At 45.4% G+C, this 276,960-nt stretch overlaps 5 protein-coding genes and 1 long non-coding RNA gene across 15 annotated transcripts; 3 read left to right on the forward strand and 3 right to left on the reverse strand.

Moving 5' to 3' along the window:
* Nucleotides 1-16,678: 16,678 nt before the first annotated feature.
* On the reverse strand, nt 16,679-57,495 carry LOC109282472 (uncharacterized). 3 transcript variants are annotated; one of them, XR_009464326.1, is made up of 6 exons: nt 57,344-57,495; nt 27,171-27,427; nt 22,915-23,018; nt 19,091-21,598; nt 17,758-17,981; nt 16,679-17,650 (listed from the first exon to the last, which is right to left on the reverse strand). It is a non-coding gene; the product is annotated as an uncharacterized LOC109282472 (long non-coding RNA). The 3 variants fall into 3 exon arrangements; XR_009464325.1 differs by lacking the exon at nt 19,091-21,598 and having other exon boundaries at nt 57,344-57,485; XR_002089467.2 differs by lacking the exons at nt 19,091-21,598; nt 27,171-27,427 and having other exon boundaries at nt 57,344-57,481.
* Nucleotides 57,496-57,730: 235 nt separating this feature from the next.
* YWHAB (tyrosine 3-monooxygenase/tryptophan 5-monooxygenase activation protein beta) lies at nt 57,731-75,170 on the forward strand. Of its 2 annotated transcripts, none has more exons than XM_059733185.1 (6): nt 57,731-57,861; nt 65,323-65,624; nt 69,128-69,251; nt 70,438-70,601; nt 72,634-72,729; nt 73,238-75,170. In XM_059733185.1, exons 2-6 carry the CDS (start codon nt 65,331-65,333, stop codon nt 73,292-73,294), a joined length of 735 nt encoding a protein of 244 aa, XP_059589168.1. In that variant the 5' UTR covers nt 57,731-57,861; nt 65,323-65,330; the 3' UTR covers nt 73,295-75,170. The 2 variants fall into 2 exon arrangements, with proteins under 2 accessions (XP_059589168.1, XP_006263471.2); XM_006263409.3 differs by lacking the exon at nt 57,731-57,861 and adding an exon at nt 60,744-60,918.
* Nucleotides 75,171-80,592: 5,422 nt separating this feature from the next.
* Nucleotides 80,593-108,127, forward strand: PABPC1L (poly(A) binding protein cytoplasmic 1 like). 6 transcript variants are annotated; one of them, XM_014609610.3, is made up of 16 exons: nt 80,593-80,666; nt 84,261-84,472; nt 85,470-85,663; nt 86,075-86,190; nt 87,173-87,312; nt 89,965-90,059; nt 90,433-90,570; nt 91,886-91,981; nt 93,701-93,967; nt 95,401-95,491; nt 95,832-95,957; nt 98,204-98,343; nt 99,858-99,951; nt 101,498-101,628; nt 104,511-104,601; nt 105,329-108,127. In XM_014609610.3, the coding sequence occupies exons 2-15, from the start codon at nt 84,280-84,282 to the stop codon at nt 104,592-104,594; spliced, it is 1,905 nt and encodes a 634-aa protein (XP_014465096.1). In that variant the 5' UTR covers nt 80,593-80,666; nt 84,261-84,279; the 3' UTR covers nt 104,595-104,601; nt 105,329-108,127. The 6 variants fall into 6 exon arrangements, with proteins under 6 accessions (XP_014465096.1, XP_059589170.1, XP_059589169.1 ...); XM_059733187.1 differs by lacking the exon at nt 80,593-80,666 and adding an exon at nt 80,710-80,883; XM_059733186.1 differs by lacking the exon at nt 80,593-80,666 and having other exon boundaries at nt 81,110-84,472.
* Nucleotides 108,128-108,240: 113 nt separating this feature from the next.
* Nucleotides 108,241-119,171, reverse strand: TOMM34 (translocase of outer mitochondrial membrane 34). The gene is made up of 7 exons (XM_006275792.4): nt 118,946-119,171; nt 116,404-116,503; nt 115,442-115,594; nt 113,925-114,094; nt 113,527-113,671; nt 112,488-112,614; nt 108,241-109,408 (listed from the first exon to the last, which is right to left on the reverse strand). The coding sequence occupies exons 1-7, from the start codon at nt 119,064-119,066 to the stop codon at nt 109,310-109,312; spliced, it is 915 nt and encodes a 304-aa protein (XP_006275854.1). The 5' UTR covers nt 119,067-119,171; the 3' UTR covers nt 108,241-109,309.
* Nucleotides 119,172-119,448: 277 nt separating this feature from the next.
* Nucleotides 119,449-193,515, forward strand: STK4 (serine/threonine kinase 4). 2 transcript variants are annotated; one of them, XM_006275791.4, is made up of 11 exons: nt 119,449-119,692; nt 124,093-124,173; nt 127,696-127,824; nt 129,595-129,709; nt 130,254-130,418; nt 130,872-131,039; nt 131,565-131,702; nt 132,764-132,892; nt 137,131-137,317; nt 156,272-156,429; nt 189,941-193,515. In XM_006275791.4, exons 1-11 carry the CDS (start codon nt 119,661-119,663, stop codon nt 190,097-190,099), a joined length of 1,461 nt encoding a protein of 486 aa, XP_006275853.1. In that variant the 5' UTR covers nt 119,449-119,660; the 3' UTR covers nt 190,100-193,515. The 2 variants fall into 2 exon arrangements, with proteins under 2 accessions (XP_006275853.1, XP_019340124.1); XM_019484579.2 differs by lacking the exon at nt 189,941-193,515 and adding an exon at nt 177,445-177,531.
* Nucleotides 193,516-201,576: 8,061 nt separating this feature from the next.
* On the reverse strand, nt 201,577-236,778 carry KCNS1 (potassium voltage-gated channel modifier subfamily S member 1). The gene is made up of 3 exons (XM_019484580.2): nt 236,065-236,778; nt 230,693-231,685; nt 201,577-210,735 (listed from the first exon to the last, which is right to left on the reverse strand). Exons 2-3 carry the CDS (start codon nt 231,656-231,658, stop codon nt 210,280-210,282), a joined length of 1,422 nt encoding a protein of 473 aa, XP_019340125.1. The 5' UTR covers nt 231,659-231,685; nt 236,065-236,778; the 3' UTR covers nt 201,577-210,279.
* Between the last annotated feature and the right edge of the window lie 40,182 nt (nt 236,779-276,960).

Here is a 276,960-nt window from a genome sequence, read left to right on the forward strand (position 1 = left end):
TGATCCAGATCTGCTGGTGTTAACTGCTTCAGCTCCACTCAAGTCAGTGGTACTGGGCTGGGAACAGCCTGAGGGCAATGCTAATAATTTCCTCTACATCCTCCTGGAAAAAGTCTTTCCACAACAACAGTGACACAGCTCCCACCTTCTCTTCTGCTCTAGGTCTCAGTGCTGACAACCCCTACTTCCCATAAAGCCCTACCAAATGAAAATAAGGAATGCAATGAAACCTAAAAGGCCAAGCAAATTCAAACCCTAACACTGCCACCCTGAGCAGAATGTGGAATCCTGAAAGGGGAGAGGTATCAGCCACTTGCTACAGGGGTGTAGGTTGTAGCTGTGTTGGTCTAAGGACATAAGCAGACAAGGTTCTTTGGGAGAATCTGATATCTTTTATTAGACCAACGTATAACCTGCCTGACATCTGACTCCCCAAGTACCTCTCCACTATTCACTCCCCCACACCCAGCCTGTGTCTCACCCATTGACTCCTCAATCTACATCTTCACTGACTGCCTATCTTGTATGCAGACCAGTCCAGCCTCTGGCTTCTTTCCTTTTCATTCCATCCGGGAAAAGTGCACACCAACTGCTGAAACTGCCTCGGCCTGACAAAGGGTTTTTGAACCTGAAAGCTTGCTTAAAATTTTTTTTCCAGCTATTTAAGTTGGTCTAATAAAAGATATCAGATTCACCCAAAGAACCTTGTCAGCCACTTCTATTGATTTGACAGAGAAGGGGCTCAGGTTCCACGGGGATATGTGGCTTTATAAAGGCCCTTGAGTGGACAGATTTAAGGTAGCCTGTCCCTCATGCCTATGCAGAGGAAAAGGCACTGGGAGGCACATCAGCATCCCATGCTAGAGGCCACAGTGCAGGGAGGAAAGAGCCTCCTCAGAGTTGTTCCTCCCCTCTTTTAGGCAGGGGGACCATGGTAGGGATTTGGCAAGGCATAGCAAGTTGGGCATCAAACTACACAAGTGTGTCATGGGCTGTCTGTTCTGCTGCCTACTGGGATGGTGCAGGAGATGCCCATGCACAGAAGAAACAAAGCAAATGGTGACTGCATCTGCATGGTGACTGCATGACAATCTGCTGCCCAAGCTGCTTTGGGGCCAAGGTAATAATGTGGTGCCCCATCATGCAAGGCCGTGAGGATGTTCTTATTAGCCTAAATGATTAAATTGCCCTCTGTTGAGAGGAACAAATCTGCCAGCCAGTTCCCTTCTGTTGTGCCTTTAGCAATGAGTGCCTGGAAGGCTGGCATCCAACTTTCCAAGGAAAGCATTCAAGGAAGCACCACACTCAGAGCCATTCAGTCAGTCTGCAGGATGATTTCCCTTCCTGGTGGTTTGGTTGCTACCCAAAGATTTTCCCATGTTGCTGTCTGCTGTTGTTTGTTCCTCTGTAGCCCTTCACCCACCACTGCCCCCTGAATCCATGCCAATAGTCCATCCTCCATTTCTTCTCCATCAAAGAAATATCAAGAGCCACATGAATAAAATAATCTGCTGGAAATTACTCATCCTGAATTACTCACTCACTGCAGTGATGGGGGAGAAACTGGTGCCCGCAGAAGAGAGAGATCCTGGCACTTGGGACAGTCAACATGGCTGCCCAGAAGGAGTGCCCAAGCTGGGGTAGATGTGTGTGCTGATTGCTAGGGAAGTGCTTTCTTCTCATTTGTTCAATGCTGCTGAGGTCCTCAGCATGCTAAAAGGGCACCAAGTAAAGGCCTTTGGCATGCGCATTCTCCCAGTTTGCTCATCAAAACTGCAGTAGTTTTTTATGAAATCCTGGGTGTGCTACTGTTGTCTTCCACCATTTGCAAATATGGCTCATTGGAGACAGCCGTAAAACAGGAGGCAGGAGGAAGGAGTTTGAAGATAGTTCAGAGAAAGCGGTGAAGCCTGGAGCAGAGGGCTAGCAGCTGGGTTCCAACCACAGGTTCCATCTGTGACCTGGACTCACATCCCTGAGAAATGAAGAGAATATAAGCCACCTTCTGAGAAGGCTCAGAAAGCAAATCATTGTTTAAATGATGGTTGTATTAGGCCAGAGATACAACCTGCTCATGTCTTGCAGAGAAAGTGTAAGAGCTCTTACCAGCCCAGACCATCCCATCCCAGCCACAGGACGTCAAGACACATGTAGTTAACACTGCAAAGTGTGCAAGTAACTCCCAGCTGAGACCAGTTCACTACAGTTCTCCACAAAAGGAGGCAGGAGGATGAGGGCCCCATGCAAGCCTGCAGGGAAGTTTTTATTTCTGTTCTCTCTCACTGTATGTGCCAAATTTCTTCCTCCCCCTCCACCCTTTTATCAGGGGTTGTTCTCTCTGCCTTTAGAGTCCATAGCAGCACAGCACTCTTTCAGGAACCTTTCTGAGGGTGCTGCAGCCATACTTAAGAGGCAGCAGTGGGTAAGGTGATCCCCAGAAGACCCTCTCTTTGAGCAGATCTTGATGTGAAGTGCAGTATTTATACTTCAGTACCCATAGGGGTTAAGCATGTAGTTATAATGGTCTCCTTGGCATCTCCCTATAGACCACATCTCTCCATGGGAAGGATCCTCAAGGAGCTCCCCCCTTCATCTATTAAAACACATGAAGTTTCAGCTTGCAGCTCCTTCCACGCAGAGCCAATTCACCATGCAGCTTGTGATTAAGTTATGGGTAACAGAAGAGCGTGGCTGCCAGAAAACATCAAATTACTTCCCTTCGTCACCACAAATTAGAAACGCTCCTCCTGCTGAGAGAGCCAGGCTTCACTTCAATTAAAAGTCAGCATGAGAGTAGTTTGTCTCAGCCTCCAGAGAGCTGTGACTCCCATCACAGCACCCGCCCGTAGCAGCGGGCTCTGCTTCTGGCCCAAACAAGGAGGAGACATTGAATCAGAGATAGAGAAGCCAATGGTCCCTCTGGTACATGTTATGGTCAGGGCAGGATGGCTCCCTGCTTTCTACTTCCCTGTGCCTTCTCTAAACTAATTTAACTGCTTGAGACTTGTCCAAGTGCAAAGGAAGTACTGCCTGCAAAGGGTAGCCACTCCTTCCAGCATGGTACCCTCACAGCCTGGAAGGAGCATGGGATAAACACCAGGCTGGGGCTCAGCAGGTGGGAGATCTGACATTCCAGCCACATGTTCAGCAGAAGAGGGAGAGGCAGTCTCTGCAGTAAGGGCCACACAATCCAAATCAACCCTACAGCAAAACCCTTGGGGCTGGAACAAGAGGAAGGGGTGTTTTAGAGCTCAGCTTGCTAAAAATGCAGGACACTGGCTTCAGACAGTAATGCAGTAGTGGAGAAGGTGGGAGAGAAACTGCAAGCTGGGCCAGTGCCTCTAAAATACCAGGGATGTCCTTTTCCCACATCAGTCCCACATTTCTCCCTGAAATTTGTGTCAGAGCAGGAAGGCAGGAGGTGTCCTGCAGCCTTTCACAGGAGGAAGATGAGCTGTTCCTCTCAGAAAGAGGGCCTGTCGAATTTCCATGCTGCTGCATCTCCATGATGGCCTGTGCTTTGGTGCGAGAACCCCATCTCACCACAGACTGTCCTTAGTTTCCCTTCTTAGCCCTGCACTTAGCATGCATGAGAATTCAGCCAGGACCTTTCCTTACCTCTGATCAGCTTCTCATTCTGCTGTTTTGTTTCTTAAAAAACAAACCTACAAAACCCAGAAGCAACCAGGGATGTTCCCGAGGCAATACTTAGTTTATATTCACAGTCCATTCCTCTCCCATAAGAATAAATCAGGTTAGACCTGAAGGAGAAACCTTGCATTGATCTTTAAATCAATGCAAGCAGAGACCCCACATTTATACTGCACACATAATTTTCCTTTACAGGTTTGCAAGCAATGAGAGGAGAGATGAATGTCATCAATGAACCACTTTGTACGTCTGTATTTATGTTGGCCAGTGAATAGAAGGGACTGGTTTAACTACAGTGCACACTGCTTTAATGTAGAAGCGATGTGTCTGTAATGTAAAGGCCTCTGTGGTGCTGCTTACCTCCCCTGAGCAGGACACCGTGACACACTGCTGTGAGAACAGGGTATAGTACTGTGGAAGAGAAGCAAAACTTGCAGGTATAAACACAGCAGCCCTGTGTTGTGCTGCTACTGCAACTCTGAGGGCTGGTTCAGCAAAACTAACTGATGAAGCCTGGAGTTCACGTACATTGAAGCAGACACAGTTCAGACACATTTGTGGGATGACATTAAAATGGAGACTGGGGTGATAGCAGAAGATCACTCTTCTGGAATGAAAACTATCCCAAAAAAGAAAGGGCATCTAGAGAATTAACTTCCCATTGAAGAAGTCAAGTTGGTGAATCCTCCCAGCTAAGGGAGAGAAAAAAAAGCAGATAGAGAAGCAGAAAAGTGGTTAAAGGTACTACTGCTGCCTAAGTGTCTGAGTTGCTGGCTCAAATTGAATGGCTTCTCAAGCCAGATTTTGGAGCCGGTTAAGTGTTTGCTTGCTCCTCTAACTTGTGTGTATGACAATCACAAACATACCTGTAACCTAGGTAACTATGAATGTGAATTGCTCGTGATATTTCTTCTGAATTGCTGCATGTACAGTTATCTGGTAGTCAACTGCAAGTGAAAGGCACAATGACACACTGACTTAGGGTGGTCACCTATCCCTAACTGGGTGGGACAGTCCCAAAATGTAAAAATTAAGTCCCAGTCCTGGGCTGAATGATTCTGGGACAGCTTTTGTCCTGGTTTCCCCTTGATACAGTCAAACCATAGCAATATAATGTACAGGGATCCAGGTTTTCTGTTTGCTACTTGGGGCTCGGGGTAGTGGGACACAGGTGGCACCACAGGCATGTCTGCGCACTCAGACATGCACACGGCCAGCAAAACAGCCAGGTAGCAGTGGAGAGCAACTTCCCCAGCTGCCAGCACGTAAGTCAATGGATGGGTTGTATTCAAACTGGTGAGATGTGAGCAGTGGGGTACCCCAGGGCTCAGTCCTTGGACCTGCACTGTTTAACATTTTCATCAGCGACTTGGATAAGGGGGTGGAAAGCACGCTGTCCAAGTTTGCTGATGTCGCTAAGATGTGGGGCGAGGTGGACACACTTGAAGGGAAAGAGAAGCTGCAACTATATTTGGACAGACTACAACAGGGGGCAGATGAGAATAGGATGGGGTTCAACGTAGACAAATGCAGGGTACTGCATCTTGGGAGAAGGAATCCACAGCATACGTACAGGCTGGGGAGTTCCCCTCTTGAAAGCACAGAGGTGGAAAGGGATCTCGGAGTCATTATTGACTCCAAGATGAACATGAGCTACCAATGCCAGACCGCAGCCAGCAAGGCCAGCCATACCTTGTCATGCATCCAAAGGTGCATCTCAAGCCGGTCCAGAGAGGTGATACTCCCCCTCTATGCGACTTTGGTCAGGACACAGTTGGAGTACTGCGTCCAGTACTGGGCGCCGCACTTCAAAAGGGATGTGGCCAGCCTGGAGAGGGTTCAGAGGAGGGCCACTCGCTTAGTGAGAGGGCGGCAGGACAGGCCCTATGAGGACTTGAACCTGTTCAGCCTCAGCAAGAGGAGGCTGAGGGGGGACCTGGTGGCTGCCTACAAACTCATCAGGGGAGATCAACAGCAAATAGGCAGAGCCCTTTTCTCCCCAGCACCACCTGGGGTGACAAGGAACAATGGTAATAAGCTGATGGAAAATAGGTGTAGGTTAGAGATCAGAAGGCACTATTTTACCGTTAGGGTGGCCAAAATCTGGAACCAACTTCCCAGGGAAGTGCTCTTTGCCCCTACCTTGGGCAAATTCAAGAGGAGGTTGGATGAGCACCTGTCTGGGGTCTTGTGAACCCAGCATTCATTCCTGCCTGTGGCAAGGGGTCAGGCTAGATGATCTGTTCAGGTCTCTCCTGACCCTAGCTACTATGAAACTATGATGGGGACAAGGAAAAGGCATAGGCAATGCAGGAGGAGGGCAGGGGGGCAGATTGAGGCCCCCATTGTGAGGGAGGGAGTGCGGCAGGGTTGGCGGCTCAGGCTGGGGCCACTGCCTAGCTGGGGCAATGCATGGAGTCTGGATCCCAGCACCAGAGCAGGAATACACAGCCACGTGGCCTGGCCAGGGAGCAAGACAGAGCTACGGGTGGCTCATCTGGGGGGTGGCAGGGGCCTGGTCCCTGCTGATGGGTTCAGTCCTGGGGAGAGGGGCATGGGGGAGGCACAGCCCCCCCCCCACCCGGATCTGTGCCTGGGGCAGGGGCAGGCTGCCTGCTGCAGGATCCGGGCTCCCTGACCTACTGCCCTCCCCCTGGGGCCTTTGAGGCCCATTGGGCAGGACCCAGTGTGGGAGAGCAGAGTGGGGTGAGGAGGCTCAGAGTTCAATTTTAAATTTTGAAAAGGTATTCACCCTACACTGACCACTTCTCAATCCCCACCCGCTCCATCTTTCTACAGAGCCCTGAAGTCCCTGTAAGAAGTGAAAGGTGGGGGTGGAAAGGAGATGGGTGCTCCCTGGCACCTTGCACAAGCTGAAATCAGCCATTTCCAAGGACAGTTTGAGAAATGGAAATGAATTCCATCTGAATACAACCTACTGTCCCAGCCTTCAAGCATCGTATTAGTGCAAATAATCCTGTGGTTCATACCACAATTCATATGGGCAGTGACTCATGAAAAAGCCAATAAGACCCAGCGGGTGAGGTCGCACTGGTAGGAGAGGTGAAAGGAAACAAATCATTTACTGACTCATCATCCAGAACCAAGTCAGCCCCAGCAGGGCACCTGCAAACCCAGCTAATGCCTCACAGCAGCAGGAAGCTTGCAGAACCCAGCAGCTCAAAACAGATCATTCTTCTATCAGCTCCTTGGGGCACAGAATCTCTAATCTTTGCTCTCGGAGTGAAAGCCATGTGCCCATGTAATATGAGTCTCTGTATCTGGGGCTTGATCCTGTCCGGTGGTGAGGACAAAGAACCCAAGCCAGAGAAACTGGTAAGCACATTACTTAACTTTAAGTATCCAAGTAATACTAACAGCACCCGGTTCTTTTCCTTAATGGAGCTCACAGCAGTTTACAAAGGAAGTCTAGTATCATGATCCCCATTTCACATATGGGAAAACTGTGGCACAGAGCAGTAAAGCAACTTGCCTGAGATCACCCAACGGACCAGAGTGTGAGCCAGGAAATAGAAGCCTAGTCTCCTAAATCCCAGGCCAGTGTCCACAAGACCACACTGCCTGGACATTGACCTAATTGGGATCCTTGCTCTGCTAAAAGTTAAACATATGCTCGAGTGTTTTGGTGGATAGTGGCCCCAGGACTGAACAGCTTGCTGGGCTGAGCCCTTACTGACTCTGGCTGACCTTTGCAAGGGCAAAGGTCAAGTGACTCTCACATCTTTCTGCCTCAGAATTGTGCCTGATGCCGTAGACAGTGGCTATCAATACCAGGAGAAGGGGATGATCTGCTTCTTCAGTAGCTTTTACTGACAAAGGGCAGTTAGCTCTGTTTGCCCCTAAAGCTGGCTCTCGCTACCCAGCACCAGAAAAGCCAGGTAAACTGTTAATAGCATAATTACTTTCTCTGAAAGACCTGCTCTTCTTCAGTAGTCTCTGATCTTGTACCCAGAGATACTTTCAGAATCTGATCCAGCTCACTGGGCATTTTACATTGTAGCTCTTTCCTGATCTGTCCCCAAGCCCTGCAGTCACCCTCTGGCAGAAGCTAGAACCCAGGAGTGTCTTAAAACTACAGGATGCTCTTCTCTTCTGTTGCTTTCTCCAGGACCTTAATCTAGATTATTATGATCCCTTGATGGGCATTTGTTAGATTTGCAGCCTCTATTTACACCCACTATCTCAATTTGAATCCACCGATGGTCTATTAGTGAGTCAGGCTAGTGCACTTAAATGAATACCTTGCTACCAAACTGGCCTCAGGAGAAGAAAGAAGCAGTTTTCTCCTTTCCAAACACTGCAGGCTCCTGCCCTGCAGGCATGATATAATTGAAGCCAAACTCTGTTTCACAGTTCCCTGTCACCAGCTGCAGGTTCACAACTCCCAGCTCTTGTGGCCTCAGCGATATATTTAATGACGCTAAATATAAATCAAATATTCAAGTTGCACAAATATATGCCTCTCGCAGATTAAGAAATGACAGCCATGTGTTTGGATTTATTAGTCAGGCAAAAGATAAATGTTGTGGCTAATTGTGCCTGGTCCTCTCCTCTCTGGAGAAATAAAACAGAGACCATGCATGTGCGGCTCTGGCCCAGCTTCCCATCTGCCTCATATAAGGAGGAGAAGGCTAGCGGTGCCAATGCATGCCAGGCAGGCTGACTGGGCACAACGTGTGTCTGGCCAGGCCTACTTCACATGAGTCTAATGCCACCCCTCATTACTTATTATGGACATAGAATGACAGATGTGCTCTGGGCTCACAGCATCAACTGATAGACTCCCTGCCCATAAGAGTTTATCCTCCAAGGCCAGAACAACAGGAGGAGATAACAGAATGATAATGACAAAGGATAGCCCAAAAATAATGGTGCACTCCTCTGTAAAGATTATATAGGTGTCTTGGCTATTTCAGTTCATGCTAATATTAATTGTTTAATATCTTTAGTAGATTGCTTATCACGAAACAGCAGTCTACCTGACACTTAAGGGAATATACACACACATGCATGCAGAGACATGCACATGCATGCACCAACATACAAGGAGACACACCTATGTAAGCACACACACAGACACTGTACTCATTTGTGTATGCACACATAGGCACATACATGCTTAATACACTTGGTGATGTGTGTCATGACTCACGTCCTTCACATGGCAAAGCCATCGTGAACATGAATGATTACAGCTGACAGCTGCAAAACCTGGCTTGTTAGCTAAGACTGCAGATACCCATGCTGTCAGCCTTGAAGGCACTGTTTGGTTATGTGTACACAGGGAGACATGCACACAAATATCTAAGAAGCTGGAGTCTGGTGTAAATGAACTGATGGTTTTGCCTGCCCTTGACAGCTGAGGGGTTTGAGCAATAAAGATGTGCTTTTGGGTATGTTATTGCTTAAAGATGGCAAATCAGAAATCTTGGCTGGAGACAGCTGTTTCAGCTCCACATTGAAGGCTACTGTTACCCATTAACTGGAGTTCAGAGCCCGTTGGGTACAATACAGCAAACCATGAAAAGGAGCACTGGATTGTGAGGCGGGCAGGAAGCACCCAAGCAGGGCTAGAATGCATTGTTCTTTTGGGACTGACCACTTTATGAAGGACCCTACTCCATCCCCCAGTACCTCAGATGGGTGACTCAGACTTCATCCCTGATTAGAGGATAAAACAGTTTCTGTTAACTGGGCATTAAACACCGAAAACATTTTAAAAGCCCTTGTCACCATCTCTATTTCAGGGGTTATTCTTAGGCAGAACTTCTTGGAGGACAGGGCTGAACAGTAGCACGAAGATGCCCTTATAGTCATCTGATGTCAGGGTTCTCCACAATTGCTAGAACACCCTCTGAGAACCAAGAAGCCTGTGCTCTCTGGCCAAGAGCTCTATTCTCCCAATTAAAGGCTGCATCTCTTCTTTCTGCTGAGACGCTAATCTCTTTGTATCTCTTCATAGATAAAGAAGATTAACAGGTAACTTCTGCTCTGCAGTTGGCAATGAATGCCCGCAGATTAGCTGCAGCTCTGTGCAGCAATCTGTGATCCCTTGGTATCAGATAACAAGCAGAGATACTTGCACGGTAATGATTGCCCTATCAACAAGCTCATGAATGAGTAAAACCCAGGGCTTAGTGGCAGAGTGATAGTTGGCTGTACACTAGGCCCTGGGACAGGAGCCAAATGTTAAGGCATTATAGGGCACTGGCATAGGAAGTCAAAATGACTGATCAAGTCAAATCTCTTCCTCCCTTGCATGAGAGACTGGGTGTGTAGCCATACATTGTTTATCCTGACAGGATTTTCATTTCATCTGTAATTTGCTTTTTATAGCTTTCTCTCATTAAAACCAATTGGCAAGTCAATTTAATAAGATCTTTAGGTTCTGGACCCATTCACACTTTAATTTCCCTGCTTTTATTTGTTCTCAAATAGGTTTAAGGAGGGGAAGAACTGGGTGTGAATTTCACTGCATTTATCAATGCAGTAAGATAAAGAATAACACAGAAGGAGACCAGATATCCATAGAGAGGGAATAAGAGAAAGATACTTTTCCTTTACGTAGCTCCTTTTATGAGGAAGCATTTCATAAAATTTCACAAAACAGCCTGAGAAAGCAGCTTGTGATGTACTGTTTCTGTTGCAGAGGTGACCAAATTTAGGCAACAGTTGAGCATAATGGCCTGATTTTCAGTGTGGAGTGAATGCCAGCATTCATTCTCAGAAAGGCCCATTTAAGTTACCTGTCCCTGTTCCAGGAAAAAGTCAATCTGCCAACTATTTGTCTCTGACTACTTCACACAGATTGTTACAGCCAGGTAATTCAGACAGGGTGGGACAGTGTGCGTGGCTAAGGACAACTATGGACGAACCTTTACCTCACCCCAAATGGTGTAAATATGCCTATTGACTTCATTGGAAATGCACCTCTGATAAAAAGTCAACAAAAACTTGTCCACAATGGAAGATCACTCAGTATTAGAATGTGTGTCAGCTAACACGAGGAAAAATACCCAAATCAAGGTCATCAAAAGTATTTAGGTTCCTAGCACTCACTGATTACCTAAGTATTTCTAAGGGCATAGGTGTGACCACTTTACATCATGCTAGTAAGCTGTGTGCTAACACAGTGTGATTTCTGAGTATAGATTGACTCTATGGCAGTCCTTGTACCATCAACAGACAAGGTGTCTGCATCCTCCACACCAAAGATAGGACAGAAACAGCTGCTCCCACCAAGGAAGCAAGGAAGAGTAATTGTGATAGGAGACTCCTTGCTGCGGGGAACAGAAGGTGCCATTTGTTGTCCTGACCCCTTAACTCGAGAGGTCTGTTGCCTTCCAGGAGCCAGGATCTGAGATGTAATGATGAGGATCCCAAAGCTGGTCTGTCCTACAGACTACTACCCCATGCTCCTTTTCCACACAGGCACCAATGACATAACAAAAAACAACCCCAGGAGAATCATGAGTCCATGGGGGTAAAAGCTCAAGGGACAAGGAGCACAAGTGGTATCATAGTATCATAGGGTTGGAAGGGACCTAAACAGATCATCAGGTCCAACCCCCTGCCCCGGTCAGGAATGGGTACTGGGGTCATATTACCTCAGTCAAATATCTGTCCAGCTTCCTCTTGAAGACCCCCAAGGTAGGAGAGAGCACCACCTCACTTGGGAGCCCATTCCAGAGCCTGGCAGCCCTAACTGTAAAGTAATGTCTCTCCTCAATTTAATGGCCTTCTCTTCAGTCTAATGGTCAAAGTAATGGTCTTCTCCTCAGTCCTCCCAGTTAGAGACCATGGTCATCAGAGGGAGGAGTGCATTGAGGAAGTCAACCAAAGGCTTCAGAGATGGTGCCGCCATGTTGATTTTGGATTCCTCGACCTTGATATGCAGTTCAATGGCCTACATGAGAGAGACATTATTCACCCCACAGGCAGAGGGAAGAAGCTCTTCTCTATGAGAATCACCAACTTGCTGAGGAGGGCTTTAAACTAGGCATGTCCACAGAAGAGAGGGTAGATTTCACTGCTGTACACAAATCCTCTGGCCAAGATGACCCAAGGAAGGATTTTCAAGAAAAGGACCAATAAGTACCAATCCACCGAGGCATTTGAAGTGGGACGGAAAACCTGAGGCAACTAGGGGTGAAATCAGGTGTCTTTGGGAATGCCAGAAGCATGAGCAACAAACAGAATGAACTAGCACTCCTTCTGGCAGATGAGGAATTTGACCTCACTGGGCTGATGGAGACCTGGTGGGTTGATACGTATGATTAGGCAGTGGACATTGAGGGCTGTAGGCTCTATAGGAAGGATTGGGTTGGAAAGAAGGGAGGAGGAGTGGCCCTCTATGTCAAAGAGCAGTACCCCACCCTGCAGGTCATGTTTGATTGCAGGGAGAGGTTCCTTGAGACCCTCTGGGTCATGATACTATGGGGCTCAGAAGAGAGGGACCTGATGGTAGGAGTACACTACAGGCCTCCATCCCAAGAAGAGGAGAGTGATCAGGCATTCTTCAGGGAACTGATGGAGACAGCCAGCACCAAACACCTGATTGTCATGGGTGACTTCAACTACCCTGACATCTGTTAGGAAGAGCATTCAGCTAGCTCCAGCAGGTCAACCAACTTCCTGGCAGCTATCAACAACCTGTTCTTGCCACAGGCTGTAGAAGGACTGACTAGGGGTAAAGCCACTCTGGACTTAGTGCTGACCAAAAGGGAAGACATGATAGATGACCTGAAGATTGGAGGTAATCTGGGCAAAAATGACCACAACTTGATTAGGCTCATCATCCACCAAAAGGCTGGGAATTCAGCCAGTAGAACAGAAGTCCTAGACTCCAGAAGGACAGACTTTGGTAAACTCAGGAGTCAGTTAGAAGGGCCCTCCAGAACCAGCAACTGGTCAACTTTGGATTTCAGGATCGGTAGAGCTTCCTTAAGGGGGCAATTCTCACTGCTCAAAAAGAGGCCATCCCCACATGGTCAAAAAGCAGGAGGGGGCCAAAAAGAACTGCTTGGCTCAACAGGGACATCAGGGAGCTTTTGAAAAAGAAAAAAGAAGCATACAAGCAATGGAAAAATGGTTCAGCATCCAGAAAGGAGTACAATCACATGGTCAGAGTCTGCATGTATGAGACATGGAAAACCAAGGCAGGCATGGAGATCAAGCTGGCATCTGAAATAAAGACAACAAAAAGTTCTTCTATAATTACATAGGGAGCAAGAAAAAAATCAAGTTCCACTTTGGGACCCCTACTAAATTTTGGGGGGCAGCCCATAGTTGATCCCCATGAAAAGGCAGAGCTCCTAAATGCTTACTTCACATTGGTGTTCCTGAAATCAGATGGGAGCTGCTCACCTGTCCAGAGGCCCAGGGAGTATGGGGAAGACAACAGCCTACATGAAATCAGTCCCAAAGAGGTGAGGGTACTCGTAGAACACTTGAACTTGTTCAAGTCTGCTGGGCCAGATGACCTGCATCCAAAAGTCCTGAAAGAACTGGCTGAGCTCATAGCAGGGCCTCTGGCAAAGCTGTTTGAAGAGTTGTGGAACTTGGGAGTGATACCAAATGACTGGAAGAGGGCTAATGTTACCCATCTTTAAGAAAGGGAAGAGGGATGACCCTGCAAACTTCAGACTGGTCAGTCTAACCTTGGTTCTGGGAAAAAGCTTTGAAAGAATTGTTAAGGAGGCCATCAACCACAAGCTTGTAACTGGTGGGATATTAAGAAGCAACCAGAGCAACTTTGTCATGGTTAGGGCATGCCTAACAAATCTGGTATCCTTTTATGACTACGTAACTAACCAGCTGGACAAGGGGCATGAGACTGACATCATTTACCTGGACTTCAGCAAGGCCTTTGATACTGTTTCACATGAGATCCTTTTAATTAACTGGAGGGTACTGGCCTAGACCAGTCTATAGTGAGGTGGGTTGGCAATTGGCTCAGAGGCCGATCCCAGAGAGTTGTAATCGATGGGATGGCCTCACCCTGGAGGGCCATCTCCAGTGGTGTCCCCCCAGAGATCAGTGCTTGGGCCCATGCCCTTTAACATCTTTATCAATGACTGGATGAAGGTGTGGAAACCGCAGTGATTAAGTTTGTAAATGACATCAAGATGTGGGGAAACGCAGACATGTCTGAGGATAGGGTAAGGATCCAGGATGACCTTGACAGACTGGTCCTATAGGCTGAACACAATCAGATGTGGTTCAACAGGGACAAGTGCCAGGTCCTTCATCAGGGTAGGAAGAACCTTCAGCACAACTATACGATGGGTGGCGATCCACTGGCTGACACTGCATCTGAAAGGGACCTGGGGATGGCAATCAACCAGAAGATAAATATGAGCCAACAGTACGACGAAGCCACCAGCAAGACAAACAGAACTCTGTCATGTATCAACCAGTGTGCTGTGAACAGATCCAGAGAGGTGCTCCTCCTGCTCTATTCAGCATTGGAGAGGCTGCAGCTGGAGTACTGTGTCCAGTTCTGGGCACCGCACTTCAGGAAGGATGTGGATAAGCTCAAAAGGGAACAGAGAAGGGCCACCCATATGATCAGGGGCCTGGAGGACAGGCCCTATGAGGAGAGACTCCAGGAACTGGGTTTGTTCAGTCTGAGCAAGAGAAGACTAAGAGATGACTTGACAGCTGCCTACAAGTATGTCAAGGGTGAACACCAAGTTCTAGAGGAGCAATTCTTCAGCAAGGCACACCCAGGGAGGACGAGGACCAACAGGCACAAGCTAACTGAGGAAAGATTTAAGTTGGACATTAGGAAAAACTTTTCCATCAGGATATCTAGAATCTGGAACACACTCCCAGCAGGGGTGGTGCAGTCACCATCCTTGGAGGTGTTCAAGAGGAGGCTGGACAAGCACCTCGTCGAGCTTGTTTGAGCTCAATAACCTCCTGCCCATGGCAGGGGACCAGATTTCATGATCTTACAGATTCCTTCCAGTCCTTTGATTCTATGGGTGCTTGTACATGACAGGGGTTTAGTCCTCAGGGTTTTATTATGCCCCCTAAATTGAAACAGTGGGTTTTTAATTGAAACCAACTGTTTCAATTTTTCTGTCATGTTACAATGAGGGGGCCAATCGTTTTTTTGTGGGGAGGGAAGGGCAGGGGGCTGGAGCCTGCTCACAGCCAGGGAGTGAACTGCCAGCGGGCTGAGCAGCCCCTGAGCTGTGTGGGGGCCCTGGCCCTTCCCTTCACAGCAATGGTACCCCCAGGCAGGTTGCTAGTGGTCTGGGTGCTGCCCCAGCTTAGAGGCAACACCCAGCCCAATCCAAGTCTTCCCTGACCCCAAGCTGGGGCAGCACCTGGCCTGCTAGCAGCCCGGCTGGGCAGCCTCTAGGGATACTGCTGCCACAGAAGGAAGGACTGGGGCCGCCTGCAGCTCAGTGGCTGCTTGGCCTGCCAGCAGCTGTCTAGGTGCAGCCCCAGCTCGGAGCTGCCCAATCCAATGTTTCCCCAAGCCCTCCTGGACTTCCAGTGCCCCATGCACTGTCCTCACCACCTTCTCTGGCTACCAGCAAACCCAGCTGCCCTCCTGCTGCCTTCCCACGCTGCCCCAAGAGTAAGCCAGCCCATTCCCAGGTTGTCCCAGGCATTCTGCCAGCCACAGGAGCCTGCTGAAAGCAGAAGCAGCGAGGGGCCCAATCCTTTTTGTCTGCAGACTCTGCCTGCCTCTCCTGGGGCCAGGGTGGGGGGGCAAGCTGACAGCTGTATCATTGCAATTTGCAACATTGGGATGTAGTTTAGTTTGTAATGATACAAACTCATTTAAAACCCCCAAAACTCTTACACGTGTACAGTGTGATGCCATTAAGCCACACAAAGTGACATTTTCATTACATGTACATGGCAATGGCCTCACGTGTACAAGCACTCTAATTGACTTCACCAAGGTCACACAACCCTGGCTCACAGATCTCTTCTCTGACCTTGAGGCACCACTATCTCCTAAATAGGAAGAAGATGATGAAAAGAGAAGAGAAAACAAAATGAGAACGAGGCCTTGAAAACAATTTGTAGCAGGAGTACCACAGATAAATGCCCTGGGTTTTTCACTTCGTTATTCTTTCCTTATGAACATGTTCATGAGCAGTGTTCATGAACAGGAGTCCTATATGCTCCAGGAGGACAATCACCTTAATGGGAATTACCAACCTCTTCTTTGCATGGGTAAAATGAAGTATCTGTCTTCCAAATTTAATTGCACTGAAATAATCAGGACCTAAAAATGACTGTTGAAGATTGATGCTTAGAGTGACAGAAAATAAATCCATTGAGTATATACCCGTGTCTGTGTGCACAGGAATCCCTGCACACATGAATGGAGACAAGCGTTCATGAAACTATGTAGATGCCTTTGTGCATGCAGGAGAGTGCATATGCAGATGTTCCTCTGGTTTAAATTAGAACAAAAATAGAAGCAACTGCTTTAATCTTCTCTTAGGAATACTATGAACATGCCATTTTTTTCCTTGGCATTTTCTGAAAAATGATGTGCTTTTAATTAAAGGCCAGTGCCGTGAGCTTTAAATCGTTAGCATCCCAGATCAGATCCAAAACCATTTTCTTCAGGTTTGCCCATTTGAGAGAATCAGAGCTATTTTTTCTGAATTAATGCTGATCATTAAAAACAGGATTTCATCCCAGAACAGCCATAAGGTAATACTGGAAATAGAAAGAATTAATGGAAACTTTATACAGCCGTTTGGCTCTTCATCAAAAGTGCAATCTTTCCCGACAAAGAACTGCATTCACTACTAGATTAAATTCTCCCTATGCATTGTTCCCAAGTCTGATACCTTTTATCAAGCTTAGCTGGGTGTTTTCAGATCTCAAATTGTGGCTTCTGTAATTGTAAGGCTTATTTGGCTGATGTCAGGAGCTTCTATGAAAGTTCTTGGGTCAAGAGCTTTCTGCTGTCTGGCAATGCATGTGTGACACTGAAAATACATGTCAGGTCAACCAAGCCCTGCAGTAAATGTAAAGAATATATTTATTATTGAGGAAAGCAACACCTTACTCCAATTTATGTTCTCATTTTATTACTGTGGCAGGTGCCAAATGATCAGTGTAACTGAAAGTCATTCTTCAAATGACTGTGTTGTAATGGATGGGAACTCTTTTCCCTAGATTCATGAAGTTGGGGAAGGGCATTTGTAAGTACATAGCATCTGGTCTCTACTGGTACCTCTTTCTGGAACAATGCAGCTCCCAGGGGATAGAGTATATCTCTTAGTAGTGAATTTTTTCCAAGCCTTATACAAGAGAAAGGTTGGTCTATGTGGTTATAGCACCTGACTAGTACTCAGGAGATGCGAGTTCAGTCCTGGGCTCTGCCTGGCTCCCTTGGGCAAGTCTCAAGATTCTTGTGCCTTGTTTTCCTCATTCATGAAAGGATGCATGCCTATCCTCTTTCTCCTGCTCAACGTTCATCTTGTCCATGGAGATTGTCAGCTCTTTGGGCAAGGGTTTACTTTTATTGCGGTCAGTCTAGTGAATTGGTGATGAACATGGTGCTCCGATTTCAACTGTAGCCTCACGGTAATTTAGATCACTCACAGGTAGGTTGTTCTTTAATGGCTTCATACAGAATCCATTGGACTTTTATAAACCAGAATTTCCAGAGCAAATCAAAAGCTCCTGGTTTGCTTAAGTTGTTTTAAAAGAACACAGTAAAATGAGGGTGGCAGTAGGGAAGAAATGTCCTTCTGGAGCTCCAAACATCAGGAGGTCTTCTCTTCTGTGAAGCCATCACACAATTGTGAGGTGCAAAGACAGCTGAAAGAAGGTCCAGGGGTGTGAAGGTATCAAGCAACTCCAGTTACAGGCAGCCTTAAGTCACTGAAACAGGAGCATTCATTTCCTCCTCCTTCCCTTTCACATCCTTCCCCCATTACTTGCCTTCCTGCTTCCCTGTCTGTCTTCCTGGAACTCCCTCTTATTTCAGCTAGAAAAAACAAACACCCTTTTTTCATACAACCACAGCTTTCAAACACGCCACTCCCAACCCCATCAACCCTCTATGAAAGGGTTTCCTCCCTTCCTCAAACCAACCTGATTCTGGTCAGCCAGGGCAGCCTGCCCCTGATCTGGTGCATCTCCTAATGTCAGCTAGGAGTTTCAGGGCCCAAGAATGTGCCTTACTCCATTTCAGTAAAGGTTGTTGAGTAATAATAGCATTCGGCTGCTTCAGTGAATATATACCTGTAGCACGTGAATGGTACAGGTTCAGCCCTTTGGCTTTGCATGATTCTTTGTATGGAGATGTCACAATCCTTCTGCAACATAAAAAGCAATCGTTATTGCAACACGCCTGAGGAGCTGTCCTATTCTGTAGTGTCCTGCAGCTCCTTCCTTCCCGTGTCTTTGAAACTGCTACAGACAGATTCTCTCCGAGTTTGGCACGTGTATAGTATATCAGGATAGGCCCTGGGGCAGCTGTGGCACCCATTATGGCCATTTTAATCCTACACATACTCCTGGTCCTCTCTATAAACCCGTTTCTCTCATCTGCTACGTCTTGACGTTTCTTTGTGATTAGTTGGGAGGCTGCCCCCCCCCCCCCCCCCCCCGAGTCCCAGGGTACCCTCACTGGTACTTTGCCCAACCTGACTCATCTCTCATGATCAATAGACCCTCTGCCCACTGGCCAAAGCCATGCAGTTCCCATGGGTGCCTCTCACACTCTGGCAGACCTACTGGTGCCTAGCTGGTACTGAGCCAGTGGTTACCATCCATGGCCTGAATGGCTCTTAATTGTGGCCTCCTCCCACCCCATTGTCATGTCCATGCCCATGCCTATGCCTCATAGGCAATACTCCATCTACAACTTAGTTCTTTTGTAGAGGCCTCAGCCCTTGTGGCTTTACCTCCCCTCCCGTTTCTTCCCACCCCCCAGCTGTAAGGGTTTCAGCCCTGGCCCAGCAATTCAGGCCTAGCTGTCCCAGCCTCAGCCCTCTCTGGGTATCTGGTCTGTGGGCCCCTCAGCCCCATCTTACTGCTTGTCTCAGTCCCTCTGGAGTCCCTAAACCACGGCAAGGCTGATCATGGTTCAGCCCAGCCTAAGCCACCCCCACAGTGTCCCTCATCTAGGGCAAGGCTGCTCTTGATGCAGGTCAACCCCCATGGTATCCCTGACCCAGAGCAAAGCTGATCTTGATTCAACTCAGTCCCCATGTTGTTTCTGACCCAGGGCAAGGCTGGTCTCAGTTCTGCCTCTTTCTAAAGTGTTTGGGCTTCTGCCCCACTCAGCCCACCAGGTCTCAAACCCTGTGGCATCCAATCCACCCCTATCAGCCACACCCTATCCTCTGGTCTAAATTAGAACAAAAAAACAAGCAACCACTTTAAACTCCAGGTGCCCTCTCTGGGTCGTCATCATACCTACCAACCTGACCTGGCAGGAGCTCCTTTCTCTGCAGACTTCAGGGCTAAACTACCACTCTATCTCAGGAGCCCAGGTTTATAACCCCTGTGCTCCTCCCCTTCTGGTCAGATGTTGACTGACCAGCTGCAGGTGCATCCCCTCATCTTGATGGGAAACTTACTGCCTACAGGGCTGTTGTTGCCTTGTTGTCTTCCCTCCTGCAGCTAACCTCTGTTCAGCTGGCTGGGGCTCTTTCTGCTGCAGTCTCTCCTTTAAAGTAACAGAAGCCCCTGGCTCCCTCTTACAAACAGAAAGAGGATGATGGTATCGAAATACCCCAGGAAGTTTGTCATTGTCATTGATGAAAAGCTGTATTTCCAGCTTGCTTTGTGATCTGTAGAGGATAAACAGTGCAAAGCCTCTTCTGTGGGTTTTCTCCAGGTAAGAAAGATAAATTGCTCTCTCTGGAAAGCTTTCTCAGTGTTTCTCAGCTGGTGTACTTGGAAAGAAGAGTGCAGCCAGCATATTACATATGACGAGGTTAATAGCGAATACCTGGATACATAGAGAACTACATACATAAACACACACACACATATTACACATACACACACACATATATATATTACACATATATGTATGTATTTATGTATGTGTGTGTGTACGTATGCAGCTGTTTGCTTTGGGTCTGCATTTGCTTTTGTCTCTTTGTATTCTACACTTGTTTGAATTGAGAAGAAGCCTCGTTAGGGAAGGACTCCCCTCTGCTTATTCCTCTCTGGCTTAAACGTCTCATGATAAGGACCTTCCCCCTGTCTGAGGACTGTTTCTATTCTGAAGCCCAAAAGTGAAAACAGGCAGAAAGTCAGGGATCATTCCAGAGTGATGCAGGACACTTTTGAGTGATCCTTAATGGAAATAAACATCTTTCATGTTTGTGTCCCCCACTGAAGGCTTCATTTCACACCCAAGGGACATATATACATGTGTTGTTCTCAAAGGACAAGACAATAAGTGGTAAGAAAATACAACTATGGAGGCAAATCCCTCCATTATTGCTGTTACTTGTTTTTTAAAGCGGAGGACCAGCTCCTCCATGGTTGCAAATCAGCACAGTGCTCTTGCCTTCTGAACAGCTACTCTGATTTTTGTTCCAGTGGTAGATGTGACCCAGAGACTTAGGCCCATACTAAAACATCCAGTGCAGAAAAGTTAAGCTATGCTGTGGACTTAAAACAGCAGGTGGGTCTGCACAGTCTAGCTCATTTAGCAAAAATGTTGCAACCTGGCTATACTTAGGCCTTCTTCTTGGATATCATTGTTGTAACCTAACTGCCTGGACAGAGAAATAATTAATGGTGCCCTTGTTCAGAGTACAAATGGAACATGTGATGGCTCAGCGAGCTATAAATTACAACTGAGTTTCCATCTGGTCCAAAGTCTATTTATACCTCACACGCCCCAATTAACTTTAAAAGTTGGGGTTGATGGTGAAACGGAGATTGTTCTCAAAGAATGTGATTGAATAAGGTCTGAAATTAACAGATAGAGACAGAAGATGCCATTTATTCCTCCAAGGCAAGGAAGGTCTAGAGCTGCACACAGATTTCACTCAGTTATTCCTGCACTGAGCCAATGAATTTGTGCTGGACATTGGAGATTACACTGAGAAGGAACAGCCAGACCTTCCAACGTGCCTTGCTCCTTAGGGATGAACAAAGTAAAAGACCCCCAATCAAAAATTCCAAAATGCTCTCCTCTGCAGGACTAAGCAGGCCTCCTAGGACCAGAAAGTTAAGGAATCTCCCTCCTATTTTGAAGACCTTTTCACTCCCACTTTCCTCACAAAGCTCTCAATCTCTCTTTAATAGGTACCAAATCCAAACAGAAAAGACAAGCCTGGCAACAAGGTGCCTTGTTTGTTAAGGTAATTCTGAAGTATTTAATAATTGGAAGAGGAAAAATTAAATCAATAAGCGATATGAACTCTAAAGCTGGAGTCAAATGCATCAGAGAAAGCTAAATCTGACTCTTGAGGTGACTCAGCCCCAGAAGGGTTACGTGGCTTAGCATTATTTTTTTGAATACTGTGCTTAATGATATAGAGAATTGTTCATTTTAACAATAAAACCATTTGAGGACTTTAGATTACCATACTATATGGGAATTTCTGCAATTCCAATTCCAATTTAAGTTGTGTGCTCAGCAACACATCTGGGCTGACTCTGTGCTCAGCCAAAGAAGCATGTGTGTACAACAAAAAAACTATGTAGGACCAAAGGAGAATTCCCTCAGCACAGAAGCAGCATACTGCCAATGTAAGCACACCAACACTTCTTCATACTACATACTCTGACATCGAGGATAGCCAGGGACATGACTCTGAAGGGACATACCTACCGCATTGAGCACCATGAGGATTCGGGACTGCAGTATAGCCAGTAAGCAGTCATGCTGAGCCTCCAGCTGTTCTATGTACAGTTTGTTCTGAGCCTCCTGCATCCAGCCTCAAGCAGAAGTTCCCAGATGCTGTCATAAAAGGTTACTCTAGTAAGATGCATGTCTTGGCAAAGCCAGGAAGAGCTGGAAACCTTGCAAAAGAAAGTCTGATCTCAAGAAATCTCTGACCCCCTCCTCATTCAGATAATTCTTCCAAGTCATTAGATATACCTGCATCCCTACTACCACCTTATGTATGAGCCTGTCAGCATTATAACCTATAGAGTTTGCTTAGGAAAGGTGCATAAGACAATGGCAGATTTCCAAGTGCAGTAGGAAATGGTGCTGATCATATCCAAGGGAGTGCTCTCCTCTTCAGGATCCATATCGAAGCAAAGCTTCATCATGGTGCTATTATAAACAGAGATGCTGCACTGTTGCCTTTTCAGAGAGGTGTAAAACCCTGGCATAGCTGCTGATCACTAAAGACCTCAACAACCCTTTTGCTAGAGCAGGAATTAATCTAGGAATCCTGACTGAATCCCAACTCAGGTAATTACATGCTGCTTCTCAGGAATTTTAATTGGGCATTTATTCTCCTTGACTTCCTGTCTTAAAGAGCAGCCTTTCAGGGAGAAGCTGTATTTTGAAGGCAGAGCTGACAATCCCTGTATGCTCAGTTTCAGGACTAATAGTGCTTTATTAATGCATGATGTTGTTAGCTGCTTCTGGAGAAGGAAACTCTGAACAACCAACTGAAATTCCTCCTTAAAAGGCTCTCCGTGCCTCACAGTGCATCACCTAATCCCTTTCAGGCTACACGTTAACTTCTTTGCATTAGATTTTTCCTCAAAAAAATCACTGACATTTTCAGCAAATTAATGACAGGAAAATTAAACTCAGAAAGCTGGTATCAGAATGGTAAACATGTGCTTTCCTGGTACTTGTTTAGAGACCCAGCTACCTTAAAATAAAAGAGTCCACTCCCTCCTACTGAAAGCAAGTCTGATGCAGTAGGTCATTTAGTAGGTCTTTTATCTCTGAGCTTCAAGTCTCTGGGTTCCCGTTCCCAATTCTGAGCTCCAAGTGGGGTTTTGGTCCTAGAAGTGCTGCACAATCAGATGTGCCAATGAACAGCAAGCACTCTGATGGAAATATGAAAGTGTTCCAGAAAAGAAAACACTGTGTTTTTTTACCAAACATAATCCTCCTGCTTTGATTAGGGCCCTGGGATGGAAGCTCTCAAGGTGGGCAACAGCTCTTCAATTTGTTCACTATTATTAGACATAGTAGTCTGGTATCAGGGGAAAAAAGAAGCAAACAGCTCTGTGATCAAAGAATCACAACCTGCTTGCCCCCCCTGAATGACTAGGGCTAGAAAGGCCCAGTTATCAGTTTTCTCTTACCAAAGCCTTCTGGGAGTGAGGGGGTCTGAAGTACACTGTACTGTAATGCTAGCTGCTGTCTTACATTTCAGTGCTCAGGAAGGCAACACCAGGAGGAAGAGAACCTGGGAGAGAAAACAGGTGGTACATGTAAGTAAACGCTTTAATGCTTGAGAAAGCCTATTGATTTTCTGTTGAAGAATAATTCCAGGAGCTGGACAATATGTACTTACTGTGTCTGTGGAACAAACATCCTAGGATTTAAGAAACCATCCTTTACCTTCTTGGCCTATCCCAACAGTGGCACTCAGGGTATCCCACTGCCCTCAGCAGCAATCATACCATTCTTCTGAATGAGATCTTAGAGTGTACTCCCATTTGCCACAAATGGCTAATGTTCAAAGGCCTCACTCTACACTTCTAAGATAGTAGGATCTTGCTTTTATCATGCCCATCCTCTTCATAAAGGAAGATCTAAGGCAATGATTCTCAACCAGGGTGCCATAGCATCGTGGGGTACCTTGAGACTCTTTCAACGGTGCCAGGGGATGCCATGCCATTTCAGCACTGTTAGGTGGGCAGACATGGTTCACAAGATAGATAAACCCAGAGCTTTCAAATAGGAATCCATAATGTTACAAAAACATTCTGACCTATTGTGGTCTTTCTGAGTTCCTGGCAGCAGAAAAATAGTCTATTATTTTGCCTTAGTCAAAAAATGAAAACTAAAAAATGGCATTTTCCAAGAGGTGACTCAAGTCTAAAAAGTTTGAGAACCACTTGTGTAAGGCCTGATTCTCTATCGTCTTGCACCTTGGCAATCCTTTACCCAAAATGGTTTAATATGCCCAGTGGGCTTGGGCATTAGACTCTCTTTGCATGGGCAATACAAAGTGCAAGACCAAAGAATCAAGCCTCATTTATCTGGGGCTGTGTGTACTCTTGCTGAGTACAGCACTGCTGCTGAGGTTGCTGAGGCAGTTACTGTACTGTCAGGCTTTAACTCACTACTGAAAAGCCCTGGAGAATAAAAGGTGTAATATAAAACCAAATTTTCTCTATACAAAAGGAACTGATCAAGTAAGCATTTCATGAGGTTATCTTTATTTTCTGCAAAGCCTCTGAATTTGATCTGGGCTGAAGAGAGATGCCAAATAGCATTGAAATTCTCTGCTGAGACCCCTGGTGCAGATTTATTTTAAGAGCAGCAGCAATAATCCAGAGCAGCTCTCAGCCACTTCTCTCACACTCGAGCATTGGAAAGCTAATGCTGCACAAGCAAGATTAGGCTGGGCCTGCTATTTTCTCACTTAGGTCTCAAGTGGCTCCTACTTCCAGCTACTCATGATGTTTCATTGGCTGACAGCTTCCTCTCCTGGATACTATGAGAAATTATTGCTCTTAGGCAGTTGCCCCACTATTTCCTGCATGTCATAGATTGAGAAATAGCCTGATCCATCTCAGAATGGATAGAAAGGAAGATCAAATTCTCTATCTCAAGATGAACAAGATCTTTTCCAAGAGGTTTTTCCTCTTCCTAGGGGACAATAGTAGCACCTGTTCTTGCTTTCTGTACTCCTGAGGAACCTTTAACCTAATTTCCTCTTTTCCATTGCACTGCTCAGTGCTCACCAGGCTGCATCCATGGGGAAAATATCCCATCTACCGAGGAGACTTATATGAGCATAACAGCCATACTTGGTCTTCCAGAAGATTGAGGGAGGAACAAAAAAAGACAGGACCAGAGAGAATGAACAAGGTCAGCAACAGGAATCAGCCACTTTATAAACTCTTTGATACTATGAAAGTCACACTGTGAACTCACAACAGTCAAACAGGATTTAATGAGTCAATACCTACTGTTCTACTTGTTCCACATTGCCAACGCACACACTTCATCATGCAGAAAAGGCAAGGAGTTAATCACATTATTGTAAGGCACACAGGGATACAGGACCAGAAGAAGGTTCAGATGCCAAGGTGTCCAAAGAATTATACAAGGCATTTGTGTCTGTCTGGGTTGCTTTGGCCGATGCTAAAAATACAGCAAAACAACTGTGGCACTTTTCCCTGTAGGTGGAGTGTCATTATGAAGAAGATCACCCTCTGTGTCACCAGAACCTGCTGATTTGTCTCTTCTGAGTCCCACTGTCAGTTGCAGGTAGCATGAAATGTGGAGACTGGTGGGCTGCTATCGCTTTGGGAAAGTGCATCCCGCACAATAATCACTAGTGCCAATAGTTTGAGGAAGGAACGTATATAGGGACTAAAGCAGGGGCTAGAGTATCAGGATTCCTGGGTTCTTTCCCTGGCTCTAGCAGTAACTTGCTGTGTGAATTCAGCTCTACTTCAAACGGAAGATCTCAGCATCATCTACTTCCTGGTATAGTGAGGTTTTTTAAGTACTCCCAAATGCCAGTGAAAGGGCTATGGGAAATTCAATGGATTATTGTTGTTGTGGTTATCCTAACTCACTGACTCCATTATTATAGGGTCTGGGTGGAGCTATCGTATCTTTGTTCTAAATATAAAAATATTTTGCCCCTGTATCTCATACCGATGGTGTGTGGTTTGTCTGGCAAACTTCTAAATCCAGGACACAGGGTCTCCAGTGTAGCTTGGCTTTCACCAGGGCCTTCTCATTGCTCTATATTGCCTCCTTGCTCTCATAAGCAGCTCACCGTTCAGTCTCTGCAGTAGAGTCACTGATGGCGTAACTTGTGCATTTGATTCTGAGGCTGCCACGTCAGGAGTATTAATTCTTAGTCATCTGGCCACGTGCCCTGCCAGCAATGCCCACACCTGCCAGGATTGCACAGAGTTTAGAAACCAAACGCTTTATTTCTGACTAATTTTCCTCATGCTCATTACAGGGCACAGCTTGGATTCGATGCCTTCTCTTTGCTTTCTTGCAGAGGGTGACAGACTGTTCTTTATTTAGTGCAGGCTGGGGCCTTCCAAGAAAAAATGGAATTTGCCATCATGGCAATGGCAAAGCAGCTGGTGTTAGCCTGGGCTTCCTCCATCTGCTGGTTGTAGCCACTCATTGCAGCACATTTTATACTCAAGCTTGGAAACACTTTGGGCCTAGCACGTTCTTTTATAATGTCTGTGGACAGAACCTAGCTCAATAAATACATAATTAGCCATATAAATAACAGGTGGTAATAAGCAAAGAATGCAATATCAGATGCTGGGGGAGGTCTTTTCTTGTTTGATTGCTTGGGTTTTTATTTGTTTTCATTTGGCCAAGAATGTAAATGACATGGCACTGTGACGAAGCTGTGAGCCACGGAAAATGTTATACATAGTACTAACAACCAGGTGAAGACTGGATTAGTTCAGCATTGTGGCTGGTCTGGGCTTGCCTGATCAAACAAATTACACTGCACATTTTCTAACACAAAGCCTGTTTACAATGAGCTCTGTGAAATTGCAGTATAAAGGAAACAAAAGTGGAAAAATGAGAGAAAGGGGAAATTCACTTAAGAATAGCCAATAGGAAATGTCCAGCCTTAGTAAAAGACATAAGTGAGCACATAGAGAGAAAGAGAAAGGGACAAGCAAGATTCATAGATTCATAGAGTGTAAGGGGCTGGAAGGGACCTCACGAGATCATCGGGTCCAGCCCCCCGGCACTAGGCAAGAAAGACGACTGTCAAGTGACCCCAGCAAGGTGACTGTCCAGTCTCCTCTTGAAGATTTCTAGGGTAGGTGATTGCACCACCTCTGAAAGGAGTTTATTCCACAGTCTGGACACTCTGTGAAGAAGTTTATCCTAGTGTTAAGCCTGAAATGGTCTTCCAAGAGTTTGTGGTCATTCCCTCTAGTTTTCCCCAAGGGTGAATCCTACCTTCTGCGAGCGTATCACACACAGACTCCTTGATTAATTTTTCCAGGATTTTCCCTGGAATAAAAGTTAGGCTAATTGGCCTATAGTTGCCCAGGTCCTCTCTCCTACCCTTCTTGAAGACGAGCACAACATTGGCCCTGTTACAGTCTTCAGGGACCTCCCCCAATTGCCACGAGTTTTGGAAGAGTTTCGCCAGAGGTCCCATGATGACTTCAGCCAGCACCTTCAGCACTCTTGGATAAAGTTCATCTGGTCCTGCTGACTTATAAATATCTAACTTTTCTAACTGATTATGCACCAGCTCAACATCAACAGTAGGAAGGTGGTCATTCCCACCATGTCCATTCTGAACCATATCTAGTATGCTTTTCCCCTTAGCCAGTGAAATACTAAAGCAAAGTAATCATTCAGGAGTTCAGCTTACTTGTGTGCTGGCCTCCAGGCATGCTCCAGTCAGTGTTTCCCAGTCCCCCAGCGATCTTAGTTTAAAGCCCTATCTAAAAGATCGGCCATCCTGGCTGAGAACAGGGACTTACTCCTCTGCATGAGGAGCAATCCCTTCCCAGGAGTCCTCTCTCCCTGAAATGTGCACTATGGTCAAAGAAACTGAAGCCCTCTTGGTAGCGGCCGACAGTCGTTGGTTCACTTCTTTGATGCATCCTTCCCTCCTAGGTCAGTGGCCTGCAACCAGGAGCACAGAGGAAAAGATGATGAAATCAGATGGGATAGAAATGTTATTAAATGACTAAGGCATATACTTCAGTGTGGCAGCATGCATCAAGCTTACATGAAACATTATAACATAGCTACATTATAACACATTAGCCATTCAACATTGAATCCTTGGGGCTTGATTCTTCATTATCATACGTTGTTCACAGGGCTAAGGGTAAAAACACTATTAGTACAAGAACTGTGCATTTATTTTTCATGGATGTAAATGAATATTTGTGATGTAGAGCAATGAAAAATCAGGCTACTGATCTTTATTATTTATGCGCAATTGGGAGTACTTCAAAAACCTCCCTACACCAGGAGGTAGATGATGTTGAGATCTTCAGTTTGAAGTAGAGCTGATGTCACACAGCAAGTCACTGCTAGAGCCAGGAAAAGAACTCAGGAATCCTGATACTTTAGCCCCTGCTGTAGTCCCTAGATAAGTAAATATGTCTGCAATTAAATGAAGCAAACTGCTTTGGGGTCTCACAACGCATCCTTGAGAAGGGAACTTGCACGTTATTGGTCAGGTACAAACTACAGATCTTTAATACTAAACCCTGTGTCTTGGTTGTGGTTGTCCCTCTGGCAAGTCAGAGTGACTCCTCTTCTGCTTCAGCCCATGCCAGGCTCTTGAAGGGTCTATACAGGGAAATCAGTGTACAGTGAACTAGTTGCTCTGTCCCAACTCCCTGTGCAGACATTCTTAGCATGAGGCTGGGTACTCTTGTTTCAGAGTTTGTGTGCAGCAGTTAGTGTGTTGTAACTGTGCACCCTAATTTACTGCACTCCAGCTTTCCCACATGGACAAGCTGAGATACCGGTGACCTCAGGTCTGCATCCCCTGATAGTGACCTTCTGTGAGTCCTGCATCCCCTGATAGTGAAGCTGAGTATGTTTATGGTGTTATTTCACTGCCTAGCCTATTACAACTCCAGAAGAAAGGATTACCTGCAGCAGCCCTAGGCCTGTGGTGATTATATTTTATCATCAGTAGCTATCTTAAAAAAATTCTGTAGTGTGGATGGCAAACCTGATTCACCATAGATTCTCTGTCAGGAGTCAGGTGGGGACTTAGGAGCACCTCCTCTCAGATGCACGTTAGCTCTGGCTGTGCAAATCCGGCCCTTGATTGAGATTCTGGGGATCTCATGAAGTATTTGTATCTGGAATATTATGTATGTTATGTATCTCTCCTGCAGCCTGTAATGTTGTGATAAAGAAAAGTAAGGATAAAAACACCGAATGTGTTTGGGTTATTGGTGAAAGGCCTGGTCTCCCCATGAAGCTAGCTTCCAAGTCTAAGGTAATGGGAGCCCAGTATTCAAAATCTACAGAATATAACCAGTCGTATTGGTCTGAATGAGGGTTAGCCAAGATGCTACCTATTCATCAGCACAGCATGTGCTCTTTCACCAAGAGAAGGCTGCAGTGTAGGACTCAAATGTTTTAACAGTAATAAAATCTGCCCTATGGGAAGTTTGAATTATTTTTCTAAAAGCCAAATACTTCCATTTTCTTTTGAAAATGAACAGCAGGAAGAGCCGGTAGCACTATAAATCTCCAGGGGCCCTGTGTGTGGTGAGAGATACTGATGGCAGGAGACCTGCATTTCCCAAGTGTTAGCTGTCTGGCTGGCATCAGACTCTGTGTTTTTATAGAGTCTTTGGGCCAGATCTGGAGCTGACATAAACTAGCATAGGTCCATTGAGAAGAGTAGGACAAGGATGCTGTCCACTGCTGAGGATCCCGCCCACTGACCACTTCAGAATGTATGGAAGGAAAAAGAACAATTGGGGATTTTAGAGCTTTGGATCTTTGCTTTCAGTTAAAACCTCAGCTTTTGGAGGTCTTACCAAACTGCAGAACAATTTCTCATGGTCTTGCAGACAAAACCCTGAGGTATTTAAATAGGGTGGCATTGAGGTTTGCTTCTGGGGTCTGACAAATTTGGTAGCCTGGCACAGTGGAGTATGACCCCACCTCCCTAATTCCCATCTTGGAAGCAGGAAAGAAAGCAGTCTGACCTCTAAGTCATTGTTTGTTAGACACTCCAGATGTCTTACACATGCTTGGGGGTGGAGGGAGAGGGGGAGCGCTTTAATTAGAGCAGCTCTCCGGAGTGTCCCATTTGATGAGCCTCCATTTTGAAGCACAGGGATGCTGAATACACATGATACCAAGGCTGCTGGAGCACACTAATTAGCACACTCCAGCAGACTTGATTAATTGAGTCTGCTCGGACACATTCTAATTAGAGTATGTCAGAGCAGGCATCAGATGCATGTATAGGTGCCCGATTCCTGGTCCTCTCTAAGTTCTACAGAAAACCATCTCCATATTCACTCCATAGTAGCTACGTACCCACAAGCCTAGGTAGAGTAGAAAAGAAATGCCCCCCAGAGGAACAAGGAGGGCAGACAGCCTGTGGCCATATACATTATGTATAGGGTTGCCTCCAGCCTAGAGAGCTCAATCCATGTATTTATCATCTCTCTGTATTCATGCGCTGAACACACAAGTTTTGAAATTTCTAGGGATTACATTTCTTCTTCATTTGCACACATGCTATTTGTAATTATTATTGTACTTATTATATTTTAATGTCTATGAAGAAAGAACATTCTCATCATTTGTGATGGCCCCTGAGCTTGGGGGCCTGGTATAACTATAACCCTATTCTCCCTCTCTCATAGATCGTGGCTGCTTTAACAAAGATGTCGTTCTACACAGCCTATGCTCCTGCCCTGCAGTGGAGAATTCTGCCAGACACTAACATACCCTGAAGTGTCTTTAGATCTACTGTCCCTAAAATACCCATGTAGGCAGGGGTGACATGTACGGGGTGCACGTACACCCCCTGAGCGTGGCAGTGCACCCTCTACAAAAAGGCGCCACCAACACTGTCAGTGGCACCTGTGGGCGGTTGCCGCTCACCACCCCACTGCCAACTCTGCCGGTGGCGTCTGCGGGCAGTCCACAATCCCTGCTGGCCACTGTCGATGCTGCCAGTGGCAGCTGCAGGTAGTCGCTGACCGTTGGTTGGCGCTGCCCCTCCCCCCTTTCTCTCCCCTCCCCCCGCAGCTGATAGCACTGACAACATCTGCAGGAGCTCCCTGCTTGCTGCCGCCATGCTCCCGCCACTCCCGCCCCTGCTGCCGCCGTGCCCCACCAGCCGCTGGGGGCACGAGTCGTTCATGCGTGTAGGACACCAAGAACAAGAACAGACAAGTTTTAGTGTAAGACTCCCTGGCCGGTTTTTTTATGGCCAAAATTTAAGGAGCTGTGATGCATGCTTTTTTCATGGGTTTTCCCATCTTTAACACAACCTCTGGCTAATAGGGAGACACTGTGTATGTGATGTTTAGTGTCAGAATCAGTAGATGGAAATAAAAGTTTTGGTAGAAGAGGTTCTAGACAAGATATGATGTACAAGCTTGGTCCTTATACTGTAATGATCGTTATGGGTTTGGGAGACAACAATTACCATTGAATGAGAAGGAAACAAAGCTTTTTTTATTAAGAGCCAATGAGAACTGCTTCAACTGGAATATTCAGCTTTTTTCCTTTGTGCAGGATTTATCTTCTAGTTCCCACAATCACAACACTAAATGTTAGGGAACATCTCTAAATTCTAATCTTCCACTTACATATCACATATGCTAAAAAAAACAATGTTGGGGCTGGAACTAGAGGAACAGGGGAGCTGTTGGTCAATATGACAATGCATTGGCAGTGCTCTGTGGCCCTGATCTTAACTAGTGCTGCTCCTCATCCTGTTTCATTAGCCCAACCTCCACACAGACTATAATGGAAATAGCTTTTGGTCCAATTGTGGATGACATTCCAGTGTCTGCCAAAAAGGTCCTGTCCTGCCCTGTCCTGTCCTATCATGCTCTGCAGGTTTGGTGATGAGTGTACTTCCACTACCCTGCTGGTTCTGCAGTACCCTCACATTTCCAGTTCTGGGAAAAGAGACACCTGACACCTCCCCTCCCACTCCTGCAGGTCTTGGCCACAGGAACAAACTCTTTGTGCTTTCACTTAGGCTAAAACTAATGAAGGATTTGAACATTCAGCCTATTTGCCATGTAAGATCAGAGTAGCTAAAGTTGCAAATAACCTTACTTGATCACTGAGTCCATCTTTCTGCCAAGACAGGATGTAGTACCCTGACAGTGGATATATATTAGTGTCTTTCTATTCAGAGGCCATTAAATAAATATTTCATGAGACCCTAAACTATTATAAATGTTGCTGAGCTCATTCCCTTCTCTGGGCACTGATTTATCTCACAAGCTTGATAAAGTGACTAAGCTAAAATTGTTCTTAAGTGTGACTGAATTGTGGGCAAGGTGGAAGACACAAGAGAAAAGGAATGATAAATGCTCCCACCAAGAGAAACTTTAACAAATGGCTTCTTCCTGCTAGACTCATTATTTCTCTGCTTGTTCATTCCCAGGTTATCCTGAGCCCAAGTGACAATACTCACCACTTCTGTTCTGTTAGGAAAGGGAGAAAAAGCAGAGGATCTTTATATAGGGCTCCTCAGAAGCCCCTTGACCCCCTATTTCTATTTCCAGCTCACTTACTGGGCAGCCATCACCTCCTCCAGAAGTGGAACCTAGTGAATATATATATATATATAAAGCAATCTGTTTTTGTATAAATGTAGGCAGCTTATCTTTATTGTGTAATGTAAATGCTTTATGACTTATGGGTCTTTTACAGTTTATGCATTTTCATTTAGCTTTATGATGTTCTAGTTTTAATTAGATTGAAAATATAGTTAAAAAATCCTGTTGTCATCCAAATAGTTCTTTAGCCATTATGAAAATGATAGTGGAGGAAAGCAGCCTCTTTTTTGTAGAAAGCAACCAGAAGTTTTAATCAAGCTTTCCATACAGTGTTAGGTCAGCTGTTCTTCAAAGACTCCTATTCCAGTGGATATTGGCTGAGATGGTCAACACTCCACTGACCATTAATTTATTGCCCACCACACTTTGCTTTTATTATTGTGGTCAGAAAGAATGTCTGCCCCAGACTTAATTCCACACTTGTAGTTCTTGTGATTGGTGTTTTCTAGGGCTCCTCCTCCCCTACACCCCAGTCTGTCACTCACCTGATGTATTGAACTGTTATGGATCTCAATATTTATCATCTCAACCTTCTTTTCTCGCTTGACCCAAGGGTTTCCCCAAACTATCCTAGTCAGGTTTGATCCCGCAAATATATACACTCAATCAAAACTGAAATTAATGATTCTGGCCCCTTTTGGACTATCTCAGTGACTGCCTCCTCCCAATTCAGGCTCAAGCAACATCACAAGGTTCAGGTCACCTTCTTGATAATCCTCATCCATGCTCTCTATTCTTCTTACGACACTCCTGAATCTCACTCAACAGAACCTGTCTTTTGATAAATGCATCCCTTCCCCACTTACCTAAACTCAAGGGTTTCAGGGTTCTTTTAACATAATCCATACCTTTAGCTGTGACAGCTGAAAATTATGCCTGTGTGATAAAAGTGCTTGCTGAAGGCTCTATGAAGATTAGACCAAGTGTTTTTCTGTCGTTTGTTCAGATATTAAGCTATATGTTGTTGTTAAGAGCCTAATTAAAGTCTAAAATGTAGTAAGGCCTTGTAGAAGTGATGATAGGCCCTGTGGTGTACTTAAAATTAACCTTATCAGAAGAATGCAAAGCTTGTACTGCTATTGGTCAGTCTAAGGGCAGCTGAAGTAAAAAAAATCTGAATGGCTGTAAGTTATCAGCAAAGCTCAAAAGTTATAAATTGGCTGGCACATCTGGAAATCATTTAGAAGGAAGATACAGCTCTGTGAAAGGAACTACAAATTAGCTGTTGGCCTAGATTCAGTGGGCCTGTGGATCTCAAGGAGCCCAAGGGCTGAATACCAGGGTTCTTCCCAGTACCCCTCAGACAGCGCTGATCGGGGACGCCTGACTTCGCTGAGCTTTGTGGAAAAAGAAACTTGTCATACATCAGGCATCAGAGGCGACTGCCGATAAGTTGCCGACACAAATTATTATTGTCTGTCGTTATCTGTCTTAGTATACTACGCGTAGTCGTGTTTTTGTTAAGTCAATAAACCTTTCTTACTTTTCTACCCCCTGACCACACTCTCAATCCCAAACCCTCTGTTGGTGGCTAGGACACTTAGCCAGCACATGTCCCTCAGAATCCTCTGAACACAACCCATGCTCCAAGTAATTAATTCATTCATCTACTCCCGTTGTAAAATAAGAGTTCTCCCCACCACAGTTATGTCTTGGTCGAGGGACTGCTTTCCCCACTCTAGGTGCTTAATAACCTTCCAAGCTGTACCCGACAGTCTGTAATTGGCTCAACCAGTCCACCTTTGGCAGGACTTACTTGGCTTCAATTAAGGACCCTAAGTAGAGTCAGGCTGTATACTGGCCCTCACTCAATTCCACAGCATTTACTTCTTTCTTCTTTTTTCTTCCCCTCAAAGGGCCCCCATGTTCCCCAGTGCAGGTGTTGGTCAGCCATCCTTCTCCTAGTGCCAAGCCATGTCCTTACTGGTGCAGTACTCTAGCAAAGCAAAGAACACAGGCTGCATCTCCTACATCCCTCATAAGCTGGGATTTATGGCTTGTAATATTATCGGCTCATCTATGCCTTCGCGTAGACCACAAGTAAGTACACTGGATTTGCCCTTTCCCATGGGTTGCCTGAATCCTATGGTGGAAGGGCCAGCACTCCCCAACCCCCTCTGACTGCAGGACTACTTCCCTACCAGTCTGTAACAGTGATCCTACACAGCAGCAACCTCAGTGTTCCCCTCCTCACTGCTCAGGTGGGTGAAGTACTCCAGGCTCTTAGGTGATGGTCAGCCTATGCTTCCACATGGGTACAAGGTAATCCTCCCTGTTTTTCCCCTTTCTAGGGGGAAACCCCCCATGGCACCTCCCACAGTCACCTTCTTAAGACTAACCAGAACTCCTGGGGTCTCCTGGGAGCTTGCCACTCCCCAGCTGGGCTCTAATGCATGCACTGTTTTGTGTCCGGCATGGTGTTCTTTCAGAGCCAGACTTCCGGGTCAAACTTGTCTGGAGGAGTGAGCATAACAGAGCCTGGAATAGGCTTCCTGCTACAATTCCCCACAAAGTCTCTAACAATATCTTGAGATATTGTCTCTTAAGACAACACTGGCTAGAGGTATTGGTGAAAGATATTGCTCCTTGTCCTGTTTCATCAGCCCAACCTCCACACAGACTATAGAGGAAATAGCTTTTGGTCCAATTGCGGATGATGTTCCAGTGTCTGCCAAAAAGGTCCTGTGCTGTCCTACCCTGCTCTGCAGGTTTGGTGCTGAGTGTACTCTCACTGCCAATATTGGCAAGAGATTTTTCTCTTCCCAGTGTCTCAAGCTGGAGGGAGGGTGGTTTGCCCATGACTCTCCAGGGCAGTTCACGCATACACTTTCACATGGCCATGTGGTGCCTATAGCAGTTATGACTACTTTTCCAATGAACTTGGTAGTGAAAGCAAGGCTAGCATCAGAGCCATTTTGATTTTTCTCCTTCCCTTGAGATTCTCCCCCATCCTTCACATGGCTTGTGTGCGTGCAGTATCATGAAATCAGGATCACTTTTAAAAGCACCCAAGGAGCAACGAAGTGCAGAGATAAATGGTGTAGCAGAGCAGTGAATAATGTTCCTTGTGGAACTGTGGGTCATAGAATCTTAGTAAGGAGGGCCATATCCCACATACAAAGCATGTAAAATACAAAGCTTGCCAGAGTTGCTTTTTCATGTAGATGAGCTAGAAATATTTTGCACAGCTGACCCATGACCTATTACCTTGACAAGTTTGACAAGCTGCTTTCCTCCTGTCTCATCTTGTTAGGTATTCCCATCCAAGGAGCTTAGAAATGCTGAGTAGTTTTTGGCTTTCAAATCTCTTTATTTCCTTGACGATGGTTTGCAGGGTTTGAATATGGTATTGGGGCATCTAGTGGATGATGTCATTATTGCATGCACTGTTCTATGGTTTATTGCATTTCTGTCCTGCTTCCAACAAGGAATCAGACAGGAAATTAACAACAACAACAGCTTGTTCTGTTTCAGTCCTTGATCTGAAGCACCCACTAAGGTTTAGGGCCACAGATGACTACATTCCTAGACTACACACATGATGATGGTTTTGCTATGCATTTGGATTTCAGTTTTGGGACACCTTTCCTTTGGCTCATTCTGTGGTTTCTTCACAATATGTGATCTTTATCAATGCCTTCCTATATTTCTCAGTGTCTGGTGTTGATATTGTGCATTTGGCAATGTACTGGCAATTCTGCAGATAAATGTATTTAATGTGTTCAAATGTACTGCCCCATGATTCCCTTGGATCTGCTTTTCCCATTCATTTAAGCCAGCTTAATTGATTGACTTGTATACAGATGATTAAAATTAAAAATGCTTTTGGAGGGTCTGATTCCATCACTCTGTTTCCCAATTTTGTTCAGCATTTTCATAAATGATCTGGAAATGGGGGTGCACAGTGAAATCTCCAAGTTTGCAGATAAAACCAAATTATTCTAAATAATAAAATCCCAGATCAATGGAGTAGAGTTACAGAAAGATCTCACCAAGCTAAGTGGGTGGACAAAAAAAAGTCAGATAAACTGCAGTGTTGGTAGGTGCAAGGTAATGCACATGGAAAAAAAATAATCTCCACTATAAGTACACAAAGCTGGTTCTGAACTATCTGTTATGACTCAGAAAAGGGATGTTGGAGTCTTTGTAGATCAGGGGTGGGCAAAATGCAGCCCAGGGGCCAGATGCAGCCTGCCAGGCCATTCTATCTGGCCCACAGGGCCAGTAAAATATTTAGAAAATTAATATTAATCTGCCCTGGGCTGCCTGTCATGCGGCCCTCAATGGCTTGCTGAAGCTCAGTAAGTGGCCCTCTGTACAAAATAATTGCCCGCCCCTGTTGTAGATAGTTCTTTAATAATGTCAGCTCAATGTGCAGCAGCAACCAAAAAAGCCAATTAAATGTTGGGCTTCGTTAATAAAGGAATTGAAAACAAAAATGGAGAACATCATCATGCCATTATACAAATTCATAGTGTGCCCAGCTCGCATCTTGAACACTGTATGCATTTCTGGTCTCTATCCCAAAAATGGTGCAGAATTAGAAAACATGTCATACAGAGCAACCAAAATGGTCAGGATTATGGAATAGTTGCCATACCGGTACAGACTAAAAAGACTTCTAGTTTGGAAAGGAGAAGGCTGAGGTGGGGGATATGATAGAGGTCTGACTATTAGAACTAGGGGGCATCCACTGAAATTAGTAGGAGACAGATTTAAAACTAATAAGGGAAAGTACTTTTCTATGCATCATGTAGTAAATTTGTGGAATCAATTGCCACGGGAGGATAAAGGCAGATAGCATAGCCAGGTTCAGAAGGGCTCTAGACAAATTCAAGGATGACAGGTCTATTAATAGTTGTTGAACAGAATGGTTGGAGATGTTTCTTCTGGCATCTCTAAATCAATAATGGTGGATGGTCAGGGATGGTAGTGAATAGGGGATAACTCACTCTAGATCGGGGTGGGCAATTATTTGGGCCCACAGGCCACATAGGGAGTTTTGGTGAGCTGTTACAGACCGGGTCAGCACCCCACCCCCTCCCCAACCCTGCACAACAGCTCGTCAAAACTCCCGGGGCACTCAGTTAGGAGGCTGTGGGAGGGCAAGGAGTGGGACAGGCAGGTGGGGCTGGGATTGTGGGGCTGTGACCGCATGGGGCCAGGACCCAGGTCAGAGCCAAGATCTATTGCCCACACGTCCCTGCAGTGGGCCCGGTTCTGTAGGCTGGGGTGAGTGGGGAGCAGATTACGGCTTGGCCCTGCCCCTGTGTTGTTACCGCCCAGTATCCTAGGGTCTCCATGGAGACTGGTCAGGACCCACATGGGCAGAGCACATGGCAAGGTGGATGGGATGGGGCTGTAGATGGGCAGAAAGCTGCATCCAGGGCCAGGGCTGGGATCTTGGGGTGGTGATAGTGTGGGCCTGGGGCAGACCTGTGATCTGCTCCATGCACGCCTCTGCCCATGGAATCTGTGCCTGTCACAAGGGTGTGTGCGCAGTGGATTGCAGCTCTGCCCCAGGCCTAACCCATTGCTTCTGGGGTTGCTGCAAAGGGAATCTAGCTGGTGCACAGCCCTCACCCCACTGCATGCCCAGGGTGGGCAGGACCAGCTGCATGTGCCACAACCCAGGACTGAAGGACCCACTGCAGTCCAAACAATGAACGCCACGTGCCCCTGGAGGCTGGGGGGGCATGACAACTGCCTGCAGGCGGCGGTGGCAGAACCATGGTAGTGGCAAGTGGGGAGCTCCCACAGGCAACCATGGCAGTGTCAGTGGCGGGCTGAGTGGGGAGCTCCCACAAGCAGTTGCCATAGTGTCGGCAGCGGGGGGCAGGGGTGGGGGAGCACCGACAGTGTCCATAGTGGTCAGTGGTGATTGGGGACTGTCCACAGATACCCGAAGGGCGAGGTGGGGGTGGCAGCATTGGTGGCACTTTTCACAGGGGGTGAACAGCCAATCTCAGGGGGTTTACATGCACCTGCATGCATCCCCTACGCATCGCCAATGGTCCGGACAAAATCCCTTTGAGTGTCAGATCTGGCTTGCAGGCTGTATTTTGCCTACCCCTGCTCTAGATGCACATGGTTCAATGCTCTGCCTCCATGAACAATGCATGCCCTCTGCAGCTGGCAAGTAGCTACCGCCCTCAGGTGCCGCTGACACCATTGACAGTGCCTTTTCACAGGTGCACTACCACGCTCAGGGGGTGCACGTGCACCCACTGCACATCGTCAATGTCTGCCTCTAAAGCATCCATTCCTATCACTGTCAGAGTCAGGATACTGTGCTAGATCAGGGGTGGGCAAAATACAGCCCATAAGCCAGATCCAGTCCACAAAGGGATTTTATCTGGCCCACCCCTGCTTATGGGTCCCAACACAGTGAGTCCTTTGGTTCCACCCAGCTCAGGTGTGGAGGCCATGGTGCGTGCACCCAGCCCGCCTGCCCTGGGCAAGTAGTGGGGTTTGGGCGATGCAGCAGTTGGACTATGTTCCTGGCAGCCTTGGTGGAGGCAACTCCTTCTGGCTGCTGCCACTGCTGGCCCTGACCCCACTGCCCAGGCATACCAGTCTGTCTGGCCCACACCTACCGCTGGGGATAGAACCTGCATGGTTAGGGAGCATGGCCAGCCGGATAGGATGAAGCTGCGGGTGGGCAAGGAGTGGTGCCTGGAAGTGGGATGGGCAGGCGGGGCCACAGTACAGGATCCTGGGGAGGTGATACCATGGGGCCAGGGCCCAGGCCTGGGACAGAGTCATGATCTGCTACCCACACATCCCTGTGACAAGTACCAGTTCCACAGGCAGGGGTATACAGGGAACGGATCATGGTTCTGCCCCCAGCCCTGGTCTCACACTGTCATGGCCCCACCATCCCAGCCTCGTCCCTGCCCACCCCACTCCTGGATACCATTCCCTACCTGCCTGCAGCCCCATCCCAGCTGCCCAGCTCCGTGTGGAGCAGAACCACTTAGGGAGTTTTGGTGAGGTGTTGCAGGGGAGGTATGGTGAGCTGTTAAGGGCTGCACACACACACACATGTGCGCACGCAAATACACATGGGTGCATGCATATGCACAAACATATGTGTGCAGACCCACACACACACACGTTCCCTGCAGTTCTCCCTGCACTCCTTCCCCTCCCCTGAGTCCCAGGCAAGTGGCCCAGTAGGCAGGAGCCAGCCAGTCTGTCTGCGTGCAATGAATTCTGGGCAGGGGAGGGAAAGCAGAGAGAAGGGGGCTGGGAGCTGTGGGTTAGCTGGGCCCAGCTGGGCCAGTGCTGCGCTGTGTTCCCCACTTCTCCCTGCGCCCCCTCCCCTGCCCTGAGTCCTCGGCATGTGGCTGCGCCGGGCCAGTGCCTCACTGTTTTCCCATGTGCTGCTTCAGGCCATTTAGGCACAGCTAAAGTGGCTGGGATGGCTACTGCCTGACCTGGTCACATGCAGAAGCCTGGCCAGGACCTCAGCACCCCTTGCCTTGCAGCATACACTGGGGCGTGGGGCAGGGTGGGCCAGGCCACTGGAGCAGGAGCTGCTGCTGCTGCTGCAGCCAGCTACAGCACAGGGAAGGGAGAAGGACAAGAGGTGCCCAAAAGGCAGGGCATCCACGGGCTGGATACAATTCTTCTTCAGAAGAGCAGCTGCAAGCTGGATAGAATAATTTGGTGGGCTGGATCCAGTCTGCAGGCCATATTTTGCCCACCCCTGCACTAGTCTGACCCAGTATGGCACTTCTTATGTTCTTATGATTCATGCCTGTGAACAATTCTACTGAAATGGGAGGAATACTAAAAAGCAAGGAACTATTCATCATCAGGGGATCAGAACTGGGCCCTAAATAAATAAGGTCTACATGCTAGGTCAGTGGCAATGAGGTCATGTTCTTGAACATGGGTAAAGAAGTATGGGATGAGATTTTGAGAGAAATCTAAAGAGGTTAGGTACCCAAAACCTACTGTAATACCTTAAGCTGAAAGGCCTAGCTTTGGTTCACAATTTAGTAAAGGGCACATCACAGACTGGCAAGAACCTAAACAGAACAAGAACAGAAATCTCTCCCCAGAAAGTGTTCTCTGAACATGGAGACTCTGCTGTGGCCTATTAGTCAAAGCATCCATGGACTTGGAGATGGGTTATGCCTCTTAGGCTAGGGACAGACATTCAAAACGTCTGAGCCTACATTGATTCAATCTTTGCAGGTTAAGATGGCACAGGTGCAGCACGGCTTGGCAGGGTGCTTCATGCTGTCCCAGGGCTGGGACTGCTTCACGTGTCAGCCAGAGCTCCCAGTTTGATTTCCCCAGCTCTCTGATCGCTTCCCCCAGCTCTTCCCAGGAGCCACGGCCCATTGATCTGCGCGTGGGGTTTCAGCAGGCTGCTGCTGCTGGCTGGGAAAATGGCCCAGAGCTGCCACCATCTCCAGCTGGCAGCGGCAGCCTGCTGTCATCCCACATCATCTGGGGGCCAACGCCCCACAGGAAGAGCTGGGGGAAGCAATCAGAGAGCTGGGGGAAAGATGGGGGAACTGGGGAATCAAACCAGGAAGTAGGGGGATGTTCAGGGACCTGAACATTCCCCCAGCCCCCAGTTCAATTCCCCCAGCTCTTCCCGGGGGGGGGCGCAGACCCCCGATTTGCACGCTGGGTTTCAGCAGGCTGTTGCTGCAGGGTGGGGCCAGCGGCAGCACCACAGTCTTCCTGGCACTTGGTGCTGAGTGTGCCAAGTGGCTGCTGCTGGCCCCAGCCTGAAACAGCAGCCTGCTGAAACCCTGCACACAGATCGAGGGTCCGCACTCCCCGGGAAAAGCTGGGGAAATGATCAGAGAGCTGGGGAATTGAACCAGGAGCTAGATATTAGGGCTGTGTGAAGCTTCAGGTGGTGATTTGATTCGAAGGAGATTCGACTTTATTCGGTGGTTGAATCTCTGAATCTGAATCGAATCAGGGGACCAATTTAAAGATCTGAATCGATTCAAAGCTCTCTGAAGCTTCGGCAAAGATTCGGAGAGCTTTGATGATTCGGGCAGTCCCCGGTGGCTGCAGCAGGGAGCTGCAGCCACTCCGAGCTGGTAAGTACTGGTGGGGGGAGGGGACCATGGGGGACCCCTGCCAGCCCCTCCAACCCCTCGCTCCCCCGACCCCACCTGCTTCCCCAGCCCCCCCATGGCTGCCCTGCCATGCTCCAGCTCCCCACACTTTAAAAAAAAGCCCTGGTGCTCATCGGGTGCTGCTGGGTAGGGGTGATCCCCACTGCCCCATGCTGCATGGGGGGCTCTGCAGGAGCCCTCTTGACCCCCCCCCAGCCCCTCCATAGCTGCCCCGCTGGCTGGGGCTCTGGCCCTTTAAGAAAAAAGCAGAGAAAAGCCCTGGGACTCTCAGCTTCTGGTGCAGCCTGGGGGCTTCGGGGGCTCCTACAGAGCCCCCACGTGGCAAGTGGCAGCAGGGATCACCCTCCGCCCACAGCGGTGGTGAGTCCTAGGGAGTAGGGGGGTGGGATTCAGGGGCTCGTGCAGAGCCCCCCATGCAGTGGGGGGCAGTGGGGATCACCCCCCACCTGGCAACACCTGCCGAGGTGGGGCTTTTTTTTCCTCAAGTGCTGGGAGCTGGGGCAGGCAGGGCAGCCATGGAGGGGCTGGGAGAGGGGCGGGGGATGGACCTGGCCTGGCTGATTTGGAGATTCAGCTGAATTGAAACAGGACAGCGATTCGACTGCTGAATCGAATCACTGTCCCCTGAATCGGCCCAATACGAATCTGAAGCAAATACTAGCCACTTCACACAGGCCTACTAGATGTCAGTATCAGAGCAGTCCTTCCCCCCTCTTTTCCCTCCCTCTCCTTAGTTTTTGTTTAGCTGCAAGCAAGCCCGGCTTTGAAACTCAAAACATTTCAAAACTTTTGAAACCTTTCAAGTACCCTTGTTTCATTTCAAAGCTGTTTCAAGCTCGAAATGCGTCAAAACAGTTTTGAAACCGAACACCCAGTGAAATTTTGCATAGCCCTAATGCTGGGGGAGCCTGGTTTATCTTAAAACAGGAAGGGGTCTGAGACAGACATTGCATAAACCAGTTTGACCCAGATCAGTTCAGTCTGATACTACATTTAACCAGGTTTATCTCAAATGGGTTTCAGCTATTTTCAAACTGGTTTATGTACACTGAGCAGGTTTAAAACCATTTTCTGATCACTTAAGCCAGTTTATGTGTAATGTCTGTCCCTGGCCTTAGAGAACAATGTTTACAGAAGTCTAGCGTATCCAAGTGATGTGTTCCACTATTTTCATCTAATCTATTACATGTTCACCACAGAAAAATAGAGTGCAAATGAAAAAAATAAAATAGCAGTAAATAATGAGCTGAAATGGAGGATAGAAGGGTTGACAGTAGTTGAAGGAGACTATACTCAGTGACTCAAAAGGTCCCTTGCAGTTGTATATTTCTGTGTTTCTCACCTAGCAGAGACTCCAGGTGAAAACCCAGTCTCCTTGAAATCAATGACAAAACTCCCTGACTGCAGTGAGACATCTACTGACTGTTTTCTCTGCTCCAGCCTGGCAGACAAAGATAAAGGGCGCACACGCTTGGGAAAGTGATGGCTATAACTTTGGGTGATTCCAAGACGGATATTAAGGAGGGCTCACTCTGAAAATTTGTCACTAAGTGAAATCAGTGTGAATCATCTCTAAGATGCACAATTTAATCCTCAAAAAAGTTGACTCACACAACAAACATCAGGCAACCTTGAATGCCTCACTTCACTGCTCTCATCAGGAGGTTGTCATGAAAAATGTTTGATGTCAGTGTTTTCTTCTACTTGTGCAAAAGCTAAAAATATTGTACTTGGTTGAAAATTAAATTCTAGTCTCTAGACCAGTCACGAAATACTTCCTTCATGTGCTAAACTGAATCTTGGTTTGAGTTTCTTCTTACCATCTTATTAGAACCAGGCTGCCTGAGAACTGAGCAGAGATCACAATTTGTTTTGCAAACCCATACAAGTTAAAAACACAATTTTTCTGAATTTGATAACTGGATTTGGGACCAAGTTATGTTATTTTCATTAACATATGTCATTGTGTTAGTACAATCTTAAAAAGGTCATTATGGTGAATTGCCCTTCAGTTGCCTGAGGGAGGAATGCTATTTTGTAACCGGGAAATAGCAGGCGGTGACCCACACTGGGTCAGCCTTTCTCTTTTAGATAAACAGCATGACAAATTCCAAGAAAAAACTCAACAACAGTGATAGGCTGTGGGCAAAGATCTAGATCTACTGTCAGTTATGCTGATACAATGGTATTATTGTGGTTATATAAGGATGAAAGTGAGATGAGACTATGTATCCCATAGTCTTATTTATTTTGAGATGGCCAGCAATTGCATCTGAAACACAGGAGTTTGCTTTGAGGACTAGAGATTAAATATGAATTAGAAGGGAATCTTCCTATTAAGTTTGCTCAGGAAAGTTATAGAAATCTTAGCCTGCAAGCACTCACTGAACTTCCAGGGAGGTTTGCTATGAAGTAGTGGCAATGGTAAGCAATGAATCTGAGAAATAATCCTTAGTGTGAATATGTAAGACATGCAAAGCTGAGCTCCTAGCTGTGACTTATTAATCCTTTTATCATTTCTGTGCTATCCTCTGAATTATTCTCCACTTCTCGATATTGGTAAGCCTTTTCTTGGAAGCGTTGGTGGATTGTTAAACTACTAAATGAACATTTTATTGGAAAATAGAGACATCTTAAATCACAAGCTAGGCCAGAGAAGGGAAAGATCTTCAGGGCAGTGCTGCTTCCAAGCCAACATACTGAGAGGCTCCAGCCCCATTGCCTCTATAGAACTTGGTTGAGGAAGAGAAGCACGGTTTATTAAAGCTGAACAGCAGAGGCTCATCACCCCAGCCAGCAACCAATCCTAAATCTTGGAGCTGTCTACAAAAGCAGGGTACTCAGCTGACCCATGCCTACCCCAGAAGCTTGCCATGTAAAATGCAGATATCATTCTGGTTACACCCAAGGGTCAGATGAGTGAAGAAATTATACTTTACTTTTTCATAGTTGCTTTTCCAGTTGAAAGTGCACTTCAGACTACCTGAACAGCATTTTCTTCAATGTCTTGTGAAAAGACAGCAACCTTTTTCACAAGACATTTTCTTCAGCTTGGAGCTGGTACTCATACTCATGCCAGCTTGGAAGACTGCTATGGGCGCAAGGTTCAGAGGAGAGAGATTAGTGAGAGGAGCAGTACTGATATTTCTTAACAGATAAGAATTCTCTTTGCACACAATTCTTCCTATTGTGCCTTGAAATGGGAAAGCAGTAGTCCTTCCTCAGGGCTTGTCAGAAACAGGGCGTGAGAAGCTGTTCCTTTGGCTGTGTTTTCTTCTGCTTTGAAAATGGATTTGTCTGAGGTGACTGTCGGCAGCTTTGAAGGACAGTTGTTACTTGTTATTCATTTCATGGTTTAAGTTTTCCCAGGCATTCCACTGATCATCTGCACATTCTGACTATCAATGTCAACAGCCATAAAAGTTAGTGTCACACTGGCTGCCTGTCATCTTTCAGTTATGGGTGCTTTTTATAGTACCACTCTTTACCAATTCATTTTATTTGAATTTGCCTAGAAGACCTAATTAAATTTCCCTACTAATCAATAGCCTGTTCTTTTTGGGAACCTCTGTTATTCAGCATTAACATTTCCAAAGCAGACTGCTTATGCAATTCAAAAATATCTAGTGTTTTAATTTCCTATCATTACACTGTTTGTTACTACTTAGGTCATTTTTATTCCCATGCTCTTGCGTCTACTTCTGTCCTCATGCCGCCTTGTTATTTTGAAACGATGCTCTTAACTCTGGTCTTTTAAGTCACCTAGAAACCTTCAGACACCTTCACATTAACTATTTTGGTCCAAGATTCATGCAATAGTTCCCTTCGCTCTGCATCAGCTCAGCTTGAATTATGCTTAAACCAATTTAGTTGAATGATTGTAAAAACTTGTGTGTGCACTCCTATTTCATTGGAAATGGCCTTGCTTTGGATTATCTACAGCTACTTTTGTAACATGGATTGCAGAAGGGGCTGAGTGAGGCACAAACATAAACCAGTTAGGTACAGGTCTTTCCTTAGGGTCCTGCAAAGAATGGTCTGGGCAGCATAATAATAAACAATATAAGTAGCATCCCTTCAACTAAAGTTTTAGAATGTACCTGACCAACTCTGTGCTACTGTATTATCCCATAGGAGACATTTATTCCTGATCCCAGCTGGTGATCAATCTGTGCCCTGAAGCAGAAGTACCGATAGCCATTGTAATTTTGTCCTAACTAGTTTGACTCTAACATTACTGTTGGGGGTTGTAATGTTACAAGCATAATATATACAGAGAAGAGACAGTAGACACCACTAGAAAGTTTCTCCTTTTTTTCCCCCATTAGCAGCAGTAATAGGCTGAACACACTCTTTACCCTCTTTGTGCAAGGAAGCAACCCTAAGCATACAAGTTTCCTCCTGCTTTGCATAAACCCAGCAAGAACTGACGATGAGCGATATTCCACATTAACCTGACCTGCCTTCCAGTGGACATCTAATTCATCAGTTCCAGGCAAGGCAGCTCTAACAATTGCCTTTAGCTATTAATTTAACCCTGCTTGGGAACTGGCACTTAATACATTATTTAGTGATCTGTGAGATTGAGCTAGAGAATGATGGAATTCAGAAAACTGCAAGACGGTAGACTCCGATAGGAAGAGAAATGGGCAGAACACAAAAACCAAGAAATGAAGATACATTGAGTAAGTGGCTACCGCTTAAAGGAATGTTGTGAGTATTTTTCTTACAGCTGTAAACTGTAACACTCTCCAGCCTACACCCAAACACTGTTAGGTATCAGAAGATAGATTGCAATGACATGTTAAAGTGCCATCAGCTGTCTAGTTTTAGTGTCTGCATAATCTATGTTTCGCTGTCTAAAAAAAAAATGAAAGAAACAATAGCAACATTCAAGATCATTTGCCATTTAAAACAAACATACATATATGCTGGAAACAGCATCTTTATAACCAATGACTTTGAAGCAGCAAAGGAATAAGGGTTAAACTACGTTCCAAGAGGATTACAATCATAGAATCAAAGGACTGGAAGGGACGTGTAAGATCATCAAGTCTGGTCCCCTGCAATGGGCAGGACGTTATTGGGCTCAAACAAGCTCAACAAGGTGCTTATCCAGCCTCATCTTGGACACTTCCAAGGATGGCGACTGCACCACCTCTGCTGGGAGTGTGTTCCAGGTTCTAGTAACCCTTACAGAAAATAAGTTTTTTCTTATGTTCAGCCTAAATTTTCCCTTTATTAGCTTGTGCCCATTGGTCCTTGTCCTCCCTTGAAGTGCCTTCTTGAAGAGTTGTTCCCCTGGTCTAGGCACTCAACCCTAACATACTTGTGGGTGGCTATCAAGTCACCTCTCAGCCTTCTCTTACTCAGACTGAACAGGCCCAGTTCCCAGAGTCTCTCCTCATACGGCATATCTTCCAGGCCCCTAATCATATGGGTGGCCATTCTTTGTACCCTCTCAAGCTTATCCACATCCTTCCTGAAGTGCGGTGCCCAGAACTGAATACAGTGCTCCAGCTGTGGCCTCACCAACACCAAATGGAGAGAGAGAAGCACCTCTCTGGATCAGTTGGTGACACATCGGCTGATACACGCCAGAGTTCTATTTCCCCTTCTGGCAGCCTCATCGCACTGTGGGCTCAGGTTCATCTTCCAGTTGATTGTGACTCCCAGGTCCCATTCAGATACTGTGCTAGCTAATGGACCACCACCCATCATGTAGTTATGGTGAAGGTTTTTCCTACCCAGATGAAGAAGTCAGCACTTTCCCCTGTTAAACCTCATCTGATTCCATTTCACCCATAAAACCAGTCTGTCAAGGTCATCCTGGATCCTTACCCTCTCCTCTGATATGCCCTCCTACCTGCACAGCTGTGAGTTGCCACTACAGGGTTGGTGAGCCAGGACAGGCTTCTATCCCTGCTGTAGGTGGGGGGCTGAGAGAGTTGGGTTGAGGGGTGGAAACATGAAGCTGGGTGGTAGAGAATTAATGGGATGGGGGTGGGTAATTAAATAAATGGGAGGTGGAAAGGAAATGGGGGTGGGGGAAGGATAGTGAAATGAAGGAAGGTAGCCATTAAAAAAAAAAAAAGGAAAAAATTTAAAAAAGAAATAACGAAGAAGTGAATTAAAGAAGGTCTCATGTTTTTAATAAACTGGGATTTAGGATTGGAGGGGGGGGCACTGGTCATGCTTCCCTGGGTGGCTGGTAGGTGGGAGCAGTGAGAGAAGGTGCTTCTGGGGGGAAGCTACTGCTCCTGCCCTGAGAAAGAAGCCACAGCTCATGGTGAGCCAATCTGGCCCCCTATCTTGTTCACTCTCCCAAACCCCTAGACCCATCCATGCTCTGCAACTGGACTAGCTGGCATATTCTATGCAGGCTGTTTCCATGAGGTTGCACCCCTGGGGATGAGGGGGGAGTTGGCTTGGTGCCAGGCAGTAGAGTTCATGGGTGGAAAGTTTGCTTCCAGGCAGTAGAGTTCAGGGGTAGAAAGTTTGCCCACACAGAACAAAGGGGGGGGGGGGCAGATACTGCATCCTGGGATCATGAAAGACTGCAACTTTGGCAGTTCATCTGTGGGGAGTTCCCACACATTAATGGAACATGAATCAGAGATAAACCTGCCCTGGAGTAGTACAACTGTAAGCTGCCTAAAGTGTGCTTAAAGTTAGTTTCAAGTGTAAATGTGTGGACACTCCAAGGGTTAAGAGCTCCAGGATCCACCTAAAATTAGTGTGCAACAAGGCTCTAAGAGAAGTATATTCCCTATGAAGAAGTTACAGCAGCTTTGTTTCATTGATTTCTCTTTTCATATACAAACAGTTTCTGTTTTACATAAAAATCAACAGAAGACAGGATTTTTTGTCTGCCACTAGTCAGAGCCCTCATACGTTTACTAATATCTCAACCAAAATAAATATCCCAAATGTCTTGTCCAAAAAAAAGGGAGGTGTTTGTGCCCAAAACTTGCAATTAAAGAATTTTTTTTGCAAAAATCTTGTTGGTCTAATAAAGTATGTCATCTTTCCCATGAGCCCAGATTGCTATGTCCAAAAAAGGTACTTAAACTATACATAAAACAATGCGATTAAATTTGTGCAAAAGGTCATAGGTTCTTATTCTAGCCTACATGGGCTACATTAGGTTAAACTATTCACTAATAATCCAATTCACTATAAACCCAATCAAAATAAATATACTCCAAATAGCCTTTTGCAATGATTGTTTTTTCCAGCACTATTTTAACTCACCTCACCTAAGCAGAGACTCAGGTAACCACACACAGGAACCTAACCTATCCTATTATGCTTTTCACAACAGTGTTTAACAGCAAAATTAACATTCAATTACTACTGGTTTCATTTTTACCTGTTGCACTGGTGAAACAGGTGACAATGATGGAACTGTTCCTGTTAGAAGCATGCTTAACTAAAGAAAGTTTGTAAAGCCACCCGTGGAGAGAAGGAATTTGATCTTTATCTCTCATCCTTCCCATTTTTGACAGCACTTTTGCAGAACCCAGAAAATGCCTGTTAGAAGCCAAAACAAAACTCTTCTGATATAATGCTCTGTCTGATTCAATCTGCTTGGTTTGGGAGGTAACTTGCTATTGCAGGGTCCAAATTCAGCATCTGTTCTCCTAATACCATTACGACTAAATAATTTGGAAGCATGGCTTGTGACTTTGACACTCTGCTTTGAATAATGTATTTGAACAGACCAAATATCCCTGAGACTGAGACAGAAGTTGGTGTGCATGACGCTTTCTCAGAGACAAAAATGTCACCGTGTTTGCTTCAAAGGGCCTGTAGTCCAGATTAATCTGACATGATGTGACATAGAGAGAACTGACATCAAGCACAGGGAGAAATACATAAGATGAGTGATTCTATTAGCATCTGGTTAGAAGGCCAAATGTGTGAGCCAGTTACTTCTGGAGACTGGGGGAAGAGGTGGGCTAGAAAGAAGAATTAAAGGAAGAGAAAGAGGTTATGAGTCAAGGTGGGCTTGAGGGGGCATTTAAATGAGAAAGCAGAAGAATTTAAGCAAAAAGTAAGTGTTAGAGAAGGCATGGAAGCCTTAACCAGAGAAGGAGATAAACGAAGTGGTTTTGGCAGGTGCTGTGGCTTAGCAAAGGATGAGGTAAAAGTAGGAATGGTATGGTGGGTTTTAGAAGTAATTAAGCATGTACTAGGGTATTTAAAACCCTTGTGTGCTCTCAGTTCAAGTGAGGTGTCTAGCAGCATCATTAGGCTTCTCAGTACTTTTAAAATCTGGCCCAAGCCAAGTGATGGTGAGGAGCTTTGATTTGATACAGGAGGGAGTGAGAACTGGCCTGTCAAACAGAAGAAGAGTTTGCATGTGTATGGTATGTATTTGTTTCTTACAGTTAAATGCAATGTATGAACAGGAAATGCACCCCAGATAAGATGGATAGAAACAGTAAGATTAAACCGAGGACTACTAAGGCAAAGAAAGTTTGGTTGTATGACTAGAGTTTGGCTTCTTGAAGTATATTGTTAGTCTTACTGAATGTTCCTGCCATAGGAGGTAGTGATATAGCTAAAGAGAAATAGTTCATCTCTCAAATATGTTAATAGAGGAGAAAAGTGACCAGGAACAGTCAGTGTGGATTTACCAAGGGCAAGTCATGCCTGACCAGCCTGACTGTCTTCTACGATAAAAGGACTGGCTGTGTGAAATGAAGGGAAAGCAGTGGATGTAATATTCCTTGGTTTTTTTTTGTTTTTGTTTTTTAAACAAGGCTTTTGATACAGTTTCCCAGTAGGGCTGTGCGAAGCCTTGGGTGATGATTTGATTTGGTGGCTGAATCTCCGAATCCAAATCAAATCAGGGGACCAATTTAAAGGTCTAAATCAATGCCGAAGATTTGGAAAGCTTTGATTCAGGCAGTCCCCGGTAGCTGCAGTCACTCCAAGCTGATAAGTATTGAGGGGAGGGGAAGGGACCATGGGGGGGGGGGAAACCCTGCCAGCCCCCTGACCCCTGTCCACTCCCCCATGGCTGCCCCCACCCACCTCAGCTTGGTACTTTAAAAAAAAGCCCTGGTGCTCACCAGGTGCTGCCGGGCAGGGGGTGAAAAAAAGCTGAGAGAAGCCCTGGGACTCACCGCTCCTGGTGCAGCCTCAGGGCTTCATGGGCTCCTGCAGAGCCCCCACGTGGTTGGGGGGCAGTGGGGATCGCTCCCCTGGCAGCAGTGGTGAGTCCCGGGGTTTTTTCAGGGGTTTTTTTTCTTAAAGGGCTGGTGCTGGCCCATGAGGGGGTTGGGGGAGTGGGGGCTCTACAGAGCCCCCCTGCTTGCAGCAGGGATCACCCTGTGCCCAGCAGCACCTGCTCAGCCAGGGCTTTTTTTCTCCCAAGTGCTGGAAGCTGGGGCAGGCAGGGCAGCCATTACTAGACTGGGTGAGGGGCAGAGGATGGGCCTGGCCTGGCTGCTTTGGAGATTCAGCAACAGCTGAATCTCCAAATTGGATTCAGCCAAATCAAATCGGGACAGTGATTCAAATCACCAAATTGAATCATTGTTCCCCAAATCGGCTGAATACGAAGTGAAGGCCTGTGCGAAGTGGCTAGTATATCTCCCACAGCATTCTTGCAAGCAAGCTAAGGAAGTATGGGTTAGATGAATGGACTGTAAGGCAGATAGAAAGCTGGTTGGATCATCAGGCTGAATAGGTAATGATCAATGGCTTGATGTCTAGTTGGCAGCTGGTATCAAGTAGAGTGCTCTAGGGGTCAGTCCTGGGGCTGGTTTTGTTCCATATCTTTATTAATGATCTGGAAGATGAGATAGAGTGCACCCTCAGCACGTCTGCAGATGACACCAAGCAGAGGGGAGTAGTTGATATGCTGGAGGGTAGGGCTAGGATTCAGACCTTGACAAATTGGAGGATTAGGCCAAAAGGAATTTCATGAGGTTCAACAAGGACAAGTGCAAAGTCCTGCAGTTAGTGCAGAAGAATCCCATGCACCACTATAGACTTGGGACCAACTGGCTAATCAACAGCTCTGCAGAAAGGAACATGGGGGTTACAGTAGACAGTAAGCTGAATATGAGTCAACGATGTGCCTTTGTTGCAAAAGCAGCTAACAGCATCCTGGGCTGCATTAGTAGGAGCGCTGCCAGCAGACCAAGGGAAGTGATAATTCTCCTCTATTCAGTACTGGTGAGGCCACATCTGGAATAGTGTCCAGTTTTGTGCTTCCCCTCCCCCCAACTATAGAAAGGATGTGGACAAGTCAGAGAGAGTCTAGTGGAGGGCAATGAAAATGGTTAGGGGCCTGGGGCACAGGACTTCTGAAGAGAGGCTGAGGGAACTGAGTTTATTTAGTCTGCAGAAAAGAAGACTGAGAAGGGAAATGATAACAGCCCTCAACTGCCTGAAGGGTGGTTCCAAAAAGGATGAAGCTGGACTGTTCTCAGTGGTGGCAGTTGATAGAACAAGGAGCAACGGTCTCAAGTTGCAGCAAGGGAAGTTTAGGTTAGATTTTAGGAAAAAACTTTCTGACTTACAGCATGGTGAAGCACCGAAACGGGTTACCAGAGTGGTGGTGGAATCTCCGTCCTTGGAGGTTTTTAAGTCCCGGCTCGACAAAGCCCTGGCTGGAATGATCTAGTTGGGGATGGTCCTGCTTTGAGCAGGGCTTGGATTAAATGACCTCCTGAGGTCCCTTCCAATCCTAACTTTCTATGAATAGTTCAATTAGGCCAACTAGCTGAGTAGGCTGCTTGTAAGGGCTTCTGTGCCACAAACATTTATCCTGATGGACAGGCTTCTTTATAAGCTGCAGAAATGTACCAGTAAATCTGCTGAATTTATTTGGTTCTTTATACTGTGTTCATCACCAGGGCTGCAGAGTGTCTTTAAGATGAATAAGAAATGCACCATGATGAGCATATTTATGATGATTGCCCAGTTTAGGCATAATGTTCTATTCTAAACTGCAGACTCATCTTTTCCACTATAAGAAGAGAATACATTTCTTCAACTGCCTTTTGTTAGGAAAAAAAACAAGTCTAAATTTCACTGACATTTTAAACACTTGTGCCATCTGCTGGAAAGAACTTAGCTCAGCATTGTCCTTTACACAAGAAGCAAACACTGTGCTTTCTTTGTATGACAGCAAGCTGTCTTTCATAAAGTACTATTTATATATTTTAATTATTATTGGGGTTAAGTGATCTGGGTGCTAAAGATCCTGAATTTCTGCATTTGTAGCTACAACAGGCTATGCTATGGGCAGCAACGTAACCAACGTTCCCATGCACCCATGCCTTTTCCACACAACGGCCTCCACTCTCCTTTGAAGAAATTGCCTCCTTCAAGGGTTGTTGAAGTATTGCAGGCATCACAGCTCCCAAAGCAACAGAATCTCTGATCCCCTCAGCTCTCTTGGCATGCCCTACATAGTGTTCAGTTCTCTTGAAGTCTTCTGCCCCCGAGCAGGATCCTGTCATTTGTTCCTTTCAGGCTCAGGTCTTGGGCTGCAGACTCGCTGTGATTGCCTCGGTAGTCTTACTGTCAGGTCAACACCGGGGGTTCTGTTCTTCTGGGGACAATGACAGGATTCACCACTGACCAGACAGCTCTCACATACCAAAGTACTTTTAAGAGCAAAATCACATATGAAAAAACAATGAAGCTTATGTGAGTCTAATTTAACAGGGGGGCAGTCATCTTCCACCTCAAGATTCTGATATTGGGCTCTATCTTGGGCCACTCTGTTTCCTCCATCAGAGGGTCAAAGACTTTTACCTACCCCATTTCAACACTGAGGATTCCTCTCTGCAGGATTTGAGATATAGAATACTTCTGTTCTTCTTACTTGCTACTATATAAATATAATGGTATGGGTGGGTGTATTCACTTAAAAATATGAAGGTATATAAAACAAAGGTGTGTGTGTGTATAAAGATACCTATAAAGATGTATTTATAAGGTGAATATATTAATTTCTGACTATGTTATCATTTTGGAGTCTCTGTTGTAACAAGTGTCTAGGTAACTGGAGTACTAATGCTCTATATACAAATACACAAAGAGATTTTTCAGGCTTACAGGCATACAATGTTGAATGATTCTGCTCAAGTAAACTGTAATTTAGATAGCATGTAAGTTAAAGAATAGCACCTTTCCAGCTATACTGCACTACTGATTAAAGTATGTGTGTGGAAGGGGGTGGTTTGTGGGTTGGTTTGTTTGCTTTTTTATTTGTTTTGCTTGCTACAAAATACACTAAAGCCCACAGATCCTCATAGATTTTGCAACTATCTAATCCAAACTGGGATTTTTTTTCATTTCTCGTACAATACCAGTTTACATTGCAATTGTTGAGATAACTGTAAAGAAAGGGTTCTGATGTGTTTTCCCTCTTGCATTAGCTAACCCTCCCCCCCCCTTTTTTTTTTACCCATCATCCTTGAATCCTAGGAGTAAAAGTTCAATCTGCTGCTTCAGTTTACACTACTTGGAATGGTTCCCTAACAGGCCCCTCTCCCACTCCAGAATCACCTGAGCAGTGTTCTTCACCAAGACATATCCCCAACTTGGGAAATGTGAAGGAAAAAATGACATTAAGCTTGCTATGTTGGCTTTACAACACTGGAAAATTCTTCTCTGACAGGAAGTGAATGATCATTGTTAGGGCAGGTTTAAGACCTCTTATACTGCAGGAGTGGCACAAAGGTCTTCAGCCCAGGCTAAGTTCCCTAACTGGTGGTCTCTTGGGGCCTTATTTTTGGGAAGTTATAATTATTTGTTGTTGAAGATATTTCTAGTCTAAGATGTAAGATGATCTATTTGAGTCAGTTGAGTTTGTAATTCAAGATATTTCATCTCTTTATACTCGTAACATAACTCTCAAATGCTAAGGACATTTTCTCCCAACTCTCCAAAATAATTCATATTTAGACTGAGACCAACCATGAAAGCTCTGCTAAAATTCTAACCTCACTGAATGGGAGTTCCGTCATTCACACTGATGGGGCCAGGAGTTTACCTTTAAAGTCCAAGGAAAGGGATTTGTTGAGAGAGTTGTTACTTGAAGATGAAAGAAGAGAACTTTTTCATTCTTACAGATGATGTAACAAAAGAAGAAAGGATCAAGACGCTAATGTTATTATTCAGGAAACGAATACACAACTAGCTGGGTGGTGCGAGACATGTTCTTTTTCCTGGAGTGCTGCTATATGAAACTCAATAGAAATCTTCCTCATACTGTGGAAGTATCTCTAGTTCTCTGTTAATCTGATTTCCACTTATTTATCATACTGAAGAAGCTGGGCCATGATGATAATGATGAAAACATTAGATTTTGAAGGGGAACAGGACAACCATAATGACAATACACTAGTTAACAGAGCCACAGTGAACTGACCTAATCCAGTCCCTAAATATAAGTGAACTATGACCATGTCATGCTCTGAAATTTCCAGGGCCAACTATGGCAGGGACTACCCTTCTGAAATATTTAGATGGAAGGCAGTGAGAAATTATTGAGGATGATCCTACAGCTCTAAATTTTGTGGGAGGTTTATGCATCCATTAATAAAATGTGAATACAGGCAGTCCTCAACTTACAACATTTCGCACTTACAACGTTTATAAATTGACACCCTGTTTCAACTTTATGACATCAGTTTCAACTTTACAATGCCTGATCCAATGCAACACCACGCCATGCCAGCAAACAAATTCGCTGCGTCACTCAAATCCCTGGAGAACATCTGTCCAAACTTCCTTGGACACTGTCTTTCAGAAAGCAGACAAGACTCCAGAAAAACCTGCAGCCAAGACTCCTGAGAAGACTCCAGCCAAGAACCCTTCAAAAAGTCCAGCAAAGTCACCTCAAAGAAGTCCTGCCAAATCAGTGATTGCTACTTACAATATAAATATATTAATGTAGCTATATTACTCATGAATAATTGATCAGGTACAATATTCTCAGGTATTTTTGGTGAAAATAGGGTATGGGGCCTTGGTTCAGGAACCAATCTCTCATTTATAACATTGTTTCTTACGAGAAAATTGGTTCCAAGTTGCAACATTTCAACTTACAATTGGTTCCTGAAAACCGCATCTTGTCTAGTCCAAGGACTGCCTGTATCCATAATTTTGGCAACACTGTGTGAGAGAGAACTGTAGCACTGCTTTCATGGTACCATGTCAGTTTAATATGATAACTCATGCTACATTATGGTATCTCATGTGAAACAAAAGAGTTTCAAAACAGAAAAATAACACTTTTGATTTGGCATGATATTCCAAACTAAAGCTGCATGATGACTGAAAACTAGATGATTCACTTTTGATATAGTACGCTCCAGATACCATATTGCTGCAAGACGCTGCCATACCCAGATGTAGGAAAAAGTGATGATCCTTCATGGAGACAGCAGGATGTCATTTCTCAGTGGAATTGCACTGATTTATTTATTTATTTATTTATTTATTTATTTTTTTGTAGTGACACCTCAAACTTTCCAGAATGCAAGAGTGCTGCAGCCTCTTGGGCTGTGCCCATGTCTGGCCTTTTCGCCATAAATTTGATCACTTCCACAGGCTCTCTGCATTACATAAGAACAGACCTGCCACCCTGGGTCGACCAAAGCTTCAGCTAGCCCAGTAGCCTGTCTCTTAACACTGGCTAGTCATGTCTGTCTCCAGCAGCGGCAAGTAATAGAGAAAGGATAATAAGAAACAGGGCAGGTGGAGAAGAATACAGTTTGTCAGACCCTCCCAGTTAGCAACAGGTGGAGGGATATCTCCCGGATTTTTTGAACACCTGCTGCCAAATTTCCAGACCTTGGGGGAGCACCGCAGGCTGGATTGTGGGCCTGTGCAGGGGCAGATCCAGGGGTGCACTAGTGCGTTCGTACCCCTCTTTGATTCTTGCCACCTGAAGTTTAAAACCAACAGTGCTAGTGAGTAAGGCTATGCAAAATTTTGCCAGGTGTTTCATTTCGAAGCCATTTTGAGCTCAAAACAGCTAAATTAAAATGAAACAAAAGGCTCTGAAACAGCAAAATTAAAATGAAACGAGGGCACTTGAAACATTTCAGAAGTTTCAAAATGTTTTGAGTTTTGAAGCTGGGCTGACTTGGCTTCAGGGCCAGTCCCAGGCAGCAGTGGCAGCCTCCTTTCATCCAGGGCGCAAATCTGTGGGCAAGCCTGCACCCCTGGGAGGAGTCCAGCACAGCCCCGCAGCCCTCCCAGGGGTGCGAGATGGGAGGAGGCTACCACTGTCGGCAAGTGTCATGAGTTTTGCTTTGAACAGTTTGAGGTGGTTTCTCAGAAACCCTTACACCTAGCTCCTTGAAACGTGGCAGGCTTCATACCCTCAGAAGGGGCTACCACCCCTACAATTTTCATCCGAATCAGGAAAGAAATGACAGAATTTAGGGATTTTCATAATTCCCCATTATAGCCTATGGGCAAAACATAGAAGTGCATCGAAACCTCAAAACAGTTTTGACAAAACGAAATGGGACAGCGCTTCCAAAACAAAACAAATCAAAACACTGTCCCTTTGAAATGTCAAAATGCGTTGAAACAGCAAAATGGTTTTGATGAAACAAAATGGGACAGCGCTTTGAAACGAAAAACTGTCCCTTCAAAATGTCGAAACCTGTCAAAACAGTTTCGACAAAACGGAACCGTGCTTTGCAATGAAACTATTAAACGAAACACTGTCCCTTCGAAACGCATCGAAACAGCAAAAGTTTTGACGAAACGAAACAGAACAGCGCTTCAAAACAAAACGACCAAAGAAACTCTCTCTCTTTGAAATGACGAAACAGGCATCAAAACCACACAGTAGTGAGGCGGCGTGGACCAAGACCCTTCACTTCACTCCTCCCTGTCTACCGCATCCCTGCCAAACCCCTGCTCCAGTGGTGCTCCCCCCTGGCCCAGCCTTGGCTGCAGGCTCGGGTCCCTGCTCCTGGGGAGGAAGCTGCTATTTCCCAGCCCCGCGGACTGTCCTGAGCTCGTTCTGGGGAAGCCTGTTGGTTTTTACTTCCGTCAAACTGCAGAGCCTGGGCCTAATTTGTTTTTTCACGAGAGAAAAAAACGAGTGTTGTTGCATATGAGGAGAACTCCCCTACCCCGTCCTGCACCGCGTGCTCCCAGGTCTGATCCACAGCCGCCACAGGGCGGGGGCGGGGGAGGCAGGACACGCCCCACGGCTGCCAAGCGCTGCAGGGCCGCCTGCGGTGGGGGGCGGTGCCCGGGGAGGCCCCGCCCACAGGTGGCGGCGGCCAGGTGTGGGGGGCGGGGCAGTGCTGAGGGAGGCCGCTCGCGCGAGGGGGCGGAGTCAAGAAGAAAGGGCGGGGGGGCGGGGCCAGGCCTCTCCTCTCCTTTCGCCCCCTCCCCTTTCCCCAGTTGCTATGACAGCCGTGAGGTTTCCCTCCCCCCCCGCCTCGCACCGCGGCCCCGATGGCCCAATGGGGAGGGGGGTAAGGGGTGGGGACTCGCGGGCACCGGAAGGGGCGTGGCGCGGGCGCCGGAAGTGGGTGCTGGAGCCGCAGGGCGTGTGTGCGTGTGAGGGAGCCCAGCGGCTGCCGCGCTCGGAGCCTTCCGACCCGCCTGGCCCCGCGTCCCCGGTGTGAGCCGCCGCCGCCAGGTGAGAGCCCTGCGCCGGCAGCTGGGTGGGGCACGGTGGAGGCCGCAGCGGGATTGCCGGGCGGGCCCCGGGGCTGGGCCGGGGCTGACCTACGCCCGGGGGTGATTGTGCCGCCGGGCGGGCTCGCGGCCTGCGCCGCGCCCGGGAGGGAAGGGCGGAGGCCTCAGGCCGCTGAGAGGTAACAGTGCGAGGCGCTGCGCTGCGCCGCCGGGCGGGAGCTGGGAGCGCCGCCTCCCGCGGGAGCGCCAGCCTCGCCGCGCCCCGCCCCGCCCGCCTGAGTCACTTCCCCGGGCTCCGGCCCGCGCTCACCTGTGCAGGCGGGGCGGGGCCGGGCCCGGTCTCCTGGGCCGGGCGCAGCGCCAGCCCTGCCCTCGCCCAGGCCTCCCCGGGCACAGCTTTGGGACGTGCCTCCAATGGCTTCCTGGGCTGAGGTCCCCTCGCGGCCTCTGCCAGTGCCGGGGGTGGGGCGCTCTCCATGGCTGCTTCTGTCTCTTTCAGGGAGGATATTCTAGAGAGATCTCCAGCCAGGAGGGGAAGGGGGTGCGGGTGCCTGTCTTGAAGGCTGTATAGAGTGAGATACAAATACAGGAGAGGGGGAAAGGTTTCTCTTTTTTTTCCTTTCCGTTTAAAGCAGAGGTGGATTTGGGGAGGCTGCCAGACAGACAAAGGTGCTTTTAGCCTAGGGCCCAATGCTAAATAGTGTCTAGAGCTCATAACGATCCCCAGCACCTGCTTGGAAGCATTTGTAGCCAGTAGCATCCCAGTGTTCTTGCAGATACACTGCCAGCAGAGTCTCATCTAAGTAATGGTTCCCAGCAAGTGGATAAGTGCTTCCATTTAGTGAAGTTATAGTAACACAGTAGTAGAGGAGCAAAATGAGTGTTGTGTTATGCTTTTAAAGCTAAATTCTCTTAAATAGCCTGGAAATGTGTTAGCTTGTAAAATCTTACAGCTTTAGGAGAGGTTCAGTTACCTAAGTCAGAAATCTTACATGTGCAGTGGCCTTTAGTTAGAAGATTTCAGTATCTTTTTTGTTGCTTCTTAAATTTTTTTTTCCTTCAAAGCAGAGTGTATTAAAAATGTATCCTTGTCAGTTTAGGATGCACTTTATCCCTATAATCTAGAGGTGCAGGATAGGGGAAACAGTGTTTTGTTCACTGCTTGCAGCCCAAGGTTGTGGGCCTCTTACAAATAGGATTGCAAAGAAAGCATCCTTACCGTATAATCATTTTAAGTTTTATCTTTATTAAAGATCTTGTGTTAAGTACCAGTGGGTGAAATATAAAGAACTTTTGGAGCCCATTGCAATCCTTCTAACACAGCTGTATCAATATACTATGTTCTGATCTGTAGTAACCTTGCTTTTCTAGGGCTGAGGGTTTTTTAAGAAGATTTGGACAAGAACATGGCTTTTATGATGTGTGCAAATCAACTGGGATGTAACTGAGTTGTAGCACAAGCACAGATTTGAATTATGAAGCAACAAAAAACTAGTACTTTTATTCACCTAGTGCCATAATAGCACATTATAATAAAACTAAAGGCCTATAATGTTGTGGTTTCTCATTGCCACAGTTTTATCCCACCTCATAATATAAATGCTCTCACTTTATTGTTGCTGAAGGTGATTTACCTCTGCTATGAATGTTTTGTTTTGGCATAAATTTTACACCTGAGGGAAAAGTGTTTTTGTTTTTGGAAAACTCGCTACTTCCATCTGGATGCTAGCCAAAAACAATTATGCTAGCTGGAACAAAAAAGTGTAACCATATTAAGTGTACTATATGCAAGAGCTATATTCCTGTCTCCACCTACAGCTGTCTTTATGCATATATGTGCATATTGACTTCAACAGAACAGAATGGCCCTGCTCCCAGGAACCTACATGACAAAGAGCATTATAAGAGGTGTCAAAGATGGGGAAAGATGATGTAGGGGAGGGTGGTGGCTATCTAGGAAAAGTTCATTAGATGTGCTTTACTGGCTTTTCTCTTCAGATAATGTATGGGGCAGCATTTGGGTTGAAGGCCAAAGTGGAAGGTTTGTTGGAAAAAAAACAAGTCTGACATACTTGGGAGGCTAGTGAGGCTTCATGACACACAGACAAGGAGGAGGGCTGTGCCTGGTGCTGTGCTGCCTCTTTTAAAGCCAGAGGATATGCAGAGTACACTTTATTACTCGTAGCGTAATCCTGACTTGTAGTAGTAGAAGGCAGGTGAGCTTTCAATGCTTATATAAACCTTACAGGGCACATATATTTGCCTGGGAAGTCATTTTTAGCAATACATGTGCTATTTGGGGGAAGCATTCTATTTCCATTAACTTTAAGTGATGCATAGGGTATTTTTGTGGAAAGGAAATGAATGAGAAATGTTGATGAATAATCTATTTAGTTTCCAGTGCTCTCCTTCATCACTCCTAAATTCCCTAAGTCAAGATAAAGAGCACAACTTGGGGCTAAGCAAGAGGCCCACTACTTTTTTTTAAGTGGGGGGAGGGTGCAAACAGGACTCCTTGTGTTTTATTTGGAAGGTGCTGAGAAACAAAGCCATTCCAGTTCTATAATAGAGAACCCATAAGCAGTGATGCCTGTGGCATAGTGTTTGCCAGTGAGGCTCAACCTTTTTTTCCCCTGGAGGCTGGATCTGGTTGGTGATTCCAGTCTGGCAGGCATGGTGAGCATCATCTGGCCACGTGGAGGAGAGTGGGAACCAATCCATCCCCATCCTGGCACTGCAGGATGGGGAAGGGGGCTTGGTTTGGCCTTGGGGGGTGGGGGGGAAGAGTCATGGCATGACTTCAACCCATCCCCATGGGAAGAGGCAGAGGGGTGCAGCCCAGCTTTAACTGGATGTGCAAGGCTTGGAGTTCGGCGGAGGGGGAAGGTGGCCATATTAATGGCTATCATTTCTCCACAGCCAAATTTCCTGACTCATGGGGACCCTTGCAGACTAGATTCCAAGGCTCTGTGGGCTGCATTTGTCCTCTGGACCCAGAGGTTGAGGAGACCTGGTATATTATACACATTATATACTGATACTGTAAAACAGTTGACAGGTATGTGACTGTCCTCTGAAGGAACCTCTTTTGTTCCTTTCTGTTTTATAGATGGCTGTCTTGGTAATCTGAATCCCCATTTAAGTTTCTGACTTGTAGAACTGAGCTTTGAAGCTGCATAAGTACCATTTGCTTGATATATAGATTTTTTTTCTGTTTGGGTGTTTTGCCATATTAACAAAGTCCCTAGCTAAAATCCAATGTGAGATAGCCAAATGATGTTGGTTTTTAGTATGCAGCCTCCTCCAGTATAGGCCTGTTGCTTGTTCCAGTTGCAAACTGGTGGCCTTGTTCTCAAAGGTATACAATTTTGTCACTTGACCAAGGGTGGATTTAACTGAACTTCTCCAGAGGGGAAAGGTTAAGGTATTAATCCACTCTTCTGCCTGTTGCCTTAGTGACCTGTGTGTTAAAGTTTTTAAACCAATAATTACATTACTTTCTTTCTCTAATAGAGAGGTGCATGACTAATTAGTTCTAGTGCTTGCTCTACAGAAATACAATTTAAAAAAGGTCCTTGAGAACAGCAGATTTCAGACTGATGGAAATTTATTAGTATTGTCTTCCCAGTTAAGTATATTACATAAGTCAGATCTCTTCAGTGTCAGTTTTTCATTTGCTTTCTATGGTGTTTAAATGCAGTTACTTCTGATCTGTGTTGACTTGGACTTAAATAGATGATGGAGAGTTGGAAGTAGCAATGCCAGAATGCTGGCATGTTCGCTGCCAGGTAGTTCAAGCTTAAAAAGTGGTTTATTTCAACGTAATGTTTTGGGGAATGGAATGTCTACCCATCTTTACTCCTTATCAGTCACTAACACTTTAATTTCATTTCTCCACCTCTTTTCTTGCAGTTCTGTGAGTATACTCTGAAGTTAGGTGCCCTTTTTAAGCTGGCCTTGTCCTCCTGTGCTTTTAACTTTTCTTCCTATCTAAAGCAACCAAGGCCACTATAAATACAATTTACAGACCTATTTTACAAACATATTTTACCTTTGGTCAGACACCATGTTATTTTAAGAAATCCAATCTAGGGCCACTCCTCTAGTGAGCAGTTTCTGCTTAGAACTAGCAAATGTTGCTCTTGATCTTATGTCTTCCATGGCTGTAACTACCCACATACATGGCATGACCATCAGTGCTGTATTAAACAGTCCCTGCCAGTCTTCAACTCCAGTTACTGGTATATGTTGATAATTGCTGCAGATGATTCCCACTAGATGACTTGCGTTTGTAGCCTCCAAACAGTTTCAACTATGGGCCTCCCAAAGATGTGCGTTCCAGGCTATGGCACGCTAATGCAGGGATGCTGAACCCCTGGCCCGCAGGCCAGATCTGGCACTATGTTATCCAACCCCTGGGGGGAGCCCTGGGCCTTGCATACTGGATTGGGTACTCAGTCTCAGCTGATGGGGGTGGGAGGGAGTGGTGCCAGCCCCAGGGCCCAACCCTGGTACCAAAGAGTCTGCTTCAGCCTGTAGACTGGACCCTTGCTGCTCAACTGGCTCTTGGGGCCAAAAGCTTGAAAGACCACTACACTAATCCATTGTAAACTTGGAGCATTGCTTTCAGTTTCTTTATGAGAGGGACAAGTTATAGATGCTGCTTTAGTTTTTTCAAATGTCACTTCTTTCCTTGTATTTTTCTCTTCTGGTGAACAATGGAGTACAAGCCAGCATAGCTCTGCAAAAAACCTTTCTCCAGGCTTCCAACAAGGTAAGCAATGGAGAATAAGATTCTGACCGTATTCCGTTTCTGTTTGACTCTTGTGAAAGTGCTAGTAGGCTCACTGCCAGGTTATGAGCGTTTTGGTGTGGAGAAATGTCTGCCTTTATTGGAAGAAGTTTGTAGCATTTGAATCTTGTTAATTTTACTAAACAGTAGTTCGTAGTTCAGTAGCAAACCTGACAAGGCAGATATTAGCTACTTGACTAGTCAGATCAAGGCATAACTTGAGGCTCAAACACTGTCCTTAATTTTTGGCAAAAATAGACAAATGCAGTTCTAATTGGACCTCAGACTTTAGTAAGCAGCTTAAGGCTGTATTTAGGACAGGCGCATAATTTAGTCGGATAAATAGCTAAGGAAAGAGATATGATGAAAACGTGTCTGTATATTTTGTGCTCATATTTGACAGATAGACTGCTCAGCCAAAGCTGTTTTCTGTACCTGCACTTTTACCCAGTGGCTTTTGATGCCTGCTGAATTCCCTCTTTGCTTCTTCCAATATGTCTTTAAGTGAACTCCGTAACTGCCATGGACTTGCATTTAAAGATAAATATATCAGTAAGCATCGTACTAATAGGACTGCGCAGTTCCTAAACTCAGCTCTGTAAAAGTGACTTGTTTCACAAATTAAAGCACTGCTGGAAAAATACAGATCAAATGTAACACTATCAATTTAATGGTGAAATGACAATTGCCTCAGCAAGCTGCCCTTAAATTTCAGTATGTGGAGTATTTCTGTAAAACAAAACATCCAGATCACATGATAATGGTGGTAAGCTGTGAGCAACTACAGTCAAAATGTTTCTAGTGGCTATACAGCTTTTTTAGGAAATAAGAACATCTCACAACTATGCGGGTCCACTGGCTTATGGTTGGCTTTCATGTAGTATAAAAAGCACTGTGATATTAACATCATGTGGTACCCTGCAGATTGGGCAGAAGGTCACTTGAGAGCAAGTACTTACTAGGTGGAGTATATAAATCGGTAATTTGGGAGCTGTCTGGAAAGCAAAGGATGGCTTATTGGCTTGGAATACAGAGCCTGGGGTAAAAATTGAGTTGGTTCATGTGGTGGTAATAGTAATCAAAAGCTGCTGCCATTTGACTGGTCTCTCATATTAAGCTAACGCACTTCCTAGTAGAAAGTTCCCTTTGTATTATGAATTACCCCCCCCCCCCAATCAGTTGGTACGTTATAGTTTGCAAAAGCTAGTGTGTAATATAAACCAACTACTGTGTGTCCTTAGAGGAGATCCATCCTGAGAGAGATGGAGCCATTAATGAAGCATTAAAAGTTAAATTGCAGTGTTCTTGTCCATACATCATCTGTCTTGGAGAGAGAGAGGTTCAATACAAAGACTAACAGTTTGACACTTTAAAGTGCTAAATGCTTCTGGTTTGGAAGTGCTCCTTGGCACAGAACTGGACAACTATGAAACTGTGTGCGCAAAAGCACTCTCTTTCAGGAAACATCTTTTAGCAACAAGTTTGTTTTGAGCACGTGTCTCAGTGCTAGATCCACAATCAAAGTTAGCTTAGTAAACAAGATTAAGCATGGTTTGCTAACCTAATGGTTGGTGTGCCTGCTTGGGTTCTGGTTCTGGTACAAGAGCTATCATGTAAAATGGTCTGTGAAGTGGGACAGTTTCTATAGGAAGGAGCTATACCTCCCTGGTATAGCTAATAGCCTGGTAGTTAGGGCACTGTCCTGTGACTTAAGAAATGGAGAAGCTAGAGCAAGGAGCAAAAAGCAGAGCATCTGCTTGGCCCAGGGGAAGGGGATCAGAGATGCTCTTATGGAGGGTGCGCGGGTAATTTGTGGCATGCGTGCCAAAAAGGTCAGCCCCATTGCAGTCCTCCATACTTTACAGCAGGGGTTGTCAACCGGGGATACCTCCCCTGCTCTGCATCTGGCTGCTGACTTCCACCCTCCCCCAGGGTACACTTACTAAAAAGGGGGCTGCCAGGGGTACACTTATTAAAAAAGGTTGAAAACCCCTGCTTTTATAGCATTAGTGTAAGCATCAGGCTTGACACTTCGAAGACAAACTTATGTAGAGAAATACCTGAGTAATGTTCCTGGCAGAGCAGTGTAAAACATCTTTTGTTTCCAGGTATTACAGCTTCATTCAGCTCTTTAATCATGTACAAAAGTATTACATGTGACTTCAATGTGTCCAATAAAGGTGTAGGATGACAACAGGAGCTGTCCAGTGTTTCAGATTCTTAGATTGTAGCAACATTGTTCCTGTTACAGAAGGGCATAAGAACTGGCTTTCTTCTGAGTTTGAAAGTGCACCCTCTCCTCTGGGACTTCTTGTAGTGAGGTCATGATGAGCAGGGCATACAGGAGTGATCTGTGAGGGGAACAGGTTGATATATGAAATCATGTATTTTGTTGTATTTGAAGGGATTGTGTTAGAGTTCTTTCAAGACTGATTTGGCTGGCTGCAGCCTTTGAAACATAATGGAAGAGGTTTCTTTATGTGAAGTAATAATCAAAACAAAAACTTAATAACCCTTCTAACAAGTCACTGCTGGGGGGGGGGGGGGGGGGGTTGGAATGAAAGACACTTACTAAAGACTTGTGACTCAGACTGTTCTTTTTAACTTCACCATCCACTTTCAACAACCTGTGCTCTCAAAAGGTATTATTTTAATTTTCTCCTTTTTCAGGAATAACAATGGATAAAAGTGAGCTGGTACAGAAAGCCAAACTGGCTGAACAGGCCGAGCGCTATGATGATATGGCTGCTGCAATGAAGGCTGTTACTGAGCAAGGACATGAACTCTCCAATGAGGAAAGGAATCTACTCTCTGTTGCCTATAAGAACGTGGTTGGTGCCCGTCGGTCTTCTTGGCGTGTCATTTCCAGCATTGAACAGAAAACAGAGAGGAATGAGAAGAAACAGCAGATGGGAAGAGAGTATCGTGAGAAAATCGAGGCTGAATTGCAGGATATCTGCAATGATGTTCTGGTAATAATCCAGTAGCAAAAATAACAGCAAAAAATACTGCAGCATTTATCAGAGAGGCTCCAGGAGTCTCAGTTTCTGTGACATTGCAAGCTTTAGCAGGAAGAAACTTTCTGTCCCATGGCCCTGAGCAAAAAACTTGGGTTGAGTTTAGTCACTGAACCTTTTAATTTCTTTCATGTACTTCTTTGAAGTCTTAAAGTGCTATATGTCCTGCCAAATATAAAAAAGGAAACAAAGGCGTGGAGAATCAACACACTGAATACTTCTAATCTAACAGCCATAAGTTGATATGAAAATGATTTTGGATGGGGGGGGGGGGGTACCGGGATGATTCATGGACAAATGTGATGGGATTCTGTCAAGACTTTTTCTTGGTATTTTGGCTAGTGAATGTTTGAAACCTACCAATATCCCTTTTCTGGAAAGAAGAGTACTTTCTTCTGTCCCAAAGCAGTGTCCTGCTTCTTGTGGGTTACAGGAAAAGGATGCTCTTTGCTACTCTGCAGTTGCACAGCCAGGGTGCTGCTGCATGTGTTAAGGGGAGGGTGCTTGTCTTTTTAGAATCCTTCTTGTCTGTACGCACCAGTGCTGTCTACTACTATTCATAGCTCTTCGGCAGGAGTAGCAGATGAAGCTGACATTGTTTTAGATAACTTTGCTTCTACCCTTAGGGTTCAGAACAGCAACAGCAAAAGTCAGCAGACTCTTGCTAATGTCATGATGCTGTTATTTGGCAAAATTGTGAGTATCAGCAAAAGTGCTAGAACTCAGTGTGTGAATTTGCACACACTACTGTTCTGCATCATTGTACCTTGTGAAGGCTATCTTCACAAACACATGCTTCCAAAGTACAAATAGCAGTTACATTCTGAAGAAAATACTCTCAGGCCTCAGCTGGCAAGTTTCTCCCTCCTCTGGAAGAAGGAAAGTGCTTATTTTTTCTTTTTACTCTGAGTTTTGGCAGTATTTCTAAACTTTGCATGCATACACTTATGAAGTTACATAGATTTCATAGGCATTAGGACTGGAAGGAACCTCAGAAGATCGAGTCCAGGCCCCTGCCCCAGGGGCAGGAAGTCAGCTGGGGTCATAGGATCCCAGCAAGAAAAACAACCAGATTTCTATTGAAGGTGTTCAAAGGAGGTGCTTGAACCACCTCCCATGGCAGGCTATTCCAGACCTTGGGGGCTTGGACAGTAAAGAAGTTCTTCCTTATGTCCAGCCTGAAATGGTCTTGCAGGAGTTTATAACCGCTCTGGTGAACAAACATTCCCCCAGATCCTGGTGAGCACTCCTTATAAACTTATAGGTGGCCATCAGATCACCCCTGAGCCTGCGCTTTTCCAGGATGAAGACTCCCATAGCTCTCAGCCTCTCGTCATAAGGTCTGTTTTCCTGACCTCTGATCATGTGCATAGCTCTTCTCTGGACCCTCTCAAGCTTCTCCACATCCTCTTTGAATTGTGGAGCCCAAAACTGGACACACAGTACTCCAGCTGCGGCCTCACCAAGGCCAAGTACAGTGGGAGAATGATGTCCTGGGATTTGCTTGAGAAGCATCTATGGATGCAAGCCAGGGTTTTGCTTGCTTTACTAGCCACAGCATCACATTGAAGGCTCATGTTCATCTTGTGGTTAATCCTGACCCCCCAAGTCCCTCTCGTCCATAGTGCTAGCCAGCATAGCACTGCTGAGCCTATAAACATGCTGCAGGTTTTTCCTCCCAAGGTGGAGAACCTTGCATTTTTCGGTGTTGAACACCATCAGGTTCTTGTCCGCCCATTTCCTGAGCCTGTCAAGGTCAGCCTGGATTGCCCCCTGTCCTCAGGTGCGGATGCTTTACCCCAAAGTTTGGTATCATCAGCGAACTTGGTCAGTCTGCTTCTGACTCCAATGTCCACATCATTAATGAAGATGTTGAACAAAATAGGTCCAAGGCCAGAGCCTTGAGGTACCCCACTGGTCACAGGGCACCATGACGATTGTCAACCACCACCCTCTGGGTCCAACCATGGAGCCAGTTCCCCAGCCAGCGGATCATGGTGGACCCAAGGCCACAGTTGGCCAGTTTTGCCAAGAGGTGATCATGGGATACCAGATCAAAGGCTTTTTTAAAGTCAAGATATATGACATCAACCTCTTCCCCCTTGTCCAGGTGATAGGTCACCTGGTCATAAAAGGAAATAAGACTGGTTAAGCATGACCTACCCACAACAAACCCGTGCTGGCTATCCCTCAGAATGTTGCCATCGGCCAGTCCGTTAAGAATGGCCTCTTTCATAATCTTTTCTAAGACCTTCCCCAGAATAGAAGTCAGGCTGATGGGCCTGTAGTTTGCCGGATCCACTTTCCTCCCTTTCTTGAAGATAGGCACCACATGGGCCTTCTTCCAATCATCAGGCACTTCACCAGAGTGTCAGGAGCTCTCGAAGATCCTTGCCAGGGGCTGAGCTATGATGCTGGCCAGCTCCTTGAGTACTCTGAGGTGTAAATTGTCAGGGCTGACTGACTTGAAGGTGTCCAGCCACTCCAGGTATTCTTTCACGAGGTCAGCATTGATGGAGGGCAAGGAATTGCCCTCACCCAGGTGTCCCTGTCCTGTAATGGGCAGGGGCGTACCATGGGACTTGTGAAAGACTGGCGCAAAGTACCCATTTGGTAAGTTGCCTTTTTTCTGGGCGTCAGTCATCAGTTGTCCCTTCTGGTTTAGCAGAGGTCCAATGTTGCCCTTGCTTTTCCTCTGTTTCCCCACATATCTAAAAAAGGACTTTTTATTGACCTTGATTCTTGTAGCCAGTTGGAGTTCCATCGCAGCCTTGGCTTTCCTGGTTTACTCCCTGCGGGTCTGGACCAGTGCGGAATATTATTCCTTGGAGGTAGATCCATCCTCCATCCTTTGTAAGTCTTTCTTATTGGATGCAGGAGGTCCAATAGTTCCTTGTTGAGCCCAGGGGGCTGCTGTGCCCTTTTGCTGCCTTTCCTCTGAGACAGAATAGCCTTAGCTTGTGCATCTAGGATCACTCCCTTGAGGAGCAACCACTCTTTCTGGACTCCCCTCCCTTTGGGGTCGTGGTCCCTTAGGGCCTCACTGACAGACCTCCTGAGCTTGTCAAAGTCAGCCCTCCTGAAGTCGAGAACCTCTGTATTGCTGACTGACTTGCCAGCTTTTCGGCGGATGGTGAAGGTGATCAGCTCGTGGTCGCTGTCACCCAGTTTCCCTTCAATTGTTAGGTCGCTGATTAGGTCATCCCCAGTTGACAGTACCAGGTTGAGTAGCGCTTTACTTCTCATTGGCCCATAGACTTCTTGAGTCAGAGTTCATCCACGCATGTGAGGAAGCTTTGCGACTGTTCAGATTTGGTTGAGCGCTCTTCCCATGAGATGTCCAGGTAGTTGCATTAGCAAGTTAAAAATATATACTTCTAATAGTAGTAAAAGTTATGTTTCTACTACAGCTGGAACTTTTATGACAAAAACAGTAATTCTGCAATTTTTTTTTTCAGGAACTGCTTGATAAGTATCTTATTGTCAATGCCACACAGCCGGAAAGCAAGGTTTTCTATTTGAAAATGAAAGGTGATTACTACAGATATCTTTCAGAGGTGGCATCTGGGGACAGTAAGCAAAGTAAGTGGAAATAAAATCTTGTGTTTAAAAGTGCATAAAACTAGCAGATCAGAATGAAAACAGGATAAGAAATAAAGTATGAGAAGTGTTTGTATCTTTTCAGTAAGTAGTACTTATTTCAGTTTTCAACATTTTCCTTCAATATTGAAAAATATTGGCTGGCTGCTTTTATTAAAATAAATAAATAAGTATGCCAAAAACCCCCACAGTGTCTAAACAATATCCAACCAACTGCACTGCTGTCCCTACTTCTCATACAAAAACTACTTTGTAGTATGCCTGGAAGTTTAACAAACCTAAGTTCTGATGGAAAAGGACGGGAATGCATCATCTCGGAGTCAAGAGCCCACCTCATGTAAAGTGCCCTGCCAGAGCCTACTTCTTGTTTAAACCAGGGCACCTAGCCCAGGTGCCACTACTGACTTCACATGTATCCCATAGCAAAGTTGGGTTCCCAAATAAGCAGGTCCTTTAACAGTTAGAAACGTTCTATTAAAATTGTCAGCTTGAATTCTGCTCGGAAGACATCAGATGGACATTGCTAGTAGATCACTGACGTAGAACTGGGCTGTTCTTTTGGAGCTTATTGTGTGACCCATCAACCTGGAGAAGATGGTGTTCTTGTTTCCTCTATACTCAACCTCTGATGGAGGAAGTGAATGACAGGGGATTGCCTCTTGGATGTGCCCTTCCTTCTCAGGAGCCTTACTGACTTATTAGGGTGTTCCAACCCCAGGCCTTACCTTTAGTTTTCACCTTACAAAACTATTTCTTGTACATCCAACTTGGTAGGTTTTTAATGACTCTGCAGTTTGGGTACTCTTCAGTGGCAGTAAAACAGGCGTTTCCATTGGCTTTTATTTTTGTATAAATTGTTGCATTTTAAATCTTAAGAGTACTCCTAAACAAAACTTTAAGCTCTACAAGAAGTGTTTAGTTGAAAATACTTCTGCATTAGTAATTCAGTTACTGGTAAGTTTCTTACCGTTAAAAATATTGAGGGAAATCCTCCATATACATATTTAAAAAACAACCAAATATTTATTGTTATCCATGTCAGAAGCTCCACTTGCAGTGCCTAGGTCTGGAAGTTAATTACTAGTCCTTGCTTTAGAGACAAATCAATATTACAGAACACAGTGGTTTACTATGTATTAATGTTACTGTGATCACTTTTTTTTCCCAGCAACAGTTGCAAATTCTCAGCAGGCTTACCAGGAAGCATTTGAAATTAGCAAGAAAGAGATGCAGCCAACACATCCCATTCGACTTGGTTTGGCTCTTAATTTCTCTGTCTTTTACTATGAGATACTCAATTCTCCTGAAAAAGCCTGTAGTTTAGCAAAAACGGTAAGTACACTCTTCATCTTATCAAGATTTGACAGGAATGGGGTCAAGGTGTATGGTAACTAACATGGCTTAGTCTGAGAACTAATACCTTCTTTCAGAGATGCTTGCATCCTTTTAAGATCTGTCTATGGCTTCATGTAAGTTAGCAGAATCAGAACAGTTAGTGGGCATGTCTACATGTGCGCTTTAATGCGCAGTAGCCTATTTTACTGTGCATTAAAGCATGTAAAAAACTTCAAGTACACTAATGCGCAGTAAAATAGGCTACTGCGCATTAAGCTTCACTTAAACGTGCTTTCGGTACTGCACATTAGGGCAGCCTAATGTGCATTTATTTAGTACCTCACATTGGAGGTACTAAATTTAATGCACATTAGGAAAAGTGCATTAACGCGTGTGTAGGTGTACCACTGACTGTTAAAGTTGAACTTCTGAGGAATAAGACAAGCTGCTTCCTTCACCTGTTTTAGGGTTCTTACCAAATGTGCTTGTATAAGAAACTTAAATAGCATATGCATTAATCTGGTATTTCTATATAGATTAATAAAAAAAAAAAAAAAGCTTACAACACCACATTGAGGTGAGCATAGAGCAAGTTTTTGTTGTAGCATCACCAATAATACTTTACCAAAAAAACTTCAGGCATGACCTGCATTATTCAATTCTTTCTGTTTAGAAACCCAAGACAGTTTGAGAATGATTGGCTGTATTATTAAGCTATCAAATGGTTCGTCCCAATCAAAGAGATCACAAGGGAATGAGGGGTTGGTTTGTTCTTCTCCTTAAAATGAAATTTGACTGTTCCTCAGAAGTGAGAGGATTCATCTAGTATCTTTTAAATAGTCTCTGTTTGCTTCTAAGGAAAAACAGTCAGGTAACCATTTGAATAATGATAGCATTAAGAATGAGTCGGCATGTATTTACAATGCACTTCTATAGCATCCTAATGCTGTTTGTATTAAGAAATATTTTTTTCTTGTTCTGCAGTGGCTACTTCTAGTTGTCCCTTTCTTTTTTAATTAAAGGAACCTAAATTGGGTTTGGAAATACAGCTACATCTGTGTTTCATATCCAAGTAGAAGCAAAAGATCAAATTCATGGCAGCTCTCAAATCTGCATACAGGTCGATGTCGAGAGTTGCTATATTAATTGGTCCTTAGTGGAAAATGCTGTTTCTTCTGCTGTAAAATACCTTGGGGTCCTATACACATGCAGGGAGGTTGCTCTAGTGTGCTGTAATTCCAGCACATAAGAGCAGACTCAATTAATTGGGTCTGCTGGAGTGTAGTAATTACTGCGATCCAGCAGCCTCCAATGTCACATGTCAGCTTACCTGTGCTGAAAAATGGTGGCGGGGTGCTTTAAAGCTCGTTGAATGAGCTTTAGTTCAAAGCAACCTGCCACCGTTTTTCAGCGCAGGGTTGCTGATGCACATGATTCTTCAGGCGCTTTTAATTAGCGTTGGGCTAATGAATGCTTTCCCTCCCCCCCCCCCCCCCCCCCCCCCCCCCGAGCACATCTGTAAACATCCCTCGTTTCCTGTTTCCTTGTTTTATTTCCTGCATGTTAAATCAAAAACAACTCTGAGAATCTCTCCAGTTTTTCAGCCTGATTTTTCTCTCTCTCCCCCTTTTCATGACTCTTAAACCATTGAGACCTTCTTTTTAGTGAAGGCACTCTGGGAAATGTCTAAGCATGCCCTCTTTAATCCATTGACTAGTTTGCCCTTGAGCCATTTGAAGCACTAGATATGGAAGCGAGCACACCTGCCACTTGTGCTCTGCTTCAGCCTGGAAAATTTAGAGTATGTAGGGATTTACACTTGACTCTCCTATCATGAAATGGTATTTTTCCAGTTTGATAATAGACTGTCCTTTACTTTGTTGTAGCCTGGCTTGAATTTTTTCTTATGTTGCTGAACCTTCAAATGTAGTATGTGGGGGGAAAATTAAGATTCAAACCAAACTTAATTCAGATGAGCACAAAACTAAAAAATCAGATGTTGTATGTTGAATTGTCTTGCATGTTCTAGGCATTTGATGAAGCGATAGCTGAGCTGGACACACTGAATGAAGAGTCTTACAAAGACAGCACTCTGATCATGCAACTACTTAGGGACAACCTTACTGTAAGTATCATTAGGGTAAACTACTATATTTTGCACTGTTGTTTTTGTAGACTGTCTGACTCCACTAAGTAGGATTTGGCATCAGAGGTTTTGTACAGTCCTTTGCTCTACAAACCATCTCTTCTTGGGTAACTGCACCAACTGGATGTAACTGGACCCATTTGAGAGCCATTTGCTTTGCATGTTAAATCAAAGGATGATTGTTAACTAATGCAATTGAGCCTTTCTGCAGTAAATTGTCATTGAAAAGTGCACTTCATCATCAGCTTCCCGACAGCTAACTTTCCTCCAGTGTGTGCTGTCTGCAAGCTTTGCTGGTTTTATTAATCTACCATCCAACTTTCTGTTTAGTTCATTATTCTGCAGCTTTAGTAGTAAGCTCAATCATGTTTTGCTCTTTAATTAAGAAAATAGCACAACTACAGTTAATTATCCCATCTCCCCTCTTCTGACAATTGTAATTAACTGCATGCTTTCAGCATAAACATATGTTTGTATTTTCTTACAGCTATGGACGTCAGAAAACCAGGGAGATGAAGGGGACGCTGGGGAGGGAGAGAACTAATGGCTGTCACGCTTCACTATATGTTCAATGTCACTCTGTATCCTACACATATATCCCTTTGTGCGACAAGCAAAAAGAATAGTACATCGACTTTCACAACCTCAACGTAGCAAAAACTGTCTGTGGGGTAAAAACGGTTGGTGTTTTGTGTGTTTTAAAATGAAGACCAGTTATACAATGGCATTCTGAACTTTCCTATAATGAACATTTGCAGTTATGATTACCGTGTTTATATTTTTAACTGAACACTGTGATTATGGGTTTTGTGATTGCAGTTGACTTTACAAAACTCTTACTGGTAGAAAAGTAGACGTTTAATTATGTAACTCTGAAAACTTAATCTGGCACCAAAATAGTCGAAGTACAATTCTGTTGTAAAGTTGTACAGAAAGTTATAGAGATTATATTGTGACACTGGGGCATGGAAGGAAAACAATCCATTGTATGGCATTCCAGTTCAGCAACACTGCTACGAATTAGTTTAACAGGCACACTCTCTAGATATTTTTAACCAAGTTTGAGGCACCGCTTTCAGTCAATAGCTCACTTTAAGTAAACCTTACTTTTTCTGGGGCTTTGATTTTTGGAGGAGGAGGGAGTAGAACACCTTGATTTCCAAATTCTACACTGGCAGATAACTGGGGTTTGAACAACTGTTTAGTGCTCAGACAACATGCATTACTAAGCCCCTTCCTAGAGCAATAATTTACCTATTTACAATGTAGATTATTCTTTTGTAGTGAGATTTCTCAGTTCACTACCATGGAATTGGAACAGAGAGAGATTCAATTTTATGAATGGCCATATTAATTTGAATAATACAGTTAAGTGAAATGCAATCTTTGCATTACTTTTCTTTTTGGAGAATTAAAGTCCCTTTGGGTAGTCCCATTCTGAACTTTATCTAGAAAAATTTCTAAATATTCCACTCTGCCATCTTTTGAGTGGATACTTTAGAAATCTTCCTCCCACTGATCTCTGTTTGTCCTCACTTTTCACCTGCTTAAACTTCACTTAAATAAATACGGATTTCTACATGCTTAAACTTCACTTAAAAAAATACGGATTTCTACATATTCTATTATTTTTCGATTGTGGGTGACATCAGAGAGATAGGAGAGACTAAAGTATGTTAATGGACAGGTCTCTTAGTGAGATATTTGAGAGCTGCCAGTGCTGCTGTATGTAGTCTTCAGCTCTTACTGTCTGCCACTTTCTAGGTGAGCCAGATCCTGATATTATAAAATATTCAAGACTTCCCATTATTTCTTACTGGAATGCAGACCTTACACATTTATAATGCTTGTTATTAACTTGTAATATTTGAACTCCAAATGTTTTCATATAGTTATATTCCCAAACATGTCCTATTAAATAAGACCTCATAAGAGTTGCATGAATAATGCAGTGGAAAAGATTAGGAATAGTCACTTATCAGTCTCGCAGTATCATCCTTTTACCTTAACATTCCACTTAGTTATAGAATCCATCTGTTTGTCTGTACATCTATCTGCTGAAGAGAGAATTTCATGCACTGATTTTAAAACTCCCCTCTACTAGCTGAACAAATCGTGCAGTTAATACTTGGCGCTTGATAAATGCAGTAGTGAATGTGGAACCGAGCCTGTCTGTATATCTGGTAGCTCTTTCGCTTTGTTTTTACTGACCAGTATTCTGCCTAAAGTTTGCTTCTGTGACGGTTATATTGCCTAGTGCACATGTGGTTGTGAGAATAGTATAGCAAAAAGAAATATCTGGTTATTGATGTACTAGATTTGTGTATGTCTTTTAAACAGTTCTAGTTTCACCTTACACAAAATAATCAGGAAAGTGTAAAAGAATTCAAAAGTGAATAATAAAAAAAATTTTATCAGTTCCTTGTGGTCTGTCATCTTTGCCAGACTAGTGGCAAAAGGAAGTCATGGTGAAGAAACACCACCTCCTTATTCTGCATTTGGATTGTGTAACTTGTTAACTCATGGTATTAAGTAGTACTAATATTTAATTTTATTAATAAGAATCTTTTTCTGTAACAGTACTTAAACTCTACTACAACGCTCATTTTGTAGTAGAGGACACTGATTCTGTTCCTTCATGTCCATTCTATTTGGGGTCATGCGTATAAATCTAATTTCATTGCAGGGCTGAGGAGAAAGAAATAGAACTATAAATACTTTCTTTTTAACTTGCTATGAGTCATTGAGTATGGTAATGGTTGAATGCACAGTATGTGAACCAGGTCTGTTGCAGTGCTTTCTGCTGATGGCTGATATACAAAAGATCGATGCTTGGAGTCCTACAGCATTTGTACACATACTTGCACCGCGGTGCTGGGTGCTTTTAAAAGCACCCGGTGCTGTGGCACGTAGTTCTGTAAGTGGCAAAATGCGCTGAGAAAATGGTGGCGATGCACTTTTGAACTAAAATGCATCAGGGGTGTTTTAGTTCAAAAGTGCACCACTGCTATTTTCTGCATGCTGATGCACATTTTGCCACTTGCACAACTGCATGCCATGCAGTACAGTGTGTGTCAGCTCATGTTCAGAGCAGACTCAATTAATCAAGTCTGCTTCGATGCACCAGATCTCCAGCGTGTCCCGGCACAAAAATGTATGTGTATAAATGCCCCTAGTGAGTTCCTACCTGGCTTGAAATGCTCCTTGTATAGGAGTTACTGAGAGCACTGTGTGGGCCGGGAGCGGTCCGAGGCTTTCAGGGGCGCGCAGCGGGCTGTGGCCAGCAGCCCTGGCACGTGGGTCGGGGAATGCAGGCCGGTGGACTAGAATTAGGCACAAATGCATAGCGGTTGATTAAAGATTATTTTACTTACACCGTAGATGGTCGCGGTGCAGGCAGGAGAAAACTTCGCTTAAGTTGCAGTTATAAAACTCGTACAAACAAGACCCGTAGAAAAACTCGAGCCTCTTGAAATAACTCGGGCAGAGCTCTGGACACAGACACACACACACAGAGTTTGCTAGGCTCCGTGGAACGAAAGCGCGCAGGGAAAGGTACGTCGAGGGATTAGGCGGCGACAGGGAGAGGCTAGAGGTTGATCAGGCCCCTGTATCCTCCTCTAAGGCACACGCGGGGTTTGTTAAGCTCCGCAGCGCTTAGAGTTCTCCACAAGATGGTTATGGCGTCTTCCCTTGCGAGGTTCTCCTCAGAGTTCTCCAACTTGGGCGGAAACCGCTCAAGCCTCTTATATGGCTAGCAAGCCAATCGCTAGCCGCCACGTGGGAATAATTTAGAACTGGCCAATAGTGGGGAACAACTTTGCATGCGAATGGCGGGAACTCCTTTGCACTGGGGTTTTCTCTTTGCAACTGAGAATTGCACCGTGCAAAGAAAGCTCCTCGTGGCGGGAAATAATTCTGCAGTGCCGAAGCGCACACAAAATCATACCCTTGGGTTATGACAAGCACAATGTGCACCTGTAAATCTGTGTTAGTAAAACTCAACAAATATTTCTATCTCTAGGAACAGGGTAAAATTACAGCTCTTAATAGTTTGGGCGGGGGAGGAACAGGAGAGAGGGTTGGTTAGTGGCAGGGTTATAAACAAATATGACTCCAGATTAGTGGTCATTTGTATTTAGTTTCTCAGCAGAGCTTTTCTGACAAAATTCTTGTGTAGTGCTTTATTTTCCCAAATAGTACTTTCTGCAGTAAAACTACTATGAGGCAGCTGATCTTGTACTGTGACCAGTAGATATGTATGATGTCGAATCCCTTGTTTCAGACAGTTTTTATCAGGTGGCTAATGCCTGTGCATTGCAACTTATTCTTTCATAGGAATAAAGACTCTGGATTGCAAAGGTGTACCTTAACAAGGATCTCTTATCTCCAACCTACTGTATATACATCTGTGGTGTGATCAGTAAGCATTTTAGAAATGTTTGCCAACTATTCTCATTTTTAGAAGTAAGTTTCAATGACTGAGGTTCCCCTGTGTGCATGTCCATGAGGCAGTCTGTGGGGAGGAGGGGAAATCTATCCAGAGTCTGGAAATAACATTTGGAAGCCTTCATTTTCTTTTAAGAAGCTGTCAACTTGGCAGGCTGCAGGGAGAACCATCCCATCCAACCAGGCCTATGCACCTCTCCTATTTGGCTAAGAGTGTAATACTTAAAAATGTAGGGCCAGCTTTCAAATGGCCTCAAATGGGCCTCTGGCTGCCTACCAGTTTGTACTTTGTGCATTATCATTTGCATACATGTTAACTTGTCCACACCCTACTTCTCAAAAGGATGTGCAAGAAGTGATTCATGAAAGTGAACACGCAAAAGCACTTGTAGCACTGGGTGACACTTCCAGAAAACCTGGTGCTTTGAGTCGTGAATTATAACGGGGGGGGGGGGAGGGGGGTGTGTGTGTCATTTTACATGCTACAAACAGGTTAGTTGGGGCCAAAAAGTAGTCCTACCTATTCTAGCTTGGAAAGGATTAATCTGATATCTGGGGAAATACCTGAGGAATTGAAAAAGAACTGAGAGATGTTGCTAACTTCCTTTCTAGCAAAATGATTACTATTCTAACTTTTACAAAGTTGTGCAGTACAATAGCAACTTAATCTTTAGAGATTTTCTGCTGCTTGATCCTTTTCCCACTTCGGGAAGAAGTCCCCATTTTAACATTTACTTGTCATACAAATGAACATGCTTCCTAACTATTCAACTGCTCTAGTTTTTCTACCTAAAAACCCAAGCAGTTGGGATTCAAGCATTAATCTGTCCCACTTGCATGGCTTCAGAGAGTTCCTGGTATTTTGCCACTTCCTTGAACCTCTGCAGATCCCAGACTCCATTAGAGCATTCCTACCTCTCACCCCTATTTATCTTATTTAGGTGACTCTTAAACAAGGGAATAGCACTGTCATGTTTGGCTACCTGTTGCTGTTTTCTGATGGTGCTTGACTCACTTCCTTGTTGCTTGTGGGGAACTTCAGAGTCAGGCTGGCCAGCAGAGGTGGTGGGGAGGGAATACACTGAAGATGGTGTGAAAAAGAGAGAACAGGAGAATAGTTTCCTTGATTTCTCAAGCCAGTGGGTCAGCTGTGGCTTGCTTGTAAAGGGAAATCCTGTACACAGGTTAACTGTGACACAAGGCTGGCTACCTGTGCCCTGCTGCTCCTCATCTCCTACTACAGCACTCCGAGCAGTCTGAAACCTCAGCTCTTGGGTGCTGGCTGGCGAGAGGGGCTTAAACCCCATAGTTTGTGCTAGGGGAGTTCCACTGCAGGTCTTGCATTTCAAGCTTTCTGCATAGGAATTACCTTGCTTGGTGAGATTCAACAGATCCACTTGAGTGGAAAATGTAAGAAAGGGCTAATGCTAGTCTGCCTTCTTTTACGCCTCTCCCCCTCCTTGTCACCTTCACTCACGCCCCCATTGAAATGTGGGAGAGCAGAAACAGCATTGCTGTGGGAGGAGAATCTGTGTCAAGGTACAGCCATTTCAAGCATCCTCTACAGAGCTGTGAAATACACCTCCAAGCAGTCAGCTGTATTTCTGTTTCATGCAGTAACTAGCAACTTCCCAGAACTGTAGGGAAGTCACTGCCATACCCACCCCACCCTTAGCTCATGTGCTGTCCTGCAAACACCCGGACAAATTCCTCAGCTTTGCAACAAACGGTTCAATTACAAAATATATTAAACTACACATCCAATTTCTTGCTATCACAGTAAAATATAGTATGAATTGTGAACTCACCTTCACATTGAATGGTTTATAGATGAAAACAGTGCTAAGTGTTTATTATGGGTTGCCCAAGGAAAAAGAATGTGGATAAAATGGGTGATGCGTTGAGGAATGGTCATGTTCATTGTGACTGAGGAACGGGTTGAAAAGAGTTTGGTAAGGAGCTGAGGTTGTACAGACTTAGTGATGAGGTGTATGCATTGAGAGTTGTGACTGTCTTCCTAACTGCTGGACTTGCATTGCTATATTTCATTGAAAACTAGGTTTTAGTTAAAATCCTCTGCAAGGAAACCACATTTAGGTTGAAATGCAGCACCACTGCCTCACAGCTTTCCACTTTAAGAAAAAAGTACTTGCATAAAACTGCATCTGAAAAAGTTACATTTCTCTGGGGGACAGAATTGGCTAATTGACTTTAATATACCGCAACTCTTCTGGGAAGGCTTACTGGATCTCTGTACAAAACAGATATTAAAATGTTGTTAAGGATGTTTGTACCCGAAAGCTTGCAAAGAACAAGTTTTCCAATGGTGTAGTGGTCTAATAAAAGATATCACATTTACCTAAAGAAGCTTGTGAGCTCAAAGAAGCAAGGTACTTCTTGCTAGCACCATATTAGGCAGTTATTGGCCTGGTGCCGCTGCAATGGTGAATGCCACAGCTTTCTGAACAGTCTTTGTCATGTATTTTCCTTGTGAGATTTTTCCAAAATCGGAGGCTGAGGCAAAAATAAGTAGTAACACATAATTTTGAACAACTATATTAAAAAACAATTTCTTCAAGATGGCTTAGCTGAAGGAAGATCTGACATTTCAAGTGAACTGGGTGTCTCTTGCGTGGCATGTGGTGCCAAATGAGTGGAGGAAGGGAATGCAAGGAGTAAAGAGCAGGATCTTCTGTTTTACTTTTCTTCATGTGCTGCAAGCCGGTAGGAGTCCTAGCGGTGGACTGGGGCCTCGTTTCACCTTCTGAAGAAACAGCACACGGAGAAGGCTTCTTGTTGAAGAGCATAGTCTCGGTACTGGACGTACACCTCCCTTCCTGTACAGGCACGGGAGTGCTCCCTGCCCAAGGCGGGGGCGTGGTCATCCAGAGCGTTCTCTTGGTGCTTGCCCAATATGATTCTGTTGGACATAAAACCAACACGCAGGTTTAGCAAACCAGGGTTTATTGCATAGTAATGGGCAACTGAGTCAGACTATTGAGCAGCACACCACACACTCCTATCATACACTTGTCATGTACACCGTTTACACCAAGTCACTTAAATCAGATGCAGAAGCGCTGCCTCCCTGCTACTTCCCCACTCAGAGGAGGGAGCTGCAAGCACCGGCTCCCTTCTCACCAACCCTGCCATGCCCTGCCCTGCCCTGCTCTGTTCTCACCAAGACCCGCTCTATTTTCCTACCCGCCTTTGTGGGATTTTTTTTTTTAAACCTTTATCCCTGCTGCTCCCCCCGCCTGTAGATGCGGTCTGCAGGGGCAGAGACCTCCTCGCGTAGCACCACCCTCGCGGATTTCCACCCCCTCGAGCGCAGCGCACGGAGCGGCGCTCCCGCCCGCCCTGCAGCTGCGGCGCGTCCAGGGGCGGGGCGGGGCGGGGCGGGGCCCGCAGCCTCCCCACCCTGAGAGCGGCGCCCGCGGCCGCCCGAGCACGAGCTGCTGCTGCGCGTGAGTGTCCGGGGGATCCCGGGGATGGCTCTGCCCCGGGCAGGGGCCGGGCTTCTGGCAGCCCTCCCCGCTGCCGCTCCGCCCCCTCCCCCTCCGCCTGCCCGTCCCCGGTGCTGCTTCCCGTTGTCTCTCCCGTGTTCCCTCCCCACTCCGCTTTCCGCTCCCTCCCCAGTCTGCCGGGTGCCGCCAACAGGCTGCCAGTGCCACCGTGCCCCAGGTCGGCCACCTCTTGTTTGAGATGCGGGGGCAGTTCCTTGGGTTTCCGTCCTTGGGGTGCGGGACCGGTGCGGTTTGAGGGCACGCGGGCAGCTCGCCGGCTCGAGGCGGCTCTGCCGAGCCTGGCGGTGGGTGTGCATCGCAGGGGGCCTAGGGAGGCTTGCTCAGATCCTAAGACCTTGTGAAAGCAACCGTCAATAAGGCTTGAAAATACTAAAGCAAGTAGATTGGGAGGCATTCACGGACTGAAAGGGGGAAGTAGATTCTTTGCAGATGGGCAACAGCTGTGAAAAGCTGCCGCAGCCTCCCTAGAAAAAAGGGAGGTGCTGAAGGAAATGGGGCCGTATATCAAAGTGCAGGAAGCCTGAGCGTGCCTGCAGGTGGTAGAAATGCCTGACCTCAAAATGCGGGCTGTCTAATTGTATATAGTCTTAGCTACCCATGCCAGGAAGCCATGCAACTGCAATGCAAACCTTCTGCAGGAGTGCTGGAGTGACTAATGGGAGAACCAGATGTTGAGAGTACAGTGTATGCAAGCCAGCTGTGGAAGCCCCAGTCCTGCGACAGATGTGGAACGACCTGTAGAGATGACCAACTTATCCTAGATCCCTGGAAGGAGGGGTTAGGCTTTTATTGCCACACACTACCTTTCCTTTCTGCTGTGCTCTGCCCAATTCCTTATGCCACTGGAAACGCTCCAGAGTTGTTAATGAGGCTTTGAATTCTTCCCTGCCTGACTCACAGCTTCTGACGATAATCTCTATGGAGAGTGTGACTTATTCTAGGTGTTCCTTCCTGGGCGAGGGGATGTGGCCCAGTGCACTGAGAACTGGGACTTCCTGGTTGTGTTTCCAGCTCTGCCAGTGAGTCAGTCTGTGGCTGTGGGCAAATCCTTTCCCGTTCCCCGCCAGGCAAGATTGCTAGAACTTGCCTACTAGAAAGGAGTGCCGTGAGATTAATTTGTGCTTCTGTTGAGTGTATTGAGATTCCTACATCAAAGAAACTAGAGAAATGTTGGAGAAAACCCTTTGTCTTCCCTGTTAGATTTATATTTACAACTTGTTTCTCGTAGGCTGACTTGACTTGAGAAAAAGGATAGGAGGTTTGTGATGTGTCAATGGATAGGTCAAATCTGAGAGAAGTCCAGATATCTGTAGCAGCCAAGGGTTGGGCTATAAATGGAGACTAGAGCTAGTATGAATCCAGAACTTTTGCTTGTCTGATTCTTCTCTCTGACTTTCTAGTCACCTCCCAATGTAGTTTTTTTTAGTGATTGCATTTCCATTAAGTTCTTAGTTTTCTACAAAAAGAAACCTCTGACATTGGCCTAAGTATGGCTGTTGGCAGAACTTAAAGATTTTTTTTTTAAATACCCTTTGGTCAACTTAAATTCTGTAGTGTTTGGTCAAGTTTATGAATGAGAGTTCCATTTATTAGGCTTCTGTAATGCAATTTCTCTATCCTCTCCATTATTCCCCTTCCTTCACTCCCAAAACAGAAGTTTACCCTTTGGCTGTAGGATGTGACTCATTCCTGATCCTTCAGTTGTGGGGCTGGGAGTATTTGTATAGGACCCTTGGGCAGATGCATCTCAGTCACTTGAGAAGTTAGGATCTCAGCCAAGGAGATGGAAGTAGTTTGGACCCCCCCCCTCCCCCCCCCCCTGTTCAGCATTTGGCTCTGACTCCAAGCTGGTATGTGTATTTTAGAAAATATTTAAAGAATATCAGCCACCTGCTGTACTGTGTATTGGTTTATTTTGAGCACTGATTTGGAACCATCACTGTATTATCTGGTGGCTTTGTAAGATTTAAAATGAGATTTTAAAATTAAAACCTGGATTGTGCAGCAGAGGCCCTTTTTGTTTTTTATTTGTACAGCACCTGCCACAGTGAGGTCCTGGCCAGTGACTGGGGCTCCTTGATGCTATGAGAAGATATAGAAGTCATGTTAACAAGGGGGACCAAACATCTTTCCTCCTGTTTCCTGAGTCTTAGCAGCCAGATAAGAAACTAGGATTTAACTGGTTTGGAAGTGCTGCCTTTTGCAGTTCATTCTAGAAATGGCTATACTAGTACTTTTCTCAGGAGTGAATGCCAGGGGCCAGGCCTGCTACCAAGAAGGATCTGCTAGGATTAGTGCTAGGCTTACTTCTGAAACCTCAGGTTCTGGTGTTTTGTGGTTAATGTAGATGTGGCATATTGGAAATGAAATGATGTTTGCAGCTGATAATCTCCACTGGCATTGTGGTCCCACAGTAACAATTACTAGTAGTTCTTTCCTGCAGTGTTTGTTTAAGTCCCTTTTCCTTGTTCTCCCTGATGACCCTCATTTCCTTTGCTGCTGCTGTTTGAATGGTACACGGTAGGTCTGTAGGTTAATCCTTAGATATGAAGGGCTGATTTATCATGGGATTGCTCAAATGTGGTGAAAGTAGTATGCTTTTCTAGCATCTTCATTGGTGGGCCCTCTCAGGTAGAGAAGTGTTATCTTAATCATCTCCATCTTGCAGAAGTGGGGAGACACGGGGCGCGTGACATTTGCCAGAATCTTTGTGTCCGTGGGTGAAGCAGCTAACATTTTGACTGAGCCCTGCTACTTAACCTTATTCCTGTCCAACCCTTTAGCTTTCTCTCACGAGGTTGCTCATCTCAAACTTCTGCACTGCAGATCTCCATCCTGTGTCCTCCACCCATGGCAAAATGAGTGGATCCCTGATGACCTATTTTAACAGGGGCAGTAACAACCTTGAATTTTGTTAATCTGCAACAGATTGATATTAAGGATATTGGAGGTTGTGATGTCATCTTGAGAGTGGTGATTTCCTTGTGGGGGTTTTCTCTTGCAGCAAAATACCCTCCATTGTCCTTGGATTTGCCTCTCTCTCTGAAAAGCAAGGGTACGGTGAATTGTTTGAGGGATTAAAATCCTTCAGCAGGATAGGGCTGTTTGTTTACCAGGGAATGAAACTCCAGTTGGTTCTCTTAACTGGTGCATGTAAATTGAAAATAGTGAGTCATACCTCATCTGAGTGTCCTATTGTCTGCATAATTTCCATGGAGTAGGGGTTTATGTAAGATGTCAGTGTTCAATAAACAATTCAGACTTTGCTGTTCAAATGATTTTGATTCGTTTCAGCTTCTGGTATACCAAAGGTGTGCATATGAGGCTTGTGATATACCAGAGGTATGAATAATCCAAATGCCGCTAGTAAGAATTTATGATTTCTGTTTGCTGCACCATACAACTTCATGGGCAACAGGAAGGTTTGGGATCACATTTTTCTTGGTTGCTTCATATGATTCATGCTGTATTATCTTAGCACAAAAGGTATTTTCTGTGCTGCAGTGTGTAACTGGGTCTTGCTTCACTTTAAAGTTAAGCTTTGTGGTTGACCATGAATGCTAGTGGCCCTGGATATCCATTAGCCTCTCTTTATGTGGGAGATCTACACCCAGATGTGACAGAAGCCATGTTATATGAGAAGTTCTCGCCTGCTGGGCCGATAATGTCCATCAGAGTTTGTCGGGATGTTGCCACACGCCGATCACTGGGCTATGCCTACATAAATTTTCAGCAGCCTGCAGATGGTAAGTTTGATAAAAGTTAACCTCCCTGGAACTTTTTTTTGTGTATAGCTGGCGGTGGTTTGGGGATCTGCTTAAATGGGGTGTATAAATTCTAGGAGCATTTAAGAAGTAGTACTGGCTTAAAACTGGAGTTTTCTTTGTATCTACTATAGTCTTGCTTAGGGTTCTTCTTTAGTAACCACTGGTAGGATTGAGCATCTAATCACATCTCTGTCCCTGTGTAAAGCAGGGTACATCATTAGCTCCTATGCTTTTAATTTGCTAACTGACTTTCTCACCTGTGTACAACAGCAATCTTCCTCAAAGCTCTGGCACATGCGGTACATGTATTCCATGCTGTATCTGTATCCCATTTGCTCTCGGGGGCGAGCAAGGTCTGCCCCATGGACCGGATTGGGCTCATGGCAGACTCCATTTTCCATGGAGACCCCAGGAGTAGTGAAACTGTGACAGCATAGGGCCAGGGTTTCCATGGAGACCGGTCCCAGCAGTGCTGACAGGACAAGGAGCTGCTTCGGGGCCAGGATCTTGCAGCAGAGACAACATGGTCCAGAGCTGGGGCAGAGCTGTGATCTGTTGCCCACACGCCCTGGGTGGGCTCATTGAGGAATCGGTCATTCTCATTCAGTATGCCTTGGCCAATGGGCAGTCTCTCACGCTTCGTTTTCCACCGCGGACCAAGGAATAGCTGTAGGCAGTTACATGAACCGAGCCCTTTGCCTGACGGTTTCTCCATAAGGTGTTACAGGAGGACTTAATCTCCTCCACAGCCTCTGCTGTCTTGGGATCTGGTTTGCAAAGTAGCTTGGGCTGCCTCTCCGGTCTTTATTTCATATATTTCTGTCTCTCAATGGTGAGGCTTGGAAATAAAACCTCTCCACTTCTTGTAACCATCTGATCGCTCAGACAGCTGGTGTTCTTTTAAGGAGAAGGGGCCAAGGTTGTGTTGCAGTTCCCTCTGCCTGTTTTGTAATCAAATGTGCATGTTTCCTGCCAGCTGAGCGAGCCTTGGACACCATGAATTTTGAAGTCATCAAAGGTCGCCCGATTCGAATCATGTGGTCCCAGCGAGACCCAGGTCTCAGGAAATCGGGGGTTGGGAATGTCTTTATCAAGAATCTGGATGACTCCATTGACAACAAAGCCTTATACGACACGTTCTCAGCCTTTGGGAATATCCTTTCTTGCAAGGTAGGAACTTTTTTACTCTGTGCAAGAACGGGATTTATCATAGGACTTGCCTGGGACTAGTTGCCAGGAATAGTTAACAGGTTGAAGTCTGAATTCTGTTTTGTACCATGCTTAGTCATATTTCCTTTTTGTTGTTACCTGCTGAATTAATGGAACTCAATCCCGGCCAGAAGCTGAGCCTGCGACCCAGACTCTGCCCGCGTCCCCCCCCCCCCATAGCATGTCATGAGCCTGCAAGTTTAGATACTATTGCTTGGGTAAAACAAGATACCAACGGGGTCGATGTTCCCTAAGGGTGAAGTCGGGGTGGGCTTTGGGGGGAATTCTGCCTAGGCTAAGAGATGGGAGGATCCTTGCTTATCATGTAGGGCTCTTGAGCATCTGACTCTGCTTTTTGTGCTTGGCTGGTAGGTGGTTTGCGATGAAAATGGATCCCGTGGTTACGGCTTTGTTCACTTTGAGACTCACGAGGCAGCAAATCGGGCCATTGAAACCATGAATGGGATGCTGCTCAATGACCGCAAGGTGTAAGTGGGGAAAGGGCTTCCTTGGGTGATGCTTTGGTAGCCTTCTCTGCCTGGCCTTTATGTGCTAGCTAAATGCCTGCTTAGCCTGACTCCTTCAGTGCACAGTCAGCATTTTAATGGGAGACTGCTTCCTGTTCAGGCTATTTCTTCCCTTTACTTGTTTCCCATCCTCTTATTCCCTCTGCCCTACCCCTCTTTTCTTTTCTTTCATTCTTTCCTTCAGCAGCTCCTACATATGTTATACCCTCCAAAATGAGTATCATTTAAATAGTTGATGCTGATGTAAGTGTCACTGTTGGGGGATTACAGTTATACGGATGATCCTTGCAAGGTTGCAACACAAAGGGAGCCTGATCCAGGCATTAGCTGTGTGTCCTATTATGTATCTCTCCATGGTTCCTCACTGGACCTGACTTTCTGAAATTCTGAAGATAATTGGGGTAGAGGCGAAGGAGGGGGTAGGGTTTAGACTTCTCCAGTCCTGAGCTGGTCCTCTCCTCCTAGGACACACCATCGCCTTCTGGCACCTAGTTAGCTTTCTCTCCCTCAGACTCTGGTATTAATCTGCAGTAACACCACTGCAGCTCTGCAGCAGTGGCGTTAAGGCAAGTGGGCCCAAAGTTTGAGTTGGGGAAGAGAACAAATGATGTAATTTGTCTAGGATCGATTTGAGAATGAGATTCCCCAGCAGTGTTTGGGCCCTTGGACTGTCAGCTCTGTTGCGCAGGGAGCGCTGGGCGCTGCCACTATGCGAGTGGTCAGGAACAATATCCAGTTTCTGCGAGGAGATGGACACATGCAAGGAGGGTCTATTCAAGTTCCTGAGCTGCTGCACAGACTGGACCTATTGGCAATCAAGCTACCTTTAGGAGGAACTCTGCTAGCCTCACTCCCAGGGGACATACCTGTCTCTCTTTCTTGTCCAGTGCAGATATGTCACCATTACAAGAGGGTTTCATGTTCCTCTGTTTCTTCTCTGCAGCTTTGTTGGTCACTTTAAGTCCCGCAAAGAGCGTGAGGCTGAATTTGGGGCTAGAGCAATGGAATTCACCAATGTCTATATCAAAAACTTTGGGGATGACATGGATGATGACAAGCTGCGGGAAATATTCTCCAGGTTTGGTGAGTAAAGTCTGAAACACAAAATCTTTCTAGTGTAAGGGTTGGCAATGTTTTTGGGCTGAGTGCCAAAAAACTCTGCATCCTGGGCTTACAAGATGTTGGCATGCCAGGGGTGGATGGTGGGGAAGCTGTGAGGGGCCTAATCCTTGTGGCAACACAGCCCCGACTTCTTCCCTTGTGCTCCCCAAGATGCGTTTACAGCCTCATGGTTACCTGCTACAAGCAGCCCCTAAGGAAGGGGAGAGAGATGCACACACACTTGCTCCCTGCCATACCGTTGATTTAAAAGGTCTGGGAGGGGAATTGTGGCGCCCATAGCGGCAGCTTGGCAGCTGCTGGGGCATCTGGGACGGCTGGAGGAGTCTTCCCTGGGGGTTCCTAGCTTGGCAGGGTGATGCCACTGTGGCGTCAGTGCCTCTCAGTACCCGCTACTCATGGGGAGCAGGTCTGTGGGTACACGCTGCCTCTGAAGCTCCCAGAGGCACAGCACGCCCAGGCAGGAGGCCAACCCCCACTAGGCACCTGCAATGGACTGGGCAGGGTGGTGAGTGGCTGCTATCTGCCCCCTCCCTCCTGGCTGCATCCTGCTTTCCTGGAGCTTCTGGTTTCACTCTGAGGGTGTTGAGAGAGCCCCAGGGTAGGAAGCTGGGATAAAAAGGGTGCAGATGAGTCAGTGAGGTGGCAGCAGTGTGGTGGCGATGCAACACCTGGGCGAGCAGTGTGGGGGGAGGGGGCATGGCCAGTGGATCCCCGCGGGCAGTGGGGAGCTCAGCAGTATGCAGCCCAGGTTCTGTGTGTGGGGGGGGGGAGCAGGTGCTTATCATGGGACATGGTCTGCAGGGGGAGCTGGCAGCCCCTGGTAGCCCATGGCTCCCTCCCATGGGGCAGCTGGGATGCATGTTGCTCCACAGTGACAGTGGTGTTGCATCGGGTGAGCGCTTCAGTGGTCACTCGTGGCGGGGCTTGTTCTGCCTGGCTCGGCAGCGCCTGACACTTCCCATGGGACTCCTGGCCATCCGTGCTGCTTCCTTTTGGCCTGGGTGGGGATGCTGGTGGCTTCGCAGCATGGCCCCTGACCCTGAGGGCAGCAGGTGTGGAAGTAGCCAGCCCCATGGTCTCTGCAGCTGGGGGAGTCTGCAGCCTGGCCTGACCCTGGGCCACTCCCCCCACACTGCCCCCAGCCCCCCTTGCATGCACTGCTAGTGAGGGCTGCTGGTGCAGCGGGTCCCTGTCTCCACTAAATGGGGGAGGAGGAGGAGGAGGTGGGATCAGAGATGTCTCCCAGCTGCCTGCTGTAAGCACCCTGGACTCTGTGGCCAGCAGCAGCTGCCCAGAGTCTGGGCCAGTTGTGGTGTGCCCAGCAAAATGGCCTCATATGCCATGCTCTGGCACGTGTGTCGGGGGTTGCTGACCCCTGTTCTACAGAATAATGAATTTGAAGCAGTGAGACTAAGGATTATGTGCAAAGGAGAGAACTTGGGTGAATAGTTGGGCCTCTTCTTATTTATATAAACTCTTAGCTTTAGCATTAAAGAGGAAGTGTACTGAGGCTTGAGGAAGACTACTGTGATACCTGAACACTTATCTATGAGTTGGTCCAATAAAAGATATCACCCACAAGAATTCTTGCCTCTTAAGTACTAATGGAAGTCCAGAGGACTCAAATTACCAAGTCAGCTGCAGACCTAGCCAGACATTTCACATGATTGTAATGGTATAGCTTGCAACCTTGAAAATTAGGCATTCAATAACTATCTGTCATCCATCCCTTACCTGGAAGGTGGAGAATAACTGATGGCATGCTTGCCAGTTAAAAAAAAAGCCTGTTGAGCAAATAGGGAAGAAAAATGCCTTAGAATTGTGCAAAGACATAGAAGCCAGTTACAAAAATGTGAATATCCAACCTGGATATGAAAGCAAACGTTACACTTTCTACTGAGTCTTGCAGTGGATCATGTCCCTAAGCTCTTGCAATGACCATGAGGTTTGTTGTTGTTTTGTTTTTTATTTCAAGCACTCAGCTTGTTGTTGGTTCTTGATAAACACTAAAACATTTAACATCTATAGAAAACCTTGCAACTGTGCCTCTGCAAGGCAGCATTTCTGTAACTGGGATCCCCATGTGACTATACGTAAGGATATTTAGCTCAGTTTTATAGATACAGAAACGGGGTGCAAGAACTTGCAACTTGCCCAGAGTTAAGCTGTATCTGCCGTCAGGAATAGAACCTGAGTCTCCTGCGCTAGCTATTGGAGAGTGCCTTCTTGATTCTTGCAGCTCTGTCATTCCTCTACTGCCCTCATGCCTTTTCACAGCACTGGCTGGGTGCCTGTACCCAGCTGCTGCTGCCATTGTCATGCTCCTGTTGGCCTTAATGGTAGGGTAGATGGTAGAGCTCCCCTGAAACATGCACCTATGTCTCCCTTTTTGCATCAAACAAGAACTGTAGGAGAGGTGTAGGAATTGCCTAAGTATCTGAATCTTATATGCTGCTGCCATTGCACTTACTTTGCTCTCTTCTAATGACATCTGATCATTAGCCAAAGAGATGGTGTAGACATCGGTGATTTGCTAAGGTTGTGAGCTGAGATTCCATGGACACTATCGTTGTGCCCCAAGCTGTTCTCATACCTAACACTTTTCTATTGCAGGGAAGACACTAAGTGTCAAAGTTATGATGGATGATTCTGGCCACTCGAAAGGCTTTGGGTTTGTCAATTTTGAGAAGCACGAGGAAGCCCAGAAGGCAAGTGGGTCCCTGCTTTATAGATTTAATTGGACCAGGGATGCCTGATGGTACATGCTCATCAGCATAAAGAGCCTGACATGCATCAACTGTTGAAACATGAAAAACTGCTAATATTCCAGGAAGAATGAGTCCATAACACACAAGTTCTGTAACTTCTTGGTAATACTGAATCCCAGAAAAGCAATATGTCTGGGGGATCAAGGTTTCCCTGGGCAAAATAGAAGAGAGATCCATGCTGTAACCTATGTTCAGAAGCAAAGCTGCTTCTACTTCTGTTCCTTGAGGAGCCTTGTAGCTGTTGGGAAGTGTGTGACAAGCGTGGGTGCTGTTGTTTCTCTTTGTACTTAGATTTGGCTCCTTTTTCTGGCAGGCTGTGGCAGACATGAATGGGAAGGAAATCAATGGCCGGATGGTGTATGTTGGCCGAGCTCAGAAGAGGCTGGAGCGTCAGAGTGAACTGAAGCGTAAATTTGAACAGATCAAACAGGAAAGAGCAAGCAGGTACCAGGTAATGGTGTAAGCAGCAGCATTTTGTGCCTCATGCTGCAAGGCTAGCTACTTGTTTGCTCTCTGACATGGATGTCCAGAAGAGTACCTGCATGGGGTTTGGCCCTGCTGGATCTCCCAGCCTCTGGGGGAAACCTTCAGGCATCTGGTACTTGGAATGGGATCATTTTTATCATTTTTTTTTTTTTTTTTTTTTTTTTTTTTTTCCAAAAGGGCCAACCACCGGCCTAATTGTTCCCTCTGGGCTCTTACTTAAATGCTTAGAGGCTTCAGTGGGCCACTGCTCAGTGCTCTTTAAAACTCAACCAGTGCTCTTTAAAACTCAACCAAGAAAGTCTCCCTCCTTGCTATACAGGTTGGACCTTCATACCCAGGGTAACACAAATCAGTCACATCTCCGATCAACCACATATTGTTTCTGTAGGCAGTTTCTTTCCTTCTTTTAAGGTTCTATAAAGAGTTTTTGCTCCTCTGTGATCAGAAAATCTCCTGCTATTGTGAGAGCTAGAAAATGCCTTTTCAAATCCCCTTGCTGTTCTTTGCAGTCTCCTGTATTCTTTTTTCGGTCATGTGTTTTGGGAGTTTACCAGTCAACCTCAAGTTTTCATACCCACGCAGGGGTTGGCTTCATTTAGTGCAGCTGTTTGGTGTATCCTATTGCATCTGAGTCTCTGGAGCTGGATCCTTCCAGAGGCTATCCCAGTTTAGAGAAGCATATGATGTTGGAGTGAAAGGGAATGAGTCTGGTCCATTGCTATTGAAACCAGCTACGCCATAATTCCCTTCACAAGCTTATTAAGTCCTATTGTAAAACGAGGTTCTTTGCAAAACAGAGCCTCGCAGTGGACAGAAATGCTGTCTATAAACACCAGGGAAGCTTGAAGGATGATATTGGGATTAGAACAAATGGATATAAACTGACCACAAATAAACCAAAGGCTGGCAGTTAAAGACCTCTAACCATCAGAGAAAGGATGGGCTCCCAGTGACTGCTTGTGTTACAAACACCTCCAGGGTGTGTCTTACCTTCAGGTGAGGAAGATGCACAGCTAGCCCCATCTTAAACCACTGGGCATCAGGGACTTTGCTGTGTCTCCAGAATTCTTTCCATAGCCAGAAAAAAGGTGAATTTTGCGTTAACAGTTAATAGGTAAAAGCACTCCAAGCTTTTCTACAGGTGGAAGAAATCTGTATGGCACAGTACGATGAGTTCCTAACAGTGTAATGTATATTGTGGGCTCTGTGAAGCCATCCTGAATATTTTGAAGCCTGTTGTCTTTAGGAGGAAACTGACCTGTTGCCCTATTTGTTTTTAGGGGGTAAACTTGTATGTGAAGAACCTGGACGATGGTATCGATGATGAGCGGCTAAGGAAGGAGTTCTCTCCATATGGTACCATTACTAGTGCCAAGGTGAGGGATGTAGGCTATCACCTGGGTTCTTTTAAAAGTTTCTCCTCCCTAGAGAGTTAGTTTTGTGTATTCAGCACAGCTGAAATAAATGGCTCGGCCTGTTTGTATTTTGTATTCTGAACCAAATACCAAGAATCGCATTTCTTTCATGTCAGCACCAAGCCTTTAAAAAGATGTACAGGTTTTGGAAGTGTTTGTAATCTTGCTGGATTATCCAAGCCCTTACAAATCAGAGTATTGCACCTCAGTGGCATCATTCTCATGTCTGCATTTTACATCCCCTTCAGTTCAGATCTGACATGTCTTCACTACAAGTGAAGACGTGTAGCCAGAGTTAGCTTCAGAGATACTAGAGCTCTTAAATCTAGGTGAAAGTCTGGCACCTTGCAGTTCAGATAGTATGAAGTATTAACCGGGGGCTTGCTGTGTTCTGTCGTTCTTGTGTTTGCCCTGAAGGTTGTGCATGCCTGGGGGAAGCATTGTGCTCATAGGAATAGCATCACTTTACATTTAGTTACCTTGTAACCTGTCAGTTGCTGGTGGGGGCTGTTTCACTAGACAGCTGCAAATCTCGGCTTTCAGGCAGGGCATGGCATTTGTTGTGAGCCTTTATAAATCATGAGTAGGGACCTACTTAGTTCAGTTTCACAGATTTTGGAAAAAACACAAAATCTGGAATTATCTGTGAAATCAACAAAAAAACTTGATAAAAATAAAATGCTGCCGGGAGGGGAAGGCGCCGGCTGGCAGGACGGCACAAAGGGCAGCAGATGGGATGGCAGTTGCCCCCTTGCCCCTCCTCCCCTTCCACCTCTCCGCCAATCAGTGCCAGGGGGTGGAGCTGCCACAAATGCCCGTACAGTCAACTCCGTGCGCTGTGAACAGGCCATGAAAACCCCTTTTTCTCATTGTGATTTTAAGTAGATCCCTGTTCATGAGGCAAGCTGTTGATGATTCTTAGATTTAGTACTGCTTTAGTTGGCATTGAACTGGAACTGGATGTAGTAAATCCCAGACATTTGATTAGCATCCTTGATACCACTTGGACAGTGGTTTTCAACCTGTAGCCCACAGACCCCTAGGGTTTTGCAGACTATGTCTAAGGGGTCTGTGAAAGATTACTATGATCAGTCAAAAGTATGTGAATGCCCATGCTTGTAATTCTGCACCTCTGTTCAAAATTTTTTAGGAGTCTGCAAATGAAAAGAAGTTGAAAACCATTGTGCTAGTATGTATAGTATCTAAACAGATCAGTGCTGATTCTCCCCGCTTCTATAATTGCTTTTGCAGTGGTTGCTAGTGCAGGGTAATTGGGTCATGAACCCAGCTCCTGTGCATCCCACTCACCACCCCACCATATATATCATATGGAGAAGCATGTTGCACTACAGCCAAGTTGTTTGATGTGCCTGTTCCTGGTAACCCTAAAATTCAGTATTAAGGTGGGGTGGAAAGTCACCCTCAGGTATTGTCATTTACAGTTGCATAGCATTAAAATCCAGGGCTCCTACTTGCTGCCTGATCTGAAAGAAATACCAATTCTGCATATAGTCCCTAGGCACCCAGGTCAGAGCATCAATTTTTCTTGATGGCTGGCTTCTGCCCATCCTGCCAGTCCTCCACCTGTTTGCATCCCCACCTGTGATGGCCCTGTGTGATATGCATGTGGGATACATGGCATTCAGTGGACTCAGTTGTGTTGTTCTAATCTAATTATAGGTGATGACAGAAGGTGGACACAGCAAAGGGTTTGGCTTTGTATGTTTTTCCTCCCCAGAAGAGGCTACCAAGGCCGTGACAGAAATGAATGGGCGGATTGTCAGCACCAAGCCTTTGTATGTTGCCCTTGCTCAAAGGAAGGAAGAAAGGAAAGCAATTCTCACCAACCAATATATGCAGAGGTTGTCTACCATGCGGACCCTGCCTGGCCCTCTCCTTGGCTCCTTCCAGCCACCTACAGGATACTTCCTGCCTCCCATCCCACAGGTGAGTTCCACTAACCCCTCCTTCTGCAGCTTTTCAGCAGACTGCCAGGAAACCTGAGTTGGAGTGCCAGAGCAGCCCCAAGCCTTTCGCATGGCAGGGGTGTGTGCATGCAAACTCCTAGACTAACAACAAGTGGAAAAAAACAGCTTATTTTTGGATTCTGGTGGTAACAGCCAAAAAAATCTTAAGTCTGGAAATGTCAGAGTTAATGGAGCCATTCCTAGTGATGCTGCAGTCTGAGCACTTGTCCTTTCACCACCACAAAACCCAAATCTGACAACGGGGTACCACTATAATCTGTCCTGATCATGTGACAAAGATGTGAGACCTCTGTGCTGTGCTGCATCTGGCTCTTGTCTACTCTGTTAATCTCGATTATTCATTGAATATCCTCTGGGCCCTCTAGTATATTGCGACATATGCACACTAAGACAGAAACTAGCCTCTTGGTAGTGCCCATGTGACAGTGCAGACTATGAACAAGACCTTCAAACCTGGCTACTTAAAGCTGGCTCTGAAGTCCACAGGCAGATGGCTAAATAGGTGGTATGACTTTCAGAAATCCTGGGAGCAGGTGCATTGTCAGTACTTTTGAAAATTAGGCTACATATTTAGGGGCACCTGTACACGAGCCCGACACCTACTCCGATGTGTTCTAATTAGAATGCATCAGAACAGACTCGATTAATCTGATTGCTAAGTTAGCACACTCCAGCAGCTTTGGCATCATGTGTATTCAGCATACTCATGCTTCAAAATGGTGGCGGGGGCACTTTAAATCTCATCAAACGAGCTTTCGTTAATGCACCCCCACTGCCATTTTGAAGTGTGGGATGATGAATACACAAGACGCTGCCGGCATTTTAACTTAGAGCAGCTCCTGAGAGCTGCTCTAATTAAAGTGCCCTCCAACCCCCACCCCAGAGCACATGTAAAGATGCCTTAAGTGCCTAAATAGGCATGCCTTGATTTTAAATCTTAGCTGGTATGCACAGCTCCTGAACCCAAGTAACTTTCTCATGGGTGGGAGATGGGTTACGGTTGGAAGACCTCCAAGAATTGGTACAGCGCAGGGTTCTGAATGTGGAGAAGGGATCTGCTGGTTGGACTAGGAGAAGGACTGAAGTCATGTGCTGGGGTGTTGTAGAAGATACAGAATGAGTGGGAGGAGATGTGTAGGGAAGCTGAAAAGGATACAGGGAACAGGAGTGAAGGGGAAGGAGCAGAAATGGGTCTGTGTTTTAGGTGCAGTATGAATGCCAAGTGTGCTGGGGTGCATGGATCAGTTTGTAGAGATCCCTGGAACACTTACACTGCCAACATTTCAAAGACTTGGGCCTACTCTCCCATTTTGTGGTCTGCCACTGCTGTGGGTGCTGATGCAGTAACTCTGGCTTGCAAATCACTCTGGATAACATGTTCTCTTCTCATAGCCGCAAACCAGAGCTACTTTCTACAGTCCCAGCCCAGTTGCCTCAGTCCGTCCTGCTGCTCGCTGGAGTGCACAGCCCTCCAGGCCTCCCCGTGAGTGAGTCTATCTGTCTCTCCCTGTGGACAACTTGTGAGTGGGGGAGCAGGAGCGCACTTTGGTGGCTGCTTGTTGTTCTGTGTTTTCGCTCTGGTTCTCTGGTGCTGGCATAGGTTTAAGGATTGAAAGTTCAATCAATTCAAGCTTGGCTCGGATAGCTGTGTGGCACTTCTGGGTTTGTGGGGCACCTGTAGGTAATGAGGGGGAAGCTCTTGGCACTTACTCTGTGGCAAAGCAAAGGCCTCCCTCTTTCAACAATGACTGTTCTTGATCATTTTCTTCTGCACCTGTACTTTCAGGAAGTGTTTTCTAATACAAAGTGGTCATTCCCTGCAGCCTTCCCATCAGCTACCCCGATCCTGAGGACCACAGCTCCACCCAGGCGCCTGTTGTCCAACATCAGCACCATGAGGCAGGCCTCGACCCAAGTTCCCCGAGTGCCACCACAGACCCAGAGAGTGGGTAAGCTGAGGAGGCACGGATGTGGGGGTTGCTATAGTGAGGGCATGGTGATGAGGGCATTTGCTACTTGTGGTCCCTCTGCTTCTGTGAAAACCAGTCTATTTGTGGTGCTGAAGATCTTGAAAGTCTTTCCCTCTCTCTCTCTCCTGTTGGATGGTTGGTGGAGATCAGCTTTAAAGAGTTTGCATTGCAGTAGTAAAGTGCCCTCTATCCTAAATGATGCTTTCCATCCCAAACAGACTTGAGCAGTCTAAGCAGATAATTGATTTATAGTTCTTGGGGAAGATGGATATCTATGGGACAGTGCCTAGCACAACAGGATCTTGATACTGCTTAGTCCTGCTGGATGCTGTGTGCACCATATAGACATTAAAATGGTCACATGGAGTCCTTGCTTATGTGAATATTTTACCTTTGTATCTGATTGCTCGACTGCTCCTAGGGTTGACTCGAAACTGTGTGTTGCCTGCTTGACTGCATCTTGTTCATCCTTTCCCTACTCACCTGCTGCCCTTCTGCTCTGACTTGTGCAGGACCTGGAAGCAGGGCTTTGACATGAGCTGACCTTTCACCATAAGTATTCAGGTCAAAAGATACTCACCCAGCTTGCTGGGAGAGAAGTTTGGTCACTTGTCAGTTCAGTTAGTTTACCTTGTCATTCTTTGTCAGCATAAGTGACACAGTGGAGGAAACTGGAGCAGCCTACAGCTGGATCCAGAGGTGATTTGTAAGCAGGACTCTTGGCTACTTTTCTTGCTGGTCTCCTCTCTTCTCTTCAGTCCTCAGTACATGGGTGGCACTAAGTTAGACTCCTTCGCACTCAAGCTTAGGAGGCCAGGTTGTAGGAGGTGGGTAATGTGGGTCAGGAGGATGTTGCGCCTTGGTAATAGGGTATATGTATGAGGTCACCTTGTGTGTGTGTAATGAACCAGCTGCTGCTGCTGTGCCCAGAAAAAAGTATAAATTGCTCGAATTTGGATTCCCTCCCTTGGCACTTGTGGTGCTTGGCCCATCTTCTCTATTTGGCACTCGCATCTCCTGTTCTTTAAGAGGCAGGAAGTGAAGGGCATTTGGTGTTGGAGATGCTTTGATTCTGTGGGGTCCATTCTTGTGAGCCAGCTGAATGGTTGCTTGAGGAGAAGGGGGTGTCTCTTCAATGAGAGGTGGAGCAGGAGGCATTGAGAAGCTGCTCCCATGTCACCCAGGGGGAATTCTGTGAGCCCATGTGAAATTGGTGCAGCGCAGTAACATGCAGTGTGTGGAGGGCATGTTTGAGGCCCCTCGGTGTTTCTTGTTCTCATCCCTTTTACTTTTTCCTCAGCTGTCACCTCCTTTCTGCAGTCAGCCCAGCAGTGAGAGGAGGGCAGCGTTACGCTCCCGTAGAACACTTCTCTTTACTCTCAGTCCCTAGTTGCTCTTACAGCAAGCCACCCTAATCGGTGCACTCAGCGGGGTCTAGGCGAGTCCCTTTATACTGGGCTCTGGTGCTTCCTTTCAGTTGCTGGACTTGACTGACTTCTCCTCTAGGAGGAGAGTAGGTGGATCTGTTTGTGACCCATTGATTAGAGCAGGCTGCACCCAGCCCTCAGAGCTGCTGTCTCTGGTCTGCCAGGCTCCTGGTGGCAGAAGCTGGGGGCATGGCCAGGTGGAGTGGCCTGCGGCAGAACCCACAACCTCTGGGTCCCAGTGGGCATGGTGATTAGTGGCAGGATACAGCCCCAGTTGCTCTGCAGCCAGTTGGCCCATCACCACCACTGTGGTAAACAGTTGCTTGACTCATGCTTCCCATTTCTCCTCCATTGTTGGCTCTGCCACTGCCTCATGTCAGAGCTGGTACTGCTTTGAGCCCCTGGGCCAGAGGCAGAGCCACCATGTGCCCTGGGCTGGAGTCAGTGACACCACTGTGAGCCCCGTGCCTGAGCTGCCATGTGCCCCTGGCCAGAGTCAGAGCTGCTGCTGCTGCTGTGTGCCCCAGATTGGAGGCACCGGATGCCCCAGGCTGGATCTGGCCTGCAAGGAGCCCTGCGGGCTGCACCCAGCCTGTGATATGAGGTGAGTTTGACCTCCTTGAATTATCGAATGAGTCCTCTGTCTTCACGTTCTCTTCTCTAAGATGCAGATTGCTTTGAACCTGTGAGGGGAATATTCTTGCTGTCCTGCTGAACGTGCTACCACCAAGCTTTTTGGTGTGTGCAAGCAGATGGTGAGATGACTCTTCCTTGTAGATGCTTTTGTCTCTGTTTCAGTTAACATAGGGACCCAGACAGTCAGCGCTCGAGCACTCCCTACAGCTTCCCTGCCCCGGAGCACTTCACAGTACAAGTACTCCTCCGCGGTGCGGAACATCCAGCCAGTGGGAAGTGTGACGCCTATGCCAGTACAGCAGGTAATGTGTTCGCATGCTCTTACCCCAGATGTGGTGCTCTCAGGACTCAGCAATTTGCTATAGTCCTAGGGAGAGAAACATTGAATAGAAGGCTGAACGATGGCATTCCAAAAACAGCCTTGGTTTCCTGAGCTCCTGGAGGATCTGGCAGGTCTTGTGTTGTTTCCATTTGAACTTAGTGAGACATGTGAAGCTGCTGGAATTCCTGAAGATGCAGGAAGGGTGGACTGATTCTCTCACAGTGTATGCTTGGGGCTGTTAAAGGAGGAAGATCTGAGATACAGGCCACAGAGCACTGCAGTCTGCTGTAACTGTGACACTGGTGAGACTCCAAGTGCCTAGATGTGCAGTGCTGCATCCTGCCTCCCTCAGCCAGGCTACTTGGATCAGTGTGGAGCACTGCCTGCTAAGTCCTATGCACTTGGTGGAGGCCAGGCCTCGGGTGCAGACCTCATGATCTGAAACCCTCAGCCAGCCCTGATGCAGAGGTCTTTTGTCAGGAGGAGGAGAGAGGATTCAGTCTCACTCCTGAAGCTTGCAGATTCCCCCAGAACTGTTACTTCCTGCCTTATCACCTGCCTGGTGAAAAACTGTTAGAAATCTGTCACTTACCAGAGTTGGTTCTTAATGCTGGTAGCAAATCAGGAATTGGATAACTCTGTTTCTGAGAATGGAGAGAGAGGCTTTTCCTCTGGTACCAGAAGGGTGATTCTTCAGGTACTTGCTGCTATGTCAAACCTGATTCTGTTGTGGCCTGGTCAAGCAACCTGCCTTCAAGAACCCTGTGCCTAGGTAGTCCTGAGTGAAGCTAGTTGTCAGACTGAACTATCATCTAGTGATCACAGCAGGGAGACAATAAGGACCTGTGTTTTAAGCTTTCAAAAAAATCTGGAAAGCATGAACCAAATATAACCATTGTAGCAAGGTCAGAGTCTTCAAAGAGCCTGAAACAGTAGCTCTGGGATGCATGAATTGCCTTATACAGTGGAGTGTTAATACCAAAACCCACTGCTCAGGGGTGCTTGAGGGTGTTGCCTGCACCTTTGCAGCAGAGAGGTATATAGCACAAAGGGCTGAATTCAGTCCTCTATCCTCCCACTGAGATGATACACTTTGGCTGTTGGGGTAAATAATGGGCACTTCCTTCTGCCATCCTCTCAACGGGGTCTCTGCCCCTGGTAGGGTAGAAGAGGACCTCTTAGCCCCTACCCCCCTGCATCTCTAGGAGAAGGGGTAGGGATTGGGAAAGGTCAAAGAGCACTGTAGGTGGCAGGTCTATGATATACCTAGTTTCCCAACTTGCCTGAATTCAGCCCTGGTTTGACTTCTTGGCAGGAAGTTTAAGGACTGAGATTTCCCCAGTTAAAAGGGTGCTGTAATTGATGAGGCCAGACACTGGGATGTGTCCTTCTTTCCAGAATCTTCATTTCTAAAACCTATCTGGCGCACCCTGCTCAGTCTAAGTCCTGTTCCCCACCTCTTCTGACCAGTCCTGTTCCTTGTGTGTTGTGTAGGGTGGAGAACCTGCCGTTCATGTCCAGGGGCAGGAGCCACTGACTGCATCTATGTTGGCTGCAGCCCCTCCTCAGGAGCAGAAGCAAATGATAGGTAGGTGCCAATGTAGCCTTGCATGTTTATTCCTCCAGGAGGCAGGTATTAACTTGCTGAAGCAATTCCAGCTGTAACTGGCTGCAGCTGCACATTGTGTTTGTGCATGAGAGGCCTGCAGGATATTTAGGCTTGCATGTGCCAAGGAAAATCTAAGGGTTTATCTGTACAGTATAGCTAATTATCTGGGGAACACTGCCATGCTACTGCAGTTATACTGCTTCTGCTTCTCTAGCCAATGTGCGCAGAGCAAGCTCTAATATCTCGGCACAACGCAGCCTAGTGCTGCTCTTCCCACCCCAGTCCTTTTGTGGAATAGCTTCCATTAGGTGGTGCCAAAACTAGGCAGTGGCTGTCTCTCATGCATGAGAACCTGTCACCAGTGGGAATTGTGCCATGGGTCATGGATAGAGGCTCAATTGAAAAGAAATCCAGTGAGCATTGAATGCCATGTAGAACTCCATGTTGCCAGGTTGCAGCAGGGGCAGTGGTTCAGTTTCTGCTGAAGTCAGAACTCTGCTTTGTTGCTGCTCTTGGGTTTTTGATTTAAAAAAAAAAAAATCCCTTTCCTTGAAGGTTTGGGCCCTGTCAGTCAACTTGACCTCACCCAGACTGTCTCACAGGCACAGGACTTTGCTAATGGGCTTGGGTTTCATGTAGCACCTAGGACTTCCCGCTGATTGAGCAGCTGGTACGTGCTACAGGAGCATGCGCTGGGCAGAGATGTTAGTTCTGAATATCTATTAAGCACTAAGAACTTGGCAATGGAGACTTGCCTTGCTGTGCCTTCCATGAGTTGTGCACTTGCCAAGGGTACCCTGCCCAGGCCAATATATAATGAAGCAGAGTCCAGTCCTTGCTCACTCCACAGAGGTCGATATGCCAGTGAGCCCCATGCGCCTTTACAAACAAATATGTTTTCCCATGCTTCCCACTGGGGGAGCCCTTCCTCATGGGTCTAAAATGGACTGTCCTCCCTACCTCGCTGCTAGTAGTGCTCAATACAGCCCAGCAGCAACAGGTGGCTGCCACTATCTGATTTCAGCCAGCAGCTTCAGTCTCCTGTGTGGGGGGAGAGAGAGAGAGAGACTGATTTGCAGTCCCTGGTCAAGAGTGACCCAGGAATGGAAAAACTGTTAGTAGGCACATGCTCTGCTCAGGACTGAGGTGCTTTGGTACAGCTCTCTGTGTAGGGACTCCAGCCTTGAAATAGCAGCAGGTGTTGCAAGTTGGGATGGAAGAGCAGCAGGGGTGTAGCCCACACAGCTCCTGCCTAGTTTAAGCCATTGTTTCCATCCCACATTCTCTCACCTTTTATTTAATGAATAGGAAAATGTCAGTTTTGTATCACAGAATGGGAGGTGGGGGAAAAAGAGATCTTTCACCCAGGCCGCCCCTATACTGAGAGGTCAGGGCTGGAAGTCCCAGCTGGGGGGGGGGGGGAGGAATGTAGTGGGGGAGAGGCTGTTGACAAATCTAAATGATTTGATATCACTTGGGAGTTTTCCTTAATATATAAAGTTGCCATTGATGTTAATGTGAGCAGGTGAACGCCTCTACCCCCTCATTCATGCAATGCACGCCTCGCTTGCTGGGAAGATCACAGGGATGCTGCTAGAGATTGATAATTCTGAGCTGCTGCTGCTGCTGGAATCGCCAGAATCCCTCCGCTCCAAGGTATGATGTGTCGGCAGTCTACATGTGAATGTGCGCGCAGAGAAGTTACAGGGCAGGAGGATGGGCCAGCGTGGTAAATGCCTGCTGTAGGCAGAAGCAAGCAACACTGTTCTAAGAGGAGAGTGGGGAGAGAGGAAGCAGAAATGACCCAAGATTAAATACATGGCACAAGTAATTGTGCGGCCTCTTCCCCTGCCTCCCCATACGAATGGAGAAAGGAGAGGGTGGAGCAGCTATTTTGAAGTTGAGAGCAGAGGTGTTTTTCAAGGAAAAAAAATACTTTGAGAGGATGTTGTGCCCTTGTTGCCAAGAAGGCTAACAGCATACTGGGCTGCATTGGTAGGAGCTGGGGCAGATTGAGGGAAGTGATTATTCCCCTCTATTCAGCACTGGTGAGGCCACATCTGGAGTACTGTGTCCAGTTTTGGGCCCCCACTACAGAAAAGTAGGAGAGAGTTCAGTGGAAGGCAATGAAAATGGTTATGGGACTGAGGAACATGACTTATGAGGAGAGACTGAGGGAACTAGGCTTATTTAGTCTGTAGAACAGAAGACTGAAGGGTGTTTTCAAAGAGGATAGAGCTAGATTGTTTTCAGTGGTGGAAGATGATAGAACAAGAGGTAATGGTCTCAAGTCGCAGCAGGGGAGGTTTAGATTAGATATCAGGAAAAACTTTCTCCCTTGGAGGATGGTGAAGAGCTGGAACAGGTTACCAGAGAGGTGGTGGAATCTCCATCCTTGGAGGTTTTTAAGGCCCAGCCTGACAAAGCCTTGGCTGGGATGATATAGTTGGGGATGGTGCTGCTTTGAGCAGGGGGTTGGACTCAATGCCCTCCTGAGGTCCCTTCCAACCCTAATTTTCTATGATTCTGTGTTACAGAAACAGGCTGGAATTGAGACAGTGCAAGGTCAGCAATGACTTGTCCTTTCTGAGTGTCTTTGCCCTAGGATACTCTCCCTCCATTTAGCTCAGAGTACCTAACAAAACAGTGAGGACAGTCCCAGGCCAGTGTTCACAAATGGATAAATTTGCTAATCATTTAGAAACTAGCTAACTAAAGTTAAAGAAAAAAAAGCCCTCTAGTGAAGAAAGATTCTATGTGAACAAAAGCAGAGAAGGGGGGGTAATAGTTTAGCTTACTTCTTGTAAAAGAGATCATTGGTTTGTAGTCCTTTTTGCAGGGAAAAGGTGCATGGAGTCGGACTTGGCACATAGGACTGGTGTTTCCAGGAGCTGGCAAAGTTGACAGGCAGATAAATGAGGGATTGGGAAAAGTTGGGACCCAGATCCAGCACGTGGCTTGCAGAAATGGGATGTCCCAGAGTAAGGAGGGCACAGGTGTGTTCAGAGGAAGAAGATGCAGACTAGCCTGTCTGACTAGCCTGGCCGAAGAGAGACTGAGACATGGTGTGTGCAAAGCCTCTTTAATATTTGAAATCCTTAATTCCCTGACTGACTAACTAAAGAAGAGTGTGGGTAGGTGCTGGCCTGGCTTTCCCTGCCCATCAATCCTAACTGACATCCCCAGCTATTCCAGCTCATTTTAGTCTGACAAACGGAGCATGAATGGCTGTTGGTTCATTTTGTTCTCAGACAGTTGGAGGTCACCTGAACAGAGCCTGCTTGTGGAAAATTGGCTGCTGGCTTTTTAGCAAAGCACAGAAAGCAGAAGGGATCCAACTGTAGGAGATGGGCACAAGATGGGCTGATTCGTCCTGATGGAGGCAACTTTCTTGCCAGAAAATGACTATTCTTTCATCACTGTGATCTCTGTTTGGGGATTACAGAATTGGTGCTGGTTTATGAGGTTCTTGTTCACAGAGATTTGGGTTCCTGGAGATTCTGTAGGGACCTATTTGTGCTAACCAGTCAAAAGCAGCATCTCCCCAGTCTTCATCCCCCAAATCACTTGGCAATAACACACAATCCTGGTGACTTCATTAGCTGTCACTGAGCAACATACTTTGAGGCAGTAGATCCTGCTGTGAGCAGTTTCTTTTTGTGCATGTCAGAAGCCATAGGTCTGGGTCTATGCTCTGAGCTTTCACCTGTCCTGTACAATACCTCCTGTAAGAGGGAGTTCTTAAAGGAGCCTGGACAATAGTGAATGTGCATTTGCTAAATCTCTCAGGCTGATGAAGGATCCACTGCTACCTGACAAGTGTAACCTCTGAGAAATGACCTCTCTTCTAAATATCCAGACATAAAAATGCTGTCTGTGCAGAATTTGCTTTTCCTCATGCTTGGCTGCTCAGACCCACTGAGAACTGATCAATTTTATTCCTGCTTCCAGTAGTGACAGAATATTATTAAAAATAATATTATTTGCTTGTGCCATCTCCCTTTTAAAAACTGGCAGCTTGCCTTTGCCAGGTGGAATCAGACTACTGGCTCAGCTATAAAGGAGTCTGGACTCTTGGTACCTAAGTAGTGCTTCTGAAGAAGGCAAAAGGCCCCACAATGAATGTGGCCAGCTGTGCAGGGCTATATGAAGAAGAGGCTGAGCTGTTCCTTGTAAAGTAAATCATCAGAAGCTTCTGGGACAAATATCCTGATAGCAGTTGTTATCGTACAGAAAGCCCACATCCCACACAAGTTAGTGGAGGGAACACCCTCCACCCCAAGTTATATGCTTTGGCATATTGCAGAATTGTCCAGTATCTGAAAGACTTTCTGGATCAGAAGACAGTGGAGATTTTGAATAAAATTAATCTAATCCAGACCCACTGTTATAATATAGTAACTCTGATAACTAATTCATTTCTTGAAAGAGCATCTATACTGGGGTCCAGTTAGGAGCCTCGGATATCGTGTTACTTGTGCGGAGAGCTGCTGCTATCAGACTGACTAAAGTCTCCACCTTCTGTTTTGTTTTGTGAGATTGAGGAAGCAGTTGCAGTGCTCCAAGCACACCAAGCTACTGAGTCGACGCATAAGAGTGGCACTGCCACGTTCCTTCAGTGAGATGCAGGTAGGTGGGGAGGGGTACATAGACTCTAACCTTGTGTAAAATGAGACCAGGCTACCTAGTGGAGTGGTTTCTGGCTCAAGTGTGAGGTTTTTCAGGAGGGGATTAAAGGTCAACCAATCTGGCCTGGAGAGAATTTTCTTGGACCCACTTGAACAAATGCTGTCTACTGTCTTCCAGAGTCTGAGTTTATCACTGAGAAATGAATAAGTGACTTCTGCCCAATTACATAGGGGCAAGCAGATGTTGAAACCAGTTCCAGTGGGATTTGATGTGATCAGCCCTGAAGCCTCCCCACCAGTGTTATTGTGGAATTGTTTAACACCATGGTTTCCAAGCTTTTTGGAGCCATGGATACTGTCCATCCTCAGACATTTTTATGGTTCACCATGGTCCCTTATCAAACTTCTAATTAAAATCTCTATAATGGTGAATGGGGTCTAGGGAGGAGCATTTATTTGGGCTTCTTGGACCACGACTTATGGACCACAGTAATCCTTGTAGAAGCATAGAGTCAGTGGCAGTGCCGGTGCTCCCTCCCAATACACCTTCAGTAGAAGCTTCCAACCTTCCTGATCAATAGTAAAAAGTGAGCATCGGACCCGTAAAGGGTTCCCGTTCTGAGAGCACCTTTACATCATTTACTTGCTATCACAGGTCACTTAATCTGTGACTGACTGACTTGGATTGTGTTTCTGCTTCTAATATGTTTACAATTTGTTTTTCGTAGAAGACTGAAATATGAAAGACGCACTCTTCTCTGCTCTGAGCAACACTTGTCTCTGGAAAAAAACCAGCAACCTTGTGTATCACCATGTCCAGCCGAAGCGTGTGTTCTACATACAGTGACTCTGACTTGCATTAAGGCCCAGTCCTGTTGCATTACTTTTTCTTGGTGCATTTAAAAACTTTGCAAAATGATTTTTTTTTCCCCAGAAATGAACTGCACTTGTGTAACAGTTGCCCATGTGAGCTCTCTTCTTGCAACCCTAGCAGCTGGGAGCACGTTGTAAAAATGCAACATGGGGGATATGCAATAGAATGGAAGACTCTCCTCTTTAATGGTGAGGAGAGAAACACACTTGGTTCAGTTGTAGCATTTCAGGAGGTGACAAGTACTGACAATTCACCATTTTTACTAAGTTCACTGGGTTCTGTAATTTTATTTGTTCTTGTAGTTGACACGATAAAGAGTTGCTTTTTCCACCCTCACCTTGTATTAGTCAGTCTTTCTTTTAAAAAAAATTTACTGCTTCATCTGCAAAACTTGCTGTCTAAGTATCAGTCACAAAGATTATCCTTATGCTGCAGAGGGTCAAGAATGGAGTTGAAGGCCTGAAAACTAACTAGGGGACAGAAAATAGAGTGAATAGTCAATGTACAGAGTTAGCAGAAGATTGCCTTGAAGTTCTGTAATGGCTCTCGTGTATTTATGTTAAAAGGAAACTTAAGAAAGTGGGGAGAGCAGCAAAGTAGCCAATTTTGCAGAGGTGTTAAGCAAGAACTAAGAGGATCAAGGAACTTCAGAGAGACCTAACTGAAGTATGTGAATGGGGCAACACAATTTATTTGTTGCCATGGATTTTCTGTTGGAATGGAAAATGTTATCCCACTCTATTTTACCAGGCAGTAAGCTAGCTAGGCCTGGTAAAGTTAAGCCATAGACCTATTGTTGCAGACAGCTCCAATGAAGACCTCTACTTTATGTGTAGTTGCAAGCAAACTCATGCCGTGAAGCCTTTAGAATGGAATATGCATAGCTGGTAGCCTATAAGGAAGGTTGCCCGACACATCTAGGCCTTGTTTGGTTTCAGAAAGTTTTAGCCATCAATCATTTGAAATTCTAAAATGTTTGGCATCTGCCTCAAGCTGAATTTTGCCTATAGGAAAAAATATGACTGATATTTGTAAACTGATAAATAAGGGACTGCATTAAGGTTGCCTAGGCCTCCTGAACTGTGGCGTTTCCTGAGTCTAACTGTAGCACTGATGTTCCTTTAATGTTCTTGACTGGCTGTAAGAGATCAGGGGTGCAGGCTCAGGTGGAGTAATTTGCAGTACTTGCATAGTTAGATAGTGCAGGGGAATTTGGAGAAAGACCACTATGATGGGTAGAGCTAGAAAAATTCTATTAGGAGTGAAAAGATTAGGATTAAGAGATGAACATGGACTGAAGCCTGTAACATGAATTCGGATGGGGGGCAGGAAAGTAGAGTGGCAGCTTCTTGATCATTTGCTTACTCTCTCACTGCTCCTTTTTCCCCCCCAATCTCCTTCTATCATAGAGAATAGTCTTTTATATAAAAATACCTTGCTGAAATATGAGGTGGGCACTGGGCAGCATGATTAAGTGATGCACAGTGATGGTCCTATATTAATGAAGCCACAGTTAATGGCCACATGCTGTAGAGCACAGTGATAGCATTTTACTTTGCTGTCCTGAAATACTCTTCTGCATGGCTCAGCTGGAAACACTGACACAAGTCCTCAGTGAATGCTTCTGAGTAATGGTGGCAGTGTGTGGGAGTGTTCGTTTGCTGACCTAATTCTGCCTCCTGGGCCTCTTTTCCAAAGCTGTTCAGGTAGCTTGGCTCAAATTTCTTCCTGCAGTATGTAGTTAGGAAGGGGGGAGAACGTTACTAGCTTCAGCATTTTAATTCCTTGAGCCCCAGTGCTGTTTTGCTCTTGAGGAAGTCCAACTACCCAGTCTAAACTCTTTGCTCCCTAAGCACTAGCTGTTGGGCTTCACGTGACAGCAGAGGAGCCATGGACTCTTAATTCACTTTTGGTCTCTGGCTTTCAGCCCAAACAGGACCCAGCAGTGCATAGAAACAAAACCAGATTCTGACGTTCTGCAGCATGGTGATACAGTGTCCAATACTGTAATTATGCAGCCACAGCGCTCTCACCTTTTGGAGCTCTTCTTACAGACTGTATTTATGATGACACCTGGCTCATGGCTGCAGGGAACCTCAAATGTAAGGTTGAGAAATTATTTTAAAATAAGAGAGAAAGTACTGAAGCACTGTGAAATGCACAGATCTCTGCTTACAGCTCTGATGGGATAGCAGAAGCTGCTCTTTGTCAAGGCTGTGATGTCTATGCAAATACTATGCCAGCCTCACAAGAACATTTTCTAATTCCTGAATGTAGTCCAAGTAGTGATAAACAGAACCCAAACCCTGACCCTATCCAAGAAGAAGTGATAATTCCACACTGACTCAGCAAAAGTTTAGGACTACAAATGAAGATATTACAGCTACAGTTTACATTACATCTGTACATTCTGTATATATCCTGATTTAAATAAACCAATTTCTGTTTAATGCATCTTGCACCTTTCTCTAGTTTGGTAATCTTGGTACTAAACACTACAGAGCTGCAAAGCTTCACTTGTTAACTAATATAACTGTCTTCAATAGGCTGGGCATGAGCTAGAACTTTGGCAGTATTTTCATTGCTGTATAAAGGATGGATTTCAGACTGTTGCTCTGTGTAATCAGGTAAATGAATAAAATAGTGCTTTTTAGGTCGAGTGTTACCATTATTTTATTCTGCAATGGAAGATTTCAGTCGCAGTCCCCCTCTGTGCTATGCAGTGAGAACACGAAGCGCACAATTACAATAAAAATAGACACAATCTCAAAATAGTTTGGGTTTTAATGAAAGTTGTATTGTTCATACAGTACATTGCCAAACAAATCCTATTTAATTTTTAGGACAACTCCATCACCAGTCCAAAATGGTTATCTTTAATCTGCCATCTATGTCATTGCTGCCAGTGCCACATGGGAAGAATCAAACAGCATAACATGCATATAGGTTGGAAGCTGCAAGGTAGATTTTTACAGTACAGGCCTCGCGTAGCATATTCCGTCTTCCCTGTAAAATTCTTAATAGCAACTGGTCAGAAAGGCACAAAACAAGCTAAACTTTAGAGAGTAAGAAGTTGTGAAACCTCAAAGTAGCAGCTAAAATCCAAACTTGAGCAGTGCATTGAAGACAGCCCACAAATACAGCAACAAGGCTATTGCAGTGCTTGATGGCTGCTTTATGAGGTAAATGCCATGAGTTGCTGCAAACAGCACAAGTTTAAGTAGAGGCCAGCAGGCATCAGCTAAGCCAGGAAACACACCAGATGTGACTTTAGTGGTAATCAGGTGTCAGGTTAGATTGTAATAAGTCTGCTGCCTGCTAAGGAGGCCCTGCCTTTTGTTCCTCTGTCAACCCTTCCAGGTGGCCTGCTGAAACAACCAGAGGCAGTAAGCATAGCAGCTCTGTATCACCTGTTTCTCTCCAGCCTATGAATGTGTGTTGACAAAACTCATCTTACAGCTATTGAAAATATCCCCCACTCTGCTAAAAGCAAGAGGAGTAACAGCCCTACAAGACTCTTTGCAGACTAACTTAAATTATGAGGAAATATCCTAGGTTTAGAAAAGTAGCCTGCAACTCTGAGAGAGAGAGAGAGAGAGAGCGGGTCATTTAAACCGTAATGATCTTACAGGGAAATAATCTGTTTTGGCATAGATGGTATGCATCTTCCAATATACATTTAACCAAGTGGCAGAGAACCAGCTGATCCTCAGCAAGTCTTGGGGGTGTCTTTCAGTGCTACTCCTGCATTAAGATTGGTCCCTGTAACAATATTAAAAGGAAAGCTCATCTTCTGCAGCATAAAACAGACTAATTCTATACTTCCTGTATTATATTAAACTCTGTTCAGTTCTTTCAGTAGCTTCTGTGCAGCTGTGTTCTTTGGTTCAATTTTCAGAAGGCTGCTAACATCAGCAATACTTGACTTGTAATCCTAGGAGCAAACAAAAGTGCATTGAAAAAACAGGCATGTTTGTAGACCTTTAAGGCTCACACACTGAAAAGCCTCTACTGGGCAAAAGCCATTCAACTGGACCTGTTACAGCCCATGTTAATTCACATGTCCTTATCATAAGGGGTTGATAGGATGTTTTGTAACATACTTAAACTAGGGAGTAAAAAGGCAATCACTTTAGTAGCTTAGGTGGATGTCAAACAACTGCATTAGCCTTCCTCTGGTTTCAGATGTTCTAATGTTGCTGAATTTCATCAGTTACAGCAGCTCCTATAAAGTGGCATTAAGTATATTATAAACCCCACAACAATTGGTGACAGACAAGGGGAACAAGGCTGAACTCCTCAACAAGTTCTTTGCCTCAGTGTTCCTAAGTGAGGGACAGGACAAGTCTCTCACTGGGGTTGTAGAGAGGCAGCAGCAAGGCGCCAGACTTCCATACGTAGATCCTGAGATGGTGCAGAGTCACTTGGAAGAACTGGATGCCTTTAAGTCGGCAGGCCCGGATGAGCTCCATCCAAGGGTGCTGAAGGCACTGGCCGACATCACTGCAGAGCCACTGGCGGGAATATTCGAACGCTCGTGGCGCACGGGCCAAGTCCCGGAAGACTGGAAAAGGGCTAACGTGGTCCCCATTTTCAAAAAGGGGAGGAAGGAGGACCCGGGCAACTATAGGCCAGTCAGTCTCACCTCCATCCTTGGTAAAATCTTTGAAAAAATTATCAAGGCTCACATTTGTGAGAGCCCAGCAGGGCAAATTATGCTGAGGGGAAACCAGCACGGGTTTGTAGCGGGCAGATCGTGCCTGACCAATCTAGTCTCTTTCTATGACCAGGTTACGAAACGCCTGGACACAGGAGGAGGGGTGGATGTCGTATACTTAGACTTCAGGAAGGCCTTTGATACGGTATCCCACCCCATACTGGTGAACAAGCTAAGAGGCTGTGACGTGGATGACTGCACAGTCCGGTGGGTGGCGAATTGGCTAGAGGGTCACACCCAGAGAGTTGTGGTAGATGGGTCGGTTTCGACCTGGAAGGGTGTGGGCAATGGGGTCCCGCAGGGCTCGGTCCTTGGACCGATACTCTTTAATGTCTTCATCAGTGACTTGGACGAGGGAGTCAAATGTACTCTGTCCAAGTTTGCAGATGACACAAAGCTATGGGGAGAAGTGGACACGCCGGAGGGCAGGGAACAGCTGCAGGCAGACCTGGATAGGTTGGACAAGTGGGCAGAAAACAACAGGATGCAGTTCAACAAGGAGAAATGCAAAGTGCTGCACCTAGAGAGGAAAAATGTCCAGCACACCTACAGCCTAGGGAATGACCTGCTGGGTGGCACAGAGGTGGAAAGGGATCTTGGAGTCCTAGTGGACTCCAAGATGAACATGAGCTGGCAGTGACACGAAGCCATCAAAAAAGCCAATGGCACTTTATCGTGCATCAGCAGATGCATGACGAATAGGTCCAAGGAGGTGATACTTCCCCTCTATCTGGCGCTGGTCAGACCGCAGTTGGAGTACTGCGTACAATTCTGGGCGCCACACTTCAAGAAGGATGCGGATAACCTGGAGAGGGTCCAGAGAAGGGCAACTCGTATGGTCAAGGGCCTGCAGACCAAGCCCTACGAGGAGAGAGTAGAGAAACTGGACCTCTTCAGCCTCCGCAAGAGAAGGTTGAGAGGCGACCTTGTGGCTGCCTATAAGTTCATCACGGGGGCACAGAAGGGAATTGGTGAGTATTTATTCACCAAGGCGCCCCCAGGGGTTACAAGAAACAATGGCCACAAGCTAGCAGAGAGCAGATTTAGATTGGACATTAGGAAGAACTTCTTCACAGCTCGAGTGGCCAAGGTCTGGAACGAGCTCCCAAGGGAGGTGGTGATCTCCCCTACCCTGGGGGTCTTCAAGAGGAGGTTAGATGAGTATCTGGCTGGGGTCATCTAGACCCAGCACTCTTTCCTGCTTATGCAGGGGGTCGGACTCGATGATCTATTGAGGTCCCTTTCGACCCTAACATCTATGAATCTATGAATTAGCTGGGTGTCTTATCTACAGTCATCTTCAGTAATCCAATCAACCTGTACCTTGGTATTTCCAGATGTCACAACCCAAGGGTGTGATTTTTGTTTGTGTGCGCTTCGGCACTGCTAAATTATTTCCCGCCACTCGTAGCTTTCTTTGCAGGGTGCATTTCTAGGTTGCAAAAGAGAAATGCACGGTGCAAGGAGTTCCCGCCATTCGTATACAAATTTGTGTCCCATTATTGGCCAGTTCTAAATTATTCCCACGTGGCGGCTAGCGATTGGCTTGCTAGCCGTATAAGAGGCTTGAGCGTTTTCCGCCCAAGTTGGAGGACTCCACAACTATCAGGAGGAGGAGAACTTCACGTCTTGTGAAGCTCTCTAAGCGCTGCAGAGCCTATCGGACACAGTGCGCGTACCTCAAGAAGGCTATAGGGGTCTGATCAGCCTCTAGCCTCTCCCCGTCGCCGAACGATCCCTCGACAAACCCCTTCCCTGCACGCAAGTTCCATGAAGCCTAGCAAACTTCGTGTGAGTTTATCCAGAGCTCTATCCGAGTCCTTACGAGTTGGAACTCGGACTTAAGCGAAGCTTTTCCTGGAAGTCTTTCCAGCCTGCACCGCGACCATCTTCGGTGTAAGTAAACGATCTTAAACAACCGCTAAGCGTCTGTGCCTAATTCTAGCATGCCGCCTGCCTTCCCCGACCCAACATGTCCAGGCTGCTGGCCACAGCCCGCCGCATGAAAAACCCCTGAGGGCCTCGGACTGCTCCCGGCCCGCACACCAGACACTTATCAAGCAACCGAGGATGCCAAAAGAGCTGAAGCTAATGAAAACATCCAAGATGCTGCCAGCCAGTGAAAAGAGCAGTTGTCCCCTTACCACATACCAAAGCTTAGTCCAATCAGGTAGCAGAATTATTATTCCACAGATACAAATCTTTAGTTTTACTGATTCAAAACTCAGTTTTTTGCTTCAACATGACCAGGTGTTTGTTCTTACCATAAAATAGTACCAAGCTCCTTAATAGTTACCTTTAGTTCTTTAAATGCCTGAGCACGTCTGTAGAATGCTTTAATATTCTTAGCATCTAATTTCAGAGCTTCTGTGCAGTCTTGGATTGTTTCCTTGTACTGCTTCAGAGACAGGTAACAAAGAGCTCTGGAATACAGAAAGTGGAGGTTAGAGATCTGGATCCATGTGCAACAATTCCTATTTGGGCACTTACAATCAATTGTAATCAGGCTTCTTTCTTGGAAAGAGTTGCTAGAGAAAGGTGACCTTGACTGCACAAAGATTAGCAGGCATTTTCAGAATAAGGTTAGGAATGCCATCTGTCTCTCTGCAGTGCATACACCTCATCAAAAGACCCCCATCTTGCCCTCACCCAATCAGAAACTGCCTTTTAATAAAACTTTAATATGGGGAAAGAGATACTAAAAAGTGGAGGGATCTTACTCTCAAGTTTAAAATATGTTTTGGTTAAAAAGGGAGAAAAATATATTCTCTTAACAACAATAAATTAATATTTTTTTCAAGAATAGCTTATGATTCCTAGCTTTAGGAAGTATTAAAATTATAGTTTTCTATGTGTATTCTCCTGACAGATTCTCTGTACGCTGCAACTGTCTTCAGTGTCCCACATGTGGTAAAGGTCTTGGATATGTCTGTGCAGTTATCTGTAGTCAGCAGGGCAGCAGACATCATCAAAACAGGGTGTTCTTAGCTGATAAAGGGTTAAAAGGAAAAACCCCCTAATGGTTCCAAGTCAAGAATTTTCACATGGGCTCCACATGGCCACTTAAGAAAAAGAAAGGGACCCTTCATCTAAAAAGCTAGTTTCTTACAAAATAAAATGCGTCTGGCTTGTGTCTCTCACAAGCATGCAGAACCTTCTCTAGTCTGATCTAAGAGCACTGCTCATATGTTAAAAACATGCTGTTTCCATTCATTTAAACACAGGCTGGTTGAGCATCAGATAGCAGGATTTGGCCCTAGTTGATTAAGAGTTACGATGATAGCTCTAGGATGTACCCCAAAGGGCAGAGGTCCATAGTTCTGCTTGAATGTTACCTGTTGGTATAAGTAGAAGATTCCTGGTTTAGTTTGAGACTCTCTCTGTACTTTTCAATAGCTTTCTTATGGTTTCCTTTCCGCACAAGTTCATTTCCTTCTTCCTTCAAAGTTTTTGCTCTTTCAATGGCAGCAGCTGTAGGCACTGGAAATTGTGTTGAAGAGAACACAGTACTATGTGAAACAAAGAGTTTGGCAGTCTCATTTATTACTACAGGAATCAGCATCATAAATTAACTTCACCATTAAGTACAACAAAGTAAGGCACTGTAGGAAACCTGATTCCTCCCACAGAACTCCATCCTAGGGTCAAGTGAGCCCTGGACAGACCCCATCCATGTACTGTCCCCCTCTTGACATCACAACTCTGGTGGCCATCTGAACAGCAAAGTGCTCACCCTCTTTTCCTAGAGGTGCAGTCTCATTTGGTTTGGTTCTCGGGGCAGCCTCTTGGCTTCCTGAATGAGGAAAGTCCCATCTTCTCTGAGCAGAAACAGGAACTGAAGGGATTCGTGGGAGCTTCTGGCGCCACTCAGGGCCATCCTTCTCCAATAGAGCTTTTGTCATTCTGCAAACAGATACAGATTGCGCAGCTACTAACTCTGCTGAGAACAGGCCTGTAGTCTACCAGCAGGCCTCTAACTAACCACTTGCCAACAGTTACTAGCACTGCTGTGCATCCAGCCCCATGTGTGAGATTCAGCTGGAAGAATGGGACTTTAATAGAACTGCTTCTTTTTACTGCCTGTCATTTGAGTAGTTCAAACATTTACTTAAGTATGCAGTCATGCCTGCTACTACAGGAGTAAGTACAATTAGAGAGCTGATACCCAAGTCATTCCAGGGAAGCCTGACTTCTCCCTAAGAACTCTGTCCTACAGCAAAGTGATCTATGGACAGAACACACTGATGTATCCAAGTGCTGTTGCTGAGCACATGAGAAACATCATTTTACATATGGGAAAAATCAAGGAGTTAGGCGTCTTGTCCAAGGTCACAAATCAAGTCAGGAATAGGACCGGAACCCAGATCTCCCATTGCCCTATTCCTGAATCATGAGGCCATGCATCTTCATGAGGAGAACCAGAGAGGGAAGTAAATACAGGACATCTGTATCTGCCATTCAGAAAGGATGCTTAATAAGACTGCTTGACTGGAACCATTTCTAATCTAACCCTATTCCTTCCTTCACATTTCACAAGATGCTTTTACAGAGAGAAGTTTGTTTTACAGAATCATCTCATTCCCCTTGTTCAGGGCCTCTTTTGGCAACTTAAGTACTGTGGAATTTGTCCCCACATCTCACATCCGCCCCCTTATGAAAAGCTGAGAGAGGCTCTTCCTACTAACCAGATTTCAGAGAGAGGACTTTTTTTTCTCAGAAGAAACAAAACCAAAAGCAGGAACATATGCTGGGATTGGGGCTATGAAGTGTACTGCAGAACAAATGAAGATGTAGAGCTGTGGCAAGGTTTAGGTACCTGTCATTAATCGTGGACCTTGTTGAGTCAAGCCTACTGCAGTCATATTTACTCATATTTATCCTGTAAGAATGGGGAGGGGGCAAATATTGAATCATGACCACTTATCATTCATTAGCTGCTCAAGAATAAACAGTGTGCAAAATGCTTGAAAGTGTGAACAGTCAAGTGTATCATTTACCAGCTAGAAGGGAGGGAAGTAGCATAAAGGGCACAGAGAGCTGCAGGGCTGACAGCAAACAACACTAACACTAAAGAATTCACAGCATAGGGGTAGAAGATGAATGGGTTTCTGCTATTTAACCAGAATCCAAAGTCACCCAACCTGTCCATGAGCAACCATCCTAAAAGCAGGGCTGTGAGTGACCCAGGCTGCTGCCTGTATTGTCAAGCCTCCATTTTGGCTTGTGTAACAGTATAAACTTAGAAGTTACCTGTTGACACCATCATGTGCAGCCTGTACAGTGCAGTCAATCTGCAATACAGTCTTGTAGTCCACATAGGCTAGCTGGTATCTCTCAAGAGCCTCATAGGCTGCTGCCCGCCTCAACAGAGGTTTGATTCCAAAAGGAACAAGGTCCAGTGCACTGTATCAGGGGGAGGAAGCAAGAGAGGTCACTGGGCCACCTGAGTTAAGTTCAGCAGAGAGGAGAAGGTTGGTGTACTTGATGGACTGGGGGTTTGTCAGGTATCAGCTTTTCATGACTAAGTTTTAAAGGCACAACCTTGAAACTACAGAATTGCACCTTGGAAATATTTGCTTGACAGGGAATGATCCTGCAGAAGTGAATGGGGAACTTCTGCATCTCTCAGGTGTGCAGTGTTGTAGCCAGGGGACAAAGGAAGAAAGATATTAATTCTATCTCCCAGTGACAGTCACTTTTTTCTCAGAATAAACAAAACCAAAAGCAGGAAAGTATGCTGGGACAAGGGCTATGGACACAGGTTGCAGTTCAGCTGTGCTACAGAACAACTAAAGATGTAGAGCTGTGGAAAGGTTTAGGTAGGGAATGATCCTGCAGGAGTGAGTAGGGAATGGAAGGCCAATTCAACAGTATTAAAAAATTAAAAAATAAAAGTAATGTATACATGGTTAGCAAGGAAGAGAGGCCTTTGTACTGCTTCAAGCAAATGAATTTGACATCTTCTCCCCACCTTGTTTAAATGACACCAACAACAAAAGGCCAAGCAAAATGCTTCGCCCATATGTGTTTTGCTATGGGTGGCTGACCAATGCCAGTGTTTGGGATGGAGGCTACTATATGGTTCCCTAAAGGTACTTAACTTTTCCTCCCAATAGTCTTAAATGAAAGGCCCAGTTGGTAACCACACACTATCTTATTTCATTCACAACAAAAACACGGTTTAGGTTTTCATCTGGGTAACAGCTACTTACACAGTACAGTCCTTAACACAGAGGCTACAATTCCCATCCTTCAGATAGCAGGCAGCTCGATTTGAATGGAGGACACTCATTTCCTCAGCATCCTTCTCCCCTAGGAGCAGAAACAAAAACAGAAGATAAATTCAAGGTGGGAAATGTGGGACAATATATTCAGTGCATGCTATGGCCAATTCCTGTATTAGATGTTTCTACTTACACCAGAAAAGGGGTACTAAAAATAAGATGGATCTCACAGATATTGAAGTATGGCTCAAGAGAGCCATTTGGAAGCTCAACTGCTAAAGTTACTGATCAGTACCAGCAATAAAGCTCATCTTTCATCTTCAAAGCATCAGGTACTTAATTGTCAGTCTCCCCAAAGAAGCAAACAATGATCATCCCGATGTGGATCAGATCTAGGCTTAAGAGTTCAGAAGATCCCAGTCTCTAGTTTCCCGGTTCATAATTCTGTCTTTTTCATTGCTGCAGCTGGTAGTGACAGCACTCAACAGCAGAACACATGAGCCTGTAGAAGGTTTAAAAAGAAAAGCCCCTAGCAACTTTATGATGGAACAAGTTTGGGACCTTGGCAGCCACATCTGGGTTTATGTTGTGCTGTGGGGCCATGGCTGGATTGTGATTTTTTTTTAATTATTATAATTTTCCAAGATTTTTTATAATTTTTATAATTCCAAGCCAAATTTATAATTTTCTGAACATTTTTATAATTCCAAGCCAAATTTGCCAAAACAAATTCCAAATTCGAGAGTCAGTCCAGAACCATAGGTGCCCCTACTACTGGCAAACATCTTCCACCCCCATCTGGGTCTTCAGATGTTCCCGAATCCTTTGGTGGGCATCCTACTTGCAGGCCCAAGCCAGGAGTTTGGATGCCTCCAAGTTTTGCTTGCCCTTAGCCATAAGGCCCCAGAAGCAAGCTAGGGAGGAGTCTCCCATTTCCATAAGGTGGGCATAAAGCCAGGGTTAACTATGTATTAACTATGCAGATACTGTTCCATGCCAGCAGAGCGGTCTTCCCCAGGTGCAACTAGGAAGCCACCAGGGTGATCATCAGGGCTGTGTGAAGCTTTGGGTAGTGATTCTATCTGGAGGAGATTTGGCCCGATTCAGCGGCCGAATCTCAGAATCCGAATCAAATCAGGGGACCAATTTAAAGGTCTGAATCGACTCAAAGCTCTCCAAATCTTCGGAAAAGCTTTGGAAAGCTTTGATGACTTGGGCAGTCCCCAGTGGCTGCAGCAGGGAGCTGCAGTTGACTGTGAACTGGTAAGTACTAGGGGCAGGGGAAGAGGGGCTGGCTGGGGGAGGGGACCATGGAGGGGACCCTGGTCAGCCCCCCCCCACCATGGCTGCTCCCGCCCACCCCAGCTCCCAGTACTTTAAAAAAAATAAAATAGCCCCGGTGCTCACTGGGTGCTGCTGAGCAGGGGGGGTCCAAACCTGCTGCCCCCCCCACTGCCCCACGGGGGGCTCTGTACAAGCCCCCCGACCCCCCCCACGGGTGCCTCACCTGGGCCAGCTCCAGCCCTTTAAGAAAAAAAAAAAAAACTTGAGAAAAGCCCCAGACTCACTGCTCCTGCAGCAGCTGGGGGGTCTTGCGCAGAGTCCCCCGCATGGTGTGGGGATTGCCCCCCCCAGCAGCCAGTCCCAGGGTTGTTTCCATTTTTTTTTCCTTAAAGGGCCAGAGCTGGCCCGTGAGGTGCACACATGGGAAGGGGCTGGAGGAGTGAGGGGGAGGGTCAGGGGGGTGGGGGGGTCATGCAGAGACATGCAGCATGCCCCCATGCAGCGAGGGGCAGCAGGGATCACCCCCCACCCAGGAACACCTGGTGATCCAGGGCTTTTTATTTATTTTTTTACTAGTGCTGGGAGCTGGGGCAGCCATTGCCACCTGGGAGAGGGGTTGGGGATGGGCCTGGCCTGGCTGATTCAGAAATTTGGCTGCTGCCGACTCTCCGAATCAGATTTGGCGGAATCTAATCGGGACAGCGATTCGAATCATTTAATCAAATCACTGTCCCCCAAATGGGCCAAATCCGAAGCGAATACCAGCCGTTTCACACAGGCCTAGTGATCATGGCATTTCCCCTGCCAGGCAAGTTAGGACTGTGCTTGATCCGGGCCGACAAGAGGCCGAGGAGCCTGGGCTCTGCATATAAGGCAACAACCCGCACTGTGGCAAGGAGGCTGCCGCTCCCCGCGGGTCCAGCCGGCCAAACGCGCGTTACCTCCGCAATGACGAGAGCAGGTCACCCGCTGGCTGCCCTCCACCGCGCGGCACTATTTTTAAACTGGGCCACCGAAGGCGCGGGGGGAGTCGGCAGAGCCGCGCTGCTGCGAGGGGCCCTGCTCTAGCAGCTCTGCCCCGCCCTGGCGCGCCCCGGGAGGACGGACGGGCCAGGGGGCCGCACCTGGCAGGAACCGCGCGGGGGGGCTCAGCTCACAGCCGCGCGGTGTCCCGCGGAGGGGTCCCCTGCCTGCCCCAGGCTCGGCGGGAGGCAGAGGGCGAGCCGGGCCCTCCTCTCGCCCCTACCTGCTGCCTCGAGCAGCGCCAGCGCACGGCTGTAGAGCGCAGCCGCCTGCCCGTACTGCCCGCTGCGGAACTGCTCGTTGCCGGCGCTGCGCAGCGCCGCGACCCGCGGCTCGGGGGCCATGGGGCCGGCAGGCGCAGTCGGGCGTCGGCTGCTCCCCGGGGGCTCCGGGCGCCGCTTCCTGCCGGCTCCTAGCCGGGGCGGGGCAGCTCCGCCGGCTTCTGCTCGGCCCCGCCCCTGCCCCTGCCCCTGCCCCGCCCCCGGGGGCAGGGTCTCGCGACAGCGGGGCGGGGAAAGGCCGGGCCCGGCTCCCTGCTGGGGCGGGGCGGGGCAGGGCTAGAAACTAGGCGCATCTTTTACGCGGCGGGGCTGGCTGGACACCGCGCGTGCAGGAGCCTGGCCTGACGCGCGCGACGAGTCACACCCGCCCATGAGGAGGGCGCGACGCATTCTGGGAAACTGCCTCGGGCTGGGGGCGGTCCCGCGGCCTGGCCGCGCCCCTCTGCCGCAGGAGGCGCGGAGCCCCGCCCTCTCCGCGAGACCACGTGACTGCCGTTCGGCCCCGCCCCACGCTTCCGGCGTGTGGGGGCGGAGGAGGCGGAAGCGGAGCGGAAGCCGCGCGGAGCCGGTGGAGCGGGAGGTAGAGGAGGCACCGTGGCCATGGCCATAGCGGAGTGAGCGCGTCTCCCGCCGTCGCCCGCACGGGCCCGCCGCGCCATGGAGACCGTACAGCTGCGCAACCCGCGCCGGTGAGGAGAGGCGAGGCGAGGCGGGGGCGGGCCGGCGGACCCGGTTGTCATGGGGACTCGCGGCTCCGAGCGCCCGGGGTGGCAGCACCTCCGCCGGGGCCGGGGGCGGCCCCACGCCCCACCGCGGGGTAGTCGCGGCTGCTGCGACTTAGTTGCGTATTGACGCGTGTCCGATCTCGCCCGAATTAATCAGCCCCGAATTAAATAGGTCGTTTGTTTGTAGCCGGAGGAGTCGCTCCCCTGCTGGCTGGGGATTTTGGTCGTGGGTTCCACCCTTCTTCAAACCATCCTCGCAGGTGTATTGTTGTTATGTGGGGTTAGGGGAGCCGGGCTTGTCACGCAGGAGCCGTGTCCAGCCTGTAACCGGACTTATTTCAGAAAGCAAGGCGCCGGGTGAAGCAAGAAAGGCCTCGGGGCCCTGTCAGGTTACTTGTTCTTGCTTGAATAACAACACCGAGTCACCGTTACCGAATGCAAGTATGGCAAGGAACGGGAGTCTTGGCAACGTAACTGCCAATCATGGAAACGAGAGCTGTGCTTTTGTAGTCGTGATGTTTAAGACACCTCTGCCTTAGCATGATCAAAGAGGCATTGTTGAAGTGCTGAATTCCCACAGCTCTTCACAGAATAAGAGTCATTTGCTCTCTGGGGGTTGCCAGTCTAAATAGGTATCGGGAACTCGAGGAAATGTTCCAGCTTAACCTGCCTTTTTATGTAAGGCAACAGGAAAATCCAAAACCTTTGGTATTCAAGGCACTGAAAAAAAAAGGGAGTAAAAGGAGGGGAAATCTGGTCATTGCTGTAAGTCCAAATAAAGACCTAATGTTGTCTTCTTAATAATACCCTTTTTCTCTGAAACCCAGTAGGTACAGCTAAGATGACTGAGGTAGCGTCTTCACAATTTTCCTTTCTGTGCAAGGAGCATCAGTTAGTTAATAGAATATATTGCTTAGAGTTGCAACTAAAATATTTCATGGAGGAAAGCAAAACTTGTGGGATTTCCTTGTTGCTGATGCACTTATTCCATTTATATGGTGTGGAATATATTTGTTAGTCATAAGTAAATCCGTCTGGAGTTCTGAATGCCCTGTAATTACTTCTAGGTCTCCAAGCACTAAGTCTGGCAAGTGATGATAGCTAAGGGAACTCGCATTTCCTTATAGCAGAATATTTGGAGGGCTTTATCTTCATCTGTGCACGTGCACTGTATCATAGATCCTATGACAATTATGTTTTCTTTGACATTTGGGAAAGTTCACTTCCCGGTGATTTTAGAAGTCAAGCTGGTGACCCTTTAAAATACCTTAGAAATATTTCGGGGTATTTTGGGGTAGCAGTTGTTGTGATAACCTTGTGTATCTCTTGCAAAACTGCACAAAGCTCTTTTTTTAGGTGAGATCTATCATGTTCTCTCTGCGTTCTGCCAATGTTCCTGTCTATTTTAAGGTTCAATGATCTCTGACTATGGATGAGAGCAGTGGAGCCTAGACAGAGCAATTCACAACCAGATGATTTAAGTAGCCAAGAGGAAGAAATGGATCAACTGATGTGTAATTTATTCTGTTGCAACCTTTGGCTCATATTGTTCACAAGCAAAACCGGAAGCTGATGGGAAATAATGGGGGGTGTCAAACCTTCTCTAAAGAACCCCTGAAAGTGTAGAAGTATGAAAAGTTGCCAGCAATATGAATCTGTTCATTTTTTCCCTCTAATTGTAGATTGAGTTAATATTGGGAGTTAATCTTAAAAGTCTAATTAAGAGGACTTTTGAATGACAGACAACATGCTAGTATAACTAGGTCTGAAACCTTGCTAGATCATGAAAAACTAATGACTTAAAATCTTCCATTTTTCAATAGGAGATTCATTCTGTACTCTTAAAAAAAACAAAAAAACCCCCCAACTTTTCCTTTTAGGACTGACTGAGACATGTCAAATCAGATGTTAAATTTCTTTTTAATTAGTTTGGGAAAGGCCTAGGGCATATTTAGTCTAAGGAAGTAGAATTTTGATTTTTGGAAGTCACTTGTGTCTTCCCTTTTAATTAAAGTTACTCATCAACAAAGGCCACTATTTATTACATGTGTATTAAGGGGGGGCGGGGAATGAAATGATTTATTTTCTAATCTCCTAGTTATTCCATTTAGCAGTTAAAAGTGCAAGCTAGCAGTGACAGGATGTTTATCCTTTGAAGCTCAGTTCAATGCCTTGTATACTGTTGCTAACATTCCTTAATGTTCGCTCTTACTTTTTTCTGATAAGTAACATCTGTTGGGTGTGCAGGCAGTGTCAGTTTGGGATTTCAAAGACATGTGAACCAAGCTGTTAGTAGCCTATCATTTCACTGCAGACTGTTGTTGAACAACTCTGGACAGAGGATAATTTGGAAGCACTTCAGCAATTGAATGAAGTTTCAGTCTGTCAGAACACTATCGGTGGTGTGCAGCTGTTTCTAACTGTATGTTTGAGAGATGAGCAGAAGAGGCAGTTTCCTTTGTTTTGTGACAGATAGCAGCTGGCTTTCTTTTCTTTTCTTTTTTTTGTTCTAGTTTAACTGACAAGGGAGCAAAATATCTGCTGTTAGTAATGTGTTTAGTTTACCTATAATTTAGTATATAATTGTCTATATGGAAGTTTAACTATACCTGACCCAGATTAGATGTGAACACTCCAGAAAGCAAAATTGTTTTTGTTTCCATCTTAACCCTCTATAAAAAGGTATGCTGTAAAAGACAGGGTGTCCTAGATAATTTGGATCACTCCTGATTCAGGCTCATTAGATGCTGAAAGAATACCATTGAATTTCTGAATATGTTCAGGAACAGGGAAGCTTAGTGTCACTTGAAATAGGCAATAAATTGGCTCCTGAAGAGCTCATGTGATGTTTGGATCTTCTAAAATCATGTAGAATTGGTGTGTGGCTGGATCTAATTCTACACACTTTATTCTGTAGTATCTGCCCTTTAGATTACTACATTTCAAGCTATTTGGTAATGGTGACTAGGTATTGTTATTCAAGCAAGAACAAGTAACCTTCTTTTGGTTTAATGCTTATCATTGCAAAGAGCCTAGTGACTTTCAGTATTTCGCCACTTCCTGAGTTTGCTTGCTTGTACTGTTTCCTTCATTTCAGGAAGCCATTGTATGTATAGCCCATGTGCATCTTGCTTCTCCTATATGGCTTCTGCATATTGACGTAATAGCAGATGCACATTGAGTGCTTTCCAGTCCTAGCTTCAGCAACTTCACAAAAGCTTTTTACATTTTTAGTATCTTAGGTACAAACTGTGCCCGTTTTCTTCATGTTTAATGACAACAGCTCATGTTATTTATAAACAGCAGGCAGCCATGTGCATTTCGGTTTTTTATATAATTCAAATGTAGAGACTTAAGAATTGCTTGATAAAGAGCTACAAAAGTCTCTTTGTCTTCTGTAACCATAATATAACTGTTTTTAGTTCATAGGTGATGCACTTTTTCTTATGGCATGTGTTGGCTACTTAGTGGATCTTAAAAGATGTGGTTTTGGGTGTTTGTATGCTTAAGAGCTGTTTAGAACTTGATAGTGATTTATGTGTAGCTTCTTGGTCAGTAATTCTGAAGTATGTTAAAGATGATATGCAAAAGAGAGAAGAAATTTGCATTTTTCTTGTTGGTTTGTAATGCATAAAATTGGCATGGTTCTTTCCCCTCTTTCTCCCACCCCTGCAACTGAAGGGACTAAGAAGTTTTAGAACCTCTAACCAAGGCATCTTTCCTCATAAGTGTTTCAACTCCAGGTGTTAGGTCACTTTTTAATTTACTGTTAACATCACTTTCCAACTTGACTGATTGCATTATACTTTCATTGATTTCCTTTCCTTCCATTCCCCTTCACTCCATCATACCAGCTCACCAGTCGCTCTGTCTTTCCAGGATGAACAAGTTCTGAATTTCTAGTGAAAAATGAGCAAGAAAAAGAACAACCCCTGTCCTACAAAAGCATAGTCTTTGCATAGTCTAAATCTATAAGCTAGCAGAAGATTTGTTCAGGAAGCAGTAGACACAATGTTGTTAATTATGGAATCTATAAAGTGCACCCGAACATGATCCTACATATTCTGGTGCCTTGGCTATATAACTGTTTCCTGCAGCACAGAGGAAATACAGATCTATATGTTTGATAAAACTCTGCTCCCTGTAAGACTCAAAGCTGTTTTTAGTGTTTGGTGTTCTGATTTTGCATCTAGTGACCGTATTTTACTTCTTAGGCAGACTAAATCTTAAATGATTATGACAAAATACATATTTGTCAAACTTTCAATGCTGTATGTTTTAAAACCTTTGTTTCACACTTCTGTTCTAAGAAATACCCAAATTACAGTATCTTAACCTTTGTTTCTATGCCCTTGTGTATATAGGCAGCTGAAGAAGTTGGATGAAGATAGTTTAACCAAGCAACCTGAAGAAGTATTTGATGTACTGGAGAAGCTTGGGGAAGGGTAAGTATGTTATAAAAAGGGGTATAACATTTCTCTTACACATGTAATGTTCTCTCTTTTTACCAGAGGTGGGGGTGGTAGTGTGACTGGTTCCTGGCGTTGGATCATTTACAGCAGAGGTGTCAAAGATGCTGCTCACGGGCTAGATAGAGCTTGTGTAGCACTATCATTCAGCCTCCAGCGCTGCTCATGGTCTTGAGTGTACCCATAGGTAGCTTGTATGGTGTGCCGGATGGTCCTATGTGCAATATGCAGTACCTGCTCCAGCCATTCTGGGGTACATGTGACATCTGCTCCAGAACACGCTGGATCTGGCATGCAGCAGACACCATGTGCAGCATGGTCCTGGAACAACTCATCCAGGACATGTGGGGCTGGTCTGCATGCCTGATCCAGCTTGCGGATTGGCCCCACATCACTCATCCAGCCCACAAGGCCAAATGAGTTTGGCCTCCCTGATCTACCATGTATTCTACATCATCTAACCAATGTGAGTTGTCAGAATTCCGTTTTTAAATGGAGGAAGTGTAAAAACATGAAAGAGTACTGCCAGAAAAGGTTAAGTAATCAGATATGGATTATTGTGTTTTGTCTTTTAATGATGAAACTTCACATTAAGAAGTGAATTAACGGGGGAGTGGGAATCCAGTTACTTGAAGAAGGTTACGCAAAAAGTCTCTCCTTGTTAATTCAGTTGGGCTCAAGCTGGTATTTAGGTGCCTTGTTGTTATTGAGATTAGTAGTGATTATGTTGTTTGAGTATGAGACACCTTGGTTTATCAGGAGTCATTAGGAAAGAAGTAGAGAGAGGATCAGCACCAGCAATTCTCCTGGAGAAGTACAGCTTGCTAGAAAAAGGAGCTTACAGGAGAGAAACAATATAACTTCCTAAAACTTTGGGAAGAATGATTTCACAAAATGAACATACAAAATGGTTTCAAGATTGTTTGTAGGTTGGTCCTTCATTTCTGGTGAATAAGACTACTATTTCGGGGTTTGCATTTTTAAGGTTACTTCCAGTATAGGGTCTTGTAAATCAAATAGTTCTTAGTTGGTCAAAAGAATCAGCTTTTTTAATAGAAAGTACTGGGAATAACATTTGTATATGTGTTAATCCAACTAGTAAGGATGCAGAATTTGAATAATTAGAGTAAAGGTTTTAAATTACTGAAAGTGTTAGCGTAAGTTGTGATCCTGGGCAGCTATGCACAGTAAGCCTGTAGATTTTTCTTTGATGTGCAAACTGTAGCTAGAAAATCTCACATCTATATTTGCGGTATAAAACCCAGAATTAAATTGGAAACCAAAACGCATGGTCAAGCAAGGAAGGGAAGGTTGGAATACAAAGGGTAGATAAAAATATCTGTTCACACTATATGTGGAGAACTTTAAGCATTCTATTAATGCTGAAGACTGAAAACTGAAATTAAACCTTTCCTCTTTATCTTAGAATCTCCAGTAGTCCTTGTGGGCAATTGTTGTGCGTGCGATGAGGGTACCAAGTAAGAGAGGCATGGGAGCTGTTCTTCTGTTTGTGGGCTATTATTTTCTGTTCTCTTCACTGGCCCTTGTTTTTAGTCTTGTGCTGAATAAGCTGCATTCAGCAAATTTAAAATGCAGACTACTTCCCTAAACTGATAGTCCCTTAAGATGAGCCCAAAGATCATTAAATTGACATTGTATATGCAAACAGTGACTATCGGGAGTTCTTGCAAAATAGGTGGACTGTAAACGCTTAGTAACTGGCATCCAATTAAACATTCGGTGATTTTGAGAACCTTAAATCTTGGACTCGGAGCACAAACACAGCAATTGCAAATTAATGTACTGCAGGTTAAAAATGGTGTCCTAGCAGCATGCCTTAAATCTGATTCTTGGATACATGCATTCTCAGAGCACACGTCTAGGATTAACTCGGAGATTATTCTCACTTCCTATTCATTTTTCATTTCTTGGCCTTTCTGTTGTCACCAAGGGTGGTGGTTATTATCAACAGTATTGAAAAGCATCTTATTTCAGACAGGCTACAGAACATACAAATAGGAATTACTTTTGATTATTTTGACCTAGTCTGGTTGTAATTAAGGCCATAAAGGTGAGAGGTAGGTACTGTATCCTGTTGCAGAGCCATGAGCCAACTAATGGTTTGTACACCTATGTTCTGAATACAGTGCTGAAACCTTAAAATGAGCTAACCTACCTAGTTTTGTTGGAAATTCTTTTCTTTGAAACAGTTGGGGCAGAGTTGGTCTATTTAAATGACAGTGTCAGTTTTCTGATTGTGATGTGTAGGAGGCAACATTTGAAAGTATCTGCAATAGGCACTTCTCCAGTTTATCTGTAGAGTAGAAGGGAAAAAAAACAGGAAACCCCAGAAAAGTAGGTTAATTTCTGTATCTTTTATTTAGAGTTTTGTAAGAAATAATAATTTAGTTACCCTAAACACTTCTTTCTCCAAAGAAGTTTCTTGTTCACATCCTTGCCTTTTTGAAGTAATAACATTTTTGGGGATAGGAAGGAGATGCTCAAACATTTTGGTTTGAGAGAAAAACATTTGAAAGTAGGGCCAGATGCATCTGCTTCAATCTTCTTTTTAGTTTGCTCATCTCAAATCATAGCTTATACAGTATTTACTCTGTGCTAAGTATCAAGAACTCATCTGCAGAACACAGAGTTTCTGTTGGTTGCATCTGTGCTCAGCCCTGAAGTCTCCCCATGTTAGATCAGAGAACTCTTGGCATCTGTGGGTGAAATGTACTATCTTAGAGCAAAATCTTAACTTGACCTTTTTTGTATCTGTGCACCCACAGGTAGCTAGTATTGCACTGGCGACACGGGGTTGTCTTGCCCCCGGCCAGACTTCTGTGTTGACAGCAGAGCACGGGGCTGCAGCCTGGCTGGAGCCAGAGCCCAGCAGCAGTGTGGGTAGTGGTGGTGGTACAATTTTTGTGCAAACCATGGGGCCTGGGGCTGCAGCCTGGCTGGACCCAACATCCAGCAGCAGGGGCAATGGCAGGGGCATGCAGTTGTGCTTTCCGTCCTGTCCCCCACCAGGGCTTACTTGTGACCTATGTAGTATTGCAGTGATTTTGTATCAGTGGAACAGAATCTGTGCATTGTCACTGAGTTTAAAAAAAATTGGGTGAATGCTGTTAATAAATGTAGTTCATACTTTCCTTTTGCTTACCAGTTGTTGACTTGATTTACCTAGGCTGAGGAAATCTTCATTCTTTACTTTCATGGTCATTTCATATGTCTGTATGAGATATGTGCTCAACTTCCTTTGCAAATGGGTGAAAAGATAATTTTTTAAGCATCCAGAATGTGGCTCTTGTATTATTTCTGTTGATGTCAGGATAGCCCATCAGGAGCAGTATGCTAGCCTACAGGCAACTTTGAGTCTGATAGTATGCTTAGATTGGGTTAGCTCTCCCTTTTGCAGTGATCTTTTCACTAAAACAATGTGCCAGTTTCTAACCTCTTGCAGTGTTTGTGTTCAGTATTTCAAATTGTCTATTACAGATCCTATGGCAGCGTATTCAAAGCTATTCATAAAGAGACGGGTCAAGTTGTTGCAATTAAGCAAGTCCCTGTTGAATCTGACCTACAGGAGATTATAAAGGAAATATCCATAATGCAGCAATGTGACAGGTAAGTGCATGCAGTGAAACCCATATGCATTGATGAAAGGAGAGTACTGTATGTAACCTGCTATTTACTAATTGGATCTAAGAGTTGCTATGCTGTCTTAAACATTTTTTAGAGGTTAGACCAGCAATTGTACTGTCTGAGGTGGACCAGGAAATACTAACAAAGTAAACTGGGTTCTTCTTTGCAAAAGTCTTCTGCTGTCCTCTTCTCAGTCTAATTTAGAAACATCTTTACTATAACAGTATAATTTACAGAAACTAAAAGGCAATAGAGATTTTGGCCTTGATTGATTTATATAAAGTGGAGCTCTGGTGGAGGTCCAGTGACAGAAAATAACACACAGAGATGCAAATACACTATTGTCTGCAAAGATGACAGTATTTTCACTTGTAGAACCCTCAGCATATGTAGATTTTCATGCACTAACTCAGTGGGGGCCATCCTTTTTGACAGGCATGCCACAAATTAAGTCCCATGCCCTCCTCGAGTACCACTCCAATCTGCTGCACCGCTTTCAGCTCTGTGCAGTATTCCTTGCCTGCTTCATCACTCTGCTTTCTTTCCTGTGCTCTGTGCCCCCTACAGTATCTATTGCCGTGTTCACTGTTTCCTCCCCAGTCTGTGGCAGAGGCTCTCTATGATACTTGTGGCACATGTGCAGCAGTTTGGCCACCCATACACTAACATATGCATGTAGGTCAGTGCACATTCAGTGTTACTCTTGCACAGTTGTTGGGAGATTGGAAATCAGGGTCTGCAGGTTTTGTATTAATAACTTCAGTCATTACTTACGGGAAGATTGTTTGATTAGAAAAGATTAGAGAGATCCCTTGCACAGAAGTCCTTCTACCAAAGTGTTTCCCCTGAATGAAAAATGTAACCTCTACTCTTTTTTTTTTCATATGCTGATATTCCACATCTAGATCAATTAATTGCTGTTTTCTCAGACTGTAAGCTTAAATTAAATACCATTTACAGTACTTAAAAAAAAATAGGCTTCTGAATGGAATTGTACTGCTGTTCACTCTCTGTGCAGACTTGTTGCTCAAATAATAAAATGCTCACAATTTTTTTTCCCCAGTTACAACAGTCTGAAATGTGAACATTTCTCCTCCTTGAAAGCAAAATGTCCAGACTGTCTGGAATCAAACCTTTCATTTGTCTGTCTATTCCACACTTGTGAATACCGTGGATAGAAAATCATGCGACTATTATGCTCTGCACAGACATTAAAGACATCTCCTTTATCAGCATTTAATTCTGCCTTAATTACTTAGTCATTTGCAAATTAAAACCAGTTTTGTTCCTTTCTTCAGCTCTATATTTTTGTCTAGTCAGCTTTTAGCTTTTTTCCAAAGGACAGCTGTTTTATTCTGATATTGGGTTATTTGCTAGGTAACCAGACAATGACGGTAGATGAGATAAAATGACCTAACTCTTTATTAAGTTTCTAAAAAGCATTAAGATCCAGAACTGAATTGCAGAACTAAGAAGGGTGTTTGTGTTCAAGGGGAGTTTCCTTTTAATGGAGGATATGAGCACTTCCTGTGAACTCTTCACTTTGCAATATGCTCAGTATTTAAATTTGGGATCCTGAATTTGACCCTGAATATTCAGTAGACTTTGCGGGGTGGAGGTGTGTGTGTGTGGACGAGGGAGGCGGGTGTTGGCTGTGCTTTGTATTGTGGTGCCACATATAGAGTTACTTTAGTCAATAACATGATGCTCTCTCTTTTCATCTTGCTCCTCATCCCCTTATTTTTTTTGTAGTCCCCATGTAGTCAAATACTACGGCAGCTATTTTAAGAACACGGACCTGTGGATCGTCATGGAGTACTGTGGAGCTGGATCTGTATCTGACATTATTCGGTTACGAAATAAAACGGTATGTTCTTTCTCCTTAACTCTTGGCATTTTATAAATCTTGACACTTTATGAAAATCACTTGTAAGTATCCAACCTAAATGTTACAAATGATAGTGAGAAGGTGGCTAGTGGTCTGTGCATCGTTCTCTGGCTGGATTCTTTTCTTTTCATAGTTGCTCAGCAGCCAGAGCTGCCATTGGTTGTTGTGTGAGTTGCAAGTGCCTGGCATTTCTGAAATTGAGTGTGGCTATCGCCACATAGCTAGCTAGATCAAGTTAGCGAATTAGTTAATGTAATTATGGTTTAAGTAGCTATTCAGATTAGATGAATTATCAATGCTTCCAAAAACAGAATGAGTCTCTGGTTATTCTATAACAGCATAAATATCTGCTTGTGAAAGGGCATACAACACTGTGTGAAACTGTAAACCATACCTTCTGTATATTTCTAACTGAAACTATAATTTTTTGTTAGTTGATATGGCAAGGAAAAGTCAGTCTTTCACATCAGATGCTTTACAGTCTTGGTGAATCATGGTTGGCTATAACTTTTGTCTTCTGTAGTTAACAGAAGAGGAAATTGCTACAATAGTACAGTCAACCCTCAAAGGACTAGAATATCTGCATTTTATGAGAAAAATACACCGAGATATCAAAGCTGGGAATATATTACTAAATACAGAAGGACATGCTAAACTTGCAGATTTTGGGGTAGCAGGACAACTTACAGTAAGTAAAAACATCATTGTGTGTGTGTGTTCAGTTTCTTTTAAGCTACAGCTACCAACATTAAATATTTGTAGGCTTCTTTTGTGTTTCTGATTTTTTCTTTTTTAAAGAAATTGTGTTCAATCATCTCTTCATGGAAGAGCTACATATATTGGCCTTGATCTAGCAGTAGACTCTAAAGCAGGCACAGGTCTGGTACCCTAGTTTTTTTCTGTCTCCAGAACTACTGTACCTAAACTTATTTGTAGTAGCACCTGCCCCATTCTTCTGGGTCCTTTACATATTCTGCTGATGCATTACAGTTCAAAGGTGCAATATCCCATATTCTAGTCTTCCTGAGTCTTACTTTGGTGTATGATCTTTAAGGGCAATATTAAGGAAGTGTGGTACTTAGTAAAAGAACAAAAAGCTTTAACATTGCATGGAATTTTCTTTCTCTTGTTTTTATTTTAGGATACCATGGCAAAACGGAACACAGTTATAGGAACTCCATTTTGGATGGCTCCTGAAGTGATCCAGGAAATTGGGTATAACTGTGTAGCAGACATCTGGTCGCTGGGGATCACAGCAATAGAAATGGCTGAAGGAAAACCACCATATGCAGATATTCATCCAATGAGGGTGAGGACCAAGGACTCAAATATTGCAGGAAATGCATAGTTTTCAATTCACAGTTAGTTGAATAGCACTCTAACAAGATGCCAACTATCTTTTAACTTGGGAAGAAATTAACATCAAGTAAAATGAGAGAATATTTCTCATGAGAAGGAAAATCATCACATAAATGTAGAATTGTATAGTTTGCTTAGAACATAACGTGTTGTTCTTTGGATCAACCCCCATGCCCCAGTTGTCAACATGCAATTCTATTTTTCAAGTAGTATCTCTGCCATAGGTAAAAAACTCCCAATGAAAATAGCTCTACAGTGGAGTGAATGAATTTCTCATTACTTTGATCTGTTTGCTAGGGGAACATACATAGTTGGCATAAACAATTGAAGTGACAGGCAACTTTGAACTGCTATAGTTATCTCAGAGTTGGGTTATGAACACCTTTTGTAAATGTGTTTACTTCAGGCAATGTGCATGGTTGTTCTGTGTGTGATCTTGACTGTCTAGAAATTAAGCAGGTTTTATTTTTATCAGGCAATTTTCATGATTCCTACAAATCCTCCTCCAACATTCCGGAAGCCAGAATTCTGGTCAGACAATTTCACCGACTTTGTAAAACAGTGTCTTGTGAAGAGCCCTGAGCAAAGAGCCACTGCCACGCAGCTTCTTCAGGTCTGGTGTTGGGTGCCTGGGATGAGCCTACAGTGGTGTGAAACCTAGAGAGTGTAATGATTTGTAGTGTAGGCATAGTGATTGGGTGCATTTTGCAATAATAATTTCCCTTTTTGTTTTCTGTTTGTTGTACTGTCATGATTAAAAACCTTACATTCAGTTTCAACCTTCTAAGTCTTCCCTACAAGCTAGATCTACTTCTGCTTCCTGTTCCTTATGCATACGTATAAAATGTAAATATTTCATCTGTGTGCCCTCAGGCTTTTTGTCTGATTCACAAGATTTCCAAGGAGAGATTCTGTTGCTTAACTGCATGACATATAGAGTGTACCTTAACTGACCTTATGCTTTAAACAGAGCCATTTCTCTGTTGCTACTTGATGTCACAAACACCTCTCCATTTTCTGGCTTTTCCAGTTTACCTTTGTTCTTCATGTGACAGAGGCTCCTGCTTAGAGATAAAAGCAAAGCTGGATAATCTTTAAAGCACTCATTAGATATTATCAAAGAGAAAAGGGATATATATTTGAATCAAGAGGATGTTCTTTGCACTGTACCATCTTGGGCTACAGCTTCTCCCACTACAAACAAAACAGTACCCCTGTCTTTCCATGACATTAATGTCTCCATTGATACACCTCTTCTGAGAAGGCTTCACTATGGTTTATCAGATGATCCTTAGAATGTGAAAAGAAGGCAGCAATTTATACAGTTTTGCAACCTGTTAGGAAGTGTAGCCACACTGTAGTCCTGGGTTACGATTTTAAACAGTCATGTGTAGAAGTGAGTTATGTTCAAAGCGGTTCAGGAGAAGAGTCTGAATGCAGGGTACTGCAGAATTTGTCTTTTTGTAGCAGAACTTAGTCAGGGATTCTCTTTCTCCATTGCTAAAAAGATGCATTAAACTTGTGCTTTTGCTGAGCTGTTTGCACAAGCATTAATATTTGTGCAACAGGAATGGGGATAGCTCTGGGTAACAGTAATGTTTGGGGGTTTTTTACTGCTGTTATCATGGTTCAAATTTACTGCTTAAAACATATCATGTACATCCTTTTTTTTAGCATCCATTTGTTAAAAGTGCCAAAGGGGTGTCAATTTTGCGGGATTTGATTAATGAAGCAATGGATGTTAAGTTGAAACGCCAAGAAGCACAACAGCGGGAACTGGATCAAGATGATGAAGAGAATTCGGTGAGTGTTTAACAAATGCAATCACTTAAACAATGGGGAAAGTCCCCTGCTTCCCCATAACATCTGTAACCAACTGGTCTAACTCTGTCCATACACTGTATTGTGTCAAGTCTTTCACTCTGTCTAGGTTCTGGTGGTTTTAACTTAAATTTAGTAATACAACATAATGACTAGCTTGGTTGTTATCACCAGGTGTGGGTGTTGTGGGATTTTTACCTTAAAATGGCTCAGTTCAGTCCTAAACCCTCTCTACAATCCTGCTCCTAGTTCCTTTATTTTCTGGTAGGATAATGAGCTTTTGTAAGAATCACCTCAACGTATTGTCATAACACCCGCTACCACTAGAAAATTATCAGTCAAGTAAACTACTTTAAAGATACAGATGCATATACAAAAGATTCAAAAGGGTATTTCTTTGCTGCTGGATGAAGCATGCTTCTTACTTTCTGTGCATGTACCAAACCCTGATATTGAAGCAGTGAAGCTCCTGAGTGCATTGTTTGGGGACCACTTTCAAGCATGCCAGAGACAGCTTGAGAGTAGCAGCAGCGGTGGCCCTGGGGGTGGATCTGTTACCTTATTTCTGAGTTGGCTGTGGGCATAGTTGGAGCAGGTGCATGGTACATGCTTCTTGGTGACCCTCTCAGGAGATTAATAACTTATTTCCCAAATAAATGTTTCACAGCACCATCAACCTTTTCCTTCCTAGTAAGAACTTCAGATTGTAGACTCCAGTCTTCTTGGACTACATTCTTGGCATAAAGCAGTGTTGGCTGTATAAAATAAGCTGTCTTCCTATTTCAGCTCTTTAGAAATTCTGTTATAGAAACTTTATGCTGTACAATAGAAATAAACAGAGATGTCAGGGGAGGGGATATATACTTAGGCTTCTTGGAGTATGCAGTGTAGTGCTATGCAATTGTTCTCTGTTTGCAGTTGGAGCATGTGTGGTACAGAGAGTATGTTGAGCTATCTTTGAGCATACTCCTGATTCTTCAAACCTGACAATCAGATGGGCACCGAAAGGCTTTTGTTCCAGAAAGTCCTTTTCAGAGCCAATAGCATGCTTTGTTCCCAAATATTGATCTGTAGCAGGGTGGGACAATTATTTGTGTCCGCTGGTCACACACGGAGTTTTGCTTAGCTGTCATGGGCTGGATCAGAACCCCACCTCCTTGCACAGCAGCTCATCAAAACTCAGTATGTGTGATGGGGCTGTGGGCCAATGGGGAGCAGTGTTTGGGAGCAGGATAGGTGGGTGAAGCAGTGATCACAGGGCGGGGTCCCGGGGCACTGACAGTGCGGGGTGGGGGCCTGGAGCAGAGCTGTGATCCACTACCCATATGTCCCTGCAACAGGCGCAGGTTCCACGGGTGGACATACAGCACAGTGGCTTAACTCCATATCCCAGCAGCCCCAGCAGCAGCAGCTCCTGACTGCCACAGCTGTTGTCCCTGGCCCATCTGACCTGGACCCACTGCCAGCATTGGAACCTACATGAGCAGGGTACTTGGCCGGGTGCCTGAGATGGGGCTGCAAGTGGGCAAGGAGCAGCATCTGTGAGCGAGATGGTCAAGTGGGGCCAGGGAGACCCTGGGATCTTGTGGTGGTGGTGACAGTGTGGGGCTCAGACCGGGGGCAGAGCTGCACTCCACTGCCTGTATACCCTTGCAACAGGCTCCATAGGCAAGGGTGTGTGGGGAGCAGATTGCAGCTCTATTCTGGGCCCCAGCTCCATGCTGTCACCACCCCAATGTCCCAGACCCCACTCTGGATGCAGTTCCCTGCCCACCCGTGGCCCCATATTGTCCACCTGGCCACGTGCCCTGGCTCAGCCCTGTGTAGCAGTAATAGTGGGGGGCTGGGGCAGAGTTGCAGTCTGCTCTCTGAATGTCCCTGCCTGCAATACTGAGGCTCTGTCCTGGCCCCACGCTGCCACCACCCCATTATCCTGGGGTCTCAATGGAGGATGGCCAGGACCCGTGCAGGCAGGTTAGGGCTACTGGCAGAGAGCTGTGTCCAGGTCCAGGATCTTGGGGTGATGACAGCGTGGGGCCAGATCTGGGCCAGTGCTGCAATTTGCTTCCTGCACACCACTGCCCACAGGACCTGTGCCTGTCACAGGAGCATGTGGGCAGTGGATCATGGGTGTGCCCTGGGTCCAGGCCCCATGCTGTCACCGCCCCAAGATCCCAGAGTCTCCCTGGCCCCATCTACCTATCTTGCTGCTGGATGCCACTTCCAACCTTATTCTTCAGTTGTGACTGAATGGTGATTGAGAATGGAAGTAATTTTACTCATCATGTTGCCATTATATTGGCTGAAGCACCAGGGACTGTTGCTCTGCACCTAAGTGAACAGTGCACTGATGTCATGGTGCTCTTTGATGCCAGTGCATCTTCTCTTGCTCCTCCGTGTTAGATTTGCTGGAGGTAGGGAGTTAGTAAGGTTTTCCATGACACTTTCTCTTTTCCTGCTGCTTTTCACCGTGCTACAGGTGGGGGATTCACAAGCAAACATGGCAAAATAGACCGGGGTGGGCAAAATACAGTCTGCAGGCTAGATTCAGCCTACTGAGGGATTTTGTCTAGTCTGCAGCAGGTTCTTCGGCCCCGGCTGGCCCAGGCATGGGGAGCAGTCCAGTCCGTGGTATGTGTGGCCAGTCCCGTCACCCCTGGGTGTGCAGCGGGGCTAGGGCTTCATTTCCCAGCAACCCCGGTGGTAGCTCCTTCCAGCTACCGCTTCTGCCAGACCTGGCCCCACTGCCTGGGTACCACGTCCCGTCTGTCTGGCACCAGATGCTGGGGTTGGGATCTGTGTGGGCAGGGCACTTGGCTGGTGCTTGACATGCAGCCACAGGTACATAGGGAGCAGGGGATTCACTCTTCACCAGCAATAACATTTAATTTTCCTCCCCCTCTAATTTTTGCAGTCTTCCTCTCTTTGTGAGATATGAATGCGATCTGTGGACACCATTAGTAAGACGGAGGCCACTAACATGTGGATCAGGGCAGGGCAGTGTCTACTTCGTCGTGGTAACAGCTGTGAGATGTTGAGACATGATGATATAACTTGGGGAGATGTATGCACGTTAGCCCCATGATAGTAACTCAAATCATAGTCATATGAAGACAGAGGAACTGGATCTATCCATTGGTAACAGGTGGTCATCTTTTTTAATCTTAAATATTAAGGTGATTTGCCTGGTAACTAATTTTACCAGTTTTTCAGCTAGCATTTACTATGCTTAGAAGCAGTAAATGATTTCTTAGTCAGGGACTGAAGAAGTATTTCTAAGAAATTGTCATGATTTTGGAATTCCTAACCGTTCTACAGTCAGTGTTTATATGGGCAGGATTTTATTAAATATTTTCAAAGGGCTATCTTGCCTACTTTCTGGCTCAAATATTTAGCTTTCCTTGTGCACTTTTGGGGAAATTTATTTTCCCATATTAATGTTCATTGAAATTCTAAGAGTTTGCATTACTGTTGGCAAGACTCAAGGGTTTAAATTCTATTCTCCTATGGCAGGAACAGGCAGGCTTTGCAGACTTCTCCCAAAAATATAAAAAAGGCCAGAAAAACAATTTGTTTCTGAAAAATGAATATTAAGCCTAGTTACTTTTTTTTTTTTTTTTAAACCTTGCAAATTCAGTACTTGAATATTTAATTATATTTTTCTGTGAGTTTTTTAAAGAATCAACATCTGAAAACTGGGATTATCCCTTTCTTCTTTAGTTTGTTTATACTCTAGACAAACCGCTGCAATTTAATCAATGCTCACTGGAGATGGGGCTTTGTATCATACCTGACAGTCTTTAATAGAAATATTTAAAGACTGAATAGCTCTTTTAATCTAACTGCTTTTAGCGATGGGCGATAGGTTAGAAATTAGGCTCTAACTGGGGAGCTTGTACTTCTTATTGCTATTATCGCTGCTTATTTATGGTTCAGTAGAAAACTTCAATCTCTAAGACTTGTCATCCAATTATTTCTAACACTAGGTAATGCTGGAGCAACAGGAACAGAGAAGATTGTCTTTCCTTGCCCATTTGTGGATGAGGGGGGAAGGAAAGGCACCAAATAATTCTTTACTTTTTGCTGTTTTTATAGTAATTTGGTCAGATCCTCTCCCTCTTATTGAAGAGCTATTACAAGTTAGTTCCAATTCTCTTTGAATGTAGTCAGCCTTCATATAAGATTGCCCTGAAAAATGCATTTCATATATCCTGCCATAGGAAGAAGATGAAACCGATTCAGGTACAATGGTACGGGCAAGTGGAGATGAGACTGGTACAATAAGAGCTGCCAGTACCATGAGTGATGGAGCCAATACCATGATAGAACATGATGGCACTCTGGAGTCCCAGCTGGGCACGATGGTAATAAATACAGAAGAAGAGGAAGAGGAAGGGACCATGAAAAGTAAGAACTCTTTTTATCATCACTCATTTCACACACAGGCCCCGCAGGAGATGCAGAGAATTTATGAACACATGATCAAAAAGTATTATGCTAAAAGGTTTTCAGCAGGAGGCAGGAAACTAAGGAGGAAGGTAAGATTTGGAATAAATGTTCTTTTATATGTTAGCTCAAGATGCATAATTAAAGGTGAGTAATAGCTTCAGCAAAGTGCTTGATTTTTTTTGAGGATGGTAGTTTATGGTAATATATGTATTTTTATACTTTTCATTGCATGTACAGTTTGCCTAGCTGTAATTTCCCTTGACAGTTTTTTAAAACTATTATAAGATGTTAATTAATCCTCATCTAATATCAAATCCAGTTGCTAGTTTCTCCTGTTATGGTATTTCTATACTTATTGGTTCAAATGAAGGAGATTTTATGCTCCTGCTGCCAGGCTGGATCAGAGGCACATATATTGGTTCCACTCAGTGGATGTAAGCATTTAATTAAAAAGATAATTTACTTCTAAGAAGTGGAACTGTTTTTGGTTCCTTGTCTTGTGGGAGTACCTTTGGGCCACAGTTGTGACTGGAGCCCAGTTGTACTAGCATAAGGAAAAGATGAGCCTTGCCCTTAAGAGTTGACGTAAAAGGAAAAAGCAAATAAATACAACAGAGAGCGAGAACAAGATAGGAGTGAAAACAAAATTGGTCTCTATACCAGGTGCCTAGCCATTGTATTTATTTTTGTAGGCATCATAGTAGAAGGTAGCTTGTTGTTAAGGTAGTGTTTTGAAAAGGGTGATGTGGTAGCTTGGCAGACGGGAAAAGCCTAGGGATGACATTGGAGAAAGCACAAGAGTGCTTTTTTAATTTAATCAACACATTGATATTGGTGACAGAGGAGAGGGTGGGATTTTGCATCTGGGTCGGGGGGAGGGTGTATATGTGTGGTGGGAGGGCTGGGGTAAGTAGGCCATTGGGGTGTTGGATTTTAAATGTAGGGACTAGTTTGTTTCAGCTGGTAGAGCCAGTGGAGATGTGCAAACAGGGGTACAAATGATCTGATGGAAGCCTAGAGCTAGAAAAACTCTTTGCAGCTTTTTTAGTGACTGTTACTAAGGCAAGCTTGTATTTGTCAAGGCTGAAGAGGAGGTTGCAGCTGTGGATCTGAAGAGGGGAATAGAGAGGACAGGCTGAATTTGAGTGGGATGCAGGAAGAGGCAGTTCTCCCTTTGCCTTTTTTGGCTCGATGTGGCAGCTAATGATGACTTGCTACTTTAATACACGTAGTGCTTACAGACGTTGAAAAAAAAAAAGTGTCACTTTTAAACTCGGTGTACTTCTGCACCGAACCCAACACATACCCAGAAGAGGCATTGCGTTAGTTGGATCCAGTTCACCTAATGCCTGTATAGATCAGACACTTTAGTGGGGGTTTGTTGGTACTTTATATAGGGGGTACACTGATAGGCATTTTGGGAGTGATACTGCTAGCTGATTTTTTTAAGGAGGCACATCGACCTATACCGATCTGATTTCTGATGTAATTGAGTCCAGCTGGTAAGTCTGGTGTGGTGAAAGGGGAGTGGGGAGGGAAGGGGCATGGGGGGTAGATCAATGCCCCCCATGGTGAGGGAGGGAATAGGGCTGGGGTAGGCGCTGCTGGGATGGGCACAGGACGGAGCCGTGGCTCATTCGGGGGGCACCAGGTGGGGAGGTGGCTCCCACCTCTGCGCAGGGTGGGGCAGGGCGAGCTGCAGCTAGGGCTGGGCTGCATTTGTGGCAGGTGGTGGCAGCGCTGGAAAGGAGACTGGGGGGGGGGGGGCTGCAGCCATTCCAAACTTCATCATAGCCCCCTACTCAGCACCATTACCACCCACCCTGAGTGCAGCGCGGCAGCCAGCCCATAGCTGCAGCCCGCCTTGCCTCGCACAGCCCCCCTCCACTCCCCCCCAAATGCCCTCCGGGACAAGTGGTGGGAGCAGTGGCAGGAGCCGCCCCCACTCCTCCCCGCCTTGCCCTTGTTGGGCAGTGCCTACCTCAGCCCCACTCCCTCCCTTACCATGGGGAGTGTTGATCTGCCCCCCCTCCCTTCCACCACACCAGACTTACCAGCTGGATGCAACTCTCCAAGCTGCCAGCCTGTGCTTCTTGCTGCCTGTGTGCTGTGCTGCGGCTGGCTGCGCGCATGCATGGGCATTTATTGGCCAAACTGTCGGCAGCATCGGGCCAATTTCTGATATAGTCAATTTTCTTTTTATCAGTACCAATCCAATATCAGACTAACATATCAGTGCAGCTCTACTTTATATAATAGCTGATTGACTCTGCTTTAGAGAAAAGCGCCAAAAAGCCCTGCTGAAGCACCTGATCTATACAAACAATGCAGAGCTAGGTAAAGCGCATTCTGGTAAAACGCATTTGCAGGTGTGGGGGTTCAGTGCCTGTAAGCAGCCGTGCTGTTTTGAGGAAGTTCCATTCAGGTTTTACAGCTTTTGCCAGACTTGGAATTGGTTTCATCCTGATCTGAGAAACTCCTCTCTGTGATGTCTGCTGACCATAGCAAATGTAATGGGGAATCAAGGTATCAGAGTCTCAGCTGGTTTGTAGGTTGAGAGGTGAGCTACAACTAGACATGAAAGACAGTTGCTATATTTGTGCTAAGCAGCTGCCTAAAGACAAGTGACATTTGCTACTAGAGGATCAGTTTCTAGGTGGCCCCAGGGGTAAGTAAGGATGAGATTTATTTGTAATCGTCACCTTTTCTAGCACTCTAATATTCCCTGATTTATTAGTCCTCATTTATAAAAATGCTTACATCATTATTAACATTTGGAGGGATGTGTGTGTTAACATTACTAATGTGGGAGACTGTTTACTTTGAAATTAATAGTGACCCACTGGTTTGATTACCTACTTAGTTGCAGCAGTACTTGTCTTTTCAGTTCCCTGGTCAGATTGTGGTTAATTGACCTCTTTCCTGTCTATTGCACATCATCCTAATAGGGATCCGTTAGTAGAAAAGTTTTTAATTAGTGTTTAGTTTATGTGGTGAGCTGGTATTGGAGCTTATAGATAACTTACAAGCATTATGTGATGGACTCATAAGCATTTGTAAAATCTTAGGTGTCTGGGGAAATGGTGATACAATGCAACTGCTTAACCACAGCAGGCACAAATGTAGCCCAGAACTACAGTACATCATTCCTCCCATTCTGACTTGGCTGTTCCAACTGGCTTGGTAAATATTGACTGCCACTGTTCAATCTATAATACTTTGTTTTAACCAATGTGCAAATCTGATTCATGCTGAGAGGTTACTGAACCAACCTGTCTTTATTTTGCTATGTTTGTGGAGTGCCTGCTGTTTGAGAGCTTTGGCTTTTAGCAGCTTCTGCTTTACCAGGCTATTGATTTGCTTTCATTAGTTGTGCCTCAGGAGATCTGTGGGCAGTTTTTCTTCCTGGTATGGCCTTTGCTTTGCAGTAGTGGAGCTCTGATTTTTTCCATCTAAAATGCCTCATTGAGAGAGGTTGTAGACTTGGTTAGGCTCTGTAGCAACTGTATCTTTTTTGTCTTCATCAAGTGTCATTCATAATAAACAGGACAAGGAGCAGGCTTGAAGGCAAGGTGAACACTGGGAGTTCTGGAAACAACTTCAAAGTGGGAAGTTTTACCTATAATTTAATTGAATGAAACAAATCTGAATGAGATTACAACAGGCATGCAAAATGGGAGGTGAACGCTTAAACAAGTTTAAATAAATGTGTCAATGCTTAAAGCATCCCTTATACTGAATGTTAGGTTCTAGTCACAAACTAGGGCATAATGTTAACATGTTTCCAAAGTAAAGAGTGTGGGTAATGCCTATGATTGGAGTGAAGCATTGGTATCCAGTAAGAGAGAGCATGTGTAAGATACATGGGCTAGATTGTGTGCTTTTTATGTAGACCCCTATGTTGATTCTTCTGGAAAAAAACTGATCTGATACAAACTAATTTTTTTTCAGTGCTGGAGGAGGCAGAGCGCCTTGGTAGGAATGATCCTAAACCCCGTGATGCTTTTTAAGATGACCTGTCTGTCATTAAGCAACCAAAAAGGAGTCTGTTCTAGAGCTGCTGCCTTAGATTGAGGGGCATGTATATAAAATGTCATGTACACCTGGTGTTCAGCAGTGCACATGGAGATTGCTACTTGCGTAGGTGCTTAGCTCTTTCTTGCTGCTGCTTCATGCTATTTGCCCTATAAAAAGAACCCAACAAATCCCTTATGTCCTAAAGCACACAGGCTTCCATTAAAAAGGATCTCATTGCAGAGTTTGGAATTTAAAGTCATATGCATAGTTTAGCTTTGTGGTCAGCAGTGTACTACTTGCTGTCATTGTAGATTGACTTGAAACAGTCACTTTGGTTGATGTGGGGGACAAGGGAATGACAGTGCATCTATGGAATACTATATGAAGTAAGTGCAGAAAACTTCTTCACCTTCTCTCCATTCCTCCCCCCGCCAGCCCCTACCATTTCCTGATCTTTCTGGGAAAGTTCATGGAAAACTCATTTCTCCAAATTGGTGTCTTGACAATATTGGAAAAATTGAAAATTCATTTCTCTGCTAGGGAGAGAACCTCTACAGAGTACGTGGCTGTCTTCCCATTAACACTTCAATACGTGCTGCGAGTTACCATCATTCATGGTGATGACTAGAATACGGAAAAGTAGTTTGATTTGATTGTGTTCCCCCCATCCTTCCACCTCTTCCTGGCACCATTTCCAAGATCTGCCTTGGTGACCTGAGTTCAAATCTTGGGTCACTGAGTTGCTATGGGAACAATCACTGCAAAGGCTGAGGTGAGAGCTTTTTTTCTTTTCTTAAGATGTTGAATCAGCAGGACTGACTCCATACCCTACAGCACTGGGTACAGCAGCCACACGTTTGAGAGTATAGGACAACTTGCTATGAATATCATGAAAATCAGTTGTTGAGGAAGCCAACTAATAAGACTTTCCAGGAGTCTGAGTTCCTTCCAAGGGAAGCTCTCTAGATGCACCAACTTTTCTTATAGAAGATGGTCATTTTTTTCAAACAGAAGATGGAGAACATGGTCATTTTCTTTCAGCTTGGCAGTGAGCTCAATAGACTCTGGTTCTTCTGAAATTTCAAACTGTAGCAATACCAGCAGTTAGCCATGATGGGTAACTGGGGCTTCCAAACCAAGCTCATGGCAAGAAAGGGAAAGGAGTAATCAAATCTGACTTGCATTTCAGTGTTCCCTCTGGCTCAGAAGAAAGAGAAGTCTGACAAGAAGAGCAGTGGAAGACTGTGTGTACGCATTAAGTTACTGCAGTTTTAAAAGATCACACAAAATAGGATGGGGCTGGGGACATCTAAGGCTATAACATAAGTGAGATTGCCAGCTGGTCACAAATATAAAGCATATTGGCTTTTTTCCCCATTGGGAGAATGAATAATATGATTTCTCATCATTTAAAGAGCAGAAATACAAAATAATTAAATAAATAAATAACTAAATAAAAGCCTATGATCATACTCCTTCACTTCCTGGGTATATCTCTAAATCTCTATGATTAATTGTCCATTCACTTCCTTGAACCCAAAGGAAACAGGTCTACCAGCATTTTGTAAAACTTTGAGAGCAAAAGTTTCGTTTTATACCTTAGGTCCCAAACATTCACTTATCCACTCTGCCTTCACTAGGTCTCCTTAAAAAAACTGTGTTCTCATAAACTGGCAGTGAATAGCCTTGCTCTCATATCCATCCTGCTTGCAGGGATTCCTCTTTTGTAGAGGAAATGCAAAATAACTTTTGTGGGCAGAGGCATCCTATCCTAGTTCCTGCAGCTGTGTGTGCCAGCCTCTAACCAGAAGAGGGAGCTCCAGAACAGGCTGTGGGGCATCCCTGCCTGCTTGAATGGAAAGCTTAGCTTTTACTCCTTTGAAAATGTCTTGAATACTCCCTCTGCTTCCAGAATTAAGCTGATATTCCAGATCTAAGCAGTGTGCGCACACAGGGTTCTACCCTACCATTCAGGACTTGAAGAAGACCAAGAAAAGTTAGGTTTCACATAGGGTTTTTGTTCTTACTGTCATACATGTATTAGTTTTTTAAAAACATACACGATTAGAATAACTTGCTCTTTGCTACTGTTAAGGAAAAATACCACAACAGGTTAAAATGTTAGGTAAAAAACCCTTCCCTCCCTTTCAGTGATAGGATAATATTGCAGTCCTTTGCAGTCTAGGACATAGTCCAAGTTGATATTCCTTTCTGTAATCATTTCTTCAGGAGTTGGCTGGGCAGCTGTATATTAGCCTGCAAATGTCCTTCCTGAGAATTGCCTCAAGTGCTCCATTTTTCAACTTACCATTTCCATGTTAATGTTCTCTTGACATTCGGTTAAACTGATTTTGCTGTAAAACTCGTTAGCCTGGCTGCAGAACTCTTTTAAGGAAAGAGCTTTTCATAATCTTAAATATAAGCATAATAATGACACTTTGAATCAATTTAATTAATTCATCTTTCAAAAGTGATCTGTAATTCAGGTGGGAATTGGTGTCACAATTAATGGTAAAAGTATTCAGGTGAATACAGAAGTCCTGGAAACTCTTATGTGGCAGCAGAGGTAGAACAGAGTGTTTCCAGAAGTTTGAAACTCCTGACTCTGGGGGGAAAAAGAGCGTAATTACAAAAATAAATCTAACCTGGTGTACAGTCGACCCTCGTAGTTGGAGCCAGGTGTGCTTTTCGGAGTGGGGAGGCCAGAAGTGCACAATCTCCTGAAGTGGAAGTAGCGTTATAACTGCAGTATCACGTGGCTGTTCTTCTAGACTAATTGCTAACAGGCAAAACTAAGTGAACCTGCCTGCCTGCTAAAGCGACTATATTGCTTCCCCTTTGGAGGCATTGTGCACTGCTGGGCATCATGGGGACACTTGCAGGAGTTCACAGCATCAGCTGGAATGCACTTTTTTTCCCTTTTTGGGAAATCTGTATCTTAAAAACAAAACCCAAGCCCTGATATTTGTTTTAAATGTGGAAACTGCTTGAAGGGCACATCTGATTTCTGGAAAATCAGTGTCAGCAGTGACACTGCAATCTTGTGTACCCGGGATAATGTAAAGTCTGATCTCTTAAGGGCAGTCTTTATAAATTGGTTTTCTATTGTTAATGATCAGATAACAATACCTAGTATGTTAGAAAAGTACCAGAATCTTCTAAGCTGTAATTTTGGTTGCTTAAATCTTTTCTGTTTCTTCCTTCCCCCCCCCTCCCCCCCTTTGCTTGGTTTAATATTTCCAAATGTGCTGTGTGTGTGTGTAATAATTTTTTTTTAAAAGCTGTTCAGAATGCACTGCCACATAATTCATCCATAACTGGTTACTTGTGGTCTTAAGTTTTAACTAGCTTGAAATAACCTTTAATATCTTAATAGCTTTACTTCTGGTGCCCTGAGGCAGGTCACTCACTTCTAGCAGTAAGTATCCTCATTCTGCTGAGAAATGGGAATCATTTTTATTTCAGTTAAGCTCCAATTAATCTTTTTATTGTCCTTCCTTGTCAAGACATCTTCTAGACGATACTTCTACTTGGGCATTATCTCAAATGGCTAGCAAAACCAATTGGTATTCTTTTCTGTCTCTATAGATAAACTTCATTACCATTCATGCAATTAAGAGTTTGTAATTAGTTGTTATAATTTATCCTGTTTACCTTGCAGGCTGTTTGCTAATGTATACATTTACATTCATTTTTGCTAGTGTGTGTGTATATATTAATTACCTGCCCTTTCCTAGAATGTATGGTCCTGACAAGACTATAGAAAACCTCTTGTGCATTTCTTGTTTTTATTACTTGCCATAGGCCCTGAGATGATGGAAACCTGACATTGTGCAGTTTTTTTGGTTAAGAGAGTAGCACATAACTTACGTGGCAGGTAACCATACTGCTTGCCTTACCCTGTTATCTGATCAGATTTATGAAGTAGGGTCTAGGCTGGTCAGTACTCAAATCTGCCCTGCCTGGACTTGGAGGGGCTTGTCCACTGTAGTATTGATAAACACCAAACAAAATTACACTGCAGCTTAGAAAGCATAGACCAAAGGTGGTCTTGAGATATAGATATATTAGGGCTTTTTGTTAGGGTACTTATCTGGGGGAGGGGGTCTAATAACACTTTGTTTCTCTTGGAGATGATGTTAAAAAAATCTTGATCATTTATGAGTATTAAAACATTTTGCCACTTCTCAATAAAATTGTGGTCCTTATGTTTTAGTTGATCCCACATAAAGTTCATTGGGATTAATCAGTTCATTCAACAGTCAGGATTTCTGACCACGTCCAAGCTAATAGGTGTTTTCATGTTCCATTTAAAAAGACACCTTCCATGCTAAAAGCAGTTGTATTTCATAAATCAGGGAGTGATGTACACGAGAAGATTTCTAATCTTCTAGATGAAAACTTCCATTTAAAATAAACCTCAAATGTATACTTTGGGATATTTTAATTCAACTTCTCGTTTGAACTTTAGCCAAGTTTTAAAAACCAAGATTCAATAAACCTTTCCATTGTTAGAAGTCTACAACTTTTCCTGTAGAGAAATTACTGAATTTTATCTGCAAAAACAGTTATTTGAAAGATGCAGCATAATTAAATATGGGTGACTCAGAAAGCATCCAGTAGGTGTACAATTGGGTTACTGTTATAAGTGAATAAAGCATTATTGATCTGCGGCTGAGGCAGGTTTGTAGGTGTATTTAATGACAGCAGTTACCTGAAATTCTTTGGTTTCCTGGTATCAAAATAAATGATATGGCTATTATAGAAAACAGCTTAACATTTTGTCAGTTTTATGTCTTCTGTAATACTGGGGCTTTTTACCACATTTTTCCTCTGCTGTTCTCTAGGGAGATGACTTTTCATAGCAACCTCCCACCACCTTTTTAAAATAGCTAGTTATTCCGTTTTCAGTGGCATAGATTTGTATCTAAAATGAACAGGACCATTTAAAAGTAATTGGGTTATAAAGCAATATTAGCATTATGCACTGAGATACCCTTATGATGAGCATTTGTATAAAAGCCTAAATTGATTAAACACGTCCTTCACTGCTGTAGCATTACACTACTGCTCTTGGTGTATGGAGAATACTGATGTCCAGAAATGAGAGCCCAGGCATGCTTCCCTGTGCCTGTTGCAACCTGTATTGCGTTTTACCTTCATTTTTGTGGTGGTGCAGCTGGTCAACCTGACCATCTTTTTTGTTTATTTCCAATCCGTGTGCCAAGACTATTGAGTTGAATACATGTGAGCACAGCCTTGTAGCTCAGTAGAAGGAGCGCACATACACTGCTGTCTTGATGTGATGCCAAGCAAGCAGTATGGATTTATTTGTTTTAGTCAGAGGAGTAGTGGATTCTTAAAAAATGGATTAAAGTAGGGGGTCTGTGCGGTACACGTATCCACTTAGCATGCTGAATCTAGTTCATGGCTTCTCCTTTAGTAAGATGAATTTGATAATCTATGAATATTACATACATGCTGTCTGGTGCTGGAACTGGAAGCAGACATAAATGTGTTTAATGTAGCAATCGTTGTATAGACCCATGTTCTTTTATTGCTTTCTTGAAAGCATTACAAAATATGCCTGCGCTAGGGTACCTATGGAGCAGTTTTCTGGATGTAACCAATGGCTTGAACAAGATGGAGAGCATGAGTAATGGAATAGTTAGTAGATGTATAGGCTTGTTATCCCAACAGAATCAACAAAGACCTATGGGGAAGGAACTGAATCATTTCAGTTCAGGTACATCTTTATCTCCAAATGCTATATCACACCTTCAGGCAAGCTGTGTTCTGCCTGAGAGAGAGAGATTATTTCCTATGAGGACTGAAATGACTTGTTCTTTTTTCTGAGTAGCTAGAATAAACTAATAAAACTTCTGTGATCAAGAAGTGTCTCCTCCAAAGAGGGGATTGCTGCTAAAAAGACTTCTTTTGATACTGAGGTTTGAATTCTCCTAGCAAGAGCAAAAGTCATGGAGAGACTTATCTGCTTCCATCTTGAGCTGTGGTTGAGTTTTTTATGGTTGTTAGCAAGTAAAGATATTAGGAAGCGGTTGCTGACAATCCTACGCTCCCATTCAGTAGTGTCCCCTCCAAAATCCTTGAGACTGAGCTTGAGGATTCAGCTATGAGGAATTTGCTTAGATGGGTTGCAAACGTGCTTTTACTAGGTTCAGCATAATTGAAAAGTCATCCTACATGCCACAGGGTGAAGGTTGAATATCCTTTTCATTCTTACTGCTGTTTCACCTCCTTTTCATCTTTTGTCCAGATGCAAATATTCTTACAGATTTAATCCACTGACTAAAGCAAGTAAGAGAGGAGAGGGAAGAACGTGTCAGAAAAAAAATGGTGGTGTATGAAGAGCAAGGCAACTTCTAGCGCACTATTTTATTTGCTGCTTATAGTGAGAACTCTGACAATATTATGCTGCATGGTAGTGTGAGATGTCAGTAAATGGCTTTCTTGCATCATGGAGCAAGCACAGCTGAGACCCGTTTCTTAGGGAAAAATCCTCTGTTCTATGTGCCATAGCCTTTAGCTTTGTACCATTGGTATAACTATTTTTCTCAGATGCTTTATATTCATTACAAGAGATTAGTGTAGGTGCTTAGAACTAATTGAAGTGAGGCTCAGATATATTTGTAGCTGTGACAGGACTCACCAGGCATATTCTGCCTTTTGTTTGGGACTAAGGCAAAGTTCTTGCAAGTCATAATCAGGGGAAGACTTGCAGGTATGAAGGGTTGCGTGTCTTGTATTCAGTGCAGGAAATTTCAGCTGATGTTGCTGAGGGATAAATTCATTAATTATGGAACATTTTCTTTTTCTCTGGTTGAATGAATTGGTATATTTCTCGCTGCACTATAGGAAATGACACACAGTCCTGTTAATCTTTATTAGATCCTGTACAAATTTGTCAGTGCTGTTGCTAAACTTCATAGATGATTAATAATAAGTTTGAAGTAAATTCAAACTAGAGTTTGCATTTGAAATCTAATGAAGTTTCTTGCACATAATCATTGGGTGCTGTTCTGCTGAATGTGTAGCCTAGACCTGAGCTGCCTGTAATTCAAGCTGCACAGGTGCAGAGAAGAACTACTAGAATGATTAGGGGAATGAAGAGCTAATCCTGTGAGAGAACTAAGAAAGTTTTCCTTGTTTAGCCTAGCAAAATGAAGGATGGTAGTTCATGAAAGCTCTCTTTAAAAAGTTGGGTGGATATAGGATGAAGTAAATATGTTGGGAGAGGTGGTTGGGGGGAGAGCCTGCTTAAGCTAAAAGGAAGTGTTGGCACAGGAACAAATGGATATAAATTAGCCATGAATAAATGTCTAACCCTTAAAGCACGGAGGTTTTTAACAGCCTTCTAAGGAGACTAGTCAAGGCAAAAGTCTTATCTGCTTTTAAAATGGAGCTTGGCCAGCTTACAGAAGGGTTTTCATGATCTGCGTAACTGATAGGAGGGGATTGCAGTTGCTGACCAGGAAGATGACTTCTAGTCCTATGTTCCTATGAAGACACTTGGTTTGGGGTTTTTTTTTCTTTTTTGAGGTGAAAATGCTAGCATCTGCCAGGTTTGATCTTTCTGCACAGACTGTGTACCTGAGGATGTGTAAGGTGGACAGTACAGTAAAGCCCTGGCACAAATAAGTTGTTCCCACCTGCTAAATTTTTCACCAAAAAGGTAACCACTGGAGGGGCAGAGGATTCAGGAAAAGGAAGTTAAAAAAAAAACCCAAAACATTAAAAGAAGATTGGGCATTAAAAGAGGATTCTGCTTGAACAGAAAATATTAAAAAATGTAAAATAATATATTACAAAATATAATCAAACTATTGCAAAATAAGTCTAAATATTAGTTTAGATCAATATGACTAGTGATTTTTTTTATTTAAATTGTGATGTAACTTGACTTTGATAATTTTCCCCCTCATACATTAATGTGCTATTTTGAGAATTTGTTGGGTTGTTTTTTTAAGCACTTCAAGATTTATGTTGAAAAATAATTGCAGGCTTTATTTGTGAAGCTCATAGGGCTGCACGAACGTATTTTTTAGTTTTAGTTCTGTTGGGGAAAATATGCATGCTCGCTATCTAACTTCTCTAATGTAATATTGCTAATGTAATAATCAAACATTTTATGGCTTCAGATAGAATTATTTTTTTAAGTGAATGTGTCCATTAGTAAATTGGCAGGGTTGCAGGTTAAACATATGCTTTAAAATTTACAGTGTGAAGTCCATTAATATTTTAAAAATGTATTTGCAGTGCAGCCTTCCTATCTGATTCCCAGCAGATGGCTCAACTCTGATTTGGACTGAGGAAAATCCTTCCATGTACTTCAGGCTTGGGTCCCTTTGCCATGTCACACTGACTGAGCTGGCTTGTCTGCATGAGGTTGTGTTTGCAGAGTTCATATTTACCCCCCACCCTGTCGTAGGAAGCCTTGCAGCTCGGGAGCTTGCTGGCTGTTGGGAGCAGTTCCTCTGAGGAGGAGAGAATTGCAAAGCAAAGGTAGTTTGCTGCCCTGTGTGCCTGATCTAGCACATAGGGCCACAGCCCATGAGGCTTCCCACAAGATCTGTGGGGGTCCTGTGGGCTGGATTACATGGTGACAGGGGCCAGATCTAGCCCATGGGCTGGGGGTTGAGTACCCCTGATCTAAAGCACTCTGCCTTGGCCTAAATGTAAATCCAGTGAAGTCAGTGAGTTTTGAAAATCCCATCTATAAAATCCACTTGCTAGAGCTAACGGAATAAAACTCATAGATTGAGCACATCTGTTCATCACAGATGAGGCCATGGTTAAGAGTCTTGTCTCAGTTCTGTCATTGAGCATCCTCCTGAAAAAAAACTTCTGCTCTAACCATCTCACCCTTCTCTTCATCCCATTACTAACTCCCCTTCTCTAGAGCATCAAAGACATGCTACCTGTCTTCATTTTCTTGGCTCCTTGCCTGTCATCTTTTGTGTAGTATCATGAGGTTGACTTCTGAAGTTGACCATGACAGCAGCCTCCTTGCTCACTTGTTTAAGTTTCAGAGCAATATCTTAGTGTTTCCTCCCATACTGGAAGAAGCTTGCTGAAAAGCGAGCAAACCCACGATTTATTCTCTGTGGCCAGGCTCAAGTTCCAAGAGTGGCTGTGATGCCCCTGATGACCATGCAACCTTTGCCCTGCTCCAACTCTGGGGTGTCCTCCCCTTTTTACTCACCTGCCATATCTTGATGTATTTGTTTGATCTAAGGGTCCTAGACCAAGTCCCAGTTCATCTGACTGCCAGCAGGTCCCTTGCAGACCCCCACTGGTCTTGGTCCTACCTCCATCTGCGCCCCAGGGCACCTGTAGCCTTAAGGACTGTTCACGGCCTCTGACCTCTCCTACAGCCATGCCTGTGCCTCTCAGGCGTTACCGGACAGTGACTCCCTTGTCTGTATCTTCCCAGCCCTGCCCCTTTTGTCTAGCCGAGCTAGCTCTGCAGTAGGCAGTCACAGCCGTTTGTCCTTAGCTGCCTATTCCCTTGCAGCCAACTCATCCCAGGCAGAGGTCTCCTGGCAGGCTGCAGGTGTGCCCCTTCACTCTGATAGGCAGCTGTGTTTCTTTCCTGCCTTCCCTCTTGTGGCTGACCCCTCTCAGCTGCCTGTGCCCCATCTGCTGCCATTTCTCCCATTAAAGTAACAGGAGCCCCAGGCTCCTTGTTACATTCACCTTTAAACTCCTCTTTGAAACTCACCTATGCCATGACTCCTACAATAAATTGCTCATGGTTCGATTTCTTGTGTGCTGATACCACTGCTCCTTGTCCTGAACAGTAGTGTGTGTCACTTTGGACTCCCTTCTGTATCCATCTGTTTCTTGTCAAATGTTTAGCTTGTACAGACTTTAGGAAGGGACCGCCTCACTGAAGTTTTGGCCTATGTTAAGACCCTTTTAGTATTATTTGTATTGTACAACCCAGAGAGCTACTATACACTTCTCTTCTCTGCCTTATGTTTACATCACAAAATCAGCATTCACTTACTCATATTTTATTTTTTCCTAACAATTTATACCAACCAACATATGGAAACTCTTATTTTCATAGCTTTTTTTAAAAATTATTTTTTGTAATAAAAGTGCCGAATGAATGAAGTGCTGTGAGCACATGGGGTGCTTTGTGAATACCTTTCAATATATAATTTGCAGTAAGCTGGAATGATTCCATCAGAGCAATGGCGTTCCATTTGTAATTAATATAGTCCTTTAAAAAGATGACATATTTAAATGACTAGAACATTAATGGCTCCAATGGAGCTATCCAGGTTCATTTCCATAAGCATCCTTCTTTCAAAGTTTCTAAATATGGAAATCATTCCTGTCTGTGTGTAACACCCAAGGTATAACCTTCCAGTAGAAATCATTCTCTACAGCCACATGCACTTGCTTCCTGGCAAGCATTAATATTTTAATGCAATTCTGTAAAACTGGGAAACATAAGATACTTGGCATAAGCTGTCTTAGACCCATCTAGCCTGGTGTCATCTACCAACAGCAGCCACAGACACTGTTCTTTACAAGATCAGATAAAGTTATTGTATGGTTTCTTCTTTGGCTGTTGTCAGTCAAAATTTTGAAGGTACTTAAATTCAATACAAAAACCAAGTTTAATAGCAAGGTCACCTTTTTCAGTTTGCACTGATATAAGAGTCAAGATGACAAATATAAGGCATCTATTTGGTACTACCAGACAGGCAGTGATTGATTTTTGGTGCATTGTCTTTCATTCTCAAAGATCATTTCTATCAGTCCTGATAAATAAGTAGCTTGACTGAAGTTATAGTAGCATTTCAGAAGTCCCAGAGAGGGAAGTTAACTCTATACTTAATCATTCTTAACAAGTGGCTTCAGTAAACCACTTTATCATTAGATTGTGCTTTGCCAATTGGTGGATATTATAAAATAAAAATAATTGCATCCCTCAAGGGCCAAAATGATTTCAAAGTTTCCAATGTTGGACATAATATGGATGAGAGAGACACGTGATTTCTTTCAACTATTGTAAACTTTCCAAAAAAACAATCTAGAAATGTACTCATTTGCCTTTTTATTTGTAACCATGTATGCAGAAAGAATTTTCATGTTATTAAATCTTTTTGATATCCTGAAGCCACTAAAAGCATTTTATTGCCTGAATTGTCCCATGCTGTAAATGCAGGACCAACCTACAGCTGTGGTTGTTTCTGAAGCACCAATTAGTTGATAAAATAGAATTGAAACTGTTGGGGAGGAATGAGATGCTTAAGAGACTTTCTGAATTGTTTTTTCCCCAGCACAAGCAAATATTCATTAAGAAAATTACTTTAGTAAGTGGATAAGGTAATGAAACTCAAGTAGTTCTCCCTGTCTTTCCCCCTCTCTCTCTAAAGGAACATTAAAAATGAGAATGTTTGCAAGCTATCCAACACTAACCTGAATTTGTGGGGGGGGGTTTAAACCTAATTTATAACTGAGACCTGGGCTACTACTCAGTCTATTGGGGACAAATTTGCATTTGTTCTACAAAATTCCCTGCATGAAATATTTCTATTCATTGTCCATAATATTAATTTCTCATGCTTCTGACAGCATCCGTACCTTCAGAAGCATGCAAGCAACATTTACATATAATAAAAATATGTTTTATTACTATAATAGTGATTGGATTCCTATTGTATATCAGTAATTATTCCCAATAGTATTGCAGTTCTCAGCTTTGTGAACACAGTTCCAGACTGACCTTCATGCATTCTGTCTGAAGACATCTCCCTCAATCTAATTCTGTACAGTGAGGTTTTTAAAAAGGGAAATGAATGCCAGGAGGGGTAGGATAATTTGTCCGAACTTCTGTCATTGTCATAATGCAGAAATGTAAGCGCATATTTTCATTTTTAAACTCTCTGCTAGCCTAGAAAAGGTTTGTATCCGTGCTGCTTCAAGATTTCTGATGACATTTTCAGATTGCAGACAGCCACGCCTCTTTCAGTATCTGAGGCTTAGGATCATGCTAAAATATCTCGGCTTTATGGAAGCTTATATTTAGCACTCTATATATAAAAAAAAAAAAAAAAAAAAAAAAAAAAAAAACTCTTAAAATATATACAAAGTTAACACAGGAATTCAAAGAATAGTCTTATAATAGAATAAAATCTGGAAAAGAAATGTTGTAACATGTCAGTTTTGTTTTAAAGAATAATATTCTGTGACAAAACCTTAATAGATTTCCAAGGTAACAATTCCCCCCCCACTCAAAAACATGGCATTACTGAACATTTTATGACCTTTGGGAAAACTTAACATTTGACAGTCTGATTTCTGCCTGCATCTTGGATGTGAAACTGTTTGCCAGAAATTGCCTTATGGAGATCTGGCAAATCAGTAGAGTAACTGCTGGATTTGATGGGGCGGGGGTTTCAAGCCTGAGGTGTTTTTTTTTTGGGGGGGGGGGGGGGGGGTTGTTTTTTTGGGAGGGGGTTGTTTTTTTTTCTTTTGGCAGTTGTTTAGGGTGACTCTTGAGATTGGAAACTGTTACTACATAGTCCAAAGTGGGTTTCCATTTGGCTAATTTAAAACTGTTTTATATTAACACTTGACCAAGAATAATGAGCTCATTATGAGTTGCTGGCTTTTTCAGGCACTTAAGAATTAGGGCTTTTATATAAACTATAACGAATGTTTAAAGGTGAAAGATTTATTGCATTGTGTAGAGAACCAGGCTTTGTCATAATGCAAGACCATCTTTTTCAAGATCAAGGTATTTAAAATAGATGGGTTGATTTGCTATTGTAGAACTAACTCGTGTGCACAAATTGTATATGATGGTTTGTCATCCCTAAATGCAGTACTGTTCTCTCATATGAGTAATCTTTAATTACATTTTTCAGCTTATGTTATCTTAAGATGCAACTTGCTCAACAGCATGTCTTCCACGCAAGCCTATTTTCTGTCATGCTGAGACTCTATCCAAAGTATTGTGTGCATTAAAACTAGCTTGTTCTGCTACATATTAAATTTGAATACATTTTAGACAGCAACTGAAACTGTACCAGTTGCTACGAACCTTAAATGTGACACACAGTTACGTCTTTTCAGTGGGAATTCTTGACAAAATGAAAAAACAGTTATGCCAATAACAATTTTTTTTTTTCCTGAGGTGCATTGATACTAAATTATATTAATTTCTCATCTCTTCTCCTCCAACCACTATGCAAAATTGCAGCCTGTACCATAAAGATCCTCTAGCTCAGTGCGTGCCAACCTTTCTGACAGGCATGCCATAAATTAATCCTGCACACTTCCAGCAAGCCACTCAGATCTTTTTCCCCTGCCTGATCTGCTGCTCTGCTTTCTGACCCCTGTCTTATCTGTCACTGTACTGCCTGTCCCCTACCCAGTGTGCTACATGCTACACAGGCTGCCTGTGCCACTTGTGGCACCCATGCTGCATGTTGACCACCTCCAGGTAAGACAGATTTGGCTTATCTGGAAGCTGTCTTTAAGCTTTAAACAGCGTCAGTGCCTTATCTTTATACCTGAACTCATGGTTGCACATTTTCCATGGTGACCAAAGTTGAGCAGAGGCATGGATGTGGGTGAGTACATGTGCAGCCATGTACAAGTAGCATGGAACAACTATTCACATGTGTTCTTGCAGGAAAACAAGGCATAGATTCATAGATGTTAGAGTTGGAAGGGACCTCAATAGATCATCGAGTCCGACCCCCTGCATAGGCAGGAAAGAGTGCTGGGTCTAGATGACCCCAGCTAGATGCATATCCAACCTCCTCTTGAAATCAGTAGAGTAACTGCTGGATTTACTGCTGCATGTTAGTGTCCCTATCTCCACCCCAACCTGACTAAGCAGCTCAGCCAGTCATGCATGTGAAACTGAAATATCTCTGCACACGTCCTCCATAGATGCAGTGTCCTATCTGCCTCCCCTTTCATTCAGCTTATTACTGTACTCCAAAGAGTACATAACGGTGCCGTACCAAGTCAGATGCCCTGTTCAACTACACGTGTTAAGTGCTTTTCTTTCTGAAATACAAATGGACTGGGAACAAGGAAATGAGGGATTCCTTGGTTGAGTTCTCTGAATAGCTGATTAGTCTGTTTGGTGGCCAAAGAGGAAAGGCAATCATTTCTGGTTGATCCAACATCAGTATTTTAACTACTGGTTTAACTACTGGTTAATTGAGGAGATAACAATTCAGGTCAAAGGAATTATTTTGCTCAACTGAAAACATTTTTTTCCCTTTTAGTTTGGATAGTTCTTATAAAAATGCAACGAAGACTTGTGCACCATTCCCAAAATCTTGGGGGGGGTTAGTCTGGTCTAATCCACTGGGATCCAACCTTTTTTGGTAGGTGTGCCACAAATTACTCCTATGTCCTCCCTGAGTGCCCTCCCAATCCCCCTTTCTCTGCCTACTCTGCTGTTCTGCTTTCTTCTCCTTGCCCACTCTGGTAGTCTGCTTTCTGCCCTGTCTGCCACTGTGCTGCTTGTACCTTCCCCACCCTGCTACCTGCCACATACACAGGCTGCCCATACCGCTTTGTAGCATGCATACAGCAGGTTGGCCACTTCTGATCTAGAAGCCAGATGTTTTGGAGTTCTATTCCAAGGTTGGATACTGTGCTTCTTTGTGGTCTGTTGGCCTCTCTGTCCCACTTTACAGACGGGGATAATACTTCCTTCTCTTGGGTGGTGTGAGGTTTAGCTTTCAGAACTTTCCAAACAGTGTTTTATGAGCACAAGGTATCGTTGTTAGCAATCTGATAGTTTGGCACAGATATTAAGTGGAATATAAAACGCTGTTTTTATTTTTTGCAAAAGTAACCATTGTTTTACCACTTTTTAAATATTCCCAGGGAGGGAAGAGACCATGCAGCCAGCCAAACCATCATTCCTGGAATATTTTGAACAAAAAGAAAAAGAGAATCAGATCAATAGTTTTGGGAAGAATGTGTCTGGCCAGACAAAAAATTCATCTGACTGGAAAGTACCGCAGGATGGAGACTATGAATTTGTAAGTGCATACATTGAAATGTAATACAATTGTCTTTTTAAGGTTTTCTCTTAATGCTGCTAGAATAAGATTTTTTTTAAATTTTGGCACACTAATAGAAACTCAGAGAGACTAAATATTAATACCTTTGAATGGTGGCATTTTGACGGAATAATTTTTCTTTGCTTGCTTTTGGGTCATTACAGCCAGCCACTGATCATTGCTATAATTTTTTTGTGTAAGAATGTTGAAGACACTGAGAGAGACATTATTTTACCTCCTTTTTGTCTAAAATGCCTAAATACAAACAGCATTCCAGATGGTAGTTGGAAAATATTAATCCTTAATGTGGGTGTGTGAAGATCAGTGTTACCAGCTGCTAGGATACTTGAAATATTTTTTCCCTTAAAGCTTTCAGCCATAGGACTCATGTTACTAAAGCTGAGATTCTGAAGTAGTGCATTAACCCCTGAGTTTCTAGTCCTCATGGTTTTGGAGAAAAGGCTTGGAAATAACCCAAAAGGCTTTTAGAAAGCAAATAAAGACCCTAAACTTATTTTAAAATATTGCATGCTCTCTATAGCCTAGCTTTCCTATTGGGGAGAGCCTATCTCATGATTTTTTTTCATGCTTTTATCTGCCTTAATGCTTTGTGGTTCAGCTTTCTCCTGTAGCGTTGGTGCAGTGCAGGTGCTTTCTGGTTTCATGTTGTATTGTAGTTTGACATTCCTTCAGGTTTCCCAAGATTCAGGCTGCCAGATTGAACTAATTAGTGGAAGTTGTTCCCATTCAGAAAGCAAAATTTACCTGTCATGATGCAAGTTGCAGGGGAGATCTTTTGCCCCAAGGCTGGAATCATAGCTGCAGCCCCTCTGTGCTGCTTGCACTCATTACAAGACTGGCTAAGGCAGATTCAGTAACAATCACTTCTGCCTTTTTTTATTGCTGTTTTCTACTTCAGCCTTAAATGGACCGACAAAGAAATTCTGTTCTGGGGACACTGGGGCTCCTCAGCTGATCAGAAGGATGGGGGACCTTGCCACGATCAACCTGTGAATATGGCAGCTGGCCCCATGATAACCCCATGAAATTGGCCGGCTGCCTCCAAGTTGGGTAGACCCCTACACACAAGCTCTGCTCTGTCCCCATGTACCACTCTGACATTCAACCTGAAAGTTCAGAGTTAGTTGAGAAACATGTTTTGCAAAAATAACATGTTACCTGGTGGGCTAGTTTGCTGCTCTGGAAGTGTCCTCCAGCCCTGCAGTTCCTGTCCTGGTTCTTTACAGTTTGTTTCATTTCTTTAAAATAATAGGTTCAGCGTGTTAGTAGTATGCCTCGTCAAGACCCAGGGTCTTCTCCAGAGACTTAAGCCTCAGAGGCCATCTGTTGGGGAGTCATGGCAAACCTCACATCTGTTCTGCCTAGCAAGGGCAAGATTACACTCCTTAGGCCCTCCACCGGACTCTCTCTCTCACACAGCTCTCTTCCTGATCCACAATCTCCTGCAGGGGACTTTCTGATGCCTGCAGCTGTCTGGCTCAGTTGAGCCTCATTGTGTGATCACCTAGTTCTCATTGACCTGGCAAGTGCCTGATCCCTGGCCTTGCAACCTCAGCTGGAATACGTATGATTAGAGACAGGTGGGCCTGACTCCCCTTAGAGAACCAGCCACCCTATGACATAAAATAAAACTTTTAAAGCATGCTATATATCATATATTCGTGCTGAAGGAAAGTTATGAAACGTGGTATTTCTGGAGACAGGGAGACTAGTATGAATGTGTGAAGAAGGTTATCACAAGAGCTGCAAAGGAAACACTGCTTTAATCTTAATTCCAGTTATTTAAGACTTAAATCAACCATTTAAAAAAAAAAATCTTACTATACATTTTCTTTAATTCTGTGCAAGACTGCAGAACCTCTCTCCCCAGCACCATAGTTTGGAACGTCCTGGGATGGATTAGGCACAGCCAGCAGTGTGTGGTAGAAGGTACACAGCGAATGGGCTGTGTGCCATGCAAGGGAAAGTTTGGTGACATTCTGGCGAACAGAAGAGAGGAAATATTTTTAGACCATCTGCGTGTTGAGCAGCTGTTTGACTTGGTTGTATGACCTTGTTTACTGCCTTCCATTATTCCTAAAGTATTGCCATTTACATAGATTTCACTTACCAGTGAGCTGAAGGCATAAAAGGAAGCATTTTGAAAGCAGCAAATTGAATAGTAGTATTTAAATATGCTTGGGTCACCTTGACATACTAATTCAAAGAAATCTTGCTTTCAAGTTGTATATACATTTCTAGCTCTGCTTTCCCTCTGACCATGAACAGGCCTGACAGTCTTGTATTTCAGGTCTGTAACTAAACTAGCTTTTCAGTTAATTATTTTCTTTTAAAGTAGGATAAAAAAACTTGAAAGTACCAACCATTGAACTTTAATAGATACAAAGGTATTTCAAGGCTTAAATAAGGGTTTGTAACAATAAGTAAATTCTGTAACCCAGTCAAAGATCTAAAAGTAAATTCCTGTCCTATTTGACTAAAAGCAGAATAGAGTAGCCCTAATGATCTGTTATGGGCAAAACTCATTGTTTTAAACCGCATGGTAATTGAATGCATCATTGCAATAAATGGCTTGAAGTAAAAGTATATTCACTAGTGATATCAAGTATATACAAGATGAACTTAGCAGTGACTTAATCGTGCATAGTCACAGGGGTGGGCTAGAGCATGCTTTTTGTTTCTAACCTCTGAGAAATGCAAATAGAGATATGGTCAGTAAGATTGTACTTACTGTAAGGGAGCACTGTTTCCTTCTGCGCCTGAAGAAAATAAATGAAATCCTGTTTGGTTTGTTTGGATGGACTTGTTAAATATCCTTCACCTTCAGTGATTTTTATGGCAGCACTGGAAGAGGAAGCAAAACCTGGAGACTTGGCTTCCAGAAAATAGCGATATTTAATTATTTCCCTCTGGCAAAACCCTTTGACCTCTTTCTGGTAGAACTGTTCTTTTGAAGCAAGCAAACAGGAAGCTATTTATAACACAGCAGCAATGTCATGTTAGATAAGAGGTCCATGTTTTATCTGGACTTCTTGTTGTTCCTCATTAAGTGCTGCTGATGTGCTAGGCACTGCACAAGCTGTAAAGTCAGACCTGTCTGCCAAGAAACTAGAAACCTGATGATCTTACTCTGAAGTAACTGTAAAATCTGTCACCAAAATATGACATCAACCATTCTAGCTTGAGTCATGGTGGTCTGGAATGTCATAAATCCTCTCTGTAGCATGGCAAATTTGAATAAAGCATCACTGCATCTGTAGCTGGTGTCTTCTGTTGCTAATGCCTATTGCTGCATATGTTTCAGAGCAGATTCTTTAAAAGATTGTTTTTAAAAATTCTGATTCATTAAAAAGGTTTTACAAGAACCAGATTCATTTTTAATGTGCAAAAATACTAGATTATGTGAGGAAAAATTCTAGTTAGTAACAGGATGGATACAGCAAACATTTGGATGAAAACATTGCAAGTTGGGGTGTTAATGGAATGGATTCATTGCTTATAAAATCATGGAAAATGAGGGTTAGAAGGGAACTCAGGAAGTCATGTAGTCCCAACCCCCTGCGCAAAGCAGGACCATCCCCAACTAGATCATCTCAGCCAAAGCTTTGTGTAGCTGGGTCTTAAAAACCTCCAAGGACGGAGATTCTACCACATCTCTGGGTAACCTGTTCCAGTTTTACTACTCTCTTAGGGAGAAAATTCTTCCTAATATCTAACCTGAACTTCCCTTGTTGCAACTTGAGCCCATTGCTTCTTGTTCTGTCATCTGCCGCCACTGACGACACTAGCTCCATTGTCTGTGGAACTACCCTTCACATAGTTGAAGGCTACTATTAAATCCCCGCTGTCTTCTCTTCTCTAGACTAAAGCCTAGCTCCTTCAGCCTCTCTTCAGAAGTCATGTTCCGCAGCCCCCCCTCACCATTTTTGTTGCCCTCTGCTGGACTCTCTCCAATTTGTCCACATCATTTCTGTAGTGGGGGGCCAAAACTGAGCACAGTACTCCAGATTTGGCCTCACCAGTGCTGAATAGAGGGGATTAATCACTTCCCTTGACCTGTTGGCAACACATCTACCAATGCAGCCCAGTATGCCATTAGCCTTTCATAGATTTCATAGACATTAGGGCTGGAAGGGACCTCGGAAGATCATCGAGTCCAGCCCCCCGCCCAAAGGGCAGGACGTCAGCTGGGGTCATAGGATCCCAGCAAGATAAGCATCCAGTTTCATCTTGAAGGTGTTCAATGAAGGCGCTTGAACAACCTCCGGCGGCAGGCTGTTCCAGACCTTGGGGGCTCGGACAGTAAAGAAATTCTTCCTTATGTCCAGCCTGAAACGATCTTGTAGTAGTTTGTGACCATTCGTCCTCATCATCCCTTGGGGCGCTCTGGTGAACAAACGTTCCCCCAGATACTGGTGATCACCCCTGATAAACTTGTAGGTGGCCATCAGATCACCCCTGAGCCTGCGCTTTTCCAGGCTAAAGAGCCCCAGGGCTCTCAGCCTGTCATCGTAGGGTTTGCTTCCCTGACCCCTGATCATGCGCGTGGCTCTTCTCTGGACTCTCTCAAGCTTCTCCACATCCTTTTTGAATTGTGGAGCCCAAAACTGGACGCAGTACTCCAGCTGCGGCCTCACTAAGGCCGAGTACAGGGGGAGAATGACGTCCCGGGATTTGCTTGAGAAGCATCTATGGATGCAAGCCAGCGTTTTGGTCGCTTTACTAGCCGCAGCATCGCATTGCAGGCTCATGTTCATCTTGTGGTCAATGATGACCCCCAAGTCTCTTTCTTCCATAGTGCTAACCAACATAGCACTGCCGAGCCTATAAGGATGCTGCGGGTTTTTCTTCCCAAGGTGGAGAACCTTGCATTTATCGGCATTGAACACCATCAGATTTTCATCCGCCCACTTGCTGAGCCTGTCCAGGTCAGCCTGGATCACCCGCCTGACTTCTGGCGTGGATGCTTTGCCCCAAAGTTTGGTGTCATCGGCGAACTTGGCCAGTCCGCTTCTGACTCCAGTGTCCACATCGTTAATGAAGATGTTGAACAGTATGGGTCCAAGGACAGAGCCCTGGGGGACCCCACTAGTCACAGGACACCACGATGAGTGACTTCCATCAATTACTACCCTCTGGGTCCGACCCCGGAGCCAATTTTCCAGCCAGTGGATCGTGGGGGACCCAAGGCGACAATTGGCCAGTTTCTCCAAGAGACGATCATGGGACACCAGATCGAAGGCTTTTTTGAAGTCAAGATATATGACATCAATCTCATCTCCCTTGTCCAGGTGATAGGTCACCTGGTCGTAGAAGGAAATGAGATTGGTCAAGCAAGACCTACCCGCAACAAACCCGTGCTGGCTATCCCTTAAGATGTTGGCGTCGGCCAGTCCATTAAGGATGGCCTCCTTAATAAACTTTTCTAAGATCTTCCCTGGGATAGAAGTCAGGCTGATGGGCCTATAGTTAGCCGGATCCACTTTCCTCCCTTTCTTGAAGATAGGCACCACGTTGGCCTTCTTCCAGTCTTCGGGCACTACACCAGAGCGCCAAGAGTTTTCAAAGATCCGCGCTAGAGGCTGGGCTATGATGCTCACCAGCTCCTTGAGTACCCTGGGGTGAAGATTGTCAGGGCCGGCTGACTTGAAGGTATCCAGCTTCTCAAGATGTTCCTTCACAAAGTCAGCATTAATGGAGGGCAGGGGATCACCCTCACCCGGACTTCCCGGCCCTGTAGCGGGCACAGGCGTCCCATGGGGCTGATGAAAGACCGACGCAAAGTACCTGTTTAATAGGTTGGCTTTTTCCTGGGCGTCAGTTGTCAGTTGCCCCATCTGGTTCAGCAGGGGTCCAACGTTGCCCCTGCTTTTCCTCCGGCTCCCCACATATCTGAAAAAGGACTTTTTATTGTCCTTGATGCTCAAAGCTAGCTGGAGTTCAGTTGCAGCCTTGGCTTTCCTGGTCTGCTCCCTACAGGACCGGACCAGTGCAGAATAATCCTCCTTGGAGGTGACTCCCATCCTCCATCCTTTGTAGGCCTTTCTTTTTAGCCTCAGGAGGTCTGCTAGGTCCCTGGAGAGCCAGGGGGGCTGCTGTGCCCTCTTGCTGCCTTTCCTCCGAGATGGAATAGACTTAGTTTGTGCCTTCTTCACAACTAGGACACACTGCTGGCTCATGTTCAGCTTATTGTCCGATGTAAGCCCCAAGTCCTTTTCTGCAGAGCTGCTGCCCAGCCAGTCAACCCCCAGCCTGTACCAGTGCATGGGATTGTTCTGTCCTAAGTGCAGGACTTTGTACTTGTCCTTGTTGAACCTCGTGAGATTTCTTTTGACTCAATCCTCCAATTTGTCTAGGTCACGGACTCCTAGCCCTACCCTCCAGTGTATCTGCTTCTCTCCACAGCTTGGTGTCATCTGCAGACTTGCTGAGGTGCACTTTATGCCATCTTCCAGGTCATTGATGAAGACCTTGAACAAAACCGGCCCCAGGACCGACAACTCCTGGGGTACTCCACTTGATACCAACTGCCAACTAGACATAGAGCCATTGATTATTACCCTCTGAGCCCAGTGCGCCAGACAGTTTTATATCCATCTTACAGTTTATTTATCCAGTCCATACTTCCGTAGCCTGAGAGAATGTTGTAGGAGACCGCATCAAAAGCTTTGCTAAAATCAAGGTATACCACAAAGTATATCACTGGTCTCCCTGCATCCACAGAGCCAGTCATCTCATCATAGAAGGCATGACTTGCCGTTGGTGAATCCATGCTGACTATTCCTAATGACCTTCTTCTCCTCCAAGTGCTTCAAGATAGATTCCTTGAGTTTCTGCTCCATGATCTTTCCAGGGACTGAGGTGAGGCTGACTAGTCTGTACTTCCCTGGATCCTCCTTTTTCCCTTTCTTAAATATGGGCACTGTGTTTGCCCTTTTCCAATCACCCGGGACCTCTCCCGATTGCCATGAGTTTTCAAAGATAATGGGCCAGTGGCTCTGCAATCACATCAGCCAATTCCCTCAGCACCCTTGGGTGCATCCCATCTGACCCCATGGACTTGTATATGCCCAACTTTTCTAAATAGTCTCTAGTCTGTTCTTTCACTATTGAGGGCTGCTCACCTCCTCCCCAAACTGCAGCCCGGTGCAGTAGGCTGGGAGCTGACCTTGCCTGTGAAGACTGAGGCAAGATAGGCATAGAGCACTTCAGCCTTCTCTGCATCCTCTGTCACTAGGTTGCCTCCCCTGTTCAGTAATGGACCCACACGTTCCCTGATCCTCCTCTTGCTACCAGTATACTTCTAGAAACTCTTCTTGTTACCCTTCACATTCCTTACTGGCTCTGACTTCAGTTGCACTTTGGCCTTCCTGACTTCATCCCTGCATGCATGAGCAATGCTCTTATATTCTTTCCTAGTTATTTGTCCAAGATTCCACTTCTTGTAAGCTTCCTTTAGTTTACCGAAGAGTTCCCTGCTAATCTAAGCTGGTTTTCTGCCATACTTGCCAGTCTTGCTGCGCATTGGGATGGTTTGTTCCTGCCTTCTCAGTAAGGCTTCTTTAAAATACAGCCAGCTCTCCTGGACTCCTCTCCCCCTCAGATTGGCTTCCCAGGGGATCCTGCCCATGAGTTCCCTGAGCAAGTCCAAGTCTGCTTTTCTGAAGTTCAGGGTCCTTACTGTGCTGCTCTTCATCCTTCCTGTCCTCAGGATCCTGAACTCAATCATCTCGCGATCACTGCTGCCCAAGTTGCCTACATTCCCCACCAATTCTTCCCTGTTTGTGAGCAGCAGGTCAAGAAGAGTACAGCCCCTAGTTGGCCACTCCAGCACTTGCACCAGGAAGTTGTCCCCAACACTCTCCAAAAACTTCCTGGATTGCCTGTGCACTGCTGTATTGCCCTTAGCACATGTCAGGGTTATTGAAGTCCCCCATGAGAACCTGGGCCTGTGATCGGGTAGCTTCCACTAGCTGTTTGAAGCGTCATCCAGCACTTTCTCTTGGTCTGGTGGTATATAGCAGACCCCCACCACAACATTACCCTTGTTGCTCTTCACTCTGACCCTAACCCAGAGACTTTCATCAGGCCTATCTCCAGTTTCAGACTGGAGTTCTGAGCAACCATACAGCTCTTTTACATAAAGTGCAACTCTTCCTCCTCTTCTCCCTTGCCTGCCCTTGAACAGTTTATACTCATGCATGACAGTGCTGCAGTCACGCGAGCTCCCACCAAGTCTCTGTTCTTCTGATCGCATCATAGTTCTTTAACTGTGCAAAGACTGCCACTTCTTCCTACTTGTTTCCCAGGCTCTGTGCACTTACGTACAGGCACCTGAGGTAACTAGTTGATTGCCCTGATTTCTCAGGAAGTATGAGAGCACCTCCCTTGTTGCCCCTGCCTGCTTGCTCTTCCTCTAGATCTCCCACTTCCCCACTTACCTTTAGGGCCTTGGTCTCCATCCCCAGGTGAATTTAATTAAAGCCTTCCTCACTAAGTTAGCAAGGCTGTCTGCAAAGATGCTGTTCCCTCTCTTTGTCAGGTGTATCCCATCTCTTCCCAGCAGTCCTTCTTGGAAGAACATCCCATGGTTGATGAAGCCAGAGCCCTGCTGGTGACACAACCTGCACAGCCAGGTGTTGATCTGCAGGATGCATCTGCTCCTACCCGGGCCCATTCCCTTGACCGAAAGAATTGACAAGAACACAACTTGAGCCCCAAACCCCCTCACCCTTGCACCCAGAGCCCTGTAGTCACTTTTGATATGCTTAGGGTCTCCCCTGGCAGTATCATTGGTGTCCACATAGATGAGCAGTACTGTAGTCAGGGCTTAAACATTTTGTAGTTTAAATTTTACTGCACCAGCATATGTTAATCACACTGTGATACCCATTTTTAAAGAAATGTTACTTTTTTTTCCCTGGAAGTTATATTTAGACAACGTATTTCCCCTCCTTAATTTTAATCTATCAAGAAAACCAAAATAGGAAATAAAATTAGACTTGCAATTTGCCCTGCTCACTTAAACATTAAACCCTTTTGTTTCTCAGCAATTCTTTAAAAGCCTTTTAAAACAATCTCAGTAGGCCAAGGTTTTAATTTTATTTGTGGCTAGCCTTGCTTGGTTTTTGCCCAGTCCTGTCAAATAAGCATTTGACCATGAAGATTCAGTGTGTATAGCTAATTGTTTCACTGAGAGTCTGGTTGTTTTTCAGCACAAGTCTCTGATTTGTACATGATATCAGTCAGGACAGTATTGAGAGCTTTTCAGATTTCATTGGAAAGTGATGGAAATGGCTCTGTTTGTGGCGGGGGGGAGGGGGAAGGAGGGTGTAATAATTGCTTCTCCCTTGAGCTAATATGAATCTGTAAATTTCTGTCTCCTTCTAAATGTCTGTAGTGCAGTGTTGAGATTCTGCTTTAACGTGGTGCATAATTCTTTATGGTCTCTCTCAAATTTTCACCAAATATTCTATTGGAATTTCTTGAAATGAGGCTGGGTGCTGCCAAATCTTAGTGTCAGATATGTAGACACCATTGCAAGGGCCTAGAATGGCACTGTTTTTCTGTAGGCTTCTCTAGCTATGCTGATTTTTATTATACAGAATACCTGCTGGAGTAGTTAGGTAGTTATACCTCCTGGAGTAGTTGGGTATTGAGGCCAGTTCAGGTTACTGTCTTCACATGAAATGTGTTTGCATTTATTACCACTGAACACCCTCCAGCACTCTAAGCCTTAAAGGTATGCACAGCAACCACCTTTTACTCCTTGAGAGGTGTGTTAAAGGTGCTGTGCAACTGAGTTTCATTTAGCCATCAGTGAAACTTCAAAATTCTCTCCAGCGGCTCCTAAATGAGCAACAGCCAGGAATTTCGGCACTAGTAAACTTTAACTATGACTGTAGTGCTGGGAAAAAGGTGGCCATTTAAAAACAGAATTGATGGCTCATCCCTTCAAATTATCATTCCTTCTTAGAAAGAGCCTGTTATGATTCATATCCAGGTTTGATGAATCAAACTCTTCCCTTTCCAGCAGTTACTGAATGCCTTTGTTTGTCTTCTTCCCGTAGAGCCCTTAGAGCTAATGAAGGAGGCTCTTCATTGAAGAGGGAAGTTATTAAACACAGAAGCCTTAGAGCTAAACTTGTTCCTTCCATAAATAAAGCCATAAGACTACAGTAACGTAAGGATTTGGTGTGGCAGCACAGCAGTAGAGATTGGATATGCTCCCTTCTCCTTTTGAGGAGGTACTTGTGGAAGGCGGTGGTAGTTAAATGGTATTTGCTCACAGTCACTATATTCCTTTCTGCATATATTCAATAATACACACATGGCATGAATACTCCTTCTCTGTTGCAGCTCTTTTCAGTCCTTTCTGAGGACTATTTTTGTGAATCATTGCTATCAAAAACTCTGTGATAATCATAGAAAGTAAGAATTAGTTTGGCTCCACATTCCTAACATAGACTAATGCTCCTGTCCATGTAAGGTTGTCCTATTTCATTTCACTATTACCATGACATTTGTCTTGCCAGTAATTGTGCTATTTCTTTCATTTTCTCTACAAGTATGAGGCACATAAGATACTAATTGCCTTAGGGTATTGAAAGATCCCAAAATACTGATTGACTTCCACTTGCCTAGCAGTAGATGTGTTCCTTCTAGGCTGGTTTGGCTAGGCCACAAGCAAGAGCAGTCTCATGGTGCAAGGTCAGAAGTAATAGTCCATCCCTTTAGCTTGCAATCTTAATGAGGTAAAGCTGGAAAGGGAAATGGAGGTGCAGAGGTTAAGAGATTTCCCTGAGGAAGGTCACACAGGTCAGTGGCAGAGCTGGGATTTGAAACCAAGTCTCTGAACTGCAGTCCACTATCTAGTCCTCTAGCTGTTGCTACTGCCTAGCCCATGACTGGCTGAACCCTACTAGTTGAAAGTGGCACAGCCACAAAGACCATACTAAAAGATGTAAGTAGTAGAAATGCACATTTCAGTTTTGGGTTTGTTTTTTTTCAGATAACACAAAGTGATGAAAAGAGATACTCTGGGGCACAGCTGAAGGAACAGCGACAGGGAAATAAATTTGCTTTTACTTTTATATTCCAACACATTTTTATTAACAAGTGTATCCAGATCTGTTGGGAGTCTTGAATTCCCTACAATGCATGAGTTGGTATCAGAACTGCAATTAACAAATGTATTCTGAAAGCAATTAATGATGCCATCTGTTTCCTCATTTAAATTACTTTTTTAAAGAGTGCATGTTTACAGACATGCCTGTTTCCACAGGGCAGTATTAACAGTCTTCTGTTAGTTTTGGAAGCCATCATGTCCATTTATGTTTACCTAATAGAAGTTGTTGTAACTGTGCACATGCCTGCAAGCTAGTTTCAGTCCAAAGCTTTTCATCACCATTGTCTGCATCATCTGCTCTGCCAGTATAATGTAGATAATAGCAAACCTTTTCTTTTGCTTGAATGGGAATCTAAAATTTGTCTGAACTCATACTAAGGGAGAATGTCTTAATCTGTTTCAAACCCACCCTTCCTTTTGCAGTGGCAATGTACCTTTGTGTAGCCGAAGCCTCAGATCTAAGATTTATCATCTCCTTAATTTCTGAGGCTCTACTAATTATTTAAAAATTTCAAGTAAAAACAGAAAGCTAGGAACAGTTTTAATTGTATCGGAGGGAAAAGTATATTAGGGTATGGATAGATGAAGACAGTATACAGAGCAGGCCTTGCTGTGTTGAATAAAATGGAGCAGTTTACTGTGCCTGAAAGAGGTCTAAGTTATTACTCTTCAGCTTTCATTTACTGTGGGATAGGAACAGACAAATGCAAGTTATCACTGAGCAGTTAACGTGTGCAGTAGCCCTTTTCTTCCTCAACTCAGTATGTTTCGTTCTTTATCCTTTAGACCAGTAGCTTCAACATGCAGATTTGGATAAATGATCGGTGTTTCTTGATGAAACTTCACTATGAATTTCCTTCCTTTTGTTTAGACATCTTAATGTTGTAATCATACAGAGCTGTGCTCCCAACTCTCACCGAGAAGTCTACAAGTAATCCCATGAATGAGTAAGATAAGTTTGCTGCTTTTAAGACAAGCCAAGTCAAATTAGGGTCATGCTGTGTATTAAGTCTGGTGACAGGTGTCAGAGTGACAGTGTCTGCAGGCTAGAATCCTATAGCTAATCATATTGGATGCGTTCTAGGTAGTAAAAACCTTAGCCATGTTGGTTCAAGAACCTGGGCTTGAAATGGCCATTTCTAGAGGGGAAAGGTGATGTGAAGCCCATGGCCTGTTTGGCCCTGGTCTTCCCACATCTGCTACAGTTAGCATCTGAATGTTCCTTGCGGCATGTCACTTGCAACCCAATACCATTTCCTCTATCCAGCCACATAATGATTAGATTTAAGGATTAAGTGTATTTTTATTAATTGCATCTTCAAGCTCTGTTACATGTTCTCTCTGATCCATTGGCTGCTTCATGACTTGCAGTGAAGAATGTTAATAGCCTGCTGGATGTATAGTGGAGCAATCTTTCTTTCACTGGAAATGATTTATGGGGAGGAAGTGTTACAGGCCAAGTGATTTATAGTTTATCGATAACTGTAAGCACACTCTGCTTTACAATGACCAGTGTGTCTAATGCATAATGGTCTCTTGTGCAGGTATCATTTGTCTTGTGAATGGATTATTGTCTACTAGTATCTGGAACATTCAGTTTATATTCTGTCTTTCAAAACACTAGTTGGATGGTATTCATTAGCAACTAAGTATAGGTACTTTAAGGCTTTCCTGCCCTCTGCCTGTCCTTGTGAAAATTCAGTTAATCAAAAGCATGGGAAAAGTGAGAGACTTATCTATGCACTCAATTTTGGTTAAGATAGTAGCAGACTAGATAACAGACTTTGCTTTTTTACTTTATGGAGACTGCTCATCAGGTCCCCTTCAGTGGTGGGGAAAAAACATGTATTGGTAGAACAGGTAGTACTAAGGAAGTGTTTTAATTCATCAGTAGATTAGAAGCTCAATCTAGAGAGATGCTCTGATGTTTAATCTTTTTTTTTGAGTGTGTTACTTCAGTAAGTTTTCTCTCTGATAACAACCTCTGAGGTTTGTTTTACTCATTTATTTATTTGAAAATAGAGGTAAATCTTTTGGATGAAAAGACACACAAGCTCTCCAAAAGCATCTTGTTGTTTGTTGGCCATCTCATGTACGAGTGAATAATGGACCAATGCATGAAGTACCAAAATCTGCTCTAGTAGATGGACAATAAAAAGTCCAACTTGCTTACCTCCAGGCCTTTTAAATGCGACTGTGCTTCTCAGTTCCACTGAATCATTGTGAAAGATGCATACTGAAATAACATTCCCTCCCTGTCTCTTTTTATGTACTTTCCCTGACCCAGAAAATCGCTCAATGAGCAAAAGTCATTTGCATCAAGAATTCAATGAATATTTGAAGTTTTTGAGCAGGGAAGAAGGGAAGCTTCTGTTAAAACAAAGCTTTCTTCAAGACACTAACACTGGATTTTTTATAACTAGACTAAATGCTCTCAGTGAATCTGGAGGGATTTCTCTGTACAAGTTTCATCTCTTGGTCGATAATATATTCCTCTTTTTCACTGGCAGAGGCTGACATACGAAATACAATCTAGGCACTAACTTTTTTCACTGGATGTTCAAAGGACAATTATGAATTTATTTGCCAAGGTATTCATCAGTTTGACTGATAATATCGGGTCTGGGATTAGTGATGGATATACCTAAATCATGCATTACCTCCAGCCCATTTCTCGACAGGAGGAAAACAAACCTAAAATACTGGTTATGCTGTGGTGTATCTAACATGAACAAAAGCTGGAGAAAGTAGAAGCAATTAGCGTTAATTCCCAAGGTTAAAAGTATACATCTTACAAAGGTTCTTTGGTAATTGAAAGATGTCTTTAGATAAAAGATACTACAGAGATAAAAATCAGTTTGCACAGTGAAGATTGAGACAGGTTTTGTTACGAGACCGTCTTATTCATTTGTTTTAAATGTCACATATCTTAGTTCATAACACTGACAGCCCTTCAGTTCAGCTGTTTTCCTCTTCTGCCCATCCCTCTTATGCATCAGAAGACCTTTAAGCTCTAACAGTGCCGTTCTTTAAGCAAGCATTGCTGCATTCATCACATCCTTTCCAGCAACACTTGTACCTAAAACTTCCTTTCCTAGTAAAAACAATTCACTATTTTATCACCATTTAATCAGCCATTCTTATTAAAGAGGCGTTGGCATATATTGCTTATCATTTGGTCTCTTTGCTAACTGTGACAAAAGATTCCAGGTCACATTATACCCTGATGTTCTTTGAACCTCGTCGCAAACCTTGTCAGACAGTTTGTGGCTGCTTCAAATTGCTGATCTGTTTTACGGCAAGTTCCTTGTGCGTAGGCGATTTATAAAAGGCTTTGAGCTCTGAATTCCCTTGTAACAAAAAATTGGTCCCTATCACATTTGGCTTTAATATTTATGGTGGCAATATCCGAAATGGAAAGAGTCAGGTAGTTCAATGGTTTGAATTTTTTTTAATATCTGTCTTGGAAGATAGTTTTTGCTATCTTCTGACTTTGGGAGGAAAGTTCCCATTTTGTAAGGGAGGCTCATCATTCATTTATGCTCCTTCACTTGGGCACAAGCTGACATTGATTTGATTGCAAAAGCACCTACTGTTATAACTTATTCTTGCTGCCAAAATTACATTTTTGTTATATTATATATATGCAGCCTCTGCTTTGATATAAGGCCTTTTAAAATTAAACTCGTTGGGGTAAATGAGAAATGCATGTAAAATACAAATGCTGCTGTTTGCAGTGAATTCTGTTTAGAGTAGGATTCCACCTTAGCCTTAAGACCTTTTTAAGCAGAAGTAGTGTAATCTTAGCACCTGCACAAAATGTTGATTTTTAGGACTTGACCACTGAAAGCTTCATAGGTTAGCTTCTTATCGCAGAGTGGCCCCTTTCCCATGTGCACTGCAGGAGTTATTCATTGAACTTGTTGAATTGAAAGTTCCCTTAGCAGTTGGAGGTGAACCTTCAAAGAGGCATCTTTTACTGCACAGTTGTACCCCTCCCCTTCCCATCCCCCCCTTTATTTCACTAAGAGCCCAGTTTTACAGGTTAAGTTTGTGTTGCCAGGCACACGTGTTCTCTCAGGCTCTGGGAGTGATAAGGGGTGAGAAGTTGTTAGATTAGAAAACTTGTCTCGTTTTGGGATACAGGGTCCTGTTTATGAGTTTATTAAGAAAGTGTTTCGGATGAGGACTCATGCAAACTGAGATGGCTCTAAGTGCTGAGTGCATGCCCAGCACTGCGCAAATAATAAAGGAAGAACTAGTCTGTACCCAGTGGAGTTTTGCGGGAATACTTTGTTGACTGTAGTTTGTAAGTGCATGACTCGATCTAGACAAACATACCTGAATTTTTCTGGAAGAACTGATCAAGGCTTTATGGTGTGTCACTTCCATCCCTGTCTTCTCCTTTTGCCTTGCATATGCTGCCTTCTTGCTCAGCTCTGTCTGCACAAAAGAATCTAACTCTTGTTCATTCTCAGTGGTATGCAATGCACGTCATTAGTTCTTGTCCCTGATTACCCCTCTAAACCCCCTTTGCTAAGGTTATTTGCTGATAGCCAAGATGTTTTCTGTGGGCTCATTAATACAATTGTTAAGTATCGCCAGTTAGCAATGGTGGAATAAAACAGCTAGGGGTATATTGGGAGGCTTGCCCTATCATTTCCCATACTGAGTTCAGAGAACAGCTGATTTCAAAGACAAAGATCTATTATGCCCCTAGAGTAGAAAATAAAAATGTAGATCAACACATGGAATGCACTGAGATAAAGACCTGTTTGAAGCATTAAGTCTCTGAAAACTAAAACACTGTCGTAAAACAAATAACGTTTGCAAGTGGATAACTTAATTGTTCCTTGTTCTGTGCATTTTCCCCACAGTGCCTGTTAATGAAGGTTGTGTACATGCATTCATTATAAATAGTTGTAGAACTAAGAAACAAATTAGGAAGACTGGTAGGCAAAATCTTGTAGGTTGGTTTGATGTAGGTTTCCAGGGCACAGCACACTGACGTTTCATCTGATACCTGGGTGAAATACCAAATAGGTTCCTCTTTTAGTCCAATTGGCCATCTCCCGTTCCCTAAAACTACATTTTCAGTGTAGCTCCACCACTCCTCTTCCATTCAGAGTGCTATATCTTATTTCTATCGGTTTACCAAGGGTGGTGGCAGTAGAGGGCAGTCACGCTGTGCTCCGGAATCACCCCACTATGCAGCTCATCACGAGCCGTCCCAGGACTGCAAACCTTGCTCTGCACCTTCCCCGCCATGGGTAGCAAATGAGATTGGGACCTAAATTAGGTTGTTACCAATTAATTACAAATACTCTTCAGGGTGAGTGGGAAAATCATAGGCATATCTAAGCTGAACAACTCGGGCTTATCTCTAATAGATGTTGAACTGGTTTTGTTTGAAATAAAATTGCTGAACTTTGTTTTTAGGAGTGGAGAATAGCTGGCGAAGTAATTTTGTTAAAACTTTCTCCTCTCTCCCCTCCCTCCACCCAACTTATTGGATCTGGTTGATGTTTGTTTGTTTGTTTGTTTGTTTGTTGCTTTTCAGTAGCTTTCTTCTGGCTCTGCTATGTAACTTGTGATAAGGGGAGCAGTATATATAGATCTCACTATGAAGCAATGTGTACAGGTCTCACTTATGTTAATAGTTGCATTGCTACCTTAGATAGAACTGCTTTTTTCCAGCAGTTAAGGGTATGCTGAGGCAACCATGCAGTTTTTCCTGTGAAAGGAGTTCCAGTGAAACTTTTAACTTTGGTATCTTATTAAACTACATTCTTCACTAGGACTGAGCTGGAGAATGGACCCTTCCTTGAATATATTTGAAACTTTAAACATTTTTCCCTTTCCATGCCTTTTGCTGTTTTTCTGTGGAAAACCAGAGAGTTGTAGTCCAACCCCTGCACTCCAACCTGTAGCCTGGTGTTTAGGGCTCTCACCTGGGATGCAGGAGATCTGGGATCAAGCCTCTTTTCCAAATCTGGCAGAGTAGGGATGATTATTCAACCAAGGTCTTTCACATCTTAGAGCACTGTGATCACTTGGCCATTGGCTTTTTAGTGATGGAAGTGTGAGAGAGAGAGAGAGCACACGTGGCCAAGGGGCAGGTCTCTGAAAACTTGGTATCTTCCTGCAAATTTAGTCAGTTTTAAATGAATCCGCATTTTCGACCAAAAAACTATGTTGCTAAAAAATGTCCAGCCAGCTCAGTACCCTGGAGTTTTGTGGAGTTGATTGTTTTGAGTAAGATGATGTATTTTAGCATATAAAAAGATATTTTGAGGATCCTACTTAGAGAAATCAAGCATAGCATAATCTGTTGTAGTAGGGGGAAAGGGATGTAGAGGGAGAGATGCCAATCCAAAGTTGCAAGAGAAGGTTGCCATTGGGTAAACACTTTTTTTCTTAGCACTATCTCCAGCAAACAAATGTTTCTGTCTAAGCAAGAAAAGCTGAGCTTTCCTGGTGGTCCATACAAACTGACTTTTATCTTGGCTTCTAATTTAGTTATTTGAAAAAAACTGAGAGGATTTGTCTTATGGGTTATAGAATTAGTCAGCCACTTTCCAGATCCCTGATGGTTTTTAGTTTTGGATTTCCTTGAAGTTCAGTGCTACAGAACACAATCGACACAATTTGTCATTTTCTTTGTTTAGATCGAGCGTGCGGTACTTGGAACATCTGCAGATATGAATCGGGTTATTCACTCTGCTCAGGCTAAAGTGAAAACAGTCTGGGAGCTCAAAGGATTAAAACAGATTGATCTCCTAAAAACAAAAAAATGTGGATTTTCTTGGTGTATAAGAGGTGATATCCCCTTTAATGTCACTTCTGTGCATTACTGACGGTGGTAAAAGCAGGTAGAATTTATATTAAAAAATATAAAGCATCAGTGGAAGATCTTCTCCTTTCTCAACCTTTTCTGGGAATGTTGTAAGAAATATCGGAGGGTAATACTTGACTAATAGCCATAGCCTCCCTGTCTCACTCACATTGATGCAGATCTGCATTGTGTGTTCTCAGTTATGCAACTCTGTGGGTGTTGTATTTGCATAATCACTGTGCAGTTATTCTTCTCAATAGCCATCGAGTAGCCAAAGTAGAGATGTGTATATTCACACTAATCCTGTTCTGGTTTGGTTCCTGGATTTGGATTTTTTAAAATTTATCATGCAAAAAATAGATGCATTTTTGCTTCTCGCACCCTTCAAAGAAAATGAGCAAATGTATAGATGTGTGAAAAAGCAAAGCAAATAAGCCTGTCAAACTGCTGAAAGGAAAATTGTGTTTAAAAAGCTACAAATGCTTTTAACTCTTATGCATGAATTCTTCTCTCTCCATCCTTCCTGCCACTTGGCAGGTCTCCTATTCCCCATAGCTGTAAGTTTTATCATTACAAAGTAAACAGTCCAAGAGGGGCTGGGATATCCCCCATCTTAAAGTGGTTCTGCGGACAGGGGCCTTGCTGACTCTTCAGGAAGCAGTGGGGCATACATGTGAATAGACAGGGGAAGAAAGAAATGGATGCAAGTGCAAAAATTCTAGTTCTTGTTACAGAAAACATGAAACCTGAACACAGGCTGACATCTATAAGGTTCTCCTTCAGATAATCAGGGTTCAGGAGGATTCAGGGTTCAGTACAGTGACTATCAAGGAAATTCCAGAAGTGACTTGATTAGTGAAGTAGTACTTTCACAGGGTCCTCGAGGGCTTTTTCTTCTACTGGAGAAGGATATAATGTAAAACAAGAACCAGTGGCTGGAAGGTAAAGCAAGAGAGATCAAACCTAGAAATAAGGCATATTTTTAACAGCGAGTTTTAGCTGCTGAAACACATTGCCAAGGGGAGAGGTGGGTTTTTCATCTCTTGATGTCATCATTTTTAGAGTGAGATGTCATTCTGGAAGAGATCCTTTAGAGTATGTCTTCTCTGTAGAGTTAGCAGATGTGATTTGGCATCGGGGTTAGCTGACACTGGATGTGCAGCATAGTGCTAGCCAAGTTGCTATGGCTTTACTGGTGCTGTACTTCCTCAGGTGTTGCCCTAGAAGTCATAGCATATCCCATAGTCATTTTCTGGCACAACAAACTAAGCTGTTTTGTTTTTTCGCCTCCCTCCCACCCACAGTGAATTGTAGGGGAGTTTCTCTGTTTTATAGGATCACAGGTGGGAAGGCAACTAATTCATGCTCTGAAAATGTACATTGGTATTGAGATTTTTATATAGATTTATTTTATATATGAGTGAAACGCACACTGATGTGGCTAAATTGATGTGATCCCTAGTGTGAAGATGATAATACTGATATGAATGTGCTCCTTATAGAAAAGCAGTTTCTAAACAGAGCATTGAACTTGCACACAACCACTGTGGACAAGCCAAAACATATTGTTCAGAGCTCCCCCCCCAACATCTCTCTTGGATGCTTCAGTCAAGTGCTGTGATGAATCGCCCTGCACGATGCAGCCTGCAGTGTGTTTAGCCAGCTCACTACCTAAATAATTAATATATATTAAAAGCAGACGCTTGTGCTGTTGAAGCTTTTCTTTTTCTTCAAATCCTTTGAAAGATTAATACCTGCATTTTAATCCTGCAAGAAATCCCATGGTGTTTGCATTTCACCCAACACTTTCATGGTATTGAGAATCTTCACTGACATTCTAAAGCTTAAAAAACAAAAAATCAAGATAGTTAGTGTTTATTAAGGGACTGGAATTTGGACTCATTAACACTTGCATTTTCACATAGCTGAATTAATCTATTTAAAAAATATATAATCTAGTCAAGACCTGAGAGAGACAAACTAAGAGTGAGTGACTTTGACCATGGTTATAAGTAAACTTATAGTTTTCTTAGTTTTTCCAATTAACTAGTTAAGATTTCTTGCTTTGGATAACTCATTCGAGAATTTACTATCTGTTCCTGCATATGCTAAGGCTTTTTTTATGCTGACACTATAAAGAGCTTTTGGTGTGTTTTAGTTTTTAACGTATGCCAGGTGACTCTGAACTAATGCTTCAAGAGAATTTGCTGGAGAAGAAAATGTTGTCCACAATCACAGTGTCAGTTTCCATTGCTAATGCTAAGATCTAACTATGAAAACACTTTCTGCATTTGCATTTCTTTTGGCTGGGAGAAATGCACATTTGCTAGTTACGTGGGAATCTTAGAAAATAAGCCAATGATGTTATACAATAACTTGTTCTGGCACTTTTAAAAAAAGTATCACATAGGCTTAAGCAGTGTTTCAGGTTACAGGAACTCTCTAGCTCTTCCAACTGTCATCGGTGTCAGGAGTCAACATTTGAGATTTGACACCCTATTTTAAAGTGTTTTATTCTATCAGCCATCACTGGAGTATGTCAAATTTTGCATTATTCTTTAAGATGGTTGCATTGCAGGCAGGTTCAAAACTGTGACTGTGGCCCAGAAATAAAACTTGAGGCTAATGAGGAAAGGATGAAGAGTACCAAACTTGAGGTGAATAGGCATTAAAAAACAGTGCTGAAAGAGGCTGAAGAGCAAGTTTCTAGGTTTTATTGAAAGGAAAACATCCTTATAACATTAATGACAGAGATGCCTTGGAGCAAAGGTCATCAAAGCGGAAGAGCATGTAATACCTGCCTTGAAGTGCTGCTATTCTGAAAGATCTCTAAGCACTTGATGTACGGTATTTATGGGGATCTGTTTATCCAGCATTGAAACATAGCTTGGATGTGGCAGCTCCATTCAGCTTGCTCAGTATTGATTGGTATGCACAGGCAGCTCGGACACCTTGGCAGGTTTATTTATATCAAGTATTAGCAGACTTCCTTTTTTTTTTCCCCAAACAGCCACATCCTGAAGGCCTGAATTTTTTAGACTTGTTTTTGGCAACAGGTATGTCTACTAAGCTTTATCTCTAATGAGTTCAAATGCCTGTCCTTCTCTATTGTACCTTGTTCTCTATCTGTCTGTCGTGAAAGCAGTTATGTGAACTGAGGGGTATGTTGCGAATCTTCTCTACCATGTACAAGCATGCTATTTATAGCCTATATCCCATGATTGCTTCTCCAGCTACTGTCACTTCTCCCTCCTCTTCATATTCAAGCTTCTTGAGCCTGTTGTCTGTTCCTCATGCTTTGACTTGGTTTCCTTTCTCAGGCTATTCTACAGTCCAGAAATGTGCCTGTTCCACTGAAGCATTTCTTGCTGAAGTTGGCTTGTCCTTAGCCTAACTCATGAATACCTTCTCTCTCCTTGCCTTGTTCTGTTTGTTCACTTGTCCTTGGCACAGTCGATTCTTAAGACCTTGAAGTTCTTGTGCTGTTTTTTTTCTCTCATCCTACCTCTTCAATAATTAATTCTCTCTCTCAATTGGTGGTTTCTTCTCTTTCCCTGTTGATGGCATCCTTGTTCCTTTCTGGTCTTTCTGGGTGACCTCAGAGTAGTCTAAACTGACCCTAGAATATTAAGCCAAGATTTTTTTAACTGTTTTGGATGCATCTAGTTTTGGCTATCCAGCTCTCAACTCCTTAAAGGGGCCTGGTTTGCAGAGGCTGAACTCGTAGCACTTCTGAAGATTGTGGGGGTCTTTTTTTTATGAGGCTCAAGTCAGGCACCCCACAGTTGGAGCAGCTAGAATCACTAGTTGCCCTTGAGAATCTTGGTCTAAGGCTGTAGGTCTCAGCACATCCTCTTTGCATGTATGTGGTAAATTTTAAGGGAACAAAAATAGGAAAAGAAGTTTGATCTGAAAATCTGCTGTCTAAAACCTGTTATAGTAGCAGGATCATTTTCTATGTCTCAAACAGCTTGTCACATTTTGGCATTTAATGAGTTAGCATAGCTTGGGTAACTTCTGAAATCTCTTCCCAAACCATGTTTGTACCTCTTCCATGTAGGACTCATGCAAATCAGCGTTGTACTCTGCTGACATAAAGTCAATGTTCTGAATTTTCCTTGGGCCAATTAGATGGGTTGATAAGGAATCAAAAAAGTTAAAAATGTAGTATGTGAAATTGAACGCAAAACAAAAAAATATTTAATAAAAGCTAAAGATCTTTTTTGGTGGGGGGGAATGAATTTGGATTTTTGTTAACTCTTGTCTGGCTCAGATCTGTACACAATGTATTTCTCCATGAAGCGTAGGAAGCTGCAGCTTTTACTCTTGTTTTTCAGCCTTTAACTCCCACTCTACCTTATGAAGTGTTTAATTGGTAAAATCTATTTTTTAAAGACTACAAAAAATGGAGATTTGATGCCAAGGCCCTGCCCAATAAAAGCCACTTTGACTTCATGGGCAAAAGGTATTTAACTTTGTAAAACAAGACGTTCTGGGCACTGCAGGTGAATGATAGCTGTCCATTAGAGTAAGAATGATCTGAAGGTAGGTAGTGAGCAAGAACTGAATGGTAGAATTGAGGACAGTAAAAGTGTGCATTTTAAACGAGCACACACACATACAGAGGGCAGAAATGTAGAGAGATCAAGCAAGCTCGGGAAGGAAACAGGCATTTCCCTGTTTTGTAAGGAATCAGTCTTCTCTTTCTGATGGAGTGCCTGTATACTAAACATTTTTAGTTGGGATGAAGGACAGTTAAGTTATGCTGATTACATTTGTTCAAACAGTCATACAGTATTCATTTGTAAACTCCGAGGGGAAAATTCTTCATCTTTTAAGAATGAATTTTACACTTTCATTTAACTTCTACTTCCTATTTATGCTGTTAGGATGTATTATAGTATCTAGGACTGAGGGGTCCTTTTTAAAATGTGTTCTATAAGGCTGTGTTCAAAGATCATCTGTTACTGCAAGGAAAATAAGCCTGTCTCCCTCCATCTCTTATATATTCTGTTTTTTGTTTGAAAAATCAATATCTGGTTGTGAATTTGAAATGTGATGATAAAAGGAACCACCTTTCCCTTTTGGCTGTGGAGCACTGGCTGTGCTGTTATGGATCAAATGTAACACAAGTCTGCTGGCTTTAGAGAAAACAGTTATAAAACCCCCCTAAGCTTCAGGAAACGTGGCAAAGATGCTGAGAGAGGGCTTTGTGCTTGCTGGAGGTTCAGGTTCAGTATCAGCAAATAATGAGACTTGCAGGCAGAATTGGGATTCAGGGGTTTTGTCTGCCCCAAGAGATCATTTTATGGCTCCTGTGCCATTGGTCTGAATCTGATTTCATAGGCAGGAGAGGGAGCTAACATGCGGGAGTGCTCATCTGTAGAGGAAACATGAAGACTGATGGTAAATTTCAGTTGTGTTGGTCTCATTCTCGAACTTGATGCATAGAACAAAAGTAACTTTGTTTGGAGCTGTCTTTTCTGAGCAGGAAGGTGTTGCAAGAGTAGCAAAAGATGTGGTGCCTCTCACCTCTAAGTCACTAGTTTAAATATGGTCCAAACCCGTGGAGACCTCACAAAGTCAGAGGGGTGACCTGCCTGAAATGAAATTGCATTGAAATTGAACCAGCCTGGAATGAGGGATTGCCTCCTTGTGAGCAGCAGCCAGACAAGAATGAGACAGACTATTTCTCTCCCACTCCTAGAAATGATCTCTCTTGCTTAGGGTAGACGTCCCATGGCAGGGCAAAGTCAGGCAAGTGTGCATTCCTGCTATAGCTCTTTCCTGAGAATGGGACTTTAGTATGTGATATTACCAAGTAAGCAGGAGCTAGCTTAGTTTTTCTTTGGGCTCTGATCATTCATTTATCCCAAAAAGCTTGTACCACAATAACATGTTCAGAGCAGGCAGAGAAAAGAGGCTGAGGTTATCCTACAGCCTTTATTTTATGGTGAACCTTTTGTGGAATTTAAGTTTGGCACGGGCTGATGAGAAATGTTGTAGCTGGTGCAGAACCTTCTCTAGTTCAAGACGGAATTATGAAGGTATCAATTACAGAGCAGGATGCCCTTGAATATATAACCTGTGGCATGTCTAATATGCCTGCTAAGATCCATTTATTTATTTATTTATTTTTGGTGCTTGCTTTCATTGAGATTGTCCAGTCCAGTGTTGCAATGACACCATACTAACTGTAACAAATGGGCGCTGTAGCCATTTTTTCAAAATGGAAAATCTTAAAATGAAGAGACCATAACTCAGGGAAGCAGATCAGGGGCATAAACATTGCATGGCATAATAAAGCACTATCCACAGGTTTTGTGTTTTTTTTTTTGCTGACAGCAAATGGATATCAGGGATGGTTTGTGAGCCTTGCTGTTCAGTGGAGGGGTGCAGGGACAGTCTATTGCTAAAGTGCCTATTACCACCTTATCTGTGTAGAATCTAGATAACAAAAGGCAGCTTAGTCCCCTTTCTGCAGTTGTTTGAGTAGTGCTCCTGTTCTGACAGTGATGTCCAGATTTGAAGACCAAATGTGTGACTGACCACCTGTTTGGGAAGTCTTTAACATGAGTAGTTGTGTATCAGGATGAAGTAATAAGGTCAAGCTAAATACCTGCAGGAAAGATAAAGCTATTAATTGGGTAATTAGGGCATTTGTAACCTTGCAGGATTACCTCCTAATCTCTACCCTGTTTCTATATTGACATATTTGAGCAACACAGGGCATAACTCTTATCAGTCTTGCGTATGGAATTAACTTTCTTGCTTCCAAACATTATAAAAGCTCTTTATTGACCACAGATGGACAGAAATAGCTAAACTCACCAAGAGTCCTAAAAGCTTTCTTGTAAGTCAAAAGGGAAAACTGGGGAAGAAGAAAGGAGAGAGATGAGACTTTGTCCTGCGGCTAAGACCAGTCTTAATTGGAGATGCAGGACATTGAGACCTCCCCTAAACAGCAGTCTATTATGAGGCAGCTTTTTCTTTTCTTTCCTCTCATTTTGCCATTGGCATTTTTCTAAGAAAATAAATTCAATCACTTTCCAGCTCCAGGGATCCTGAAGTATAACATTGCAAAGACAGTGCAGGGTAAAATCTTCATTTCCCTGAGAAATCTGTGGTCTGTGTAGTTGAACTTGGTTTGTATTGAAACCCAGAGGGTGCATCTACACATACAATTAGCACACCTGAATATACTTTGATACAGTTTGTGCCTGAGGTTTATTCTTCGCAGCTGCAGCATTTACACGTGTCCAGAACTACATGTTGAGTCAGGGCGGCATAGCCCCAGCTGTCAGGGGAACCGAGAGGGTCAGCCTAGAGTGGCTCTGCCCTGGTTCAGCATGCTGCGCACGTGCAGTATGGGGTGCTGTAGACTCATCTGCAGTGATGAAAATCGCGTGTGTCACACGCAGACACTCACCGTGCTGCTAATTTGCAGTGTGGCAGGTTTTTTTTTGACACTGGGAGATCTTGGTATCAAGAAAAACTTACACCAGAAAAAAGCAAGGTGGTACACATGGCAGCAGTGTGCACCACTCAAAACCAGAGTCTGGCTCTGGTCAGCTTCTGGCCAGGCTCTGCACACTGGGGCTGAGGGGCTGACTGGTGCACGAGGGTGCTACAGTGTGGGGCTAGCTGGTAAGCAGCCCTGCACTGTAGCACTCTCCTGTCCCAGCCAGCCCTGATCACCATCTCCACATACGCAGCGGCACACTAAATATAAATAACTCTGCCATAGGATAGTGTTGGTGTTGGGCAGTACTATGCTACAGCAAAGTTAATTAGTTTACTGCAGCCTAATAGCACTGCATGTGTAGACAGTGATGCTTTACTACGGAGATGGTCAACTTCTTAATATAAAACACACACATAGATGCACCCCATATATATCCAAATGGATTTTGGGGGCACAGCATTTTAAGAAAGCATTTCTTTTAAGAGTAGTGATCCATATTGCATAAAAATATAAAGTGCCATACTGGGTTAGACCAGTGGTCTGTCTAGCCCCGTGTCCTCTTTCCAACAGTGGCAGAAGTGGATTCTGTTCAGGAAGAGCACCAAACCAGATATTTCTAGTGATCTATTCCTCTCCCTGGTATCCACCATTTATTGGGTTAGAGATGCCAAAGGAAGCATTTCCAACCATTCTGTTCAATAGCCATTAATAATCTGTCATCCACAAATTAGTCCAGTTTGTTTTTGACTCTATCTGTGCTATCTGCTATGGCAGATGGAGACAAACCCGCAAAACAGGACATCATAGACTTGCGGGATATCTGCTCCAGTGGGCTCATGGTACTGTCCAACATTGCTTTTGCTAAGCTAAGAAACCAGACTGTCCAGTCACCTTTCTTAGACCCTCCATCCTTTTGATTACCTGAATGAAGTCTGTATCTGTTCCAGTATAAATTCATCTTCCTTGAATGTGGATGACTAGCTGAGGTCTTACTAGTGGTTTATGTAACGGCAGTAACTTTCTGCTTCTACTGGAAATGCCTCCCAATATATCCTAGAATTGCAATGACCTTTTTCATAGCCACACCATGTTTGACAGCTCATAGGCATCCAGTGATCACCAAATACATCTAGGTCATACTTCTACCCAGTTGTTTTCTACCTCTGCAATCCAGGCTGGTAACAGAAATCCTTATTAGTCCTTAAGGGCATGACCCAGCATGTTGTACTATAGAACGATATCCTATTTCTATTGTTCCAATCCTCAAGGTCATTCACTTATTCCTGTATAATATCCCAGTCTTTCTGTGTGACTATTATGACTTTTTGCGCTCATTAAATTAATGATTCATAGACAGACTATGAAGGCATCATCCAAAGTTCCCCTGTATCATGAAATGGTGGAATTTACACTAGCTCCTTGCCAGGTCTCATATAAAAAATATTTCCAGTTTTTCCATTTTCTGACCTCCCTCTGACAGTGCTTCTAGCTCAGGGATGGGAAATAAGTTTGGCTGGAGGGCTGCTTAATGAGTTCTGGTGAGCTGTCAAGGGCCGCAAGGGTAGCCCCAACCCTGGACAGTGCCCCCCCCCCCCCCCCTTGCCATATTAGGACCAGAACACCCCCATGTACCCACCCATCCCTGACCTTTGCCACTGGAAGTCCCTCCTCCTGCCCCCAGAAGTACTTCTTTTGGGAAGGGGGGGTTGCCATATTGGAACCAGAAAAAAACAAATTGTATACCAAAAAATCAAACATCCACAATAACATTTTAATTTTATTATATATATAGAGAGAGAGAGAGCTATCTATAGCCTGATTTGTGTGTGTTTGCATTATGTATATAGAGGTGAGATTGCATAATAGCTCAAAATAAAGTTTTCATCTTGTATATTGCGGGGGGTGGGGGACAGGATGTCAAGAGGGGGTATGGGGTTTGTAGGGTGCTTTGGTTATGTGTGTGTGGATGTGGGTGGCTATAGGGAGTTTTGGGGGGTTGTGCAGATGTATAGATGTGTGAGTAGGTATGGGATTTGTGGGGTATATGGAGGGGAAGGGTGATGGGGGTGGGGTGTTCATGGGGGGTGTGTGGGTGCGTGTGGTGTGTGCATGTAGCAGTGAGCAGGGCTCCCCTCCAGAGATGCATGGGGGAGGGTGTGGGTGGATGCAGTGTTTGTGGGGTGTGGGGGAGGGTTTGTGGGTATGGTGGGGTGTGCACGGGAGTACCCCCATAGCCAGTCGGCTCCCGCCCCACAGCAGCCCAGAGTCTGCATGTCATGCGGCTCCTCCCTAGCACTGCCGACAGTGTGCAGCCGCCGCCCTGCCTTACGCCCACTCTGCACCCACCTGGGTGGGAGCAAGCCAGCCAAAACCTATGGGCATAGCCCTGACCCCAGCCCACTCCATGTCTGCTCCGCATCGCCTACATGTGGTGCGCCCTGCCGCCCCTTGGGCATGTGAAGGGTCTCTGCAGCTAGACTGCCTTTCTAGCTTCTTCTGGCTACTGCCGCTTCTGGCCCCAACTGCATGGTACTGGGGGGACCTGTGACCCAGCCTGTCCCACGCCTGCTCTGGACTCACCCGCCCAGGCTGAGTAGTGGCGGCGCCTGGACACAAACTGTTGCTTGGCATGGGGGAAAAGTGGCCTCTCCCCCTCGCTGCTGCCAGGCCCTTCCTGCTGCAGCTGCCCTGTGTTTCTGCTGCCATCACTGCCACTCCCAGGCTGCCCATCGGGGCAGCGGTGGCAGGGCAGAGCAGACATGGGACAGCCTGGTGCGGGCTTTGGGCAGCTGCAGCAGGAAGGACCTGGCAGCAGCGAAGGGAGGGGCTGCTTTTCCACCGCCCCAAGCAACAGTTTCTGCCTGGGCGCTGCTGCCACTGCTCTGCCTAAGTGGGCTAGTCCAGAGCAGGCGCAGGGCATGTTGGGTCGGGGCTGTGTGCGCAGGCCCCCACTGGTACCACGGGGCTGGGGCCAGCAGCGGCGGCAGCCGAAAGGAGCAACCACTGTCTGGGCTACCTAGAAAAGCAGTCCAGCTGTGGAGCCTCCCCAGTCCCGCTGTGTGCTGTGGGGGGGGGGGCAGCAGGACGCACCACAGCCAGATGGTACCTGGACCAGGCAGCACCGAGGGACCTGCTGCAGGCTAGACAAAGCCCCTCCGCAGGCCGTATTCTGCCCACCCATGTTCTAGCTAGACATGCCTGAAATTAAGAGAATGTATGCTACTTGCCATCTGCAGCCTCATTCATTATGGGGAAGAAAAGTGCCTGTTGTCTTTGCTTTTCTGTTTAACTAGGTACTTCATTTTCATTCATTAGGAATTTGTAAGTCCTATTTTTCATTTAGCTGTCTTGACTAGGTCTCATCTAAAACCTTGTATCCTTGCTGTTTATTGGTGCATCTGGCTATTCTTTTTAATAGTACAGAGCTTTCAACTACACTAACATTATTCCAGATGTAGTCATTAGAGTAATTAGAATATCTTTATGCCACATATGGCACTTGACAGAATCTCCTTGCATTAGCCTCTGAAATTGTATTGCATCACACAGCACTTCCATGGTCAAATTAGTGTGTCATACCCTCGGTGGGAACATTTTTCTAGCCAGCTGTCTTCCATTTTGTTCTGCATCAGGTCCTGCCTACCCAAGTAACCCACCTCTGCCTTTCTAATTAACCTTCATCTCTGGGGATAAAGATGCAGCTGTACCACAAACCTCTTTCATGCTGTTAACCATCTGTCCTGACTTAATAATTCACAGAATTCAGTTATTTGGTTGCTTAAGAAAGCCATTGTTCCCTTTGCAAACAATTATTTGTGTATTATTAACCCTTTCCATTTACCCATAGCCCTATGGGATCTCATAGTTATATTCATGTGGAAAGCCCCTGGTCATTTTATAGTAGAGAATAATGAAAGAATAATAGCCTTTATTATTATTAAGGCAGGAACAGTTTTATTTCCTTTCTGTCTTCCACCAACCCATGTATTGATCCTGACTTACAGCACCTTTGCTGTTCCAATTCTCAGCCTTGTATTCTTGGGTTGCACCCATTGGTATGGTGCTGAGAGTGCTGACAGGGTTGGACTGAGTGGTATCTGCCATATATTGCATAGGTCCCTTCTCTATTTCTTTTCTGGAGTAAAAATTATCTGGATCCAGGTTTTTTTTTTATGTAGTGGTATGTGCTGTTAGCAATAGCCGAAAGAAAAGTGCACCCTCCACCTGGCCTGGAGAGTGGTGAGGTTTCAGGTGGTTCTTGGTGGCAGTTGTATAGTGGCCCCTCTGCAAACTCTCTCCTGCATAGCCCAGTGTTAACCTTGGAGCTGAAAACTGCTGTGTGCTGTAGGGACATAGTAAATACTGGTGGTCATCAGCCCAGAGTAAAATAACATGTTCTGGAGCCATTTAAAAATCCTGCCTCCTGAAGCGCTGAGCCTTTAAATTGATGGTGATGTTGGAATTGTAGAAATTGTCAGTCTGAATGGGGCCCTCTCCCCAGCTGTCATTTTGCCTCTGTGTTCCTCTGGTGCCCAGTACCAGAAGCTTTCAATAGGAGGGACAAGAAATTCTCAGTAGTTGGAGGTAGAATACATTATCCCAGCAAAATCTCTCCCAACCTCTGATACTGTAGTCAGGCATAAATTCTGATGCATAAGGTTTCCTACTCCTTGTAATGTTCTTTGTTCATTGAATAGAAGAAGCCTGGTCACTGTGCGGTATTGCTGACAGCCAGTTAAAGTTTAAGCTTATGTAGCCATTTAGTATACATACTCAGCATTCAAATTAATGTTTTGCTCTTTTTTTTCTCATTTTATTTGACTACAGACTCTTTTATTTCCCTAGACTCGTAAGTAGAAAAGTATCAGATAATTACCTTCTCTAAAACAGCTGTTATTAAATTAGTATGAAACGGTAAATGGATGCCATACATCAGCTTAAACTGCCGACTGGGAAAGTCCTATTAATGCGTATAAATAATGTATATCTTCATGGAAAAAGTCCTTTGTCTTTCTAATGAACAATTGCATGTTAGGCAAAATGTCTGTGTACCCTCGCTGAAAAGCTTTTACTTCCCTTGTACCTGAATTATTATAATGCATGTATTATTGATGAGTTTAAGGTACATGCTAGTAGAAAATACCTTTTTTTTGGTACAAAATATGAAGGATTTTCCAAAAAATGAGTCGCCCTGGATCCAACCAGTGATTGACCTTGTAACTTCTAGGAATGATCAGTCTTCCATTGAAGAGAGTAGCAAAGGACTATTTCATAGTTTCATAGATGTTAGGATCGGAGGGGACCTATTAGATCATCGAGTCCGACCCCCCCGCCCTGGGCAGGAATGAGTGCTGGGGTCATATGACCCCAGCCAGGTGTCTGTCCAATCTCCTTTTAAATACCTCCAAGGAATGGGACAGCACCACCTCCCTTAGAAGCGTAGTCCATATTTTGGCAACCCTCACTGTAAATTTTTTCCTGATGTCCAATCTGAATTTGCTCTCTTCCAGTTTGTTTAATTTAAGCACTTGAACTAAGCAGGAAATTAAGATTGCTCTTAATATTTTAGAACATTATAGGAACTGAAGGACCATAGCAATCGCCTACAGTTCAGTCATTTCCTTATATTGACTGTAGGAAACATTTGTATTTGGCTGTAAGGGTTTTGGTTCCTAAATGACTTGAAACGGTGACTGTGATAGCTGTGTAATTAATGATAAAACATTGTCAGAAGTGGCATTTACACTTATCTTGACTGCTGTTAACTAATGTTCTAATGACATTATTTAACACTCAAAATCAAGCCATCCTTTCACACAAGAAATACAGAGTGTTTGCAGGGCTACAGGTTTTAGCCATCTTGGTCTACAGGCAAAAAAATATGCTTAACTTTTGTCAGAGGTGATATTTTTAGACTAACAAAATAGTTGCAAAAAAAATTCCTACATTTGCAAGCATTCGGGCTCACGTACCCTTCCTCAGGCAAAGGAGAAAGCACAAATTGTAACATTTATCCCAGGTAGAAATGAAGACTCATAATGCACAGGAGAATAAAAAGATGCCTTAGTTTCTCCTGGGTAGAAAAGTTCCTTTTATGCAAGTTAGGCTCAAATAAATGTTCAAGCAGTCTGTTTACCTCCAAGCTGTGTGATGGTAAGCTGGGTGTTGATTTTTTTTTCTTTTTTCTTCCTTCTTGGTAAGATGCTTTCTGTTATACAGGAGAGAGGCAGATGGGATGCATCTCCTGGTTGAGGTAGTTCTGTAGTGTGGAGCCTGTTTTTTAGGTATGCAAATACAGCTTAAACAGTGGTCTGGCTGGATGGAGCAGGGTTGCAATTCTCCTGGTCTCTGGGCTTTTGGTTTTTGCTTCTTTTTTGTAGAAATTATGAAGTTTTCACTTCAGAGTGGCTAATTGCTTTGTCTTGCATGTTGCAGAGATGCAGGTTTTTACTTGGTCTTTACTTGATTTGCTGTTGCACAGCCTCTCCAACACTTTCTGCAAAACACTGCAAATAGTTGTAGAAGTGTTTGCATCCCTTAACAGGTGTGGCTATTTTCAAGAGCTGTTTTGAGTGTCGGGAATCATTTGTTCAGGGAAAAGAAAACGTACTGTGGCTTGCTGACCATCCACTGCATGCAAATGGCAAACTATTTGAAGCAGTGGCTGCAGCAAATACCTTGTGAGCAATATGTAGGCTGAAAAAATTGGGAAAATGTCTTGTTCGATAAGCAACGTGTGTAATGTGTGTAATTTATAAAAATTTGCAGTGCATAAATCTTAAAACTTTTAAATGGAAGAATCTGTCCTCATTACAATGGTAACCTTGTGGGAGCTGATAAAACACAATTTGCAGACAAGTTGTGGATTGACTGAGAAAAAAACAAAAACCTCTGGGGGCGTGCCCAGATCAGTGCGCACGTGCGGTATGGGGCACTAGTCTCAGCTGCAGCAACGTAAACTGCACGCGCCACACATGCAGACACTTACCACGCTGCTGATTTGCAGCGCGGCAGGTTTTTTTGACATTGGGAGATCCTGATGTAAAAAAACCTCTACATCTGAAAAGAGCAGGGCAGTGCACATGGCGGCAGCATGCATGGCTCAAAACCAGAGCCTGGCTAGCCAGAGCCATGCTTCAGCTGCTGGCCAGACTCCACACACTGCTTCACCTCTGCTGGAGACCCCCAGGACCCCAGGTAAAACCCCCAGGTGCTGGCCTCAGCCTCCTCTACCCTACCCAGGGCAACTTGCCATGCACCAGAGCGTGTGCACGAGCATTCCCTGGGGACTAATAGCAGCAGCACAACTATGTGCCACTGCTGCTTGTCCTCTGGATGCTCCCTAGGAAGCTGGTACAGAATAATGTACAAATGGTGTGGGGTTTTTTGCATGCAAGTATGAGCGTGTGATTCATAACCAGCATTTTGGCCTTTCAGAAATAGAAAAGAACCTAAGTGTAGGAGTCTACAAAAATGTCTAGGAAACATAACTTTTTAACTTTCTGGAGTTTAACAAGCTAAAAATTGGCCTATTTCTCAGTTTCTTTTTTCTTTCCCTTCCTCTGTCCCTTTACTCAATGAAATTAAGGGCTATTAGGAAAAGGAAGGAAAACCAGTAAATGAAAGCTTTTTGATTAATTTTGAAATGACAGTATTTGAAAACTTCTTTGAAAGCCCTCAGAATGGGAAATGCCTGATCGTTCTTAAAAACCTTGAAGTTTAAGTAGATACTGTGTGCTGTGCTTATGGCCTGTCTGGCACACGTTTCACTGTAGAGTTAGCTGACAGAGACAATAAACCAATTTTTACTGCACCCAGGATTCAGGTTCTAGGAGCTTGGAGCAGAAGTTATTTGTCATCTTGTTTCTCAGTTATTCCCCTCTGCTGCTTTTGGAGTTCAGAACAGTTTTGCTGTCTACCATTAGGATGCTATGCTAATATTTATAATGTAAGAGCAAGAAGAACACAGTCCCTGCAGAAGTGCTGATCATTTCCTTTCAGACTCTGAGTTTGGGTTATATTCTGTTTCTCTTCCTGCTAGTTAAAGAGTTGGAGCGTAGAGGAGCTGCAGAGGAGACTCTCAGCCCTTGATCCCATGATGGAGCAGGAAATCGAAGAGATCCGCCAGAAGTACCAGTCTAAACGACAGCCAATCCTCGATGCTATTGAAGCGAAGAAGCGTCGGCAACAGAACTTCTGAAAGAACCGCTGGTAGAATCAACTTCCACCCTCTGAAACAATCAGCTCCTTGCTTTTTATGACTACTAAACAGATTGATTAGCAAGATAGAGGGCAGTACTGCCCACTTATTTTTTTTTTTTCCATAGCACTTTTGTGAACTCAGGAATGCCATTAAGTGGGAAGTCCTGATGGATGGATAATGGTATGTGTTAATGTTAGACATATTTAAAATAAGAGGTGTATTATTTCAGAGGAGTTCTGTTACTGCTTTTAGATGGATTTTTTTTTTTAATTTTGAAATCTGAGGAACAGCTAGAAATAGACTAATGAAAGTTGGCTCCTTTTCTTCTTGAAGTAACTTTCAGTAGTCCAGTTTCTTCTTTTCAAGTTACTATGTGCTGTGGTGTTTTAACTGCTGCATTTTTGTTGTTGTTGGTGTTATTATATAGGCTCAGTTTCAAACAGTTTAACTGTGTCTTTCTACTGTTAAGGTACTATGGAAAGTGTGACCAAACAAAAGAGGTTGCTGAAAAGTGTTAGACAAAGATGTACAAAAACAGTTCCAGCCTTTAGAAAGGAACATAAATCTCATATTTTAAAAAGTCTGTAATAAGCCCCATGCCTTACGTTATGTGCTTCTAAAAGCGTTTTTCAAAACCTCTGTCTTGTCCTTCATGTGTACTGTATGAATTAATACTGGTAGATTAAGCATGTTGTGCCTCTATTAGAAATGATATTCTGCAGTTAAAAGCCACATTAACCTTAAGAGAAAACCAAAACCAAAGTGGAATTGCAACACAGAACACAAAGCAGATGCCTGTTTGGAAATGTCCTTCAGAGAGATCCACCTAGCATTGCCATGCATGCAAGATGCAGTATTAAGATGCTGAAATTATTCTGTGAAATCTCTCTCAGGAAACTAAGTACCTTCTGCTCCATTTGTTAGAGGTTTTAAAAATATTTCACTGTAAATTGTGGAGATTTTTTACAGGCTTTAGAAGTTAGATGTAAATTTGGATGTTTGGATAAAAATGTACCTTCATAGTATTTCACTTTCCTAAAAGGTTAAGTGCATCAAAAAGGCTAAGCTAAAAATAAATATTTTTTGCCCAAAAAGATTCAATATTTTTTTTCTTTGAGGTGGCAAACCTTGCTCATAGGAGTCAGCTGACTGAAGGTACAACTTAGCCTGTGTTGCTGTTGCTAAATTCAGTCTCTTCTAGTTTTTCAGGGCACCCTTAAAATCTTCCTCTCTGGGATAACTGTACAGTCTACCTTTTTTCATATTTTTGAAGACTTGTGGAAAATGAGCAGAAAGTGGATGTACAATCAAAGCAAGCTGAGTCACCCTGAAATGGTTCAGTAAACTTTCACGGCTGTGAGGGAAAGCAAACCAGAAGAATCAGTACAAGAGTTACCAGTTACAGATGTAGCCGTATCAGACGGGGTGCTATACTCTGTAGCTAGAGAACACTGCTAATGTCAGTTCTGATATTGGGATTTGCTTTTTTAGAGTCTCTTACACATGGGACAAAGTATTTGGACAGATCAAGAATTTGCATTAATTTATTTTCATTTTCCTCTGATAGAAGGACCAGTTTCCACATCATCCTTGTGAAATAGACCTTGGTACGACATAAGATAATCAAACTGAATAGCAGTGTTTCCTGAAATCAAATGCTGTTAGTAAGGTGCGAAGGCACGCCTCTCCTATTTGAAGCATAGCTTTAGACCCTGTTTCTTGGGAGGTTACAGTAAATTTATATCCTGTTGATTTAAAAGGAGCTGAGCCATTGTTTAGCTATCACCATCTTCAATTTATTCCTCAGTTGTGAATGTGCAGAGCTAAAGTAGCCATCTCCTAAAACCCACCTAACTCGTCAAGCAGATGTATGAAAGGAAAAGGAGTCGGTGAGCAGTGTGGTTAAGGACAATGAGATAATGCATTCCAGGGCTACCCAACCCACTCTGCCCTGCTGTTGGGCACTTGAATTCTGACAGTCTCCAGTTTTGGGGAAAGTGCAGGATGAAGATCTTGAAAGCAACCAGTACATTAAAATGAGTCCCATCTCACTTTCCCAGCAGAAGCTAAATAATTTAAACTGTACCTTTGTTAGATGATTAAATCCCTCAGTAATAAAAATCTGGCAATGAAGTGAACCATGAAGGCTAGTAAATTTGTATATTGACAATACAGCATAGTAACACAGGGCACAGATGCCATCTGCAGCACACATTAAAAATTCATGCCATGTGTTTTTATTGCTCAAAAATATTTACAAAAGATTCTTATTAATGTTCATCATGTTCACTTGCTTCAGTGGAACTTCTGGAAACAAGAAAGATGGAATTCTTTTATTTGAAATATTAGATCTTGGTTTAATTATTTGTGGTATATATGCATTTTGTGTGTGTGCGCGCACGTGCTAGGTGAGCCATGCATGGCGAGCTAATTGCATTGCCTATGTGTTGTAAAGACTGGGCTCTAGAGGGAATGAATTGTCACTTGACAAAACTTTCTGACAACTGGAAGACATTAGGAAACCCCAATTTTAAACAAAACAGCAAATGGTGATCTGATGATCACATTTTGTTGTTCACTCCGAGAGCATAATTTGAGATTGCCCAAAGCAATATGTTAGTTCACAGATGCTTGCAATCAGTAGGCTTCACTGAAATAGCTGTCTATTTAAAAAAAAACCACACACACAAAACCAACCAAACAAAAAAACCCCACTAGCAGAAGAATCCAAATATATGAAAGAATGAAATGGTCTAATTAACAATTTCCTTAACCTGTTCCCAAATGACTGAGAGTTCAGACTTTTGCTGCTTCATGGAGTTGTCCAAAATATAGGGAATGGATATTGTTCTCCCTGCCCCCCTCCAGTTGACTTCTAATCAAGTAGAGACAATTGCTCCTTTTTTGGCTTCTTTGCAGTAATGTGCAGAAGCATATTCCACTTGCTCCTTGTGCTGTTTCAAATGGTAAGACTGAGGCTTATATCCTAAGGGAAGGCTAGTCAGGCAAACAAGGTTAAGCAATATGCTCGTTTAATTGTGAAATTGCATTGACATGCTTTATGGGTCCATATGCATTGCTGAGAAGTGTTCTGGACAAACTGTCATCTTCACTTCTTACAGCCTGAAAAGACGCTGATGTCAGTTCTGTGAGACTAAATAATGTGAAGTTTGTAGCTTTAACTTTTTTTGTAACAAAGAAATTAGTGACACTGGCATAAAGTGCTGACTTGAAGTGCTATTTTGTAAGATCTGGCTATTTGTATATAATAGTATTGGGTCATTAGTTTGTATATGTATGAAATAGTAACTTTTATGGCATTTTCTCCAAGTTTGATACAGGAGATTGTTTTCATTTCTCTCAAATATCTTGCCTTATTTGTTCAACATGACAAATAAACTGTGCTGAATGAAGGTCTTAGCGCTGGACTATATATACAGAATTAAAACTCTTCCAATACAGAATTTCTAGCTTGATGTAGCATCTGCAACTTCTTTTAGGACACATTCCCTTTTTAGGACTGGGTAGATCAAGCAGTAGTAACAAAATGAACCTTCTTCCATCTACAGCAGCCGTTCTCAGTCTACTCTTGGGTCTGTCCACAAGGCTTCGGTAAGTGGTTCACAAATGCATGTGCAGATCACTCTCCCTCCTTTCCAGCGATATGTTTGAGACGGGTGCCTGAATGGCTTCTGCAGAAAATTTTGGTTGACACTGATGTATCGGTCCAAAAAGTTTAAGAACCAGAGCATTGGTTTCCATTGTATTCCAAGTCAGTAACTGGTTATTAAATGAAAGATTAGCTGACTGGCCAGTGCCTACTACTTGGGAGTTCAGCCCAGGTGCTATTAGACATTTTTTTACTAGGACAAGTGTAGACTGTTTTTAAGACCAGGACATGGGTTAAGGGAACAGAGACAGGGCTTCTCATTCACACTGCTGGGTTTTTTGGGTGTAGGACAATATTGTATCCTACAACAGCTGCCTGCTGTACCTATTCCACAAAGAGCTTCCTCCCTAGGGCGCTTTCCCCAGCACACAGTTCAATGTTCAATTAAGAAAAAGTTTCTGTTCATGTAGCTTTCAGACTTGCTACCCCGTAGCAGGCTAGAATTTGCCCCTACAGTTTCTGTGTCTGGGACATGTATAGGTATAGGTACAGGTAAGACATTGGTGGAAGGACCCTCTCTCCCCTTCCAATACATAGTCTGTCATGACTCTGGCTGCTATAAATGACTCATTAAGTATAAACCCAGAACTGTCAGCACTGTTATAAAAAGAAAACCTTCAACTCTTCCAACCTCTAGCAAGGTTTTTATAGTTTCAGATACTTATTTGGGAGCTCAGAATCCTGACTAGAACATACTGTTTCAGGATACCTGCCTACCATCATAAACAGAAATGGCTTTGGCCTGTACTTATTACCAGCTATCCCTTCACCTGACTTCTCATGTCATCCCTTTTGCTCTTGCCTGTAAGCACAAAGGGTCAGTCAGACCCAAGAGCCAGTATCTTAAGTGTTTATGTGAGAACTATCCTGGTATTGGCTATGTCTGTCACGTGTGCCAGGAGAGAAGAGAAAATGTTAGTCCTTCCCAGAATGCAAGTCAGCCACTTCCAACCCCTGAGTGACTTAATAATCCTTTAATTTGTGAAAGCCCATGCAGGCAGCCAAACCTCATTTAAAATATTACCATAATTGGAGTCCAGTGTGCACTGCCCAGTGCACGTGATCAAGCACTGCTTATCAAGTAAGTGCTGTCCTGGGGCTGGAGAACTCAGAAGCCCCAGGAGTTCTCATTTCTTGCAGCATCTGTTGCTGGCTACTTGCTTGACCAATGCAGCAGAGCAGTGCAATGCTAAACATCCCTTCTTTTAATGAATGGATCACTGAAGTGCAGGATGTCCTGACCCACTGACAGGCAGGCAAATTGCAAGAACAGTTTACACGCCCAGCAGGAGTGGTGCAGACACCTACCCTGGAGATCTTCAAGGCTAGGAACAGACTTTCAAAAAGCCTGAGCCTGAATTTATTCAATCTTTGCAAGTTAGTCTAACCTGGTTAGGCTGAATTAGTTTGTAACTACACCGATATCCCAGAAATGCAGGCACATGCCTGCGGTGGCTCAGGCTAGAAGCCAGGGGTGCTAAAGCAGCCTTCCCTTCCCTTCCCTTCCCTTCCCTTCCCTTTCATAGTGCTGAGCTGATGGGGGCATGGCTCTGATTAGGGAGGGGTCCCCCCACTCCCCCCTTCTGACTGCCCAGCAGGAAATTGATAACGGTGTTTATCATCCCTACCTCAGTATTTATCACCCCGTTAAGAAAACAACAGGGACATACTACTAGCTACCTGCTGATTCTGCCTTTGTCCCATCTGCCACAGTACAGACCATAGCCAGCATGTGGTCTGCTAGCTAATGCTGAGAGGTACCTGTGTAAGGCAAAGGGGACGGGGGGATCCCTGGTTAGCAGGGAGTGGGGGAGCAGGGGGAAGCTGAAGCCAGGCAGATGCCTGCAGTCTCTGCCAAGCTCCAGCCAGGGAGTAGAGGGGAGGGGTGAACCCTGCTGTGGAGCAGAGAACCCTGCCCAGCCCAGAGAGCATGCCAGGATGCTGGAGGAGTCTGATTTAAGTTAAATCAGGAAGGGGTTTGGGACAGACATTGCATAAACTGGTTTGACTCGAATCAGTTAAACCTGGTTAAATGCAGTATCAGGCATCTCAAACCAGTTTCACTCATTTTCAGACTGGTTTATGTGCACTGAACATCTGTTCTGTTACAGGTTTACACCAGTTTTTGATCACATAAATTATTTTATGTGTAATGCCTGTCCCTCGCCCAGAAGGAGACTGGATGCACAGCACACCTTGCTGGGGTTATTTGACCCCAGCAGTCTTTCCTGCCCAGACCGGGGGGGCTGGAACCAATGATCTCACAAGGTCCCTTCCAGCCCTAAACTTCTGTGAATCATATGTAAACAGCACAGCCATTTAAATACTGCTCCTCAAAGCGAAAGAATATGGCCAACCTTTTCTTTTAACTTAGTTTGACTAAACACCTTGAGATATCCCAAGATTTGGTTGAATGTAGATTGGATTATGCAGTATCCCTCTCAGCAGTTTTACTCTTGGCATTGTGCTTCTCTATAGGGTAGACACTGCTCTGTTTTGGGGGGTTTTTTAGTCACCCAAACTTGGCTCTTCCTGTGCTCATTTTCTTAACTTAATCCTGTGTCCCTTGGACCTGTTCAACAGCCCCAAATTAAGGGTGCAATTTAATAAAAAAAAAATAAACTGCTAAATCCAGTATTCTAGATTAATTGGTTTTACGGGTAAACCAATAAATGAATTGGTTTAATGTTTCTAATTCAAATACTTTCCTAGTGGATAAACCAAGTCCATACCAATATAGGGACTCCCTTGGCACTAGACGGATAAGGAGGTAAATTCATACAACACAGAATAACTCCAACATTTAATGTATAACATGACTTTATTAGGCTCCAAACCTAGATCAGCAAGTTTTGGAGATGAAGAATAGAGAACAATTTTATAAATATGCACATGAGATTATGTAAAAATACTTGGGAAAACAGGGAGAAAATTAAGTGCTGAACAATAAAATCAAACTGATTCTTGGAGAATCTCACCACATGATGTTTTGGAAGGGGTTTAGGTACCTAATCCAGTGCTTTGCTACTTCTCAAAAGGAATTTCTTCAGTTTCATTCAGTTTGTGTATCACAGCAGTGGAAGACTGGAAAGTCCCCAGTGCTACAACGCATGCATTTCAAAAGCCTTGGGGAGACACCACGGCAAATTTGAGAGACAGCTTTTCCAGAAGCTATGCACTCTCAAGCTAAATGAAAACATAAAAGACTGTTCCTTCCCTTGTGCTCCCCAGGTCTGCAAAGCCTTATGCTAGTATGGCATAGAGGTCCTTGCATCCACAAGAGAAATACCAGGATTTGCTGTGAGAGCCCCCTTATATGCATTCATTTTGCTTGCCCCTCTGGCTTTTCCCAACCAGCTGCTGCTGTTTTACAGTCGCATTCCCCTATTTAAATGTTTGTTTCATGCTGCTGTTGAATGAAAGACTCACCAAAAATGAGAGAACTCAAATCAAGTATGCACATTGTGTTGTCAGCTGTGCAAAGCAGACAATATACTTCCCTTCCATATTGTAAGTGTATGCTTTGGGATCTGGTGTTTGATTTCAAAGCCCCGTTCTTGGAGAAAACGGGAGGAGCTATATCCACGGAGGGGCATATGTGTTGTAACACTCCAAACAGGTGTCCGGGCTCCCTGATATAATGGGTGCTGAGAGTTAAGCACCTGAGATGGACGCCAGCAAGCCAAGAAAAGAACTACTGAGCTAGCTAGCAAGAAATGGGTCCCACTGCCACAGCCCAATGCCTGCTTCATCTCCGAAGAGGCATTTGAGCTGTGGCTCTACCTCTCTGGGCAGTGTTCTAGCTGTGGGGTAGAAGAGGCACTGCCATGCCCTCCTCAGGTGAGGATTCAGCTGTGGATCCTGAGTGGCGACATCCATCCCTCCAACCTCATGTTGAAGTCTGTCACCTCTGAGGAGTGAGGCCTGTTCATTTCTTGCTGGTTAACGCAGCAGCATATTCTAAACACCAGGTAAGAAGGTACTTTGGGGTGAAGGTCTCCCAATATCCTAGTGATGCTATTCTACTTTGGATCCCACTTCAAACAACTGCCAGAACTTAGGTCTGGCATAGGAGCAGCACCTAAAGATTGGTCCTGGATCTCTCTTTCCCTTGATGACTTCAGCATTAGTGGAGCATTGGTTTTCCATGAGTTACTCACACCCATTGTTTCAGAGAAAAGCTTGATGACATGATACAAGCACAACCTAAAGGCAAACAGCCCCATTAAAAAATCTCATACTTTTAAGACAATCATGAGTGTCTGAGGTCTAGCTCATTATTTCTGAGCAAGAAAATACTCCAATAAAAATAGGGAAAAATACCAAATATAATTAGGTTGCTTTAGTCCTTTTAAGATTAGTTTTATAATTCTTGGCTGCAAGAAGGAGCTTAATAAGGTCACCCTTTAATCGGCTCCAGAGGCTAAATAGTCCCTGTTTCATCAATCATTTTCTCAGCGTGGAAAGCAGCTTTTGTTGAAATAACCTGATCAAGTGTTTAATTGATTTACCCATGGCACTAAACGGAAATAGAATCAGGCTTGTGAAAAAATGACTGGGGGCCTGGGTTAGCAAAAGCAGGGAGACTGCCCTGTCAGTTCAGTGTCCATTTAAAGATGATGTAGCTGCTGGAGCGTGTATAAATGATTCTTTTGAAGCTAGGGCTGGTATTCACTGCCTGTCCAGACACTTGCTGCAGCAGGCTGAAGCAAATATGGCAGCACAAATGCAGGTTATAATTGCCTGTTTTTGAGTCATGCAAACAAAAGATGTTCTGCAGAATTCTAGCACCACAGGTTTCATCTGCAGGGAGGCTGCATATCAGCCATTAGGAAGCCCAGTGGGAAATCCTAATGCAATTACTCATAGTAACATAACACCTTGTAACATCAGCGTGAAATCTTACTTCTTCCTCTTAGGTCTGTGGCTTTCCTAATTGAAGAAGCTACCCCTCAAGGACAATGGTCACAGATTTACAGAAGTTTAGGGCTGGAAGGGACCTTGTGAGAACATCATGTCTAGCCCCCCTTCTCTGGGCATAGTCATTTGAGGACTGCAGAATTAGTCCTGGGTTTTGGTGCTTTTGTTAACAGGTGAGCAGGCTTTCCCTGATAAGCTGTACCTAGCTGGGTTTGTTGCACTGTTGTTTCGTGGAGCAGCCTGGTCTGGAACATAGCCAGGATTTTCCCCCTAAATAATCATTCCTCACTCCTGTGGTTGGTGATAACTAAACTTTACCTCCTTTCTAATCCTCTCGTCCTGTCTGGACAAGCAGAGCTGCATGGGGTCATCTAGACCCAGCACTCTTTCCTGCCTATGCAGGGGGTCGGACTCGATGATCTATTGAGGTCCCTTCCAACCCTAACATCTATGTCCAGCGGAGGGGAGGGCACTCACTCTCTTTTCCATTCCTTCCAATTCCTGCCCTGTAGAGGAGCAGCTGAAAAACCAGGAAAGTGAAGTACATCAGGAAATCCAGCCCTCTCAAGCTCATAATTTGACAAGTCTGCCTAGAAGATTACAAGGACAAAGCCAATCACAGTAGAAACTGAATATGTCAGAGTCTACTGGGAAATGAGAGCAGGGCTTAGTTCTTGAGCAACGGAACAGGCCACTGTATGGTTTCACCTGCTTGTCTCTGCTGTATATAAAGGTCAGTGCAGAAAGGCATTCAGGGAAAAAGTTCCTATAGAAGGAGCAAATGTACACTGCAAAAAGTTAATGAAAGTAGTAAGGGGGGAGGAAAAGGAGCTGGGGCTTTCCTTTTCTAATTGGGCATGCTAGTAGCTGTGGGGATTACTTATTAGGCTCCTGGAGTAGCTTGAGGTAAAGAGTGCTGTCTGAGTGCTAGGCTCTTGGTCTAGGTAGCATAGCTCTGCCTTGTTATTTTTAGGACCCTGACTAGCAAAGTGGGTTTTCTGACTACTTAATTATGAGCCAAGGTTGGCTCCACATGGCCTATACATACTCTTATTTTCTAGGGACTTGTCGTCTCTCTTTATGGGGTGGCTCTGGCATGAAACTACAGCTTCCAAGATGGGATGAATCCAGAAGGAACCTGAGCGGCTGGGCTCTTCTGCCTTTGTAGCAAAGGCGGTAGCTGCTCCCTAGCTCCTCTGTTGTGGCTGTCCTGAATTTTCATGTCTCCCTCAAAGCAATGGCATCACTCATATGAATTGGGGCTGTAACAGAACCACCCTGAGGGGGCCTGAGGATCCTAGAAGGCATATTTTGAATAAGGCAGAATTGTATCAGCTACTTGTATAGCCTTAAGTTACTCAGCATTTCATCTCAATAGGCTCCCCTTCTAACTAGCATTAGTATTTAATGAGAAGTGAGCAGCCAAGAAATTCCTTACAGAAAAAGCAAAAGCTGATTCTTCTCATCTGGATGCTTTTTTTTCTTCTGTAATCTGACTGGCACGTGGCTCAAGACAGCAACAAAACTTGGCTGGTTTTTTCCCTTATGACGTATTCAGGGGAATTGGTTCTTTAATGCCTCTGACTACACAGAGGGCCTGACAGCTCTCTCCTCCTTGCTGCTGATTTATAGAAGGCCATTAATTACTGATCTGCTAGCTTTGCAAAGGGGCACACTGGAGAGAATAATGCCTGGGAACGTAGAGTGCAATGTATAAAATCTTTTAGCTGGTTACTGGCAAAGGTCTCTTGAAATGGGCTGTTTCCCATTGAGACCCAGATGAGGAAAATCTTCCAGTTTTGTAACTTCAATTTGTTTTTGTTTTTAAACGGAGTTTTTCTATTTTCAGACCAGGGCCGTTCCCAGGAGGCGTGGGTGAAAGCTACTTTTAGAACAGAGCTGGTTACTAGGAGAAATAACCGCTTGTAGATGCAGGCTGCTGGAACCACCAAGAACAGATCAGTGCTGGGTTTTTCCATGCTGTCAAGCTAAGGTCTCATGTTCCCAGGACTGCGCTGACCCCAGAGAGTGTGCAGTCTCTTACAAACACGGCCCTGCAAATTGCTGCTTATTTCTGACAGCTGCTACTGGGCTATTAAGCATTCACAGGCATTTAATGGGATAGAAGAGTCAGGGTTCAAGTGGGGCTTGTTTTATGCCTTAGAAGTTATCCTTGCTTTTTAATGTCAATGGTGAGATGACTGTCTTTCCTGATGAGCCATTCTGGATGTCTCCCTTATCCCTCCCACACCAGCACCCAGCCCAGCTCCACTCCTGTTCCTAAGGCTTTGGAGATGCATTAGAGCTGTGCAGTAATATAATGGCAGATATCTCATGCTAAATTGGCCAGGTAGCAACATGCAGCTGCATCTCTCTTCCCTGCATGGTCTTCTCCAGCCTTCCAGGACAGGTGCACTGGAGATCTCTATGTGAAGCGGCGCGTGGACTTGGGCTAGAGGACAAGATATTCTTCTTCACAGGCCAAAGTGAAGGTGGGGAGGAGGAGAGAGGAGTGAGGAAGAGCACAGTTGAAAAGTCAGAGATGCCCATGCATGAGGCAGTGTTCCTACGCACTGTTGTTACCTGGTAAACTCTCATGAAAAAAGAAATTTGGCCTGAATACCTAGGACTGCTTTTAAAGGAGTTTGCCCCCAGATCATCTCCTCACTGCACTCACCTTTCACTAATACCATTCAGATCTATGTCACCATGTGTACACAGGGGCACTGCCGTGAATCTAAAAGCCTGCTGGCATCACGGAATTCACCTCTTACCACCCAGCTTTTTAACCAGACTAAGGATCATGCCCCAGATGAACCAGTTTCCTCTTGCTTACAATTAAAGCTCTGAGCTTGCATGTATAAAGAAACAGATTCCAGAGTGGTGCCCTTAGAATAATCTTTAATAAAATATTACAGTATGCATCCCCATGCATAGATAGAAAATTACTTTACATGCTTTTTACTTATTTGCATAATGCTCATAATGAATACAGTTATGTCGCTCTCACATTTAAATACATTTGGCTACTGGAATATTTACAGAGAGAAGGGAAACTCCTTCCTTTTTTCAAGTAACTAGCAGGAGCCAGTAAACTCCAGAGCAGAAACAGTGGTCACTTCTTGCTGTAGGAGTGAATGAGGCTATGCTGACTTAGTAATACTGGAAGACTCAGATGGATAGTAATGGCATGTCTAGCTCCCTCTGCTCCTTGTGGTGGCTTCTCTTGGAGTTGGTTTACCAGGCACCCCCTCCACATAATGCCTTTCCTGCTTTGCCTTCAGTGAGGCTAGAACTGCCTGCCAAGCTGTTTTCTCTGCTGCTGTTTCATTTAGACAAGCTGCTCTTAGGTTGAGACACCATTGTCACAACCGAGCGTGGGTGAGTGTGGGGTGGCTTAGGCCCAGATTTCCATATTTGCTTAGGTCCAGTGTATGCATAGGTACATCCCATCCCCTAGGGAAGTGCCTGCCTCTCCCTGTGGGAATGAATAACCAGGGAAGGCATCGGGTCATTAATGCTGCTGCATGCTTCAGTTCTGAAGGTGACCTGAATGGGAAAGCCCAGAATTTCTCCATTTGATTCCTTTGAAATCAGCCTTTGTTATATATCCTGATGGCTCAGTAACCACCAAGCTCCTAGTATCCAGGAAATTGTAAGCAATCCCTTGCATTGTAGACTTAGACATGATGGGTCAGATCAGGCCCCTTTTCTGCTAGCTGAGCTTCCATCTTCCACAGAGGAGTCCTTGGGGGCACCACAGCATGCAGTCCGACCTGCGTCTCCTCTCCCAGCGCAAGAGCAGTTCCAGCAGCCTCCAGTTGGTCAAGCAGTCCAGCTACCAAGCTGTTCTTGCTAGTGAGACTGAGAGTAGTCAGGGCTGGAGGAGCACAGAGGTGGCTGAGAGGACCTTCCCCAGCTCCTCACATCTGCCTTGAGCACAGCTCAGACAGACCTAACAACCTGCCCGGGGACATGCAGCCTTTGTTTCTGCAGGAGGAAAGCTAGAGCTGCCAAGACCAGCCCCGGCCTCCTTGAAGAGCCCTCTCTCTGGGGGCATATCCTTGCTTTCCTTCCCCTCCCTCCCAGCATCATGGTGCCCAGACACCAACTATCAGGGGGAATATGGGGATCTGTGGATATACACAAAAAGATGGGGAAGCAATTCTGCAGCTTGAGGGGCCCTTGCAACAGCAGCACATTCACCTGTGTGACCTAACACACTCTAATAAGAAGGGGTCTGCAGATACCCACCAGTCCCAGGCTCTCAGAGGAAGCTTGGCAGAGAGCCCAGGGCCAGTACAGTGACAGGCCATATACGGGAATAAATTAATAGAATCAAAGTTAAATCCCCCACCGTTTCTGTTGCTTTCTGAGGTCTAGTGTGCATCCCTTTTCAATTTCCTCCTAACCCTCTCCCCATGCAGGGGAGCGGCTGGATGATTTAATCAGCCCTGGGAATTGATACTGAAGTTCTAATGTGATTTTTGCAGATCAGGCTGAGGGAGCAGAAACCGACTGCGGCTCCATGCGTGTTTGTAGAGCTTTGACCTTCCCAATGCTCCTCCCCCCGGTCTCCTTTTGCATGCACGGCTTGATGGTGCGCTTTGGCGGACAGCATGCGCTCAAGCCTGTGCTCACCAGCCATTTCTCAAGTGAAGGGCAGGTTGTCAAAGCACGCGGGTTCTGTCGCAGGCGCCCCCTGAAATTCAGCTCCCTGCTCATGCAAGCAGCCAATTGCAGCCACTTGCATAAATCCCATAGCTCATCTAAGCAGAGAAGTGGTGACAGATCAGGAAAGGGCAAGTGAACAGGCATTCTGGATGTGCCATTAGGCGGCATACGTATAGGACAGCTCCCCCCATGTAAGCACCCACAGGATGAAACAGCAGGTCAGACCTGTTCTCATCCTGCTGGGTTTGTGCAGCTTGTCGTTAAGACACAAATGGACCAGCCAGCTTAGCAGCTGAGCCAGGCTGGGCTGGGGCTGACATGGTACAACCTCCCGATCTGCAGCCAGGCAGACCGGGGGACACCTCAAACTAGGTGGGATTTGTTCCTCTTTTGGAGAGCTCCCAACTCCTCTCTGTGTCACACTGCTGCTGCAGGAGCTTTTGGGGGAAGCAGCTGGTTTTGCATTGGGTACAGTTGCTCTGATACTACAATCAGCTGAGAGAGACATTTGTCACCACATCCAATGCAGATGTGACACCTTTAATGAGCATCATAAGGAGACAATGCTTACATTCATGGGAAAGGAGCTAGCATTTCCCATGTGGTTAGCCAAGGACAGAAAAAGAGGAAATCTGTAGGGTGGCAGTGTCAAATACAGCAAGATTTCCGTGGGGCACCTCTGTTGAGCAGTTGTTTGCTGCACTTAACTGCAACAGGCAAGCTGCTCTGCTAACAGAGATCAGTGTTGATCCTCTAAAGTCACTAGAGCTGTACAGAATTTATGGTAGCGGATGGTCTGTTCCAGTGTCAAGGACCCAACAGCTACAGAGGAGCAGCTTCCCTAACCCTGATCCACAAAATTGCATCCACCGCTCTTGGAACAGCTGTTGCCCCTGCTTACAAACCCTAAATGTTAAAGTGCTCAGACTCCCATCCCCTCCAGCTGCTTCTGCTTCAGAGGAAAATGAACCTTTAACCTGGGCCATTAACAAGAAATGGCAGTGCCTTTCATGAGCTGACAGCTTTTGTTCTCCTGCCCTGTCTGTTGCTAGCAGTCACATTGTGGCTCATACATGACTGTATCATGACAAGTGTGTCAGACCTAGGGCTCCTGTACTGGGGAAATAGTCCTCAAAGTATAATTGCTATTGCTGTTGCTTAAAAATGTGCCCCAGCCCACCCTGAGTCCCCACAGGGCAGTCTCTCCACAGGCCTACAAATGCTGGCTTAAGTCTTGTTGGCTTTACCTGCACAAGGAGAGCTGGATCCTACAACATGGCTTTTCACAACCCACAGGAGGTAACAGTGACAACAGCCCCTTCACTGCTGTGACCAGAGCCTTTCCCGTGGGGCTGAGCAGCTTTATCCCTGGCTGTGGTTTGACAAGGCTCTGTGGGAGGGGGCAACAATCCAGCTTGTCCCCACCACAGGGCAGAGAGCCCATCTTCCATGGCTGTTGCCTTCTCTTGCCCTTGCTGAGGGCTGCTGTCAAAGTTTCCCAAGAGGTGGGAGCTGAGTGTTTCTTCCTCCCCCTAGCCTAGACTAGTGCTCTGGCCCTACACCCTGCTGGGTTCCTTGGGAAACTGGACATTAAAATCATTTGCTGTGAGATCAGCATAATCTCCGTCTGCTGGGCATGAGGTTCTTTGTCAGGAGGAAAGCTGCTTCCTTTATAAGTCACTTAAGAGACCTGCTCCGAGTCTGCTGGATCCAATAGCCAAAGCTGCCTTTGTCTGCACTGGGCTCTGGATTGGGCCCTAGCTGGGGACAGGGATTAGCAATGCATTTCCAGCACTGCCTGAGCCAGCCTGGCTGTCTCATCACCCCGGGGTGGCCTGTCAGTCTAAGCCGCCTTTTCCTGCTAACTCCCAGCAGGAAGTGCACTGTGCCGATGACAAGCGAGCCTCAGAAGAGGCAATGCATTGTCTGACGGCGGGATGAGCTTAGGCGGCGTGGACGTGGCCTGGGGGTGAAACACTGCTATTTTTAGAAAAGCAAATTTGTTGTTAGGTTTTTTTTTCATTCAGTGACATTACCAAGGAGTATGAAGCAGGAGCCTGAATGCCAACCAGCAAACAAGGCAGCTGTCTTTGTACAGAGCCCAGCTATGGCAGATGGGACCTGAGGTATCCCCAGTCAACACAAATGTAACTGCAGCCACTGATTTTCCTTCCCATGGAGACACCTGGCTACTCAAGCTCCAACACATATCCCCACCCCCACCCCAATCGCTCCAAGGCTGTTTTCCAGGCTTCACGGAAGGCACCATGAATTATCCCAGTGAAGTCAATGGAGCAAAGCTACAGTGATATTATCAGCAGGGAAGTATACCAGTTCTTGCAGCCTGCAATGTTAAGTCTGTGTGTAAAGCTCTTGCAGGTGCTGTATCCTGATACTCAAAATAACACACCTGATGATCCATAGGCAGAGAGGACTCACAAGGGTTTGGGCAGAAGCAAACTCCCACAATCAAACGTTATTGGAATTTCATTGAGCTAATCGTTGTTTCATCTTTAGTCAATGAAATGTGTCTAACCACTTTGAAACTGTCTGATCTCCCATTCGTTCTAACAGTAAGCTGCATCAGCTAAGCCTGACCTACATCTCCAGACATGTCAAAACAGCAGTGCCTGTTAAATAGTTAATGATCCTCTTTCAAGGCTCTGAGATGCTGTATCTGTGTGGAGAAAATGTCTCACTGCATTGCCATAGGCCAGTGGGCCAAATTGCTCTCTGCTGCACCTCTGCTGAAGTCACTGGCATTCCACTGAAGATCTGTTTGGCTCCATGTGTCTTTAATAGACTCTTTCTCTGGTTACTTCTGTCTGCTGCTGGCTGTCAGGGCAGAGAAAATAGTAACTTTCAAGGTCTGATGTCCAGATTATCCCTCACAGCCCCACCAAGCTTGGAGATAGAGAGAAGACATGAGAAAGGGACACCTGCAAAATTGAAAGAGTAGGTGGGGGCTCCTACTCAGAACAGCAGAGTATGGGCAGAGAGCTGGAAATGGCACTGGTGTGCAGGTAACAAGTGAAAGGACATCAACAGAGCCCCATCAGGGGTTTCCAGACTGGGAGGCAGGAGGGTCCCAGACTGTGGGTCAAAAAGGAATTGTGAGATGGGAAAAGTTTAATTAAAGTCAGAATTTTCTAAAACACCTTTGTGTTGGTGAATATAGCAATATGGTTTCCATAAGGATCTGGAGATGTAAAAGATTCCCTAAGCAAAGAGGAGATCATTTGAGGGTTACTTGTTTCCAATTTACAAGAAAAATTATGGACAAACAGAACTAACCCTGGAGAAATGCCTCCAGATAGGAGGGCAAATGGAAAGGGAAATGACAGCCACTCGAACAACTAAACAGGCTCGAGATGATAAAGAAGACAGGAGGCAGGGGACAGAGTGAGAATGCAGACATCATGGTCTGTTGTACGCACAGGCGCAAGGAAGTGACACAACAATAGAACAGAAAAACCCAGACTAGAGGCAATGTGCAAGGAATATGCCCAAATGCTGCAGCTACCATAGGAAGAAAGAAGCTGCAGTGCATACAGTGTCTGAGAGAAGAAAGGCTTCCAGTAAAGAAGAAGGTGTTAAGATCCAAGGTGCTGTGTGCACGTGTGCACTACGTGCACTACTAGAAGAAGGCTGCCAGCTGTTCAGCTGTTTATAGTTGCAGCTCTGCTGTTGGATCAACACCCAGTGCCATTCCAGCTGGACTCAGCAGCCAGCTGCAAAGTGATACACAGACATGTTACACTGGAGAAGTGTGCTGCACACTGGTGATACACAACACAACCCTTCCAAGGGCAGTAGGCACATGCAGGTTGTCAACTGGAAGGTCATGAAACCAGGGGCATTATAGTTTAGTGTTTATAGTAACTGCCAGAGGAGCACTGCTTAGGCTAGGCAGCAGGGCAGTGTGAGCTCTCCATCTGATTGCAGGACAACACCGAAGTATCCTTCTGGTGAGGGAAGAGGGGGAGGGCAGTCACCACAAGACCAGTCCAAGTTTCTGCTAAAAAAGGAGACCGTCTTTCAAAGAAAGAGGCACCTAGACAGCAAGCTGAGGTTAGACAAAGACCTCCTCTCTCTGTGGCCTACATGACTGATGACATGCAGATACTCCATTGGCCCTGGTGGAGGCACTGGGGAGGGAACACAAGAGTCTGCAAGGAAGAGTCGTCACACACCAATTGAAAATAGCAGTGTAGTTCAGCAGCCTAGAAGGGCTAAACTGAGGATGTGCAGTGATCTAATATCATGGAACAGAACGGTATTCTCAGGGAGGATCTACGGTACCTCCAGGTACAGCACACCTACTGTGCGATGTTGGCATGCTGAGCTGAAGGAAGCATTCAGTCTCACCTTCATGCTGGTACTGCTGGGTATGAATGACAATGGGCATCAGCCCAGCCCATTTTGAGTCACTTGAATTAGGAACTAGCTGAGTATGCTATCATTTTAAAAGGAGATGTAAAGATTGAAGTGATCTGGGACCATGAGATAGAGCCAGTGGAGAATGGTGCAAGGTGGGCACAGCATACAGTTGACTGACAGCAGGAAAGTGGCCAACCTCATGACATCCCAACCCACACCTTCCCTAAGAACCTACTTATTACGGGCACCGTGTCTCAGCATAGATTGCTGCTCCAGCCTCTGGGAGGTTAGCCATCTGGAGGCCCTCCAGGGAAATCTATTGCCAGGAAACACATTTTTCAAGTTATGGCATCTGTGTCACATGATGTGTTGACAATGGGCCCAGTGCAGCACATGAGGATTCACATGAGTTAGCACCAGATGGATATTTAAGCACAGAATACTTTTTCCTTGGTACCAGCCAAGACAGTCAGCAGTGAAGACAGGCAAGAGACTGATGGCAAAGGAAGAACAGAGAGGAAGGGATTCCTCTGTGGAGCAGCACTGGATCATCACAGTACTCCCACTGAAGGATGAGCTACTACCCCAGCACAAGGACTGGTGGGCGAGGTCAGAGGCTCTGTTCCCCATGAAGTATCTGGGATAGAGCAGAGCAGTAGGGAACATCTAAGAAACTTAAGGGGTGTGGCTGCTTGGGAAAAGCCATGGAACAGTTTGGAAAGCTTAGGAGTCAGAAAAAGGAGCAAGGAGCATCCAGGAAGGCAAGAAAGGGTGGAAAAGAGCAGCTTGGAGAGCAGGGGAAATCTTAGAGAAAGGAGGCTGAATCAGCAGTAAGTGTTGTGATCGCAAAGGACCTGCTTGGAACCAGCAGATAGCTCTTGTTCTCTGAGTTTCATTTCCCAAATGGCCACTGCATGCAGCTGGGCAACCAGGACAAGAGAATTTCTCCAGAAACCTCTAAGAATGAAGGTCAAAGAAGAAAACCTGTTGGAGGTCACCAACATATGGGCTTGGAGCACGTGTTTAGGTAAAAGCCAGGGTTTTTCACTGCTTTGGGGCTTTGTCCACACAGTGGTGAAATCTTCTCTTCTTTCTGTGTCTGTCAGATCCCCTGCAAAGCTGTTCTCCCATGTGTCTGCCCATCAGAGCACTGGCACCCACTTCCAGCCTAACCTGAAAGATATGGCAAGACTGACAGATTGGCTATGGGCAGTTGTTCAGCTAGCTGGCATGCTGGCTTATTCAGGATATGCCATGCCACTCAGTGCCAGCCCAGGGAACACTGAAGGATGGGGAATCACCTCTCTCCTTAACAGAGAGCTCTCCTGGAACTATCTACATGGTGCCACAGAGCCTTGGCGAACTGCTTTCTCTGGCTCTCCAAAACATTGCTCTTTGCAGGGTGCTCTTTTACGGCCACAACACTTGGCTGCCTAAGTGAACGCATTCTCATTAACGAAGGCGAACAGATGTGCTGATATTGTGGCTCTTACAAGGACATCTGAGCACCATTCCAGCCTCAGCTACGCACTGGAAGAAAACATATATTTTGATGTTACCTTTTCTGTGATCCCACATGGTATGTAGACACCATTCACTTTACCACCCTCATTTCTCCTCTTCATCCACTAAGGAATGGAAAGGAAGTGATCAGTTAGGATTTCCCAAGGAAGGAAGCTGAAAGCAAGCTGTGGACCCAGTGTTTAATATCAGGTCAGGTTGGGTACTTGTGAGACAACCAGTCAGGTTTAGGCTTGTCCCTCTGACTAGTTCTTTGCAGAGATTATTTCACCACACTCCAAAGCCCAGTCCCAGCCCCCAGGAAATATTCCTATTGCAAACACAGGTAGAATCTGGAGCTCATGTGTTTCAGAGTGGTGGGTTTGGAAACGGGAGCTAAGTGCTCAGCACTGACATTGTGATAGGCCAGACAGAACTCTGGGCTGCAGGACCTTGGAAGGAGTTACTGGTGGCCAGGCAGACCAGCAGGCCAGAGGTCTTTCTGCTTCTTGATTTGGTTCTTCACCCTTTCCTTTTCTAAGTCCTTGGTAACTTAATTTTATTTCCTAATTGGCATTTGGGGGCTCTGACACTATTGCCATTACTACAGTGAATACTGTTATTCAGTGCATGTCCTAATGGATACAGCTGCTGCCTGCTGTCACCACTGCAAGGGTCAGAAACAGCTAGGACCTAATGGGCATATCTTGTTGACTCTTGATTTATCCTTTGCCTGGCAGAGAAGTTTGTCAGATGTTGTGCACAGTGTTAAGGAGGCCAGATGGATTTTTTGTAAGTCTGGGGCAGCCCAGAGCTATTGTCATTCTAGTTCTGGTAGTTTTTCTTCATTGTCCCAGCACAAGGGCAGTGCACTGTGTGAGCATCATGTGGGGTGTTTCATCTCCTGTTTACTTCCAGTGCATAAGAGTCAGCAATGGTAAAAGAGTCAGTACCATTCCGACCTGGACCTCCAGGCTATATTTGTTTAGGAAAAAACACCATGTAGGAATCATCAGCTCTAGCCGCTGTGTGTTCAGTGAGCAGGAAGGGTATCTTTGGTCAGGCGCTGGCGGTCTGGCTTGCTTCCCTCCTGGAAGATTTCACTCAGAGCCTCCGAGTCTTGGTTCTGGCTGGAAAAATCTTCAGTGTCCTCTAGCTCCTTCTTGTCGCTGTTCCTTACGGCAGCCTCCAAGGCTTTCTGCTTGCGGTAGAAGTGGGAGAATTTGTTGAAAATGATTGTGATGGGCAATGCCACCACCAGGATCCCGCCCAGGATACAGCCTGAAGCTGCCAGTTTGCCAGCTACGGTCACTGGCACCACGTCTCCGTAGCCCACAGTGGTCATGCTGACTGTACCCCACCACCAGCAGGCCGGGATGGTGTCGAAACCAACATCCTCCTCTTTCTCAGCTGTGTAGGCCACTCCAGAGAACACAGAGACTCCCACAGCCAGGTAGAGCAGCAGGATGCCCACCTCCCTGTAGCTGTGCTGGAAAGAGCAAAGGGAGAGTCAATAGGGACCAAGACATTCTGTATACAGGGCTGGCAAACAAGGGCTTACTAGCAATTATGCAAAGCAGAGTTTCTTTCTCCCTCTCTCCTGAATATTCTGATTTTCATGTTATTACATTTCTCTGGGTGCATGAGGGAAATGACTTTTTAGGAGTCCATTCCCTTCAGTCTGACCTACCAACCTCCTTCAACCTACTTGGGCACCTTAGACCTTGCAGTAAAAGTCTTCTCTTCCTCATCCCATACATAAAGGGAACCATGGAGCATGGGGAAGCCAAGCAAGAGGGAACTGGGAGTGGAGGGGCTCACTTTGCAAAAGTGAGTCATGCAGCTAGGGCCAGCCACTGAGCCTTCACTCCCCCTATGTGTGAGAAATGCCACCAGTGGGACTCTCTGAAATCTGACCCAGATCATGCCTCTCTCAGGAGAGGAGTTGCCATGCAGAATTGATTCCAGGATCCATCCACAAGGCCCTCAAGCCCCTTGCTATTTCCCACATAATAATTGTGAAAGATGAATGACTCGGAGTGGCCAGTGAGTGTCATGCCCAGCACTCCTGGCATTTCAGCACTGAGCTGCTGGTGGGCTCCAAACCATCCAAGAGTCCAGCAATGCTCTGGACTAGACTCCAGTTTTCATTCAGCTGAAGGCAAACCTACCTGTTGGCCGCGGCATTTGTCGGAGCCATGATTGATTTTCCAGTGGCAAATCAATAACTGTCATCTTCTTCCTTCATGCAGCATATAAGCAAGCATTCAGAAGAGGAGGGAAAATCTGCAGGAAGAAGGGAGCTGAACCACGGGTGAGACACTGCTAACAACAGCACAACTGCAGGGGAGGTTGTGAGACAGCATGGCCTTCCTCTTCATCTAAGAGGAGTTTGATTAGGTGGCTAGTCTGGGATTCCTACAAAAGAGTCAGCCTGTGAGGAAATGCCCCATCCCCCCAGTAGCAGCAAATTAGACACACAGCTGTCATTGCTACAGCAGCTGCAAATTGGGACTAGAGAGCAATGCAAGGGTTCCCTGCCCCCATGACAGAACACTGCCTGTACAGCACAAGGTCCTGGGGGGCAAAGGGGTGGGGAGCAGTTTTCAGGTTTGTAACTCAAGATGCGGGCCTGAGACGTTGCTTTATCACTGTGTTTGGTGGAGGTTCTGCAACACTGGTAATCCCAAGAGCCCCACAGATACCTTTCAACCTTTGCTGCCATTGTGAGGGTCAGATGCACATACTTCTCACCAGTGCAGGAAGGACCTACGGAGGGTATGGGCAGTTGTGACAGACTTGGGAAGAGGGCAAAGAGGTCCCCTAGATGTCACCCTGGTTCTCGGCAGGAGCAGGGTCCAAGACTGAGGACTACACAAATCTGATCCGTCGCAAAGCTTCCTCACATGCGTGGATGAGCTTTACCTGACTCAAGAAGTCTATGGGCTGACGAGGTAAAGCGTTGCTGGACCTGGTATTGGCCAAAGGAGATGACCTAGTCAGTGACCTAAGAATCAATGGAAAGCTGGGTGATAGTGACCATGAGCTGATCACCTTTACTATCCATCACAAAGCTGGCAAGTCAGTCAGCAATACAGAAGTCCTCAGCTTTAGGAAAGCTGACTTTGATAAGCTCAGAAGGCTTGTTGTGGAGGCCCTAAGGGATCATGACTCGACAGGAAGAGGAGTCCAAGAGGAGTAGTTGCTCCTCAAGGGAGCAATCCTGACAGCACAAGGGATGTCCATCCCATCTCAGAGGAAGGGTAGCAAAAAGGCACAGCAACGCCCTTGGCCCAGCAGGGAACTTGAGGACCTCCTATGCCTAAAAAGAGAGATTTATGAAGGATGGAAGGCTGGAATCACCACAGGGGAGGAGTTCTCAGCACTGGTCCGTACCTGCAGGGAGTGGACCAGGAAAGCGAAGGCTGCAACCGAGCTTCATCTGGCTTCACATATCAAGGAAAATAAAAAGTCCGTTTTTCAGATATGTAGGGAGTCAGAAAAAAAGCAAGGGTAACATTGGACCCCTGCTGAACCAAATGGGACAACTGATAACCGACACCCAGAACAAAGCCAACCTGCTTAATGGGTACTTCGCATCACTCTTTCATCAGCCCAAAGGGACCGCCCTGCCTATAGCATGATGCGGGATGGCCAGGGTAAGGGCATATTTATACCCAGCATTGGTGTAGACCTTGTAAAGGAACACCTTGAGGGGCTGGGCACCTTCAAGTCAGCTGGTCCTGACAGATTATACCCTAGAGTACTCAAGGAGCTGGCAGGTGTTACAACCCAACCATTGGCAAAAATATTTGAAAACTCGCGACACTCAGGTGAAGTACCTGAAGACTGGAAGAAGGCTAATGTGGTACCTATCTTCAAGAAAGGGTGGAAAGTAGATCCCAGGAATTACAGGCCAATCAGCTTGACCTCAATCCCTGGTAAGATTCTGGAGAAAATTATCAAAGAGACCCTTCTTGATAAGCTGGCTGATCGCAACTTCCTGAGGGACAGCCAGCACGGGTTTGTTGCGGGTAGGTCTTGCCTGACCAATCTTATCTCCTTCTAAGACTAGGTGACATATCACCTAGACAAGGGAGAAGAGATTGACATCATATATCTGGACTTCAAAAAAGCCTTTGATCTGGTGTCCCATGATCTCCTTGTGGAAAAATTGGCCAACTGTGGCCTCGGCTACACCACAGTCTGATGGCTGGGAAATTGGCTCCGAGGTCAGACCCAGACAGTAATAGTCGATGGAAGCAAATCATTATGGTGCTCCATAACCAGTGGTGTCCCCCAGGGCTCTGGCCTTGGACCGGTTCTCTTTAACATCTTCATCAATGATGTGGACATTGGTGTCAGAGGCGCACTGGCCAAGTTCACCGATGACACTAAACTTTGGGGCATTACATCCACACCTGAGGATAGGCTAGTGATCCAGGCTGACTTGGACAAGCTTAGAAAGTGGATGGATATAAACCTGATGGTGTTCAATACCGAAAAATGCAAGGTACTCCACCTCGGGGGGGGAAGGCATGCTTATAGACTTGGCAGTGCTACGCTCGCTAGCACCATGGCTGAAAGAGACTTGGGGGTCACGACTGATCACAAGATGAACATAAGCCACCAATGTGATGTCGCAGCTGGTAAAGCAAACAAAACTCTTGCTTGCATCCATAGATGCTTCTCAAGTAAATCTCAGGATGTCATCCTCCCGCTGTACTTGGCCTTGGTGAGGCCGCAGCTGGAGTACTGCATCCAATTCTGGGCTCCACAATTCAAAAAGGATGTCAAGAAGCTTGAGAGAGTCCAGAGGAGAGCCATGTGCATGATCAGAGGGCAAGAGAATAGGCCTTATGAAGACAGTCTGAGAGCCATGGGACTCTTCAGCCTGGAAAAGCACAGGCTCAGGGGTGACCTGTGCATCAGGATCTGGGGGAATGTCTGTTCACCAGAGCGCCCTGGGGGATAACAAGGACCAGTGGTCATAAACTCCTCCAAGACTGTTTTAGGCTGAACATAAGGAAAAACTTCTTTACTGTCCAAGCCCCTAATAAACTCCCTCCAGAAGTGGTGCAGGCACCTACTCTGGACTCATTCAAGAAACATTTGGATGCTTATCTTGCTGGGGTCCTTTGACCCTATCTGACTTCCTGCCCCTGGGGCAGGGGCCTGGATTTGATGATCTTCAAGGTCCTTTCCGGTCCTAACGTCTATGAAATCTATGAAATCTACAATGAACAGGAGTGGCCCAGACGGGGCCACAGGGTTGTTGGGGGGGCATGTGCACACCAGGGAAGCAGCCCCATGAACATGTGAGAATGGCCTGAAGGAAGTGGCATGGAACATGGGCTGAGCCATGGAAGCAGCACCAGGGAGGCCACAGAGGTCACCTGGGAACAGGGGAATGAATGCCAAGAAAAGTGGATAGGAGAACCAAAGCCAGTCCAGAGCTCCCACTGCCAAGTATCCACCTTCCTCCTCTCGTCAGTCAGGTACAATACTCAGGCTTGTTCTCTAGACATCACACAGTTCTCAGCAGGTTCCAGAACAGTACTCCTGAAAATCTCCATGCACTTGGCACAAGGGATTGGACAGCCCTGGCACCCAGCCCAATCATCTGTGAAAGCCAGGGGGCATGGCCAAGTGCTTGGTTGCAACATGCAGCAAACCAGTTCTGAGTGACCCCTTGTGGACAGCTCCCCAGACTACAGGTTAACCTATGAATTCCTAAACCACATTGACCCATAGTCTGAATGAAAAAAATTTCAGCCCTGCACAGGCATCAGGTGAACCCAACATATTCCTATGTCAGGCTGACTTGTAGTTCAAGCAGCCAAAGCCAGGCACTAGGTCAACCCCAGGCATTCCTATGGCAGATTGACCTGTTGCCTGTGGAACTGTGACTGAGCTACAAGTCAACCCTATGCATGCCTACGGCAGGCTGACCTATAGTCCAGAAAGTCCTGGATGGGCTACAGCCCAATACAGTGCATACCTATGGTAGGTTGATCTCTCATCTGGAGGGCCCCAGCCAGGCATCACCTCAATCCAATGTATTTCTATGGCAGCCTGACCTGTAGTCTGGATGAAAATTTTTCGAAGTCCTGCATGGGCAACAGGTCAACCCAATGCATTTGTATGGAAGGCTGGCCTGTAGTTTGGAGAGCCACAGTTGGGCACCAGGTCAACCCCAGGCATTCTTATGGTAGGTTGACCTGTAGTTTGGGCAGTTATTTAGTTAACCCCTTAAGGGGCTCTCTTTCAGCCTGTCCAACCTATGTGACAAAAGTATAGTGGCGACTGTTGTGAGCCATTGGCAATCACGATGACAACTTCATGGTTGCATAATCATCAGAAGACTCCCATTGAGACAGCAGTGCAGATGGGGAGGGAAAAACTTGGACATGAAACAAAAAGGACAAAGAAATAAGCAAACTCAGTCCACAAGGGAGGGACTGCACCATCGATTCCATGAAGTCTCATATATTCCAATGACCTTAAGAGAGGACCATGGAGGCCACGTGGATCTTATCCAATGATTAACCAAATGATCATCTGGTACTTGGCACCATACCTACAGCAGCTAAGCAGCACCAAACCATGGTAGGGCTACCACAATACACCACATGGCACTGGTTGGAGCTTGATGAAGTCCCTAGTGAGCTGGGCTGTCCCAGACTACAGCTTGGGAAATGGGCACATTACACATGGATTCAGTAAAGAGGATTGTGTAGGGAGCATCCATAGAGCTCAAACTCACATTATTCATGTGAGCCATCTAGGGCTTGACATTATCCCTGCTAAGCAGTCCCCAGCCACAGCAAGGGTTGCCAACATGTAGCAGGGGTTGGGACTTGATGGAGTCCCTAGTGGCTGGGCACACAGCCAGACAAATGCCAACACAATACCTCATGGTCTGTGGTGGTTACTCACCCTGGGCAGAAGAGGTGTGTGATGATGCCCATAAGGGTTAAAACCCAAGTCATTCACCCAAGATAGTTTTAGGCAGCAACCAAAGCTGGCTGGAATAGGTGCCACCTTACTCCCACATGGCAATGGCTTGCCCAGTAACTTGTCCTGTCCTCATGTGTTGATTATTTGACTCAGGAATCGACACGTGCAAGAGAGTAGCTTCCAGATACAGTCTTGTGCACATGCCACCCAACCTGAGCTGCTGTTGCACCTAAGAATGCGTCCATAGCATGCTGAGCTGCCAATGTCATTGCCACTCATGAGCGTCATGTCAGGAGGGGAAAGGCAGGAGTGATTCATGAGAGGGGGAGAAATGCACAGTCACAGGTGCAGGACAGGAACAATCATGCAGCCTGCTATTTATAGACAAGGAATAAGGAACAGACAGCAGCATAATGACAGCATATGGAAATCGAACTACAGGGCAGTGCAGCCAGCTAAAAAACACAGCTCTGACCCAGCACAGTACGGAGATGGAGGGAGAGTTTGGGCGCACGGTGGGACACCTGCTTGAGAAACCAGCAAAGACATAGGAAACCCAGATACAAATGAAGCAGAGAGAGTACCAAGGTGCTGAATCTCTGCATGCTTGTGTGATTTACACCTGGAGATAAAGGGATGCAGCCTCAGGAATCACTTATACACTTCTCTTTATATAGTACCTGATCTTTTACTACCAGCTGCTTTTTCTCAGCCTGTGAGAAGGGGAAAAATATTGGCATGTTCCCAGCACGTGGAGACAAACTCTTCTTCCCAGCAGAGGTTTTGTGTCCTCCCAGCCCTGCTGTTGCTTGCTGTACCGTGATCTCCTCTAATAACATTCAGAAAAAATTTTCTTTCATCTTGGCAGGATGCTGGAAATCACCAAATGGGAAATTTGTCTCTCAGTGGAATAATTTCCTTGCGAAGCTGGCAAGAGAGGAAAGCTTTAGAAGAAGCCAAGGGTAGAGGAGATATCTCCCAAAGAAGAGGGGAGTATATCTTCAGTACAGGCTTAACTTGATTTTTGTCCAATCCCTGCCCTCCACCGACAATTTTTCCCACACATGACTCTTAAACCCTGGCTTATTTGTGCTTTGAAGGACTTGCATAGGTAGGGGTCCAAGGTCTGTTTTAACCTGATCTGGAAACCCACCCACTTGGCAGAGAAAATGCAAATTAAGCCAGTATCATGGAGGTCAGGTTTTGATGGTCCTCCAGTGCCATCCCCAAATTCTCTGGGCCTGTAGCTCCTACCCTTCTACCCATGTCTTTCTCACTCATCTCCTATATGCTGGATGCCATCTGGTTATTTAAATGCATTTGGTTCATATTTAGCCCTTCATTTAACTCAGATGTTCCATAGCCACAGATATCCCCAGGACCGATGGATATCCCCTGATTGGTCCTAGGGATATCCATGGACTTCTGACCTGGAGAGATGTCCTCTGTTCAGTCTCTCCTTGCAGAACTGTGGGCTAAAGAAAATGAGTGCACTGTGGACCTCTTGTTCCAATACTCAGGATACTGCTATGCTCACTGCCGTTCTCCCTTGGAGTCTGCATATGGCTCTTGTCAACTGGGTCACAGCTTGTGAATTTAACTCACCCAGAGCTGGTATGCCAGCAACAGTTTGAATAAAGCATTTCTTACTTTAATATGAGTAAATGGACTAATCACCTGGTTGGGTTGTATGCTATACTGGCTGCTGGTAGGAGGGAGAGCTGAGGAACTGACCCAAAGTGCTTGATAAACTGTACAACTCTTAGCTACAGAAGAATAACAGCAAACAGTGATGCTTCCATTCCAACAGAGCCTGGAGGCACCTTCCCCACCCCAGCAGCACATATCAGCCTGCAATGTGAGGACAGGGATGCCCAGAGTGTCCTCTACGTCCCTTTCCTGAATGGACCCAGCCCCAGTGAGGACAGGTGTCTCTTGCCCAGGCCTGCAAAAAAGCAGTGTCTCAAGCCCACTTTTGGTAAAAAGTCTCTCTCTTGTCCTTGCAGACATTGTGCAGGATGTAGCATGTGGCAGCAGTGTTCACAGCAATGAGCATATAGGCCTTCTAGGGACACTCAGGAAATTCCTACAATACCCAAAGAAAACAAGTCATAGAGCATCTCGGTGTGCCTGAGAGGTAAGGTGACTTAGCCCCTGTACAGTGCTTGGTGTCTGTGGCTAAGGCTGCTTTCTGGTATTCAGGGTATCTTATTTAAATCTAACATGAGTATGCCTATGCAACATAGCAGCCTACTGCACAGAGGTACCCTTAGTGAGGTGCCCAGAGCCCTGGGACACAGCCTAAGGAACCTTAGGGGTAGACCCAGATAAGAGTAGCCCCAATGCTGACACAGCTACACAAGTCTGAGCAGCTTTCAGCACAGCAGTCATCATGGTCAAGCTGAGGGGCCTGGACTCTGGTATGTTCTGCAGCAAAGACATATTCAGGGAAGACATTTTTTTGTTTTAGAAACACCAGCCTGTGCCAGAGGAATGGTCAATGAGACTTTTACTACCAGACAAGCCTAGGAATCTGCTGTGCCTTTCAGAACAGGGCTGGAAACAGCTTCATATCCCTCTAATAAGCTCATTTTTCGTGCAAAGATTGATTTATGTTCAGAAGGCAATGCTGGTGTTATCATCTACAGCAGGAGGGGGGTGGTGACAGGTAGCCTGACAGCTGCTTGCCTTTAACAACCTCCTTCTTTTATCACAGGCAGAGGCTGCTTTTGACAGAACCATGTCACCTGTGGGCACTTGCCAGCCCAGATGGTAGATACACCAATCTGGGGTCCTTTTGTCAGCTGTATCACGACAGACCCATGATAAGAAAATGAGAGATGGTGGATCTTAGAGATCAAGACATCTTCATGTCTAGATGAGAATGTTGCACTAGCAAAGAATTAACGTTTGATTTTAATGAACATTAGTTCAGCCATTAACAAGAGCTGCAGGTCCTTAATTTGGAATAAGAATGGCTTATTTTGGTTTCAAGGCATTTAGGAGCAGGCTGACTGAATGGAACAGATCCGCTTCCACTGCAAGATCAGGTTGTCCACACAGCTGTTCATACTGCTTGAACAGCATCAATCACAAAGCAGATATCATTTGCAGGGTTTTCTGTTTCTCACAGAAGAAATGGGACCCCCCCTTTCCAGATTTTCCCTTTTAACAGAAAAAAAATCCAGATTTCGCATCTTAATGGAGAAACATATGGATTTTCCATTTTTGCAAAGATGTTTATGCAGGCTGGCAGAGTTCCAGGGCCTTGGGTGCTGCTGCAGGGGGCAGGGGCAGCGGACACTGGTCCCTGGCCCTGTAGCCCTGGCAGCTGGCAGCCCCCTCTGGCAGGGCTGGATGGGGCAGGGGACTGTGGGTGGGGGCCAGGGTTACCAGCAGGGCCAGGGAGCTGTAGTTGGGGAATGAGAGGCACCCGCAGGGCTGAGGAGCTTTGGCTTGGAAGTGAGGGGCCTGGACCTACATCCTGGTGAATGTAGGAAAGCAGGGGCAGCTCTGATTTTTCATGATAAAATCCAAAATCAAATACCAAAATGTATAAGTATTTAGAATGTATTTTATTATAGTGACTGAGTCACTGGTAGGCTTCCAAATTTCTTTAAAACTGCAAATATATCAATAAAACATTGTGTTCAGTTGATTACTATATATATACTGGCGTTTCATTTTAATCACAGATTTTGGGGTCTATCTCAGAGAATTTACATTTTTATCAGAGAATTTGCCATTTTTAAACAGCTAAAACCAGGATCCCTTGTCATTTGTCAGTGCAACTATATCATATAGTCAAGTACTAACAGCGGTGTGCTAATAGTACCGTTCTAACAGGACTTCTCACCATACAGGGTGCTAGAGCTCTTCTGTTCTTATTAGTAATCGTTTGCCCAGACAGGTCCTCCCTTACAGCCCTGGAAATTAAGGACAGAAGATGCCTATTAAGTGTTCTGCACTGGCTCCAACAGGTAGCTTCCGACTGCTCCCCTGTAGGTAATCATTCACGTTACAATTGCATCCAAAAAGCCCCTCAGCAGGGCTGCATGCTGAACACACACATGGGCTGAAATGACACAGGGTACCACAGGGACTCAAAGTGGTGGTTACACTGGAGTGGGGCAGTTCCTAGCAGAGAACTACCTGCTTTGGAACATCAGGATCTACTAAATGAAGATGCAAGGACTCCTGGTGTCAGGTCTCATGACACCCGCCCAAACCATCCACAGCATCCCAAATCACTGTAGAGCAGTGGTTTTCAACCTTTTTTCATTTGCAGACCCCTAAGATATTTCAAGTGGAGGTGCAGACCCCTTTGAATTGTAAGTGTGGGTATTCACATTCTATTAATTGATCATAATCATCTTTTGTGGACCCCTTAGACATAGCCCATGCGCCTCCCCCCCCCCAGGTCCACAGACCACAGGTTGAAAATGGCTGCTCTAGAAAACTTTCTGGCTAACACCTTGGCGCACCGTCACATGCCTCCTGAAGAAGTCTCATTCATCCCTTTTTATTCAGAGGGAAGGATGGATGACATAAGTTGGGCCTGGCAGGATCATCAGAAAACCCCAGGATTACATAAACACATTACACACTTAGTAATACCACAGAATATTGTTGTCCTGAGCCTGTCTGCGGCCTTTCATGATGGTTTCCACTAAAAGGAGAAGTAGTTGATAAAAAACAAGTATTTCTTTGGTGCAACCCAGTATATGTACAAAGAATGCACCTAAAGTCCTATTCCCTGTTTCCAGAAGGAACGAACAGTAGCAGGGAGTTTGTTCAGAAGTCCCCAGGTCTGCCCCTCCAGCCAGTTCTGTGCCCAAAGAGCTATGTCTTACTGTTCCCCCATAAAGCCAAGCTCATGACTAACTCTCAGTTTCTCTTGGCTTCAGTGTTTGCTCTCTTTCTCATTGTGCCCAGCTCACCAGGCAATCTGCTAGCCTCTCCATATTTGCAATCAGATCAGATGCAAGTCAGAACCTTGGACAGTAACTTCCTCTTGTTTCCAACTATGACTGCATAAAGGGGCAGTTCATTGCTCTTCCTGCTTAGCCTGAAAGAAGAACGCCTAGTGCACCCATTGTCTTTACTAGCTCTATCAAGCAAAGACCTTTTCGATAGGAAGCTACTAACCCTTTCCAGTGTAACAATACTAAACAAAAGCTATTCACTATTTGTCAGAGCTATTCGCATTTTTCTCCCTGCTCTTTCTCTGACAAATCCTGCTGCCACCAAGCAAACACACTCCCTAAACCACAGAGAACCTCTCCCCTCCGTCCTGTCCAGAACTTTTCTTTTCTCACTTAATTCCATGTCAGTGAACGGCGCCAGAGTGTCTGAAATCTCCTGTCTATCCACTGAGCATCTGCAGGTTCTACAGCAGTAGCACAGCTCCATCCTTCTCCACACAGTCAGCTTTATATCATCTAACAATCAATTCTTAAAGGACATGGCATTATCAGAATGGATAACTGTCTCTCATCCATCATTCAGTGTGATCATCCATTTCACTAGTGCCATCACCAAGCAGTCCTGGGCTAGAAACCAGCCTGAAACATGTCAGAGCTGTAGTCTGTCCAGAAGCCCCTGGAGGTTACCTAAACAGTGTCTTCTCTTACATGCTTGAAGCATAAGACCAAAAACAATCCTAATAGGAGGTTCTCAGATATAAGGCCTTGTCCTGCAAAGTTTGTGTCCCCCTCCAGTAAAATAACAGTAAATCACAGAGGACTTTGCTTTGTGAAATCCACCAGCTTCCTATTAATCACCCTGAGCCAAGGGCCAGGGAGGTATTGTTTCCAAAGCTGCAGTCCATGGAGGTGGAGAAGAGACTGCAGTTCTGCCTTATGCTGGGTCTGCAAAGCAGAGAGGAGGGACAGTGCCAATTTGAGGGTCACCAGATACAGGAACTAATGCAAAACTTGGGAAAAAAAACAGGATAAGTTGCTGCCAGTGAGGCTTATAGTTACTACTGGCATGACTTTCTGCAAGGCTTTCCATGCAGAGATGTAACAGCAGAGCACTTTGTTGTCCCAGATGCTTTAGAAGTGATGGTATCTTTCCTTTGTGTGCCAGTATTACAAGGGCACTCAACAGAACTGTTATTCAAACAGATCCTTTTACACTCTGATTTCTTACATAAAGGAATCAATGATAAGGCCGCAACACTTCCTGCCTGCATGATAGAAACACTATCTGGGGACAGCAGAAGTGTGAGATTTCCCCTGTCATTCCATGCTGAACTGGAAGGATTTAGATTTGCCAACACCACAGTTGAGGCCCATGATGTTATGTCTCACTCGACATAAAGCAGAATGCACAGCTGCACTCCAGGCAGGTGTCATCAGTTGGTGCAGAAGGGCCAAAGGACCTGGACCCCTGTTCTTGGAGGATGAGTATGACAGAGGGGATAGCGACAGACAGTTACGTTTTAAAACATATTTCTGTGTGATCCCGGCTGGCTGGAGGGAAGCAAGCAACAGAGAGCGCGGGGCACTGGCATGGAGTGTGGTAGATGTCTGCAAAACAACCAGGTTCATTTCTTTGCTGGGTTTAAATAGCAACAAAACCATTTTAGACTAAATTTCAGGAGAAAGCTCCTAATGGCAGGAGCAGCAGAACAGTGGAGCCAGCTTCTGAGGAAAGCCAAGGAATCTTCTTCAGTGAAGGTTTTCAGAAAGATGCTGGACAGACAGTTCTCTGTGGTGGTTTAGAAACAACGAATTCTGTGTATCTGTGCAGGGAATGGGATTTAGATGATCCCTGAGGTCCCTTCCAACCTTGTGAGTCTATGATTATGTTACAAGACTTACTACCACAAGTGCACCTGTCACACCTGTGAGGCAGCTTTGGGAATGCATTGCAACTGCAGTTCATGTAGCCCCACTGAATTAGAGCAAATGAATGTTACTCCCCTTCTGTGTTAACAACCAAACAACTCTGGTTATAGCCTGATCAGACTGTGTCTTATAGGACCAGGAACATCTCTGCACAGAACGCATACGTGCAGTATAGCTGACCTTACAAGCTGGTCACGATGGAGAATAGAGGAGGTCGTGGAAACCACTGCTCATATCTATAATGCTGTACAAATCGACCCAATGGCCTGCATCTGAAAGGGTGAAACAGGAGACACTAGAGTTATATTTCAAGTTCTGAGAGTAGCACATTGCTCTGCCAGACCTTCTTGTCAAGGGGAGTTTTGTACCTTTGTTCCCTCCTGCAGAGCATACAACTTCCCAATACACACTGAGGTGTATACTGCACACACAATGGACAAGAGCTCACTGCTAACAATGGGGAAGTCCCAGGAGCTTTGACACTGAAGAGACTGTTATCCCAGTAACTGTTCCCAGTTTAGTTTACAAATTGAATCTCCCTATCTTCTGTGGAGTTAGCTTTCAGCAGCTGTTGCTTGCCTGAACACCTCTATTATATTAGCTTGAGCTCTCCAGAGGGCAATTGAAGGAGGATGGATCAATGAGGATGGATGGATGGTAGGAGCACTTTTTTAAAGTGGAAAATGCAGTTTCTGCTAAATTGAAGTTTTCCCCAAAGTGCTTGATTTTTTCCCCCCACTGTTGAGAAACATAAAACCAAAATATGTTCTGCGTCAGTTGACTTAAATCAAAACATTTTGGGTTGTCAAGACACGTAGAAATGCTCCTTTTCTGTCAATTCCACATTAACCTAGGTCTGCTTGAGTTCCTGAAGTTCCTCACATCCCTATTCCTTCCTGTGGGCTTTGCACTCTGGTCTCCCCCTCCCATTCCTGGCTGGACCAGAGCTGTATATATCACAAGTCATATGAACAAAGCACATTATAGGAGATTTAGTGCAGCCAGAGAACCAGACCCACAGAAGGCTTTGAGATACCCAAATTATGAGAAGGGAAGTGCAGCAACTCAGTAGCGAATTCAAAACAAGGCCCCACACCCAGTATGACCAAACTGAGATGTTCCCATTCAGAAAAATACAGTCTCTTCACTTTTCAAAACTAATTCAGGACAAAAAATATCAATAGCTTGGAATTCCCTGCACAATTGGAAGTTTTTCCCTTTGGTGGTATGGGAAGGAGGGGCCCCGGGCTGTGACAGAGGATGGATCAGTGATGATCAAGCTACCACAGGACTGGATCTGCCAAGATTTGATATTTGGGAAAAAATTGGCTCCTGAATTAGTTTGTCCAATTCCTACAACAAATCCTGCTGTGTGGAGGTGGTCTCCAGGCAGCAATCACTTTTACAAGACACTACAAACTCTCCATCTTTGGGCAGAAGCAGCAATTTTGGCAGGCTAGGGAGGGGCAAAACAATCAAAATACAATTCAAGAAGCTCAAGAAAAGTAAAACACTATGAGAGCAGAAGAGGTTTAGATGGGAGGTCTCCAAAACTACAGGAGAATTGGTTGTGGGGGACAGAAACTTAAGGAGAAGTTATGACCTCATGAAAGAGATGTATGTACCATTGCCTTCATAGGAGCCAAGATTTCACCATGGCTGTTGTGTGAGCAGGGCAGAGGGCAACCACTCAGTTTTTTTATCAGGAGAGAAGGGGTTAAACCATCAATATAGCCAGAAGTACTCAGAAGACAGAGCAGTTTTGCTTGTTTTTTTTTTACATTATGTTACTCCTACTGCTAAAAGGAAGAGGTCTTTCTAAATGTAGGCCAGTACAGAGGTAGGTGGATATCCAGCATCCCAAGCCTTGTGCAGCAGCCCTACCAGCTGTGCAAGGCATTTTTTATATGTTAGTTATAGGAGGAAAAGATGGTGCTCCACCAAGTACCAGTTGTTTGAGACAGACCTCAGGCCAAAATCAACTCAGATGACTGGAGTACCATGTCTGATTACCCAGGTTAACCTAACCCAGGTGTGAATAGCCCACCTGCAAAGCCATAGCCAAGTTAGTGCCCTTCCTGGTGCTGCCCCAACTTGGTTGTGTTTCTAGGACCAGAGGTGACATATCCCATAGCTTTTTTGTGCTGCAATAAGCTCAGATGCCCTAGGGTTTTTTCCCAAGGAAATGTGGGAGAACTTGTCTCCCCACCTGAACACAGGTCAAATTGCTGAAAGGGACCAGAGGACTATGAGCAGTGGAGTGATGTTCTGTAGCCCGCCCTCCCCACCCATGGGTTAATAACCCAAGGGAATGTGAAACTTGAGCTCTAACCCACAACCTTCAGCCATACTTGCTGGTCTAGGTTTAAGACACCAGCAAACCCAGATGAGGTGGGTTTTATGTGTGGATGGGAGAAGAGTTCAGGGCAACACCCATGTGAACACTGCAGTGAAAAATTGTATCCTTAAGAGCAGGAAGGTTCCTGAACAGGCATGTGCTTATTCTGGACCAGAGTAGGCTACAGAAAAAGCTACTCCAGAATGACCTATGACTAGGCTTTAACTGGTTGAGAACTGGCTGCATTGAAGATCAGGCTTACCTGGTTGTGCCTGGAGTGTCCCCACCTGGGAACACCCTGTTACAGTCCAGTAGTTTTCTCTGCATCACAGATGAGTTCTCTTAGATGCTTTTGTGCAGTGATCTGGTTCCTGCCAAAATGCTGTTCATCTCTTGAAGAAAGGAAGTCAGAATTCTGATTTTCAGGCTTCTAGCAGCCAGAGGACATTTTTCTGGGCTAGTTTTATTCAGTTATTAACTAATACTAGCAATATAGATGAAAAGAGAACAGCAAAGTGGTGAAGAAAGAACTTGTACAATCAAGATGAGGCAGTTTCTATAGCAGGGAACAAGCCTGATTTTGCTATAAACTGCTGTCACAAAGCTGCTCAATTCCTGTCAATAATACCAAGGAGGAACAGTGTAATCTCCTCCACCATTACCTGTAGCTGTGAGTGCCTAGAGAAATCCTGAGGGGAAGACAGCTCAGCTGTTGCAGTGCAGCCTCTCATTTTCAAGGCTTTATCAATGGGTTAAAAAAGACTTGCTCTGGGCAAGGAGCAAAGATCCCAGCCTGGGAGCAACATAGAGAACAGGATTGTACTATACATTTTTAAAGACAATCCCTTAGGTCCTGCAATGTGCTGGAGAATAAAAAGAGAAAGGGTACAAGGTCAAGGGATTCTGATAGTTTAAGCAGTTCAGTTTTGCAAATAGAGGCGAGGGGCTGGCACGCAAGGAAGTGGAGTGAATACAGAAATCTGACTGCTGTTAATGCTGGGAAACTGGCAGCTCCCCTTCTGCAGTTACCTGTTTTCAAAGTGCATTGCTTATGAGTATATCCACAAAAGCGCATCAGTATCCATCTAATCCGAGTATATCCACAAGAGCACATCAACATCATCTGCCCACAGGAGGGCACAGTCTCTCAGAAAATGAGTTTGCAGGAGACCCCATGTTGGCTTGGATTGATACTGCTGCAATATAATGGGCCCAATAACTCCTTTAGAAGACTCCCTGCTAGGCAGCTACTAGGGCTGTGTTAAGTGTCTGAGTAAATAGAAGCCTTAAACCCAAAGGACTTTGTACGTAATTAGGCTTTACACAGGTCAGGGAGCTTTTCTGAAGCAGCATACAAAACAATTTTCCTTTACTGAATTAAATGAATTGGGGATTTTGGATTTCAGCCCCAGGTCTGGGACATTCAGGCAAGGATATGAGAGAACCAACAAAGGGGACTTCAACATGAAGACTGGACATTGCTCCCTGGCCATTTGTTGTGCCCACGTGCCACCAGTCAGTCCCTGGCAGGTACAACAGTGCAAATGAAAAGTGTGATGCTGGGTGGCACCCTGGGCTGAGATTCAGGAGTCTTCAGTTCTGTGCAGCTCCTGTAGAGCTGGCCCTGCATGACTTGCTCAGGTATTTAGACACCTAAAAATGTGGAGAAGTGCTTAATTCACTTAGTGCCTAACTCCCATTAAATTTAAATGGGAGTTTGATACCTAATTGCACAGTTCCATAATTGATATCAGATCTCGGCAGGGATTGAGAGAGCAGAGAAAGTGCCTCTGATGCTTGCAATCCTGTTGTTTCACTGGCAGAGCACTGGAGGAGTAAATTTCCCCCAGACAGCCTCTCAGCAGCAGGGAGTACTAGGGCCATTTATTCAGAAAGAGCCAATAAAAAAAAAAAAAGATGCAGGAGGAAGGGAATAAAGTACAACAGCTAAGAGGAGACTGTGAGGAGGGAAGTGTTCCTGGATTTGGCTTGAAGCCAGGCCCCCTTCATATACACAGTTGGTCTCTTGAAGAGACTCTGTCAGGTTGGTGGAGAAGAGTCATTGATTTAAATGGGCTTTGGCTCAGGCCTTGAGTGATCTGAAGAACACCCATAATTTCTCTAGAAGAGACAGAACAGCAGAAATCTTTCTACTCATATCACTGTAGCATTAACATTAATCACTCCACTTGCCAGAGACACCATCTCCCCACTTCCTGACCAGGTAAATGGGCTTTTATTCATCTGCCAATGTGTTATGCTGTTGCAGGAGGAAGTAAATTATGATCAACAATATTTTGTAATTTATGTGCCCAGTAAATTGGAACTTAAATCTGATGCAGCAGGTCAGGGGTTTTAGTGAGATTTTACAGTCAGACAACTCAGATCTGCATGGAGCCTGGTGCTTTGCTCAGCATCACTCGGTGAATCATTGGCTCAGCCTGAGTCAAAGCCAGGAAACTCCTGATTCTCCTAGTCTCACTTACTGCCTAACAACATGCAACATCACTCAGTCCCCACTCTGGTGCAGCAAGTTATTCACATGTAAATGGGACACGGAATGAGTTCAAGGAGCCTTTCCACATGGACAGTTTTATTTAACTTTTGTAGCCAAGAAAAGTAACAGATCCAGCCTTTGCCTTATTCCTAAGGGACTTGCCGGTTGTCGAGATAGGTTTTCATGAAGAAGCAGAGTGCAGGTATTTAAGAGGGTTTTCTTTTGAAATAGGAACTCTCTGGTTCATGTTTTCATGAGGTCTTTGATCCTGGGAGGGTTTCCCCCTCTCTTAAGAGTTTGGGAGATTTTCAGGCTATTTCAATGCTGGCCAAGTTGGTGTCCTCTTGAGCTTTTGCTGCCAAGTGCCATGGAAGATGAAGGTACAGGTCTCTTGCACCAACCATCCTTGTCTCCCTGCATGTCTGAGAATTGCTGTACCTAGTTCCTCAGGCTTGTCAGCCACTCCACTGCTGCCAGCCCAGTCTTCCTGTCCCCTGCCAACTTTGGGCTATTCATAGTGTCCCACAGCAGCCTCCAGGATACCCAAAGTGCTGACATGGCCACTACACTGAAAAATAAGAAATGGAGAGTGTTAACAGCCATTTGTCCCTTGTACAGCAACTGTTCGTACAGCAGTAGCAAAGAGACCCAGACATGAGTGAGGACCACATTGTGTTAGGCACTGTACATCCTCAGCTGTACCACATTGTGGACCACAGCCTCAGCTGTACACTGTACAGCCTCAGATTTGTTCTGCTTTCTAATGCCTTCTTGAAAGGAAGGTTCAAGATGGCAAAGGTTCTGCCCACGCTAGGCACAACTGTGCAAATGAAAGGTAGGATGCTGGAATTCACAAACGTTCAGAAGAATAAGGGTAGATAGGGGGATGGATTTTATGCCAGGTGGGGGTGACATGATCTTGGGGGTAGCCATTTTATAAAATCAATATTAGAAGCTGGACCATTGAAAGCAATTCTCTGCAGAGGGGAATCAGCTCCATGTGTGGAGAGGTGGTGAGAACTTCTGTGGGGGTGGAAGGAAATATGCAGATTTCCATAATGTGGCTACAATGTTCAAGTACTTGTTTTGGGATGGTTTTTATATAATTCCAGGGACTTGGGGAGAAATATGGGTCTGAGGATAATTGGTGTTTCCATTAAGTGATAGGAGGTGGAGTGGGCAGCAAAAGTATTCTTCCAGTTCAGCTGTACATTGTCTTACTCATAAAATAGGATCAGGAAAGTTTCTCGATTCATTAAACCAGAAGGACAATGGAATGTTACTACGGGGAGAGACAAGAGCAGAGATAAGGTACCTGGGTGCTAGGTACCTGTCTGGCATGCGGGCCAAAAGATGAGATGCAATGAAAAGGCTTTGGCTACAGTGCCCAATAGAAACTTTATTACAATAAAAATCTCCAAGCACAGACTTTTGACATGACTGCCATTATTAACTGTATTTGGTAAGAGTACCAGTCAGGGGGCCTTTTGGAGAGTGAATCACAGAGGACTGCATATACTAGATTACATGACCCTCAAGTTCCCTTCCAGCCCTGGGATGCCATGAACTGGCTGAGCTAGGGACAGCTCAGCAGCTACCCCTTAGGTGGTGGTGGAGAAGTCCACCTCATGAGGCTGCTTGGTCTAATACAGACATGAAGGATAGCAGTCAGGATGACCCTGGCCATTCTCCCCCTGCCCCCGTCATCTTATTTCGTATTGCTGAGCTGCTCACCTGCTGTAGAGGGCAAGGTCCTTCCTCCACAGATTCTTCCTCTTGCTGCCAGATTTTCTTGGCCACTGATATCTCTGCTGTTTCCAAATCCTGGGTCCCCTCAGAGAGATCCTGCCAGTATTTCAGGCATCTCCCAGTCTGGCTCTTCCTCCCTCTGGCCTGCTCAGAATGGGTTGTCAGCCTTTGTGGGCTCTTCCCTCTGCCCTGCATACAGTACCTTTGCGCTGCCCTGAAGCCTCTCAAGCCAGAGGTAGATCTTCCATGTTGATCCGGACACACCATTGTTGTCACAGGCCCTGTTTATATTTGGTCAACCTTTATTCCCATCGTCTTCGCTTGCCACATTAAACAGTGCCCATATCAGGCAGTCTTTGGGATCACCCAGGCATAAGATAGGGCACTGCAAAAGGCTTAGTTCAGCTGGCCCTGAATTTGCAGATCTCTAGATGGATGAACACCAGTGCTTGCATGTTGGCCGTGGGCCAGCCAGCAACAGGCTCCTAAAGTGACCTCTTCTCAGACATGCTAGAGATAGAAGTAGAGTGAATCTGAAGACGTTCATTGTTAGGCACATCTACTTCACAGCATGTGCTGCAGTGTTTGGACACTAGTGGCTTCTGGCTAGCTTGGGCTCTGTTGCAGCCAGCAGAACATGAGCTAGTGAAGCAGTGGCTGGAACCCTGCAGGATGACCCTGTAGGGACTGTTTGCATCACTGGGGATATACACCAGCACTTTCCATCTCCATCACAACTGCACTGGCAAAATGACCCAGTGTATACCTTCCACAGTGTGTGTGTGTGTGTGTGTGTGTGTGTGTGTGTGTGTGTGTGTGTGTGTGTGTGAGAAAGAGAGAGAGACATTTACACAGGGACCACACAGTAACTAACATGCAACTTTTCTAGCATTCACCAATATAGGACTTACCCCCCATGCAACCTTCCAACTTCCATGAGCTCCCCATGGGAATGGATACTTCTACTAGCTACAGCTCATTCCCAGCTCACATGTCTTCTATGCTTAGATAGCAAAGCAACAGAGCAGGAGGTAAGAGAAGACTATACCTTCAAGGTGGCCCCTAGCGATCTCAGCCCAGTTGAATGCCGTGCCAGCTTGAGAACCCGGAATATCCTCATGAGACGGAAGACCTGCACCACCTTGCCCAGGTTCCCCAGCTCTGAGTCACTGCCCAGAGTCACGTCCACCAGAAGGGTAAAGTAGAAAGGCAGGACAGAGACAATGTCTATCAGGTTCAGAGGGTGCTTGAAGAATTTTCGTGGGTTGGGAGACAGCAGCAAGCGAGAAGACACTTCAAAGGTGAACCAGGAGATGCAGAAATACTCCAGGTTGTGCAGGATGGGGGCATCCAGCACAGTACCATTCTCATCCACCTCCTGGTACTCTGGCATGCTGTGGATGCACATGGTAGCTATGGAGACAAGCACCACGCTGATGGACACAAAGCTGAAGAGTTTGCTGGGAATGGAGTAGCCCGGGTTCTCCATGGTAAGCCAAAGGCGCTTCCGCAAGTTGCCACAGCGCAACGTGCTGTAGCGGAGCAAGTCAAGATTGATATCCGATATCTCATCTGGGGAGGTGTCCACACTGCTGACCTCACTCTCCTCATCCCAGTTGTGGTGCCGGCTCTCTAGCTTGCGCTCGTGGTAGCGGTAGCTGCAGCATGAGTCCAGGAAGAACTCATTGATGCCCCAGTACTCTATTTCTTGGCAGAAAGAGAAGACGCAAAGCTCCTCCATGACATGCAGCTTCCCAGTCTGGTAAAAGTGAAGCACATACAGGAAGAAACCTGGGTTCCTATCAAAGTAAAACTCCCTGGCACTCACGTCATAGTCATCGCAGAGCTGCAGGATGGACTCTTCTGAGTCACAGGACAGCAAGCGCCCCAGGCGGGTGTCAGGAAACTTGGAGAGAGCGCTAGAGCTGAGCCTTCTTCTCAGACCCCCGACATTAATGTTGATGACATCGTCCTCAAAATCAGGATCCCAGTAGTTTAAGGTCTCGCTGACCATGATCAGTGGAGCAGGTGCTGGTTTGACCTGTAGGCAACACATAGTGCAGATGAACTAAAGAGATATGGTCTCTGTACAGGGATCTTAAGAAATGTTGCCCAGTTAACAATCATGGCCGTATACTTCTTTGGTGGCAATGAATGAATATCAGTTTACATTTTCAAATGTGAAATTGAAAAAGAACTAAAAATTAGGGTTTGTAGGGTACTTTTGGTTCCATACAATTGGCAAGAAAGGCTTGACAAGATTTTCAAAAGCCTCTTTTTTAATGTTCAACAGTCTGATCTTCCACAGTTTTTTTGGAAGAGCAGTAAAAAGATCTAACAAAGGTGTATGCAGCACCTTGACTGAAGGGAACGGTGCATTTTCCATGTCCAAAAGTGTTCATTGGCCACTGAAGCTAGATAAGCTCTTGTAACTTCATTGGTTTGTGCATTCTCCCATCACCAAATTTTGCAGCATCACACCTGAATTGCTAATGAGAGCTTGCTAAGATTTTTTGACAGTGCAGTTTTCAAACCATAAAATGTAATTTAGTCAAAATCCAAGTGTTTTGAGGGAAGGTGTTGATTTCAACAAGGTATTCAGTGGAAAAAACTCAAAATGTATTTGTCTTTATTTCATTTAATCTAAGTTCTATATCATTCTATATAATATAGGGTATTATCACATCGTATATATTAATATAGAATATTATAATTAATATAGACTATTATACTGTAACATGTTGACATTATCAGAAAAGGTTTTCACATTTCTACATCAAAGGATTTCAGAATTCCTGTTTGAAAAGATTCAAAATGTTGACCCTTCATATTAACTCAGGACACAAGAGATTCTAGCTGTCAGAATTTTCCATGGGACATACTGTATTCCTGTTTTCTGAAACACTGTCTCTCCAATACAAATATAATAGCTGACTAATTAAAGCCTAAACACAATAATTTTTTTAACCGTAAAGAATAGTAAAAATAAAATGCCAATTGCATGTCCAGCTTCTTCCATCTGTGTAAGGTCCTTTACCTACCCTACCCTACAAACTGCAGAAATTGTTAATGCAAATATTAAAGTCTACAGAAATAGCCTTAGGCGCATGTCTACCTGGTCTCTGTTTGTACGTTTGCCCCTGGCTGCAAGCACCTCTGTACATCTTTTAAAATGTTCTGCATGTGTCAGCATTTGTATCCATAAAAGCCACCCATGCAAATAAAATTTAAATGCACAAAATCCAAAACTAGATTTTTTTTTAAGTTCAAATGCAAAGGTTTGTGTTTACAAATTGTAGGTGTCTGTGTATTCACAAATGGAGACTGAAAGAACATGATTTGTTCTCTCTGCAAACTTCTGTTGTTCCCATACGCTGTAAGCACGGTCACTTAGGGAAGGATATAAAAAATCCCAAGTCCCACATAGCTCACTGTGCAGATGTGATAGGATGGGGCGTTATGTGGGTGCTCAGTTTTGGGAATTAAACTTTCCCTGTGGATAGCTGGTGTCTTTGGGGAAAAAAAAAAAAAAATTATTGATCTGCATTGTTCCATTTTAAGCTCTGCCACCGACCTACAGGAACATCAAATATGAATTACACAACCCTTAAATCCCCTCAGATTTTTTCCAGTTGTTCTTGTTACTAAACTTTGTGTGACCCTATGGTTTAGTCCAGTGATTCTCAGCCCAGGATTGCCTTGAGATCATTTCAAAGGTACGTAGGGGTAGCATGAAATGCTAGCACTGACAGGTGTATATGGTTCACAAGATAAACTCAGCAATTTCAAATAGGAATCCAGAGTATTAAAAACATTCTGAGCTGCCGTGGTCTTTCTGAGTTCTTTGCAACAGAAAAACTGCTCAATTGTTTTTCAGGAGTCAAAAAATGAGTGAACCTAAGAGGCAGCATATCCAGAGGGTCACTTCAAATCTAAAAAGGTTGACAACCACTGGCTTAGTCCATCTTAATTTAGATGTTCCCTGAAAGGTTTCAGTCAGCTAGGTATTTTTTGAAGAATCCCTCTGCTGCTTTGCCTTAAGGTCATACAGGGAAGTTTTCCAACCTGACTCTCAGAAATACAGACCAGAGGCAAAAACACCATGAAGACTGAAAGACAAGGGTGTGATGGCACCTAGAGTAAATGCTGCCATGCAACACAATGGTTCAGGCTCTGGGCAAAGACAGTTGATTTTCTTAGCGCTGCAGTGATAACACAAGGGACCCCAGTATAGCAATACTTATGGGCAAGTATCTTCCCCCCTTCTCTAAACTTCCTTTCTGAAGTCTCAGTTTAATATCCCAAAACTTGCTGGCTTTGAAGAGAGGCTGCTGATGCTTTGAGGTTCCTGTAAATGCAGCCAGCTTGTCAGTTCCCTGATTTTGTGAAATGTCTTGAGCAAAATCAAGTAATATCTGTTAATTATTAATCCTCTCAGCGGGGAATCTGTTCTCAACTGGAGGAAGAACAATGGGTTTGCAATTGGCTGTTGCCACATGAGCTCTCCTCATGACATCTTCAGCCACATTGCGGAGCTTTGCTCACCACCATGTTACACAACAGCATCCCGAGGGCATGTGCTTTTTATAACACTGAGAACTCTACATTTTTCACTTTCTAATGGGTTCATCGATCACTGGGCAAGACACCAAGGCAGGGAAAGGCTCTTTGTGGCTCTCACCACTTTCTGAGATGTTAACAAGAACGTTCTGCCAGACAGGAAGGGATTGCAGTTGAAAATCTGGGGCCAAGCATGAAACCTGCAACTTTTGCTGGGGAAGGAGAAGTAACTTAGCAGCCGCCAACTGAGACAGACACCTGCAAGGACCTAGAGATGGGGCACTTCCAATTATACAGAATAAAGTATGGTGGCATACTGAAAACAGAGCAGGCTAGGAGAGAGACTAATGACAGCTAAACAGCAGTCTGGCAAAGGCATCCGTTAACTCTGCTGCCTCTCTGGGTTATAGCTCCTTAAAGAACCATGCTCATCAACGCATAAAGCAAGTGCTAGCATTTCACCATGTCTGGCAGAAGCAGCCGTCTGTGAGAGGCCTCACAGTGTAATTACATCACTGTCTTCACTTTAAAAAATTAACCATTTTTAGAGCATGCTAGGTATGGGGGTGGGAGGGAGGAAACACTGCTTTTAAGGGAGAAGCTGGAATTTCCATGACCTATAATCTTCTCCGTGGAAGACTTCCACACAGTTCATCTGTGAGGATCAGATGACTAATTTAGTTCTTTCCAGAAGGATGCTTATGAATTCAAGCTACAAACACAGGGGGTTGTCGGTGGAAAAGAGACATATCCCATTAGCATGCCTGAGCATCTACACAAGCTGCATGCAACAACAGCCTTGGGGGACCAACCCAAAGGTTGCCAAAATCAATGGAAAACATCACAGACTTCAAGGCAGTTTCAGACAAGCTCGTTTCTGCACAGACAACTTGTACTGATCCAGAGACTCAGAGACAGTACCTGTAACACTGGAGAATTGTGGCCCTTCTTAGAACTCCCTTTAGTGGCAATAGCATTAATAGTGCTGAAATGCATACATCTCCCTTAAAATCACAAAAGAGGTGGATCCAACCTGTTTCCCAACTTGCAGAGGGACAGAGGGGAGAGCTGTTTGGCCATCACAAGCCTTTGTATTACAGAGAAAAATCCTCAGAAAAAGAGGGAGAGGATGGGAGGGAGAAACGCTGTGAACAATCTGAGATAGGAGACGTGCAAGACAAGACACTAATGGAGGATATTGTTTCTGTTCACATTTAACTGTTATCTAGAAATCCAACAGTAATTAGTGCTTTGATGGCGCTTCCCTGGGCATTTTCATTGCATTTCTTCCGCACGCGCATCAGGAATGACAGCGTTCATCTTTAGGGTGTAACAGAGCCCTACCCGGAGACCTGAGCATTATTAGAGTAATACGGCGCCGAGCTGTTTCAAAGTGACAGAAATAAGCTTTTCTTTTCTTTTCTTTTTTCCTGGGGGCAAGGGGGAATTTCCTGCGGCACAACGGACAGCAAATACAAAAGCAACCGCCTGGATGCACATTTGCAAAATCTCCTTATGGCTTAAAATGTTCACTGCAAAAAAACCCAACAAAACCCCCAAACCCATCCATAAATGCACGGGAGAGCAGAGCGGGGTGCCGCTGCTCCCTTTCGCTGCATGCCTCGGTACTTTACAGAGCTGTACGGAGACAGCGCCTGATCTCCACGGCTCCTAACTCCCCGAGGCAGCGACAGGTTCCTCCGGTGCAGGCGTGGCCGCGCCGGGCCGCGGGGCAGGGCTCCTCGGGGCCCGGGCAGCGCCGCGGGGAGTCGCGCTCCGAGCAGCCCGGGGCCGGCGGGACCTGCGAGCGCGGTGCCCGGGCAGAGGCTGGTGCCACCCCCCGGCGCCTCCCGCACCTACCTGCTCAGCCCCGGCCGCCGATCAGCCCCCGCGCCGCGCCGCGCCGGGCACGTCCATGCCGGGGTGCCGCTCAGGGCAGGCGCCAGCCAGGGACCCGCTCCATGCTCCGCCGCAGCAGCCGGGGGCGCCGCGCCGCGCAGGGGCTGCCCCCGCCGCCGCCTCCCGGCCTCTTCCAGCCGCCCCGGCGCCTTCCCGCTGCCTCCCCGCTCGCAGCTGCCGGCGTTGAAGGTCTGGGAAGTTGTGACTCAGGCTCTGCCCCGCGCTCCCTGCTCAGCCGCGGCGGCTGCCCCTCTCCCCGCACGTGTCCGGGCCCCTCCTGCCGCCGCCGCCGCCGCCGCTGGTGGAGCGAGCCCCGCGCCGATGCTACACGGCGAAGAGCGGGGCCGCAGGGAGTTGCTGTTGCCTCTCTCTGGAGACAAGAGCGAGGGTCGCTCAATGAACCCAGTCGTTTAAAACACAGCAGGGGCTTCTCTTCCACCCAGCGCCAAGGACACGAGCACCGCCATGGACTGGGGCAGACCCTCCTAGGTCCATAGTGCCCAGGCTCCTGTGCCACGGTGGGAGAGAGAGGACTGAAAAGGAGATTGAACCGGGTCTGCCCAGGGTCTTCCCCCCTGTTCCTCTCTCCCTCGCAGCCTCCAGCACTTGAGGTCCAGGAAGGCCCTGCCCCTCACTCCCCTGCTCAATAGCTACAGCTGGTCTTTCCCTCTGAGAAAGTGTTCAGTGCCTTTTTGAACCTGGCTCCACCACCTCTGGTGGCAACAAGCTGCACACTTTATTAATGACACTAGTACTACACAGAGAAGAGAAAGTCAACAGGGCTTTGTTATTTACTTTCTCTCAAGTCCAAGGAGTCATGCAATGAAGCTAGTAGGGCATCAGTTTAAAACTAACCAAAAAGGAGATTCTTTTCACCCGGTGTGTCATTAACTTGTGAAAGTCGTTGCCACCAGATGTGGTGGAAGGTGACAGGTCAGCTAGATCCAAAAAGGGACTGGACACTTGGAAGAAAGGGCCAGCAGTAGCTATTGAGCACAGGAGTCAGGGACACAGCCTCTGAATCAGAACTTCCTAGACCTTATTGCTGGAAGCTGCAAGTGAGAGAATAAAGTGGAGAAACCTGGTCAAGCCTAGTTCACTCTCCCTCTCAGCACCCACTGCCTGCCCCTGTGTAACCTCCTGTATCTGGGATGTTGTCCCATTCCTCTTCATCACAGCTCTCATGGCAGGTAGCTGCCCTCTCTTGCCTGCTTTCAGGTCAGACACGGTTTTCCATTATTGCTTTTTTTGGTGCTAAAAGTCCTTTATCTTTCCTGACAGCCTGTCTTCTGCTCCCTTATGTTTCAGACACTATTGGTCTGACCAGTCAATGGCAATTCTTATATTCTTATATTCTTACAGCTGTGTGAAAAAACCTCCTGTTGTTAGTTTTAAACCTACTAGTTTCATTGTGTGACCCCTCATTCTTGTCTTGTGAGAGAGAGTAAATAATAAATCTCTTTTGACTCTCTTCACCATTTAGTATTCCGTAAACTCTTCTCATGTGCTTCTTAAGCGTCTCTTCTCTAAACTGAACAGGCCTGGTCTCTAGTTTCTCCTATGGAAGCCCCTTCATGCAGCTGATCCTCCTTGTTGCCCTTCTCTGGACCTTCTCTAGCTCTTTATATCCCTTTGGACTTGTGGGGACCAGGACTGGGCACAGTTCTCAAGGTGTGGACACACCATGGATTGATAAAGGGGCATAATAATACTTTGCTTTGTTTACACTTCCCTTGCTAATAATCCCTAACATTTTGTTTGTCTTTTTGATGGCTGCTGAGTACTGAGCTGATGTTTGTAGGGGAGGAGATAAGTTAGTTGGAGAAGGAGAGGCCTCAACCCAAACCCCCTGGAGGTGTCCATTGGTGCCAAGGAGCTTTGTATCTGGCCCCAAAAGGACCGGGGACATGTGGAAGCCAGTGCTGGAAAACTAAACATGCATCACACCCCATTCGCCGGGTCCTTGGGTCCTAGCAGTATAACCGCATGTGATGTTTTCAGACCAGGGATATTTCTTTAGTGGAAAAACAGGCAAAAAGACAAGGAAATAAATCCTCTGGTGCACTAGTGTTTAAAGATTTGTCTCCAAGCCAGGACATACTGATAGCACCAACACTTGTGTAATACCCACACACACATGGGGTTGTGTGTGGTCAAGTGCGTTCTGGTTTTATTTTGCTGTGTATTTTGTTTTTGCTGTACGTTTTGCTTCCTCTAGGAGTGGAGAGAACCACCTCCCATCCCCCCTTATTGTGTCCAGACCCTTTGTCTTAAATTTCCCTCCAAGGAACGTGTGGGATCAGTTTGGTGACCAGCCCCTTCAGCAGGGATTGCTGACCACTTTTGAAATGACTGGTCTGCATTAGCAGTGTTCAAATAATGCTTGTTTCTGGTTGGGACCAAGTGATGAGGTCATAAAAGTTATTTTAGGGTCAGGCCATCTGGTCTGGGTCTTCTTCTTCCTCCTGAGGATGCTGAAGCCTGAATGCTGATTTGAGAGCCCAGAAAGTCGGTTACCCGCTGGTCTTCACTGATGAAGTAAACTGAAGCTATGTGAAGGGAAAGCCTCAGTTTCCTGCCCCAGCAGAGCTGGGATTAGGACTAAAAATGTCGGGGTGTGATATGCTGACAAAAATTGCAGTTAACCCCTCAAATCTACCATGCAGAAGTGAGGATCAACATGATACTTTCACAGGGAGCAATGAGGGGCCCTTTGCAACACAGAAGGACCTACGTTCTCTAGCAGCTCCCTGCAGTGCAGTGAACCCATGGAGCAATTCATTGAAGTCTCCAGTGTGGGCCCCCCTCTCCAGTCCATTGCTGAAGGGCAGGTATAGGGGTGCAGGTTCCCAGAACTACCTGCTGGGGAGCCCTAAATCCCAGACTGCCTGGGTATGGGTAAAGGCCCCTCCAAGAAGGTGCCACCAAGAGACTTTGTTTTGTAGTTTGTAGTGTTATAAACTTATAGTTAGTGTTTACTTTTGTTTGCTTTACGCTTTGTAATAAATTCGGATTTTCTGTTTACACTGCTTGCGAGAAAAGGGTTGTTGGTTTTATTGGACACCCTAGTAATTTATTTAGTGTTTCCCAGGTAGACTGGGGGCTCAAGCCAAGGTAAAATATATTTAATATCCCCGAATTTGAACCTGGCCCTTGTTAATGTTGACAGGTGCTGCTCAGCAGAAGGGTTACACTTGCAAAATCCAGACAGATACACCCATGCCCAGTACCAACAGTGGAAGCCAGACATCGGTAGCAGGGTGGGTAGGTCTACACTGCAGAAAGGATATGTAGTGTAGATGTATGTGAGCCAGTGTTAAACTAGTTAGCATGGATACCAGTGTCTCTCTAGCCGTGGCAGCATGGAGCAGTGTGGGCTACCAAATATGCCTGGGGCAGGCTGTAAAACATACCTTGCACTGTCTAACCTTACCCAGAATGACACTGCATGAACAAGACTTTGTGCCCTGGGTAACCTTCTGAAAGTCTCTGGCTAGTAGCACAGCTCTTCTGATGGTGACACCAGCAGTGGAAACACTAGTAGAAATTGCTAGGGGGAAGAGGGAGGGGAGAATAGCATATTGGTTACCAGCCATAATTGGCTGTGCTCTGGCTTGATTATTACTGGGGTAGCTGCACAGCTGGAGAGTTCTGGACCTCACCTTTGCTAGTATAAGCGAACCTGTCCTGGATGCAATCATTGCTTCTTGTCAGACCCAGCATGGGGCTGTGACCCCAAAAATGGGTCTTTTGCATATAGTCCTGAAACCTGCGTTTTTTGAGGAAGAAAGACCTCAAGACAGGAGGCAATTTAGACATGAGTTTATATGACCTTGCAGAGGTTATGAGGCTGCATCATGCAGGACTGGGGAATCCAGGATGGGGCACTTAGAAGGCATCATCACTGACTTGGAAAGAGTTTCTCCTTTAAGAGGAAACTGCAGTAGGATGAAAGAAGCTCCAGGCAGGGCCTTCACTCCATTTTGGGTCACTGGGAAGCTGTTGTCATTCAAGGCAATCCCTGTACTGCAAGAGGGCCCTGCAGCTGTACCAGTCACGTGCTGTATGAGCAGGCAGTTACCAGTGTAGAAAGAAACAATCTCAGGCCCTTACTGGCAGAGGGCAGAGGGCTGCATTTCAACGCAATAATGCTTTGTTGGCTTGACAATATGTACCAGTCATCTCTGTCAGAGGCAAGTACAGTATCTGGGGTGAGACTTCATCTTGTATCTAGGATTTTATCTCATTCCTTTCCATCACAGCTCTCATTGCAGGTAGCTGCCCTCATTCACCTGTTTTCAGGTCAGGCATAGTTTTCTGTTATTGCTTTTTTGATGGAAAAAGTCCTTTATCTTTCCTGACAGCCTGTCTTCCGCTCCCTTGTGTTTCAGACACTACTGGGAGCAGTAGTTGGATTTACATTATTGATCCTGTGATTGTTCATAGAGGCACTAAACAGTGATTGGGATCCCTTGGGTTAACCCCTGTACAAGCATATAATGAAAAGATGGTCTCTGCCCTGAAGCAGTTACAGCCTGAGTGTCTGGAGCAGAAAGTCCATCCCTGTCAGTCACTCCTCTGTTATGCTTTTATTTTTTGTGCTGTCTTTTCTTCTTGGGTTTGAGCTGTTTTTTTGTGTCCTACAACTACCAGATCCAGAGTCTGGAGGTGGGAAGATTCTGCCTTGGTTTTTCACGTTCACTGTGTTGGCTTAGTCACTACTGCAAGACTTCTGGGTAGCAGAACAAGGGGCTGTGTGTTTCCACATGTGACGTATTGGTGGGGTGTGTGTGTGTGTGTGTGTGTGTGTGTGTGTGTGTGATGCACTTGTTTACCAGGGAAGGCAGTAATGGGGGTGAAGCGGACTTCAGCAGAGGCCTCTAGAAAATAACAAAGCAAAACAAAGGAAATTCCACTGTGCTGTGATATGAAGCAAGATGTATTTATATTTTATGATGATTAAGGATGGCTTAGCAGCCTGGGAACTGAGAAGTCAGTATATGAGAGTGTGGCTGAGTGGAAAGTCACATATGTGGTGGTATCACTTATGGTGGCAAGTGTTCCCCAGCAGTTTTCTAAAAGGCTCCTTCTCTTCTGATGATCAAGCTGGATTTCCTTTTTTGCTCCATATGCTTTTACAGTAGTAATTTTATGGTAAGGAGTTTTGCCGTGTGGGGCCTGATTTATAAAGCTTTAAGAGAATTTTGCTTGTAATTTTTCTTGTATTTGTTTGTAAATTATGTCCTACTCTCCAATGGCCTCTGCTGGATAGTGGTTTTATAGACAACTGGAAATGCCCCATGATAGCCAGTAGTGACAAGTATTCGGTACAAAGCAGAACTCAAATCCCAGGCTGCAAATAAACCCATAGCCAGTTCCCTTTCTGGTACCTGATAGCAAATAAGGCTCCTTTACAGCAAGGGAGTGTCCATTATTATTTATATTTTGGAAAGTCACTGGCGCTTTATAAATGAAAGTATGAAGGGTAGGATCCTATTGAAAACAACAGGGATTTCCTAGCATCTTGAATGGTAGGATTTTATACCTCTCTCTCTGCTCCAAGGAGTTTCAAAACCCATTGACTCCTCAGTGTAGCACAGGATGCAGCTTTGTCTTTGTTCTTCCTTCTCAGTAGGTAAAGAGCCGGGCATTCACTCTGGGGAGATCTTATTTATTTATTTATTTATTTATTTATCTTTGGAAGATCATTGCACATATTTGTCACTACTTGAGAGAGGCTATCTTGATCTCATTGACCTTGCAGTCTCTTTTTAAAAGAAGCTAATGAGAAGAAGGCCCTTCTTAGTTGTGGGGTAAGTGACTCTAGGGTTGGCTTTACTGGAGGGTAGGCTCAGGGAGTGCACACAGATGATTACCAAGACGATTATCATGGTGTAACAGATGTGTTGTAAATTTTTTGCCTCATTTTCCTCACTATATAACCTGTTATATGCCCCTGCCTCAGAGGAAATACATGAGAGGAAATAGCTTCCCTATTAGCTCTCCCAAGCTTTCCAGCCTGAAGGTGCTGCTAAGGCACTTCATCTGGCTCTGCTACATTAGAGAGGCTTAAAAGTGACAGTGAATTATACTCTTATTTTCAGGCTCTTTCACACTACCAGAGCAAGGTAAATCAGGCTGTAGCAGAACTGAGAATCAAGCCTTTTGTTCTGTGGGGATCACTGCTCTCTCCATATCTGCATACTCCAGATGCCATTGTGTATAGTAGTGCAGTATGGCTACATACATTGAGAGTGACTTCTGAACTAACGCAGGATGATGCAGGGATGGAAAGAAGCCCAAAAGCAGGTCAACTAAAAATGCCTCACCATCTCCTCCCTTCATGTCTGCCGCCTCCTTCCCTCTGCTACACAGGTGTTTCTCCTCCTACCCATGTCCACGGGGTCTGTGTGGGTAACTCATGTTGGCTGGTAAAAGCCCTGCACACACTGGAGAGAAGAAGCCTCTTGATGTATTTTCTGTGCTGTTGAAAAGCAAATGAGGGAGGCAGGGATGGTCTGAAGCAGGCAGCCATCGCAGTAATGCAATGAGTCATTTCTAAATGCACTTGGCTTATGTCAGCTCTGTTCTTTCCATCATAAATGATCACGCAGCAATATGTAAAGAAACATAGAGAGGATATTATTTAATATACAAAATTCATTTAATCACAAGAGGGATCCTAAAGCAATAAATCAATCCATAAGCTATACTCAGGCTCAACTCAAGGCTGCCACCTCTGAGATGAAAGGATCCAACCTTTGACACCCTATAGTTACACAGTACAGCAGGTTAAGACAGGGAGTGAAGGAGAATCCCCTCTCCAACTAAAAGTGGAAGAGGAATTTCTGAGGCAGAACTGAATAGCCAACCTGGTGTTTGATTAGGACACTAGTTTCTAACATCTGGGTGCAAAAAACAATGCCTTTCCATTCAAGAAAACAGACCTAGGGCAGAGATTAATTTTATTTGTTTCCTAGTAGTCCTGTATTATCCTGGCTGGGGTCTAGTACAGCAGGCCTGCCCTCCTGGAGCGTTCACAAACCACCTCCACAAGGGACAATTCAGACTTACTGGAGACTTACTCTCGAAAAAGGACAAATTCTGTGCTTCTCCTTCATGCCCCATCTGCTGATTGCCAGCAGACTTACTCCTCCACATGTAGTCACATCCTTTGATTATTCCTCAGGGTTTTCACAACAAGCAGTGGCCTCTGAGCCCCTTTAAACAGCAGTTTGCAGCAGGTATTATATGCCAGGCCATGTACCACCCTTGTCAGGCATTGACTTTAATGACCCTTCCACATGCAAACACAGACATCCATTAGAGAGGCCAACAGCCACATGTAGGACTTGCCCATGGTCATGAAAGAACCCAGTGCTTAAGTCAGGAGCAAAGTGCAGGTCTCCTCACTCTCAGCCTTGTCTGTCACATACACAGGCTTGCTTTCTCCCTCCCAAGCCAGAAGGGGACAAACCCCAATGGCAAGACACTCATTAGGGCCAGGTTTAGTGTTTTGAGTGCACAGGGGTCACGTTTCACCCTGATTTTGAAACTTCAAAGTTGGGAGAAGCAATAACCATAAATAAATAAAGATATAAATTAACACAACTTTGTTGGCTTTTCCCTAACTTACCTCAGTGCTTTGGGCCAACTGTGGTGCTTTGCTTTTGAAGATGATGATAATGAAGATAAAGATGCTGGGATCTCATTTTGCTCAGCATTCACTTGTAAGGGGATTGGGTGACCAGGAGAAACTAGTTTCACCAGAATTCACAACAGAATCCATTGCTAAATCCATGCAGATCTTCTTGACACAAAGCACTGTCTATTGAAGGTATAACATCTGGCACCAATAGCACTTTTCTTCCTAAAGCAGGAGTAACTCATTAATTAATGTGTGATGTGCATGGGATATGCTTTAATGTGTTACCTGGCAACTGGCTATAGCTTTTGACATAAATCAGAAGGCCTTGAATTATTTCTGAATTGTGGACTTGGTCATCTTCTCCCACTTCCTAATTGTACAACACCTAGGGACCTCTGCCACAGTTTCCTTGGGTGGAGCATGATCCTTAGGGGAGCATCCCATGGATTTTTGGTTGTTCTTAGGGTAGCAAGTATTTCTGAAAAAGATATTGCTTGAACTATCTGTGTTTGCTCTTCATTACACCTGGGCTTTGCCTTATATACCTGGAAAAGTACCAGAAGCATGGCCAGAAACTTTGGAAGATCATGGCAACCTTGTAGGCATCAGAAAAGCAGACTAAAGGCCACATTTTCACAATTGCTTAAGCAACTTTCACATTTAGGAGCCATTCTCTCATTGTAAGTAAATGGGATTTAGACTTCCAAGTGCTTAAGTTACTTTTGAAAATGGGACTTTTAAAATATCCTGGATTTTTAAACATTTTAGTCACCAGAGTAAAAATCTGGTTGCAAAATCACGATAGAAGTTGCAGCCTCCTGAGCAGCTTTAAAGATCTGTTGCTTATTTTCATGCCTAATGGGGGCCTGAGCTTTTTGGAAATTCTAGCCCTGGTCAAGGGCTCTGCACACAGGGAAATTTGGCTCTGAGCACTTTGGAAAATTTGCCCTTTCTGTGCTTTTTACATCCCTCCTGCGAGGGCTCTCCAAGCCACAGACAGCAGCTTGGGTGCTGCCAAATTGAATCACCATCCTTCTGCACTGAGTGCAAGCGCTGGCTTGGAGTTAAGAGCTCCAGTGGATTCCTGAACCAGAAAAGGTTAGTTGAAAATTCCTTAATTTGAAGAAGATCTTGGCTCTGGTTTCAGACTGGAAACTACAACCAGAAATATTAGAGAGTCTGTCAACTGTAGGATAGCTGAGGTAGGGAGCACTGAGGTTTCTTTGTTTTTTTCCCCCCTCCATATGGCAACCCCCAGAGAAGGAATGCAAGAGTTATTACAGCATTAAGGCACAGCAAGCTGCCCAATCAATCCAATGCATTGGCAAATCACCATCAGCAAAGGAGATTTATTACCTTGAGACTTCCAGTAACCTGTTACCTATCTATCTAAAGTACTTATATTGCCTGCATTACTATATTATCACAGCATCTAAAAATCTCTTTATTATGGCAATCCTCCTGACACCCTGCTCTTTATGCTCATTTTATACACTAGGACAACTGAGATTAAGCTATCGGTCCAAGGTCATGCAACAGAAGCCTATAACTGAGAAGGGAACAGAGCCCCCAGTTTCCCCAAATCCTAACATCTGGTACTGTAAATAGTGACCCACTGTTTTGTTCCTCCTTAGGCGCAGCAGAGCAGTGGAACAAAAAGGGAGGGCTAGGTTTAGGATGAGGTCGAGATTTTAGGATAGTTATTCACTGAATCCCATTTGGAGGTAAAATGCTGTGAATGGCTCAGGACCCAGTTCTCTTGCCTAGGGCTGCTATAATACAGCTGCTGATGCTGGGTCTTGTGTTTCTTTTATAGCCATACGCAGCTACACTAACGTTACAGCCTCATTACAGCCAGGGGTCCCCTACCATTTGGCTTTGTATGCCCCCATTCTGAGAGATGAGGGGCAATGGCCCATTGCATGTGTCCCTTACGGCTATAAAGAAATGTTGCTAGAACAAGCTCTGCTGCTCTAATTATATCTATTGTCTTCCCCTTTCATGGGACAAGCTTCTATCTCTGTCTTAATGAACCACAGCCCCCTTGCTACAGCTTTTCCTTTCTAGACCAGTGTTTCTTAACCCACAGGCCATAAGACTCACAACCCAAAAGTGGGTTGTAAGAATATATGAAAGGGTAGCAAACCAACTTTAAAAATGGATCAACACACTTTAAAAATGGATTCTCCTTTAAAGGATAAAAATGTGGGAAACTGGATTTTCCTTTGCAGGCTGTCAGAGTTACAGCCTGCAAGGGGCTGCTGGGGGTCCCCCCATGCCCCACACACCCAACCCACACACTGGGGGGGCTGCAGCCTGGGGGTAGGGGCAGCAGGTCAGCAATGAGGGGCACCGGGTTGAGACTGACCATCAATGTTTACAAATGGGTCCTTGTACAAAAAAGGTTGAGAACCACTGCTCTAGACTGTTAAGACAAAGCTGAGATGTAAAACAGCCCATAGCACCCCTTCACTAAACCAGCAAGGACTTATCTCAGTTCATCCAGGTGCAAGCAGTCAAAAATCTCACCCCACCTGGATTCCAGGTGCAAACTGTCCCTTTAGATGAGACCCTTCCTTCCCCAAGGTGTCTGTACTTCTGAAGTGCTTTCTTTCTCTCGCATACAGACATGTGCACATGTTATAGGGCCTGTTTTCCCTGAAAGCTGAGCTCTCAATGTGCTGAGCCTGGATCTCATTTTGCTGCTAGATGAGGAGTTTTGCTTTGCAAATTCTGATACTACTTGATGGAGCTGAACTCTCTCTGAAACGTGACCCACTGTATGGCTGGACGAAAGACCAGAGGCCTACAGAAAGTGCCTTTTGTAAATGAATATGCATTAGTGGTTAAACAAGAGGAGTCTGAAATCAGTGTCTGTATACATTAGGGTAAACATGTTGTACAGTTCCCCTGAGTTTGTTATAAGTATCACATTTGTAGGTTAAATTAATACACAGTCAACTACCACAGCCACTGTTGTCACTTATGAGAGAGCAGGGAGGCATTAGCTCCTGGGGTTTGCTCCTGCTGCCGTCTGGTGGTAACATGGAGAATGGCCACCCTGGGTTGGATCCATTTGCTCCTGTCTGGGTCAGGAGGTGCCTACCTGTGAGGATGCAGTTGTATATTTAAACTACAATTATTAATTGCCAATTAATTGTCACTGATCTTGATAGTTTGCAAGTGGAAAATGCCCCAGTGGCTTCACATTTTCAATAAGCTCATATCTTCTGTTCCAGGACTGCCTCCAATTAACTCTGCTCTAGACTGTATGTTTGAATACAGAATCAATTACAGGCTGAAGTTTAATGGAGGCACAGAGCGTGGATTCCAAGAGATGAGTCTGCCAAATGTGTCCATCATCGGTACTTCCTAAAAAGAGCTTTCAGTGGGGAGCCAGAGCTGCAGAAAGGAGCTCCCGGAGGCTTCGTAGCTGGAGGGCACAGGTATAGTGTGTGCAAGTGTGAGGGATGAATCAGCCTCCCTCACACCATACCTACCTTCCATCCAGCCTCTGGGCCTTGTTTCATGTAGGAGACTGCGTGGAAAGGGAATTAATTTCCCCAGGAGCCTCCTGCAGTCCTTGTCTGGGCTGCTGAGGATGCCAGCACAAGGCTCCAGTGGCTCACTTGCGGCTATGCTGGGAGCCCCCAGCTTGGCTCATGCAGATCCCAAGTGTGACAAAGCCAGAGCCACTTTCATGCTCTGGGTGGTGCATGCTTCTCCGCTGCCTTTCTCTGTGCCTGTATTTTTGATGTATTGAAAAATTAGCCCTCCCGCTGCTGTAGGTGAAATGGATGTGCTGAGTACATGCAGGAGAACATGTGCCCTAAACGCAGTCCTGCCACTGCTCAGTGATGAAAGATAGGTGAGTAGCATTACCACTGACCTTGCAAATGCCTGGTAGCAGGATGTAGGTGCCTGCAGCCATCCCCTGGTAGGTTCTTTGGGAGGCTGATCTACTGCCAGGGAACGTTGTCAGTGAGGCTCCTCCTGCCTTCCCTTGAGGTGAGGAACCACCCAGGCCTCTCTCAGAGCGCTACCTTGAGCCCCTGAGACTGGCTTCCCAGAGACTCTTGCTGGGGCTTGGTGTGGGGGGGCTGTAAGACTAGTGCTGGCTATGGACAAGTGCTTTGGGGGTTAGTAGATCTGAAATGGGAGGTCAGTTAAGGGAGCTTGTTCTAGAGAGGGTATGGCTATGGGAGGGAGCCACTGGAAGCGGGGGGGGATGAATTTGCCTTATGGGGCACTAGGGGGACAGAGCACAATGGGAAAAGACAGGGAGACGGCACTGGGAGTTATCTCAGGCAGTAGCAGCAGCAGCCAAACAGAGCCTCAGGCCCTCAATTCTGCTCTGCAGTCATCTCCCAGCACAATCCTTCATCCTTGTTGTGTGACCCTGCAGCATGTGGCACCCAGGCAGGGCAGCCCTGGGGCCTTTCTTTGCTGAGGGATGAGCAAAGGGGGGTGCACAGCAGCTCGTTACCACAGGGGTTGACATTTTGCCAGGGTTGATTCTGGCTTTTCCCCATGTGTTCTGGGACTCGGCTCTGCTTTGCTAACTCTGGCTGACTTCAAGCTGACTGTCAGTTCCTATCCATCCTAGCAGCGGCCTTCATTCACTCGCCTCCCACGAGAGAAATCAAAGCAGAGGCCAGCATGCAGCAAGAAAGGAGGATGGAGGCATGCTTGCACTGGCCTGTCCCTACTGTAACCCTGCATTCCTGGGCCTGAGTGAATCGCACACAGGCACCTGCTTACATCCCACACAGAATGGCTTTCATTGTAACCCCGACCAATCAGCCACCCTTCTCCTTGGCAAACCACTTCACTGCCCCCCAATACACGCACTGTCCTATGAAAAATGCCCCTTTGCAAAAAATGCCCCTTTTTGTTTGCCCCTTTTTGTTTTGCCCCTTTTTGCAAAAAATGCCCCTTTTTGTTCTTTGTCTTCAGTGTGTAAATCTGGGGGGAGAGGAGACCCTCTGCCATCTATTAGGCATCTAAGAGTGATCCTATTCCACCCTGAAAAAAGCCTTAATATGCATACTTTCATTACAATCCATCATCTTAGTCTTAGGACCTCAGTCCCAAAGGTCAGCAAGTAGGGGGAGAAGCCACCCACCTCTGGCAATAGCTGGTTTTCAAGGACACAAGCAGGGCAGACTAGATCACACTTAGGTTCCCAGCAAGTGAGGATCTAGCTCTCTTAGGCATAAGGGCCCTGAGGGCACTTTTACATGCTGTCCTCCTGCTATAGGCTGGGATTGGCAAAGTCCTGGAGAGAGTCAGACACCCAGCTCCCACTGTTCATCAAAGCCTGGTGCTAACTCCCCTAGTCACCTTTGAAAACCCTGGCTGATGCAGATCCATGCTTACAAATCACAGCACCCCTTGTTACAGCACCTTCCTCTGGCCAGTGCTGCTCTGGGTCCTAAAAGAGACCCAGCACCTCCAATAACAGCTGCTTTCTCTGGCAGAAGCCGCTCAACTGGTCCTGATTCCCATGAACTGACTTCATTGCCTGAGCTGCTGACATGACCAGAGCAGGTTTCATGGTTAGATACACTGGCAAAGGGATGGCTGTGGCAAACTGTGAGTCCAGGAGACAAGTGAGTAGCATACGGCTCTGGAAATGTGGCTCTCTCTGAGCACGATATTCTGTGAAGGCTTCCAGGGTGGAGGTGTAGGGAATGGCTCTTGCTAACGAAAGAACTTGGTGGGCAAATATGGAAAGCACATTGACCCTCTGGCTAGAAGGCTGAGTCATGGGCTTGGCATTTATAGACCAGACTGCTAATTGAATGAGCTGGCATGAGGGGATGAGAGCTCCTGTGATTCAGGCCTCACTGACTCACCCCTGGTATTGTGAAGGGCTGCAGAACTGACGGCCGGAAGCAAGAAGCCTTAACAGCTTCTAGGCCTTGTCTTGGGGCTGTCTGGTGCTGAATGGGAGTCACTGTCACATTCTACCGTAAGCCTAGAATTTGCTAAATTTGAACGTAGGCTTTTCCTTGCCGTGCAAGGGACCCTGGTTATTTGTCACATATATTTTTTATACGGGGCTTTTATTTTTAACCAGCAAAGAAATAGCTTACCGTGCACTCTGACATGAAGAGACGAGGAACCAGGCTTTAGGCTCAGCAGTGCGTAACAGAGCCAAGGAGTTGCTTGGACCCAGTGCAAAGGTCTCCACAGGGATGTACTTACAGGGTGGACTCTTCCTTGGGCTCCGTGCCCCAGCTACCTCCTTGAGAACAGTTTGGAGCAGGAGCATAGAATTTGCCTGGGCCAGTGCAGGATGCCCCTGTGGTGGTTGAAGATGGTTTAAGTCCACAGCATACTCAAGTAGGGAGAGGTACCAGGTGTTTCATCCTGGTTAGATCCCCTCCATCTTCCTGACCAGGACTTTGGCACCACCGAAGAAGTGTCCTTCCCCCACCCTCTTAAGAAACCTCCCCAGGTTTGACACTGGACCTATGGCATTCTGGGACAGGATGCTGAGCTCTGCTGCAGCCAGTGCTGGGGAGGTGCCCTGTGCAGACATTCCAGCAAAGACATTAGTCAGAAGGCATGAAGCTGATAGTTAACTCCTTTAACACCAAGCCATGGACCATTGATCCAGTGAGCTCCTGGAGACAAGGGCTAATACAAAAAGCAGCAGTGTGGGTCTTTGGCTGTTCATGACTCCAGTGCAAGCTGCCTGTTCCTTATTAAGACGATTGAGTCACAGGAACCCATGAAGCAGAAAGCTACTGGAGCAATGGACCACTGCTTTTCATCTCCAGTCAGCCAGGCTCAGCTCATGTGGAGACCCTGGGTATTTCTCTAGTTGAGACACCATCTCTGATTTTGCCCAATAGCTAGGAGCCATATCTGTCTGTCTGTCTGTCTGGGACTATAATAATCTTGTCTGTGGTGCTGTGCTACTTTTGTCTGTGTTTCCCTGATAAATGTTAAAGCCAGCTTCATGAATCTTTCATAGAGCCTTATTTAATATAATTATTTCTGACATTCAGTGCCTGCAAATAGCATCTTGGGACACACTGTTTGTGACCAGTGAACTCCAGCAATAATGAGCTGATGTTTATGCCATGTGAATTAGGAGCCTCTGGTCCCTGAGGGAAATTGGAGTGCTTTAGCGTGTACCCCTTGGAGGAATCATTGATTGCTCTTTAATTTGGCTAATGTGTAAAAGCTACATATTGACACAGCTTTGTGGTTTCCTGTGTCTTGCAGTCACATTGCATGTGATTAACCTATATACTAATGTCAAGAAAAGGAGCATCTGTTTGCACATTGGCACAGACAAGGCAGATAAGAGGATTTCCTCAGCATGACGCTGCTGGCATTTGGGAAGGTGTGATGACACGGTCAGGAGGAAATGATGCAAAGTACATTAGAGACAGACTTTGCAGCTGGGCTTGCTAACTAAAGGGATCTGGCCTCTTCCATGATCCTTACTGCAGAAAATGTCCTTGTTGCCAGAGAGGGACTTGACCTGCTATGACAGTTGGCTTCAGAAGGATGATATCTCTGTCTGTGAGGTGTTTGCTAGTGTCCCACTGCCTGTGCTGCTACCTTGTGTGATCCGTGTGTATCTGCAGGTTAGGCCGTGTGTGTGTGTGTGTGTGTGACCCAATGATGGTGGATGTAGGGAGGGTAATGAATAGGGAATAGATCATTATATACCTCATTCACTGCTCTCTCTCTAAAGTATCCACTTCTACTCCCAGGGAGAAAGGATGCTGGGCTATACGAACTATTGGTCTGACCTAGCATGGCACTTCTTATGTTCCTATGACCTAGATCCTGTGCAGATAGGCATATGTCCTTTGTATATACACACAGGTAGCTGGTACTTTTGTAGGTTGCATGTGATCTTTGTGGCTGTTTGCCTGTATAAATACATCACAGTGCACGTTATTTGTATCATAAAATCACAGAAAAGTAGGGTTGGACAGGACCTCAGGAGGTCACATCTAGTCCAACCCCCTGCTCAACCCTAACCCATCCCCAGCTAGATCATTCCAACCAAGCTTTGTCTAGCTGGGTATTTAAAGCCTCCAAGGATGGAGATTGCACAACCTCTCTGGGTAACATGTTCCAGTGTTTTATTACCATCCTGATGAGAAAGTTTTTCTTAATGTCTAACCAGAACTTCCCTTGCTGCAACTTGAGATCATTGCTCCTTGTTCTGTGTTTTGCCACCACTGAAAACAGGCTAGCTCCAGAAAGCTACTTGTAGCACTTCTCTTTCTAGAATACTGGCTTGCATGTCTGCAACACCTTTCCTCCGAGAATCCTAAAGTGCTGGGCAAACTTGACATCAGAAGGCAGAGTGGATTTGTGCCTCATGACAAACCAAAGTAGACACACACACACACACACACACAGAGCACAAGCTTTTGTGGGCTGAGACTTCTTTCATCAGATGCTGCTAAAGAACATGCACCTGAAACTTCCCATTGCACCCATGTGGTGGTCTCATGTTCCCATTTCCTGTTGGAAAACTGAGAAATGCTTGACTTGCTCACAATCAGAAAGCAGTCAGTGAGTTCAGGCTTGCACCCAAGAGTCCTGCCCCGTAGTCTTATGCCCTCACCACTAGAAAACACCCCAGCTCTGTTTGTACTGATATCATTGCTGGGTTTTGTAACTTATACTGCACTTATATGCCTGGCACTTTACAGAGAACATACATTCTGCTGCCCAAAGAATCGAGGATATAACTTGAGAAGAGAACAGGGTGAGAAGATCAGAACATGATGAGGAAAGACTGAGGGTCAACACTACAGGCAATGTATAGGGCACAGGGGGCAGGTGTCGTCATCCCCTCCCCGATTTTTGCACTGACCATGCAGCTGCAGCCCAGCTGGAGCTAGCACCCAGCAGCAGCAGGGGCTATGGTGGTGGCAGCAGCAGCGCTGAGTTGTATCCCCCCACTGTCAACACATATGCCTCATCTATGGTCAACACTGTACCACTGTGCCATCATTTGTGCAGGCATCTAGTGGTTTATCAAAGCTTGATACATGTGTACTCTGTTAATATTGATTCAGTCATAGCACTTGTGTTGTCTCTGCCTTTACAACTGTAACCTTTCTGCTTCAAAAATATAAGTGCTGGTAAGTGGAAAAGAGCTTGGTTTCACTTTCCACAGAGCCAGAGCTGCCTTGAACAAATACCTGATATTGGCTTGCTCCTTAGTACTCTGGGCAAAGCAGATCTACAGCCAGTGAAATAGGTGACCAGGCTTGCCAGCCTACTAGCTGAGGGCCCCATCACCTGTTAGGCCAGATCACTGTATTTTGTTGTACTTATTCTACTGCTGAGTGCTCCTTCTATGTCCCAGTGTCTAATCTGGAACACGGGACTTGGGTGTTTTTTGTGTTGTGCTGCTTTTCCACTTCTTCAGCACTAATTTAAAGTGGTTGTCCCTGACTTTCAGGAATTAGGAAAAAACGTCACTGCTGTTTCTAGCACAGGAAGAAAAATGAATGAAGATGTTAGCAGAAAGCCCCAGTGGTCAAAACTTTCCAGGGTGAGTGAGAACATGCACCTTGATGTTTTCAGCTCAGTGGCAACATTCGGATTTCTCTTGGTTTTCAGAAACTGCACACTGTAGGCTTGGGGCCATTTCTATGCCACACTGAGCAGACACATTATGCAAAACCTCAGAGACTTAGAAGAGCTGTGCATTTCAATGGTGGCTGTGTGATCACTGTGTATAAATTCTTCAGGATGCTACAGATGATGATAACAATTATATTTCTGCTCCTCAACAGATGGGTATCTATCAGCTTTTGTTGTACCCATTAGAAATAGACTCTGGATACTCATTATCTCTGCAGATAAATGCTGCTGCTTTTACATTTGTCTTGCTGACTGTGTAACTTTTGGCAAACTTCTCATCAGCCCCTCTGTTCCTAGCAGGCTGATAACCTGAAGCACCAGAAACATGTGCCACTGCTTGCAACCACCTGCTGGTGAAACTGCTTTCTAGTGGGTGACACAAGATCTATATTGAGCACCAGTCCTAATGGTTTGTTCTTATTGTGTTGTGCTGTGTTTTAGGGAAGGGCTTAATAGGCACAGGAGCCTCCTATGGCAGTCTGGTGTTGATACTTGGAGTAGTTTGGAAGCAGAGTCCCAAGTCCACGCAGCAGTTCCCTCATAGTCAAGGCCTGGCAAGCTAAGATCCTGACAATGACATCACATGCTTAACAGCTGTGATGAGCACTCCTTTACCACCACCAACAAAGCCCCACTCTGTGTAAATCAGTGTTGCTCCATTGATTTCAACAGTGCTGTGATGTTGGTTGTGATCAGAATCCCCCCTCAGACCTCCTCTGCTGGAAGGACTCTCAGTAGCACCCAGAGTGGCCCTAAAGTCACAGTGCAGAAAGCTGAAAGCATGGGGTGCTTAGCCACTGCTCCAGACCATGTTTGTGCTTGAGGCAGTGTCATGAGAAGCATATCTGTGCTGAGTAAGCTCAATCTAACGGCAGTTTCCTCAGTCCAGGGTTTTCAGGGCTGGCAACTGACTGCAGCAATGAGGCCTGTGTGTCCAAAAGAATGAAAGCAGTGGGGCTGGATGCTCAGCTGGTGTGATTTCGCATAGCTCCACTGAGGAGGAACCGGCTTACACCACTTACTTTTATGTGGGGTGCAAAATTGTCTTGGAGCACAAAGGTAGCTCATGTGGGTCTGTGTGGGAGTGTGGGCTCGTGTGTGTAGAAATCAACCTGAGCATGGGGCAAATGCATAACTATATAGACCTGCTGCAGCTGAGATGAGTTTGTTGATGTATTTACTTCCACTCTAACGAGGGGCAGGATCCTAATATTTTCATTTTTAACCACCCCATCTTTTCAGCAGGCACTAGAGATGGGCTCTGTCTCGTGCAGTGGTTCTCAGCCAAAGTGATGTGGCACCCTGGGGTGCCACGCAATGTTAGCACTGTTAGGTACACAAACGTGATTCACAAGGTAATCACCAAGATTTCAAATGTGAAGCCATAGTACTAAAAACATTCTGACCTGTTGCAGGCTTTCTGAATTCTTTACATCAGAAGAATTGCTCTAGTATTTTTCTGTAGTGAAAAAACGAATGCAAAGTAAAAGCTAGCACTTTCCAAGGGGTGCCCTGGTCTAACAAAGGGTGTCTCAGGCTGAAGGGAGAGTCTAAAAGGTGAGAACCATTGGTTTAGCACCACTGCCAGAATGAGCAAGATAGAAGCTCAGCAAAGCATCTACCAGAGAGGAACTGCTCATCCTTGTAGTCCTTCCGCTCTGGATTCTGTGTCCTGCTGGGACTGGAGAGTCACAGTCCAGTAGCTGGAAGTGTCCTGCCTAGTTAAAAACTACTGCTTCAAAGGTTTCCAAGGCTGCAATAATATTTACCAGACTGATCTTAGCCATCTGTTGAAAATGTCTCTAGGAAGCAGGCCTGTGCCTCTCAACTGTATCCTCTCAGGGGCCAACCCATGTACTGTGTTAAGTCATAGATCATCCACTCACTACAGCCCGCTCTCTGGAGGGAAAATAAAACAGAAAAAGCATTATAAGGGAGTTTTGTGGACAAAAAAGGGCCTCTGTGACAGATATTATAGTTCCCTGGCTTATCTGGCCTGCTCTTCCCTTTGGTACTGCAGACTCCTTCCCAGCCTTTCAGTGTCTCTGTCAATCCAACCAGCAAGGATGGGAGCAGAGAGTTACTTGGAACTGAGCCCACCAACCTGACTGTATTTAAAACAAATGGCAAGCAACTAAAGGAAACTGTACCGCAAACACCCCTGCCCAGCGAGCTTGCCAGGGCTCTGGGTCAGAGATCAGCCCCCAAAGTCAGGGAAATTTAAGATAACTTTTCAGTTATTTGAGGCTCTATGCAGAACTCAGTCAGGCCTACCCTGGTGTCACAGTGTGCAGGTCACATTGGCCGTGGCTGCCAGTCAGAAAAGGAAGATTTTTTTTTTTTTCCCAGGGAAAATGTCCTATTTCTGGCAAAATAAACCAACTCCTGGAATATTTCCATTCTAAAATGCTGCTGCTATATCCCAGGGGAGTTACAGTACAAGTGCCTCATGCTGCCAGTCTTCTGGCTGGACTCCATGCCACATGATGCTCCTGAGCGTGCCCATAGCAGTCACGTGGAAAGCACACGCGCTGTATGAGAGTGTTCATTCTAGCTATTTATTTAAGTTGGTCTAATAAAAGATATCAGATTCACCCAAAGAACCTTGTCATTCTAACTAGGCAGATACCTGTATTGGGTTTATGAGCATCTCATAGACTTCACCTTCCTGCCTGCTATCATATCGGATCACACTGTTTGTCCAAGAGAGCTGGTAGGTCTGCTGTGTTTACACACCCAGGAAGCAGGCTGGCACTCAGAGATCTGGTCTGCAAGCAGATGAGCTGTGGGGTCCCTTCCTGGTGGGGCATGAATCTGAAATTGAATCGTGCTTCATTGCCTCACTAATGGGATTACATAATTATCTCCAACAGGCCTCAGGAGTACATAACAATGAGCCATTTGTGCTGGCTGGCAGGAACCAGAGAAGACAGGGCTGTCTGTGGTGCACTGAGAGGAGCAATCCCTGCATAAAATAGGCTGCATTTCGCAAGCTATGCACAGTACCTGTGTGGGGCAGCTGTTTATCTCCAGCATGGGGGGGCCAGCCTGGGGAGAACACTGCATGAATTGGTTCCCAGGAGTTGCTTTGCCAATCTGCATAGCTTCCTGACTCCAAAAGCTGCCCTTTATTTTGCCACACATGTGCAAATGAAGACCACACACATCTACGGGCCTTGTTACACATTAATGGTAGGTAGCTTCTGGAGCTCTTAATCTATGAATTGTCCACACATTAACACCTAAAACTAGTTTTAAGCACATTTTAGGCAGTTTAAAGCTACACCACTCCAGGGCAGGATTATCTCTGCTCTGTGTTACCCAATTAAAAATGTTCCATTAATTTGTGGCCACTCCCCACAGATGAACCACTCAAGTTGCAGTCCTCCGGCATCCCAGGATGCAGTGTTTTCTCCCTTACCCTCCTGCTCTGTGTGTGCAAACTTTCTATGCCCTGAACTCTACTGCCCAGAGGGTGGTTCTGGCATGAAGCCAACTCCCTCTCCCACTGCCAGGGGTGCAACCTCATGCAAACAACCTGAAGAGCGCATGCCAGCTAGCCAGGTTGCAGGGCATGGATGGGTCCAGGAGTGGGGTCTAAGGGGGTTGGGGATGGGAACAAGGTAGGGGGGCAGATCGTGTCCCCATGAACTTTGGTTTCCTTCCAAGGGCAGAGGCAGTAGCTCTTCCAAAAACACCTTCCCTTGCTGCTCCCACCTCCCAGTCACCCTGGGAAGCACAACCAGCACTCCTTACACCCCAATCCTAAATCCCAATTTATTAAAACATGAGACCTTTAATTTACTTTCTCTGCATTTATTTTTAAATTCTTCTTTTTACATTTTTAAAATTTTTTAATCTTTCAGTGGCTCCCTCTGAGCCTCAGTGCTGTTGCTCAACACAGTCTGCTTCAGCTCTGACCCCTGCTTGCAGCCCTGCCACTCAGAAGAGGCTTGTGTTCTCCAGACACCAGGGAGCATGGCCCCATCAGGGCCATGCCCCCTCGCCACTCCAGCAGCAGGGTCGGGGGCCCAGCCTGAAGCCGGCTGGCAGGACCCCTTAGGCAAAAGGGCTGAAAGGGGGTTATTTCCCACCTCCTTCCAGGGTCTGGTGGAGGGGGCAGGAGGGGGTTTATCCTGCTGCTCGCTCACTGCAGTAGAGATAGAAGAGGGAATAACCCCCTCTCTGCCTCAGGGGGCCATGCCAGCTAGCATTTTGCCATGCCTCTGGCCCTGCTGCTACAGCAGCAAGGGGCGAGCACCAGGCAGACCCTGGCTCGGGTCCTTGCCAGTGGGACAGGGAGAGGGGAATTTAAATCCCCTCTCCGGCCAGTTCACTCCAAGCTCCTGGCAGGGCTGGCCATGCCCCACCACTGGAGCAGCCAGCAGAGAAATGCAGGCCTCTACTGGTAGGACAGGGAGGCGGGGGAGATAAACTTCTTCCTTGACCCTTCTGGGAGCAAACAATTGGCTACGCCCCTGCCCATCCCTGCTCCAGCTAGGGATCAGATGGTCAGGGCCAGCCCTGCTCCACTGGAGCAGAGGAGAGCACAGCCCAGCCCAGAGAGCATGTTGGGATGATGGAGGACTCTGGCTTAACTTAAACCAGGAAGGGGTCTGGGACAGAAATTGCATAAACTGGTTTAAGCTCAATCAGTTAAGTCTGATACTACATTCAACCAGTTTTATCTCAAACTGGTTTTGGCCATTTTGAAACTGGTTTATGTGCACTGAGCTTATGTTCTGTTACAGGTTTAAACCAGTTTCTGATCACTTAAACCAGTTTATGTGTAACTTCTGTCCCTAGCATGATTGCTCCAAACTCAACCTAACACTACCACCAATCAGCATTTAAGCAGCTCAAAGTGCAACATGTAACAAGGCCCTGAGTTTTCACAGCCCTGTTTGGTTTAGCCTGTTTCTCTGGCTCTGAGGGTTTGTCCAGGCAGCTGCAAACAGGTGGTGGAACTTCATACCACACACTCAGCAAAACTATCCTTCATCTCCCCCACACACAGCTTGCACCTTTGGGTGGCAAACAGGTCAGATAGAGCAGACCAGGGAGCTTGGCCCCGAGTCTCTGTGCCCCTGTGCAAACAGACACAGGAGTCAGAAGAGAGGCAAATCTGGGTGTGACTACTGTCAGAGACAGGCTTTATTAGTGTTTGATGTCTGTCAGTGCAAGGTTCAGTGATTTCTAAAGTCTATAGATGCAATCTTAGCTGCACTCTCTGTCTCCCTCTCTCCACCTCATGCCCATCTCTATGGTATCTGAACCCAATTGCTATTTTCCTATTGGCTAAAAATGCCAGGGGATACTTTAAAGGTGATATACTGTTGCAATCTATGCTATTTAGCAGTCTGTTTAATTAGCTAGAGTCTGGGTCTCTGCCATCTGTAGTCTGCTGTTTCTCAGGTGGAAAGCAAGTCTGAGATAAAGGCAAGACTGAGCAGCAGTTTCAGCAGACTCCAGACTATTGTGTTACTGAAGTGTGACCTCCTGTATAACACATACCACAGGACTTCCGTGAGTTAATATTTTGGGAGCTACAGTGCAGCTTTAAGAAAAAAACATCAAAGCTTGGTTTAAACAAGACCAGGTCTCCTTTGGTTCATAGTAATCCTATTCTTGATTCTGGGATGTTTTGTCATATAAACTGCATTTTTATTTGTGAAAAAAACTGCTACTTCACACAGCAAACACAATGTGATATCTGCTGCAAAGGGAACCAGGAAGTCCTCTCCCCAAAACCAGGGTAGTACAGTCACAGATCCAGCCTTTGACCTGCAGACTGCATGCTAATAACATGCATGTGGGCCTGCTACATGCCTCGGTTTTCCCTTTGTTTCTCAGGACCTGGTTTTCTAAAAGAGGAACACTGGTGGAGTTCTGCATTCAGGGCTTTGAAGGTTTCCAGATTCACTACCTAGGCAAGTGGCAGTTAAATACCTTGAGCATCTCACCATGGGCCTCCATCGTCCTTTAAACATCAGCCCAGCAGCCTTCTTCATCTTTTGTGACTACAGATCCAAGCATTCAACACTCTGTTTGATCTAAGTCGCTCAGGTGGTAATTTTCTGGGACCAGCTGCCTTCATCCAAATGATGGGTGGGTGAAATGGCTCCAATCCTGTTCCAGAGCAGGGCATGCCTCAGGCTCCTGGCCACTTCCTAGTGTGACTAGCTACAGGGCTTCTTGCCTGTGGGAGGAGACAGTGCCCATCAAACAGTATTGGCAGGGAAAGTAATACTGCCCCTGATCTCCCCACACTCATGTGAGGAGGTGCCACATCAGAAGAAGCTCCTGGACAAGCCTTACCTTTACTGAGTCAGGACGAACAACAACCATTAGAAGCTGAGGGAGTTGCACAGTCCCAGCCTTTTGTGCTGTTGGGTGTCTTTACACATGCTCGGGGGGGGGAAGGTAGAGTTACCATACATCCAGTAGACCTGTAAAAAGCAGCTAGTATTTGCTTTGGAGTTGGCCGATTCGGAGGACAGTGATTCGATTCGGCAATTCAAATCACTGTCCTGATTCGATTTGGCTGAATCTGATTCAGAGATTCGGCAGAAACTGAATCTCCAAATCAGCCAGGCCAGGCCCATCCTGCCCTTTCTCCCAGCCCAGCAATGGGCACCCCGCCTGCCCCAGCTCCCAGCACTCGGGGGGGCGGACAGGAAAGCCCTGGCTCAGGAGGTGCTGCCGGGCGGAGGGCAATCCCCACTGCCCCCCACTGCCCCACGCTGTGTGAGGGGCTCTACACGAGCCCCTGAACTCCCCCCCCCCCGCTCCCCCAGCCCCTGCCACGGGTGCCCTGCATGGGCCAGCTCAGCCCTTTAAGGAAAAAAAAAAACCCAAAACCTGAAGAAACCCTGGGACTCATTGCTTCTGCCAGCCAGGGCGATCCCCACTGCCCCCTGCCATGTTGGGGGCTCTGCAGGAGCCCCCAAAGCCCCGAGGCTGCACCAGGAGCAGTGAGTCCCAGGGCTTTTCTCCACTTTTTTTTCTTAAAGGGCCAGAGCCCTGGCAGGCAGGGCAGCCATGGGGGGGGGGGCCAGGGGAGCAGGATGGGGCATGGAGGGGGGCTTCCCTCCTCTTCCCTCCAGCCTGCGCTCAGGCCGGACACATGCTGCAGCCGCCTGCATGAATCAGAGCCACTGCGCTCTGGCCCAGTCAGGACGAGGAAAGCTGGGGCCCCTCCGGCAGGGTTGGGTGGGAGGGGGCTGCAGGTCGGTAGTGAGGGGCACCAGCAGGGCTGGCTTTAGTGGGTTGGGTGGGAGGGGAAGCAGCGGGACTGGGTGGGGCTGTGGCTTGGCAGTGAGGAGCAACAGACAGGGCAGGGGCAGGGCTCCAGCATGTCACTGCCCCCCCACATCATATTCCCCCTGCCCTTCCCCACCCCGCCTCCCCCTGTGTGACAGGTGTCCTCTTTTTTGGACCTGGAAATATGGTAACCCTAGCGGGGCAGGGGGCACTTTAATTAGAGCAGGTCTTCCGAACTGCTTCAATTAAAGTCCCCGCAGCATGTGTATTCACTATTCAGCAACCCCACACTTCACGGTGGTGGTAAGGGAGCCTTAACTAAGCCTTATTCAACAAGCTTTAGTTAAAGCACCCTTGTGGTCATTTTGAAGCGCAGGGATGCCAAATACACAAGACAGCAAGGGTGATGAAGCGTGCTAATTAGCATGCATGAGCAGACTCAATTAATCAAGTCTGCTCTGATGGGCTGTAATTACAGTGCACTGGAGCAGGCATCCCACACATCTACAGGTACCCTTTGTCTTGCTGGAGGGAGAGAAATGGAGTTACTGCATTATGAGGTGATAATGGGAATTCATGTCTCTTTTGGTCTGTGTTCTGAATCGCTGGAGCAGCTCCCAGATCGCTGTCTTAGAAATATAAGCCCCTATTAACTGATTCCTAAGGCCTGGAGATGCAGGTTGTGTGTTTAGAGAAGGCTCAAGCACTGAGATCCCTAATGACACTGGGAATTTGGCCAGTTTCCTCGTGTAGCCCTGACGCATGGTTTGGAAGCAAGCACAGCAGAAATCTTATCCTACTGTCAGCCTTCGGTGATCTTGGAGGCTTTGGGGTTGAAAAGACCTATTGAAATGTCAGTTAAGATTATAATGCTCATCTTCTGGCTATAGGCAGACAAGGTTCTTTGGGTGAATCTTTTATTAGACCAACTTAAATTGTTGGAAAAAAACATTCTTCTGGCTAGATACTGCAGTAGACTAGCTTACCTGCATTAAATGCAAAGGCTAAATAAAGAGAACTTTAGCTACACAGAGGATGTGAAAGAGCCAAATTAGTTATAGGGTTTTTGGTTATAGAATTGCCTAGCATTATTCTGGCACCAGACTGGCTAATGGTATGATGCCAGATAGTAAGATATTGTTGAAAAGGTCCAGGACAGAGCTCGGAAGCGATCCCAGGGAGATGAAGCAGAGACATTTGTTAAGAAAGCTATGGTTATAAATGGCCTCAGCAATTCCATTTCTGACCTGGAACTTTCATTAAATGATAGGAAACCAGAAATGGGTCTTGGCGGCAAATCGGAGACAGAGCAGGAAATGCAGGGATTAATACTACAAATCTGAAATAGCTTTCAGGCATAATCAACAGGGCCATTTGCAGATCAGAAGATCGGAGTGATGAGGGAAGGAAAAGAACTAAATGGACCTGAGCAGCATGGTAAGTTGCTGGAAGTCAGTGCCAGCTTTCTGTGCTAAGGAGCCTGGATCAGTCTGGGGGATGCTGAACTTCCTTGATTCTTCCCAAGTGAATTCTGGGCTGGTGAAAAAGGCTGGATTTGATACGTAGGAAACTGAAGGCTTCCGTAGCATAAGCAATAGCAATGCAAGCTTCCTTTGTTCTGCCTCATTAACAAGCCTGCTTTGGAGAGACTTCTTGGAGGGGTAGTGTGTTTAGTGTGTTGCTCTCAAAAGACCAAAGAGTTTAGCTTATAGAAAGATAGTGCTTGTTTATTCAGAGAGCAGTACTCTGATTTTGTTCTGCTGTTCTCTCCTGCATTCCCTGGGCGTATGTAACAATTTATACATACATAACACTCTTAAAGGTACCCACCCATCTTTCCCCTTTACATGTAACATCCCCATGTAATACTAACATTGGGAGTTTAGTTCAACCCATAGTTAAACCACATTTTAACAGGTCTCTATTAGTCTTTGTGTTGGCATTTTAGCTCTAAGTGATCTTCACAGATTCTCTGCATTCTCAGTCTTTATTGGTTCAGTTTTTGTTTGGTTTCCTTGTTTAGATGTCTCTATTTCTGTGTCATTCCAATTTCCTCGGTTGTTTCTTGTTGCTGTATTTCCTTTGGTGAATCTTGTGATGCTACTACTTTTCTCCTCTTTATGAGCTGCAAGTGTTATCTGTTCCTTATTAACACCTGACCTTCTGGTGTGACTATTTCATAGGATCTGGGAGCTACTTGATAGGAAACTAGTGCTTTTTGCTTCCATGTTCGTCCATCTGAAATAAGTACCATATCTTTGTTGTGTAGTTGTGGTAACTCCCTGGAACCCCTGTCATAGTACCATTTTTGTTCGAGTTTGTTGAATTTTTAAAATGTTTTCATGTCTTGCTTTTCATTCTGATGAGCATCATCCACAGGATTTGGCAGCCTAGTTTTGAGTTTCCTGTTTACAGCATTTTTGCAGGGGACAATCCATGTTTTATGCATGTTGCCCTGTAATTTAAGAGTGACAGGTAAATATCAGTGTGTGAATCTGTAGTTTTATTCAACAATTTCTTCGCTATTTGTACTCCATTTTCCACCAGACTATTGGATTGTGGGTTTTTAGGACTTGAAGTGTTGTGACAGAATCCATATTTGTTTGCAAACTCTTGAAAATCAAGACAGTTGAATTGAGGTCCATTGTCTGTTCTCACAATTTGTGGAATCCCATGTCTAGCAAACGTTGATTTGATGAGATTTATGACATGCATTGCTTGAAAGCACAACAGCAAACCAGTTTCAGGATAGTGAGAATAATAATCCAGTACTAATACATAATTTTATCCATCATGTATGAATATGCCAATGCCTACTTGATACCATGGAGCTACCGGCTCCTCCAGGACCACCATGGGCTCTTTTCTTTGCACTGATCTATATGTTAGGCATGTTGTACAAGCCTTTACAGCATCTTCTATATCATTATAGAAGGAGCACACCTGTGATGGGCCAGCATCGGGGATGATGCTTAAGGGCAACCAGCACAGTTTCATTAGGGGCAGGTCATGTCAGACCAACCTGATTGCCTTTTACAATCAGGTCACAAAAGCACTGGATGCAGGTGTCGCCATGGATGTAGTCTTTCTGGATTTCAGCAAGGCCTTTGACACTGTTGACCACCCCATCCTCATTAAAAAACTTGGCGACTGTGGCATTGATGCCTACACAGTCAGATGGATTGCAAATTGGCTGAAGGGTCATACTCAGAGGGTGGTGGTGGATGGGTCATATTCGACCTGGCAATGGAGGGCAATGGAGTGGGCAATGGAGTCCCCCAGGGGCTCAGTCCTTGGGCCCGCACTGTTCAATTTCTTTATCGGCAATTTGGACGAGGGGGTGAAAAGCAGCTGTGCGGGCCGGGCCCTGATCCCGCCCTTGTCGCCATGGGCGGCGGTGATTCCGATCCCACTCTGGCCGCCATGAGCCAGCCGGGGGCGAGCCGGGGTCGAACCGCACCCGTCTTCAGTGCACGCGGGCTGTGGCCGGCAGCCCGGGCACGCGGGGTGGGAGAGAACCGCGGGGCGGTTTTGCACACGCGAGTTAGAATTAGTTATGGAGGCGTAATGGTTGATTGAAAAGATTGTTTACTTACACCCAAAGATGGTATTGGTGTAGGCTGGACAGGTTTCCAGGCACAGCTCCCGCTTGAACCCTCGTTGGAGGACTCTGACAAATTGATTACTCCCACGGAGTTTGCTAGGCTCCGCGGGTCTGGTTAAGTTGTATTTGAAAAGTTTCCCCGGAGTTATTTAGGCTCCGCGGGTCCGATAAGTTTTCCCCAGAGTTTGCTAGGCTCCGCGGGTCCGGTTACAGGAAAGGGATACGTCTAGGATTGCACTCGGCGACGGGGAGAGGCAAGAAGCGAAAGCTCTGTAGACTCGGTTCTATTGCCTCTCTCTGCCTGCTTAGGGGAGGCGCACCGGGTCCGCGAGGGTCCGCAGCGCTTGGAGATCTTCACACAGAATCTCTCTCGTCCTCCCTCCTCCGACTTGGGCAGAAGCTACTCAAGCCTTATGTACGGCTAGCAAGCCAATCGCTAGCCGCCACGTGTGCCTATATTAGGAATGGGCCAATAACGTGGCACGGATCCTAATACAAATGGCGGGAACTTCTTTACAGTGTGTATCACTACGATGCAAAAGAGATGCACACTGCAAAGAAGCTGCAATTCGGTGGGAAATCCCCCGTTGCACCAGAGCTCTCTCTAGCAGCAGAGAACTCTACTGTGCAAAGAAAGCGACAAATTTGGCGGGAAATAATTTAGCGGTGCTGAAGCGCACACACAAACAAAAAATCACAACTTTGGGTTGTGACAGCAACCTGTTCAAATTTGCTGATGATACCAAAATTTGGGGTGAGGTGGGCATGCTAGTAGGGAGGGAAAGACTGCAGAAAGACCTGGATAGGTTTCAAGGGTGGGCTAACAAAAACAGGATGCGTTTCAATACTGACAAGTGCAGGGTGCTGCACTTGGGCAGTAGTAACCAGCAGCACACTTATAAGATGGGAAACTCCCTTCTTGAGAGCACGGAGGCAGAAAGGGATCTTGGAGTCAACATTGACTCCAAGATGAACATGGGCCGACAATGTGAGGTCATGGTCGGCAGGGCTAACCGGACCTTATCGTGCATCCACAGGTGCATCTCAAGTAGGGCCAAGGAGGTGATCCTCCCCCTCTATGCGACACTGGTCAGGCCACAGCTGGAGTAGTGTGTCCAGTTCTGGGCACCACACTTCAAGAGGGATGTGGACAACATTGAGAGGGTCCAGAGGAGGGCCACCCGCAGGATCTGGGGGGCAGCAGGGCAGACCCTACAGTGAGAGGCTACAGGACCTGAACCTGTTCAGCCTTCACAAGAGAAGGCTGAGGGGGGACCTTGTGACCATCTATAAACTCACTAGGGGGGACCAGAAGGGTTTGGGGGAGACCTTGTTTCCCCTAGCACCCCCTGGGATAACAAGGAATAATGGCCACAAGTTGTTGGAGAGTAGGTTTAGATTAGACATCCATAAGAACTACTTCACAGTTAGGGCAGCTAGGATCTGGAACCAACTTCCAAGGGAAGTGGTGCTGGCTCCTACCCCAGGGGTCTTTAAGAAGCGGCTCGATGCCTACCTGGCTGGGGTCATCTGAGCCCAGTTTTCCACCTGCCCAGGCAGGGGGTCAGACTTGAAGATCTACAAGGTCCCTTCTGACCCAACTTCTATGATTCTATGATTATTTATGTTGGGCCAATATAAAGCACCCCTTACTCTCCTTTTGCATTTTTCAGTGCCTAGATTCCCCTCATGTATTCTGTTTAACATGTCTTTCTTTAGGACTGCTGAAACAACAAGTCATGAGCCTTTGAACAAAACGCCATCCAGTACTGGCAGCCCATCCTTGAACTGAGAGAAGGGGCTAGATATATATTTTCCAGGCCAAACAGCACAAAAGCTGTTATCACTTTTTGCAATGTGGTGCCCTGAGCAGTAGCTGCTGCATTTAGTGCCCACATTTTATCTGTGACAGGAATCACTCTTTTAATTAGATTAACACATACTATTGTCTGAGTCTGGAATTCTGCCATTTTCTATTATGTCATATGCTCTGGACAACATATCTGCAATAAGTAGATGTTTGCCTGGTGTGTACTGTATGTCTACATCCTACATTTGCAGTTGAAAGAAAAATCTCAGTAATCTGGGTGGTATGTTTGATAACCCTTTCTTTGCTATAGTTACAAAAGGTTTATGATCAGTTTCAGCTGTCACAGGCTTCTCATAGATGATTATATGAAATTTCTTACAGCCATGTACCAGAGCTAATTTACTTTCTCAACTTCTGCATATAGGCACTCTGACTTAGAGAGTGTCCTAAATGCATATGCTACTGGTCTCCAGCTATCCCCATGTTTTTGAAGGAAAGCTGCTCCAATGCCTTCTTCTAGAGGTGTCTATTGAAAATTTAATGTTTTTTTTTAGGGTTCTTGTGTGGTTCTTTCTTGTGTGGTATATCCTGCTCCTTTCTGCAAATTCTTGCAAAGTGATTGAATCTTTTGTATTTGTTGCAGTGCTTACAAATGCAGGGCATTGCATGAATCTGTGGTAGCCCCCACAGCATCTGCAGCTGACCATTGTTTCTTTGAGCAATTCTCTTTAGCCTCCACTTGCCTACTTCATAGTGAGGTCCTCCTTTCTGTATTGTTTGTGTGTTGCCTCAGATTTTTGCAGTTATCTCAACCGCTTGGCACATTCTAACTGCCTTTTCCAAATTAAGCTCAAGATCTTCTAGCAGTCTTTTCCTGAGGCTTGTATCCCTTATACTCAGTACTATTTGGTCTCTGATCATGGACTCTTTTAGGTCTCCAAAGTTGCATGTCTAGCTCAGCAGTCTGAGGTCTTTGACAGACTCCTCTATTGGCTCACATTCTTTCTACTGCCTCATGTGGAAATTATAACATTCAAACGTTTCATTTGGTTTGGGTATACAATATTTCTCAAACTTTTTTATTACTGTTCCATAGCTTTTCTGTTCTGCTTCTGACAGTTGTAAGCTATTATAAAGAAACAGAGCTTCTGGACCTGCTGTATTTAAAAAATAGCTACCTTGAATCAATCTTCCTTCTCTGTAGCTCCAATGGCCGTCATATATACAGTGAAGCTCTGCTTAAATTTCTTCCAGTTTTCTACTGCATTGCTGGACAGCTTTAACTCATCTGGAATTCTGAGATGCTCCATTTTTTTGTCTGTCTTCATACCCATATCCTGGTACCATGTGTTGTTCTCAAAAGACCAAGGAGTTAAGCTATGGAATGATAAAGCTTGTTTATTCAGAGAGCAGTACTCTGCTTCTTGTTTTGCTGTTCCTCCTGCAATCCCTGGGCAAATGTAACAACTTTTACATAATACTCTTGAAGGCATCCACACATTTCTTGGAGGTGTAGCATGTCTAGGACCAATATATGAGTGGTGCTATTGGTGCTATCCAGGGAAGCACTTGATTGGGTCTTTTGGCCTCCAAGCAGGACAGTAGTTCAGCTGTTAGTGCCCAGCAGTTAGAAGGCAAGTGAGAAGTTCAGGTGTTAAGGCCATTGATACTGGATATTGCACAGTAACTCAGAGCAGTGCCTATGACTTGGGATGAGGTACTGTTAAGAATATAAAGCCCTTCCATCACTAAAGACCAATGTGGCCCAAGACCAAGTATCTCCATGCCTCAGATTTCACATTCAAAGACTTTATGGGCCCTGGACCTAAGCTTCTGAAAAGCCCCATTGAACTGGTGTAGGTCCTTTCACACCAATGGATCAATTCCAGTTTACACAAATTGAGGACCTTCTTGGGTAGCAGTTTCCAGCAGAGAGCATTCTTCTTGTTGTGCTGGTATCATCTCATTTTCCCATCACAAAGGGACTGCTGGGCTGAACCTGCTGAATTATTTTGGATTGTCTGATAACACAAACTTCATCAGCAAAGCAATTAGTGACTTAATCTTGTCAAACCATGATAATTACAGTATTATCAAATTAACTAGAAAAATGGAAATCCCGGTTTACAGCTGCTGATAGTGCCACATGATAGAGGATGATGTGATCTATGAACAGTTATTAGCTGTGTATGAATCATATGTACCAACCTGCCCTTTGCTTTCATAGGGCTTTGTTGCACTGGATCAGGCCAGGAGCCAGCCAGTCCAGCATCCTACTTGGGGCAGCATCCAGGACTAACTGTTCTAGAGGAAAGGACAAGAAATCCAGAAGGGATCATTAGATGACCTACTCTGAAACTCCAGTATAGCCCTGGCCATTGAGTTCTACCAAATTAATCCTGGGTGGAGCCCAATAACATTAATTTTGTTAAAGCAAAGTTCCCAAAATTCTACTCAGTCTTTGCTTAAAAAGTTTAAAAAGGGCAGAATCCATATTCCACTGGGCAATTTCTTCCAGTGGTTAATCACCCTCATTGTCAGACACCTGTGCCTCATTTCCTTTTCACTTTTGTCTGGATTCTGCTCGTAGCCATTGGTCATTGTGAGGCCTTTCTCCACTAGAATAGCGAGCTCTTGAGCAGCTGTCCTTTGCTTGAGCAGCTGTTATTTCCTCCCTTGAACACTGTCATCATCACCCCTCAATCTTGTTTTCAATAAATTAAACCAGTGGAGGTCTTTCAGTCTTTCCACATAAAACATTTCCCAGCCACAGAATATTTTGTCTCTCTTTTCTGGTCTCTCTCCAATTTTTCAACCTTCATAGGTCCATATGGAGTAACCTTCCCATAGGGGATGCTTCTTCCTAACCCCAGGAGTTACACATGGGTTTGTGCCCTGGAGCAGAAGAGATCTTCTCCTGTTATAGGCTTTACCTTATTATATCTGTGGACAGACTCAGCACCTTAAGCATGTTCTGAATTCTGTTAAAGTCTTGGTCTTTGTTATATCTAGTGCCTGCAAGTTCCACTGGTTTGGGGCCATATATAAAAGCATTTCCTTTCTACCTCAGCTTCTCAGCCTGCCCCCTCACTCCTTCAACCAGGCCAGATGCCAGCAGCACCTCACTCCAGAGAGCAAGCAGCCCTGTGAGGGGGAAGACAGTCAGGTACTTTAAGCATTTTCTGATTTTGTCCCTTATGAGTTGTCCCTTCCCCAGAATGCTTTGTCAAACTGAGGGTGTTGCAGAGCTGAGCTGAAATGGCCTATTGTGCCTGCTGGGTCTGTTCTAGAAGGCAGAGCGAGCAGTCAGCCAGAAACTGGAGTAGCGGCTCCAAAAGCAGTGTAGGGAGCTGGTTTCTCTTCTTTCCTTTAGAAAGCCGCCGGATGTGCCACGAGGAACTCTGGCATTTGGTAAAGAAGAATCAGGTGCTTGTCTGGTTCGCAGCTCCCTGCTGCCCTCTGCCAGCCATTCACTAGCACAGCACCACGGGCAGGTGTCTTGACAGGGGTTTACTCATACAGTTCTGCTCGGCTTCTCATATGGAACGACCCAAAGAACCCCAAGCAGGGGTGGTGCCCGGGGGGGGGGAAGGCTTGGGGATGCTATTGCCACCCCAAAATTCACCTTAGCCCCTTGTAGCCACCCCTGCCAGCACTGCCTCTGTCCAAGACCCCACCTCCTTCCCAGGTTGCCACCACACGCCCTGGTCCCACTCGCAGCCCACAAAGGCATGGCACCTTAAGTGGGTATTGTTAAAACAATGAATCAGTATATTTGGCCAGAAGATGTATAGTGCAGCCCCCTCCCCCCCCTCTGTTTTCTGTCTATCCCACCTCAGCCTCCCCCCCCCCCCGCCACAACTGGGAAGAGGCTGGCACTGCCCCTGACCCCAGGCCGTCCAGTTCACTGACATGAAACAATCACAGAGGTTTTGCTGGGGGCCTTTACAACAGTGAAATACAACAGCATCCACTGTCAGCAGCTTAGAGCAACAGTGAGAAGCTGGGATGCGAAGCAGCTGGTTTAGTTTGCAATGTTACAACTTGAAACGTTGCGGCCATTAGTCAGCTTGTCCCCCCCGCCATGGGAGAGGTGGGCAGGCTAGGGCCCTTACCGCTTCTGCCTTCACCAGACTCCTGCAGCTGGCAGGATGCCTGGGGCCACCCAGGAACAGGATGGTTTGCCCCTGGGGCAGTGCAAGGGGATAGCAGCAGGATGGCTGGGTGTACTGGAAGCTGAAGAAGGTGGCAATAACAGTGCATGGGGGGGTTGAAGCCTGGGCAGGCTTGGGAAACCTAGCAGCTTGCCTGGGTAGCCCCTCACTCCGTGCACCGTCCCTGCTGCCTTCTCTGATAGCCAGCTCACCCAGCTGCCCTCTCTGCGCTGCCCCAGGGGCAAGCCAGCCCATTCCCAGGCAGCCCCAGGTGTCTTGCTGGCCACAGGAGCCTAAGCAGTGGGAGACCTGATCCTTTTCCTCTGTGAAGTCTGCGCACCTTTCCCATGGCCTGGGGGTGAGCTGGCAGATTAATGGCCCCCTGACCACAGGAGATGTAGGCAGGCTCTGCAGGGGGAAAAAAAACCCAGGGTTGGGCCCCTTGACACTTCTGCTTTCAGTAGGTGCCTCCAGCTGCCAGGCCAATAATGTATATACAGTGATGGAAAAATAAAGCCCACTGTTTCAATAAAACACTTCCCATTTCAATTTAGGGGGCTCAGAATGTAAACCCTAAGGACTAAAACCCCGTCACGTGTACAAGTGCCCTTGGACTTCAGGGCTGCCTCATCACTTGGGCACCACAGGACAGGACAAAGCTGTGGCTGAACAAGGTCACTCGGCTTCATGCGTGGTTTTGCCTTAACCCCTGGCAGTGAGGGACACAGTGAGGGAATTAAGAATCAGTCTGTTCAAGAGACTAGTGAGCTGTTCCCTCTCATTTGCCTCCAGGGGAGATAATAGGCATGACAGGTAACTAGGAGGGGGCAGATTGGCATTCCTTTTAGGCTTGAGACCAGGAAGCTCTTCCCACACTCCCCTGAGGTGTTGGTGACACTCCCACCCCACTTGCTTGGAAAAGCTGGATCCTCCCAGCTCTGAGGTGGCATTGCACAAGATGAATTCCTAGGTCTGGCATGTGGAGTAGTGTCATGGCAGCACCTGGGAATGCCTCCAGCTCATCCCAGGAGCTAAAAGTCACCCTGACAAAGAGGGAAATGCTCTGATGGACCTAGATGAAATCCTGCTCTGTACAAACTCTGCCCTTGCACAGCCTCTGCTCCCGGAGCTGTACTTTTGAGGCTGTGTTATCACAACATCTCCTCGGCTTCTCCTGTTGCCTAGAACCTTTCCCTACCTGGCACCTTGGTACAGAGTAAAGGGGCAGTGTGGGTGTACCCACCACCCTTCTGTCATATGTACCCCCACAAGCTATAGCATCCAGTGGGTTTCTGATAGCATCTGGGATGTCATGAGGGCTGTTTTATTGCTTTGTGCTCAGGGGGTACAGAGACACTGGTGCCCCTTGGGATCTGTTCACCTCTTATTAGGGGGACCAATAGTTCCTAGAAAGCTAGAAGCCAACATCTGCAACCAGCACAGGCTTCTCCCCTGGAGGAAGAAAGGGCAGGAACAATGGTTTGATGCTATTCTTGAGGTCACTGGTGAAGCACTGGTAACATCATGTGGAGAGTCCCCATCCTCCTAGAAAGTCCTCACCAGAGAGTCAGGGAGATAGAAATGCTCTCTGAGATATTCCACTCAAACCATGAAGAGCTCAGAATGTGCAGTGAGGATCCGTCAGACACTAGAGGAGGGCAGAGACCAGGGTGGTGGGCTGACCCATGGGGGGAAAGGAGGAGATGGAGTGAACAAGATCACAAATAGCCATCAGCCACCAGAGCCAGTTCTTTATTTCTACCAGATCAAGGGGCAGCAGGGAAACTAGAGTGCACAGACATGGGGGAAGAGAGCCACATGCCGGCCCTGAGCTCCCCTAGTCCTTAGGCAGTGAGTAACACCAACAAAATCATGATGTGTAGTGCTCAGAGGCAGCACAGACCCATGCCTCAGCCTAGTTCACTCTGCTTCATTGGCAGGGTCTGATCCTGCACAGTGGCCCCCTGGCAGAGCAAAGGGTGTAAGGCTGTGCCAGACGGTAAGTATATCCAGAGTGGGTAGGTGCTTCTACTGGAAACAATATCTCCAGATCCCAGAGCAGAGATCTCCCTTTCCCCAGTCCAAGCACCTCCAAGTTCCCAGGAACTCACCTCCCACCCCCATTATGAAGCCTGGATCCCTGTGGCTCTGAGTTGGAGTTGTGGAAGATGATTTGCTCTGGCAGGTCTGCTGATATCCAGGCCTGGCCTGTTGACTGGGTGCCATGGCTGCTCCTGGAGGTGTCTTCTGCCCATCTAGGAAGCAGGATTTACCCTGGAAAAAGGAAAGCATGATTAGAGGAATGAAGAAGAAATCTAGCTCTGCTTAAACCCAGGCCCTGGTAGACCCCCGTGCCAGAAACACAACCCAGCCCAAGTGGTGCTACGGCCTCATTCTGCACTAGGAGATGGGGTGGAAGATTTCCACCGGCGAAAGAGGCAAAACCTGAGAGTGGGCACAGCACCCACAGAGCATGGGTGCCCCAAGGCAGGGCCTTCAAACTTCCAGCTCCTGGGGAACTTAATCTGGACACTGCTTCTGCTCATGCAACCTCTCAAGCCCTCACAATCAACCTCCCTCCTGTTTGAAACCCAGGGCACAGATCTGGAACCTGATTCCAGTCCTACGGAACATGGGCTGGAAGTCTGGCCCTCTTCTAGCTGCTTTGTTCTGCTGAGGCAGTGCAAAGTAGTTGGAAAGCTGTCCTGAAGGATGCCTCAGGAAAAACTGTTAGGTAACATAGGTGACAGCCAGTCCCATGCCATCCGCTCACCCATGCTTCACATTGCTATGTGGAGGGCAGGTCTTGCTCAACTCCATGCTCCCCACAATGTGCTATGACCATAATATAGACAGGTCCAAGAGTTAATAGCACCATATGGAGCTTCATTTTCTGTGATCCTGAAAGGTGTCCTAATCAGTAGAGGAGATGGAGCCAAATCATATCAACAGTTCCCTGTTTTGGCTGTAAATTGAGCGGCTCCTAAGTAAACTTGAGAGGCTGCCATGTTCCCATTCTCGTGTTGCAGTTTCAACCCCACCTTGCTCCTCCCAGCTCTTTTCTGTCTCTCCCTTTTTGCCCTCTGTCTAATGAAGCCTGGCACAGTCACAAGGCCAGACTCAACCTTGCAACACTTGAGGAAAGTGAGAAGCCCCGGCAGGTGGAGCCCTCTCACTCCTCAGGAGAAGGCAAAGTCTCTGTCAGGACCTGGCAAGAACTACTTGAATCTGCCTGAGTCCATCTGTCCCCAGGTCCAACTGTACCCTCAGGATCTGGGAGTAGAATTGCCAGAGACAGTGAAGGGACAGGGTTGGGGCAATGCCTGGCCGGAGGAGTGGCCTTCACCCAGCTGGTTCTGGGAGGATAGCAGGGAGGAGCATGCACCAAGCACCTGAATGACACAGGACAAAACTGCTGCTTGAGCCAGCATCTGTTTGCTGCAGCTCACAGTATTGCCAACCCCACAAAAACCATGAGACAAACTCTTAAAAATCAAGAGATTTGGAATGTAAATCATGAGATGCTATTTTTTAAAGTGTGTGCGTGTTAGCTGTGAAGGTGTAGGGGGCTGTGGGTGTGTGAGGGGGGTTTGGAGTCCGGGGAAGGGGGTCCCCGCACACCCTGGCAGGATGCGAGGTATTGTGGATCAGGAGTGAGGGGCAGCAGCGGGGCTGGGGGGCCTGTGGCTTGGGAGTGAGGGGCAGACACACAGACACGCACACACAGACAGACAGCCACCCACGGCTCTGTTGCATGACTCACCCCCACCCCACTCCCTCCATCACCCTGGGGGCCTTGGTCTGCCCACCCCTTCCCCTCCACAGACTTACCAGCTTGGTGCTCTCTACATGCACCAAAAGAAAAAAATCTTAAGATTTGATCTTCCTATCAGGAAATCATGAGTCAGAATTAATTTGACCTGGAAATCAGGAATCTTGTGCTTTTTTCATGAGAGTTGGCATTACTGTGCTCAGGAGGTCCCAGCACAGCCCCCTGACAGAATCAGGCATAGTGAACAGAGCCCCGAGCCTAGACAAGACGCATCAGGACAGGGGCTGCAGATCAGCCCTCACAGAGCATCAGAGTCCAAGGCCGCCCCTGTCCCCATGATGCTGGCTGGGCACGGGCTGACCCTGCAGAGGGAATGCATGAGACTTATGTCCTAAAAGTGAGGGGAAAAGTAGGAGCCCCTGCAGACCCTGACCAGGAAAATGTCCCTCCACCAAAACCTCCCATGTTCTCTGTAGCCTGCTCCACCTCCCTCCCACAACAACACAGGGATCCTCCTGGCTCTGAGCTGGTATCACACATGATTAATGTCTAGGACTGGTGTGTGGGCACCCACAAAGCCTGCAGCATGGAGCAATCACAGGAGCTCAGAGACATGATGCGCTCAGCCCGTTCTGGGAGGAGGAAGTTAAACTGGAAGAAAAGAAAGTGATCAGAGAGGCCTGGGGCAAATCTGGCTCTACAAACCCAGCCCCTTGCAGAGTCCAAACCCCATGGGCACAACCCAGCAACCCCACAGCCCAGTTCCCTTAGGGAGGGTGTGAGGTGTCACACTTCCTTCTTTGACGGGGACAATTAATCTGAAGGTGACAAGCTCTGAAGAATCAGCTTTCCACAACAGCGTCTCCCACAGGCAGCCAGCTCTGACCCTGCTCCTATGTCCATGTAGAACACAAGAAACATTACCCTGCTTCCCCTTTCCCCCACCCCATCCCTATCGAGAGGGAACATCCCAGGATTATCTCCCTTTCTTTCTCATCCCATTTTCCTGGATGGGAATAAAAGAGCAGCCCTCTAAGGAGTGTCTGACCTCCTGTGTGGGTCTCCACTTCCTTTATATGTCAGGAACTATCGGTATGATTCCTGCCAGAAGCAGCACGTGTGTTTGGAGTGGGGTCTGGCATGTTGGATATACCAGTTATGGCGCCCCTACCTATTGAGTTCCTTTATGCTGTAAGTGTTGTACAAACAGCATGATAGTACCATGTCTGTTCCCTGGGCGCTGGGTGGAGCTCATAGACAGGGCAGGAGGAAGCTGTAGCAATGGACTTGTATCAGTGGAGCAAGCCTAGCTGCAGTGGAGCAAGGCCAGGCATAGTATTGTGCTCCCCCTCTTCCTGCCCCCAGAAGCTGTGTCCCACCAGTTTCCCAGGAACATGTCCCAAACTGGTCTCCTGATCCTCTGCCTGTACCCACATGAAGCCAGCTTTCCCATCCTGCAGCACCACACAGTACACTGAGCAGGAGAGGTATTTCCCTCTCCAGTTCCTGCCTGTGGCTCTGCTGCATTCCTGTTTCTCCAGGGTGCTCCCAGGAAGCTTGTGCTGGTTCCTAATCAGCCTTGAGCTGATCTCTGTCCCAGGGCAGTGTGGAATGGGGATGCTTGAAGCGCCGCACCAGCCTGTGCCCCGCATCCTAGTGTAGTGACTACCGGATGCAACGAGAGGGGGCTGAGTGCCCAAATCCCTTTCTGGTAAGGCAGAATGCTGAGGCCTCTGGTTAGAGCAGAGATCTCAGGTTGCTACATCTAATCCTCTAGGCCCATTGGCTCTACTGGAGCAGGAGGGACCACACTGCAGAGCCCAAGAGGGAGTGTCTGAAGTGTTACACCTGGTACCTTCATAGATTGGGATGTGAGAGATGCATTTTCTCCCACAGAAGGTCTTGCAGCACTTCTGAGGTCCTGGACACTGGCTGTCATAGTCACAGTCATTCGGAGGGAAGGCCAAAGCGCACCTTATCATCACCTTTGGGCAGGACCAGCCTCTTCCTGCAGGAAAAGTAAGTTCCTGATGAAAGACATCTTGCACTGCAGGACCATGCCAGCTCTGGGCTCATATGGCATGCAGTCCAAGCAGTGCCACCCCCTGCCATATGCATGAGGACTCTCTCTCTCTCTCTCTCTTTCTGGGTGTTCTTGAAGCAAGTGCTGTGGGGCCAGAAATCATTCACCTGGAGTAAGGGCCCAGGGGCAATTCTTTTTTAAACCAACTTGAGGGTTCTTAGAAATGGTTTAAGACTCAAAAAAGATTCTTTCCTGTCTGACTGATCAGGGTCAATCCCCATATTGATCACAAAGTCAGAGAAATAAAGGCCACCCCCTAGCTCTTCCTGTCTTGTCTTAATTGTCCCAAGGGATAGAGCTCCCTCCCCTTCCCGAGGGAGAATCATGACAGCCTCGTACATCCAGGGCTAACAAGGTTCTCTTGAACTTCCCCATGACGTTCCCTCTGCACATTTCACCTTGCTGAGCTCTCTCTGTGTGACACAATAGCCACATCCTCAGCTCCCCTGGGCTCTGCAACTGTATCTGCGGACGATCTACCCCTACCCCTGCTATACTATTTCCTACCCTGAGCCTGCATACTTCTGTCTCTTTGACAACCATCCCCATCAGTTTTTGACTGTTCTTCTTTGAACTCACCTGAGTGGGCCATCTTAGCAGATGCCAGTGGCAGGTCAGCCTAGCAGGCTAGGAGCCCCATGAGAAGGAGGATGCCTATGCACTTCACAACTGTTCTTTCTGGAGCTGGATTTGAGTGCCAGCAGCTGAGCATGCTGCAGTTTTATCTCTAGCTCAGGAGGTGGCAGATGGCTGGAATTATACCTCCAACTTGGGAGGCAGATGTGATCCTTGAAGGAGTCTCCACAAGGGAGACTCTCCTGAAGTTCACACTGACATTTTCTCTGCTTCATCTCAACCCACAGACTGCTCCCCATGTTACACTGGGG

This window comes from Alligator mississippiensis, chromosome 9 (assembly GCF_030867095.1).
Source record: "Alligator mississippiensis isolate rAllMis1 chromosome 9, rAllMis1, whole genome shotgun sequence".
NCBI lineage: Eukaryota > Metazoa > Chordata > Crocodylia > Alligatoridae > Alligator > Alligator mississippiensis.

Bases quoted from the DNA above. Each gene is read 5' to 3' on its own strand.
- TOMM34 (XM_006275792.4), bottom strand. From the start codon at position 119,066: ATGGCCCCCGAGCCGCGGGTCGCGGCGCTGCGCAGCGCCGGCAACGAG. The intron at 113,672-113,924 runs GTGAGCACTTTG...CACAATTTCCAG, and splicing joins TGCACCTCTAGGAAAAGAGG to TGCCTACAGCTGCTGCCATT. The intron at 109,409-112,487 runs GTAACTATTAAG...GTTTGCTCCTAG, and splicing joins AGGCATTTAAAGAACTAAAG to GATTACAAGTCAAGTATTGC.
- KCNS1 (XM_019484580.2), bottom strand. From the start codon at position 231,658: ATGGTCAGCGAGACCTTAAACTACTGGGATCCTGATTTTGAGGACGAT. The intron at 210,736-230,692 runs GTATAGTCTTCT...TGCTCTTTCCAG, and splicing joins CGCTAGGGGCCACCTTGAAG to CACAGCTACAGGGAGGTGGG.
- YWHAB (XM_006263409.3), top strand. From the start codon at position 60,759: ATGGCTATCATTTCTCCACAGCCAAATTTCCTGACTCATGGGGACCCT. The intron at 70,602-72,633 runs GTAAGTACACTC...TGCATGTTCTAG, and splicing joins CCTGTAGTTTAGCAAAAACG to GCATTTGATGAAGCGATAGC. The intron at 72,730-73,237 runs GTAAGTATCATT...ATTTTCTTACAG, and splicing joins TACTTAGGGACAACCTTACT to CTATGGACGTCAGAAAACCA.
- PABPC1L (XM_014609610.3), top strand. From the start codon at position 84,280: ATGAATGCTAGTGGCCCTGGATATCCATTAGCCTCTCTTTATGTGGGA. The intron at 85,664-86,074 runs GTAGGAACTTTT...CTTGGCTGGTAG, and splicing joins GGAATATCCTTTCTTGCAAG to GTGGTTTGCGATGAAAATGG. The intron at 87,313-89,964 runs GTGAGTAAAGTC...TTTCTATTGCAG, and splicing joins GGAAATATTCTCCAGGTTTG to GGAAGACACTAAGTGTCAAA.
- STK4 (XM_006275791.4), top strand. From the start codon at position 119,661: ATGGAGACCGTACAGCTGCGCAACCCGCGCCG. The intron at 127,825-129,594 runs GTAAGTGCATGC...TTTTTTTTGTAG, and splicing joins ATAATGCAGCAATGTGACAG to TCCCCATGTAGTCAAATACT. The intron at 130,419-130,871 runs GTAAGTAAAAAC...TTTTTATTTTAG, and splicing joins GGGTAGCAGGACAACTTACA to GATACCATGGCAAAACGGAA.